The following is a 288,358-nucleotide window of genomic DNA, read 5'->3' on the forward strand; positions in this document are numbered from 1 at the left end:
CCTACAGAGGAGGATTAATGGAGGAAAGAGGTGATCCTACGATGTGGGAGAATCTGCACTCAGGTCTAGTAATAGTACGTATTGAAGCAATCAATCGGTGGTACTTATTGAGCGCTTACTGTGTGCAGAGCACTGTATTGAGCGCTTGAGAGAGGGCAGGGCACTTGAGTTGGTAGAACCCTTTCCTGCCCTCGTGAAGCAAGGATCTCTTTGGCTGCTGCTGGTGCCGCTGCCAAAGACCCTCATCAGGCCGCTATCCTCGGCCAGCCAGAGGGCCCTGCTCTCCGTATCCTTCCAAGCAAATCCTCGCTTACGAAGGGAGCCTCCTCTCCCTAACCTGAAGCCTAAAGCTTCGGCTGCCCTTCCTGCTGCAGCTTCAGAAGCAGTGCGGCCTAGTGGAAAGAGCACGGGCCCAGAAGCCAGAGGGCCTGGATTCTAATCCCAGCTCTGCTGCTCGCTTGCTGTGTGACCCTGGACAAGTCACGTAACTTCTCTGTACCTCCCTCACCTCAACTGTAAAATGGGGATTAGACTGATTTAGGAACAGTCAACAATGAGGCCGAGTCGGGACCATTGGATGGCTCAAAGCTCATCGTGCAGTAGAAATTTAAGATTGTTTTTTCCCCAGGTGCATTTCACTATCTAGAAGAGTTCTAAATTTGAAATTTCCTGTGCATTCTCTCTTCCAGATTGAAGATGATTCCACTGACGGTTCTCCCTCCTACCTAAGACCGTGAGCCCCATGTGGGACAGGGACTGTGTCCAACCTAATTGACTTGTACCTACCCTAGTGCTTAGAACAGTGTTTGACACATTGAGTGCTTAACAAGTAATAATAATAATGGTATTTAAGCGCTTATGTGCCAAGCACTGTTCTAAGCACTGGGGTAGATATAAATCAGGTTCTCCCACGTGGGGCTTAAAGTCTTCATCCCCATTTTACAGATGAGGTACCAGGCCCAGAGAAGTTAAGCAGCTTGCCCAAAATCACAGAGCAGACAAGTGGTGGAGCCGGGATTAGACCCCGCGTCCTCCGATTCCCAAGTCCGTGCTCTTTCTACTCAGCCACGCTGCTTCTCTGTGCCATCAAGTACCATGAAGCGAGCAAGCCAACCTTCTAAAGTATACGTTGCAACCAAAAAGCTGGCTGCTCTCAGGCTGCCTCAGAGCTGCAGTTGAGATCCGTCAGGCCCTTGGCCAAAACGGGGTTCCGACTTAAGATCCTGTGAGTTCATACCCCTGCCCCCCAGAAAAGCCCTGAGTCGCGGAACCAGGGAAAAGCTAGTTTCTTCATCATCATAATAGTAATAATAAATTTAAGCACTCACTATATGCCAGACACTGTACTAAGCTCTGAATAGATACAAGTTAATCGAGTTGGACACCGTCCCTGTGGCAGGTGAGGCTCACACTCTTAATCCCCATTTTACAGAGGAGGAGACTGAGGCCCAGTGAAGCGACTTGCCCAAGATCACACAGCAGATAAGTGGCAGAGTTGGGATTAGAACCCAGGTCCTGACTCTGAGGCCCGTGCTTTATCCACAAGGCCACGCTCCTTCAGATCTGCTTAATTGAGGTCTACCTCTGGGACTAGAACAGAGTTGGACATAAATGGGTTTGCTAAGACTCAACACCCAGTTTTATGTCATCTTGGAAACCGTTTCTCACATTCGATCTGGGGGATCCCGAAAGACCAGGAGCAGATGGGGTCTGATACGCCGAGTCCAACCAAGATAGACCTGCAAATCTACGAGCATCCGGTCTGAAAAATGACCCTGCTAGTTGCAACCAAAAGTTAGCATTTGGCAGTGTGGATGGGACTGGTTTGTTGTTTTTTTGGCTTTTGGTCTCGCCCAACTGAATAACATTTCACTCTCAGTCGAATCATCTTCAATCTGGAAGAGAGAATGCGCAGGAAATTTCAAATTTTCGACACGCGCTTCCTGATAGCGAAATGCGCCTGGGGAGAAAACAATCCCAAATTTTTACTGCACGATGAGCTGTGAGCCATCCAATGGTCCCGACTCGCCCATATTGTTGACTGTTCCTAAGTCAGTCTAATGCCAAAAGAGGGCATTGTCAGGAAGGGGAGAGAGCCAAAAAAGCAGTGGGGGGGGGGGGGGGGGGGGGAGGACTGGCGGTCACAATACTGCAGAACGTTCTCCTTCCTCCTTGAAGACGCCTGAAAAGACCAGTGCAAAATCGACACATTTGTTAACAGGTAAGGAAAGGTCCACAGACTAGTGCTGCAGAGGCCAAGCCTCATGAACCGAAGAGCCGCAAACCAGAAACATAACGTGGCCGAGAACCACAGATCAATAACAAGAAGAATCATGGTATTTCTTAAACGAAGTATTTGTACGAAGTGCTGGGGTGGAGAAAAGCAAACTGGGTTGGACCCAGTCCCTGTCCCCCTTGGGCCTCGCACTCTCAATCCCCGTTTTACAGATGAGGAGCCTGAGGCCCAGAGAAGTGAGGGGACTTGCCCCAGGGCACTAAGCAAACGTGGCAGAGCTGGGATTCGAACCCATCCAAGGGTGACCAAATGAGGGGCGGAGGGGAAGTGGTGAATGACAGAGGCCCATCTGTCTTCCCCTCTAGACTGTAAGCTCGTTGTGAGCAGGGAACGTGTCAACCGCCTCTGTCGTACCCTCCCAAGCGCTTAGTACAGTGCTCTGCACACAGTAGGTGCTCAATAAATACCACTGATTGATTGACTGGTCTTTGGGGTGTGGGGAGGAATGGCAGCAGGAAGTATGGCAGTTGGCGGTGGAGCCGGGTACCACAGACCCCCTAGATTCAATTCAATTGTATTTACTGAGCTCTTACTGTGTGCAAAGCACTGTACTAAGTGCTCTGGGAGAGTACAATACAACAATATCAGGAGCCGGGAGGTGCTGCCAACAGAAGGCCCCCACTGCTAAAATAAAGAAAGAGCCAATGAGGCCCACGAGCCACAGTTTGGCCACCTCTGGGCTGCTGGGTTTATCCCTCATCAGACCTGTTCCTGCTTCTACTTTCTTATGGGAAGCAGCATGGCCTAGTGGAAAGAACACGGGACTGGGAGTCAGAGGACCTGGGTTCTAAACCACCCAGCTGCTGTGTCCGGGGGCAAATTTCTTAAATTTTTCTGTGCTTGTTTCATCTCCTGTGAAATGGAGAGAAGCAGCGTGGCTCAGTGGAAAGAGCACGGGCTTGGGAGTCAGAGGTCATGCGTTTGAATCCCGGCTCTGCCACCTGGCAGCTGTGTGACTGTGGGCAAGTCACTTAACTTCTCTGTGCCTCAGTTACCTCATCTGTAAAATGGGGATTACGACTGTGAGCCTCATGTGGGACAACCTGCTTACCCTGTATACCCCAGCGCTTAGAACAGTGCTCTGCACATAGTAAGTGCTTAACAAATACCAACATTATTAAATTAATTCAATCGCATTTATTGAGGGCTTCCAGAGCACTCTACTAAACGGTTGGGAGAGTACAATACAGCAATCAACGGTCCCATTCCCTGCCCACAAGGGGCTCACAATCTGGAGTGGAGGAGACACGCATCAATACAAATAAATATTAACATTAAGTGGTGTGGGAGGGGGAAGAGCAGAGGGAGCAAGTCAAGGCGACGCAGAAGGGAGTGGGAGGTGAGGAAAAGTCCTCCCTCCTATTTAGACTGAACCCCTAGGAGAGCAGCTCTTGACCCACTTCCCACGCACAGCACTTTATAGCAGGCCAAATTGGAGTGGCAGAATTATCAGAAATGGAACAAGTTCAGGGGAGAGCCCAAATCATCGAGGAGATTTGGTGAACTGGCCTATTTAGAACTGAAAAGATCAGTTCTCCAATTTAGAAAGACACAGGCACACCATGACATGATTGGGGTCTACTAAATCATGAAGGATGTGGACGTGGTGAACGAGGAGTTGGGGCTCACCAAATTCCACAGCACCAAGTCCGTCCATTCGAGCCCCAAGATGGATGGTTCAGAGGGTTCAAAGGAAATGCAGGCAGGAAACACGCAAAGGTTCGAAGAGATATCGACTAATTCAGCTTAGGAGGTTATTGGCAGGATAAGGAAGGGAGGCCTTTCCATAAAGGCCAGGTAACTTTTCCTCAAGTGTCTCTGATGCCATAGCTGGAGGCAGGACACCAGGTTGGAGGCTCTATTACTACGAGAAGCACCACAGCTCAGGGGAAAGAGCCCGGGTTTGGGAATCAGAGGTCATGGGTTCTAATCCCCTTCCGCCGCTTGTCAACCGTGTGACTTTGGGCCAGTCACTTGACTTCTCTGGGCCTCAGTTCCCTCATCTGTAAAATGGGGATCGAGACTGTGAGCCCCACGTGGGACAGGGACTGTGTCCAAGCCGATCTGCTTGTATCCACCCCAGAGCTTAGACAGTGCCTGGCACATAGTTAAGTGAATAACAAATACCGTAATTATTATTATTATTACTATGACAAAAGTTTTTACCTTATATCATGAAGGACATTTCTGAGTTTTGGTGGCTAGGTATGGCTGTTGCAATAGAGAACGGTTTGTGTTAAAATCAATTTGGCTACAAGTTGTAAATAAGCTCCCTTGGGGGAAAGGAGGAAAAGTTAAAACCGCTATTTTTTTTTTTAGTAAAATCTTGATTCCAGCGCCAGAAAGGTGACCGCAAAGAAAAGACAGACTCCCTGTTAAATGGCAATTTAATTCACTCAACCAAATAAAATGAAAGTACATTATAAAATACCGCAGCCACAGCTTCAGACAACTTTAATCATAAACAATAAAATGTGAGGTAGGCTAGTGAAATTCACCAAGTTTTGGTTAGGAAAATCTTCGAGTAAGAAAGTAACAACTCTGCTCCCCTTTCCAAAAAACCACATAAAGCAATTACATAAGTTACCACGAAAACATCTGGATACAAAGATTTTTCATTTGATTTTTAGTTTACATTCAGTATAACCTGTGAACTGTCAGAACGTGCCAAGATTCCACATGTCTACAGGTCAAGTTTTATGCTGGCCTATTTAATACATTCACATCACGTTAATTTCCTTAGAGATGGCAAGGCTTATAACTAACCATAATCAAGATAACTATAAGACAGTTAACAAACCATGGCCTCCTATCCTTGTGCAATTTTATCCTCAAAACAAAAGTACCCATGAATCGCTCAGGAATTCCCATTAAAGACTCAAGACTCAGCAGGGGTTTAGCTACGGCATCGCGGACGTGATTTGGGGGGAAAGTCGGGAAAGTCTGAGAAAGATCGATCTGTGGGTGGTGAATGGATTTCTAGAGGGAAGAAAAGGCTAAGGATGTTGTTAAACGGACAGATGTATAGGAAGGTAACCATTTTGCGGTTCCTCCCGGCAGCCTGGTCCTGCTGTTGGCCAGTCTTCTAAGCCGAATGGACCGGCGTGGCTCAGTGGAAGGAGCATGGGCTTGGGAGTCAGAGGTCATGGGTTCAAATCCCAGCTCAGCCACTTGTCATCTGAGTGACAACTTCTCTGGGCCTCAGTTACCTCATCTGTAAAATGGGGATTAAGACTGGGAGCCCCACATGGGACAATTGTATCCTCCCCAGCCCTCAGGACAGTGCAGTGCTCAGAGTAAGAGCTTAACAGACGCCATTATTATTATGCTTTTGCCCAAGCTCTGATGAAAGAGAGTCTAAGGCCAAGAGGCCAAGTGGGACTTCAGATTTTCTCCGACTCCGATGCGTGGGATTTAACTTTGGTTTGATTCTGGTTCCTCCCCGTCACAGGTTCAATAGCAACTCGGTCGATCAAACAGACCAAAAAGCAATCGCTGCTTCAGCTTGTCAGACCCCCCCCCCCCCCGACCCCTGCCGAGAAGCCTTCATCACGTTGGACTGCGCCAAAGTAACCTGTCCCTTGGGTCTTTTTGTTTCAAATAAAAAGTAACATTACCTTGCCATATTGCACCAATGAGAGTTCATTTTGGCAGCAACAAACTCAACCAGCAGCCCTGGCACCTTCGCAATCCATTCGCAGCGAACTAAAAAAAGCTCCCAAACTCTTTATCTTGGGTCAGAAATTCTGTGCCAAGAGGATTCGGAAAGACAAGGTAAGGCAATTCCTCTTTGAAGGACAGTTAGAGCGATCACCTGTTCCCACAAAATTATTCTTTCGGACTGCTGTTACGTTTACAGCATTTAGTTAGCATTTTTCCTTCAGCTTCCCACAGATCCATTAGGTTTTTCACTAGCTGTAAACGGCTCATTATCACGTGCTAACAGGGAGTTGCTGGAAATGCAGGCTCAGGGGGGTTCTTTGTAAATATAGTCTCAGCAACCTAATTGCACAAATACTCTTTTTTTTAAAAAAATTTTACCAGGTTCCTAAACAGGCTGTAGGTTGTGGGGGTGATGGGTGAGGGGGTGGACTGGCAAATACAGACCTAATTAAACCTAAGCCGCTATTTTAAATGCTTTCATCCTCTAGCTCCATCACTCAAGGGTCTTTATGACCAATTAACATCTAATGGATTCAGTTTATTCCGGGTGACAGAATGGCGATCCTTATAAGATTAAAAGAGCACCAGTTAACCTGCTGGTATGAGTTCCAGCACACACACAGACACACACACACCAACAACCCCCTCCCCCCCCCCCCGAAAAAAACCCAACCCCAAAACAACCCACTAGATTTTTAGGAGCCTTTCTTTCCCAGGAAGGATTGTCACTGTAGTACTACTTGTCCAGCGGGTTGAAGAAAAAGTCAGTTATTTCTGGACTCACCTTCAGAACCATCAACCCTTGGCAAATGGTTGCCTGAGGGAATTGAGAGGAAAAGGTGGGCGCTGTTCCTTCCACTAAGCCTGCTGTGCAAGAAATTTTGCTATCAGTAAATGGCAGGAAAAACATGACGTTGGCTCCAGTCTATACAAATTGAAAACATGACATTTCCTGCTAGTTTTGCTGGTGCTCTGCCACTTAAGTCAGAGCCAACCAACAATGCCTGAGCGACTATTTTCTAGAAGGTTGGGCAAACGAGTATCAGGTGCTCACTGCCCCAGGACGACTAATTTCACCTGTTTCCCCTAACCCCACCCCCATCTGCACCTCACCTCTGTGCCAACGGACACAACCCTAGCAACCCAAATGAGTCGAGTGGAAAAGCTGCATGGATGCCTCCAGGTATTAGCTCTGGATTTTCTGATTTGTTCAGGTTTAAGTAGTAAACTTTAAACTCCTGTGGAAATTTTGCCAAAGCAGTTTCAATACATTTCAAAAAAAAAAAGGACAAACTTCAAACTAACACTGCACAGAAAGAGAACAAGGCTACTTCTTTTAAATACGAGATTCTTCTACATTCATATATTCCAAACCCCTGAGTAATACTGTACCAAAGTACAGATCTAAGCAAAACTGAGGATTCGTCCTTCCTCAGACTTAAATATTCAGTGAGATTCGCAGCGCAGGGATGAGTCTCCGATAACGTAGCCTGAACGTCGCCGTCGACATCTGTTCTTCCCTGGCGGAGCGTTGAGAACCAGGACACCCGCACGGACTCGCTGCCGAAGCGTGTTTTCTGTCCGTGACCAGACCGTAAAGCTTGCCTAACTTTGCTTCCATGAGAGAGATCCCCGCCCCTGCAGCCGATGGTCAACCAGGGCTTCCCTGGAACCTTGGAGACCCTGGGGGAGAGATCGCTTGGCCGTGGCTGTTGCACTTTGCTCCACCGTGATTGTACTTTCAAGAAAAAGAAACCCGCAACCGTCATCCTCCTTCCCTGCCTTGTCCTGTGGCCTCTCCCCGCGCTTACACGTGGCGTCCCGTGAGGAAGTAGAGAGGCTTGTCGTCGCTGCTGTTGGCCGTCTGAAACTCATCCCGGAGACGGAACTGCCATTCGTCCTCCAACTCCAGGCGGACTATTGTTTGACGCAAGGAGCTCCGGTCTTGACAGATGACACACAGAGTAGCACCTGCAGGGCGAGACAGAAACACACGCCTTTAGATAACCGAGAAGAGCCCGAGAAGCAGCGTGGCCTAAATGGAGAGAGCACAGGCCTAGGAGTCAGGAGGCCCTGGGTTCTAATCCCGGCTCCGCCGCTTGTCTTCGGTCACTTCACTTCTCTGGGCCTCAGTTACCTCATCTGTAAAATAGGGTGGAGGAGTGTGAGCCCCATGTGGGACATGGATTGCGTCCAACCTGATTTGCTTGTATCTACCCCAGCTCTCAGTACAGTGCTTAACAAATACCACAAAAAGAAAAGTCTCACCTCCTTATACCCACCAGGCTCATTCCCTCGCCAAAAAATATGGCAGGCTCTGGCTCTGAGCCAGGGAGAGGATGGGGTTGGCTGTCAGGATTCCTTCTGCTCTTCAGTAGCAGCACGAGCTTCTAGATTTTTTTATCCTTGACTCTAAGCTAACAATAATAACTGTGGCATTCGTTAAGCTCAAACTTCGTGCCAGGCACTGATTTGGGTACGATCGGATCGGACGCAGTGTCTATCGATCCATCGGTGGTATTTATTAAGAGTTCGTGGGGCGCAGAGCACTGTACTAAGCATTTGGGAGAGTTCAGTACAATAGAGTTGGGAGAAGCAGCGTGGCTCAGTGGTAAGAGCACGGGCTTTGGAGTCAGAGATCATGGGTTCAAATCCCGGCTCGGCCACTTGTCGGCTGTGTGACTTTGGGCAAGTCACTTAACTTCTCGGTGCCTCAGTTACCTCATCTGTAAAATGGGGATTAAGACTGTGAGCCCCACGTGGGACAACCTGATCCGCCTGTGTCTACCCCAGCGCTTAGAACAGTACTTGGCACATAGTAAGCGCTTAACAAATACCAGCGTTATTATTATTATTATTATTATTATTACTATCTCTGCCTTCAAGGAGCTTACAGCCTAGAAGGGGAGACAGACATCAAACTAGGAGAAATGACAGGCAGGATATAAAGATTTTTTTAAAAATAGTATTTGTTAAGCGCTTAATATGTGCTAGGCACTGTACTAAGCGCTGGGGTAGATAGAAGATCATCAGGTTGGACACAGTCCCTGTCCCACGTGGAAGCTCACGGGCTTAATCCCCATTTTACAGATTAGGTAACTGAGGCACCGAGAAGTAAAGTGACTTGTCCAAGGTCACAGAGCAGACAAGTGGCAGAACTGGGTCCCAGGCCCGGGTTCTATCCACTAGGCCACACTCCTTCTCACAAGTTTATATATGTATGCATATGTGTATATAGACAAAGATGTGTGTGGAAAGAGCACGGGCTGGGGAGTCAGAGGTCACGGGTTCAAATCCCGGTTCAGCCGCTTGCCAGCTGTGTGTCTTTAGGCAAGTCACTTAACTTCTCTGTGCCTCAGTTACCTCATCTGTAAAGTGGGGATGAAGACTGTGAGCCCCACGTGGGACAACCTGATCCCCTTGTATTCTCCCCAGCGCTTAGAACAGTGCTTTGCACATAGTAAGCGCTTAACAAATACCAGCATTATTATTATTATGTGGTATATCTAAGTGCTGCAGGGCTAAGGGTGGGATGTATATCAAATGCATATCAAGGGAAACAGATCCAGGTGCATAGATGATGCAGAAGGAAGAGCGACTACCCCATAATAGCAATAGACAAATCAGATTACCTTTAAGGAACTTGAATTTCTTAAGGAGCTCAGCGCCTACAAAAGAGTCGCAGAGGTATAAGAGGAGTCCACTAAACACCACTCCCTCGGAGTTGACATTGATGGAATGCGGTCTGGAGCTGACGTAGCATATGGCCACCTAAAACCACAAGCAGAGAAGCCCATTCACCAGGTTACGATCAGCTTTTCCAAAGGTAAAAAAAACCAAACAAACAGACCCCGAGACTTAGACCCTGAGACTTAGACCCCGAGACTTAGATGGTCTTCAAAGAAAGCATAGTCCCTCTTGGAAAATGGGCAAGATGGAATTTGCCGTAACAATCGCTGTAACCATAGCAATAAATCAGCGTATACCTATTCTTGGTTAAATAGCGAGTCACTTAGCAGACTGCAGTAGTTGGAGAGCAAGTTGGCTCAGTTTTTTAAATTGAGCGAAAGTTTTTCACATGCAAGACTCCAAGCAGTGTGATGTTCTGTGGCTCCGCCAGCCCAGAACTCTGTCTCCAGTGGGGATCTGGGGCATTTTGTGGAACCATGTGCTGGTTGGCTTATTCATTCATTCAACTGTATTGATTGAGCACTTTCTGTGTGCAGAGCACTGTACTAAGTGATTGGGAGAGCACAGTGCAACAGTTAACAGACACCTTCCCTCCCACAACGTTTCCCTGAACGTGGTTTGGAGAATGGACCAGTGAATTCCTTTAATTCTCCCCTCTCCACCCTGGATCCATTCCAGGGACCCAATAGGGACAGCAGCCCTCTAGACCGTAAGTTCATTTTGGGCAGGGAATGTCTCTGTTTATTGTTATATTGTACTCCCCCAAGCGCTTAGGACAGTGCTCTGCACACAGTAAGCATTCGATATATATGATTCTGGTGTTAGCCCATTTCCAAGAGGAGGGAAACAATATGGAGAGCTTAAGACACGTGTTCAGAGTCCCAGCATAAGCCCCCTTCGCCTTGGGACCTTCTATAAGCTGTCACTGTTCAGGGAAGGCTCAGACTTGGGACATTCATATTTCTATTTCTGAAGTGGCTACAAGCTGGACCCTGCCTGGAGAGGAGATATGTGGAAAGGGATGAGTCCTGTAGGGTCTTTTCAAGCTATAGGTCGGTTATGATAGTTATTATGCATCAGTCAGGTCCCTTGAGGGGATTGTTATGGGTCAGTGGATTATGGGAAGCTTGATCCAAAGCATGGTCTCAGTTCTCATCTACCGGGGTTGGAAAGTTTTGTGGGGCTACGATACTAATGCAAATCGAGACAGATTCATCAGAGGTTTCTATGCCTTCTTCTGATGCCTATGAGCTGGCTCTCCCATGGCTCTTAAACTGCCTTCTGGTGGAGCCATGACCTCCCTCCTCTTAATAATAATAATAATAATGATTGTGGTATTTTTTAAGCACTCACTATGTGCCAGCCACTACTAAGTGCTGGGGTGGATACAAGCAAATCGAGTTGGACCCGGTCCCTTTCCCACACGGGGCTCCCGGTCTCAATCCTCATTTTACCGACGAGGTAACTGAGGCCCAGAGAAGTGAAGTGACTTGCCTAAGGTCACAGAGCAGACACGCGGCAGAGGTGGGATTAGAACCCATGACCTTCTGACTCCCAAGCCCATGCTCTATTCGCTACGCCGTGCTGCTTCTCTATTGGCTCCACTGCTTATCCTACCTTCTCCTTCTCTCCCCTCCTCTCATTCCCCCTCCTTGCCCACCCTCGCTCTTCCTGGTGGTTCCTGGGTGGCTCCATCCCATTGCCGGGCCAGCCGAGTCCCCGCAGAGATCCCAGTCGCCTTCCTCCCTTGTTGTCGGTGATCTCGAATGACAGATGCACTTCCCAACTGGGACACAGCCATCCTGGCTCCCGGGCTTTCAAAGGGGCGGTGGCTGAGGAGCCGGGAGACCGACCCGTCCTGTCTGTCCAAGGAGATGACTCCCTTCACCCTGACGAGGCCCCTTACCTCCGGTCCAATGTTCAGGTAGCAGTCGATGGCCAGCACAGGGCTTCTGAGGTTGTGGATGGCCTTAGGGAAGAGTTTGTACGTGGCGTGCTGAAGGAACTTCTCCAAGAGAAACTGAGCTGGAGCTGCTAGCAGGGTGTGCTCGCTGTCCGGGGCACAGACATATTGTACAGGCAAGACGGGTGCCAGGCTCTCTGACACCTGTGAGCGGATCCAATGACATTCTTTTTAGCATCCCGCCCGAGGTCCTATGGCGGACCTTCTGTCCTGCCTGCCTAACAAGAAGCTCAGCAGAGCGGGCTGGGGGAATGCAGTCTGGGACCAGCGGAGCTCTTGGGTTTGAGGAGAAAAGAAACAGAGAAAATCCCTGCGCGACCAAACCGGACATCCCCCCAAACCAAGGGAATCAGTGGTAAGAAGGCTCTGAGGGGGCCCTTCTGGAATGTCAGAATTTCCTATGGCAAAACCTACTCTGAATCTCCCTCATTCCTCGTTCCTCCAGGAGCAGGTTTCTAGTTGAGGTCTGTCTGGATTGCCAAGCAGAGAACACCCATAAAAAGGATGTTTCCAAGATCTCATTTGCCACATGGCCTCTAGAATTCTGATGAAGGGTCTTGTTGGTCTCTAACGAACCGGACACGGAGCTCAGCCCATCAGCATTTCCCTGTTTCAGATGGGACAGTGGACCTGGGGTCTCCTCACCAGCCCGGCAGCCATGTTTCCTGGGGTGCCGACTGGCTCCAGAAAATCAGTTTTGCCCGGCAGAGAGATGATCATCCAACACCCAAGAAGACCTCTCCCCACGGGCCATCAGCACGCTGTCTTGAGCCCCCCAAGCTTACCATGATTTTGGGTTTAATGGCGAAGTCCCTTTGCCCTCCGACCTGGACGTGTTTCTTCATGAGGCTGAAGTTATTGAAGCGGCAGATAAGCAGGCCACTGCTGTTGGTCCTCAGGTTAAAATCGACATCTTCGCAAAAGTACCTAAGCAGCAATCCACCAAAATCCAATTCTGAGAGTGCGGCAGTCAGTCGGCCCATTGGACCAACGTCAGAGGAGTGGGCCGGTGGAATCGGGGAGTAGTCTAACACAGAGACCACTCCCTCTCCTCCCCAATCTCGGCCTGAGGAAAACCCACGGCTAATTCACAACAGGCCCCGGGATTTGGGAATAAGTTGGGCAGTGCGTTCCCCTCTGCTCCTGCAAGTGAATTTCAGTGTGACTTGTCTCCCGTACCTCCCTCTCTGCCCCCCAGGACACCCCAGCCTGCTCTTCCTCCGACTCTCCCCGCAGCCATGATGGCAGATGCCCCGGTCGGGACAGGGCCAGAACATGGGTGCCTCCCCAACCCAACATTCCTCCCTCTACGAGAAAATGTTCCTCTCTGGGACTGGGACAGGAGGAAGAGGCAGGTGTTCGTCCTGGAGGGCGGCTGCCCCCATGGGACACCAAGACTGACAGGAGCTCTGGGCCCAGACTTTGAGAGAGAATCCCCGGCCCCCGTGGCCCCCAGATTAAAGGAATACACCGCAAAATCCACCTCTGCCCACCTCTCCTGTGGATCGATGCCTAGGGAGGGGAAGGAGAGGGTGCCACAGCAGGGCCAGGGCCGAGGAAGGAATAATCCGCCTCCAGGTCCAGGTAGCGATAAGACCTCCCCTAGCCCACCCAGCCGGCCGCCTACCTTTCACAAACCTCTCACTGCAGGTTGGGGAGCCGACCCCAGCGCTAATATCGCGGCTGTTAATTCCCGAGGAGGCTTTCTGCCTAAGGAAGGAGTGGTAGCCCCTCACTCCGGACTTAAGGAAGACAAGGGTGAGGGCTTGGGGACCCCTCTGGTTTTCAAATTTTCGGTGAGGCGAGAGAGCCCCGCCTCTCACCCACACAGACTAACTGTGGGCAAGACTGGGCGGCCACGGCCGGCGACGGGAAGGCCGCCATTCAGCGATACAAGCCCCAGGGAGCTTGATCTGCCAGGTACATACACACCCCTACAAGCCCAGCCAGGTGGGCTACCCCCAGTAGGCTATGCGGCTGTAGAAAACACAGGGGTGAGTAACACGGGTGGGTCCCAGAGGGTGACCGTCCAACCCTACCTGTTCAGGTCATACTGCACATTCTGGGTCAAGTCTATGTTGAGGAGAATAAAGTCGTGCACATGGCATCTAGAGAACGGTGCCTTCAGGTTTCGAGGTTTCATCTTGCTGTGCCACTTCTGAATTCCCAAGATGGCATAGTGGACAATTTTTGGTGTGGCTTCCATGTGCTGCAGTACGCTCTTCAGGGAAACGTTCTTACTGGCAATACCAGGATCCGCCGACTGGCTGTGAGATTTATTGTTAGTCAGCAGAGAAGGCAGAGCGCTAATAATAATGATAACAATAATAACAACAATAATGAGAACTGTGGGACTTGTTGACCATATACTATGAGCAAGCACTGTCCTGAGCACTGATAAGACACAATCTCCATCCCACATGGGGCTCACAGCCTAAGCAGTAGGAGGGAGAACCGGAATTCAATCTCCATTTTACAGATGAGGAAAGTGAGGCACAGAGAAGTTTAGTTCCCTAAAGACTGCATTCCTGACCCCCAGCCCTGTGCTCTTACCACTGGGCCATTCTGCTTCGAAATAATGATTAGAATGTTGATTATGCTATAAAAGAAACTTCCCGCCCCAACATATTTTCATATTAAGCCCTAAGGGAAGGAACTGGAAGAATGAGTCGAGGTGGGGTCTTGGCTGGGATCTGAATTGCGATGAGGTCAGAAGGCACCTTGCCCCGGCTGAACTGGAACCAGTGGCCAGAATATCGCGGCCCACAGGGGAAGCAGCGTGGCCTAGTCAAAAGAGCGTGGATTTAGGAGTCAGAGGCCCTGGGTCTAATCTCGGCTCTGCCGCTTGCCTGCTGCGTGACCTTGGGAGGTTGTGTCCAAGGCCTCACGCGGCTGCAAGAGGTCAGAGCGGATATTCCCTACGCTGAATGGGGCCGTGACCCTTTCTCACCCCGGCCCCTATCCCCTGAGCGGTTCTCCCCCAGCAGACCCGAGGAGCTGGGCCCGGGGCCCTGTGTGGCTGGAAGACGTCAGAGAGGAGATCCCTACCTTGAATGGAGACGCGATCCTTCCCCACTCAGCTCCCTCACCCCGAGCGGTCCTCCCCGCAACCCCGCGGAGCTGCGACCACGGCCCCACGTGGAAGGAAGATGTCAGAGAGGAGACGCTGACCCTTGAGGAGCTGATGGTCAAGTGGGGAATCTTATCTTCACTGTCTATCCAGAGTCAGGCCACCACCAAAACCCCACAAAATCCATCCTGCCTGTCAATTTCTCAGCTCCCTGGAGCCCTGGAGAAACGTGAAGTGTCACCTACCCATGCCTCGTCCACGCCGGGGACTAACTCCTGACCATTGGCTTCAAGGTACTCCATCACCCTCTCCCGTTTACCTTTCCACTCTCTTCCTCCACTCCACCCCAGCTCGCACTCTTCTTTCCTCTCAAGCTAATCTTCTTACTGCCTCATTCTCAGCCACCCGCCTTCAACCCCTTGCACACTCTCTTCCTCTTTCCTGGAACTCCCTCCCCTTCCTTCCCCCTTCAGGCAGACCGCGGCTCTCCCATCTTCTGAAAATCCGGGAGGCCTTCCCCGATTAATTCTTCTTCTCCCGAGGCCAAATCCTCCCGGCGGCCATCTCAGAACTTCGGCGTGTAAGTACTTATACACTCACACCTGTCTGTAGCACTTCTGTACTCATCAACTTGTGTACCCTACTCTTTAAGCATTCACCCAAGTACGTAACCATTTTCCTTTTCTTCAATCTGTACATTACTTTGGGTCCGTCTCCCCCACTAGAGTTAAGCTCCTAGAATTGTGTCCCTATTTAACTCCCCCTTTTTGTACTCCCCTTCTAGAGGTCAGTGCAGAGCCACAGAAGAAGCTCCTTAGATTCTACTGACGGAGCAGTCCGGCCTAGTGGATAGAGCACAGGCCTGGGAGTCAGAAGTTCACGGCTTCTAATCCTGGTCCTCTACTTGTCCGCTGCGTGACCCTGGGCCAGTCACTTCACTTCTCTGGGCCTCAGTGACTCATCTATAAAACGGGGATTAAGACCGCGAGCCCGATGTGGGACGGGGACCGCGTCCGACCCCATTTGCTTGGCACAGAGTAAGCGCTTAGCAAACACCTCCCCCTGGAAGGGTTAGAGACGGCATTACCTGGAGTGTTCCTGGTCACTGTGGATGTTCCAAAGGACGCAGGAGTCGTCCATCACCACGATGAAGGGCCAGACGCACTGACGTTTGACGCCTAGCTCCCCCAGGCGATTTCTCTCCAGCTCCAGGTTGTGGTAGGAGAGCTCTTTGATAAGGAACCTGGCTGCACCTGGAAGAGGAGGACACCCCTGCTACACCTCCCATCCAGCCAAGCTCAGAGAATCCGCCCCCCTCAGCGAAACGGCCAGAGGGGCCACAGTCGAGTGGGAAAGTTTCCCAGAGAGGGAAAATTCTCTCTTCTCCCGACAGGAAACTGGGCACGGCTGCCCTAAATGAGTCCTTCTTTCCCCTTCGCCCAGTCCCTTCTCTGTCGCTCTGACTCGCTTCCTTTGATGATGATGATGGCATTTGTTAAGCGGTTACTATGTGCCAAGCACTGTCCTAAGCGCTGGGGGGGGATAAGAGGTAATCAGGTTGTCCCACGTGGGGCTCTCAGTCTTAATCCCCATTTTACAGAGGAGGGAACTGAGGCACAGAGAAGTGAAGTGACTCACCCAAAGTCACACAGCCGACAAGTGGCGGAGTGGGATTAGAACCCAAGACCTCTGACTCCCAAGCCCGGGCTTTTTGCATTGAACCACGTTGCTTCCTTTACTTACCCCTCCCAACCCCGGCCCCGCATCACTTATGTACCTATCTCTAAATTGTTTATTTATATTAAAGTCCGTCTCTCCCTCTAAACCGTAAGCTCGCTGTGGGCGGCCAACGTGTCTGTTTCTTGTTACAGTGTATTCTCCCAGATGCTAAGTACAGTGCTCTGCACACAGTAAGCACTCAATAAATATGATTGACTGATTGACTGGCTCCTCCCAGTGGGATCTGGGATCGAGCAGTCCATGTTGGCTTCACCGGATGGAACCTTAGAGTTGGGGGGAGCTGGATGAGCGATCCCTAGCTATTGGAGTGTGGGTCCATGAGGAGAAACCAGGACATGGTTCCCAGCGTGGCTCAGTGGAAAGAGCCTGGGCCTGGGAGTCAGAGGTCATGGGTTCGAATTCCGGCTCTGCCACTTGGCAGCTGTGTGACTATGGGCAAGTCACTTCACTTCCTCTGTGCTCAGTTACCTCATCTGTAAAATGGGGATTAACTGTGAGCCTCACGTGGGACAACCTGATTACCCTGTGTCTACCCCAGCACTTAGAACAGTGCTCTGTACATAGTAAGCGCTTAATAAATACCAACATTATTATTATTATTATTATTAATAAACATTCGTGTCCACAAATTCTGCATATTGAACTCCCCCAAGAGCTTAGCACAGTGTTCTGCACAGTCAGCACTCAATAAATACTACTGATTGGTTGATTGACTGACCGATCGATCCTCTTTCCCTAGAGGACGTGGGTTCTAATCACGACTCCGCCACTTCTCTGCTGTGTGACCTTGGGCAAGTCACTCAGTTACCTCATCTCTAAAATGGGAATTAAAAGTGTGAGCCCCATGTGGGACAACCTGATTACCCCGTATCTACCCCAGCGCTTATAACAGTGCTTGGCATCTAGTAAGAGCTTAACGAAAACCACAATTATTATTATTACTGTTTAATAAAATGCTAGCCAGCAGCATGTAAGAATAAGACCGTCAAATTGGAAATGGAGCTCTGAAAGAGACCAGTTTCTCTAAACTGTAAACTCGTCCTCTAAACTGAAAACTCATGTGGGCAGGGATAGTGACTTCCAACTCTGATATACTGTACTCGCCCCAAGTGTTTAGTACAATTGTGTAAATGTCACTTCACTTCTCTGTGCCTCAGTTCCCTCATCTGTAAAATGGGGATTAAAAGTGTGTGAGCCCCACGTGGGACAACCTGATTACCCTGTATCTCCCCCAGCGCTTAGAACAGTGCTCGGCACCTAGTAAGCGCTTAACAAATACCAACATTATTAAATCAGTGGGGTAGAGTCGGCGGGGGAGAGCTGAGAGTGTTTTAAAACGGGGAAGTTGAGGATCCCGTTGACCTGCACCAAATGCTTTGTTGGTGAAATAGGAACCAACAGACGTGAACTTTTCTAACTCTCCCCAGCCTCAACGCTCTCCTATGTCCACCTTCACATAAGCATCTCCTCCAAGAAGCCTTCCCGGACAAATCTCTCATCTTCCCACGCTATTTTCCCTCTCTACTGCGTTTCCCACGCACTTGAGTCCAGAGCTCCTAATCACTTAGGGTCTAACCACTTAGCACACACATATCTTTAAACACTATTCCCTCCGCCCCCCGGAATATAGTTTAATGCTGGTGCCCTCCACTAGATTATAAGATCTTTGAAGGCAGGGATTGTAATAATAATAATAATAATGATGATGATAAATAATTCTGTTGCTCATTAAAAACTTCCTGTGTGCCAAGCGCTGTTTTAAGTGCTGGTGTAGAAACAAGTTTATTGGGTTGGACACAGTCCCTGTCCCACATGGGGCTCACAGTCTAAGTAGGAGGAAGTAGGAGTTACATTTTACATTTTACAGATGAGGAAACTGAGGCCCCGAGAAGTCAAGTGACTTGTCCAAGGTCACACAGCAGATAGGTGGGAGAGCTGGGATTAGAACCCAGGTCTTCTGATTCCCAGGCCTCTGCTGTTTCCATTAGGTCATACTGCTTCCCAACCATTGATTGATTAATTGATTGAGTTCTCTTGTCTGCTTTCTAAATCTATCCCTTCTACCCGTGCCGAAGCCCCACTTTTCCTCAGCTCCCGCTTCCTTCCGCATCACCACGACTCGCTCCCTTTACTCCTCCCCTTCTCCCCATCCCAAAGTACTTATGTAGATATGTAGATATCTATAATTCTACTTATTTATATTGATGCCCGTTTACTTGTATTGATGTCTGTCTCTTCCCCCGCCCCAAGACTGTGAGCAGAGATTGTCTCTCTTAATTGCTATATTGTCCTTTCCAAGCGCAGACAGTAAGCGCTCAATAAATAAGATTGAATTGAATGAATCCCCTTTCAACTCTTAGAAACACTTGCTCCTTCCCTCCTCCCTTCCTCTCTAACAAGGGGTTCAGGGCTTTCTCTCTCTAACCTATCTGCTCTCTTCGCTTGCTTCTTACCAGCCTGTGGCCTTTCTTTCTCCCAAGCTCACCTTCTTACACTGCCTCGCTCTCGACTCTCCCGCTGCGGACCCGGCCTTCCCCCTGCCATGGACTCCTTCCCGCTTTAAATCGCTCGGCTCCCAGTTCTCCCCAACTGGAAAGCCCTTCTGAAATCCCACCTTCTCCAAGAAGCAATTCCACCTTTCTGGATCGTGTCATCCCAAGATACCCTTGGCTCTTACACGCCTTGCTTGTTTATGTGCGTGATAATAATAATTGTGATATTTGTAAAGCACTATCAATCAACCAATCAGTGGTTTAGTAACAGTGCTCTGCACATAGTAAGTGCTCGATAAATACGATCGATTGATTGACTGAGCGCTTACTGTGTGCAGAGCACAGTGCCAAGCGCTTGGGAGAGCACGATACAACAGAGTTGGCAAACCCTATGTACTACTATGTAGCAAGCACTGTGCTAACTGCTGGGATAGACACAGGACAGCCCAATTAGATACCATCCCTGAACCATCTTCCCATATACTTGAGCTTTGATCAGCTGTATCTTTGTCTTCCTTTGGCTCCCACTATTTACGAATAGCTCGCGTCCGCCTGCCCCACCGCCTCCGTGAAACGTCAGCTCTTCGAGGGCAGGGATCAGGTCTTTAACACTGTGTCGGCTCCTATGTGCTGGTAATAGCAGTAACAGTATCGATTACTGTGCGCAGAGCACTGTCACTAAGCTCCGGGAGCAAGGACGCAGGTGGGAATTAGAAGCGGTGTTCAGAACGGCCTGGGCCCCGACGCAGCAAATGGGACTTCGGGTTGCCAACGGCTGGGGGCTCTTACCAACGCCGGCATTGTTGAACGTGCCAGGCAGCACCAGCATGATGTGGTTGGGCCAGTACTTGCGATAAAGCGGCATTTCGTACTCTTTGACCACGAGCAGGTGAAGGTGGCTGATGCCCTCCATGGCGTGGAACAGGTTTAAAAGGCCGTGCTCGTGCCGCCCGCTCGAGGGAGTGAAAATGGGGCTCTTGACTGAATTCAGATTCTGTGGAAAGACAAAAGAGCTCAGAGCAGAGTGGTTTCTGGTCAGATGGTTGGGAAGGCCAAGCCTGCTCCCTGCTGGGACAGGAATGGGGTGGGGGAAGGGTAGAGGGGAGGAGAGCCCCCCACCTTGTCCGACACCAGTGGCAGCCGCATGCTCTCCAGGTGCTTGCCCTGCTTGCTGAACACAAAGTGGCTCTCCTTGGATTTGGGGATGATGAAATGCAGCTGAACCTCTTCCCCCAGCATGGAGGACGAGAAGGTGAATGCGTGAAGAGTGGAATCTGACGCCTGCTGGGAGACAGAAGGAGGGACATCAGCTTCGGCTTGCCAGAGCAGCAGGGACCATATTCCCAGGGACCCTGGCCACGGTCCCGGCCCCGGCCCCTCGGCCAACTGACCTGTTCCCCTCGGGCCCCCGGGCCCTCAGCCACCAGACCTGCTCCCCTGGTCCCTCCCGCCTTTCGGTCACCTGACCTGCTCCCCCAGGCTCCCCATCCCCGGCTCCCCAATCACTTTACCCACATCTCCAGGTCCCCGGGCTCCAGCCCCTCAGCCACCTGACCTGCTCCCCCACCTGCTCCCTCTTCCCTTCCCTCTGCACCTCTTCATCTTCATCTTCCATCCCCCACTTCACAGCCGAGGCTCTGCCCGCTCCCCAGAAACCACCGCTACCCACAATACGGCCGCAGGCCAACCTCAGGAGGCAGTGGAAGGCAGTCACCTATTCCATCAGGAACTAGGGTTAGTTAGCTGGACCAGCACATCACCCTACCCAAGAAAGAGCAGTAGGGGCATACACCAGTATGGCTTTGCTCTGTTTCTTCCCAGGTACTCACAGGAAGGAAACCCAAAAGTCACCCATGAGGTTGCCCTGTATTGGCTCTCGAGGGTCTTAATCATCATGCTTACTATGTGCCAGGCACTATACTAGGCGCTAGGGTGGATACAAGCAAATGAGGTTGGACACGATCCCTGTCCCACATGGGGCTCTCAGCCTTAATCCCCATTTTACAGAGGAGGTAACTGAGGGCCCGAGAAATTAGGTGACTTGCCCAAATTCACACACCAGACAAGTGGCAGAGCTGGAATTAGAAACCATGACTCCCACGCCCGAGCTCTAACCATTAGGCCTCTCTCCTTTTACTACCTCGCGTCCTTCTTGCTACCTAGGGGCCCCTAAAGCTCAGCAGAGTCTAGGGAAGTGGGACCTTTTGGCTGGAACAAAAAACCACCAACTCATTTTAACTAGGTCAGGGCCCAAGAAGGGAAGGTGACCTTCCAAGGGAAGCCTGAGGCCGCTCTCCAGGGACCATTTATGACCCTTTCTCTGAGGCATAACCGCTCCTAGAACAGAGCGGGCAGAGGCGTGGAGAATTGTCATCTCAGTCTGCCGTCAGTGGGAGTCTGCTCCCCTTCTCCCCCCAACCCCTGTCCCGGTCCCCGGCCAGCAGCGGGGTGGCATACCTGGGCCCCGGGATTCACGTCCATGTACTGGTGACACTGCTCACAGTGGTGGAATGTATTGTATGCGGCAAATTTGGTCAGCATCATAGACACCGTCTCCCGCTTCTTGGGGTCGTCAACTCTGACTTCCTTGCTGGCTTCTGTGCGGAGGGAAACACACACACACACACACCCCACACGCACACCGCACAGACACGCACAGACCCACACAAACACCCCGCAGGAAGTTCTCACACAGCTATCTCAGGGGTGGGGAGACAGCCCCCTCAGCTGCTGACTCAGATGGGGTTCTTTGGAACCCTCCAGTCCCCAGAAAGGAAGATTGGGTGATCCCCACACTTGGGGTTTGCCTTTCCCAAGAAGCCCCCCCGGGGGGCTCTGGGGTCCTGGGGATACCCGCACTGACCTTGCTTGACCCCCGCCAGCTCCGCCGTGAACACCAGGCTCATCAGCCGGTACTTGGGGTCGTGCACGCTGACGTCGAACGGCATTTTCCCGAAGTTCTCGACGTCGGGCCAGTGATCGCGCTCCGACTGGCTGATCTCGCAGCTCTCGCTGGGATCTACAGCAACCGACGAAGCGCGCGGAGTCAGCCCGGACCGGGCTGCGGGTGCGGATCCCCACGTCCGGGTCTACCCGTTCCTAGGTTGAAGGGTGGCCCCAGAAGCCCGGGCGGCTTGGACTGCTGCTATTGGTTCCATCTTTGTGGACTGAAACAACCTCTCCCCCCGGAGCTGGCCAAACTAACTGACTGTGGGACTTGTTAAGCACTTACTAATAATAATAATAATAATAATAATAATAATAATGTTGGTATTTGTTAAGCGCTTACTATGTGCCGAGCACTGTTCTAAGCGCTGGGGTAGACATAGGGGAATCAGGTTGTCCCACGTGGGGCTCACAGTCTTAATCCCATTTTACAGATGAGGGAACTGAGGCACAGAGAAGTTAAGTGACTTGCCCACAGTCACACAGCCGACAAGTGGCAGAGCTGGGATTCGAACTCATGAGGCCTGACTCCAAAGCCCATGCTCTTTCCACTGAGCCACGCTGCTTCTCTACTATGCGCCAAGCACCGTTCTAAGAGCTGGGGTAGATACGAGGTCATCAGGTTGTCCCACATGCGGCTCACAGTCTCAATCCCCATTTTCCAGATGAGGTAATGGAGGCCCAGGGAAGTGAAATGACTCGCCCAAGGTCACACAGCAGACAAGTGGTGGAGCCGGATTAGAACCCACGACCTTCTGACTCCCAGCCCCGTGCCCTATCCACTTCGCCACTGAGAAGTGTTTACACAGGCGTGACTGCTGGGAGTTAGCCGGATTCAGGGCTCAATACAGTGCTCTGCACACACTAAGTGCTCCTTAAATACTATTGACTGACTACTGACTGAGAACCGACCCCCAGAAGTGCTGTTAGCCCATCACCGCTCTTCCAGTTTCTCCCAATGCCCACCTTGAAACATCTTAGGGAAGACCAAGATCGGGAATCCCTTACGGCTTTTAGCCACAGGTGGCTTGCAACATGGGTTGAACTGGGCCTGAAGTTTTCCTTTAATGAGGAGACAGGTGACTGACCAGCTTTGACATTTAGATCAATCAATCGTATGTATTGTAGATCACTCTACTAAGCGCTTGGGCGCATACAATATAAGAGATGGCAGACATGTTTACTTACATGTATACTTACATGGACATACAATATAAGAGATGGTAGACATGTTTCTTGCCCACGAGGAGCTTAAAGTGGGGAGACAGGTATTAATTAGTAAATTTCGATATGGACATAAATGGTGTGTGGCTAAGGGTGGGGTAAGCAATAACCAAGTGCAGAAAGAGTGGGAGAAGAGGAAACGAGGACTTAGTTGGGGAAGGCCTCTCGGAGAAGATGAGCCTTTAATAAGGCTTTGAAGATGGGGAGAGTGATGGTCTGTTAGATTTGAAAATGAGGAGAAGCAGCATGGCCCAATGGATCTCTATCACAGGCCTGGGAGGATCCGGGTTCCATCTGTGGCTCCGCCTTTTGTATTCTGTGTGACTTTGGGACAGCCACTTAACTTCTCTGTGCTTCTATTACCTCATCTGGGAAATGGGGATTAGGACTGTGGGCCCTAAGAGGGATAGCTTGTAGCTATTCCAGTGCTTACTACAGCGCCTGGCATGTAGTAACTACTTAACAAATGTCTGTTTTTTGTTTTGTTTTGTCTTGATGATGTCTTGTTTTTGTTTTGTTCTATTTTGCTTTGCTGTCTGTCTCCCCCGTTTAGACTGTGAGCCCTCTCCACCCCCTATGCTCCTCTCCCTTCCCCTCCCCTCAGCACTGGGCTCATTTGTATATATTATCTATTACCCTATTTATTTTGTTAATGAGGTGTACATCCCCTTGATTCTATTTATCTCGATGATGTTGTCTTGTTTTTGTTTTGTTCTGTTTTGTTTTTCTGTCTGTCTCCCCGGTTTAGACTGTGAGCCCGCCATTGGGCAGGGAGGTTGTCTCTATCTGTTGCCGAATTGTACATTCCAAGTGCTTAGTATAGTGCTCTGCACATAGTAAGGGTTCAATAAATACGATTGAATGAATGAATGAACAAATATCACAAAAAATACAAAGGGGGAGGGAGTTTCAGGCCAGAGGCAGGATGTGGGTGACAGGTCAGTGACGAGATAGACAAGATTGATGTACAGTAAGTAAGTTGGCATTAGAGGAGCGAAGTGTGCGGATTGGGTTGCATTAGGAAAAAAGAGAGGTAAAGCAGGAGGGGGCAAGTTGATCGAGCACTTTGAAGCCGATGGTAAGGGGTTTCTCTTTGATGTCTGCATCAAAGAGGTGGATGGGCAACCTCCGTTCTTGAGGAGTGGGGAAAAATGGACTGAGGGATTTTGTAGAAAAATGATCTGGACAGCAGAATGAAGTATGGACTGAAGCCAGGGAAACAGGAGCGAGGTCAGCGTGGAGGCTGATGTGGTAATCGAGGTAGGATAGGTAATAACCACAGGATTTGGTGACAGATTGAATCCGTGGGTTGAATGAGAGTTGAGTCAAGGAAAATGCCAAGGTTACGAGCTTGGGAGACGGGGAGACTGGTAGTGCTGTGTACAGTCATGCGGGAAGGTTGGGGTTGCGTGGGAAGCGGAGGGGTTCTGTTTCGGATATGTTTATTTTGAGGTGTTGGATGGAACAACCAAGTAGATATGTCCCGAAATACCAGACTGCAGAGAGGGAGAGAGGTCAGGGCTGGAGATGCAGATTTGGAAATCATCTGCATAGAGATAGTAGTTGAAACCATGGCAGCGAATGAATTCTGTAAGGAAGTGGGCGTAGTTGGAGAATAGAAGAGAGGATCAAATAACCTCATTAGAGAAGGGGACTCGGCAGCTCCCACCCAGAGAGAATTAATGATTATAGGAAGGGATTTTTTTGATTTTTTTCCTCAGTAAAAACAAAAGAGGAATTTGGGATTTCATGTGGTTTTGAAGGGGAGGTTCCAAGAGGCTTCTCCCGCCTTCCTTACCTGCTCACTGATCTAGGTGCTACAGAGGCTGGAAAAAGACACGACACTTTTCCGCACGACTGCTGACTTGGTGTCTTGAGTTTCGTTTCTCCCCCGGCTTTCCAAAGAAGTAGCGAACACCCCACCTTCCTTACTAAGCCCCGAGCCTCTCTCTTCCCCTAACCTAGTCCCAGCTCTGGGGTAGCCAGAATCACAGCCTGAGAAGAAGAGGGGGGAAAGTCTCTCTGCACATCTCAAAGGTCTCCAGTTGCTCATCCATCTCAGCATCAAACAAGAACTTTTCACTAAGGCACTCGATCAGTTCTTCCCCTCCCACCTAAACTTGCTCTTCCCTCACTATAACCCAGCCTTTGCAGACCACTCCTCTACCCCCAACCTACTTTTTGGGCCTGGCTCTTAGTAAGCGCTTAAAAAATACCACAGTTATTAAGTCCATACTCCTGCAGCATTTAAAACTCTGTTGTTTCCCGTATTTATTATAAGGGAATTGATTTATTTGCAATTTATTTCAATATCCTTCTCCCCCACTATATGGTAAGCTTCTTAAGGGCAGAGGTCACCTTTACCTTTTCGATTGTACTCTCCCAAACACTTAGTACCATGGTCTGCTGCACACAGTAAGTGTTCAATAAATACCACTGATAGATTGCTTTATTCTCAATGATCTTTATCAAATGGGTCAGCACACAGTTTGCTGCTATTGTGTATATATGTACATATTTACAATTCTATTTGATTAAAAATGTGTATATATCTATAATTCTATTTATTTATATCGATGCCTGTTTACTTGTTTTGATGTCTGTCTCCCCCTTCTAGATTGTGAGCCTGTTATGGGCAGGGATTGTCTCTCTTTGGTGCTGAATTGTACTTTTCAAGTGCTTAGTACAGTGATCTGCACACAGTAAGTGCTCAATAAATACGATTGAATGAATGAACGTGGTATTACTGTTGCACTTTTGCAAGTATTTTTATACTCGTTTGCTTCCTCCTACTTTTCATTTATTTTAATTTCTGTCTTCTCTGATAGATTTTAAGCTCTTCAAGGGTAGGGATCATGTCTACTGACCTACTGTACTCTCTCAAACAGTTAGTACAGTGCCCTCCACAGAGTAAGCACTCGATAGATAACGTTGGTATTTGTTAAGCGCTTACTATGTGCCGAGCACTGTTCTAAGCGCTGAGGTAGACACAAGGGAATCAGGTTGTCCCACGTGGGGCTCACAGTCTTAATCCCCATTTTACAGATGAGGTAACTGAGGCACCGAGAAGTTAAGTGACTTGCCCAAAGTCACACAGCTGACAAGTGGCCAAGCCGGGATTCAAACCCATGACCTCTGACTCCACAGCCCGTGCTCTTTCCACTGAGCCACGTCGACTGGTAATTATTTCTAGATCCAGAATGCACTGATTCCATTGCACTGAAATTCTAAAACCTAAAATGGGGTTTTAGGTTTTAGGACCTAAATGGGGTATTAATTTAGGACCTAAAATGGGGTATTAAAACTAAGATTTTAAGTTCTCATTTAAATAATTTGTAGGTTTATCTAGAATTAGAACACAAGGTTAGTTGGTCTTCTGTTCTTATATGGTAAACGTTTATAAAAATTTGCAGTTTAGATAACCGATCCCTACTGTTTCCTCATAGCCAGATTCAGAACAGGAGAAATAGCTGAGGGAAGAACAATTCCCAACTCTTTTTGAGGTTTAATGAACAATTAACACCCCTCTGGGGACATGCCGTCAGCCCCACAAGGCCACGGTTTTACTCTCTCCAAATCAGTCAGCAGGGACTATTCATAATAAGACTGTAGACAAAACAGCTCTTGCTGGAATTTTGTTTTTTCCCTATATTGAATATTCAACTACCACTTAAGTGAGATTCATTTCCCGTCCCCGCCCTCCTATCCTTATCCTTGACTGTTTCCCCCACCTCTGTGTGCTCTGAACACAGTAAGCGCTTAATAAATACGACCGGATGAATGAATGAATCTCTAATTGATTTTAATGTCCGTCTCCATCTGTCTCCTCTTGTAGACCGTAAACTCCTTATGGGCAGGGATCCCGTCACACCAATTCTGTTGTACTGTGCTCCCCCAAGCACTCGGTGCAGTGCTCTCGACACAGTTAAGCACTCAGTAAATACCCTGATTTGACTCTCGCGTCTCCTACGTTGATGAGTCAATCGCCCCCACCCCCGCGCCCCACTCTGCGGCGGCAGGAGCGTTTAGCACATACTGGTGTTGATCTCCTCCTCGTCGTACACGTCCACCTCCAGCAGCCTGATGAGCATGCGGAACAGGATGCGCAGGAACTGCAGGTAGGACCCCGTCTTGCCCACCTAGAGAAGGAAGGAGGTGCGCTCCAGGCCCCGGAACCCGGTCCCCCAGCCCCGGGGGTCCCGGCTTTCCTCCTCCCGGGGGATCCGGAAGGGCCCGGCCAGGCCGGCGGCCGTACCTGCGGGGGGCCGGTCAGCAGCAGCCGGCGGGGGTGGAGGCCCCTGGGGCCACCCAGGTCGCTCGGGCTGTGGAAGTCAGCGTGGTGCTGGCGGGCCGCCGTCCACTGGCGATAGTAGTGGGACTGCTCTTGGCTGCTCATGTCCTGGTGCAGGCAGGGCCGCAGGGAGCTCACCCAGGTCACGTCCGCGTGGGGCAGGAGCGCGGAGGAGGCGGGCAGCTGCCCGCTCTTCTGAGCACCCAGGAGGCAGTAGGCGGCCTTGGACAGGACCACGATGCGCGGCAGGGCCGGGGGCAGGCCGGCACAGCCCGGCCCCGGCCGCCGGGCCCAGCGGAAGGCCCGGGACATGGACGATGAGGACGAGGGCTTGGAGGTGGTGCTGCTGGCTAGCTGCTGGCCCAGGGAGTCACACTCCTGCTTCAGGCTGTCCCCGGCGCCGGCGGGAGGGGCGGGGGCGGCAGCGGCCCCCGGGGAAGCCCGGCCCTCCGTCACAGAGCTGTGGCCCCGGTCCGCTGTGCTGGACGAACTCACCCCGTTCTCCGCGATGGAGCCTGGGGGGGGGATATGAGCCGGCCCCACATTAGGGGCTCGGAGGGGTCTTCGGCCCCCGATCCGGGGAGAGCACGCCTTGGGGAGCACAGCCCGTCAGCCTGGGCCCCGAGACGTCCCCCTCCGGATCAGCGAGAAGCTCTTGGGGGCAACCGACCCCCACGGCCCCCCGGACCCTTTCCGCCCCACCTCTCGCCTAGCCAGGATCCGCCTGTGGGGCCGCCCTCAGGATTGATCTCCAACGATTTATAAATTATTTATTTATATTAGTGTCCGTCTCCTCCTCTAGACCGTAAGCTTGTTGCGGACAGGGAATGCGTCCGTTTGCTGTTAGACTGTACTCTCCCAAGAGCTCAGTACGGTGCTCCGCACAACAGTGAGCGCTCGATAAATACCACTGAATGAACGAACGAGGATTCGACGGGCGGCTCGTGGCCTTCGCCTCGGGGTAGCCCTGAGGGACTCTGGGGGGGCGCAGGGGGAAGCTGAGGCGCGGACGTGCCGGCTTCCCACCACCGTCTCCCTCTCCCACTCCCCCCGCCTGCCATCTTGAGGCACCCAGGGGCCGGGCCTCCCCTGCCGTCATCCCCGCAGGAACCGGTGGATGGACGGGTCACCCACCCGAGGTCCCGGTGACGGCGCTACTGTTGCTCTGGGGCCTCTCCAGGTCAACCAGCAGTTCTTCCGCATCGTTCTCGCTGAGGCTGGCCCTCTCGTGGTCCTTTTCGCTCAGGTCCAGGGCGGCGATGGGACCCTGGATGACTTCCTTGGAGACGTAGCAGCAGGCCAGACCCACTTCCTGCTCCAGGGCCGTGCGAGTCAGGTAACTTGAGTCAATCAGTCGGAGGTCACAGAACTTCAGCGACCTGTGGAACGGGGATTCCTCTTGGCGTTTCCCGTCTTGGATGTGTGTGTGTGCGTGCGTGCACATGTGTGTGGACATGTGTGCAATTGTGAACGTGCGTGTATGTGCCGGCGGGAAGTGCACATGGAGGTATGGGGACATCGGAGTGGGTGCGGAGGAGGAGGGCGTGGGTGAGCGTGTGAATGCATGAGTGTAGGAGGGGTGGGTCTAAATGGGCCGGTGGAACTGAGGAAACGACTTGTAAACCTGCTATTCTCGCTCTCTCTCTCCCCCAAAGTGGGAAGAGTCCCCCGTTAGCCTGGTGTGGAACTCTCCTCTCTCCTGGGCCTTGGAAATCCTTGGGAAAAGGTAGCTGTCCCTCCCATGCTCCTGGGCAAAGCTGCCAACCCGCAGCCCCTGGAGTGGACTCTGCCTCAGCCACACGGAGCAATCCCTCCCGAGGGGGCCTCCTGGTCCAGGGTGGGAAAATGGGGAGCGGGGACGAGGAGGGGTAGGGCACTGGGGCCTGCCTTGAAATCTGCCCGCGGAACTCTGGGCTCCACGGAACTCCGTCCGGCTGCCCTGCACAGCCGCTGACCCCAGTGGGGAGCGGTATTCTCTAAGCAGCTGGGCTTGCAGGAGGCTCGAGAGGCCATTGCTTAGACAGCTGCCCCATTAGACGCCCCGGCGATAAGCCACGGGACGCCAGCCTTGCCCGTTCACCTGGACGCGGGGCTCTGCGGCTGGGGAACGGCAGGGATTCAGACCGTACCTGGGGAAGGTTTCGCCAAGGGGATCCTTGCCCGTCAGTATGACAATACAAGGTAGACCTTCCAGGTCCTGGTAGGTCCGAGGGAGCCATTCCTCCTGCTCATTTCCCCTCCAGGTCTGCAAGGAAGGACACGGTGGATCAAACGGAAAGTCAGCTTAACACTCCCCCTTCCCCGAGGATCTGGGCAGATCGGACTCCAGAAGCCTTCGGCTGTGGTGAGGACGGAGGGACCGGAAAGCGGAAGATTCAGGAAGCCGCTTGTGGCTTTCATCTAAACCATCTTCCTCGTTCCTGCAGTAAACAGTGGTCCTGAAACCAATCAATTAATCAATCATATTCACTGACCGCCTATTGTCGGATCGTAAGCTCTTTCTATTAGAACCTAAGTTCCTGGAGGACAGGAGAAATGTCTCTTCTCTGTTTTGAATTTTCCACGTGTAATCGCAATGCACAGTACCCGGTGAGTGTTCAATAAATCCTATTTCTATTGTGTGCAGAGCACTGTACTAAGCACCTGGGAGAGTACAATAGAGGTAGAAGACATGATCCCTCACAACAAGGAGCTTACACTTTAACTGGGGAGACAGATGGGAAGAGGAGTTTAAATAGTAAACAACGTAGTTGGACGTGAAGAAATGCTGAGATGACGGTTGGGAAGACGTGACCAGCGGAGAAGAAAAATCAACGGGGGAAAGCTTCCTGGAGAAGGTAGGATTTCAGAATGACTTTGAAGATGGGGAACTACTCATCTTCCTACCCAGACTCTATACTCCCCATGAGTTTCTCAACACTGTAGACAACACCACCACCTCCCCCATCTCACAGGTCCATAATCTTGGCATTATATGAGACTCATCTCTTTCATTCAACCTACGTATTCATTCTGTCACAAATGTTGTCAGTTTTACCTTCAAAACATCCCTAGAATCTGCTCACTTTTCCTCTTCATCCAAACTCCTACCTATCCAATTCAAGCACTTGTCACATCTCACCCTATCTCCTGTCTCTGCTCTCCCCAGTCCACACTTCACCTTGCTGCCCGGATCATTTTTCTAGAACTATGTTTGGTCTACATCTCCCCACTCCTCAAACACTTCCTAAGGTTGCCAATCCACTTCCGCCTCAAACAGAAACTCCTTACCGTCGGCTTCAAGACACTCAGTCAGCTCTCCCTTCCTATCTTACCTCTCTAATCTCCTGCTATAATCCAACCTAAACGCTTTGCTCCTCTAACACCAACCTCTCTCTCTGTACCTCGATCTCATCTATCCCATCATTTACCCCTTGCCCAAGTCCTCTCTAAGGCCTGGAACTCCCTCTCCTTTCCTATGTGATAGACCACCACTCCCCTCACCTTCAAAGCCCTTCTAAACTCACATTTCCTTCAAGAGGCCTTGCCTGACAGAGTCCTCATTTCTCCTACCCACTCTCTTCTCTGTGGCACCTATGCACTCGGATCTGTAGCCCTTAAGCACCTAGTATTCACCTCACCCTCTGCCCCAAGGCACTTATACACATCTAGTAATAAGAAGGAGAATTATGGTATTTATTAAGCACTTAATGGGTGCCAAGCACTCTGCTAAGCACTGAGGTTAATACAAGCAGCGTGGCTCAGTGGAAAGAGCACGGGCTTTGGAGTCAGGGCTCATGAGTTCGAATCCCAGCTCTGCCACCTGTCGGCTGTGTGACTGTGGCCAAGTCACTTCACTTCTCTGCGCCTCAGTTCCCTCATCTGTAAAATGGGGATTAAGACTGTGAGCCCCACGTGGGACAACCTGATTCCCCTATGTCTACCCCAGCGCTTAGAACAGTGCTCGGCACATAGTAAGCGCTTAACAAATACCAACAATATAATAATATAATACAAGATAATCAGTCAGATGCAGTCCACGTTTGACATGGGGCTTCCAGTTTAAGTAGGAAGGAAGACAGGTGCTGAAGGAAACTGAGGCCTAGAGAAGTTAAATGACTTACCCAAGGTCTTGTAGCAGACAAGTGGAAAAGTCAGGATTAGAACCCAAGTCTTCTGACTCCCAGGCCTATGCTCTTTAGGTCATGCTGCTTCTCCATATTATCATCATTACCATCAGCATCATCTTCAATGTTATTTATTTAGCTCTTGCTGAGTCAGAGCACTGTACTAAGAGGTTGGGAGAGTACAACACAATCGAATTGGTAGACATGTTCGCTGCCCACAAATACATTTCCCTAATCTCTACTATTTCCCCTTTCTGTAATTTATGTCAACGTCTTCCTTTCTCTCTAGACTCCTAAGCTCCTTAGGTCCTTGTGGACAGGGATGGTATCTACCAACTCTACTATATTGTACATCCCCAAATGATTAGTACAGCGTTTTGCTCCACGTAAGTGCTCAACAGATACCACTGATTGATTGATTGATTGATTGATTCGTACAAGTAACTACCGAAGGATTTTGAGGAGTGGAGAAATGTGTGCTTAGTGAGGTAGAGAAGCAATATGGCTTAGTGGAAAGAGCATGGACCTGGGAGTCAAAGGACCTGGGTTCTAATCCTGTCTCTGACCCTTGACTGGTGTGCGACATTGGGTGAGTCACTTAACTTCTCTGTGCCTCAGCTCGCTTGTCTGCAAAATGGAGACTAGGATTGTGAGCCCCATGTGAGACATGGACTGTGTCCAACCTGATTATCTTTTATCTATCCCAGGGTTTAGTACAGTGCCTAGCACGTAGTAAATGCTTCACAAGTATCATCTTTTAAAAAATAAAGACGATAGGAGCAGCGGAATGTAATACAGATAGAAGAGGGGAGAGGCTTGAGGCAGGGAGACTAGTGAGGAGGCTGATACGGTAGTGATCATTTAGAAGGGCAGGAAGGAACGAATCTGGACCAATCCCTGAGCCTCATGTGGGAAAGGGCCCGTGTCCAATCTGATTATCTTGTATCTGCCCCAGCTCTTAGAACAGTACTTGGTACATAGAAAGAGCGTAATAAATACCATAATTATTATCAATTATCAGGAAAAATGGACACAATTTAGCAACACACTAAATGTGAGGGCTGAAAGAGAGCATGAAGTAAAAGAAAATGCCAAAGTATGGGCTTGAGAGACAGAGATGATGTTGTCGCTGTGAGCTAGGACAGGGAAGCTAGGTGGAGAAGCGGAGGGAAGACGGGAAGTTCAGTTTCTGACTGACTGAGCCTCAGGTGCCAGTGGAGCACTCACATGGAGTAGTCCCGCAGGCAAGAGAAACCCGCTGACGGGGGTGGGTGAGGTTGGGGCAAGCAAGATAGATTTGGGAGTCAGCCATTTAGTGAGGGTAGCTGAAGCCCAAGGAAGTGAATAATAATGATGGTATTTGTTAAGCACCTACTATGTGCAAAGCACTGTTCTAAGCACTGGGGGGGATACAAGGTGATCAGGTTGTCCCACGTGGGGCTCACAGCCTTAATCCCCATTTACAGATGAGGTAAGTGAGGCACAGAGAAGTTAAGTGACTTGCCCAATGTCACACAGCTGACAAGCGGCGGGGCCGGGATTAGAACCCACCACCTCTGACTCCCAAGCCCGTGCTCTTTCCACTGAGTCACACTGCAGTGAGACGGGTAGGGGGAGTCAGAACAGAGCCTTGGGAGGGGACACCCAAAGTTAGGGAGTGAGAGGTGGAAGAGGAGTCAGGGAAAGAGAATGAGAAAGAGCAGCCACGAGGCTAGAAGAGAAGCAGGAGAGCCAGGATTTGCTAGCGTTACCAGGAGGAGGGAGAAGTCCACCAAGTCAATTACAGTAATAATGGTGGAATTTGTAAAGCACTTACTGTGTGCCAAGTGCTGGGGTGAACACAAGATAATCAGGTTGGACCCAGTCCCTGTCCACATGGGGCTCACAGTCAAAGTAGAAGGGAGTAGGATTTACTCCCCATTTGATGGAGGAGGAGACTGAGGCCCAGAAGAGTTAAGTGACTTGCCCAACGTCATGCAGCGATGAGGAGCTGGAATTAGAACCCAGCTCCTCTGACTCTAAGGCCTGTGATCTTGTCACTAGGTCACAATGCTGCCCAGCGTAAGGTAGCTGAGAGTTCAAGGAGAATTAATGTCAATTCCTGTAACTGCCTTTACCCCCATTACTCAATGTTTCCCAATCTCATCTGTCTTGCTGCCGACCCCTTTCCCATGTCTTCTCCCTAACTGGGAACTCCCTCCCCCTCCATAAACGCCAGACTCTCCACTTTTAAAGCATTTTTGAGGTCACATCTCCTCCAAGAGGTTTTCCCCAATTAGACCCCCTTTTCCCCGGCTCCCTGTCCCTTCTGCATTATCCATGCACTTGGATCTGTGGCCTTTGGGCATTTGATATTTGCCCCACCTATAACCCCACAGCACTTGCATACATATCTTTAAATTACATACTGTAAGTTATTTATTTATATTAATGTCTGTCTCCCCTCTAGACTGTAAGCTCCTCGTGGGTAGAGAACAGGTGCACTTAGCACTTAAAACAGTGCTTTGCACATAGTAAGCGCTTAACAAATGCCATCATTATTATTATCTCGGTCATATTGTACTCTCCCAAGCCCTTAGTCCAGGGCTCTGCACACAGTAAGTGCTCAATAAATACCATTGATTGATTGATTGACAGTGATTTGGCAAAGAGGGGGTCACTGGTGACCTTGGAGAGTATGGTCTCAGTGGAATGACGGGGTGAGAAACCAGATTGCCGGGGACAAGAGAGGAGTTGGAAGTCAGAGAATGGGAGGCAGTGAGGGAAAAAGAACTCCATCTTGAGTTTGGACAGGAACTGGAGGAGGGAGATGGGGTGAGAGCTGGAGAATGCCGGGAGGTCAAAACATGTTGTTTTTTAAAATAGGGGAGATGTGAGCCTGTTGCAAGGCAGAGAGGAAGGAACCGCTGCAGAGTGAGTGGTAGGAAAAGGCAGTCAGGGAGGGAAGAAGGGTGGAAATACAGCCCTAGGACGTCAAACAAGAGGGACAGTGGCATTTTAATAACTCCTAGTTGGAGGCATCGTGGGAATCAAATCAAAGAAGTTCCCATAAAATAATTTGCCCCAGGAGTGCAAAGATGGTTTCCGAAACTGTGACACATCAGGCCAGACTTGGTCGATCCGTAATCTATCATCACAATCCAAACCTGAGGAGAAGAGAGAGGTTGGGTGAAGCTACGCTCAGAGACGGCCTGGCAAGCTTCTTTGGCCACCGTGAGGTAAACCTTTCTCCTTCTGTCTTCACTGGAAGGATTTTACAACCTTGCCAGTCACAGGGAGGGGTTATTCACCCAAGATGTCAGGTGGAGTTTAGCCAATACAAAAGAGAGGAATTGGGAAAGAAAGCGAAGCCAAGAAAGATTTCAATCTCCCCTAGGGACAGCATGAAAGTCTCTTTTGCTCTCTATCTTTGAACTTGAATTATGGTCAAAACTTGAATTATGGTCAATCATACCTCTTGGAGCTGAAGACAGGGGTCCTCGTGGCATGTAACCTATGGAAAACAGCTAAGAGGATTTTAGGAGTATTTTGAGGTGGCGGCTTAAGTGAAGGAGCTATTGTTGATTAAGGACAGTTTGTGTTTTGCTCCGGGTTTCTTTTGTTCAGTACTAATACTGGTTCCTACCTTCCGAAACTCATATAATTCCAATGGCTGTTGAACATCTAAGGGCAAAATGCCTTTCCGTAGCTAAGGAAGGCTGCAGAAAGTCTCTCACAGTCCGGCCTCTTAGATTGGGAATTCTGTATAGAACACAGCTGAATCTGATATGATTATCTTGTAACCACTCCAGCGTGTAGCAAAGTGGTTGATACACAGTAATAAATACCATCATTATTAAGCCAATGCTTTTCCTCTTTGTATGGGACACAGTTGATTATACCGTATCCACTCCAGTGCGTAGCAAAGCGCTTGGTAAATAGTAATAAATGCATGGTTATTAAAACAATGCCTTTCCTATCTCTAGCGGGCATCTGAATATTTGGGGGATGTGCTAATTTGGAGACACCGATATGACTTGGGGTGTGATATGGTGAGGGGGTGGAGGGGGTGTGAGACGTGGGAAGCTCTCCCAACATCAGTTATCAGTTTCACTCGGTGCAAGACTCTATAGAGGAACTCATGGGGCTAAATCTTAAAGGCGTAGGTTGGTGGCAGCAATTTATCTGGCAATCTCAGGTTTTGGGGGTTTTTATCAGGGAGCATTCTTGACACAGTATAGAAGGCTGGAGGTATCTCAGGGTGCCTTTAAAGGCCGATGCCTTGGCTCGGGGAAGGGCCTGGCTGTTGCGGACACTCTAGTTGCGGCTTCTAGGAGTTTCTAAATGAAAGGCCCAGGCTGAAACCCTGCTCTCCTTTCTGGAGGTAAGAAAAATTGGCCTCTTTCCCCGGACCCGTCACTCACAGAAATGGTAAAATGCCACTCACAAGTGGTCACTTTGAGGTAAAAAAACCAGAGGGTCTGGCACAGAAGTCAGAGACAGAGAAAGGAATTTAAAAAGTTGTTTTCAGATTTAATTTTATCTAAGGAATGGATGCTGTCAATTATATGGAATGAGCATTAAAAAAAATCTTCTATTGTCATAAAAGTCAAAAGAAAACAGTATAGACTTGGGGTGTTCGAGCACAGTGGCCCTTCCGATGGGTCACTCTCTTGTAGGCCAATATTTGACCACGATGCTGGTCAACCTCATTGAAAAAGTTTCTCTCAGTTTGAATTGGCTACATTAGGATTTTACAGTAATTCCCCAAAGCTTTAAAATGGCTATTTCTGGGTTTTAAATCATAGTGCAGCAGGAGTTAGGATGAATGCCTTGGTGGTCTGGACTAAGAATGAATACGATGTTGGCGGGATAGACCACATTTTCTACATGCGTGTAAGGAGAATAATTTAGCAGGAGGTTTTGCAAAGGGCTTCTTACTGCCATCCAGTAACCAAACTGAATCCTTAATACCTCGTTGCTTTCCTACTACAACCCAGCCCTCACACTTTGCTCCTCTAACGCCAACCTACTCAAGGTACCTTGATCTCGTCTATGTCACCACCAACCTATTGCCCACGTTCCACCTCTGGCCTATAATGTTCTCCCTCTTCATATAGGACAGAAGATCATCTCTTCCCTCCTTCAAAACCTTATCAAAAGCACCTCTCCAAGAGACCTTCCCTGACCAAATCTTCATTTCCTCTTCTATTCTCTTCCGCATCACCCTTGTACCTGGATTTGCACCCATTATTCACCCCTCCCTCAGCCTCACGGCACTTCTGTAAACACCCATAATTTATTTATTCATTTATTTTAACGTAGCTCCACCTCTAGACTGTAAGCTCGCTGTGGGCAGGGAACGTGTCTCCCGACTCTGTTATACTGTCCTCTTCCAAGTGTTTAGCACGGTGCTCTGCACACAGTAAGAACTCAATAAAAACGATCGATCGATTGATTGATAGACCGCACATGTGGTCTGGTTTTCGCTTGATTTGATTCGCATTCCTTCCTCTTCCTTTGTCTCCCCTAAATCCAGCCAAACACCACCATCCAGCCTTAACTAAGTACTTCCAATGTCCATTGGCCTATGGCCTACAGTTAGTTTACCGTGGGTTCAGATGGAATCTAGGGGTACCACAGTCTGAGAGGATCTCGGCACCAGAAAGCCCATTTACTCAGCACTTAAAAGAGTTCCCAGAGCTTATAGCAGTGCTTGGCACGTAGTGAGTGCTTAACAAATACCATAAAAAAAACCTCAGGAAGAAAAGGAGAATCAGGAGCTTGGCAAGATAGTTTTTCTCCATCATGGCCTCATGTAGCCTGATCTGCTTCAGTTTAACAATGGAGGCAGGATTGGGCTCTGCCAGGCAACCATTTGGCTTAGGTCCTTCTCCCACACAATCCCCACTGCTTCCCTTGACTCACAGAGTTCAGAAACAGAGACACTCCAGAGCTGAGAAAACTTGGCTCTAGGGCTCTAGCATCCTCCGGCCAGAGAAGGAGCTGAGCTAATCTCCTGCAGGATGAGGACCTTGAGGAGACTCAGAGGCAGGGCCCTGGGCAATGCAACTTCGTCAGCTGAAAATGGCCCCCGGGGATCGAGAACGCCCACCCACCCTCCATCTTGCTCAAGTCCAGGCAACGTGAGCGATGGGCTCCCACCCAATGCCCACGGAGCCCGCCCGGCGGGGCGCCTGGCTGCTGCCCACCTTAAGTCGGGCCACAAAGTGGCTGGCAACACTGAGCTCGGAAGCCGGGTTCCCGAGGATGATTTCAAAGCGATACTGCAGGCCCAGTTTATCGCGCACTTCCTGGAGCCTCTCCTTGGCCAGCATCGCCAGCTGCACCGAGGGGACCCTGATGATGAGCATGTGTCCCCGTCCACTTTTGTCCTTTCCCGGTGAGCTGATGAGGTCGTCCATGATGCTGAGCGTCTCCGGGGTGCTGTGGTCGCGGAGGGAGGCCATGGTGGTGAGGGCCATCAAGGCTTCGGAATACTGTTGGATAAGAAGGTAGCAGCGAATCACCATACTGTGTAGCCTGGGGTACCTTCAAGAGAACACGGGCAACAGTGTTAATCAGCAAGCAGCGCCACCAGTGAGACAGAGCGGGGTCTGAGGGGTGGGATGAAATCAAACCCATGGGATTGGGCCGGTCTGAGGTCTCCCTTCTAGTCCCGCCTAGGACCCTCCACCTCTGCCCTTGCCCCCGGCAGAGAGGCTGGGAGCACCCCCGCTCTGACATCCTCCTTGGCACCCCACCCACCACCCCTGGGAGAGTCTGGAAGGGCTTAATCCTTTGGGCGGGTGGGCGATAGATCACTGGTGAGGGTGTGCCAGACTGGAGGACTTGAGAGACTCCATTCCTCTATGGTAACTTGCTGAGGAGAGGGCCCTGTCCTGCCCCACCGTTCGGATGTGTACTCAAGAGCAGATGCCCATCCGGAAGCGGACATGGGCCGCGGAATCAACTCCGAGAGCCCCGGAGAGCCCTGCGGAATCGCGATAAAACTGGACGTTAAAGATCCAGGTCTCTAAGGCCATTTTGCCCCCACTACTAGGTGAGCCCTCCCGCTTACTCCTTCAGGCCCATCTGCCTATGGGAAGCTCAAATCAGTCATGTTGGGGGATGGGAATCTCCTTGCCTGGCATCCTGGGCTCCTGGAACCCGCGGCAAGGGGGACACAGGCTCTCGCTTCTTTCCGTCTTGCCCTTCCCTGATGGGTGGCAGTTCCCGGGGCCTTTGCGGGAGTTACGAGCCCACCCTCTCCAGACAGTTAATGCATAAAAGTTATAAGGCCAGCGTTGAAGCTAAAGATGGGAAGCGGCCCCGATTTCCACTGCTGTTTTGCCCGCTCTCTTTTAGGACCCGAATTCTCATTTCCCAATACAATCTATCCCAGTGTGGCAGGATTCCACCGTGGGGAACCGAACATGGGAGGAAGATTGGGAGGTTTAAGGCCCATTGGAGTCCCGCAAGAGCAAGGCTGTCTCCACCCTTGTACTCTCCCAAACACTTACTACGGTGTTCCTCCCACAGACAGCACTCAGTAAATATGACTGACCGACTGACCCTCCTTGCCGGCTCAGCCTGAGCCCCCGACCTCTCCAGAGCTGGGCCGGCTGGACAGAAGCCGACCGAAGCCTGAGGCCTGGGAGGGATGAGGAGCTTTTAAAGACACGAGTTTGGATTTAAACATTTTCCATTACCTCCCTTTGTTGTTGATAACCTAATATTATTGGTAAATTGATGTTGTTCGTAATCAATTCTTGCCGTTTAATTGAGTCTGCTTCTGTCACATGGTGAACCCTTTGTAGGACAGAGACCAGGTCTAAATCTGATTTATTGACTTCAAAGCCTTACTGAAGGCACATGCCTTCCAAGAGGCCTTCCCTGGCTAAGCCCTCATTTCCTCTTTTCCCACTCCCTTTTGTGTTACCCTGACTCGCTTTCTTTATTCACCACCCCCACGCCCAGCCCCACAGCAATTACGTCCAGGTCCGTAATTTATTTATTTCTATTAATGCGTGTCTCCCCCTCTAGACTGTGAGCTCGTTGTGAGCAGGGAATGTGTCTGTTATATCGTTGGGTTGTCCTCTCCCAAGCGCTTAGTCCAGTGCTCTGCACACAGTAAGCGCTCAATAAATGCGATTGACGGTCCTCTCCCAGTGCTTGGCCCACAGCAAGTGCTTACTATAATTATTGATAACGCATCACCACCACCCACAACAATAACAACCATGACCATTACGTTCACTCCTCTCCCTGGCACCCCCAGCCAACAGAGCCCAGGCTGGGAGACGAGTGAATCAGGCCTAAAGTCGCCATAGCATTTACCTCTCCAACAGGGTGTTCACCATCTTCTCAAACGTCTCATCGCATCGCAGGAGCGGGCTCGTGATCCCCCACTGCAGAGACTTGCTATACTCATTTAGACCGAAGTACAGCTTCTCCTCGCTGCCCATCTCCTCCTGTTCCAAACAGAACAGAAACACAGTCACTGCTGGAATCCATTTATCTCAGTTTCAGGAGACAGAGCATCACCTGCTTCTGCCTGATTTTGGCATCTTGCTAGCCCCCTGCACAAGGGTTCCTCCCTATGTGGTGCAGAGTGACATTTGTCCTTTTTCTTTTTCTTTCTTTCTTCTCTCTCTCACTCTCTCTCTAATGAACCAGAATGGTTTGGGAAGTTCTGATGGGACCATCCGGCTGATAAAATAATTCAAATGTCTGGAAGAGCAGGTGACAGAGTATAGATTTCTGCACACTACTGTTGCCCTGTTGAATATTTCCTTTTCCTTCTCCCTCTCTAGACTGTAAGCTCACTGTGGGCAGGGAATGTATCTGTTTATTGTGTATTATACTCTCCCAACCACTTAGTACAGTGCTCTGCACACAGTAAGCGCTCAATAAATACAACAGACTGACTGACTGACTTTTCATTATAACTGCCCTCTGAGCTCAAAGATGGCCCTTCTCACTGGGACATTTTGTTCAAGTGAGCAAGTCGACTGATAAAACAGATGCTCACTGCTGACAGTCCCTTCCTTTTCCTCTTTTTGGGTGACATTAAAGTTAAAAACAGTTGTCTTATCGACTAACAGAAATACCCATTCATCTCCATGCTCTCAAATCAATAACCTTAGATTCTCATCCTTTCCATTTTCTTTCCTTCTTTCGGATTTTCTCTTAGTGGTCTTTCTGCTGCTCTACTCTTTTAGCTGCTTCTTGCCTGTATGTGTGTTTGTGTATGAATGTGTGTGCATGTGTGCACACGTGTGTCTCTGTGTCTCTAAATGTGCATCCCTCTGAGCCTAAACCCCACTTGATGTCCGAATGTGTGTGTTTGTGTATGCGACTCCCGGAATGAGAACGTTTACAGATGTGTGTGTTTGTGTGTGTGTTTGTTGTTACTGCGGGTAATGGGTCGGGGGAGCGGAAAGAAACCAGTGCTATAGGCTGCTGGGGTTATAGAATCGAAGGCGGAAGGCCAGGCTTGCAAAATGGAACAAGAGCAGGACGGTCAGCTGCTGTGGGAAAGGACTGATGATGTGGGGGAACGACCACCTAACTGAAAATGGTTGAGGCTGTGTGACTTGGGCCCCACAATGAGGACAAAGATTAATGAGTTGGGGAGTCGGGTCGGAAGGGAAACGTGTCTGCTCACCTTTCAAACTACCTCCCTCTTCACACCTAGTCTGGGAAGAGGGGAGAAATTTGGAAAAAAACTGCATGGAAGGGGCACATAGAATTAATGAAATCATTCAACCTGCATCAAACCTCTTAGCCGGCTCCCATTAGGTCTGCAGAGGAGGCCCTTTGAGGAGGGTACTTGAAGTTGGGGTTGCAGGAAGAAAAGCCTGTCCTTGCTAAAAATGTGCCATAAGGTCTTTGGGTTACCGTGGATGGGAGGGGATGTAACAGGAGAAGACCATGAGGAGTGGGGATTTTCTCCTAACAGCTATATAGGAAAACTTGTGGGTACATGTGTATGATTGCAGTGGATGATGGCAGAGATACACATAAAATGAATTTGTGAGGCTACAGAGTATGCGTGCCCCCAGATAGTTGAGCAAGAAGAGAATCAACTCAGTACTGGACATTCTCCACATATATTCACTGGACGCAAGTCAATAATAATAATAATAATAATAACAAATAGTATTTGTTAAGCACTTACTATGTGCCAGGCATGGTGCTGTTTGGGTGGATACAAGCAAATCAGGTTGGACACGGTCCCTAACCCACAGTCTCAATCCCTAATTTACATATGAGGAGACTGAAGCACAGAGAAGTGAAGTGACTTGCTCGAGGTCACACAGCAGACAAGTGGCAGAGCTGGCTGTGTGAAGTGTGTATGTGTGTGTCTCTGTGAAGCTGAGGGTGTGGATGTTTTGATGAGTTTCTGGTGGCAGGGTTGGCCTCGTGGGCGGATGAGAGGCCGAGGGTGATTGGTCGCCCCTTCTTCTTCCTTGACCCTGGGAATTTAGGTCAGTGTCCCGCAGTGGATAACAGGAAAGCAGGCTCAAGGGAGGGCCTCCTCTCAGGGCCATTTGGCTTCACCTCCGCTTCTCTGGAGGCAGGACTTCAGACTGTAGACTGTAAGCTCATCGTGGATGGGGACCGTAAGCTCATGTGTCTGTTGTATCGGAAACTCTACCCAACGCTTAGTGCGACGCTCTGCACACAGTAAGCGCTCGCTAAATACGATTGACTGGCTGACTTTGACTGGCAGGAGTGAGAGAGTTTCGTGGGGCAGAGGAGGCTCCATATATCCCAACCACTCTGCCAGTCCTGCTGCCTGGGGCTAGCTGTGAACTAATCAGAGTGCTCAGAGTGCTCAGTGCCCCAGTGAGCTCAATAAAAACTGTTGATTGACTGGTTGAGAGCCGTAGAGTAATAGACATCTCCTCCTAGCTAGGGCTGTCACCATCCCAGTCGTAGCAATATACAGACCTGTAACATTTATTTACATTAATGTCTCTCTTCCCCTCTAGACTGTCAGCTCTCTGTGGGCAAGGACTGTATCTGTTTTTTGTCATATTGTACTCTCCCAAGCTTCTTCCATGAATCAATGCCTTATCGTGGCAGGAGAATCTGCGTACGCTAACGAAGCTTGTAGCTGTGACACTGAGAGAGATTCTCTCGTCGGGGCAGCCCATAATAATAATGTTGGTATTTGTTAAGCGCTTACTATGTGCCGAGCACTGTTCTAAGCGCTGGGGTAGACACAGGGGAATCAGGTTGTCCCACGTGGGGCTCACAGTCTTAATCCCCATTTTACAGATGCGGTAACTGAGGCACCGAGAAGTTAAGTAACTTGCCCAAATTCACACAGCTGACAAGTGGCCGAGCCGGTATTCGAACCCATGATCTCTGACTCCAAAGCCCGTGCTCTTTCCACTGAGCCACGCTGCTTCTCTAATGGAAAGGGTCTAAGCACCAAAGTCGATTCACCTGTTCTGGGTATCAGCGGCATGGGAAAGAGTCAAAGGCGGACGATCAAGCGATCAAAATGTCGATGAAAGACAACAGCAGAGACTTGAGTTTTTACCGCATGGAAGAAGGCAATGGTAAACCACTTCTGAATTTCTTTTAACTAAGAAAACTCTATGGATAGACAACGACTACAGATATGGCAGAAGATTGGACGTTCTGGAGAACACATGTCCGTCTTCCCCTTCTAGACTGTGAGCCTGTTGTTGGGTAGGGATTGTCACTATCTGTTGCCGAATTGTACTTTCCAAGTGCTTAGTATGATTAGCGCTAAATAGATACGATTGAATGAACGAATGAATACGCCCGTAGACTCGCTATGGGTCGGAAATGACCCCACGGCATTTGATGATGACGATGACTCTCCCAAGCACTTGGTACACTGCTTTGCACACAGAAAGTGCTCAATAAATATGACTGACTGAATAAATGAAGGAACCGATGAGGTCCCGGCCAGCTGAAGAGAAGCTCACCATGCTGTCAAACTGGATCCAGTGCACCTCATTGGTGGAGCTGATTCTGGACTGTTGGGTTTGCAGGGCATACGGGAAGGAGCTGACCTGGAGCACCAGGAGGTTGAACGCTTCCAGGACTTCTCTGCAGTTAATGACCCGGTCAGCCAGCCCGTGGCTCGGGTCTCCGTGCGACAGTGAGCCGGAGATGACCCTGTGGAAAGAGAGTAGGAGCTTTCAATCCCCCCGGAATTCTGGCCATGTAGACCTGGGGACGCTCAGGCAGGACCTGGTTCTCCGAGCCGGGCACAGTCAGGCTCCGTGACACTATATACCAACTGAGGTACAAATGGAGAAGAAGCCAGATTTGACTTGAAGGGACAAGCCACGTCAGGTTGGGCTCTTGCAGAAGATTCTCATTTTGCAGCGTTCCTTCAGCTGAGTCCTTGCAGGCAAATCTTGCTTAGTTTGGGAGCCCAGTGTGGGGCAGGGAACACTCAGGCATTGGAAGTGGTTTTGATTCTGTGGTTTCGATTCTGAGCCTGGCTAGGAGCAAGAACCCGGCATAGCTGTTTCTGCTGTTCTGGCCGGGGGATTGCTCTGGGCATTTGGACTCTTAGCTTCCGTAAAACAATCCCAGCTCCTCCTCCTGTGCTTTAGGGGTTCAATAATAATATGATATTTGTTAAATGCTTACTATGTGCGAGATACTGTGCTAAGCGCCGGGGTAGATGCACTACCAACTGACCAGTTGCAATCCTTGTCCCACATGGGACTCGCAGTCTAAAAGGAAGGAAGGGCAGGTTTTGAAATCCCCATTTTACAGTTGAGGAATCTGAGGCCCAGAGAAGTGAAGTGCCTTGCCCAAGATCACAAAGCAGACGATTAGAAGCCCCGGAATTAGAATCCAGGTCTCCTGACTCCCAGAACACAGGACTGGCTGTGCCTACCCAGGCTGGGCTCCGAAAGGCTTTCTCAAGAGTGGCCACGGACACCATGGACCTTCCAGGTTCTGGCAGCTCTGGTTCCTGGCTGGGAAAACAGCGTTGCCTAATTGATAGAGCATGGGCCTGGAAGTCAGAAGGACCTGGGTTTTAGTCTTGGCTCTGCCACTCGCTTGTTGTGTGACCTTGGGCAAGTCGCCTCACTTCTCTGGTCCTCAGTGACCTCATCTGTGAAATGGGGATTAAGACTGTGAGCCCCATGTGGGACATGGACTGTGTCCAACCTGATTACCTTGTTATCTACCCCGGCGCTTAGAACGGTGCCTGGCACATAGTAAGAGCTTAACAAATCCCATTTAAAAAAAAAACAGCGAGTGTCTCATGTTACCACAGGAGTTCCCTCTTTTCCGTGTCTGCCCTCCACAGTGGAACCCTCTCTTTGTAGAGGGTTAATGTACAGATGACACCACCGGGGTAGGGAAGATTCTTAAACGAGCCTGGCTGCATTAAATGAGCCAACAAATTTAACTGATAAATCTACTAACAAATTTAGGTGGGAGTTGCTTAGTATATCTATAAATGCATTTAATGCATTCATCAACATATTTATAAATGAATTCACTCGGTTTTACCGGTGGATATATTAATTCAACTATTGGCAAATTTGATCAAATGTGTTAACACATAGACCGGTGAACTGATAAACACGTTTTTTAACGTATTTACTAATGAAATGATTCCTTAAAGTCTCTGGAGAAACATAAGTCCTGGAAAGCTAAGCATCAGTGGAGGGGATGGATCTGTCACTTGTCCCGAGAAGACGGCCTGGGGTTACTGACCCATCCTGGACAATGGACTCTGGCTAAGAGCTCCAGAGAGGCAAGGAAGGTGAGAACACAGAGAGCCTGAGATGTCAGAGACAGAGACTGAGAGAAAGGAATAATAATAATAATGATGGTGTTTGTTAAGCGCTTACTATTTGCCAGACACTGTACTAAGCACTGGGGTGGAGCCAAGCAAATCAAGTTGGACCCAAGGTTCCGAGAGGAAGGACTGTGTCCTAGTGGGATTTGGGACTGGAAGTCAGGAGACGAGGGTTCTAATCCCATCTCTGCCACTGGATTGCTGCGTGAGCTTGGACAATTCGCTTAACCTCCCTGTGCCTCGGTTTCCTCATCTGTGAAATCAGGATTAACTACTCACTTCTCCCTACATCTTAGGTTGTGAGCCCCATGTGGGATCGGGGCTGTTTCTAAACTGATAATCTACCCCAGGACGTAGCATAGCAGTGCTTAATCAATGCCATGGGTCCCCACTGATGAAATGGTAGATTTGCCCTATGCAGATTTGAGCCCTAAATAATTATGATAATGGTAATAATAATAACTGTGGCATTTGTTAAGCACTTACTATGTGCCAGACACTGTACTAAGAGCTGAGATAGATACAAGGTAATTAGTTTGGACACAGTCCCTGATCCACATGGAGGTTCATAATCCAAATGAAATTTTTCCTGGGAAAGTCTCTCTAGAAATTCCAGTTGACCCAGGTTCCCCGACCAGGAGGTGGAAAGAGAGATGGCAGACAAAGAAAGCAAAAGCATAGGGGGCTTTTGGGTCTTAGCTGCATCTTCTCTCTCCTCTTAAACTCCCCACCCCACCCTCACCAGCAGAACAAGTCCTTCTCTTTCTCTTCTCTGAGGAGGATCGGGGTGAGAGTTCTGTCCCCCTCTTCCCACCTTTTCATCCCGGGCCCGCAACTAGATGAAGCAGTGTGGAGAAGCAGCATGGACTGGTGGAAAGAGCACGGGGTTGGGAGTCAGAGGATCTGGTTTCTAATCCTGTCTTTGCCACTTGTCTGCTGTGTGATCTTGGACAAGTCACTTAACTTCTCTGTGCTTCAGTTACCTCATCTGCAAAATGAGGAATAAGACTGTGAGCCCTATACGGGAAGCTGAGTATCTTGTATCTAACCCGGCATTTAGTACTGTGCCTGGCATATAGTAAGAGCTTAACAAACACCACAATTATTAATTACTAATGAGACCACGCTGCAATGTCAGAATCAGTAGGCGCTAGGGTCCCTGGGCTCTGAAATCTTTAGGCATAAAGAAGAAACACTTCTTGCTCCCTCTGAAACAATCACCTAGTCAGCTCCACATGAGAGTTGTCATGAACAAGAACAAACAGGGTGTACGGATTCTGCTTCACCCTCCTCATAAACACTTCGAACTTGGTCTGGATATCGTTGTCTAGACGAACGACATATTTCTCCGCTCGCTGATAAGCCGTCCCAATTTCCTCCAGACCCAAGTCTACGAGGACACCTGCAAAACAAAAAGAGAGAGGTTGCCCTATTATTTTCACGGGCCAGAGCAGAGCAGGCAGACATCCCCCATTCAAGAGTAGATGGTCCTAAGATGCGCTGGGAGAAACCCACCGAGGGGCTGCTTTAGTCTCTCTGCCTCTAAAAAATTTGAAAACGCTACATACTGGGCCCAGGATAGTGGTATTTTTTAAGCGCTTACTATGTATTGGGCACCGAACTAAGCATGGGAGTGGGTATCTGCAAATCGGGTTGGACACCGTTCCTGTCCGATGTGGGGCTCACAGTCTCAATCCCCATTTTACAGATGAGGTAACTGAGGCACAGAGAAGTGAAGTGATTTCCCCAGCCACATAGCAGAGAAGTGGCAGAGGCGTGATTAGAACCCATGACCTTCTGACTCCCAGGCACAGGCTCCATCCACTATGTCGTGCTGCTTCGCTGTAGAGCACCACGTAGGATCTCTAGTCTGTGACTCCCTGCATTAACGTATGCACAGAGCTCTGTTCTAAGCCCTTGGGAGAGTACAAACAACAGAATTAGCAGACACATTTCCTGATGATAATGAGTTTACAGTCTAGAGGGGGAGAAAGATGCAAAACTGGGACATTTGAATGAGCTCCTTGATGGCTGGGATCAGGTCTACTTACTTAATTGTATTTTAGCATAACGCTTTCCAGGGTTTTCCTTGGAATAACCTCTCTACCTGGTATGGAATCTGACGACTGCTTGTCAGCCTCGTTCTGTCCTGCAGTCTGCTGAAAGTCATGCTGGCTATTTTTATTGTTTTCTATTTGCCTCTTTATCGGTCCATGCATTGTTAGACGGTGCGCTGCCTACGTAGCAGAATTTGGTGACAGTTTCAAGTTCTGGGGTGTTAATGAATATCCCTGGTTGTGGGTAGGTCTTCCCCGGGGTGGTGAAGTACATAACGTCTGTTTCTTCAGACTTATTATTAGTCCACAGGACTGGCAGCCCTTTACAAACCGACACGGCAAAGAAAATTTTTTTTGTGGTATTTGTTAAGCACTTACTATGTGCTAGGCACTGCATTACAGCTGGGGTAGGTACAAGGTAATCAGGTTGGACACAATCCCTGTCCCACATGGTGCTCACAGTCTTCATCCCATTTTACGGATGAGGTAACCGAGGCACAGAGAAGTTAAGTGACTTGCCCAAGGTCACACAGCAGACAAGTGGCAGAACCGGGATAAGACTCCCGGGTTCATCCAGTGCACGTCTTCTTCTATGTGCCCCTCCGGAGCGCAGTCAGCTGCCTAAAGCTGTTCCAAAATCAATGTCTATCGTTTGATTGATCGACTGAAGGGGGCAGGAGTCCCAGGGAGGAGGGATGGAATAAGCAAAAAGTCAGTAGTGGGAGAGACAAGAACGGGACATAGTGTTGATGTTAGACAAGAAAAGTGTGCTATCTGGAGTGCAGCGTGAGAGCAAGGAGAAGTAGAGGAGAGCGGATTGAGTGTTTTAAAATCATTGAGAGTTTCCTTGATAGGGAAAAGAATAGGCAACTGTTGGAGGAATTTGACTCTGGAAGACAGTGGGAGCTTGAGATGTAAGAGTTTCCCAGGGGATCAGAAGCTTATTTGGACTCTGGAAAGTAAGTATTTCATCCTCAAGAATGGCAGCGTAGCCTAGATTGAACAACGCCGGACTTGCCACTCAGTTCCGCTTCTCTCTGGTGAGGATGGGGAACCAATCAGAGATGGCACCTGCGGTTCCATTCCATCCCTTGTCTTCTCTTCCCGACCACCGTATCCTACCGCTCACCCTCCAAGCCTCTTTCTCCTCTGCCTTCCACCATGCCCACATCTCTCCTATTTTAAAAACTCTTTTTTGACCTCCCTGCACCGTTCAACAATTGCCCCATCTCCCTCCCTCCCTGCCCCATATGGGGTATGGCGCCCCATGCCACCTATATAGGTGGTATAAACCTCCTGCTTCCACTTCCTTTCCTCCAACCCCCATCTTGTTGCTTTACAATTCCCTTTTAATCCCCATTCATGAGCTCGCTCTCTCCAAAGTCACCAAGGACCTCCTCCTTGCCAAATCCAATGGACTTTACTCCATCCACGTTTCCCCTCTCCTCAAGAATTTCCAGTGGTTGTCCATCCATCTCTGCACCAAAGAGAAATTTCTCACCATTGGCTCTCAATCACCTTGCCCTCCTACTCACCACTCTCCTACTACAACTCGGCCTGCACACTTCGCTCCTCTAATGCTAACCTTCTCGCTGTACCACCGTCTCATCTCTCTTGCCGCTGATCTCTTGCCCACATCCTGCCTCTGGCCTGGAAAGCCCTCCCTCCTTATATTCGACAGACAATTACTCTCCCCACCTTCAAAGCCTTATTGAAGGCATATCTCCTCCAAGAAGCCTTCCTTGACTAAGCCCTCCTTTACTTTTGTCCCACTCCCTTCTGCATTGACCTGACTGGCTCCCTTAATTCATCCTCCCTCCCAGCCCCACAGCACTTCTTATGTATACATTGATAATTTATTTATTTATATTAATATCCGTATCCCCCTCTAGACATTGTGGGCAGGGAATGGGCCTTTCATATTGTTATAATGTAGCCTCCCAAGTGTTTAATACAGTGCTCTGCACACAGTAAGTGCTCAATAAATGCAATTGACTGACTGACTGACTGTCTGACATCCTAATCTTGACCCCATGGCTGCTTTTCACCCTGCCGATGATCCCTTTCTCCAGGAAACACTATCTAACCTGGGTTATTCTGAAACTGTTTTCTCTTGGCTCTCTCCCTACCTCTGTAACCCAACTTTCTCAGTCTCTCTCCCAGCTCTTCATCTATCCCCCACTCCCTAACTGCAGGTTTCCCTCTGTTCCAAGATGACTTCGGGGTACCGACCATCTCAAGGTCAAACGCTATCGCGTGATCTCCTGAGCCAGCAGGCGGAACTCAGAAATGAGGGTGGGACACCGCCCCCACAACCCAAACTGCCAGATTGACAGCCCAAGCTGGGAATACAGAAGGTGCCCCTCGCCCCCGTGCCAATCAAATTAGGAATGTAGGAGGGGGGAGGACAGAGATTGGAAAAACTGAGGCCGGAAGCTGGAATGGCCTAAGGGCACAGGTGATAAATACCAGCCGCCTCTAACCTTCTGTGCAGAGGAACTGGACTTGCAGCAGCCGGCTGCAGGTCGCCTCTGTTCAGAGTGTGAGAAGGCCGCTCTGCCTGCACCGAGCGAGGAGCCTTGGGATGGGTGAGTGTCCCGTCCTGCTGAGCGCTCGTGGGGTTGCAAGCCAGACGCTTCACCGTGGGTATGTAACGTCTAAATGGATTTGATGTCTAAGTGGGTGCCTCCCCAGGGGCATGTGAATATGGTGGGAGCTAGCCGCCTCACCGAGTGCGAGTGGCACATAAGTGGATTTAATGCCCGAGTGGGTGCCTCCCGAGTGGGACGTGAATATGGTGGGAGCTAGCCACCTCACCAAGTGAGAGTAACCATAAGTGGGTAATGCATAACTGGGTTTAACGCATATGTGTATGTAACTCATAAGTGTATGTAACTCATTAGTGTTCAACGCATAAGTGTATTTAGCGCAAAAGTGGATTCCGCCCGGGTGGGGCGAGCACATGGTGGGAGCCAGCCACCTCACCACGTTGTGAGTAAATCATAAGTGGGCCCGGGTGTCCGGCCCCACGCAAGTAACATACCAGTGTATTCCTCCCGTTAGGGAAGCTTTAACACCATATTTCTCCCAAAAGGGAAGGCTGATTTGTCGCATCTAAATAACTAATTAATTCAATTCGCCCCGTGGAATAAATTCTATTCAAAACTCAGGTTTTCCATCCCCGGGATCTCTCTCCCTCTCTCGCCGCGCTGATTCCGAAAGAACCTGTCTCCGGCGATGGGTGACCCCCTCATGACTCAGTTCTGAGTTCTCTTGTCTTCTTCATCTACACTTACTCCCTTGGGGGGCTCATCTGTTCCCTTCGCTGTAACTACCTCCTCTAGCAGATGAGTTAAAAATCCACCTCTTCATCCAGACCCCTCTTCCTCCCTGCAAGCTCATATTTTTTCCTGTCTCCAGAGTATCTCTACATGGACGTCCCACCTGTACCTTAAGCTCAAAATGTTCAAATGTGAACTCATCTTCCCTTCCAAATCCTTTCCTCTCTTGATTTTCTCATCTCTGTTGATAATAGCCCCATCCTCTCCACCTCTCTAGATTGTAACAATGGCATTGTCCTTGACTACTCCCTCTCCTTCGACCTCCATATTCAGTCTGTGACCTAATCCCGTCAATTCTTCCTCTGCGACAGTTTCCCTTCCTCTCTGTTCTAAATGCCACCACGCTGGTCCAGTCACTCGGCATAACCCAACGCGATTACCGCATCAGCTTCCTCGCAGACCTCCCTGCCTCCAGCTTCTCCCTTCTCCAGGCCATACTTTGCTCCCCAGATCCTGTTTCTAAGATCTCATTCTTTGTTCATTTTCCCACTCCCCAAATACCTCCAACAGTTGCCTATCCCTTTCCACATCGAGGAAACGCTCAATGATTTTAAAGTACTCAATCAGCTCTCCTTTACTTCTCCTTGCTCTCCAACTGCACTCCAGATAGCACACTTTTCTCCTCTAACATCAACACTATGTCCCGTTCTTGTCTCTCCCACTACTGACTTCTTGCTTATTCCATCCCTCCTCCGTGGAACATATATTTTGGAGTTCCTTAGAGGGCTCTCACCATCTAAGGAGGATTTCCTTTTTGCCACAGTGATACATATGGGACCAAAGAGCTATTTGTTTTTTCAAATGGTATCTCTTAAACGCTTACTACGTGCCAGGCAATGTATTAGATGCTGGTGTGGATACAAATTATTCAGATTGAACATAGTTCTTGTCCCATACAGGGTCCAGAGTCTATTTATTGCTACACTGCACTCTTCCAAACACTTAGTACAATGCTCTCCACACAGTAAGTGCTCGATGAATAGGACTGAATAAATCAATGAATTAATCAATCTCCATTTTACAGATCAGGCAACTGAGGCCCAGGGATGTTAACTGACTTGGCCAAGATCACTCAACAGACAAATGGTAAAGTGGGGATTAGAATCCAGGTCCTCTAACTTCCAGGACTGTGCTCTTTCCACTAGGCCATGCTGCTTCTCATAGAGCTCTTGGAGAAAAGTTTTTAGTTTGGTGGTGGTCAGCCTATCTCTCAATCTCTTCAGCTTTGGCATCCCACCACTTGGTCAGACATTTCTCTTAGCTTAAGTTGCATAAACCGGTGTGGGGTTTTGTAGGTCTCGAGTTATGTTCTTCAAATACTGTGAGATGTTGCTGATGTATTTGTTTCTTGTAGTTTTTCGAGTCAGTTTTGGAGATGTCCCCGCCCTCTCTTCTTCTCTCCTTCTCTCTCTTCCCTCCTTCTAGATCATGTTCCTGAGGAGTCACGGCTGCATTATCAGCTTGAGCTTGGAGTCTGTCCAGCACTTGGCTTCAGCAGGACTACCATGAACCATAATTCCTTTCAGTCCCTCTACTGCACTGTCATGGAATCGATGAAATGTCATTATTTAGATCAAGAGGCCATCCGGGGCACATCTCGCAAAAGAGGGCTTTGGTGATCGCAAGCTGATGATGGGCAGTGACACTGCGTAGACCGTGGCCGTTGAGTTTTCCAAGACCATATGGGCAGAAGGCTTTTCGAGGTAGGGGTATTGTTATCAACTCGAACTTTGAGATTCTCCATGAGGTCCAACTGATCAGGCATTGGCATCTCTGTGGTGAGCCCATCCAAATCTCGGTAGCAACATTCTTTTTATTCGCACAGCTAATCACTGTGGGGGCATACGCGCTGATGACGATGGCAAAGAGCTTCTGTTTCGGGGTAGACATGGCATCATCATTCCCTGGGTGCATGTGGAAGACCTAAAAGTGGAGTTGGCATTGTCTCTGTGAAGTCACTACCATCAGGCTGCATCTGAGGTATCATCTGCGAGAGCAGTTCTTTCTGGCTGATAAAAGTTCTTGCCTTCACCCGATGTCCTACTCTCCCTTGTCACAAGGGTTACTTTCTTCGCATTATCTCTGGGGTCGGTTTTCCCTCACAAGAGTAAAGCTCACCAGTTGAAGTCTACTGGTCAGCCCAGTTTGGTTTGGCTGAGGTAGGAAATTTGGCTGAGCAGTTGCCCAGATATCCAGGAGGCCACTGAATGGTGCTGCTGCTTCTACAGCAAGTGAACAATACATCCTCTTAGAGAGCAGCATGAGAAGCAGTGTGGCCTAGTGCCTAGAACACTGGCCAGGGAGTGAGAAGGACCTGGGTTCTAATCCTGACTCTGCCACTTGTCTACTGGGTGACCTTGGGCTAGTCACTTCATTTCTCTGTACCTCAGTTACCTCATCTGTAAAATGGGGATTAAGATGGTAAGCCACGTGTTCTGGTTCCCACCTGATTAGCTTGTAGCTACCCAACGCTTAGCACAGTGCCTGGCACATTGTAAACGCTTAACAACTACCTTAAAAATGTGCTTAGTTGTTGTTTCGTTTGGGGAATTGTACTTGAATTGTCTTCCAGTAGAGGGGATGAATTGAGTGGAACCAGCGTCTTCTTTTGGCCATTCCCTTTGAGACCAAGAGCAAGTCGTATGAGACGGCTGGTTGGATTATGGGTCGGGTGTGTGGTTGTGGGACAGAATGTCTCTGCGTGCCCTCAGCAGAAGACCCTGCTGTGCCCTCATCTGCTTTACGTGTTATTATCGAGTGAGAAGCTCTCATGAGAAGCCAAGGAAATGTGGAAACACCCCAGCACCACCGCCTGACCTGGGGTCCTCGACCCCACCAGACCTTTGAGCTGCCTGGACAGCTCCACCGTGGGCTAGGGGCAGGAGAAGCTTCTCTCACCCAGCCCTGGGAGAACCAGAAAAATGGCACCTTCTTCCTCCTCCTCTGCCACTGCTCAGCCTTGACCATTAGGCCACGCTGCATCCTTATCCCCTTCCCAGGGCGTCACACGACCTCACCAACTTCAGTTTAGCCAGCCAACTTTCCCCAAGCCGAAGAGGAGGGGGGTGAGACGGCAGGGGAGACAAGGAGAGGACCCCTGCTGGTCTCCGGTCTCTGAATCCTGCCAGCGGAGGTCAAGGAACAGCCATCTCGGCTCTACCTCTGACCCACTTCTGTCTCTAAGGGAATGGGTCAGCTAGTCCACAAAATGTCCCCCAACAGCACCAGGCCTGCTGGGGCCATGGACCCTAAGAAGGCTGGTAGCGGAAGCTTCCTCGGGGAAGGAACGAACAGAAGTCCTGCAGCCTACAACGACAGCCATGCCAGACAGGTGGAATCCAAGCGCCCTGGGCCCCGGTGGCCTGACGACCCGCACGGCTCTGACCCCAGCGCTGACCACTCAGCATCCCCTCATACCTGACTGCCGGATCCGCTGGAGCGTCTGCTGGACCAGGACCTCCGAGCGTGGGACGACGATGATGAAGTCAACCTTGCTGAAGTGACCCAGGTCCAAGCTCTGGCTGCCGCTGTCCGCTATGGCACACACCTGGGACAGGAGCTTCCTGGCCACCGTGAGCTGAGGCTGGTAGATCTGGAAGGTGTCAATCTCCAAGCCTGCGATGGAAGGAATCGTCCATCACATCTTCTCCAAGAGGCCTTCCCCAACTAAGCTCTCATTCCCCCAATTCCCGCTCCCTTCTGCGTCGTCCTTGTGCTTGGATTTGTTCTCTTTAGTCACCCCATCGCCAGATCCATAACAGTTATGTACCGAGCCATATTCTATTTTAAACTGGAAACTTCTTGTGTCCTGGGACTATATCTACCAACTCTGTTGTATTGTACTCTTCAAAGCTCTCAGTATGATGCTCTGCACTTGGTAAGCGCTCAATAAATATGATCGATTGACATGTTGTACCCATGGAAAAGCCGAGACCAAGCCCATAATACCCTCCTCGGTGGCAAACTCTACTTCCGGGAGACCCTGGACAGTCATACTGACCATCCTTGGCCTTCCTTCCCAGTGGTCAACCCAGCAGAACATATCTGGTTAAGAACAGGGCTTCTGAGTCTTCACAGGAGAAGCAGACAGAGGCTGGAAAGTCCAGCTCCCTGCCAGCCTCAGGGCTTAGAATAAATAATAATAATAATAGTGGTATTTGTTAAACACTTACTACATACCAGGCACTGTGTTTGGCACCGGGGTGGACGCAAGCAAATTGGCTTGGACATAGTCCCTGTCCCACGTGGGGCTCACAGTCTCAATCCCCCTCTGCTGAAAATGGGCAAGGCCTTGGTCAGTAGCCAGAGGTTGACCCAGGTCTGCTCTTCTTTCAGTGAGAATGGGAAGTTGCAACACTCTTATGGTGAGCTGCAGGGGCGCTGACCATCCTTAGATCCGCCAGTCAACTCCCGATGAGCTGACAGCTGGGGAGGGTGTCACTCTGATGAGTGCTCTCAGGACTCTGTGAGCACTTTCTGGCTGGACACAACTTCCCCCCACCCCAGAGTGACCACGGACTGGCAAGCACTGGACAGGTCACTCCCTGGCCACATTCTTCGCCCAGAGAACCCACCCAGGCACCCAGGGCAGGGTACTCTGCATGATCAGTCCAAAGAAGACCCCCAACTCCAGGGTGGATGATAATAATAATAATAATAATAATACTTGTTAATATGTACTTGTTAAGCACTTACTATATGCCAAGCACTCTACTAAACCATTGGGTAGATACAAGCTGATCAGGTTGGACAGAGTCCCTGTCCCTCTTGGGGCTCACAGTCTGAATCCCCATTTAGCAGATGAGGTAACTGAGGCCCAGAGAAGTGAAATGATTTGCGCAAGGTCACACAGTAGACAAATGGTAGAGCCAGAATTAGAACCCAGGTCCTTCTAACTCCCAAGCCCATGCTCTGGCCATTAAGCCATAATGATTCTGAGCAGCCTGAGGATGGGACAGGCTGCTCAGAAAGGGGTCCAGCTGGGTGTCGCTCTGCAGTGATGAGGAGAACTTTCACTGTAGAATCTGAGGAACAACTAGTTCCTGGATAACCATGCATTCATTCATTCAATCGTATTTTTTGAGCACTTCCTGTGTGTAGAGCACTGTACTGAGCTGTTGGAAAGTACAATTCAGCAAGAAAGAGAGACAATCCCTGCCTACACCGGGTTTACCGCCCCCTGAATCCTGCCTGCCCTTCAGACCTTCTTTGAACAGGAGAATGACCCAATGGCTCCTGCCCTTCTCCTGTTCAGGATCTTTCTGAAATTCCCAAAGCCACGGTTTTGCCACCAGTTGGGTGGTTACACCACGATGCGCGTCATTCTCGGCCTCCTTTTTGCAGATTCATTACTTTCTTAATATTGTAGCTTCCAGGCTGTTGGTCCTTGAAGGGGCCACCCAAGCTTGGTGGAGGGAGGCAGGGGAGGCATTTATGTCTTTCTGGACGTACAGCAAAATTGGGAAAACCACCTTCCCCCGAGCCCCAGAGCCAGCATCAAACTTTGCCTGTAGCCCAGAGTTAAGTCCTGGCCAATGGGCAGTCAAGTTCCCACCTCAAAATGAACCTTTGCCAGATGCCCTCCAGCTACCAGGAGGTTGTGTCCCTGTCCCCAGTGTCATGATAATTATCTTATTAATAATAATTCAGCTCTTACTATCTACTAGGCTCTGAGATAGATACATGGTTCTGATAGCTTAAGTCTTACTACTTTGCTTGCTTCATTAGGCTCCTCCTGATGGGAGGCATTCCTACCCCAAGCCCAAGGACCGGCAGGAGGTCCTGCCCCATCAGATCACCATCTGTTTAATCCCTCGGCACTCTCCCATTAGCGGGACCCCAATTCTCCCCCCAAATAAAAGATATTCCAAAGTTGCTCCCGGGGCTCAGACATAGCTGAGGGCCCCTGGCCTTCCCTTCATGGTCCCCAAGACTGTGAGCAAAGATCCAAGTCGACTATTCCTGCCTCAGGAAAGGCGGTCTCCAGTACAGCCCTGGACGATTTCGGCAAACACCGAGTGACTCAGCCTATCATCCCAGCAACGGCAGAGCCCCTTCCTGCATCAGAATCCCAGGGATCAAAATCCATCCCTTGAAATCATTTAGAAGCAGACTACGGGTTCTCTCCCCGAGACCCCCAGGGACTTCCTGTCTTCCCCAGACATCCGTCCCCAACACAAGCATCTTGGGAAAGGCCCCGTGATGGGGGAAGGGCTAGGCCATCGTCCCCGCTCCACGTCCCCGCCCTCCTGCGCCCTCCACAGTACCCCGGCTTCGGATGGGCAGCATGGCGGCGGCCTCCTGGGAGGGCACACACTCGTTGACATCCCCGTTGAAAGGCGTGACCACGTTGTCCCCTCTTCTCTGCTGCATCTTCTCCAGAAGCTTGTCCAGGTTGTCACCTGTTGCAGAGATGGTGACCGTAGGGGAGAGTGAGCCATGACCCAGCTGGCCCATGTTGTCAGTCCACACTGCCAGCCAGGTGAAACCATTCCCTCCCAAGCCCGGTCCCTGGTACTCAGCTCCTCAGCAGGAAACCGACCCCTGCGCAGCCCTCTGGACCATCAGGGGTCACTGCCCAGCCCGGCTTGCTGGCTGGCATCCACACTGAAATACCCCGCTGGAATGGATCACCTGCTGTTCCTGGGCTTACTTACCTAGTGATGTGTTTTTGAAATGCGATGCCAGGAAACTGACCTTGCCCGTGATGAGCTCGTAGCTAATCTCTTTCAAAAACTCACTTGTGGTAAGCATGCTCTCCGCCAGGGCCCGGGACTGGTACTGACCTGGGAGTCAGAGCAAGAGTCCCTCAGAATCACTCAGAATCACTCCCTGGGCCCTGCTAGGCTTTCCCCACCCTCACAGGTTGAGAATAATAACGATAATGGTATTTGTTCAGAGCTTACTACTGGATTACAAGATAATCATGTTGGACAGAGTCCTGATGGGGGGTGGCAAGGGATGGGAGGAGAGGCTGACGTCCTTATCCCCCCGACCCCATTCCACCTCTGCACATCTGCCATTTTGGAAAGGACCCCTAGGAGCCAGGTTCTCAATTATTTTTTCAAGTCACTAAGCAACAGTGTTTCATAATGGAACCCCTTTTCAGTGAAATCGGGGGCCCACAGCCAAACCTCTCCTGAACTTTGTCACCTCTGGCAGCCCACCAGTTCAGCACTGATTAGGCAGAGAACAGGTTCCCAGGCACGGGGGCCAACCTGAGGAAGGGAAGGAGGAGGAGGGAGAGGAGGAGGAAGAGGAGGGGGAAAACGAAAAAGGAGAGTGGCAGCGGAGGAAGAAGGGATGGAGGAGGAAGATAAACTGGAACACCAAAACAGTAAGGGACGGAGAGAGTGACTCACCTAAGACGATTACACAAAATTCATTCCCTCTGATCTTTGATGCACAGATGGCCACAACATAGTCTGGCAGTCTTTGCTGGAGTCTCATTTCACTGAGAGATCTCAGTATCTCTGAGATGCCCTCAGCCAGAGAATTCTGCGTAACAATCACATGCACCAAGTCTTGCGAGACGCTGGCAATGAGCCTCGCAAGCCAGGGGAGCTGCCCCGGTGACACGGAGACACACTGGGCGCTCATCTGCAAGGATCTCTCTCTCAGAGTAAATTCCTGCATCGCTTTCATCATGATCTGCTCGAATTCTTCTCTGAGAGGTATTTGATCTGGACCTAGTTGAAAAAGAATCAAGAATCGTTAACAGAAACTGACAGTCCATCTGGGCTTCTCGAAATCTTCCCAGAGTCGTGGCTCCCAGCTTAACCTGACTCTCTCTCCCTCATTTCCTCAAGTATCGGTCAAGTGGTACTGGTCTCACTGTGAGTGGGGCCCTTGGGGAATTTCCATGTTAGAAGGTGGACAATCTTTCAACAGTTTTATCCTGGCCGCTGTGGTTTTCAGTCAGTGTGCCCTTGTTTGGCATTGCTACGGCCCTGGACCCCTTTAGGACCGGGATTTTTATTTCAAACTGCCCAGCCTCCTTCCACCGCAGCTCCTGCTGCTGAATCCCATGGCTGGGAAGCAGTGTTCAAATTCCCAGGAAGCCATAGCACACAACTTATCGGGGCAAGAAGTGGGGAGGGGCAGGGGTCTCCCCGGGGGACACAGTCATGTTCTGTAGATTTCTGTCAAACGTTCTGTATGATGTCATTATCTTCCGTTGTGTCCCCTGCGTTATCTGGGGTGTCTGTTACTTCCAGAGGGGCAAAGGCAGGCCTGGTACCCGTGAGTGGCACCATGAGCCAACTGGGCAGAGTCTGCCCATTTTCACCCCCCTCTGAAGCTTGGGAAAGAGGCAGGCAGCACTTAGGGTGCTCACAGAGACAACTGAACACTTCCCAGGAAGTTTTCCTTTGTGGCATGCTCAAAATTTGAGGTCCCACTGGTGCCAGGCCTATGGGGGCAAACACGAATCGTTGAGGGCCTTGTTTTCTGAGGTCTTCGGTATTTTCAGCTCTGGCTATGGCGTCAGTTAGAGGCGGAGGCGGTGCCAGGGCCCAGAACCTCACACTAGCAGCACCAGCGTTCCTGTGGTAGCCCAGGGCTGCTATTTCACTCCCTGGGTCGCACAGAGAGCAAGCTCGCAGGGCTAGAGTGGGTGAGAGTAGCCCTGTCCAGCTGGGCCTTGGGAAATTATGCCCATGAAAGAGGCAGGGGCCGTTAGCGAGAAGGAGAGGGAAAAACATGTGAGGACCCCTCACAGAGATAATTCCCAGCTCTGGTGGGAATTAGAGCCGTTTGATTTAACACCGACTGTGTCTTCCTGGCGAGGGGTGACCTGGTTTGGAAAACTTCCTTTTCCGGCCCAGGTCTTTTTCAGTTGGTCCAAGATCTGGGGACCCATCAACAGCCTGGATACCAGGGGGGTCAGTGGATCCTCTCAGCTCTTTCTTTGCGGGGTGAGGGAAGGACGGGTGCCTGTCAAGCACTTAGTATGTGTCAAGCATTCTACTAATTTCTGGGCTGGACCCAAGAAAGAGGGAGATTATCAATGATGTTTATTGAGCATTTACTGAATGTAAAACACTGTGCTAAGCGCTTGGGACTGTAAAATGCAACAGAGTTGGTAAACACACAGGGAATTAATCCCCATTTTTCAAGTCACACAGCCGGCAGAGACAGGATTATTATTATTAATAAAAATGATAATAATGGTGATGATAATAATAATTGTGGTATTTGTTAAAAATTTACTAAGTGTCCAGCCCTGTCCCAAATCCTGGGTAGATACCAGATAATCAAGCATACCCAGTCCCTGTCCCACCTGGCCTCACTAAGGGGGAGAGAGAACAGGTATTTAATACCCAATTTACAAATGAGGAAATCGTTGAGTGGCTTTTCCAAGGTCATGCGGTAGACAAGTGACGGAGCCGGGGTTAGATCCCAGGTTCCCCGATTCGTAGGCTCGCGTTCTTTCCAGAAGGTCTTTTTGTGCAGAGTATGGTGGCGAGAGAGGGGAGTGTTCAGAAAGAGAGCCAAAGGGTGAGGAGGTGGGAGAGAGGAAAGGCTTGGGATGGGGGAGACAATCACTGGGGGTGTTGGTGAGGAGACAGATTACACGGGGAGCCCTGGCAGAGGGGGTGGGGAATCCAGAGTCCGGAACATCTTGGCCTCAGGTCCAGGAAGGCTGGTTCCAGGCCCAGTGGGCAGCACTCATCTGTCCATAAGCTCCTCGTTGGGGTATAGCGTGTATTCCCAAGCACTTAGTACAGTGCTCTGCACAAAGTAAGTGCTCAATAAATACCATCGATAGATTGATCGGTTGGTTGAGGACTGAGAAGGAGAGTGAAAGCGGGGTGGGGGGAGAGAGAAGGAGGGAGAGAGAGAGCCAAGGGAAACACAGAGCATCTGCGATGGCTTACCCAGCCGCACCAGGTACTGGATTGTCAACAGAATCATGTTTTCCACACTCAGGAGCTGGCTGCCTGTCAGACCCAGGGGTTCCAAGTCTCCATTCTCCAGCGGAGGGATCTTGTAGCAATTCACCAGCAAGGGGCTCACCACGATATCACCGACATTCCCATAGAAATAGGGTAAAGTGCCGTAACCTGTTGGGAAAGTTCCAATGCCGCAAATGTACCAAGGCAAGGAAGAGGGAACCGCTTCTCCTCCCTATCCCCTGAGTCCCAGGGGGAGAGCCCTGGGGAGACCCCTGGGCACTGCAGGCAGGAAATCCCTGGAATTGGGTGGGTAGGGGGTGTCCAGATCCTTTATGTCAGCAAGTTCTGCCAGGAGGACCATCTGTGTAGGCCTCTCTTGTCTCTGCCTCAAGAATTGCCAGCTCCTTGAAGACAGAGATGGCACTTCTCTTTCTCTGAGGAATGCCCTAGGGGAGTCCCTCTGGGGTCAAGGGAGTGGTAGAGGGAAGAACGTGGGCCGATGAGCATTTATGAGGAAGTCACAGTGCCAGGTCAGGCTGACCCAACCAACCAACCTCCACTCCAGTCCCGTTTCCAACTGTCCCTCCGATGTCCCCCAATCCATCCTCTTGCTCTTGATGATGAGACTGTGAGCCCGTTGTTGGGTAGGGACTGTCTCTATCTGTTGCCGAATTGCACTTTCCAAGCGCTTAGTACAGTGCTCTGCACACAGTAAGTGCTCAATAAATACGATTGAATGAATGATTGAATGAATGAATGAATAGTATTTGTTAAGCCCCTTACTATGTGTTCTAAAGGGCTGGGGTAGATAAAAGCTAATCTGATTGGACCCAGTCCCTGTCCCACGTGGTGCTCACAATCTTAATCCCCATTTTACAGATGAGGGAACTGAGGTACAGAGAAGTGAAGAGACTCGCCTAAGGTCACACAGAAGACCAGTGGCAGAGCCGGGATTAGAACCCAGGTCCTTCTCACTGCCAGGCCCATGCTCTTCCTTCCATCTGTCCCTCCATCCATCTGTCCTTCCCCCCTTCCATTCCTTTCTCCCTTCCTTCTTCTTATCATCCCTCCTTCCCTCCCAGCCATGAAGAAGTGGGCAGGGGTGGCTGCCTGTGTGACCAGATATGGGGAGATGCTGGGGTCCCCAAGGGAAAGTTCCCTGGGACGATTCAGTCCAAGAGCTTCAGGGAAATTCAGATCAGGGCAGGCGGTGCCCCAGTGGTTTACTGAGACTACTGCCCGAGGCTCAGACTTCTGATCACATGTAGGATGGTCGTTGCCTCCTGGGCCAGACCTAGCCACCGGACCCAGCCACAGCATGTACCTCTGAGTGGCTCATCTTGCCCCCAGCTGCAGGACTCTCGCGTGTCCACCTTCCCCCGGCCAGGTCCAAACTCACCTATGAGGATGACCGGTCGTACTCCTGAGTTGCTCAACAGGTTTTCGGGGACGATGACAGTCTCCCCTGCCGGGATGGGGCGAGGGTGCAAAATTCCCGTCACCACGGCTGGAGCCACCGGAACTGAGAGGAGGGGCTCTGCGGGAAGAGGATGTGCGTGACGGAGCCGGGGTGAGGGAACTTGGCTGGACGCCCCTACCCAGGCGGGCAGGGAGAGAGGACCCCCATCCCCACTCCCGCCCCAACCCCTGCACGCCACGTGAACTTGCTAAACTGAAACACGGCAACAGGACCGCTCCCGGCATCGGAGTGGGAAGAATCGCTCCCTGGGGCTACCGTTGGCCGGGGTAGGAACGTGGTGGGGCTGGGCTGTTGCTTGGGACTGCAGGACCTCAGGGTGGGCAGGGCTGACGGGTGGGGTAGGCCAGACTCCCTGGACCTTTTGGATAACTCTTAAAGCAAGGAGTCCCGGTTGCTGGGAACAGCCTCTGCAGCTGCTTTTACCTCCTGCTCATCCTGGATGCACCGACAGTTGCCCTCAGCAGAGGGTCAAAATGCTCGCTCCTGGGAGGCCGGTCATCGTGCCACCTTCCTCTGGGCCACAGAGACCCAGGAGTGGGGTGGACACCCCGGCTGGACACCCAGGTGCCAGGATGAGGCAGGAGAGAGAGGGGTAGCCCCTCAGTGCTCCAGTGCTGCCAGACACTGGACAAGGAGACAGTTTCCAGCCAGCATGGGTTTCCACCCTGAGCCTCCGGAGCCTTCTCATGGTCGAGGTTGGAAGTGGGCATCTTGGGGTGGGCGGACGAGGTGTCTGTGGGAGGGTTTGGGGACTGCAGCTGCTGTGCGGTGGGTGACAGCTCCAGGATGGGGGTCTGGCCTGGGCCACAGAGGGCAGATAGGGTCAGCTGGCCCTTTGACCAGGACAGGCCCCGGACGTGGGGAAGGGATGAGGTATCGGAATACTCGCCCTGCTTTCTGCCTCTTGTGCCTTTGCCAAAGTCTCACCTGTGCGTGCCAGAGGCCTCACTGCAGGAACGGGCACCACCAGGGCAGGCGGGGGGCCAGGGGAGCCAGGAAACCATCCTCGGTGGCGCTTCTTTGGAGGCCCGGAGCTGGCCACGGATGCTGGGGAGACAGACAAGGCCGCCACCCCAGGCTCCCAGAGCCGTCCAGCCCACAGGCCCGTGCTCGGGGGCCCGGCCCCTCGGCCGGCAGGGCTCCGACCACTGCCCTTGTGCAGGATTCAAGCTGCCGGCAGTGGGGAGTCCCTGCATCACCCCACCCACCCTCTCCTTCTCTGCGGCAGCTCCCACGCCTCTCTGGTTGGCAGGAGAGCACGCAGGGGTAGAAGGGCACTCTTTGGGTGCTCCGGTTTGCTGGCCAAACAGTAGGAAGGAAAGGATTTTCCACTATTTAAAGGCTCCCTCCCTGACCCGGACTGGATCCCTCACCCCTGACTGCCCCTTGACTTTACCAGGGACCCTGGACTCCCTTACCCTTCCAGTCTCCACCAGGCACCCCCCTTCTGCCCCAGGGGAGCTTTCTCCTTCGTTTTAGGCTGGCACAGGTCTGGGGTCTGGAGCAGGACCCATTTTGGAGGGACAGGAATCGGACCAGCCGGTTCAGTGCCCCTGTGGCACCCCTCCCCTCCTGCTAATTTCCCACCTGCTAATCGCTCTGACCCTTGATGGCCTTGAAGTACCCAGAGGGGGGGAGGCAGGACCATCGGCACAAGGCCAGAGGAGCTATGATCAGCTTCGACTTGGCCAAGGTCACCCTGCCACTTCGGGAGCCAATGGGTGGGCATCTTACCTGGCTCTCCGGCAGCTTGGCCTGGCCTGGGGGATCCCGCACTGGGGGCCGACCGGGGCAGCACAGAGCTGGTTAGGCCGCCTCTCCCTCCAGAGCCATTTCCATGAGCACCATCTGTAACCCAGGGGAGGGGAGCTCAGTACCAGTCGTGGCTGATCTCCCCGCACCCCTCCAAGGAAACCCACTGACCCGTAGCCTGGTCCACCAGGCCTATGACAGCAAGCAGGAGTGGGGAGTACTTGGTAAATGGGGATTGAGAATGTGAGCCCCAAGTGGGACGGGGACAGTGTCCAATCGGAATAACTTGTAACCAACCCAGTGCTTAGAATAGTGCTCGGCACATAGTGAGAGCTTAACAAATTCCATAATTATTCATTTCAAATTGGAGACTCAGCCTGGCTCCCAGGGCCCGTGGGAGGTCCTGAGATGAAGTTTGGTTAGAGAAATAAACCAGGAAGTCCAGTTACTCCTGCCTGCCTGCTCCCTCAGAGGCTGGCCCTCCAGGGTAACAGGGGTGTTTGTGAGCGTGTGGTCGCGGGGAGAGATCTCTCCAGGGTCCTCACAACTGGGAGTAGATGTGCAGTAGACCGCCCAGGGTAAACACTTTGTACAGTGCTTTGCACACAGTAAGTGCTCAATAAATACGATCGAATGAATGAACGAATGGGAGCGCAAGGGAGGAGTTGAGGGACCAGGGCAGAGCACACTTTAATCCTTCCCCTCTTTCTGATATACTTCACTGTCTTATCTCCCCAACCAGACTGTAAGCTCTCTGTGGGCAGCGTTCATATCCACCAGTTCCGATGTACTTTTTCAAACATTTAAGTACAGTGCTCCGCTTGCAGTACGCGGTCAATACCATCGATTGATGGAGCAGGGGTAGCGATGGGCAGAGGGGAATGGGCCCAAGGGCTCCTATGGCTGATTATAACTTGGGTTCAGCAGTTGCAGGCCTGGTACCCAGTCGGGACTGGGGAGGCCAATGAGCTCCAAAGCCCAAATTTGGAAGGGGGTTGTGAAGGGAGCCTGTCTGCCCTCCCATCCTCTGGCTTCCCTCAAAGCTCCCTATGGTCACCAGTTACAAAGACAAAGCCAGTGGTTTCACCGCACTCTTAGTTCAAGGGTCATCCTGAGTTCCCCTTAAACTGACCCCAGAGTTTATAGGGCCGGGGCTGGGACCCAGGGAGTCTGCACAAATGGGGAGAGGTTTTGCTCAATGAAAATCGCTCCTTGAGATGTTCTGAATGCATGTTCAGCAACCAAGAGAGATCACGGGTAGGGAATAGACCCCATTCTCAGCTCCCTCACTGGCTTCAGCGTGGCTTAGTGGAAAGAGCACAGGCTTGGGAATCAGAGGATGTTGGTTTCCAATCCCGGCTCCACTACTTGTCTGCTGTGTGACCTTGGGTAAGTCACTTCGCTTCTCTGTGCCTCAGTTGCCTCATCTGTAAAATGGGGATTAAAAGTGTGAGCCCCATGTGGGACAAACTGATTACCCTGTATCTACCCCAGAATTTGGAATAGTGCTTGGCACATAGTAAGCACTTAACAAATATTATTATTTATTATTATTATTAACCGAGACCAGGTGGTTGTATAATTGTTTTAGCCCCCAGACTCTGTATCTGTCAAATGGGATGACATCGGCACCTCCTTCCTTCCTCTTCTTCCTCACTTTCCCTCCCTCCTATTTTCTCTTTCTTCCCGTCCTCTTCCCCCTTCTCTCCCCACCTCCCTTTCTTTCCTTTCCTTCCTCCCTCCATTTCTTTCTTCCTCTCTCCATTAATCAATCAATCAACATCATTTATTGAGTGCCTGTTGTACTCTGACCACTGTTCTAAGCACTTGGGGGAGTAAGATGGAGTTAGAAAACACAATCCCTGCCCTTAAAGAACTTGCAAGCTAACTAGGGGGAGCCCACAGTAAATAAAGTACAGACAGGAAGAAGAAGAGAAAGGAAACCTGGGTATGCAGCTTAGTAAGGGCTTAAATAATAGAGTACATAGGTCAAAATGTCCATCAGAACTTTGGGTGGCTGTGAGGGAGTGAGGATAAATATGGCACACAAATGCTGAGATGGTAGTTGAGAGGATCATTTCCAAGCAGACAAGTGGGCCAGTCTGGGTGTTGATCTGCTGCAACTCTGGAGGCGTGAATTAATGAGGGACTGAGACAAGGTGGGGACAGGACCCTAGAAGGAGGGAGGAAACTCCTTTTCTCTCTTCCTCTTTGTCTCATCTCTCTCCCTCCCTTCCTCTGTCCTTTCCATTTTTCCTTCCTTTCCTCACGCCACTCTTTCCTTCCCCCTTCATCCCTCTCTCCTACAACTGAAGGAGACCAGGGAACGAATGTTAATAAAATGCAGAGGAAAAACTCACCCACCCCCACAATTCAGCCCCAGTAAACCTGCCCCTTTTCCCGTCGGTGCCTTAAACAATGTCTGGGCCTGCCTTCTCAAGTGAGGTCCTTCATACTGGTCTCCCCACCCCCCTGCCTTGGGCTCTTTTCTAGCTAAGATCACACACCCAGTTCCTCAGAAGAAACCAGAACGTGAAACCCAAGAAAAACGCCGCAAGTCCTCCAAGCAACAGCCAGGAAGATGACCCCCAGACTCCTGAGGATTGGGGAAGGCCTGCCCTGAGCAGGGTTAATTCTGACACACACCTCAGGACCAGGAATAGTGATAGTTGGAGGAGGAGGAGTGTATTAATAGTATTTAAGTGTTTACTGCATACAGAACCCTAAGTACCCGCTGGAACAGTCAAGTTTAAGCCAGTCCCAAGACCCCTGATTTCTCAGAATACTTTAGCCAGTGGGGACGGAGGGTCCGTAATACAGTCAGGCTAACGGACGATGGTATTGAGAAGCAGTGTGGCCAGGTGGAAAGAGCGTAGACCCGGGAATCAGAGGCCCTGGATTCTAAGGCCGTTTATCAGTCGCGTGGATTTGGGCAAGTCGTTTTGACTTCTTTAGGTCTCACTTTCCTCACTTGCAAAGTGTGGCTTAAATACCTGTTTTCCCTCTGCCTTAGATTGTGAGCCCCAAGTAATAATAATAATAATAGTAATTGTGGTATTTATTAAGTGTTTACTCTGTGCCAACCACTGTACTTAGTACCGGGTTTGTTTGTTTAATGGTGTTCAATGTGTTAGAAACACAGTAATCAGGTCAGACGCGATCCCTGTCCCTTATAGGGTTCACAGACTAAGGATGAAGGAGAGCTGGTATTGAATCCCCATTTTACAGATGAAGAAGCTCAGGTACTGAAAAATCAAGTGACTTGCCAAAGGTCACAGTGCAGGAGAGTGGCAGATCTGGGAAGAGTACTTAGATGCTCTGAATTCCAGGCCTAGGCTCTTTCCATTAGACCACACACCCAAGCAAAACTTCTTCCTGTGCTTTGCTCCTGCTTCTCCCACTTCCGATCCTTTGCTCTGGCCCTGGGACTGCTTTTTGACATCTACCAGGTAGCAGCTCTCTCCATCTTTGAAACTCTCCTGAAATCACCCCTTCTTCAGAAAGTCCTCCAAACTAAAATCCCCCTCCCCAGCTTGAATTATCCCAACAGCCATCCTTAGCACTTATCCATCTACCAACCCTATTTGCTTGCTTCTTTATTCACATCCATTTGTGTATTTTCTGGCTGGCACCAGCTGGATCTCTCTTCCTCCTGTTCCCTCTTATCTGGTTCTCCTCTTATCTCTCTGGCTGTTCATTCTCAGTCTTCTTCACGGACTCTTCCTCTGGCTCTCCCCCCTAGCTGTGGGGGTCCCTCAGGGTTCAGTTCTGGGTCCCCTTCTATTTTCCATTTATACCCACTCCCTTGGAGAACTCATTTGCTCCCATGGCTTCAACTACTCCCTTTACACGGATGATACCCAAATCTACATCTCAGGCTCTGATCTCTCTCCTTCTCTGCAGTCTCGCATTTCCTCTTGTCATCTCTACTTGGATGTCCTCCCCTCACCTCAAGCTTAACACGTCCAAAACAGAACTCCTTATCTGCGCACCCAAACCCTGCCCTCCCTCTGACTATCCCATCACTGAAGACGGCACCACCATCCTTCCTGTCTCACGAACCCACAGCCTTGGAGTTATCCTTGACTCCTCTCTCTCGTTCAATCCATCACTAAATCCTGTCGGTACCACCTTTTCAACCTCGCTAAAATCCACCCTTTTCTCTCCATCCAAACCGCTACCCCGTTAATACAATCACTCATCCTATCCCACCTGGATGACTGCATCAGCCTCTTTGCTGGTCCCCCAGCCTCCTGTCTCTCCCAACTCCAGTCTGTATTTCACTCTGCTGCCCGGATCATTTTTCTATAAAAATGTTCAGGACGTCACCCCACTCCTCAAAAAAATTCAGTGGTTGCCCATCCACCTCCTCATCAAACGAAAGCTTCTCACCATTGGCTTTAAAGCAGTCCATCACCTTGCATCTTCCTACCTCACCTCGTTACACTCCTTCTACAACCCGGCTTGCCCACTTTGCTCCTCTAATGCTAACTTTCTCACAGTGTCTTGATCTCGTCTATCTCACCGCCGACCCCTAGCCCACATCCTGCCTCTGGCCTGGAATGCCCTCCCTCCTCATATCCGACAATTACTCTCCCCCCCCTTCAAAGCCTTACTGAAGGCCTGCCTCCTCCAAGAGGCCTTCCTGACTAAGCCTCCCCTTTCCTCATCTCCCTCTCCCTTCTGCGTCCCCCTGACTTGCTCCCTGTGTTCTTTCCCAGTCCCAGCCCCACAGCACCTATATACCTGCAATGTATTTATTTGTACTGATGTCTGTCTCCTCTCCTCTAGACTTTAAGCTCGTTGTGGGCAGGGGACGTGTCTGTTTATGGTTGTATAGGGCTCCTAGAGGGCAAGGACCATGGTTTTTTTCCTCCACTGTCCACTCTACATGCTCTGCATACAGTCTAAGTGCTCCTTCAATCAATCAATTGTATTTACTGAGCGCCTACTGTGTGTCGTACACTCTACTAAGTGTTTGGGAGAATAGATATAACCGAGTTGGTAGTTACGTTCCCTGCCCGGCAGCCTGGCTTAGTGGAGAGTCCGGGCTTGGGAATCAGAGGTTGTGGGTTCTAATCCCGGCCCTCCCATTCGTCAGCTGTGTAATTTTGGGCAAGTCACAACTTCTCTGTGCATCAGTTACCTCATCTGTAAAAACAAGGGATTAAGACTGTGAACCCAACGTGGGACCACCTGATTACCTTGTATCTAGCCCAGAGCTCAGAACAGGGCTTGGCACATAGTAAGCGCTTAACAAATACTATCATCATCATCATGAGCTTACAGCCTAGAGGCGGTGAGCGACATTAATATAAACAAATATTAGTGATTAATCCTTTCTTGGCTGGGTGGGTGGTTGAAGTGCGGCTGGCTTGGAAGTGGTTTCCTCCAGGTCTTCCTCCCCAGCCCCCCAACACCCACCTCCACTCCCCTAGGAAAGTCAGACACATGGATTCCCTGGGAACCAGTGGGTGGCTCCAGTGGGAATTCGCTCACCCTAGTAGCAGCAGGCTGGAATTTGAACCAAAAGGATGACAAAGGCATCAGCTGGGTGGGGCAAGGAGGAAAGGGGCACCATATCCGGGAATAGGGCAGAGCAATCTGGCAGGGCAGCACTTTGATACGGGGAAAGGCGGGGTGCCCCTGCTGGAAGGCTGAGGAGGAGAGATGTAGGAGTGCTCTGTTGTCCTTGCCCAAAAGTACTCTACCCCCAGTGTCAAAAAATACCACTGATTGACTGCTAAATCTGACAGTTCTTTAATGGGGGCCCTTTGACAGATGGAAACTGCCATTAGCCTAAGCACCAGTTTGACCAGTGACCACCAAGATCCCACCTTTTCATGTTAATTGCAGGGATGGACTGGGAGCTGGGCTTTGAAGGGACCTGAGGGAGCATGGCTTCCTGCTGCAGATCTCTCTTCCAGGTCCAGGAGGGCATGAATTAAGTTCTGAATCCTAGGCTTCAGAAGTGAGCCAGAAAAAGAGTTTGCCTCAAGATTATCAATTGTCTTGACTTGGACCCTTAGCTCCTCACTTACTGGATCTCTGATCATGCTGTTTCTCCAGCTTGGAACTCCCTCCCCTGACAAATCCACCAGAACTTACCTCTCCTAATTTTTAAAGTCCTCCTAAAAATTCTACCTCCTCTGGGAAGCCTTCCCCTACTAGTTCATCCTCTGCACCCGTATCAGAGCGACGCCTACCCTGAGTATTTGTCTCCTTCAAAATTATCCTCAGAATTTGTGTGCCTATGCATATTTTTCTTTATTTCTATATTTTCCTGTATATTCAATTATTTGTTTGGCTGTTCTGTCCTGATTTTTCTGTAGTGCTTCCTGCTTCAGACTTGGTTTCCCGCCGATATTCATTACCTGTAAACAATTTTTGCCTATCACCCCAGTTAGATTGTAAGCACCTTGAGGGCAGGGAACTTGTATCTTGCTTCCACTGCATCCTCCCAAGTGCTTAGTACCTAGAACACATCAGGCACCCAATAAATGCCACTAATTGAAGAATAGCAGGGGTGAGTGGTGCCAACCTGTGACAGTGCCCTGGTCTATCCCACCTTGGAATTTCTCTCTCATAAAAGTACCAGAATACCTGGAGGAACCGCCTGATGGTTGCCCACCTGGAAACCCACTCTCATGGTTGGGATGGACCACCAAAGAACCCCCAATTCTCCCCTCTCCCCCGGCCCTGACTTTCTCTCCAGTGATCCAAAATGGATCCACCCAAGCCAGTCTGGAATCGGCTGATGTTTCTGACCACACAGCTTCTTGTGGGAACGAATTCCACATGCTCACCTCCTCAGGGTAAGAAGCGTTCGGTTGTGTTTGCTTGGAACCTGCCACCCTCTCCCTCCAAAAAAAGGGTCTCTTCTTTTTAATGGTACTTGGTAAGCACTTATTATGTGCCAGGCATTGTTCTAAGCGGCGGTGGGGTGAGATCTGGGGAAGACCGATTCTGTGTTCTACCTGACCACCCCATCTGCACTTTTCCAGACCGAAGAGTCATGACCTAGTTAGCCCATGCACATTCGGAAGCTGATCCACCTCCTTACGCATCTTGGTGGGCTTTTCCTGTGCTTTCTCCAGTCCTATTTCTTTTGTCCACCATCTTGTAGTTGTACTCCTTGTTTGCCTCTACCGAGCTCCCCAACAGCTCTGGGGATGATTTAGTCCAAATCACGGGGTGATAATGAGCCTATCATGACCTCCCCCTCAAACCCGTCCCTGTGGGTTGGGAGGTGGGAGGTGGATGGGTTTCTGGCAGGGACTAAGGCTGATCACATCCTTCAGTGTCCATGTGATATGCGGGCCAAGCTGAAGGGGGTGTGAAAGAGAGATGGGTTGGTAGCGGACCTGGCCCAGTGGGAGTGCCAGAAGGCAATGGGAGCACTGGCACAGGGCGAGGTGATTGCCACTAGGCAATCGACTAGAGGCTAGCAAAGAGAGTAGGAGAGAGGGCCTTGTTATGGATGCCAACACTGTGGCCCAGAAGAGAGCGGGTGTCTCTCCATGCCTATTGTTCTACCACCCTGGAGAAGAGGGCAAGCAGTAAGTTGGCAGAAGGCCTGGAAACTTAAGAGGAGCCCCAAGCTTTTCTTGGGTTAACAAGCGAGTCTTATGGGCCACTCAGCGTAAGGAAGAACCTGGCTAAGATGAGAGCCATTAAAACAGGAATGCCAAGATGGATTCATGCATTTCCCTCAGCCCTTTCCTCTCCCAGGGACTGGGGTAGCATCTGGGCAAGTGACATGAAGTGGGGGAAAAGGCCTAGGTTAAAAGAGGAGGAGGAGCAAAGGGAAGAGGAGCAAAGGATGGAGATCTCCGTTTAACAAAGCCAGCCCAAACACATCAAGTCGATATCAAGTATTTGTCTCGGGATCAGACTAAATAGGGCAAATTAAGGAGGAAAAGAATCTGTTTCTCGGCGACTGGTAAGATTTCACAGTACACGCAGTTCTGCCAGAGCATGTGTTTTTGATACACTTTTATAGAACACGATAACAGAATTGGGGAAGATTCTCTGAAAAAGCATGTCTGTCTGGATACAGTGCGACAAAGCGCTGGAAGAAAAGAGCACACACAGAATTAGGTACAGAGAGTACTACAAATGTCAGCTTTCCTTATCCCGGGTTTCCACAGGAACAAAACCCCTGCATTGAAGGAGAACTAACTGGGGGTTCACAATGGAGAAATCCATCTGCAAAAACACAATTAGCGATGTCCACAAAGATACGGTAGACTCTTCTAGAAAACTTCTGCCTCCACCCTATTCACTTTTCAGTTCATATCAGGTGGGTCAATTAGGGCACTTTTTGTAGATCATACTTTGCTGGCAAGGTCAAAGTTGTGAGCCATTTTCTTCCCATCTGGTAGAAACTCCTGCCAACTGGGTTTAAGGAAGAACATCATGGGGGTATTCCAGGGCTGGGAGTTAGCAGTGCGAGAAAGGACGGGGTGCGGAGAGTTGAGCTCAGCAGAGAGAGCGGAGTTGAAGACGTTAATTTGCGTGCCAAGAGAGGGGAGATTGGGAAGGGAGTCCAAATGGGGCAAGACAGCCTAGGACAGTTGGAGGGAGTCAAGGGATCAGAAGTCTCTCCAACTCAAACAAAAACTCCTCGCCAATAGCTTTAAAACAGTCCACCACTTTGCCCTCTCCTACCTCAAAACTCACTACTCTTCTTCTACAACTCAGCCCGTGTGCTTCGCTCCTCTAGTGCTAACCTTCTCAACGGGTCTCAGTCTGCTTGAAAGAAGCAGCGTGGCTCAGTGGAAAGAGCCTGGGCTTGGGAGTCAGAGGTCATGGGTTTGAATCCCGCCTTTGCCACTTGTCAGCTGTGTGACTGTGGGCAGGTCACTTAACTTCTCTGTGCCTCAGTTACCTCGTCTGTAAAATGGGGATTAACTGTGAGCCTCATGTGGGGCAACCCGATTACCCTGTGTCTACCCCAGCGCTTGGAACAGTGCTCTGCACACAGTAAGCGCTTAACAAATACCAACATTATTATTTTTATTATTGCCTGTCTCATCGCCGCCCCTGGCCCACATCCTGCCTCTGGCCTGAAACACCCTCCCTCCTCAAATCCGACCGACAATTACTCTCCCCTCCTTCAAAGACTTATTGAAGGCACAGCTCCAAGAGGCCTTGCCCTCTTCTCCCACCGCCTTCTGCGTCACCCTGACTTGCTCCCTTTGTTCTTCCTCCCTCCCAGACTCATAGCACTTATGTCCCTATCTGTCATATATTTATACTGATTTCTGTTTCCCCCATCTATCCTGCAAGCTTGCTGTGGGCAGGGAATGCTTCTGTTTATTGTTGTATTGTACTTTCCCAAGAGTTTAGTACAGTGCTCTGCACATAGTAAGCGTTCATATAATATGACTGAATGAATGGATGAATGGGAGAGGGAAGTTTTATAACAAGCAAGGTGTGGGAGAGAAAGCAGGTAAGGAGGCTGTGATCAGAGAGTGGGATTTCAGTGTTGGTGGGGTCAGAGAGGATACAGTGCCTAGTGAGGTTGATATCCAGTATGTATTCAAACTGGTGAGTGGGTGATGTGGGGTGGAGCAGGAAGCTAGCAAACCTTAGAAGTGAAAGGAAAACGTGCTCTCCACTTGAGCACTCTTGCATTTCCAACCTGTCAGAGCACTGTTATACAGGCCTATTTAACATTCTCTTAAATTTAAGCATTAGCTTTCCCACATATCTCTCTTTCAGTCCCTTCTTCACCTGTCTATTAGTTTGAGTCTGCCCTCCCACCGTTAGACTGTGAGCTCCTACTGGAGCTATCTCCATATTGCATCCAGAAGGCACCCGACAAGCACGATCGATTGATTGGGGTAACAGGGCTTTATAAACGCCAGACAGGGCTGGAAAGGCATGAATTGGAGGCATTAAAGTCAGTGAACAGCCTTGGCCCTGAAAGAGAAGTGCATGAGGTGGAGAAGGCAAGATGGGAGGGGTTAGGGGGTGTTCTCAACCTGGAAGCTTCCTGACCTACCTCTCCTGCAGTCAGTTCTCATGGCCCACAGAGAGGGTGGAAGTTTGTTCTACTTTATAACCGACAGTCCGGTTTTCAGCTGTTTCAGCCCAGCACGGATATGGCACCGGCCATCTGAAGCACCCAACCTCCCTGCGGCTTAGTTCCATGGCTCAGAAATGGGGTTCGTGTTCACGGGTACCAGGGAGGAAGACCAAAGTTACGAAGGGCAGAGGACGCCCTGAAAGATGTTTTAGGGTTGAATCGGCTTCTTCAAAATGCCGCCAGGGATGTGATTACGTTACACGGTGTGCCCGCCATAACAGCATAGGTTACATCACATGCTTTCTGGTTGCCTGGGGTCTGTGAGGGTCTTCAGTGTACCCAGCTTATCTGTGGGGCCCCTACGCCATGGCCAGTTGCCTTTCCCCATTGGTGTCCACCCATTAAGGACACTGGAGCAGCAGCACGGTGTAGCGGATACAGCACAGACTTGGGAGTCAGAAGGTCATGGGTTCTAATCCCACCTCTGCCGCTTGTCCACTGTGTGACCTTGGGCAAGTCACTTCACTTCTCTGGACCTCAGTTACCTCATCTGGAAAATGGGGATTGAGATTGTGAGCCCCACGTGGGACAGGGATCGTGTTCAACCCACTTCGCTTGTATCCACCCCAGTGTTTAGTACAGTGCCTGGTGCATAGTAAGCGTTTAACAAATACCATTATTATTCTCCTTCTCCTTTCCAAATTCTCAGGTCCGTTCCTCTTCAGGAACCCTTCTGTCAGTAACTTATCACGTGTCTACTGCTTGAAGATGATGCCCCTGAGGATGCATGTGGGTGACAGAAGCCACCAAAGCAGGACCCAACTTCACACATACCAAGAGTGCCCCTTGCTGTGATATTGTCTTTGCTGTTCACAGTTCCTGCTGCCGTTTTCGCTATCGTCTCCGTCTCCTGGTACTCTGTAAACTTCTACTCCAGAAGAGCTGTTGTTTTCTGCACTTTGCCATGTTGTGAGTGTGTGGGTGTGCGTGTTTGTGTATGTAGCCCTAGTCACCTAAACTAGCATCTCCACAGTGCCCTCTCTTAGATTAAGAATGGAGGGAGCAAGAGAGAACTCAGCTTGAACCCCCTGCCACTTGAGAAGACACACGGCCTAGTGGGAAGAACACGGGCCTGGAAGTCAGAGACTCTGACCTTGGGCAAGTCATTTAACCTCTCTGTGCCTCAGCTTCCTCATCTGTAAAATGAGGATTCAATACCCATTCTTGTTCCTACTTAGTCTGCGAGCGCTTTGTGGGACAGGGACTTTATTCCACCTGATTATCTGGCATCAACTCCAGTGCTTAGTACAGTGCTTGGCACCTAGTAAGCACTTAAAAAATATCAACAATTCTTCTTCTTAGTTTGGTGGGGGGGTTCATGATGTTGGGTCTATCGCACTATAGGGCCCCAATCCTCCCACCCATTGCCACTGGATCAGACAAAACGCTCTGTACAATGTTAAAGATTTTGCTGGTGCCACACTGGCATTGGGGGCTGGGGAGGACAGGGAAATGGCCTAGTTTCAATATTTGCTGAATTTGTCTGCCCCGCTAGATTGTAGACGCCGTTATGGGCAGGAGCTGTCTTGGATTCAAATGTTTTTGTCTATTCCCAAGCACCCAGCAGAGACTTAACAAATAAGGATTTAAATGAGTGAATAAGCAGCTACCTGGCAGGAATTGTAGAAATCCTAGACAGAATTTTTCTCTGAGAACCGTTACTTGATGGAATAATTTAATGGCATTTAATTGGTCATTATGCCAAGTATGCCCCTTTTCTGCAATGAAGGATTTGGTTATTGTATTATGATTTTCTGTAGACGATATCTGTATTTTACCCAGACCTTCATTAGCATCTTGGGACATTTTTCCTTGCAGTCTGTTCTTAATCTTTTCCTTGTTTGAACAGAACCGACGCCCACGTGTATGTAATAGACCCCATCGCTTCTGAGAGCTGTGAGGATGGGAAATTTTGAAAAGGCTTTGTTGGCTACGGCTCAGATGTGGAGACAGCGGGGCCAAAGACAGAGCAGGAAAGCCATCTGGCAGGGGAGAGGGAAAACCGTCCATGAAAGACGTGCGGAAGCAGGGCATAAGACCAAGCTGTGTAAATAGGAGATTATTCCTTGCTCCAAATCAGATCCAGTTTGCCCCCACTCTCCTCAAGGAACGTGGGCCACCAACATCCCAGACTGTTTGGACACGCTCCTTCCCCAGATGAAGCAGGCTGCCTCCGGGAAAGATGGGCTGTTATCTCAGCTTGGGGTCTTTGCACAGATTGACCGGCACATGGGCTGCATCCAGGAGAATGTTGGCAGCCGCTGTCAGCACTAGGGGTGCATTAACTTGCCCGTGAGCCCCGGCCAGGGGCCCGCAGTGCTTTCTAGAAGAAGCACGATGTAGCGGATAGAACACAGACTGGGAGTCAGAAGGTATTAGGTTCTAAACCCAGCTCCACCACTTGTCTGCTGTCGGACAAGTCGCTTCACTTCTCTGGGCCTCCGTTACCTCCTCGGTAAAATGGGGATCGAGACCGTGAGCCCCACGTAGGACAGGGACTGCGTCCAACCTGATTTGGTTGTGCAGTGCCTGGCACATAGCAAGTGCTCAACAAATACCACGATTAATAGCACACTTTCTCTCTCTAGGCTGACCCTGATGGTTTTAGGGGAAGGACTGCGAAGACCTGCAGGAACAAGACCTATTTGAGAAGCAGCATGGCGTAGTGGATAGAGCACGGGCCTGGGAGTCAGAAGGTCATGTGTCCTAATCCTGGCTCCATCACTTGCCTGTGGTGTGACCTCGGGCAAGTCACTTCTCTGTGCCTCGGTTACCTAATCTATAAAATGGGGATTGAGATGGTGAACCCCACATGGGATAACTTGTAGCCACCCCAGCGCTTAGTACAGTGCCTGGCACATAGTAAGCACTTAACAAATGCCATTATCATTATTTTTATTTATTCCTTCCACCTGCGAAGCCAGAGCCTAGGGAATTCAGAGGCTCAAAGTGACCACCCTTTCTCCCAGTTTCTCCATCATGACCCTTCCGGACAGCCGGGTGGGGTTGCTCACCCGAGGCAGTGGGGCTGGGCTAATAATAATAATAATAGCAATAATGGTATTTGTTAAGTGCTTACGATGTGTCAAGCACTGTTCTAAGCACTAGGGTAGATACCAGTTAATCGGGTTCGACAGAGTCCTTCTCCTACGTGGGGCTCACGGTCTTCATCCCCGTTTTACAGATGAGGTAACTGAGGCACCGAGAAGGGAAGTGACTTGCTCAAGGTCATACAGAGGACAAGTAGCGGAGCTGGGACTAGAACCCAGGCCCTTCTGACTGCCAGGCCCATGCTCTATCCACTAGGCCATCCTGCTTCCCTATGCTGCTGCTGCTGCTGGGCCTCTTTTAGGGATTAGTAAATTATGAAGTCACTCACTTGGCTCATGAGGCCATCACGGGCCTTTCAACATCGCCTCACTAGCCCACCAGCCCCCACGGTACTTGTTCCTACATGAAAGGAAACAACCTCGTCACATCAAAATGCATTTTCTTGCACAGACAGGATGTGGACAGACGGTAAGGGAGGTGTCACTCACACTGCAGTTTCAAGCACTGACTATGCCTTGGGCAACTGCCCCTGAAAACAAGTGGGCTTTCATAGTCCAGAGATCTGGGTGAAAGGGTTAGCACAAAACCCCGTCTTCAGGACCTCTTGATCGTCTTTTGACTCCAGATCACAGCCAATGAAGAGGATCCGTAGATCTGAAAAGCTTTCAGAATGAGGCTTTGATAAAAGAATCCAAGGGCACATTGGAAACCGAAAACCCTTACTGCACCATCCCTCTCTCACAGGGCAGATTTCTAGGCTGAGGGCACGTCTCCCTAAAGTTAAGAATCTCCAGAGGTGTCTTTCTCAGTCACTGGTTCAGGTGTTTACCAAACCCTCGCTGGCAGATTGTTCTTTCTTATCGCTAACCTAATTCTTGCCTGATGTAACCTGACCCCATTTTCTCTCCTGCTGTTGACTTTCTTTCCTTACTCCCCAGAGACCAAGACAGTCTCCCTTCAACATTTTCTTATTCAGGCAAAACCACCCAGCTCCATCCTGATGGGTCCAGAGATAGGATTACCAGTCAATCAATTAATTGGATTTACTGAGCACTGTGTGCTGAGCACTGCACTAACCACTTGGGAGTGTACAATAGAGCAGAGTTGGTAGACACATTCATTCAACTGTATTTACTGAGTTCTTACTGTGTGCAGAGCACTGTACTAAGCGTTTGGAAAGCACAGTTCAGCAACATTCCCTCTTACCAAGAGCTCACAGTCTAGAGAGGAAGAAAGACACTACTAAAAATAAATAAATAGATTATGGCTATGCATATATGTGCTGTGGGGCTGAGAGTAGGCTGAATAAAGGGTGCAAATCCAAATTCATGGGTGATGCAGAAGGGAGTAGGAGAAGAGTAAATGAGGGTTTAGTCAGGAAAGGCTTTTTGGGGGAGATGTGATTTTAGTAAGATTTTGAAGGAGGAGAGAGTAATCGTCTGCCGGGTATGAAGGGGGAGGGAGTTCCAGGCCAGAAGGTGGATGTGGGAAAGTGGTTGGTGGTGAGACAGAAGAGATCGAGGTACAGTGAGTAGGTTGGCATTAGAGTAGCAAAGTGAGCATGCTGGGTTGTAGAAGGAAATCAGCAAGGAAAGATAAGAGGTGATTGATTGCTTTAAAGCCAGTAGTAAGGAGCTTCTGTTTGATGCAGAGGTAGGTAGGCAACTGCTGGAGGTTTTGAGGAGTGGGGAACATCGATCCAATGGTTCTGTAGAAAAATGACCTGGGCAGGAGAGTGAAGTGGGGACTGGAGTGGGGAGAGATGGGAGGCTGAGAGGTTAGCAAGGAGGCTGATACAGTAATTAAGATGGGACCGGATAAATGCTTGGATTAGTGTGGTGTAATTCGGATGAAGAGGAAAGGGTGGATTTTAGTGATGTTGTGAAGGCTGAGCCAACAGGACTTGGTGACAGTTTGAATATGTGGGTTGATGAGAGAGAAGAATTGACTATAACGTCAAAATTATAGGCTAGTGAGACAGGGAGGATGATGGTGCTGTCAACCGTGATGGGAAAGTTAGGAGGAGGATAGCGTTTGGGTTGGAAGGTATGGAGTTCTGTTTGGGATATATCAAGCTTGAGGTGTTGATGGGACACCCAAGCAGAGATGCCCTGAAGGTGGGAGTAAATATGAGACTGCCGAAAGGTGAAAGATCAGGGCTCGAGATATAGATTTGAGAATTATCTGTATAGAGATGGTAGTTGAAGCCAAGAGAGCAAATGGGTTTTCCAAGGGGTTGGATGTAAATGGAGAAGAGTGGAGGACCCAGCACTGTGGGACCCCCACAGTTAGGGGGTAGGAGGCAAAGGAGGAGCCTGGGAAAGAGACCGAGAAAGAGCAGCCAGAGAGACATAATAATAATAATAATAATGTTGGTATTTGTTAAGTGCTTACTATGTGCAGAGCACTGTTCTAAGCGCTGGGGTAAACACAGGGGAATCAGGTTGTCCCACGTGGGGCTCACAGTCTTAATCCCCATTTTACAGATGAGGGAACTGAGGCACAGAGAAGTTAAGTGACTTGCCCAGAGTCACACAGCTGACAAGTGGCAGAGCTGGGATTTGAACTCATGAGCCCTGACTCCAAAGCCCATGCTCTTTCCACTGCGCCACGCTGCTCCTCTGAGACAGGTGGAGAGCCACCAGAGGGAGGAGAACCAGGAGAGGAGAGTGTCAGTGAAACCAACGTTGTATAATGTTTTCAGGAGAAGGGAGTGGTTGACATTGTCAAAGGCATCTGGGAGGTCGAGGAGCATTAGGATGAAGTAAAGGCCATTGGATTTGGCAAAGAGAAGATCGCTGGTGACCTTTGAGATGGCAGTTTCCGTGGAGTGAAGGGGGAGGAAGCCAGATTGAAGGGGGTCGAGGAGAGGCTTGGAGGAGAGGAAGTGGAGACGGTGAATCTAGACGACTCGCTCAAGGAGTTTGGAGAGGAATGGAAAGAGGGTGATGGAGTGATAACTGGAGGGAGTCGAGAGGTTGAGAGGATGAGATTCATGAGCATGGTAGAAAGAAGTGGGGAAGAAGCTGTTAGAGAGTGACCAATTGAATATGCTGGCCAGGGAAGGGGAAGAGAAGGGGCAAGTGTTTTGATAAGGTGCGAAGGGATCGGTCAGAGGAGTAGGTGAAGGGGGTGGATTTTCAGAGGAGGCTGGGAAAGATGGGAGAGTCGAAGAAGGGGTAAGAGGAGGGAGGGTTTGGAGAGGAGCAGGGGAGATTTTAGGGAGAGAACACCTGATGTTTTCAATTTTTTCAAAAAAGTATGTGGCCAAGTAACTAGGGACAAGTAATGTAGGGATGGGGTTGGGTGTCGGGGAAGGTAGGGAGTTTGAAGAGGGAGTTAAATGTCTGAAACAAATGGTGAGGGCAAAGGCCGGGAGTCGATAAGGGTGCCGAGCATAGGAGAGGGCAGAGTTAAAGCAGACAAGGATGAATTTCAGATATCTGGATTCCCACCAGCATCCCTCTGCCGTACCTGCATGAACGGGAGCAAAGGGAGCAGATCCAAGGCTGTGGATTGGTGGTAGAAGATCAGCAAAGGGAGAGGGTAGTGAGTTGAGTAGAGAGGGTGATGTTGTGGATGTTGGAAGCAGGGTGGCCTAGTGGATAGAGCACAGGCCTGGGAGTCAGAAGACCTGGGCTCTTATCCCAGCTCTTCCACATCTCTGTTGTGTGACCTTGGGCAAGGCACTTAACTTCCCTCTGCCTCAGTTCCCTCATCTACAAAATGGGGATTCAATAACTTTTCTCCCTCCCACTTAGACTATGAGCCCCATGTGGGGCCTGATTATCTAGTATCTACCCCAGTGCTTAGTACAGTACCTGACACATAGTAAAGGCTCAAGACATAAACAATTATAATAAGTATTATTAGTAGTGATGATAATAACAATAATGATTTGCACATAATGTCCATCTTTTACATTAATTTCTGAATCCTCCTCTAGAGTGTAATCTCCTTGTGGGCAGGGAACATGTCTACCAACTCTGTTGGATTGTACTTCCCTAAGTGCTTAGAACAATGCTCTGCACAGAGTAAGAACTTAATAAATATTATTGATTGATTGATATGGAGACTAAACGGAGCATCATGCTTCAAGATATCGATCTGTTGCCCAACTGTACATTCCAAGTGCTTAGAACAGTGCTCTGCACATAGTAAGCGCTCAATAAATACTATTGAATGAAAGATAACCAGCATGTCCTAGTGGACAGAGCATGGGCCTGGGAGTCAGAAGGACCTGGGTTCTAATCCTGGATCTGCCACTTGTCTGCTCTGTGACTTTGGGCTAGTCATTTTACTTCTCCATGCCTCAGTTACCTCATCTGTAAAATGAGGATTAATACTGCGAACCCTATGTGGGACAGGGACTGTGTCTGACCTGATTAGCTTGTCTCTATTCCAGCGCTTAGTACAGTGACTGGCACATAGTAAGTGCGTAACGAATACCATACAAAATGAGGAAATGAGAAAATTGGTGCAGGTCAAAAGATTAAAGGTCTGTAATAATAACAGTAATTATGGTACTTGTTAAGCGCTTACTGTGTGCCAAGCACTGTTCAAGGCAATGGGGTAGATACAGGTTAGTCAGGTTGGACACAGTCCCTGTCCACATAGGGCTCGCACTCTTAATCCCCATTTTACGGTGAGAGAACTGAGGCCCAGAGAAGTGAAGTGACTTACCCAAGGTCATACAGCAGACATGTGGCGGGATTAGAACTCATTATCTTCTGCCTCCCAGGCCAGTGCTCTAACAACCAAGCCATTCCGCTTCCCCAGTAGTAGTAACTGCGGTATTTAAGTGCTTAACTATGTGCCAAGCACTGTACTACGCGCTGGGCTGGATACAAGTGAATCGGGTGACTGCTCTCTCTAAGGTCACCCATGACCTCCTTCTTGCCAAATCCAATGGCTCCTACTCCATTCTGATCCTCCTTGACCTCTCTGCTGCCTTTGACACTGTCGACCATCCCCTCCTCCTCCATACCTTATCTCACCTTGGCTTCACGGACTCTGTCCTCTCCTGGTTCTCCTCTTACCTCTCTGGCCGATCATTCTCGGTCTCCTACGCTGGAGCCTCCTCCCCCTCCCATCCTTTAACTGTTGGAGTTCCTCAAGGGTCAGTTCTCGGCCCTCTTCTGTTCTCCATTTACACTCACTCCCTCGGTGAATTCATCCGCTCTCACGGCTTTGACTACCATCTCTACGCAGATGACACGCAGATCTACATCTCCGCCCCTGTCCTCTCCCCCTCCCTTCAGGCTCGCATCTCCTCCTGCCCCCGGGACGTCTCCACCTGGATGTCGGCCCGCCACCTAAAACTCAACATGAGCAAGACTGAGCTCCTCATCTTCCCTCCCAAGCCCGGTCCGCTCCCAGACTTCTCCATCACCGTGGATGGCACGACCATCCTTCCCGTCCCGCAGGCCCACAATCTCGGTGTCATCCTTGACTCGTCCCTCTCGTTCACCCCACACATCCTATCCGTTACCAAGACCTGCCGGTTTCACCTCTACAATATCGCCAAGATCCGCCCTTTCCTCTCCACCCAAACGGCTACCTTACTATTACGGGCTCTCGTTATATCCCGGCTAGACTACTGTGTCAGCCTTCTCTCTGACCTCCCTTCCTCCTCTCTCGCCCCGCTCCGGTCTATTCTTCACTCCGCTGCCCGGCTCATCTTCCTGCAGAAACGATCTGGGCATGTCACTCCCCTTCTTAAACAACTCCAGTGGTTGCCTATCGACCTCCGCTCCAAACAAAAACTCCTCACTCTAGGCTTCAAGGCTCTCCATCACCTTGCCCCTTCCTACCTCTCCTCCCTTCTCTCTTTCTACCGCCCACCCCGCACGCTCCGCTCCTCTGCCGCCCACCTCCTCGCCGTCCCTCGGTCTCGCCTATCCCGCCGTCGACCCCTGGGTCACGTCCTCCCGCGGTCCTGGAACGCCCTCCCTCCTCACCTCCGCCAAACTGATTCTCTTTCCCTCTTCAAAACCTTACTTAAAAATCACCTCCTCCAAGAGGCCTTCCCAGACTGAGCTCCTCTTCCCCCTCTACTCCCTCTGCCATCCCCCTTTACCTCTCCGCAGCTAAAGCCTCATTTTCCCCTTTTCCCTCTGCTCCTCCACCTCTCCCTTCCCATCCCCACAGCACTGTACTCGTCCGCTCAACTGTATATATTTTCGTTACCCTATTTATTTTGTTAATGAATTGTACATCGCCTTGATTCTATTTAGTTGCCATTGTTTTTACGAGATGTTCTTCCCCTTGACGCTGTTTAGTGCCATTGTTCTTGTCTGTCCGTCTCCCCCGATTAGACTGTAAGCCCGTCAAACGGCAGGGACTGTCTCTATCTGTTGCCGACTTGTTCATCCCAAGCGCTTAGTACAGTGCTCTGCACATAGTAAGCGCTCAATAAATACTATTGAATGAATGAATGACACAGTCCCTGTCCCACATGGTTTATCGATTAGACTGTAAGCCCGTCAAACGGCAGGGACTGTCTCTATCTGTTGCCGACTTGTTCATCCCAAGCGCTTAGTACAGTGCTCTGCACATAGTAAGCGCTCAATAAATACTATTGAATGAATAGTCTCAATCCCTATTTTACGGATAGGGTCACTGAGGGACAGAGAAGCGAAGTGACTTCCCCAAGGTCTCTGGGGGGAACAGTCCAATTTGTGGGGAGGGGAGGATGTGTGAGGGAGAGAAAGGAGATAAGGAGGATGTGTTCGGGTGGAGGGATTTCAGACTTGGTTAGGGAAGAAACAGTACCGTGACGAGAGATGATGAGATCAAGTGTGTGTCAAAGTCAGTGAGTGGGTGAGGTCGTATGGAGCAGGAGTTTAGCGGAGTTGAGGAGTGAGAGGAATTGGGCAGTGGAAGGGTAATCAGGAAACTCCAGGTTGCTATTCAATCCCCCCGGGAATCAACGTAGGGATGGAAAAGGAGAGAAGGAATGTGAGAAAGGCATTAAAATGGTTCAGAAAGTTGGAGGTGGGTTAGTAGATGGTCATGATTAGTAACTGGAGAAGGTGATAGAGGCCGATGACATGGGCTTCAAAGGAGAGAGCGCTGGGAGAGGTGGAATGATGTGAAAGGAGCACTGGGGAGCGGGAAGAAAGCCAACTCTTTTCCCTTTTCCAGTGAGTCTTGGGGAGTGGGAGAAGATGAGGTCCCCTCTGGAGAGAGCACCATGTTGATATGGTGGAATCTGGGGAGAGTCAAGCTTTATCGATGGAGAGGAGGAGCAGTGACTGGGTAAGGAACAGGTCAAGAATGAAGGAAAGCTTTCCCAAGTTGGAGTGGGGGGTTCTACAGCCTGCACTTGGCTAAGGCTGTGAGGGACGGGGGGGGAGTGGAGGAGGAAGGGATGGTGTGAGGGGTAGAGAGGGGTCGGATAGGAGCTGGTTGATGAGAGAGTGAGTTAGAGAAACAGCAGGGCCTGGGGGAAAGAGCATGGGCTTGGAAGCCAGAGGACCTGTGCATCTGCTGTGTGACCTTGGACAAGTCACTTACTAAACTTCTCTGTGCCTTGGTTCCCTCATCAGCAAAATTGGGATTCAATGACTGGTCTCCCGCCAACTTACACTGTGGGTGCCAGTGTAGGACCTGATTATCTTGTATCTACCTAAGTGCTTGAAAGAGTATAGTAAGATCATAGAAATACCACTATTATTAATATTATCATTAGGGCCAGGTGCAGGGAGAAGGGGAAGAGGGGCACTGCTGGGACAGGAAAATGGGGATGGGGTGGGGGATGTGGGTGGGGGCAGCACGAGGGGTGGAGAGGGGCCAGGTGGAGGGAAATGAATTGGGGTGTATGTATATATATATATGTCTGTCTCCCCGTCTAGACCGTGAGCTCGTTGTGGGCAGGAATGTGTCTGTTGCTATATTGTACTCACCCAAGTGCTTAAAACAGTGCTTTACACACACTAAGTGCTCAATAAATACAACTAAATGAATGAATGGGTACTGGGAAGGAAGGAGAGGGAAGGGCTGATTAGAGGGAGGGAATTGGGGGGCATGGTGGGGCTAGAGAATTTTAAAGATTATAGATTAAAAGATTAAAAGATTATAGATTTAAAGATTAAAGATTATAGATGAGGTTGCCAACAGCAATAACTGCTTAATCCGGGGGGCTGGGGCTACTGCCATGAACCCCGGGCTTTCAGGGCCACACCTTTCCTTGTGAGGGCAACAGACCTATCCGGTCCAGAAGAATCCACCTGAACAAAACTGAGTCGGCCCCTGGAAGCAGTGGTTCACAGGTTGGGTCAGGAGGTTCAAGGCTTAAGGAGAGGAAGTGTTCTCAACAACAAATTATTTCACTCCTTACGCTGATCTCCCCTCTCCCTTTCCCCCATAACCAGACCCCTCACCACCTCTCGGGGGGGGTCACCCAGCATTAACGGGGGATGCTAAAAAATAAGAACCTAAAAGGCAGGGATCATGTTTACCGACTCTTGCCGACTGGACACTCCTAAGCACTTAGTAAAATAGAGCACAGGCCTGGGAGTCAGAAGGTCATGGGTTCTAATTCTACCTCCACCACTTTTGTCGGCTGGGTGGCCTTGGGCAAGTCACTTCACTTCTCTGGGCCTCAGTTACCTCATCTGTAAATTGGGGATTGAGACCATCAGCCCCATGGGGGACAGGGACTGTTTCCAGCCCAATTTGCTTGTATCCTCCCCAGAGCTTACTACAATGCCTGGCACAGAGGAAGCACTTCAGAAATACCAGAATAATGATAATAATGATAATTATGGTTTTTGCTAAATGCTTACTCTGGGCTAAGCACTGTTCTAAGCACTGGGGCAGAAACAAGGTAATCAGGTTGGATACAGTCACTGTCCCCCATGGGGCTCACAGTTTTAATCCCCATTTTACGGATGAGGTAACTGAGGCCCAGAGAAGTGAAGCGACTTGCCCAAGTTCACACAGCAGACAAGTGGTGGAGCAGGGATTAGAACCCATGACCTTATGGCTCTCAGGCCCATACTCTATCCACTACACCATGTTGCTTCTCACCACACATGCACATCATATACCACTGATTGATTACAATAATCCAGGGATCTGATAAAAGGCCTTAAGTCTTCCTCAGCTTTCTGGATCATGGGGTCAAGGCTGGGTGGAGTTTGCCGGTCAACTGGCCAGCACTCTGAGCACCTGATAGAGAGGAAGGCACTGCCCAGAGTTGGCAGACAGGCTGGGATCTGGTTTGGGCTGAGACTTAGGCCCCCTGCCTTTTCCTCACGCTCACTTGCTCCGACAAACAACCCATTCCTGGATTCAGGCGGCTGATTTCCCCTCCCACATGTTCTTCTCTTCTCTCCTCAACTCCAGTCTGCATGTCTCTGATCTCGTCTCTAGCCTCGGCCAGACTCTGAATTCCAGACCCTTCTCTCCACTCGAGAGGGCTGTCAGCTGAAACCTTCCATCTGTGGACAGAATTTTTTATGGTATTTGTGAAGCGGTTACTATAATAATGTTGGTATTTGTGAAGCGCTTACTATAATAATGTTGGTATTCGTTAAGCTCTTACTATGTGCAGAGCACTGTTCTAAGCCCTGGGGGAGAGACAGAGTAATCAGGTTGTCCCACGTGGGGCTCACAGTCATAATCCCCATTTTACAGAGGCACAGAGAAGTTAAGTGACTTGCCCACAGTCACACAGCTGACAAGTGGCAGAGCTGGGATTCGAACCCATGACCTCTGACTCCCAAGCCCGGGCTCTTTCCACTGAGCCATGCTGCTTCTCTATATACCAGGCACTGTAGTGAGCGCTGAGGTAGATACAAACTAATCAGGCAGGACACAGTCCATGTCCCACATTGGGTTCACAGAATTCATCCCCGTTTTACAGATGATGTAACAGGCACGGAGAAGTTAAGTGACTTACCCAAAGTCACACAGCAGACAAGTGGTGGAGTCGGGATTAGAACTCAGGTCCTTCTGACTCCCAGACCGGTGTTCTATCCACTAGATCATGCTGCTTTACTTGGCATTACTCCCTCCATTATCCCCCACCCCCTGCTAGAGAAATCGGTGTCATTTGTTATCAGCGAGCTAATCTGAATATTTACAGCTCAATGCCCCTTCTTCTCAATCGAGGTCTATCTCCCTCATGGGATGAGAGGCTAGAGGATATTTACGGCCAGTGGAAAGAGTATGGCCTTCCGAGTCAGCGGGCTTGGGTTCTCATCCAGGCTCCATCTTGTACTTGCTGCGTGACCCTGGGCAAGTCACTTAACTTCACTATACCTCAGTTCCCTCATCTGCAAATTGGGTATTCAATAGTTCTTCTCTCTCCTACTTAGACTGTGACTCCACGTGGGACCTGATTAACTTGCATCTACCACAGTGCTCGGTACTTAGCAAGCGCTTAACAAATAACACTGGTATCTCTCCCCCGTTCTGGCATGTGCAGACAGACCAGAAGCAGGGTGGATTTTCAGGCTAGGCGTGTCAAATATATACTTGGAAAGCCAGGATCTACAGCTACTAAATCATTTCCACAGTGGTTAAATAATTCACATAGATTGAGCAGCCTTGTTTACCCTAGTTTCATCCTTCTGAAAGTCCACCTCCTCCTAATCCTTCTGTGAATAATTCCCGGCAGCCCCAAACTTATAAACTATCTCTTGCATGTACCTACTTATACGCATCCTCAGCAATTGTGCTTATATGTCTATTCACTTGCTTATTCAATGATTTATTTTGACTGCTCCCTTAATGCGTTTTTTGTTTCCTCTTCCCCATCAGAGGGCAAGCGTCTCGTGGTCAGAGAATGTGTCCCTTGCCGATTTTGTACTTCCCAAGCGCTCAGTACACCGCATTACACCCAGGAAGCGCTCAGTAAATAAGTTCTACTACTTTCACTATATTACTCCTACTATTGAGGATGGCAAGCTAGTGAGGGGGGACTTGCTAAGCCTTCCCTCAAGATGGCAGTTTCAACAATCACTCCCAATCACCACAGCCAAACTACATACCAAGTTAAAATGACTGGCAGAAAATTTGCCATTTTACCCCCATTTCCAGCTAACGCTCCCCTCCCCACCCTATCTCCTCACACTTGCAGCTCCCAGCACTTCCCAGGTAACAAAAGGAGAAAGTTTAGCCCTTCTTCCTGTTCTTGGGCCATCTGAGCAGTGACAAAGTTTCCATAAAGCCCAGCCAAAGGGCCATGACAGATTTCCTAACAGTTCTCAGGGCTCGGCCTACAGTGGCTTATGAGGAAAAAGAGTTGCTGGGATGGGGGGAGAGGTGTGGAAGAAGCAAAATCCCCCAATTTTCCAAGAATAAGTCCACTCTCTCAATCCCCGCGGCACAAAGCAGTGTAAAGAAGCAGGATTCTCTGCCTTCCCATGTCAGGACATTCCCTCTGCCTCAGTTGACACCCGCCTCACCCCAAATATGGCCCCGGCTTCTAAGATGAGACCTCCACCTGAAACGTCGGTTTCTGAGCACCCACTCAGAGTCCTGCCACCCCTGCAACCCCAGGGGCGGAGCCAAGAGGGATTAGCCGCACCTGTCTGAGTGAACCCCGATTTGAATCCGTTTGCTGTTCCATTTTCGGGGATCCCAGTCGACGTCACCGAAGGATTTGGTTTGGCAGTGTGGCACGAGGCGGAGGATTGTCGGCTCCTACATTCTGGAAGCGAACAACGGCTACATTACACAACAGGGAGGCAGGTGGTGAAGAACTCAACCAAGGTGGAAGAGTCAGAGCACGGATGGATCACGGCAGCCCAAAACCCTCCTCTGCAATCAGGTCTTTTGTCACAGAGGATTCTCCACTAATTCCACAAGGGAGGAAACAGGGTAGACACAAATTAGTGGAGGGGCAGGGATCTGGATGAAGGAAGAGGTGAACGGATGGATTAATTGAGATACCTCACGAGCTTTCTACTTGAGGAAACTCAGACCCTGCAGGAGGTTGACCAGGCCCACCTCTGCCCACTCCATGGCTACTCAGCCCACCCTGGCTAGCCCCACCAGTGAAGCGGTCAGTTTCTTCTCCAACAGATTCCCTTCCAGCAGAGGTGGAACAGTTGCCTCCCCCATTTGGGCCTTTTCTGAGATCTCTGACTGACCAGCTAGATGCCAGCTGGGACCTTCAAGTAGAATCTTTCTCTTCAGCCAATCTCCACCCTGGGGAACGTATTAGGCAGAACGGACGCTGAGCAACCACTCTTGATTCCCTGGGGGATGGGGGAAGGGGAGGGAGGAGGCCCACGTCCCCTTAGCTTGGTGAAGGATAGGATCCCGGACACAGTGCCGTCCCCACTGTGGACACCAGTTATCTCTGACCACCCATCCAGCAATGATGCAGCCTTTGTGGAAGGCTGTTTTGGGCCCAATTCGCTCCTCTGGCCCCAGTTAGGGGGATGAATTTGAATTTCCCCCAGAGAGTGTAGCCCCTGAGAGCACCTTGGGGTCCATTTTCAGAGAGAGGTTCTGAGCAGGCTTCCATGGAGCTCTGGGCCCTTTCCTTCCGATAAACTGGTCAGCTGTTGCCACTGAGAGCCCTGTCAGAGCCATGAAACGGGACAAACTCTTGGCTCTGGACCTACCCCGAGAATAACGCTTCAGGATGCCTTCAACACTTCATCGAAACTGGATACCAGGCATCTGTGTGTCCCTTTTCCCCTCCCCTCCCTCCACCGCATAGCCTGGGGCAGGACCAGTGACTGTTGTCCAGCCTTCAGCAAGGGTTCATTCACACCCTGCCCCCCACCCCCTTTCCCCATGGCACTGCGTGGGTGATGTTTTGCAGGGCATTCTGATCCACTATTTTCATTCTGGGACAACAAATAACACAACAATTCTCCATCTTTACTTAGACTCACAGGGCAAGATTTGGAGTAGAATAAGTGTCCCTGGTTCAACTCCACTCAGGCTACCAGCTCCACATCTTCTGAATCCACGCTCTGGGAGGGCACATCTCAGAGGAAGGCCACTGGGTCCTAGAGGTCCAAGTGGGCCTTGTGCCTGGGCACCTGAGGCTTATCCACCCTCCTGAGCCTTGCTCTCAGTCTGAAAACCACAGTGATCAAAACTGGACAACCATCAACTATCAACCTTTCCCAAAAAGACACACAGAAAGGTGGGGAAAGCTTGACAGGAATAATTATTTTTCGACATGGAACCACTGAGGGGACTGTCTTAAATTCAGAGATATCTTGGTTCGCTAATTTCAACTCACAAACCATGGCCAATTTGGAGATATGCTGTCTAGAAAGATGGAAGAAAGTTCGTTCTGCCAGAGAGCTTGTCGGAAACCTTAAGCTACTGTCCCAGAAGAGGAATTCTTCCAGAATGATCAGTAAGAGAATGCCCAGGAAGGAAATTTCCTTCCCTGTGCCAGTGGGAAGGGAAACAGGGAGTGCAGGGGGAGTCTGAGAGTGTCCAATCTTTCTCTCCTCCTCTTGCTCTTTTCACTTTCACATCCTCAAGCTGTCAGTGCCACAAGAAACCTCCTCGGGCTAAGACCAAATAGTCAAAATGTTTATGACTAAGCAGAAGCCAGGAACTACCAGCAGGGATCAGAGAGCAGTCCAGAAGCTGTGATAGGGCTCTCTCCAAAAAGGCCCAGGACTAGCAACTTCTTGACCACCGAAGGTGAAAGATGCCACTAAAATGCTGGCCCCGGGGTCCAAGAGCTGGGGGTTCTGAACGGCTCTTTGGGGGTGGCCAGGACGGCGGCTTGCAAACCCTCCTCCCTCCCCTGCCGTTTCCTTCCCATGTGGCATTCTTCATGACAGGTCTCGGTCACTGAGTTATATTTTTCACCTCCCACAGGCTTGACAGACCATTCCCTGGCCAGCAAGTTGTTGCAGAACCAACCCCACCCACAGCCAAGCCCAAACCTGCAGAGCTTTTAAGATGTAACGACCCCTGACCTCCTAGGAATGACAACCATTCACTGTAGAGCCGAGCATGGGTTACTGATGGCGCTGGGTGGAGGCCATCCATCCTTTGGGCGTGGTTTTGGGAAGGGCAGGGCCATGACTAACTGGGCTTTTCCTGTGCCCGGGAGAGGGAATACGTCCCGTGAGGGCAACTGATGCCAACATTACAGAAAATCTTTGGAGGAGGAAAATCATCCTGACTGCAACTCCGTGTTGGTTAGGCTGTCTCAGTCACCCCATCTTCAAGCACAAACTTCCCACTAGAATACTGTCTGCTATTAGGGAGATTTCATCTTAAATTTACCCATGCGTGATGCTTTGGTCAGTGGTGTTTGCAAACCCCGGGCCTGTTTCCTAGCTGGAATTCACCCCTTTCTCCACTCTTAATGAGATCATCATAATGGTTATGAAATCCAACCACATGAAACCAAGCCAAGGGTCCTGGACTCATTCTGACATGTTGAAGTCTAAGAGTGCAGGTGTTTGTGAAAGGTCTGAGAATCAAAAAATGCATCTAAAAATATGCCTGAAGAGGAGGCAGACCCTTCTAAAACCTTTCCAATTCAGTAATCGCCTAGGCAGATATTTTTTTTTTCCCTGAGTGTTTCCCCAAGGGAGGAAAGAGAGGTGGGAATTCACCCCCATGGACGTTCAATTTCACCAAGTCTTCTGAACTTTCCGTTGCTTTATCCCAGAAGCCACACCCAAGCTCTGAGGCTTCTGAAATTCACCTCTGGCCTTCATACAAGGCTTCCCCTCCTAACCAGACCCCTCTCCCCACCACCCATCCCCCTGAAGGTGGTACCTTTCCAGCAGATCAGCGGTCCCCTGGTCAGCACCCCCTGGGCATTCCGGACTAGGTAGTACTTTAAGTGCTTCTGCTTCTTGGGCTGCGTGGTGAGTTTCAGATTAATGTGGTTGGAAAATTCTGTGAAATAGCGAAAGCCTCTTTCTCCGCAGCCTATACAGTTTCCAGAAAACCCTGAAGTGAGAAAAAAAAATGGAGAAGTAAAAATCGATTTTCTCGTGATGACACATGTTGGAAAGAACGAGTTGTCCTTAGCCAAAGTCATGATATTGGGATCTTGATGTCACCTTGGGTCTTCTGATAGGTCAAGTGAGAATGGGCCGAAAGGAGGGAGAGGAGAAAAGCAGCATGGTGTAGTGGTTAGAGCACCGGTCTGGGAGTCAGAAGGTCATGGGTTCTAATCCCAACTCCACCATTTTTCCACTGTGTGACTTTGGGCAAGTCACTTCACTTCTCTGTGCCCCAGTTACCTCATCTGTAAAATGGGGATTGAGACTATGAGCCCCATGTGGGACAGGAACTGTGTCCAACCCGATTTGCTTATATCCACCCCAGCGCTTACTAGTGTCTGCCACACAGTAAGCACTTAACAAATACCACAGTTATTATTATTATTATGAATTTTTGCAACAGTTTCCCTTCCTCTAGTAATGGTAGAAATAATGGTATTTATTAAGCATTTACCACATGCAGAGCAATCTACTATGAGCTGGGGAAGAATGTGGTCGCTCCGGATTCCGACAACAGGCATCTGTTATTAGATTGTAAATCCCTAGTTGGCAAGGACCATGTCTTTACTGCAGTGTTTGGGGCACAGCGGATGCTCAGTAAATGCTACCGATTAATCGATTGTTACTTCCTACACCTTTATGTGGTGAGTCTCTTAGTAAATTGAGAGGAGGAAAGCTGGGATGTTCTTAGAGGAAGAGTCTTACCTGCTCAAAGGCCTTCTGGGGGGCATGTCCGGTGTCCGTCACCTTTGACAGGGGAATGACTCAAAACCACGAGTCTGATAAGCAGTAATCCTAGCTAATCCTTCCCAAGGGGCATATCTTAAATTTGGGAAGTGTGATCTAGAACTCTCTAGACTCTGTAGGGCACGTCACTGGGGACACAACCTGGCCTTGGTCTCACATTCACATTCTAAACCACTTGTTATGTCGTACACATTTGCAAATGCACAAACAATTTTCTTCTTCAAAAGTGTTGCATTAAAAGAACTCTGTGCTTGTGCAGGAATTGTGAAGGAAGCTGGGAGATTAAGGCAGGGAGTGGGGCGAGGCTTGTGCTTGCAGCGAGGCCTAATAGCTAGAGCAGGGGCCTGGGAGTCAAAAGGACCTGGGTTCTAATCCCAGCTCCGCCACTTGTCTGCTGTGTGACCTTGGGTCACTTAAATTCTGTGAACCTCAGTTATCTCATCTGTAAAATGGGGATTAAGACTGTGAGCCCTAAGTGGGATAGGGACTAGGTCCAACCCGATTATCTTGTATCTACCCCAGTGCTTAGAACAGCGCCTGGCATGTAGCAAGTGTTTAACAAATGCCACATTTATTATTCACTCATTCGTTAATTCAATTGTATTTTTTGAGCGCTTAATAATAATGATTATTACTATTATGATATTTGTTAAGCGGCTTGCCCAAGGTCACACAGCAGACAAGTGGCAGAGCTGGGATTAGAACTTAAGACCTTCTGCCTACCAGACCTATGCTCTATCTTCTACGCCGTGCTATGGGACTAATGTGTGCATAACACTGTACTAAGCGCTTGGGAGAGTACAATATAACAATTAACAGACATTCCCTGGCCACAGTGAGCTTACAGTCTAGAGAGATTGTTATTGTGGTTGCTGTAAAGTTGCTGGGGAGAGCAAAGGGAGGTTTTGGGGTACAAAGGCAGTGAGAATGGATATCAAGGAACATGAATACACCACCACTGTCTTCAGATCAAATGCAGAAGTGATAATAATAATAATAATGGTATTTGTTAAGGGCTTACTATGTGCCAAGCCCGGTTCTAAGCGCTGGGGTAGATACAAGGTCATCAGGTTGTCCCACGTGGGGCTCACAGTCTTAATCCCCATTTTCCAGATGAGGGAACTGAGGCCCAGAGAAGTTAAGTGACTCACCCACGATCACACAGCAGACAATTGGAGGATCCGGGATTAGAACCCACGACCTCTGACTCCCACTGAGCCACGCTGCTTCTACAGTGATGGCTGTGGCTGTGGTTTCGGGATGCTTCTGAGAATCTGGAGACGCCCTGGTTTCAACAAGACCGCTTTGACTTTTCTTTGGGGAACGGGACACAACAGCCCTTTTCCCTCTGTTTCCTCTACCCCCGCTTCACCTCTCCGCAGCTTTCCCTCTGCTCCTCCCCCTCTCCCGTCCCATCCCCTCAGCGCTATACTCGTCTGCTCAACTGTATATATCTTCATCACCCTATTTATTTTGTTAATGAGATGTACATCACCTTGATTCTATTTATTTGCTATTGTTTTAATGAGATGTTCTTCCCCTTGATTCTATTTATTGCCATTGTTCTTGTCTGTCTATCTCCCTCGATAAGGCTGTAAGCCATCAAAGGGCAGGGACTGTCTCTATCTGTTACCGATTTGTACATTCCAGGGGCTTAGTACAGTGCTCTGTACATAGTAAGTGCTCAATAAATACTATTGAATGAATCAATTCACAATGCACGCCTGATTGACCCCTAACACACATCTAATTTCCAGTTGTGCACTCTTTCCCAGCACTTAGTACAATGCTCTGCACACAATAAGAGCTTAATAAATACTAGTTCTACTATACATTAAGGCTTGGATAATCCACAACCTGGACCATCTTCCTTTGAAGACGGTTACGGGCAGGAAATGTGTCTACTGTTATATTGTACTCTTCCCAGCACAAGTACAGTGCTCCCCATACAGTAAGTGCTCAACAAATATGACTGACTAATCAAGATTCTACTATATTCCTGGGAGCAAATTCTGTTTTCCACCGGCCTAAAATTCTGGGTGCCTATTCCAAAATGATCCCTCTCTGGTTCGTACCTGGAGAGTTTCCAGTACTCTATCAGTCTCGATTACATGAGAGAGAGTCAAGCAAGGGCCTACCGATTCCATTCTTCCATAGAGAAGCAGCGTGGCTCAGTGGAAAGAGCACGGGCTTTGGAGTCAGGGCTCATGAGTTCGAATCCCAGCTCTGCCACTTGTCGGCTGTGTGACTGTGGGCAAGTCACTTAACTTCTCTGTGCCTCAGTTCCCTCATCTGTAAAATGGGGACTAAGACTGTGAGCCCCACGTGGGACAACCTGATTCCCCTATGTCTACCCCAGCGCTTAGAACAGTGTTCGGCACATAGTAAGTGCTTAACAAATACCAACATTATTATTATTATTATTATTCTTAGCATGGCCAGTGGTTAATGAGTGGAAGGCAAAGGAGAAACTTGCTAGGCAAAAGGCACTTTTAAGCCCTGGACAGCAACAGTGTAAGCCTTCTTGGGCCTGTTTGGGGGTTTTTTTATGGTATTAGTTAAGTACTTACTATGTGCCAGACACTGTAAAAAGCACTAAGTATATAGAAGCTAATCAGGCTGGACACAGTTCACGTCCCTCATGGGGCTCATAGTCATAAATCTTTGTTTCACAGATGAGGCAACAGAGGCACAAAGAAATTGAGTAACTTGCCCAAGGTCACACAGCAGACAAGTGGTGGAGTCGGGATTAGAACTTGGGTCCTTTTAACTCCCAGGCCGATGCTCTAGCCACTAGGCAAGGCTGCTTTTCACTAGGCTATGCTTCCTCTTCAGTCTTTGGTCATTCACGTGTCTCATGCTTTGGCCTTTAAGTCCACCTCACAACACAGCTGAATTGACGAGTCCAAAGCTAACCTGTTGCTTTCTACGACACACACTATCACCCACCCTCTCCTACAGTGGAATATTTATTCAAAAAGAGTTTAGAGACCCTCCACGTTCCTGCTAACATCACAGTGCTGCTTTGCATGGCCCACTACCTTTCCCAAACATCCATTTTTCTGGCACTTGGGGGAGCAAATCTCTCTAGTGGTCCAGTAGACTCCCCAGGTGAGGCAGGGACATCAGGATCAATACTCCGAGTCAAATCCCTCAAGGGTTTGGAGGGCCCTGGAACGTATGTAAGGTCAGGCAGGGTGTTAGGAATCCAGATCGGAGGGAGCCAAGGTTGCCTGGAGGTTTTGAAAGCCTCAAGGCATTTGCTAATTCCACCGGTCCATGGGATCATCAGCCTCTAGGCTATGGAAGGACCTGAGTAGCCAAGGTGTAGTAACCTGTTTAACTCCAGTTTCTCTCCACTGGATTCCAGTAGAGTTTCTTCTGAGCAGACAACAGAGAAATTCATTAAGCTGAGGAAGCATCCAGTGCCCATGTGGTTGGCACTTTCGGACACTACTGGGATGGGACACCAGTCACCCGCTCTCGGCTTATCCACGGGGGGAAGAAGAGAGATAGGTCCGATAGCAGGTTTGGTGGGACCCTGAAGAGTGACCTAATTTAGCCTTCTGAACCCGTGACGAGACTTCATATTTAAAAATCTCTAAAGGGTGAAACTCCATACCCTCCCTTGGTAGCTTCTCAGTTGGTATTTGTTAAGCACTTACTATATGCCAGGCACTGTGCTAAGTGCTGGGGGAGGTACAAGCAAATTGGATGGACACGGTCCCTGTCACACATGGGGCTCGCAATCTTAATCCGCATTTTACAGCTGAGGGAATTGAGGCACAGAGCTGTGATGAGCCCAAGGTTACCCAGCAGATAAGTGGTGGGACTGAGAAAATTGAATGAACTTGAAATATGTTTCGTTTCCTTTTATCGGTTGTATTTGAAAATGTTTCTCTGTGGAACAATCAGTCATGCTTGTAGAACGTGATTCTATTTAGTTGCCATTGTTTTTACGAGATGTTCTTCCTCTTGACGCTGTTTAGTGCCATTGTTCTCGTCTGTCCGTCTCCCCCGATTAGACTGTAAGCCCGTCAAACGGCAGGGACTGTCTCTATCTGTTGCCGACTTGTTCATCCCAAGCGCTTAGTACAGTGCTCTGCACATAGTAAGCGCTCAATAAATACTATTGAATGAAACCCAGGTCCTTCTGACTCCCAGGCCCATGCTCTACCCATTAGGCCACACAGCTTCTCTCCAGGTTTTGCTCCCACCAGAGACTTCTGTTTCAGGCAGAGACCTACCCTTCAGGAAAGAGCCAGCAGGGCCAGTTTTAGAGGCAATCAGGACACTTTCACCCTCATCCTTTTTTTCCTTTTTCTCTGGCACTGCTGCTCGACGGCGAGTTCTCTGACCCGATTGGGAGTGAAAGAGACTTTGGTAAAGGCAGAAATCCACGAGATGGAATCAGCAGTGAGGAAGTGTGATCTGCCCTTTCATTCCACCTTCCTGAATTTGAGAACTAAGGGAAAGGAGAAGGTTCAGCTCAGCTTTTAGGGGCCACTAAGCCCGAGTCAACAAATCAATCAATCTCTGGTATTAACTGAGCACTACTGGGTGCAGATACTGTACTATGTGTTCGGGAGAGAAAAAGAGAAGCAAAGCAAATGTTCTTTGGTTTCAGTGCATTGAGGGAGACAGGCTGGAAAAACTGGGCACAGAGAGAGGAATCGTGGAGGAGAACAAAGATATAATAGTAGCAAGAATATATCAGGAAGAAATAGAATAAATATGTGAATAAATTGAATAAACATATTCATAAGTGTTGAGGAGGGACATAAACAAATGAGTGATTAGTGTGGTTGTTGGGCTGATGCGACATGGGATAACGGAATTAATAGGGGAAAGCTTCGTGGAGGAAGTGGGATTTTTACATTTTAAACACCGGGGGCTGGTGGATTTGGGGGGTGGAGAGAGTACTAAATCAGGGGATCACAGGGGGCGTGAGCAAGGAGTTGGATGTGGGAAAGTCAAGAGTGAGGTACAGCTAAAAAGGCAAGTTGGGAGGACAGCAAAGAGGGTGAGTTCTGGGGAGTGACAATCAATCAATTGATTGATCGATTGTGAAGGTGAAGAGAGCTGATATGTATGATGGAGATCACTAGTGGAGGCCCTTGAAGCCACCGATAAGGAGTTTCTGCTTGGTGCTAAGGGAAATGGGGAGTCACTGTGGGACTGGAGGAGTGGAGATGTGCTGAAAATTGTTTCACAAAGATGGTCTGGGCTAACAGCATGTAACATTGATTGGAGAGAGACTGTAGGCTGGGAGACCAGTGAGGAGGTTTTAGAGACAGCAATCTATCCAGGCTATGACACTTGAACCAGGGTGTGGCGGTTGGATGAACAGGAGGCAGGTGATCTTGGAAATACTATATCAATATTATATTTACCCCACCTTCAGCCCTATAGGACTTAAGCACATCTCAATAATTTACTTTCACGTCTGTCTCCCCAACTAGATTGTAAACTCCTGGTGGGAAGGGAATGGGTCACCAACTATGTTGTATTGTACTCTCCCAAGCGCTTAATTCAGTGTTCTGCACACAGTAAGTGTTCAGTAAAAACGATTGATTGACTGAATACTCTGGAGGAAGAACTGGCAGGATTTAGCACTGGATTGAAAGTGAGAGGTGAAATTGAGGGAGAGGAGTTGAGGGAGCTGCTGGGACAGGGAAGATGGTAATATTTTTCAAGAGAGATGGGACAGTCAGGAGGAGGAGTGGGTTTAGAAGGAAAAATGAGTTTGAGTCATAACAATCTGAGGTACCTGTAGGACATCAAAGTAGAAGTGGACTGGAGGTTTGGAAATGTGAGACTGATTCGTGGTAGAGTGATTGGTACTGGAGAAGTAGATTTGGGGGCCATCCTCACAAAGATGGTAGCTGAAGCCACGTACCCAGAGGAGGGTGAGTTGAAGTCAGGGAGACGATGGGACTTAGAAAAGAGCCTTGAAGGATAACCACAGGTAGGGTAAGTGGGGAATGAAACTGAGAAGAAACACTCAGAATGGAAGGAGAACCTGGGGAGTCCCAAGCCTGCAAAGTCTGAGAGTCTATCAAGGAGGAAAGAGTGGTTGACAGTGTTGAAGGCAGCTGAGAGGTCAAGGGGGATTAGGATGGCCTTGGCTTCAAGAAAGGTGTTGATGACTGCCGAGAGTAATGGGATTGAAGAGGGCTGAAAACCTGGTTGCAGTGGTTCAAGAAGGGTGGGTGAAAAGCAGGATTATTCAATCCTTTTGAGGAGGTTGGGTGAGAATAGGAGCCGGAAGTTGGAGGCGAGAGCCAGAGAGGGTCATGTGATGACAGAAAGGCTTTTTTGGCACGAGCAAGATTTGAATATGTTTGAAAACAGGAAAAGGAGATTATCCTTGTGAGGTCGAGGAGGAAAGTGGGAGAAAGTATTTTAAGGCAACATAATCTTCAGGGGGCAAAGACTCCTTCTGTGTCGAGCAGTTTTCTGGAGATGATGGCATTTACTCTCTAAATCCTCATTCCAAATATGCTTCTTAAATCAAGCATAATATAAAATGTTAAAAGCTTGCCACCATGTACTCTTCAAAGAAGCTTTCCCTACCAAAAAGCCAGTGATTTGAACAAGATCTAGTGCCCGTCCGACAAAGTAATAGAGTGACACGTTCCTTGTCCACATGGAGCTTTACATCTAATTGGAGTTAAACATGAACATATATATAACTAGTCAAAATAAACAATTGAGTACACTGTATCTGACCTAATTGACTTCTACCTATCCCAGCACTTAGAACAGTGTTTGACACATAGTAAGCATTTTAGAAGTATCATAAACAAACAAACATATATATAAGTGATGAGGAGGGTATAAATGAGTGCATATGTGTTAGATTTAGCTGAGGGAATGATATGACTCAATATGCAATGTGATTAAAAGGGGAAGATTGACAGAGCATGGGCCTAGGAGTCAGAAGGACGTGGGTTCTAATCCAGTCATCTGCTGTATGACCTTAGGGAAGTCACTCAACTTCTCTGTGCCTTAGTTAAAATGGGGATTAAGACTGTGAACCCCATGCGAGACATGAACTGTGTCCAACCTGATTAGCTTGTATCTACCCCAGTGCTTACTGTAGTGTCTGGCACACAGGAAGTGCTTAGCTAATACCATTAAAAAAATTATCTGAGCCTCAGTTTCCCATCTGTAAAATTCAAATACCTGTTTTCCTTCCCTCCATCTTAGATTGTAAAACAAGGACTGTGTCTGACCTGATTATGTTGTATAATCTTGTATAACGTCACTGTTAAATACACATACTAAGCACTTAAATACCATTATTATTATTATTATTGTTATTATTATTATTATAAATGCTTTTATCTCTGTCCTGTGAAGCTGGGGTTCCAGTAGTCACGCTGAGCAGAAGGGAAAGGCTTGGGTACTAGCAGGCCCTGGCAGACTTGATTTTCACCAGCGGGAATCACTGCTGGACATCTATGGGTCTCGTTCTTCTGCTTGCACTTGCTCACTGGGACAGGGGACCCTGCTCCCGCAGGGATGGGGAAACAGAGTCAAGGAACATGGGTGAGAAGAGAATGAGGACCAGTAGAGATAAAAGTCAAAATCTCTGTGCTTGTTTCCATTTTCTACTCACCCAGAATCCCACATCAGTAGCTTTTACCAGGATCCAGGTTGGGGGAGGGGGGAGGCAGAGATCAAGTGAAGAGGAACCCCCTCCAGCCATAACCCACATTGCAGGTCATCAGAGATGCTCTTGTGGGACTCCCAACCCCCTTCTGCCCCAGCCAGGTCTGAGCCATTTAAAAGGTGGTGTCCTCTTCAAGAGGCACTCATTCTGGCCGGTGGTGTTCCTAGGGCCACTTGTCTCATTCCTGGGATTATGCCCATCGGGGAGGTTGTGGCAGTCTGGGAGTGGCAGGGGCAGAGCCAGCGCTTTGCCAGGGTATGGCAGACCACCCCCCCACCCTCCACCCACACACCCTTCTCCTCCATCAGCCGCTCTCTCAGCTCGGCCACTTGTCAGCTGTGTGACTTTGGGCAAGTCACTTAACTTCTTGGTGCCTCAGTTACCTCATCTGTAAAATGGGGATTAAGACTGTGAGCCCCACGTGGGACAACCTGATTCCCCTGTGTCTACCCCAGCACTTAGAACAGTGCTCGGCACATAGTAAGCGCTTAACAAATACCAACATTATTATTATTCTCCACAGAGCGGGGAAGACAGGCAGCATGCACGTGCAGTGTCAGATGGATCAGGGGTCAACCCCACTACCTCCTCGACCCCTCTGACTCTGAGCATGACGGTCACCTTGTAGAGATGGTCTCGCTGAGATGCTAGATGATCACGGGGCCGCCTGGCAGCCACGTCAGTACGGTCGGTAGAATCACAACTGCCGCCTGAAAGGGCGGGATGTTCCCCAAGGCCCCTCCTCTTGGACCGGGGCCGGGGAGAGGGATGAGGAGAGGAAGCGGACTCACCTAAAAGTGCATTTTTCCCCTGATCGTCCGGCAGGAACCGCCTGTCTACCGCGCAGACCAGAATGTGCTCAGGAAGATTGGGGGATTTGGCACCCACCAGCAGGAACCCGGCGGGGACGTCGATCTGCTCCATGCACAGGGATACCAGGCGCAAGTCTTTGCCTGCTTGGCAGAAACCTGAGAGGGGTGGGGAGACACGAGAAGTCAAGACGAGATCTGATCTGTCATTGGAATCATTGCTCTTTCCCGTTCCTCGAGAGCAGGGGTTGGATCCGCTTACTCTACTCTCCCAAATGTTCAGTCCAGTGCTGTACACAGAGTAGGTGCTCAACAGATGCCACGGATCAACTGATTCCCCTTGGGATCAGAAACCCAGGGTTGGGAGTTCTGGGGAGGGATAGGGCTGGCAACCCAAAAGGAGATTCCGTTTCTCCACAACTGGGAGCAGAGGACAGGGCTGGGGGCAGGTGGCCTTCTTGGGACTCCTGATGGGCAGAGCAGGCTTTCCGGAGGCTGGTCCGTCCGGGCAACAAACGGGAGGTGATGACAGAGTCCTCAGCTCCCCTCCCCCCTCTACCTCGCAACCAGTGAACCAGACTAAGCCCCCCTTTCCACAGCTCCCCCCCTTCTGAGTCAACTCAACTTTCTCCCTTTGCTGTACCCCCCCCCCCCCGTCCCACAGCACTAGTGTAGATATAGAATTTAATATAAATTCTATTTATTTTTATTAATGCCTGTTTACTTATTTTGATGTGTAAATATCTATAATTCTATTTGCTTATATTGATGCCTGTTTACTTGTTTTGATGTTTGTCTTTCCCCTTCTAGACTGTAAGCCCGGTGTGGGTGGAGATTGTCTCTCTTTATTGCTGAATTGCACTTTCCAAGCGCTTAGTACAGTGCTCTGCACACAGTAAGTGCTCAATAAATACGATTGAATGAATGAATGAACTTGAGAAGCAGCATGGTGTAGTGGTTAGAACACAGGCCTGAGAGTCCGAAGGTCCTAGGTTCTAATCCCAGACCTGCCACTTGTCTGCTGTGTAACCTTGGGCAAGTCACTTCACTTCTCTGGGCCTCAGTTACTTCATCTGTAAAACGGGGATTGAGATTGTGAGCCTCACATGGGACAGGGGTTTTGTCCAACCTGATTTGCTTGTATCCCACCCCGGACTTAGTACGATGCCTGGCACATAGTAAGCACTTATAGCAGCAGCTCCTGGAAGTCAAAGGACGTGGGTTCTAATTCCGGCTCTGCCACACGTCTGCTGTGTGACCTTGGGCAAGTCATTTCACTTCCCTCAGCCTCAGTTACCTCATCTGTAAAATGGGGATGACGACTGTGAGCCCCATGTGGGAAAGGGATGGGTTCAACCTGATTATCTTGTATCTTCCTCAGGCTTAGAACAGTGCTTGGCACATGGTAAGGGCTTAACAAGTACCATAATTATTATTAACAAATAGCATGATTGTTATTATTGCCCAAAGTGCACCACATTCTTCTTTGGAACAGAGCCCGCTAAAATATAGTTTCCCAGTGAGAGCAGTCCCTGGCTGGATTAGATGGGACTGCCTCTGAAAAGTAGGCTTACGACCCTATTAAAGCTGGGAGCTGGGCTCAGTGTCAATTTGCTCTGGACTTCAAGGGAGGAAAGCTAGTATGGGCTTGTGCTTTTTGCCCAGGCACTAGAGTCTAAACCTCTTTAGGGCCTGGGTTTTGAGTCAACCCAGGGGGCTTAAATCCTGGCCAAAGATTGGCTGGGTGTCCACTATCATAAGAAGCAGCGGGGTTCAGTGGAAAGAGCAGGGGCTTGGGAGTCAGAGGTCATGGGTTCGAATCTCGGCTCGGCCACTTGTCAGCTGTGTGACTGTGGGCAAGTCACTTAACTTCTCTGTGCCTCAGTTACCTCATCTGTAAAATGGGGATTAACTGTGAGCCCCAAGGGGGACAACCTGATTACCCTGTATCCACCCCAGCGCTTAGAACATTGCTCTGTACATGGTAAGCGCTTAACAAATACCAACATTATTATAAGAAGCAGCATGACCTAGTGGAAAAAGCAAGAGCCTGGGTGTCAGGAGACCTGGCTTCTAATCCCGGCTCCACCACTTGGCTTCTGTGTGGCCTTGGGTGGATCACTTCTCTTTGCCACCATTTCCTGATCTGTAAAATAATGATAATAATGACGATGGCATTTGTTAAGTACTGTTCTAAAATCTGGGGTAGATACAAGGTAATCAGGTTGTCCCACGTGGGGCTGACAGTCTTAATCCCCATTTTACAGATGAGGTACTGAGGCCCAGAGAAGTGAAGTGACTTACCCAAAGTCACACAGCTGATGAGTGCCAGAGTGGGGATTAGAACTCATGACCTCTGACTCCCAAGCCCCTGCTCTTTCCACTGAGCCACGCTGCTTCTCTAAAATGGGGATTAAATGCCTGCTCTCCCCCTCCCTTGGTCAGTGAGCCCCTTGTGGGACAGGGACTGCATCCAACCTGATAATCTTGTACCTCCCCCAGATTTGGACACAGTGAACCGCAACGCCCTGTGCTTGACAAATACCACAATTATGAAGCTATCCAGCTGGGGGCAGCCTTTCAGGTCCTATGTATTCCAATGACTGCACTTTCGGTGGATACGTTAGGTATCCAGCGAAACCTCGCTAGTCAATCAAACCACAAGTATTTCTTAAATCCCTACTTTGGGATTCATTGGAGATGAAAAACATGATTCTACCCTCAAGGATCTTCCAATCTAACGGAGGAGACAGGCAAACACAAACTTATTAGCAAACAGTGGAAGTAGGGGGAACCATAAAGATACTTCTGCAGTAACAAGAGTAAGGAATGACAGATAAATGAGTAACCAGAGGTCATGAATGGATCGGTGCATAATTTCTGAAAGTTGCAATATAAGCACGAAGATGATTTCTCTCCCCAGATAACAGCATCTTTCCTTTCCTACCACCTCAGGACTTTTGCAATTCACTACTTCGCTTTGCGCTTTTATGCATATCATTTTCCATTCTCGCTATTTGAGTATCTCATCCTCCTATTTGTAAATTATTTTAAGTCTGCTTCTCCACTAGATTGTCAACTCATTGCGGGCAGGAATTGTGTCATCTTCTAATGTTCTCTCTCGGGGGCTTGGTATAGGGCTCAGAACACTATAGGTGCTCACTAAATACTATTGGTTGATTGATGGTTGCTGGAATGCCCTATTCTGGGGAGTGGAATTTAATCAGAGAATTCTTCCTGCAGGACATAGGATTTCAGAAGGGGTTGGAAGGCGGGAAGAGTTGGGGTCTTGTGGATTTGAAAGGGGAGGGATTTGCAGGGAGCAGGGGAGGGTTTGGATATGCACCTGGCGAGGTAGGTTCTGGTCTGAATTATTGAGACATTCTTTATATGCAATTTTTTTATAGGTGTGTATCACCTTGTCTACTCAGGTGTGTGTGTGGGGGTGTGTCTGTGTGTTGAGGGGAACGGTGGTGGTTGTGGTGGTGATGATGATGGTATGGAGCAGTGTGGTCTAGTGGAAAGAGCACAGGAGTCAGAGGACCTGGATTCTAATCCTGACACTGTCATGTGCCAACTGGGTGACCTTGGACAAGTCACTTAACTTCTCTGTGACTCAACTACCTCATTGGTAAAAAGGGGATTCAATATCTGTTCTCCTTCCTACTTAGACTGTGAGCCCTGTGTGGGACAGGCCCTCTATCTGATCTGATTATCTTGTATCTTCCCCAGTGCTTAGACCAGTGCTTGACACATAAATGCTCCACAAATACTATTATCACTAGTAGTAACAGCATTTAAGTGCTTACTGAGTGCAGAGCACTGTTCTAAGTACTTAGAAAGAGTACACTTGTGGGAATTAGACATAAACACTGGCCTTCAGGGGGCTCGCAGTGCTGAGTCTGTAAATACATGAAAAATGAAAGATGGAATTTGTTTCGCCTTTACTGTGTGCCGAGTCCTGGGGCAAACACAAGCTCATTAGGAAGGAGGACAGGTATCGAATCTGAGGCACATACAATTTAAGTGACTTGCCCCAGGTCAAACAAGTGGCAAAATCAGGATTAGATTAGACTGTAAACCCGTCAATGGGCAGGGATTGTCTCTATCTGTTGCCGAATTGTACATTCCAAGCGCTTAGTACAGTGCTCTGCTCACAGTAAGCGCTCAATAAATACTATTGAATGAATGAATGAACCCAGGTCCCCTAACTGTCAGGCCAGGGCTCTTTTCCATCAGGCCAAACTACTTCTATGCATCTCTGGGTGGGTGTGAAGCTTAGGTTTGGCTTCAGCTTGGACTATAGATCGCTAATGAGTTACTCGAGGGAAAGTTAGGGATGTGGAAGGAAAAGTTAGGGAAGCTGGATTGATATTCTGCAGGACAACATCACAAGGGTTTTCCAAGTATCTCGTGGTCACTGTTGGAACCAGAATATTGGGTTGCAGGTGTTACTGGTCTGACCCAGTTATAGTGTGGTCTTACTTTTGTGTTGGCTTGCCTCTTTGTTCCACCGTTGTTTAAAATCTGCATAAAACAGCTAGAAATTCAAGTTTCTCTTCTTCTGCTACTTCACTTACTCCCGATGCCTCTGCATATCGCACGACATTTGCAATTTAACTTTGGTTTTGTTTACCACAGTGGAGATCAAACGCTGCCTTCCAGAGATCAAAGCCGGCCCTTCTTCTGGAGGCCAGCAAAAGGAGAGCCGAATTATCTCGAAACTCTTAGTGGATTCTAAATAGATGCGGCCTGGCTGGGTCACCAATAAAACATTCTACAAGTTGGACTTTTAGGGGAGCAGCACCTTGAAAGAGAAAACGAAAAGCCTTCCTTCCCTCTGCCTCTGCAACTGGGAACGCAGGGGCTCAGATCCCCCATTCTCACTCTGAAAAAAACAAACTTTTGTGTTTTCTTTCCATTGAATCGAACCACGGGGCCAAAGCCCATGGGGAAAAGGTAATGAATGGCCCTTAGGAGGTCTATTTGCATTTGCTTGGGGGAAACAGCTAAGGTTTTTATCGAAATCGATTTGCAGCTTCAATCTCCTCCAGTCAGCCAGCAGGGGATGGTGGGGTGGTGGGGGAAGGGAGAGAAAGGAGAAGGCCTTGCCGGAGTCTATGCCTCAACAGCTGTAAATACAAACAAAAACAATGGGATATACTGAAGCGAAAGATTTTCCTTCCTTCCCCCACCTAAAAGGGAGGCAATCCACAGCCTCGGTGTGGGGTACAAACCCGGACAAGAACGAGACATTTACATAAGACATTTCCATCTGAGTGGAGCTTCACAGAGGCTCATCAGGCATTAAGTACCTGCTTATCTAATTGGTTTCCCAAATTAGGCTTCCCTCCTTTATCCCCTAGTCAATAAAGGGCTTCCCAAAGGCAGGAAGGCGTTATTCTTGGATACACCCCCGTGTGCCTTACATTACCCTATTTGTTGGCGTTTTGGGAAGGTCATAAGTCTTTGCCTTCCAAAGCACTGGGAACTAACTCCTCAGAAGGACTGCAGCGAAATCATCAATGGCTCCTCAAGGCCAGGGCTGCTGGTATTTATTAAATTGTATTGTACTCGCCCAAGCGCCTAGAACAGTGCTCTGCACACAGTAAGCGCTCAATAAATACGATTGAATGCATGGACGAAAGAATGAACACGGGTTGGGACAGGGTAGACGGAGAGAAGCAAGGGGAGGAGGGCTGAAAAGCAACTTTCCATCTTAGCTCAGGACTGACCTGATATTCACTGGCCTGAAAAACCTTAGGAAGGAGGAAGTGAAAGGAGCTGCCAGTTGACAGAACAATGGACTTGGGATAGGAGTCTAAATTGGAGAGAAGGGTTAAAGCAGCTCTAGGTTCTACTCCTTGACTCATTCCACCCACCCCCTGCCTCTGTAAGACAGCAATGGGGGAGGGAGGTTGCCGTCCTGGACTCTTGAAATCCATAAAATTGTCCCTCTGTCCTGGCTCACCCAAGACTCCACAGCCTTTCTCTTTTCCAAGAGCCTCAAATCTATCCTGGTTATTCCTCAATGGAAACTCTCAGTCAGATCAATCCTAAACTAAACCCAGGCTCCAGGCTCCGAAATGGGAGCAAGGAGGGGGACATAATAATAATAATAACTGTGGTATTTGTTAAGCACTGTGTGCCGGGCACTGTACTAAACGCTGGGGTGAATACAAGCAAATAGTGTTGGACACAGTCCCTGTGCCACCTGGGGCTCACAGTGTCAATCTCCATTTTAGAGATGAGGCAACTGAGGCCCAGAGAAGTGAAGGGACTTGCCCAGAGCAAACAAGTGCAGAGCCGGGATTAGAAGCCATGACCTTCTGACTCCCGAGCCCATTCTCTACCCACTATGCCGTGTTATTACTGCAGATGTCTGGAAAGAGAACCATGTTTTCACACATCCAAGAATGGTAGACAAAACCACCCCGGTCCCAAGGTCACTGGACAATCACTCATTTGACTGTATTTATTGAGCGCTTATGGTGTGCAGAGCACTGTACTAAGTGCTTGGAGAGTACAATTAGGCAATGATCTAATATCAGCTTAGCAGATAAGGAAATATCTATTTATTTTGTTAATGAAATGTACATCACTTTGATTCTATTTATTTGCTATTGTTTTAATGAGATGTTCATCCTCTTGATTCTATTTATTGCTATTGTTCTTGTCTGTCCGTCTCCCCCAATTAGGCTGTAAGCCCGTCAAAGGGCAGGGACTGTCTCTGTTACTGATTTGTACATTCCAAGCGCTTAGTACAGTGCTCTGCACATAGTAAGCGCTCAATAAATACTACTGAATGAATAAATGAATGAATGAATGAAAAACACTTCACCAGGCAAGTCTCTCTGCCTTTCTCTTATGCCCCTTAGATCAGAATTCCACTGGGAAGATTTGAATGTAATATTTGCAAATATCTTCCCCTTTTCCCAAGATCCACCTTGATTAGTTCAGGGGGCCCAAGATTTTGCCAAGCCTGAAATCTACTACTTCATCTGAGTGGTCAAAGGGGGAGGCAAAGGAAGCAAGGCCTAAATGATTTTATTTTGCTACTTTTTGCGGCTATAGTGTAAAAAAATATTGCTGGAGAAGGAAGCTGGTGCTTGAACTGACGGTGGCTTTGGGGACTCTCGGTTTTCTGGCTTTTCAGTTACTCTGGTGGAATCTTATCTTGGGTTACCATGTGGGGAAATGGAGATGTGGCCCACAAAAAAAGTGAATATGAGAGGCTCTATTCTAATAAAATTCTACTGTAATGCTGTGGGTCCACCCGACCAAGTACTTTCTGACTGAAGAGCTCCAGTCCCCAACTCCAGCCTCCTGCTTATTCACCCCCAATGTTGGGGGCCTCATTTCTGACTCGACTCCTGGGGGAAGGACTACTGATAGCTGTCCCACTGCTGAAAGAGGATTTCCTGGAAGCAGAAGTCCAAGCAGCAGAGTTTACAACTGCTTGTCGTTCCTTTGAGCAAGAGGGAAACATCCTCCTCAAAACAATAATTCCACTGGTTTCCACGGAAGGCAGTGTAGCCTAATGGAAAAAGGGACTAGCATTCAGAGGACCTGGGTTCTAGTCCCAGCTCTGCCACTTGTTTGCTGTGCGACCTTGGGCAAGACACTTGACCTTTCTCTGTCTGTTTCCTCCTCTGTAAAATAGGGATAAAATACCTGTCTTCTCCACCTCTTATACTGTGAGACTTGGGCAGGACAGGTACTATGTCTGATCTATCTCCCCAAGTCTTAGCACATAGGAAGCCCTTATTATTTTTCCTGCTAGATGGTCAGCTCCGTAAGTGCAGGAATTATGTCTAATAACTCCACTCTACACATTCAAGGACTCAGGATGGAGTTCTACCCAGAGTAAGCGCTCGATAAACACGACTGACTGATTGATTGACTGATTGGGTTTTGGCCCTAAACGTAGCCCTCCCCTGGAACCCAGCTGTTCAGCTCAACTCACCATCTGTTGTGCAAGATCCTTCTGGGGCTGGCTTTTGTGAATAAGGGATTGGGGGGCTGTTGGAATCTGACATCTCTTCATCCTCCTCTTCGTCCTCCATTTCATTGACCGCTGGATTGTTGGAAAAATCCAGACTCCCATTCTGTGTGTAACGGTGCACCAACTCCTTGTCCAGATCTTCCACCTTAGGCTTGACGTCTAGGTTCAGACACAGACAACATCGGGTTGGGTCACAGAGATGCTGGGGGACAAAGTCTGGGAGCCACACCAAAGCCTTGGAGAGATGGAGCAGAAACACGGTCTTCCTCTTCCTCCAGGACTGAGCTTCTCATCACAACCTCCCCAAGGACTTCTATTTTTAACCACTCAATCTCCAATGGCTCCTTCCCCTCTGCCTTCAAACATGCCCACATCTCCCCCGTCCTAAAAAAACCCGCTCTTGACCCCACTTCCCCCTCCAGTTATCGCCCTATCTCCCTACTACCCTTCCTTTCCAAAATCCTAGAACGAGTCGTCTACAATCGATGCTTAGATTTCCTTAACTCCCATTCTCTCCTAGACCCCCTCCAATCTGGCTTCCGTCCCCCCCACTCTACCGAGACTGCTCTCTCTAAGGTCACCCATGACCTCCTTCTTGCCAAATCCAATGGCTCCTACTCCATTCTAATCCTCCTTGACCTCTCTGCTGCCTTTGACACTGTCGACCATCCCCTCCTCCTCCACACCTTATCTCACCTTGGCTTCATGGACTCTGTCCTCTCCTGGTTCTCCTCTTACCTCTCTGGCCGGTCATTCTCGGTCTCCTTCGCTGGAGCCTCCTCCCCCTCCCATCCTTTAACTGTTGGAGTTCCTCAAGGGTCAGTTCTTGGCCCTCTTCTGTTCTCCATTTACACTCGCTCCCTCGGTGAACTCATCCGCTCTCACGGCTTTGACTACCATCTCTACGCAGATGACACGCAGATCTACATCTCCGCCCCTGTCCTCTCCCCCTCCCTTCAGGCTCGCATCTCCTCCTGCCTCCAGGACGTCTCCACCTGGATGTCGGCCCGCCACCTAAAACTCAACTTGATCAAGACTGAGCTCCTCATCTTCCCTCCCAAACCCGGTCCTCTCCCAGACTTCTCTATCACTGTCGATGGCACGACCATCCTTCCCGTCTCTCGGGCCTGCAATCTCGGTGTCATCCTTGACTCGTCTCTCTCGTTCACCCCACACATCCTATCCGTTATCGAGACCTGCCGGTTTCACCTCTACAATATCGCCAAGATCCGCCCTTTCCTCTCCACCCAAACGGCTACCTTACTATTACGGGCTCTCGTTATATCCCGGCTAGACTACTGTGTCAGCCTTCTCTCTGACCTCCCTTCCTCCTCTCTCGCCCCGCTCCAGTCTATCCTTCACTCCGCTGCCCGGCTCATCTTCCTGCAGAAACGATCTGGGCATGGCACTCCCCTTCTTAAACAACTCCAGTGGTTGCCTATCAACCTCCGCTCCAAACAAAAACTCCTCACTCTAGGCTTCAAGGCTCTCCATCACCTTGCCCCTTCCTACCTCTCCTCCCTTCTCTCTTTCTACCGCCCACCCCGCACGCTCCGCTCCTCTGCCGCCCACCTCCTCACCGTCCCTCGATCTCGCCTATCCCGCCGTCGACCCCTGGGTCACGTCCTCCCACGGTCCTGGAACGCCCTCCCTCCTCACCTCCGCCAAACTGATTCTCTTTCCCTCTTCAAAACCCTACTTAAAACTCACCTCCTCCAAGAGGCCTTCCCAGACTGAGCTCCTCTTCTCCCTCTACTCCCTCTGCCACCCCCCCTTTACCTCTCCGCAGCTAAACCCTCTTTTTCCCCTTTTCCCTCTGCTCCTCCACCTCTCCCTTCCCATCCCCACAGCACTGTACTCGTCCGCTCAACTGTATATATTTTCGTTACCCTATTTATTTTGTTAATGAATTGTACATCGCCTTGATTCTATTTAGTTGCCATTGTTTTTACGAGATGTTCTTCCCCTTGACTCTATTTATTGCCATTGTTCTTGTCTGTCCATCTCCCCCGATTAGACTGTAAGCCCGTCAAACGGCAGGGACTGTCTCTATCTGTTGCCGACTTGTTCATCCCAAACGCTTAGTACAGTGCTCTGCACATAGTAAGCACTCAATAAATACTATTGAATGAATGAATGAATGAATGGATTATGTCTCCGGCTCAGGTCAATTTCCTCAAGCCCCTCCCCCAGTGCTCTGCACACTGTGCTCAGCACATTCACTCCTGGTGACCTTGATCTTGATATGTGGAAATGCCCCGTCACGGATGAGGCAGGACGGCTAGCAAGCTAAAGGTGAAGGACCACTAGGCTCACCCGTGGGAGAGAAGGGGTGCTGATCGGGGTCCAGGTAGAGTTGAGAAAAAATCGGGCGCGGCACGACGCTACTGCACCTCAGAGACGCTTCTATGGAGTTGTGGAGCGCTTCCTCAAATCGGGCGGATTTCAGCTGTCCGGCATAGGAATTCCCCATGATCTACAAAACAGTAGCGTGAGGGAGAAACCAGTATGGCGGTGGTAAAGGGAGTCATAAACCACATACTACTTACACAGTACCCACGTCCCTTCCTGTTGATGCCTTATGCTACCTGCCCCGGGCCTTTCCTATTGTAAATGGGTGGCAAAGGGAAACAGAAGGACCTCGGTTCTAATCCCAGCTCTGCCCTCGTCGGCTGTGTGACCTTGGGCAAGTCACTCTGTCCATCCAATAGATGGATTCTTCCCCTCGACTTCCTCTAGACTCGTTGTGGGCAGGAACTATGTCTGTGTATTGTCGTATTGCACTCTCCTAGTGTTTAAACACAGTAAACACTAAATAAATACGATTGACTAATATAACCTGCCCACAACCATCCAGCTTCCACATATACACACTCCTGGTTGGGGTGGTAACAGATACCTCATATGCTGCTCTGCAACAACTTTGCCCACCCAAAAGTACCAGACATGATACATTACGTGGCTACACAACGTGACACGAAGTTATCCTATGGACTCTTTTCTGACCCCTGACCCCCCTTCCTCGTTCTGGAGTCATCACACACCCCTCCCAGGATCGGGCAGACAAATGATCGCTTCAAAGCCAGGCAACAAGAAGGCAGGAGCTGAGGCGGGGAAAGCAGCATGGCCGGGGAAGCAGCCTGGTCTAGTGGATAGAGCACGGGCCTGGGAGTCAGAGGACCTGATTTCTAATCCCAGCTCCACTGCTTGTGACCGTGGGCAAGACACTTCACTTCTCTGTGCCTCAGTTACTTCATCTGATAAAATGGGCATTAAGACTTTGGGATCCATCCGGGACACGGATTGGGTCCAACCTGATTAGCTTACATCTACCCCACTGCTTAGTACAGCTCCTGGAACATGGTAAGTGCTTAACAAATACCTTTTTTTTTAAAAAAAAAAGACTGCTGGAGACTATGGGGTCTGGAGACATATCAATATGGGAGAGAGACCAGACCTGCTGAGAACTGGGATTTCCAGTACAGGCCTCCCTGCCTTCGGGCAGAGTTGCTACCTGATTCCGTCCCAGGCTCTCTTCATTCCTGTTAATCTCACTTGCCCTTCCCATGGGCCCCAGCAAGAGAGGGGTCAAGCAGCAGGCAAGTCCACCTCACTCTGAAAATGGGGCACCAAACCCAATAGTTTGAGTCTCTCACTGTTGCTGAGGCCCCTTTATTGATTTCTGGACCTTTAATGAAGGGGGGATGAGGCCCCAATAGCTTGAGCACATACGCGACTTCATGCAGGGGAGACCTGCAGCACACAAGTCTCATTGTCTCTGGGACGACAAGGGGACAACCGACACCCGTGTCCCTTCCTGTTGATGTCTTATGCTACCTGCCCTGGGCCTCTCCTATTGTAAATGGGTGGCAAAGGGAGTCAGAAGGACCTGGGTTCTAATCCCAGGCCCGCCATTTGTCCACTGTGTGGCTTTGGGCGAGTCACCCTATCTATCCAATGGCTTCTTCCCCACTGCTTTCTGTGCCTCAGTTCCCACATCTGTAAAATGGGGATTAAGACGTGAGCCTCATGTGGGATATGGACTGGGTCCCACCTGATTACCTTGTATCTACCCCTGCACTTAGTACGGTGCCTGGCTCATAGTGAGTGCTTAACAAATACCATAAAAATAAGGAAGAAGAATGTACCACCTCATGCCCTAGGGAACTTAATTATTACTGGAGCAGAGATGCTAAAATTGCCTGAGCCCTAAGATCTCCTGTATCCCTTAAGCCCATTTATACTTACCCCATCCCCATGCTATTTAGCTAAAAATTCTTACACTCTACTCTCTTCTCTACCCTTAATCTACTTTAATGTCTGTCTCTGTTTATAACGTGTAGGCTCGTTGTGGGCAGAGTTCACATCTACCAACTCAGTTGTATGATACTTCATGCCCTTAGTAAGCACTCAGTAAATACCACTGATTGATTAATTGATGGCTAGGAGCAGCACTAGCAGTCCATTAATCAATCCGTCATATTTATGGAGTGCTTAAACTCTCTGCAGAGCTCTGTACTAAGCACTTGGGAGAGTACAACAGACATGATGCCTACCCTTGAGGAGCTGACAATCAAGTGGGGAAAACTGACTCTGAAATAAATTACAGGTAGGAAGAAGCATGGGAAGATAGAAAGAACATCGATTCTTTGGAAATGTGGTGTTGGAGAAGGCTTTTGCGAATACCATGGACAAACAAATGGATTTTAGAGCAAATTAAACCAAAGAGTCTTTGGAAGACCAAATGACTCGACTTAGCATATTTTGGACACATAATCAGGAGGACTGATTCTCTGGAGAAGACACTAATGCTAGGAAAAGTCCAGGGAAAACTTGGAAGAGGCAGACCGGCAGCTAGATGGATAAAGACCATAACAACGATAACGGAAGACCCGTTAGAAAGGTTGCGGATTATGGCCGAACAGGACGTTCTGGAGAAAGTATCTCCGTGGAGTCGCTATGAATCGGAAATGACTCAACGGCACTTAATAATAACAATAATAAAAGAGGAAGCCATAAAGGGTGAAGACACGCACATAAGTGCAATGGGGGAGGGTGGGAAAGTGAGTATCCAAGTGTTGAGGTGGGATGGACATGTTGAAGTAACAGTTGAGGAGATATAAGGTGGAGAGATGAGTCACTAATCAGGGGAGGCCTCTGGGAGAAGATAGGAGTTCAGCAGCCGTGTGCGGTCAAAGGGTTGTGGGAGAGGGTTGAAGTTTTACACTTGGATGAAGAGAAATCAGAAGGGAAGTAACAGGAGAGAGTGCACAGGTTGCTGGGTGAAATGTGGGGAGGTTCAGGAAAAGCGAGCGGTGGAGATGGGGGAAGAGAGGTCAGGGTGGGTCACTGGTAAAAACTGTCTCAGTAAGCTAATCCCAGGCTGCTTGTGGCTCTCCACAAGAGAGAAGCCACTTGGGAATGCCGTCCCTGCTGGAGGCTTGCCGGAGTCCCTATTCTGAATAATAATAATAATATTTTTAATCACTTTGTGCCAAGCACTGGAGTAGATGAATTAGACTGGACCCAGTGCCTGCTCTCCATGGGGCTCCAGGCTAAGGAAAGTAATATCAATTTTACAGATGAGAAAATCGAAGCACAGAGAAGTTAAGCAATCTGCCCAAGGTCACCCAGCAGGCAGGTAGCAGAGGCGCAATCAGAAGTCAGGTCTCTTGACTCCTAGTCCCAGCAGGATCGCTCAACCTTCAGTAAGGCTGTGACACCTAGACCTCCCACCAGTGAATGCTCTATTGCTTGACATGTGAAGGAGGATGGATACCAGCAGGGTACCCAAAAAGTTGCTGTACTGTGAGCTGAGATGGGGAAATACAAAGGAAGGAAGAGAGAGGAATGTTTTAAGAATAATGAAGAGCAATTCTTTTTCTTTTTCTTGCATTAAACAAAGCAGAATTTCCACTGAATTAGACCAGCATGGTGCACTCTCCCTTTCAAGAAGTTTTGGGAGGCTTTGTGGACAAAGATGCAAAAGTGAAAAGAGCATCAGGGCCCTGAACGGGAAATTTAATGACAGTGAGGGGCAGCTTTTGTGTGTGCCCAGGGAGGTTAGCTCTCTAGGCCCCACACTGGGGATCTTTCTGTCACAGACGCATTCATTGGTGCATTTCAAGTCCGGTGGTGTGCTCTTCGATTTTGAAGTCTATTCTAATGCAAGAGTCCAATCGGCCGTTCCCTTTCACGTGCCATGGTGATGTCAACCACGAGGCGCGTACCTCGTGATGTCATTACATTATGTCACTGCCACAGCAAGCAGGGAGCCGTCTTGGGTGCCCCCTATTGTAAACCTCTGGGCTTCGTTCTGGTCTCGGCCTCACTTGATAGCTGGTTCTACCCTGAAAGGATAGGAGAGATGCCAGGTCTGGGATTCGGGGCACGGGGTGGTTGGGGCCAGGGTTTAGCACCCAGCACTGCCCCAGGCAACCCAAATCAGTGCCACCCACCTTCCCAGCTGAACCTCCACTGAGTCCAGGGGGGGTGAGCACTAGCCAGCCCATTCCCAGAATCTCCTCTGCCGAGATGACAGGAAGTGACACTTAGCCATGGGGAGGGGCAGTACCCAGGTCTCTTCTTTCCCTCCCGTCAATGTTTTCCTGCCCCTCTCTCAGCTCTAGGGGTCATAAACTAGTAGCGTACTTTCTTCCACGACTCTTGGTACCCAGGTTACAGCCAGATAGACGGATAAGGGCTGAGGTTCCCATCGGGATGACCCCACCCTGTGCCCAGCTCCCTGGGCTAGAGCGGAGCCCGGGCTCTGGTTCCCCACCCTCTGTCACCACATATTGCCCCTCCTTCCAGGATCCTGGCTCCCCCTGCCTCTCCACTGCTCCTTCTCTTTGCTGACCAGCTGCACCACGTAGCCTCTTCCCCACCCAACTGGGGATCATCATAAGATCATTTCCCAAGCAAACAGACCTGGTGGCAGAGACATTTCTGTTTTAATAGCAGTGGAAAGGGGAACGATCACAAAATAAATATGGCTGCCACTCATGTGCAGCATCGGGGGGAGGGGAGGGGACATTGTGCATATGTTTTAACCATCCAAAGTACACCAGGAAGGGCACCCTTGCCGTGTTCCATAACTCCTAATCCTGCCACATGATCCCCCGAAGCTGTCAGCTTCTTGAGGGCAGGGATCATCTTTCTTAACTCTACTGTACTTTCCTAAGTCCTTAGTACCGATCCTCTAGACACCGCAGTCACTCAATAAATTCTATTCATAGATAAACTGATTGAACCAATTGAAACCTGGCCTGCTGAAGAACAACTCTATCCATCTCAAATAGCCATCCCTTGGATGCCCTGAAAGCAATCTCAGTGATATGTGATTCGAATCTAAGCCCCCAGTAACTTTTCCTGTTGAAAACTGGCTTCATATTTTAAATAGTCCTTGTGATTGCAGTTGAATCCAATTTTGAATCTCTTACTGCTTATCTCACTGTGCGTCCTGCTTTGAGCATCAGTTGTCCAGTGCTTAGAACAATGTTTGGCACACAGTAAGCGCTTAACAAATACCATTGTTATTATTATTATTATTACCTCTCCAAAGTGCCCCCTCGCCGGCCATAAAGCACATACTCTCCAGTTCAGCCCAATGATCAAGGTGAGTTTTCAAACACAATAAAAATGTTCAAGGAGCAAACTCCGGCACTTGAAATGTAATCATCCGTAATGCAACTTTGTACACCAAGTATAGTGCTTAGAACAGTGCTTGGCACATAGTAAGTACTTAAATACCTTTTTTTTTAAAAAAAAAAAAGAAGTCTGAGTATGAGTCTGTGAAACTAGCCCACATCGAAGTGGAAATGTGGTGTTGGAGAAGGCTTTTGCGAATACCATGGATAAACAGATACATTCTGTCCTTGTCCATAATGCAACTGTGGGGCAAAGTTGCAGAGTGAGCTTTCCTGGGGAAGGTGCAACCCCAGGAAAATCTCTTCGGGACTGACAGGAAGGAAGCACAGATGCAACGGGGAACGGTTCACAAGGCAGAGAAACAGGCAAGGCAGAGCATCACCCAGGCCTGGGGCCCCGAATGAAGGTCTTCCTGCTGGATAAAGACCTTTATCTGCAATCAGTCTCCTGCCCCTCGTCCTCTTCTCACTCCTGCCAGCCAGTCCTGTAGAAGCCGATTCAGGCATGGGCTGTGAATCACTAGGAACTGTGACTGAGAAGCAGCTTTCTGAATCCGACTTGATTTTCCAGCCTTCACCTGAATCAAATAAAAAGCGGCCCCCACTTCCTGTTCTCCACACATACGAACTAGTTTAACAAACGGGACCCTGTTCAAAGTGAGAGCTCCATGTTGTCTTAGTGTTTGGTTTCACTGCTCCTTATGTGTCTGTCACCAGCCCTCTCTCCCCTTTAGATTTTGAGACCGTGAGCTCCCCAAGAGACAGGGCCTGCGACTAATCCCCATCTGTGTATTCTTCCCCAGCACTCAGTGGAGTGCTTTGCACACCGTAAGTACTTATAAACTTACTTACAACTACGGAAGGGCCAAAAGCCCCTCACCAACGTCTGGTGTCGGGGTTAGGTGGGGTGAATGGCGGAGTGGATAGAGCACAGGCCTGGGGGGCGGAAGGTCTAATCCTGGCTCCATGACTTCTCTGCTGTGGGCGAGTCATTTAACATCTCTGTACCTCAGTTACCTCATCTGTAAAATGGGGATTGAGACCGTGAGCCCCCCGTGGGTTAGTTTGTATCCACCCCTGCACTTAATACAGTGCCTGGCACATAGTAAGGGCTTAACCAATACCATAATTATTATTATTATTATTCTCCATGCAGGGAATCTAGAAGGATCAGGACACACACAGGGCCCAAGAATGATCCTCAATGAAGCATGGAGAATGTGAGCAGAGAGAACACGGGACCGTCCCAGGACAAGAGACACTCTTTGGAGCTGGAGGGTGACAGGTTCTTCCCTCTAGATGTAAGCCCCTTGAGGGCAGGTTTGGTGACCATAAGCTAATGTAGGGCTTAGTACAGTGCTCTGCATAGAGTCTGTGCTTAATAAATAGCATTAATTAATTGAAACTATGGAGCTAGTAACACCAGCAGGTTGTCCAGAGGGTTTGGTTAGACCTATGGTTAAGCAACCCATGCTGGGGCCTTGGAGGGAATAGTCTAGTCTGAAAATTAACCCTCAGCCCTGGGGAGGTTGGACTGAGCTGACAATTCATTCATTCATTCAGTCGTATTTATTGAGCACTCACTGGGTGCAGAGCGCTGTACTAAACACTTGGGAAAGTACAATAGGGCAGTAAAGAGAGACAATCCCTGCCCACAACCAGCTCACAGTCTGGCGGGGGGACATACATCAGTACAAGTAAAGAGACATCAAGGAGCAAACCAGTATAGTACAGTGGCCATTCATCTGGTTTTGTACCTTGCACTCTGGATAATAAGTGATCTGTGTTCTGTCAGGTACTGATTCAGCACTGTACACTTTATGCCCGGTATTTTCATTTCAAGAACGTGGCTTCCCTCTGCCCGAGTTCCTGCCGTGCAGTTCTGCGACTCGGACATGGCACCCACATTCTCAGGGGCGAGGTGGGGGTGGGGCGGGGCGTCAAGGGTCCCCCCCCCCCCAGAGTAGTGTTCTAGGTTCGGCCACCTCGGACAGACAGGGTCGCCAATAGTCTTTAAATCCAGGCAGCTGTGCCCACTGTAAATTTACAGGTAGTCTGAGAAAATGAATTTAAATGGGCAAAGCAGTGAAAAAAAGGAGGTATTGGTAAATTCTGCGATGGGCTTCCACAAGCCACTGGGGCTAGCTAGCTTTTTGGGGCTAGCTGTGGTGGGCATAGCTACTCTGGTGATTTTGGCAACATCTGCATGAATTTACAAATGGGTTCCAGCCCCGCTTCTCCAAAATGTTCCAGTATGTGACACGTCCAGTGTAACGCAGGGAATGTCAGGTTTGGTCACTCCCACTAATGACCGCTCTACTGCTCAGGGAATATGTCCCTTTCAATCTTCTCAACCCTGGGATTTGATCCACCCCAACCCAGTGTGGGCTGGGGTGGACCCTCTCACCTCTCCTCTGTAGCTCCAGTAAGCATTTCAACATCATCGTTTCATTCAATCAACTGTATTTATTTAGAGTTCATTGTGTGCAGAGCATTGAACTAAGCCAACTCGCACACTTCACTCCTCTAATACCAACCTACCCACTGCACCTCAATCTCATCTCTCTCACCCTGACCTTTCTCCCAGGTCCTGCCTCTGGCCTGGAACGCCCTCCCTTTCCATATCTGACAATTACTCTCGTCACCGACAAAGCCTTACCGTCAGTGGGCAGGGATTGTCTCTGTTGCCGAATTGTACATTCCAAGCGCTTAGTACAGTGCTCTGCACATAGTAAGTGCTCAATAAATACTATTGAATGAATGAATGAATGAATGAAGGCGCATCTCCTCCAAGAGGCCTTCCTTGATGAAGCCCTCATTTCCTCTTTTCCCACTCCCTTCTGCGTCACCCAGACTTGCTCTGCTAATTCAAGCCCCACCAGCCCTACAGCACTTATGTACATATCTGTAATTTATGTATATTACTGTCAGTCTCCCCCTCTAGTCATAAGCTCATTGTGGGCAGGGGAAGTGACTATCATATTGCTTGTAGTACTCTCCCAAGAGCTCAGTACAGTGCCTTTCACGTAGTAAGCACTCAATCGATATGATCCATTGATATCGAGCACTTGGGTGAATACAATATGACCGAGTTGGTGAAAATGGTCCCGGCTTCTTTGGGGAAGAGGAAGCCTACCCGGAGCAGGGGGTAAATGCAAGGTGAGCAGGACAGGGAACTCAGGAGCTTGGCTAATGGGCTGCAGGCAGGACAGCGATCTCTGTTTCAGTTTTGGCTCGACCACTGGCCACCCTGGCCTCTGGTTTGCCCATCTGCAAAATGGGAAAGTACCCCTCTCCCTAACTGATTTCTATTTCTATTTCATGAGAAGCAGCATGGCCCAGTGGCAGGAGCCCAGGCTTGGGAGTCAGAGGACTTGCGTTCTAATCCCGGCTCTGCCGCTTGTCTGCTGTGTGACCTTGGGCAAGTCACCTCACTTCTCTGTGCCTCAGTTGTAAAATGGGGATTAAGACTGTGAGCCCCACGTGGGACAACCTGACTACCTTGTACCTACCCCAGAGCTTAGATCAGTGCTTGGTACATCGTAAGAACTTAATACATACCAAAATTATTATTATTATTATTACCTCCTTATATCCCCAGGAGACTGGTGTGGAACCACGGGACTTTCATTCATTCATTCAGTCATTCATTCGTATTTATTGAGCACTTACTGTATGCAAAGCACTGTATTAAGCACTTGGAGAATACAATATAACTATAAACAAGACACATTCCCCGCCCACAACTAGCTTGCGGTCTAGAGGGGGAGGCAGACATGATTAGACATAAATTAATGAATTATTAATAGTTAAATTAATTAATCTGAGAGAAGATCTTTCTCCCAGAGCAGCAGTTCAGGGTCAGCTATCGTTTCTTCTTGGAGAAAGGGACCCTAGGTGGAGAAGGGCAGAATGGCTCCACAGGGGTCCCACCGGTGGAATCGTAGGTCAGACTGGGATGAGTCTGTCACCAAATCCTCTCCATTCTTCCTCCATAACGCTTCCGGGGTCCACCCCCTTTCTTTCCATCCAAACCGGCATTTGCAGTCTCCCCAGTTGACTACTCTATTGCCTTTCTTGCTGAGCTCCCTACCTCCAGCCTTCCCTCTCTCTAGTCCATCCTTCATTCTACTGCCCAGAACATTTTTCTAAAATGTCAGTCTATAGGCATCTCCTCACTCCTAAAAAATAGCCAATGGCTGCCCACTTATCTCGGGATCAAGCAGAAACACCTCACTATTGGCTTCAAAGTAGTCAGCTCTCTCTCAACTTATCCACTCCCTTCCCACACTCTATCCCAGCTTCTACTGTAAATTCCTCTTATGATATTCATACCTATTCGCTATGCCTTGCTCTCACCTCTCCCACTGCAGACCTTTTGCCCGTTCCCTCCCCCTACCTCGAGGGCTCTCACCTTTCCTACCTGAGGGACCACAGTTCTCCCCCATCTTCAAAGCCCGTTTGAAACTATATCTCCTTCAGGTGGCCTTCTCTAATTCATCTCTAATCTCCCCACTCCCCAACTGCCACTCCAGCCTCTCCATACCTTTTAGCACTTATATACAAAGCTTATATTCACTCTTACTTCGCCCGCTTTAGACTGTGAATCCTGTAGGAGACAAGGACTGTGTCCATTCTGATTATCTTGTATCCAGTCCAGAACTTAGCCCAGTGCTTGGCACACAGTAAATGCTTAAAAATATTATTATTATTATTCTTGTTACTTCCCCATCAGTTATTTATTTCGTCATCTATCTCACCCTGCTCTTTGAGTGCAGAGATCATGTCTACTGATTCTATTGTCCTCTCCCACACGCTAAGTTCAGGGTTCTGCCCACAACAGGAGTGTAATAAATGCTAATGATTGACTGATAGATTGATTGGGCCCAGTCCTCTGCCATTAGGTCCATGGAGCTGGATGCTCATGGCCTAAAGCTGTCTGCACTTGGGGAGGGGAGCAAATGGCCCCCATTTCCTAATCCTAGAGGCAAAGCTTCACTTGGATCTGTTCCCTTTGGGCATTTGGTAATCACTCCACCCTCAATCCCACAGCATTCATTCAGTCATATTTATTGAGCACTCGTTGAGGGCAGAGCACTGTACTAAGCACTCGGGAAAGTACAACACAACAATAAACAGTGACACCCCCTGCCCAGTATGAGCTTACAGTCTAGAAGTGGGGGAGACAGCAATAAAAATAAATAAAATCACAGATAAGTACATAAGTGTTGTGGGGCTGGGAGCGGGGAAGAGCAAAGGGGGCAAGTCAGGGTGATGCAGAAGGGAGTGGCACTTATATTCATGTCCATAATTTATTTATTTTAATATCTGTCACCCCCCTAGACTGAAAGCTCACTGTGAGCAGGGAACGTATCTACCACCTCTGTTGTATTGAACTCTCCCAAGGGTTCAGTACAGTGTCCTGCACCCAGTAAGTGCTCAATAAATGCCAGCAATCGATTGACTGAGGCAAGAAAAGGGCATTACGGGACCCCTCGAGCCAACGTGCAGGACTACCTGTAGGCCTTAGGTCTCTGCCACTCCGCTTGGAGATGGAGGCAGAATTGTTCATTACTACCTACAGGCCTCGGCCTGATCTTTGGAGGGGAAGAGGTAGAGGGAAGAGAGACAAGGGCCCAGCCCGGGGCTAGTGGGGCAGGTTAGGGTGCAGGGAGATGGGATTCCCCAGTCCCAGGGGTAGTGGGCTGCAGGTAGTCTCTGCCCTTGTGCATGGCTTAGATGTCCTCCAGGTTTCAATAATAATGATGGTCTATGCTAAATGCTTACTAGGTGCCAAACTCTGTGCCAAGCACTGGGGTAAATTCAAGATAATCCGGGCAGACCCTAGTCCCACATGAGGCTCACCGCCTGAAAGAGAGGGAGAACAAGTATTTTATCCCCAAGTCACAGATGGGAAAAATGAAGAATAATAATAATGATGATATTGGTTAAACTCTTACTATGGGCCAAGCACTGTTCTAAGTGCTGGGGGAGATAGAAGGTAATCAGGTTGTCCCACGTGGGGCTCACTGCCTTAATCCCCACTTTACAGGTGCGGTAACTGAGGCCCAGAGAAGTAAAGTGACTCGCCCAAAGTCACACAGATGACGAGTGACGGAGCCGGGATTAGAACCCATGACCTCTGACTCCCAAGCCCGGGCTCCTTCCACTGAGCCACGCTGCTTCTCTGAAGTACTCGGAGGTTAACTGAATCGTTCATTTTATTCTGCCTCTGCCTCTGTTGCCTCCCAGGGGAAGGCAGTGAGTCAGAAGATGAGGGATCTAATTCCAACTCCACCACTTGCCTGCAGTGGATTTTGGGTAAGTCTCAACTTTTCTGTACCTCCATTTACTCACCTATAAATTGGGGATAAGATAGCTAGATTGCCAACTCCATGAGAGATTGTCTGACTACTCATATTAATCTATCCCAGAGTTTAGTACAGTGCTTAGCACACAGTAAACACTTAACAAATATCACGATTATTCCCTGTTCAGGGCCACAAGAGAGGCCCGTAGCAGAATCGTGCCTAGAGGCCAGGATGGAGGCAGAGAAACATTTTGGTAGGGACACATCTCTCTCACCTACTGTGACTAAGATGGTCACATATGTTCCATTATAATTCTCCTTTCATTCACTCATTCATCCATTCAATCGTATTTTTTGAGCGCTTACTGTGTGCAAAGCACTTTACTAAGCTCATCTCCAGGCAGGGGGTGAGAGAAGGGGAAGATGAGGGAGGAGGGGCCCTCCCTCTATTGTATAGAGGACACTCTCAGCAGCAGTTCCTAGTAGATAGAGCATGGGCCTGGGAGTCAGAAGGACCTGGGTTCTAATTCTGGCTCCACCACTTGTCTGCTGTGTGACCTTGGGCAAGTCACTGAAATTCTCTGTGCCTCAGTTACCTCATCTGTAAAATGGGGATTAAGGCTGTGAGCCCTATGTGGGACAGGGACTGTGTCTGACCCGATAAGCCTGTATCCACCCCAGCACTTAGTACAGTGCCTGGCACATTAGTAAGCACTTGACAAATATCACCATTATTATTATTATTCAAGGAAAAAGGAAAGAAAAGGAGAAATATCCCCTGACAGAGCTACCTCGTCCAGCTGAAACCTTGGAAACAGCAGATGGTCTGGGATTCAAGAGCAGATAGGTGAGGGGGTGAGGGGGCGGGGGAGGGGAGAAGGTACCAGGGCCCAAAGGATTTTTTTCCAAATAGACTTCCCACCATCTCCCAGTTGGCACTGCCTTGTGCCAGCTTGAAGATCAGTATTGGCCCCAGTGAGACTTCTCACAATAATCACTGGAGAGAATTCATAAATGCCACAGTTATTATTACTATTAGGGAAACTGATGAGGGGATGAGGGTGGGGATGATGGCTCTAGAAGGTTGCTGGGAGCTTTGATGCTTCTCCAGTGGAAGTTGGGGCAATGAAAAGAAACTGGTAGAAACCCATGAGAAGTTAAGATGTGTTAGTGTCTATCTTGCGGCCTCTCTCCTTTTCCGTCACTGTCCTGTGCTCCTCCCTCTCTCACTCGGCCCTGCTTGGCTTGGCTCCTGCAGAGACCTGCATTTCTCCTTCTCTCCACTTCCTCCTCCTCCCATCTCTCCTGCCTGTTATTTCTCTCAAACAGGTGCTAACAATCATTCAATCATTCACCAGTATTTCTTGAGCACTTGCTGTGTGCAGAGCACATTACTAACTGCATGGAGGGCACACTACAACACTCTTTCCTTCAGATAGACTAACCCATTGACCATATCAATTGGCCTGCATTTCTCCACCTCTCCACTTCCACCTCCTCTCCCAATCCTCCATTCCCCTCAAACAGGCACTAAGAGCCAATCAGTAGTATTTGTTGAGTGCTCACTGTGTGCAGAACACTGTATCAAGCACCTAGCAGAGTACAAAACAACAAACCTTCCTTCAGCTTGACTGACAATCCCAAAAAGTCAAGAAGCTGCATTACCTTCAAAGGTAGTCTATAGTTGAATGCACCTTCAAAAACACATTAAAATGAAAATCAGTCCCTTTTTTTTTCACTTTTTTTCCAGCCAGTCTTCATTCATGTATTAATTCATTCAATTGTCGTAATTTATTAAGCACCTACATATGCAGAGTACTGTACTAAGTGTTAGGGAGAATACAATGCCCTGTCTACAACAAATTTACAGTCTAGAGGGGGGAGACAGACATCAATATAAATATATAAATGACAGATATGTACATAAGTGCCGTGGAGCTTGGAGTGGGGAAGAACAAAGGGAGGAAGTGAGGGCAACAGAATGGAGTGGGAGAAGAGGAAAGTGGGGGCCCAGTCTGGGAAGGCCTCTTGAAGGAGATGCCCCTTCAGTAAGGCTTTGAAGGCAGGGAGAGTCGTTGTCTGTCAGATTTGAGGAAGGAGGGTGTTCCAGGATAGAGGCGGGACATGGGTGAGGGGTTGGTGGAGAGATGATAGACAAAATCGAGGCAGAGTGAGAAGGTTAGCATTAGAGGAGCAAAATGTGCATGCTGGGTTCCAGTAGGAGAGTGTCAAGGTGAGGTAGAAGGAGACAAGGTGATGGAGTGCTTTAAAGGCAATGATGAGGAGTTTTTGTTGGAAGTGGAGGTGGATGGGCAACCACTGGAGTTTTTTGAGGAAATGGTTGACATGTCCTGAACATTTCTGTAGAAATGATCCGGGCAGCAGAGTGAAGTATGGACTGGAGTGGGGAGAGACAGGAGGCTGGAAGGTCAGTTGATGCAGTAATCCAGGCAGGACAGGATGAGTGATTGTGTTAACATGGAGCGAATCAGTTTGGATGGAGAGGAAAGGGTGGATTTTAACAATGTTGTGAAGGTGGGACCAATAGGATTTGATGATGGATTAAATATGAGGGCTGAATGAGAGAGAGGAGTCAAGGATAACACCAAGGTTATGGACTTGTGAAAAAGGAAGGATGGTGGTACCGTCTACAGTGATGGGAAAGTCAGAGGAGGGCAGGGTTTGGGTGGGAAGATAAGGAGTTCAGTTTTGGACATGTTAAGCTTGAGGAAATGTGAGACTGCAGAGAGGAGAGGGATCAGCACTGGAGATGTAGATTTGGGTATCATCCGCATAGAAGTGGTAGTTTGAAGCTATGGAGCAAATAAGTTGCCCAAGAGAGTGGGTTTAGATGGAGAATAGAAGGGGACACAGAACTGAACCTTGAGGGACCCCCACAGTTGAGGGGGGAGGCAGAGGAGAAGTCCACGAAGGAGAGTGAGAATGAATGGCCAGAGAGATAAGAGGAGAACCAGGAGAGGATAGAGTCAGTGAAGCCAAAGTTGGGTAACATTTCCAGGAAAGGGTGATGGCCCACAGTGTCGAAAGCAGCTGAGAGGTCGAGTAGGATTAGGATGGCGGAGAGACCACTGGATTTGGCAAGAAGGCGATCATTGGTGACCTTTGAGAGGGCGGTTTCTGTGGAGTGAAAGGGATGGAAGCCAGATTGGAGGGGGTCAAGGAGAGAATTGGAGGAGAGGCATTTGAGACAGCAGGCGTGGACAACTCACTCAAGGAGGTTGGAGAGGAATGGTAGGAGGGAAAAGGGGCAATAACTAGAGGGAGCCGTGGGATCAAGGAAAGTTTTTTTTAGGATAAGGAAGACATGGACATATTTGAAAGCAGTGGGGAAGAAGCCTTTGGAGAGCAAACAGTTGAAGATGGCTGTTAGGGAGGGAAGAAGGAATGGGGTGAGAGTTTTGATAAGGTGCGAAGGAATGGGGTCAGATGTGCACGTGGAGGAGGTGGTTTTTGAGAGGAGGCAGGAGATCTCCTCTAGAGATACTCCTGGGAAGGATGAGAGAGTTGAAGAGGGGACTGGAAGGTGGAGGGACTGGAGCGGGGCAATTTTAGGGAGCTCATGCCTGATATTGTCAATTTTCTTAATAAAGTTGGTGGCCATGTCATGGGGGCAAGGGGTTGGAGAGGCAGGGGGGCAGGGGGCCTGAGGAGGGAGTAAAATATCTGGAACAACTGGTGAGAGTGATGGCATGGGTGTCTATAAGGATGGAGAAATGTTTTGCCAGGCAGAGGAAAGGGCAGAGTTAAAAGTGCAAGAACCAACTTACAGCGGACGAAGTCGGCCTGATATTTAGATTTCCACCAGCAGCGCCCTGCAGTTCAAGCATGAGAGCGAAGAAGATGCAGGTGATTCAGGACTGTGGATTAGTGTTATGAAGTCAAAGGAAGAATAGGGGTGCGAGTGAGTTGAGTTCAGTAGAAAGGATGGTGTTGAGAGTATCTATTTGGTCATTAAGAGAGGGTAGTTTGGGTATGGAGGCTAAGTGAGGCATGATGAGTTGAGAAAATTGAATGGGGTCAAAAAATCGGAGGGGAATGGTACAGATTTTCAGGGAGGAGGTGTGTGGGAGAGGAGGCAAGTGAGGAGGTTGTGGTCAGATAGAAGGATTTCAGAGTTGGTGAGGGTAGAGACGTGCAGTGGTTACAGATGATGAGATCGATTGTGTGTGTCCACGTTGGTGAGTGGGAGAAGTGGAGTGGAGCGAGAAGTCAGAAGAGTTGAGTGATAGAAGGCAGGCAGCAGAAGGGTCATCAGGAACATCTGTGTGGATATTGAAATCCTGAAAGATCAATGTGGGCATGGAGAAAGAGAGAGGAATGTGAGAAAGGGATCAAAATGGCTAAAGAAGTTGGAGGTGGGACCCGGGGGGCAGTAGACGACAGTTACTAGAATCTGGAGTGGGTGGTAGAGGCGGATGATATGGGCTTCAAAGGACGGGAAAGAAAGGAATGGGGGAGGTGGGATGGTGCGAAAGCGGCATTGGTGCGCGAGAAGGAAGCCGACACCTCCTCCTTTTCTGGTGAGACTGGGGGAGTGGGAGAAGATGAGGCCCCCTCTGAAGAGGGCAGCAGGGGAGACCGTGTCGTCAGAGGTGAGCCAGGTTTCAGTGATGGCGAGGAGGAGGAGAGAGCGGGACAGGAACAGGTCAAGGATGAAGGGAAGCTTCCCCATGGTGGAGCAGGTCCACAGGCCACACTGGGCTAAAGCTGAGGAGGGGGCAGTGCGAGAGATGGGGAGGGTTTGGATGGGTGTGAGTTGACAGGGGTCAGCACGGGGTGGGGGGAGGAGGACGAGGAGTGGCGCAGGAACGGGATGACAGGGTTGGTCACTTTCTCTCTCCAAACTGTTACAATATGTACTGGGATGGTTCAGATAAATCAGATGGTTCTCCAGCCTCTCTACTAGAAGGCTGGCGTTCCCTCTGCCTTTGCTCTTTCAAAGGTAAATTACTTAAAGCACCCGAATCAAACAAACCCAGAGACGGCTTTGGATGCAGGAGCGGAAGTCTAAACTCTTCCACTGCAGATAGTCCCTTCACACTTGCACTCCTGTGGCCACAAGGTTAATTTCTAAATTTTGGATTGCCCGGGGAGGATGAAAGCACTCTAACCACCTGATATTCATCACACTCTCAGCCCCACAGCACTTAGGAACAGTTCTGTAATTTATTTTAATGTCTGTCTCTCTCCCTAGACTGTAAGCTCCCTGGGGGCAGAGAGTGACTCCTAGCCCGTATCCTGACTCTGGCCCGGAACTCGCTCCCTCCTCAAATCATACAATTACTCGCCCCCAATTCGAAGCCTTATTGAAGGCCCATCTCCTCCAAGAGGCCTTCCCAGACTAAGCCCCACTTTTTCTCATCTCCCACTCCCTTCTGCATCATCCTGATTTGCTCTCTTTGCTCTTCCCCCCTCCCAGCCCCACAGCACTTATGTACCTATCTCAAATTTTATTTATTTGTATCGATGTCTGCCTGCCCCGCTCTAGACTGTAAGATTGTTGTGGACAGGTAATGTCACTGTATATTGTTGTATTGTACTCTCCTAAGCACTTAGTACAGTGTTCTAGACCCAGGAAGCGCTCAATAAAGACAAATGAATGAATGACTACATCTAATTGGGATGTTAATAGTTAAGCGCTTACTATGTGTCAGGCACTGTAATAAATGCTGGGGTAGATACAAGCAAATCAGGTTGGACACAGTCCCTGTCCCACATCGGGCTTGCAGGATTAATCCCCATTTTACAGATTAGGTAACTGAGGCATGGAGAAGTGACTTTGCCCTAGGTCACACAGGTGGCGGAGCTGGGATTAGAACCCAAGTCTTTCTGACTCTCAGGGCTGTGCTCTATCCACTGGGGCGTGCTACTTCTCTACCAACTCTATTATGCTGTACTCTCCCAAGCAGTGCTCTGCACACAGTAAGCACTCAATAAATACGACTGACCGATTGACCGGCAGCTGCCCTAACCACAAAATACAAGATTGCTCTGAATTCTGCCCATTCTATTTCCAGCCACTAAACATCGGCCACCAGTTAGAGCTGGAAGTGTTAGCTTTCTTCCTTGAAATGCCAGAAATTCTTCTGTGAAATAAACAAATCTCCGCCAAGAATCTCTGGAACCGGCGCAATGACCAGAGGCCATCCCTGGGCAAGATCAAAGATGCAAAACAATAAGAGGCAGATAGGGGACCTCCAACTAGCTGGAAGAGACCTCCTATTTTTCTGCCTCAGGGAGAGCCGGGGACCAGGCACTTGGATCTGCATACAGCGCCAGCGGCAGAAACCACTCTAACTCAGACCTGATGGTAAATAAGGGCATCACAATGGGAAACCCATTCCAGTTTCTAAACTCTTTGGGGCCTCAGTTGTGCGGGCCACTTCTGGATAACCTACTCCCGACAAGCATTTGGTAGGGATGGCGGAGGAAGCCTAAATGATAATCATGATGTTGGTATTTGTTAAGCGCTTACTATGTGCCAAGCGCCATTCTCAGCGCCGGGGTAGATACGAGGTCATCAGGTTGTCCCACGTAGGGCTCACAGTCTTCATCCCCGTTTTACAGATGAGGAAAGTGAGGCACGGAGAAGTGAAGTGACTTGCCCAAGGTCACACAGCTGACAAGCGGCGGAGAGGGATTAGAACCCATGACCTCTGACTCCCAAGCCCGGGCTCTTTCCAAATAATTTACTTCCATGCTCCCCCTGGTTCCTTTCTCTCCCACGGCACCGGCACCGTTGGTGTAAGGGATAGAGCACGGGCCTGGGAGTTGGAAGGTCATGGGTTCTAGTCCTGGCTCTGCCACTTGTCTGCTGTGTAACCTTGGGCAAGTCATTTCACTTCTCTGTGCCTCATCTGTCTCATCTGCAAAATGAGGACTGAGACAGTGAGTCCCAAGTGGGACAGGGACTGCGTCCGACCCGATTTGCTTGTATCCACCCCAACCTGGCACATGGTAAGTGCTTAACAAATATCTCAATTATTATTATTCCCCAAAGAGGGGCTGAATCAGGTGGTACATTGGGTCCCGTAATTTGGTGTCTAGTCAAACTCTGCTTTGTGTAGTACAGACACGCTCATCTATAGTTCACTCTGCGGCCCAGATCATTTTTCTAAAAAGACTTTCAGTCCAAATCTCTCCACACCTAAAGAAGCTCCAGGAATTGCTCATCCACCTCCACACTATACAGAAACTCTTCCCATCCACTCGAAAGCACTCAATCAACTCACCTCCTCCTGTCTTACCTTGCTGATTTCCTACTACATTCCGCTCCGCACACTTCACTCCTCTAATGCCAATTTACTCACCGTACCTCAATCTCATCACCGACTCCCCGCCCACATCCTCCCTCTGACCTGGAATACCCTTCCCCTCCATTTCCGGCAAACCACTCTTCCCCACTTTCGGAGCTTTATTAAAATCACATCTCCTCCAAAAGGCCTATCTAATTAAGCCCTCTTTGCCCCTACTCCCTCTCCCTTCTACATCAATCAGTCAATCAGTGGTATTTATTGAGTGCTTAATATGTTCAGAGCACTGTATTAAGCACTTGGGAGAGTACAATACAACAGAATTAGCACTCCCTGTCCATAATGAGCTTATAGTCTAGAGGGGGAGACAGACATTGATATGAATAAATAAGGAATTTATAATATATAATTTAAATTTATGCACACAAGTGCTGTGGGGGTGAGGGCGGGGTGAATATCAAATGCCCAAAGGTCAAGATCCAAATGCACAGATGACACAGAAGAGAGAGTAAGCTGGGGAAAAGAGGGCTTAACTGGGCAAGGTCTCACGGGGAAGACGTATCCTTAATAACGCTTTGAAGGTGGAGAGAGTTGCAGTCTGGCATAGGTGAAGGGGGAAGGAGTTCTAGGTTAGGGGGAGGACGTGGGAAGCGGGTCGGTGGCGAGATGAGATGGGGCCAGAGTGAGTAAGCTGGTACCAATTCGCTTGGATCTGTACCATTTTAGTACTTGATTTCCACCTCACCCTAAGCCCTACGACACAGCTGTACATAGCCGTCATTTATTTCTCAAGTTCCTGTGGGCAGGGATAGCATCTATCAACTCTGTGGCATTGGACTCTCTCAAGTGCTTAATATAGTGCTCTCCATACAGTGAGTGCTCAATAAATGCCACTGATTGATCTAAATAGGCACACACTGGTTCAGCAGATATCCCAAGGAGTCACAAACTGGTAGGGTTTTTGTGGGCAGTTCAATCCAACTGAGCATTGGCCACTCAGATTTCTAGCTAGCCTCATTTCTTGTCCTTGGGGGTCTCTTTCCATCTCTCCATCACCTACATTTGCCCCTTCCTTCTTCTGCCCCTTTTAGGCCTCCCTCTTCCTCCTCCCACTAGCTGAGCCAAATGACCAACTGGGATGCTTTTTAAAGGCATTGCTTCTTTAATAGGTATGGTGATCTTACCCATTTCTAAAGGCACACTGTTAAAGGTGTTTTAACTTGACTAGTTTGAAACAGCACTCTACACCTTTCGTCTTCGTAGAGATCCCTGTGGAAAGTGCAGGTTCTAAGTAGATTTGAATTGGAGTATCACAAACCTATTCCAAAGAAGGAAAGTCTAGCCAAAACCTGCCACACTCTGACCTTGATTCCAGGACCCCTTCTTCTGCCTGGATATCTTGGGCAGCTTCAGTGAGATTCTGACACGGTCTCCCACAGTAGCTCTCCTTAGGCAAGCAGCCTAAGTCCTTCTGGATTTACCAGAAAGGGGGTGGGGGGCATCGACTATAAAGTCAGGCACATACATTATTATTATTATCATCATCATTATTATTGTACTTGTTAGGCGCCCACTATGTGCCAAGCACTGTTCTAAGCACTGGGGTAGATACAAGTTAATCGGGTTGGACACAGTCCCTGTCCCACATGGGCCTCACACTCTTAATCCTGTTTTACAGACTAGGGAACTGAGGCACAGAGAAGTGAAGTGACTTGCCCAAGGTCACACAGCAGATAAGTGGCGGAGCCTAATTCCCAGGCCTGTGCTCTATCCACTGAGACACACATGTCCTCATAGTTGGTGGCCTTCCCTATCTGTAATTCATTTTAATGTCTGTTTCCCCCAACTAGATTTTAAACTCCTTGGGGTCAGGGATCATGTCTACTTATTAATAATAATAATCATATTTGTTAAGCACTTTCTACATGCCAAGCACTGTTCTAAGCACTGAAGTAGATGCAAGATAATCAGGTTGGACACAATCCCTGTCCCACATGGGCTCACAGTCTTAATCCCCATTTTAGAGGTGAGATAACTGAAGCAAAGAGAAATAAAGTGAGTTGCCCAAGGTTACACAGCAGATGTAGTGGTGCCTGGATTAGAACCCACGTCTTCTGACTTACTCTATCAAATAGTACTTTGTTCCACACTCACAGAGTGCTCAGTAAATACCACTGACCAATTGATTGGCAAAATTCAGTTCTTCCTACCTCTAGGCTTCACCCTTTCCTGCTTTCAAAGCCCTCCTAAAATCCCACCTCTTCCAACAAGCCTTCCCTGATTAATCATCATTATCCCTTATATTTCTTAACTCTTCAACCTCCTCTTGCATGTATTCAGTTACATATTCATCTATTTATGCCCGTCCTCAGCAGTTGTGCATATATACCTATATGGGCGGTGAATGTGTCTGTTAATTCTGTTGTACTCTCCCGAGTGCTTGGAACAGTGCTTTGCACACAGCGAGCGCTCAAGAAATACCACTGAGGGTAAGTTCATTGTGGCCAAGGATGTAGTTTCCCAAGTCCTAAGTATACCGTATTGTACACAGTAGGCTCTTAATAAATCCCATTACTACTTCAGGCAATCCATGGGCGATGGCCAATATAGTAATACTAATAATTATGCTATTTGTTAAGCGCTTACTATGTGCCAAGCACTGCTCTAAGCACTGGGGTAGATACAAGGTCATCAGGTTGGACACAGTCCCTGACCCTCATGAGGTTCACAATCTTGATCCCCATTTTACAGAGGAGGTGAGGCAAGAGGAGTTTAAGTGACTTGCCTGAGGTCACACAGCAGAAATGTGGCAAAGCCGGAATTAGAACCCACAGCCTCCGTCTCCAAGGCCATGTTATTTTGATTAGGCCATACCACGTCAGGACTGTTTTTCTCTCTTTTGCCACCCAAAGTAAGAATCCATTCTTGAATTTGTCTTTCTTCTTCTCCCCTCCGATATCGATTTCTCTTTATTACAAAAGTGGTTTGAGGCACCAAACGAGTACCAAAACATACTATTCCTAGGGAGCAATTACTTAATTCTCATTCGTATTCACTAAAAACAAAATAGACCCCAAACCCCATCCTCTCCTGCACACATATTGTCCCTCTTGCATTATTTATGCAGGGGAAGGATTTCCAGAAGCCTCTGTACTATTTTGTCTTGCTCCTAAACTGTCTTCTGACAAAGGGGAGGCCTTTTTAAAAAGAATCCTAGAGGTGCTTTGGAAAAACCCCTTCCTAGTACACATTCTCCTGATGGATTTTTCCTGAAATTCTATCCATCGAGTACGAGGAGTCTGCCCAGGAAAATAAAGAATATTTCAACAGCTCAGAATCTTCACGGCTAGAAAAATATTGAAATGATAAAGGATTGGCGTCCTGAAGCAGGCTTCCACTGGGTCCTATCAGGTCTGTACTGATTTCTTCTAGTAATGCCAACATTTGGTAAGGATTATCCTTTCATTTAAACAAAAGCAAGCATTCCTTAGATAAATCAGGACTTTCAGCAGCGAGACTCATAAAACCTTTTCACAACACAGATTTTCAAGAGAATCCTTTAAGGTTTTAGGAGGCTGCTCCTCTTACTCAGTAACAAAATACACCCCATGGCTTCTCATTGACCCCACTCAGCTGTCCTTTGACCTTTTCAATTGTTGTAGCCTAACTTCAGGGCCACAGAATTTGCCTCCCATATCAAAAAGGCTAATGTTGCTTCCTCTTAGCACCTGGTGAAACAAAATGCAACAGTTCTCTCTCTTTCTTTCCCTTCTGTTTCCCGCTTCCCTCCCCCTCCACCCCCCAACTCAACCCCCTTTTCAGATGACGAGTATTTTCCAGATGTTCTAGGTCCAAACGTTCGTTCACCCCCGTGCTGGGCTCTGCTCTCTCCGGGGACCCATGCAGTGACCTGCACTCCCTGGTTAGGCTGGCCGTGACCCTCTTGTACTTTTTGGCCTCAAAGGATCCGATGGGTCATAAAAGAGGAAAAGATCTTTAGCCTCCTTGGAAACTCTGGACCATCTCAGTATAATGGACACTCCAAAGGAGAAAGGGGGTCCTATTCCAATAAATTATGTCCCCTTCCATAGTCATGGACCACCCAATCAAGAGCGCTAAATCCCCAGTGCTTAGACTGCACCTTGTTATCGTCAGGGAGTCAACAGAGAGTGCAAAAACCTTGAATTTATTTATACAGACATTCTGTCCAGAGGCCAAAAAAGTCTTACCCATGGGCAAATCTCTGGGAACTCTGGAAAATCTCTGGAAAATCCCGACTCTGCCACTTGCCTCCTATGTGACCTTGGGGAAATTACTTAACTTCTCTGGGCTTCAATTTCCTCATCTGTAAAATGGGGACGCAATACCTGTTCTCCCTCCAACTTAGACTGTGGGCCCCATGTCGGACCTGATTATCTTGAATCTACTCCAGTGTTTAAAATAGTGCTTGGCATATAGGAAGGACTTACAAATACCAGAAAAAAAGAAATTGGAGACTAGTGGATTGAAAATTTCACATAGCCCTCTTCTTCCTTATTTCCTAGAAGTGCATTATGAACACACCAATAAAAACTTCCCTCATTGAAACCAAATCATAAAGGCCTTTCAGTACATAAACCATTACAGTACAGTACAGTACAGTAACCATTGTTCCTCTGGAAGACACTCCCATTAAAAACCTTTCCCCTGCAAACCAATTTAATCAGAAATTAAGATCTGAGGTTTCCTAACTTTGGGGAAAAGGTACTTGGAGACAATTTCTTTTTTTTAGTATCTCCCAATCTCTTGAAAATGTGTTTTTGGGGGGAGGGAGAGGGACTTAAAGGGGCTTTCATTGTATAAGATATAGGCATCTGTTTATTGGATGCAATCGTACATCATTTTACTCTGTTGCTAAGTAAAACCAGTGATTGCTTAAAATAAACCTACTCTGAAAATATAAACATCATCATGCAGAAATCAGAAATACAGTGCGATACCTTGCCTCGTCGGGTTAACCTTTCTGAAGCACATTCATGGTTAAGTGGAGTATCCAAGCCTTCTATGTGCCTGCTGCCAAATTATTTAATTTTCAAAAAGCTTTTAAAGACCTACAAAATAAAAAGAAAAAACAGCACTGATGAACCTTCAGCAGCAAGATATCGTAGAGTTAGAAATTAACCAAGGCCTTCTCAGAGTCCACAAAAATCATATAGCAAATACAGAGATCTTGCCCTGTCCTCTGAAGTGCACGCTCCCACGGCTGGCCTTGATGACCCTTAAGTGTTTTCACTGCAGATAAGATGAAAAATATATTTCTGGATGATCAGTTTTTCCTCCCTGCTCCTGTGCATACGCTACTAAAGAGTAATGAGCCATCCTATCTCTAGGAGCCATAACTAGTTAGAAAGATCAGAGAAAGTGAATGTCCCTTGGGCAGCTTTTTATTCCAGAGATAAAAAGTTTCACAACTCCTCATACAACCGCAAAGTCTCTCACAAGGAAACATTCATGTTAAAATCAGAATACAGCTTTAGCTAACTAAAGAAACTTTTCTAAACCTAAATGAATATCATAGTAACTTCCAAGGCAAAAAAAAAAAATCAAACCAACAAAACCCAATAAAACTAGAAATGTTTCCTTCTTCTAGGATTATTAATTACAGTACTAGAAGAAACGGTTTTTGATGAGAATTAAAGACACTCTAGATGAGCTACAGTTGGGTATGATCTCCTCTTGGAAAAGCTCGAAAAAAATAGCAGCCCTCTCTTGAAAGCATCAAGTTAAAGAGTATATAGTAATATTTGTCACTGTTTGCTTTGGACTCCGATACATAATATGCAGGTTCCTCCTTTTGTAGCTCTTAATATATTTTTAAAAGCATTTTCTCAGGATACAGTCATTTAAAAAATCCACACTGTAATTCCGAAAATACATCTCTGGAGGAAAATACAAATCTCTATTTCCCATAAGAGAAATTCTATTTTTCTGTCTCTTCCTCACAAACCCAAGGAGCAAGGGAGGAAAGGGGGAGAAGAAAAAGAGGTCGTTTGGGGATTTAAGGGAAATGGTTTACTTTACCTCTCCTTTTGTCGCCAGCCAAGAAACATCTTTCATCGACAGGAGAAAACCCCACAGTCAAATGAGCAAGATCAAGGCTCCCAAACTCACATCTTCCTTCCCCGCAAACAGGCATCTTATTCTGAGGCAGGCAGCCTTGTTATACCACCAACACCAGGAGTGACTGTCCCAGATGGCCAACAAGGTCAAACTGCATTGTTTCCCACAAAACTGTAAAGCTCCGCAAGGACTTGGCTGATTTTAAAAAGCCAGTAATCCAATTCCAACAGCTCCCGGGCCTAAAATTGCTATTTTTCATCCACGTGCTGCCCACTTCACCTGCTAGTAATGACATTTTTGTATTTTCTTCTAATTACACTCAAAGCAAAGACCTTTGGCCCTAGGCCACAGACCTCTATTCAGCCTGCATACATTCTCTTAAACGCCCTTTGTTGTCAGTCTAACTCTTTCATCTATTATTTACACCATTGAGAAGGAAGATACTCCACCATTTGTGAAGCTTAAAGCTTCTAATCGTCTTAATTTCTTCGCCTTTCACCCTATGGTCTTCTTCATAGACCGGTGACAAACCGTTTGACAAAATCATTTTTCAACACCATTTCTCCCTCCCCCCCCCACCCCCCGCCTGCCCAACCCAACACGACTCTGCCCTTCTTCTTCTCCTTCTTTAGGCTCTTCTCTCCCCCTTTGAGCCTGACTTTTGGAGTAAAGATCTATTGGGATCGACACCTTCTGGCCTTAAGCCCAATTCAGCTGGATTTTTGCACTATATAAAATCACCAAATTCCGTGAGCTCTGCAAAGAGCATGTCTCTTCTGATTTGGGGCAAGAGGCTACTAAGTGCAAATCTCTTGTCTCAGCTCACTGTGGGCAGGGAACGTGTCTGCTTATTTTTAGGTTGTACTCTCCCAAGTGCTTAGTACAGTGCTCTGCGCACAATAAACGCTCAATAAATGACTGAATGAATGAAAAGTTTGAATTTGGAAAAACTCTTTCCCTAGGTTAGGCTGAGCTGAGGTGGGGTGGCGGGGGTTTTCCTAGATAGGAGGTAATTTGCCCCCTGCAAAAATGTAATTTACATTCAGCAAACAGGCCCACAGGGCTTTAGGGAAGGAGGCCAGCTAGAGGAGGCTGAGGTGGGGGTTGGGGGGGTCCACCTTCAATTTAATTCAATTTTCCATTTATCATTGTGTTCTGAAAAATATATTCAGAGCTCTTACTTCATCTTAGTGCAAATTTTCTTCCGAGTGCCAACGCTCACATCTCCCAAGTCCGCACGCAGAGAAAGCCCAGTGATCCCACCCGCCTCCCTCCCACCGGCTCGATCCCAGGACAATCTAAAAACAAAACAAGGGCAGCGTTTACCAGGATGCAGATGGCCACTTCACATCCCTGCAGCCACCAAGGAAGCCTGGAATCCAAGTTGGGTGGAAATCAGCATACGATCCATCTTTGTTCTTTCTTCCTGTACGGCCCGATTTACTCTTGATTTCTAACAGGGTTTCCTTGTCCTCTGTTCTGCCTGCAGACCCTCAACCTCCTTGTCTTTCCTATTTTCACCATTTGCTTCAACCAGCAGTTCACTGGAGACCCATCCATCTTGTAATGCTTAAGTGACAGATGCTCTCAGGAATGACCATACTGCTGACTGAACAAAAGATAACATCACCTCTAGGAACTCAGAAAGCAACACAACTGCAGCCTCAAGATGGGCTGCCTGACAGACACTGGACCATAAACCGCTCCTAAGTGAAAAAGAAAACAATTGGGGAAAAGAATCTGACACAATCAAAGGCAGAAAAGAGTGATTATTTGAAGATTGCCTTTCTGCTCTGCATACCACTTTTTAGAGCTTATATAGTGGGGTAATTCACTAGCCACTGAGGCAAGACTAAAAAGAAAAGTCTTTTAACTCCTCCTTTTCCAGGACTCTTTTGCTATTATTACATTTCAGAGGTGGAGGGTACTAAGCATCACTGTCTGCTGTGTGACCGTGGGCGAGTCACTTCACTTCTCTGGGCCTCAGCTCCCTCATCCGTAAAATGGGGATTGAGACTGTGAGCCCCACGTGGGTCAACCTGGTGACCTTGTATCTACCCCAGTGCTTAGAACAGTGCTTGGCACATAGTAAGCGCTTGACAAATACCATCATCATCATCATTATTATTATTATTGTTATCAGTATATAGTGTAACATAATTCATTCTCTGAGTAACGTCCCTAGTTTCCATAAGATAGCGATCCGGTTCGGTAAATAGAATTAGACTCAATTCTAATTATTTGAAACACATTATACACACCTCTCTCACGCGCAGAAACACGCAACACCCCCACCTGCTACGCACAGACACACACACTACACAAGTACAACATTCTCATCACACATTCACATGGTCACACCCTTTGTCAAGAAAACAGAACATTTTACGAAGGAAGATGTTAAAGTAACTATTTTACTACCTACTAAGAACAGTGTAGGTACACAGCCACCTTACAAACAAGCACACCATTCATTACCCAACCACCGACTTGGGTTATAAAAGGCATTGGGAAGAGTGTTCTGGGAAGAGCTCAAAATCTCTCTTGTAACAAAGGAAAGGTCATATTAACATCTCCCAGCAACAAACTAACGAGAGGGAAGCTGTAGGCACAGGGAAATCTGCCTTGGCAGCATCTTCTTGGAACCTTCACACAGCGATGGGAAACACACGGAGCTATAAAATGTTAATGGCCAATTTCACAGGAATATTGAAGAGAAAATATTGAGACACACCAAACAAAGATCAACTCAGAGGTCACTTAGCAAACATCTTAGAAAGCGAGGCCATTGAAGAAGAAAAAAGTTTCCATTAAATAATAATAATAATGTTGGTATTTGTTAAGTGCTTACTATGTGCCGAGCACTGTTCTAAGCGCTGGGGTAGACACAGGGGAATCAGGTTGTCCCACTTGGGGCTCACAATCTTAAAATAACTGAAATCTTCCCTCCCATTTTAGGTAAATCAGGGCGTCGGATTATTTTCTGAACTATATCTTAAATTTGAATACCAAGAGCTGAGTATCAGAACGGAGTTTGCTCAATGCATTTCCCACTGCAGACCTTGATTCCCAAGGCTCATTAACCCCAACACACCAAAAAATATAAACAAAGAGTCGACTTAACTGAGCACAGGTCCTCAAATGCTACCCCCCAGAGCTTAAGTGGAAACTGTTCGCCTTATTTCTTTCTGTTAGGAAATTTGCTTTTCGTTCAACTATTCAATTAAAACCTGCCAGGAGTTTCATTTCCAGTAACACAGTATCACCCGAGTAGCATTCAAACTGTTTTGGCATAATAGAGCTGGATTTTTGTACTGTCCAACGATGATTCCAAGTGGGAGAAGTTCCTGAATCTGGGGTCAGCCCTCAGGCCCCAATTTTCTCTTTGATCCTTCCCCACACTTCACTTTGGGCAAGTCCCTTCCCTTGCCTTAGAGGTCTCCATGGTCAATGCTTGCGAGAGCTCAGGCTTCGTCTCTGGGGTTTCCACCGTCCTTTAGAACCAAAAAAAAATCACACCGGTTCAGAAGATCTGTCCCAGTGGTCTTGTCAAATGCTTGATCTTCCAACTGAGCCCCGTCCTCCTGCCCTTTCAGGGCCTTTGTCCAAGGGAGAAGGGCAGATCCGTGAACCTTCATGAGGGTTAGATCCAATGGTGGGCTCAGACTGTCCCGATGGGGGAATCCCAAGAGGGCAGGACACCTCAGAAAGCAGGATGGGAGGACAAGGCTGAACAACAGTGAGCAAACACAGCTAGGACACCAAAGAATTTGCGGTTTCCAAATTTGGCCTTGATCTTTGCCTGGGCAAGCTACCTATCTCTTTTTACTCGAGCAGGGATTTTAAGAGCTCCCACTTCCCCGTGGGACGAAGAGGGAAGTAAGATGCTATTCCACACCCACATTTTGGCGGAAGGATAACTTTAGACATTATGCCGGTGACCAATGGAGAGATGTGACCTTGAAATGACAACAATTCCCCGAATGCATACCTCACTGGTGAAGGTTTGAAATAGATCTAATTAAATGAGCTATTTTCAAACACAATAGGATCAATATGCATGCAAAAAATGCACACCCCGTGGCAAGTTCTTACTGCCTGAGTGACCAAAAACAAAACAAAACTTGGGGAAAAAAAAGTGCCCCTTCCAGATCACAGCCAGTGGCAGAAATCCACACAGGAAAAAAAAAAAAATCCATCAAAATGAAACTCTAAAAGGGTTTACCCTTCACCGATCTATTTGCACTTCAAAAACTCTCCAAGTCCTTCAGCTAAACCCCAGGGCTGAACCATTTCAATAATAAGAGAGAGGCCAGTAGTGATTTATCTTCCCGTTTGGCCTCTGGACAGAGCTGTAATGTCTGCCAAGCTTCCCTACCCATTGCCCCACCCCCAACACTTGATTTCTCTCCACTGCCCAGCCCTGATTTTCTTCAGCCTTGGAGAGCTAACACTTTATAAACAATGTGGTCAATCAACTCTTAGGGGGCACGGTGTGTGCCTTCCAACCAGATGCAAGAACAGTTTGTAATTCCCATTGTGGGTTTGGTTTTTCGGCGCCCAACTAGGCTAAGTGGAATGCCCCAGCACAACCAAGGCCCTGGCACCCCCAGATTTCATTCCAGGGTTTTTCTGGCAGTAAATCTGGGGTCCAAAAGTAAAGTCCACCCTTTCCGCCCCGCTTTCCCCAGCGTTAAAAGCGCTTTGAGTACTGACCACTAACCTAGCTTTAAATTCCTTTGCAGTTTAGAGACAGACACAACCTTCAAAGCATTCTGTCAGGATCCTGGTATTTCAAGATGTTTCCAAACCCAAAGAAAGTGAGGCTTTCTCAGGTCACAATCCTCTGGGTCACCAGGACCTTAGCAGCTGCCTGGCCCTTTGACTAAATCAATTTACTCTCCCTTTGTCCAGTTCATGCTGTAACCACCTTCCTCACACCGAAACTTTTTTCTACAGTTGAAACGACCGTAGGACAATGTGCCCATATTGGCTTGACTCTAAAAGCCCAGGCCCCGACTTAGATGCAGAAAGTGCTTTTGAAACAAAAGGTGCATTATCTAATTTTGGTATTTTTGCTGAAGAAAGGAGACAGAATATGAATAGTTTTCAACAATGTCATAGTCTGTCCTGCTTCCTTCAACCTCACCTCTTCTACACGGTGTTGTAGAATGAGCGAATGTTATCTTTTTTCAAGATCAAAGTGCAGTGCAGGCACCTGGAACCATTACAGCTGATTGCCATATTGCCAAGACTAAGCATGTCCCAGCTGATCTCCCTACAGTATTTCAAGATTTCGCTCCCACAACCGGGGCAATTTGGGGAGGAAGTCTGGCCTAATGGAAAGAGTGTGGCCCTGGGAGTCAGAGAACCTGGGTTCTCATCCAGTTTTCTCACATGAAAAATGGGGATTAAGTACCCACTTGGACTGTGAACCTCACGGGGAACGGGAAATGTGTCTCACCTGATTGACTTGTATCTGCCCCAGCACTTACGCCACAGAATAAGTGCTTAACAAATACCATAATGATTATTAATAAGTTCCACTAAGGGTCTCTCCATTGTACCCCCTAATTTTAGGAGGAAATTCCTCTTAAGCTTCATTAGGGGAAGCAGCTTGGCCTAGTGGATAGAGTGCGGGCCTAAGAAAAGGACTTGGGTTCTAATCCCCACTCTGCCACTTGTCTGCTGTGTGACCTTGGACAAACTGCTTTGCTTCTCTGTGCCTCAGTTAGCTCATCTGTAAAATGGGGGTGAAGCCTGTGAGCCCCATGTGGGACAGGGACAGTGTCGAACCCGAGTTGATCTATCTGCTCTATCTGATCTGAACCTGATCTATCCCAGCACTTAGCAAAGTGACGGGCAAACAATATACACTCAGCAAATACCATTAAAAAAATTTAAATGTATATTGAAGGTGGTAGAGCCTGGGTGTTCTTGACCCCAAGAGAAAGTCTGGAAATAGTAACAATAATAATAGCAATATTATATGTATTGCTTAATAAGCGCTTGTTACACTGAGCACACGGTAAGGGCTCGATAAATGACTGGAAGAATGAACAATAAATAATAAATAATTGCGGCATTTGTTGAGCACTTACTACGGTGCTGAGCCCTGTGCTAAGTGAGAGGGTAGTTACTGGTCTGAGCTAAGGAGTCGTGGCCCTTGAGGGAAATGGAAGGTGACAGAGAGGCATTAATAAGAGGAAAGCAGCCAGCTCAGAGAGCAGCAGCGGACAAACGAGGTCCACAAAGCACAACGTTGTGGGCAGGGAATGTGTCTGCTCATTGTACTCTCCCAAGCGCTTAGTACCAGTGCTCTGCGCATAGTCAGCGCTCAACAAATGCAACCGACTGGCTGACAAGACACGTGGTACACGATCAACCGGCTGGAAGCATCAGAGGCCCCTTCTCACAAAGACTGTTTTAGGCAGGATCTTGAGCCTGCACCATGTTATTTAGTGAAACAGAGCTCCAGGCATTGAAATAGATCCATGCACACAAGTACTCAGGGCCGGTCGCTTGCCTGCAGTGGCCTGACCCTCAAGGGCTCCTGAACACCACGCCTTGGGAGGAAGGATCGGTCACAGGGTCCACCTTCCAGGGGCAAGACTGCTGCATGGGGATGCTCTCTGGGCTTTGGGGGGCTCTGGCGGATTTGAGGAAGCTCCACGTGCTGTTTCCTGGTTGGAGAACGGTCCCCGGTTCCAGTAGGCAGCAAAACTGGAGCGAGGAGTAAAAAGCGGAGTTGGCAGCAAGGAGGAGTGGGGGTGAAGCAGACAGTCCCATCTGTCTCTTCACTGCTGTGACCACAGCATGACTGACTGAAGAGAGGAGATGGGTGTGCAGGGGTGTTTGAGTGTTCGTTGGGCGGCTTGTGAGTGGGATGTGCTTGGAGGGGTGCCTGAGTGTGTGTATTTCTTTGGAGTGGTTTTTGTGGGGGTGTATTTATTTGGAGAGGTTTTTGTGTGTGAGTACTCATGTGGAGAGGTTTTCGTGTGTGTATTCAGAGAGGTTTTGTGTGTGTGTAGTCATGTGGAGAGACTTTGGTGTGTGTATGTAGTTGGAGAGGTTTTGTGTGTGTGTATTTGGGCAGAGTGGTGCTTCAGTGAGTGATGTTATTTGTGTGGAGATGTGTGTGTGTGTTGGGGTGGGTAGGTGTGTATTTAATTGTGTGGGTGCGAGAATGTGCCTCTCTTTATATGCATCACTCTTCTGTCTTTCATTCCCTTTCCTGATTTTTCCTCCCAACTAGTCCATAGGACCAAAGAGCCACAATCTCTGCTCCCGTAATATCTCCAGACACTAACACTAGAGCCAAAGGAAAGTTGCAAATTTACTCACCCGTTTCATTTCCTTTGCTTATTTTTAATATAAATACATAAGGTGGCTAATTATTTTCCCCATCGTTAAAGCCCTCCTAAAAGCCCATCTCAATAAGTCAATCGGTGGTATTTATTCAGCACTTACTATGTACAGAGCATTGAATTAAGCTCTTGGAAGAGGAATAATGATAATAATTATGGAATTTGTTAAGTGCTTACTATGTGCCAGGCTCTGTACTAAACGCTGGTGTGGTTACAAGCACATCAGGTTGGACACAGTGGGGCTCACGGTCTCAATCCCCATTTTACAGATGAGGCACAGAGGAGTGAAGTGACTTGCCCAAGGTCACAGCAGTCTAGTGGCAGAGCCAGGATTAGAACCCATGACCTTCTGACACCCAGGCTCGTGCTCTATCCACTATGCCGTGCTGCTCGCAGACAGGCTCCCTGCCCACAACGAGCTTAAGGTCTAGAGGGGGAGACAGACATTCCCCTCCAGGATGCCTTCGCTGATCGATTACCACACTGCCTTTGCATGAGACCAGCACCCACACTTAGGATTTGTGTACTTGAACCCTATCACGAAATCCTATTATTGTGTACTTGAATCGTATCTCATTATTCAGGGACAGAGATATTTTTAAATCTATATTTATTTTCTAGTTATTTATCTGTGTAGTCAGCTATTCGATTACTCATTCAGCTGTTTCATCCTGGTGCATTTATACTGTGGCCTACTTTGCACTTCTTTCTCCGCTTTCACCATCCGTAGGGATTTTCAACGGTAAGCCCCTTGAGGTCAGAAACAGGCATCTTGCTACTCTTGTATTCTCCCAAGCGTTCAGTACGGTGCTCATGGTCTTAGGAAGCCCTCAGGAAATGCCACTGATTGATCAATTTACAAAACATGTATTGCTAATTTCTGCACTTAGGAAGACCTCCCTAATGCTATTGACGGAAAAATTTACAAAAAAATTGCGGATAAGAACTGTGGTATTTGTAAAGCACTTACTGTGTGCCAAGGCAAGACAATCAGCTTGGATACTGTCCCTCTCCCACAGTCTAAGTAGGAGGATGTACAGATACTGAATACCCCTTTTACAGAAGAGGAAGCTGAGGCACAAGAGAGTTAAGTGACTTACCTATGGGCACATAACAGGCAAGTGGAAGAGGTGGGATTAGAATCCATGTCCTCTGACTTCCAAGTCATACTCTTTGCACCAAGCTATGCCGCTTCTAAGGAGCTTTTTTAAAACAGGCACTCCATTTGCAGTGGTGCAAGTTAACTGGCTAAATAATCCAGCCACAGGAGTCAGTCTGACACCTGCTTCAAGAGCGGATGAGTCGCTGGTTCATATTTTCCCTTGACCTCAATTTACCCTGAATCCAGAATCTCCTGAGATGTCTGCTGTGTGACCTTGGGCAAGTCACTTCACTTCTCTGGACCTCAATTACCTCATCTGTAAAATGGGGATTAAGACCGTGAGCCTCACGTGGCGTAGGGATTGTGTCCAACCTGATTACCCTGTATCTACCCCGGGGCTGAGAACAGTGCTTGGCACATAGTAAGCGCTTAACAAAGACCATTATTATTATTACCAGTCACGTGACCTCAAGGGCTTAGTACAGTGCTTTGCACACAGTAAGCGCTCAATAAATATGATTGAATGAGTGACCGAGTACTGGAGACAGCACGTTGGCCCCCTCACTCCTGGAAATTGCCATATGGATGCAGTGGAGTATCATGAGCTGGACAAGGGGCTGGGACCGGGGCCAGGGGGACTTCAGCAGCTTTGACAGGGATATAAGAGATGTTTTTTCCCAGGTGGGGTACCTTTGGGGCACACTTGCCAATGGAGAGAGATTGGCTACTTGCAGGGGAGGGGCTGGCTGCCGCCTCGAACCGCTGATGAATTGGGGGCTGGGAGGTCCAGCCGGGTCCCACTGGGCATACAGGCAGCAGGGTGGTCTTGCTCAAATCCTCCCTCTTGCTTGGAACTCCGTCCCACTTCATAGCTGACAGATCACCGTTCTCCCCATCTTCAAAGCCCTACTAAAATCACATCTTCGGGAAACCATCCCTGACTAGCCTCTCAAATCCCCGCCCTGTTCACCGTCCATTCTGCGTTGTCTAGGCACTTATGTCTCTACCCCTTAAGAACTTTGACCCTCACCCCATCTCATCCCCAGCCCTAGAGTTTCCCCGATCTGTAATTTATTTTAATGTCTGTCTCCCCACCTAGACTGAAAACTCCTTGTGGGCCGAGGTCGTGTCTACCAACTCTATTGTATTGAACTTTCCCAAATCCTTAGTACGGTGTTCTCTCTGCAGGTAGAGAGTGCTCAGCCCATACCACTCATAGATTGATTCATCTGGAGGGAATGTCTTTTGCTCACGTACCCTTGGCAAGGTGATTCCACCGCCACACGGGCAGTGATGCCCGTTTGTTCCAGTGGGTGTGAATCATGACTCTAAACAGACTTTCATTTCTGGGAAAATATACTTCACAAGCAACGGTCCGCTTAGGATCCAGGATTCAGATTTCTGAGGGCTAAGGATCTGCAGGGGGCCAGAAAGAGAAACTGGTGAAAGGTGGCAAGTTAGAGACAAGCCATTCCCTCTCCAAGTCGTGGCCAGTGCTCCGCGTGCCGTAGATGCTCAATAAATATCGCCAGTTGTTTGACTGATTGATTGAAATCCACCCCCATCAGGATGAGGTACCCTCATTGCAGCTGGAGGGTGGCAGATTCAAAACGAGCAGCAAGAAACATTTCTTCCCCCAGGGTGGTGGAGAGGGTAATAATAATAATAATTACAGTATTTATTAAGCGCTTACTAAGTGTCAAGCACTGTCCTGAGTGCTGGGGTAGATACAAGGTAATCAGGTTTTCCCTCGTCAGGCTGACAGTCTTAGTCCCCATTTTACAGAAGAGGTAACTGAGGCACAGAGAGGTTAAGTGACTTGCCCAAGGTCACACAACAGACAAGTGGCAGAACCACGATTAGAACCCACATCCTCTGACTCCCAAGCCCATTCTCATTTCACTAAACCAAGCTGCTTCTCAGGTAGAGGGGAAGATGGTTTGTGGGCAAGAAATATGTCTGTTTATTGTTCTATTGTAATAATAGCACTTACTATGTGTCACACACTGTACTAAGAACTGGGGTGGATACAAGCAAATTGGGTTGGACACGTTCCCTGTCCCACTTGGGGCTCAGAGTCTCGATCCCCATTTTACAGAGGAGGTAACTGAGGCCCAGAGAAGCGCGGTGACTTGTCCAAGGTCAAACAGCAGACTTGTGGTGGAGTAGAATTAGAACCCATGACTTTCTGCCTCCCAGCCCCGTGCTCTATCCACTGCGCCATGCTGCTTCCCTATTGTACTCTCCCAAGCGTTTAGTACAGTGCTCTGCACACAGTAAGCACTCGATAAAAACAATCAAATGAGTGATTCCCTTCCCGTGAGAACTTCGCAGCCCAAAACTCCAGCAGCATCTAGAGGAGTTCAGCTAGATCCTCGAATGAGAAGTCCCTGCTGGATTCCTGGAGGGAAAAGCTAGGGCTGCTAAAAAAAAAAAAAACGCCGAGGGAAGGTAGGAGGCTTAAGAAAGGTTTAGAAAGAACCGTGGATGATGGCAGAGAAAAGTTAGGAGTGGAGGAGGGGGTTGGATGGTCCGGCCTGGCCTTCGCCATGAGAAATGTCTTCATTAGCAATCAGGGTGGCTGAGGCTACCTCCAAGGGAAAGTCCCTTTGTGAATGCTCTGGGACTCCCCGCAGAGCAGGGAAGGAAAACCACAGGCCGCAGCCCCCAGATGAGCCGAGTGGAGGTTGGTAAACCCAGAGACAAAAGGCCCGCATTCCAGAGGGACACCACTGGGGAGTCTGCATTGTAAAATTCCAGGATTCTGATAACCCTGAAGCAGATCAGCTGCAGGCAACAAAAGATGCAAATGGCCCCGAAGGCCTCACTTTGACAGTGAAGGAACTATCTTCATTGAGTTACCGTATTTACCAGGGAGCTATAAAACCATTCTTATTTTAAGGGACATTGAGGAGGGGGAAGTTGTGACTGGGCAATGACTTGAAACCAGCCACTGAGTAACCAAGGTCTTGCCCAACTACAGATAACTTACAGGCAAATTGGCCATTTCACTTTTTTTTTTCCATCTCAGGGCCATCTGAAAGGTCGCAACGACTTTTCAGTTTTGCTGGTCACATTTTGGTTGGCTGCTCGGCTCAGCTCCCTCACCTCTGCCTTTGATCCCACTTTGTCACTGGCTCGAAATGCTCTTGTCTCAAAGAGCATCAGTGCACTTGAGTAAAACATTGACCCCAGAGACTCCTACCCGGAAAAGGGAGCTGATTCAAAATTGAGTCGTTGGGAACGATTTAGGTGGGAAATATTCCAAACGCCTCCCCACTGAAATACCCTCAACTCTGCTGGCATAGAAATGGCACCCTAACACCACCCTGCAGATGGCTAAAATAAAAAGAAGCAAAACGCTTTTTTTTCCAGGGATTGGGCCCCTGGCTTGAAGATTTGATTTGTTTTTCTTGTGAAATGTGATCGGTTTCTCGGAGACCCAAGCCTTGGCCTGATCCCTTTGCGTTCAAACCACTTTTATCAAGACCGTCGGTTTGGCTAAATGAAGATACCTGGTTTGAATGGAGCAACTTGCTTATTTAAGAAAGCCAGGCCCCAAGATAAGCTTTCATCCCTGGTAAGAGGTAACAATCTAGCAACCAGGTCTTCACCCATTTGTACACATTCCCGGCAGTGGGCAACGTGGCCGGATGTTCCATTTTGTGTGCGTTGAGCCCATATTTTAGGGTTTTGGCCCTCCACTTGGAAAGCTAGAGAGTGGGAGAGAAGCCAACAGCTGCAGTAACAGCTCTGGTAATAGTAACAGTGATGGTATTTGTTAAGCACTTACACGTGCCAAGCACTGTTCTAAACCCTAGGGTAGATACAAGGTAATCAGGTCAGACACAGTCCCTGTCCCATGTGAGGCACACTCTCAATCCCCATTTTACAGATGAGAAAACTGAGGCAAAGAGAAGTTAAGTGTGACTTGCCCAAGGGCCCAAAGCAGGCAGGTGGCGGAGCCCGGATCAGAACCCACGACCTCTGACTCCCAAGTCCGTGTTTCTGCTCCTAGGCCATGGCGCTTCCCTGATTCTCTGGCAGCCTCTGCCTCTGCAGTCACTGACTTCCTGACCTTACCCTCTACAAGCCCCACCCCTGGTAGCCCTCTCTCTCCATGGCCCAAGTTGAGATTTCCATTTCTAGTGGCTTCACGCTTAAGGCCTCTGATGGGCATTTAGTCAGTCCATCATATTTATTGAGCATTTATTGTGTGCACTGTACTAAGCTTTTGGGAGGGCACAACATAACAATATGACAGATACATTCCCTGAGCACAGCGAGCTCACATTCCAGAGGGGGAGACAGACAATAATATTAATAGGCAAATCGCACATAGGTACGTAAGTACGGCGGGGCTAAGAGTGGGGTTGAATAAAGGGAGAAAGTCAGGGTGACGTAGAAGGGAATTGAAGAAAAGGAAAAGAGGGCTTAGTCAGGGAAGGCTTCGTGGAGGAGATGAGGCTTTGAAGCGAGGGAGAGTAATTATCTGTCGGATATGAGGAGGGAGGGCGTTTCAGACCAGAGCCAGGCCAGAAGCAAGAGCTCCTTTCCCCACTTCTTAATAGTGATAATAATAATCAATAATTGTGATGACAATGATGACATTTAATATGAACATTTTACTTGCTTAAGCACTGTACTAAGCACTGGGGTAGATACACAATAATAACCAGCAGGGAGAGCGGGTAGCTTATCCTCATTTTATAGATGAGGAATCTGAAGCCCAGAGAGCTTAAGTGACTTTGCTGAAGATCACAAAGCAGGCCAATAGGGGAACCCAGGTCCCTCACCCTCTCCACTAGTCCACTAGTCCACACTGGCTTTTGCCATCTCTCCTTGGGCCAGATCTAGCAGTTCACTGATTGGGATAACAAATGAGAAGCAGCTTGGTCTAGTGGAAAGAGCAGCAGCCTGGGACTCAGAGGATCCAGTTTCTAATCCTAAATCCTACACGTTTCCCGAGTGACACTGAGCAAGTCACTTCATTTTCCTGTGCCTCAGTTCCCTCATCTGTAAAATGGGGATTAAGAGCGTGAGCCCCGTGTGGGACACGAACTGTGTCCAATCTGATTAGCTTGTATTCTACCCCAGCGCTCAGTACAGTGCCTGGCACGTAAACCATTAAAAAAAAAAGATGATGCCACGGATGTCAGAACCAGATGGGTCTCTGCCACTAAAATGCCCCTTTTCACAAAACATTCCAAGGCCTCCCTCCAGTAGCACTGACAGGTGGTGGGAGCTCTCAGTCAGCAAGGGAGCCAAGTGAGAATGGGCCTAGTCCAGCAGCCAAGAGGAGCCCATTCCCGAGGTCCGCAGAGCAACGGTGCCATTTTGGGGGGAGGAGGGTGGTCTGAGCCTCCATCTCAATCCATCATTCAACTGTATTTAGTGAGCTCTTACTGTGTGCACAGTACTGTGAGAGTACAATATTGGTAGTCTCGTTGGTTGGTAGACCAATGGTTGGTAGAACGATGGTAGACATGTGATCTTACAGTCTCGAAGTGGAGAGAGATATTAATGTAAATAAACTATGGATATGTACGTAAGAGCCATGGGGCTTAAGGGGTGGTGAACTGTGAGCCGTTTCGACTGCGTGCTCGTTGTTGGGCAGGGATCGTCTCCATCTCTTGCCCAATTGTACATTCCAAATGCTTAGTCCAGTGCTCTGCACAGAGTAAGCGCTCAATAAGTATGATCGAATGAACGAAATGAATAAAGGGTGTGAATCCAAGTGCAAGGCTGAGGCAGAAGGGAGTGGGAGAAGAAGAAATGAGGGCTTAGTCAGGGAAGGCCTCTTGGAGGGGAGTGCTTTAATAAGTCTTCGAAGGTGGTAAGAGTGAATCATCTGTTGTCTATGAAGAGGGAGGGCTTTCCAGGCGAGAATGCCTGGAATTCCATCTCCTCTGACTCCATCCCTCTCTATAAATCTTGCCCTCTCTAGCCCCGGAATCCCTCTGTTTCTCCATCTTCCTCCCTCTGTCTGTATAGTGAGGTGTTTTTTTTTCACATCTTGTTTTGGAAAAGCAAGGGTTGTGCCTCGAGTATGGGGCTAGGAGTCAGGTGACCCACATTTTAATTCAACCCAGTCATTGATTTGCTGTGAGGCATTAGGCAAGACACTTAACTGCTCTGTGCATGTTTCCTCATCTGTTTTGAGGGCAGTAGATGAGCTTGTGGTAGGGGTGGCAGAGGGTGAGAATTTGTTAATGAGATGTACATCACCTTTATTCTATTTATTTGCTACTGTTTTAATGAGATGTTCATCCATCCCCTTGATTCTATGTATTGCTATTGTTTTTGTCTATCTCCCTTGATTAGACTGTAAGCCCGTTAAAGGGCAGGGCCTGTCTCTATCTGTTTCCTATTTGTACATTCCAAGCACTTAGTACAGTGCTCTGCACATAGTAAGCGCTCAATAAATACTATTGAATGAATAATAATAATTTTGATGCCGGTTTTGTTAAACCCTTACTATGCATAAGTTGTTCTAAGCGCTGGGGAAGATACAAGATCATCAGTCCCTGTCCCACCTAGGGCTCACAGTCTTAATCCCCATTTTACAGATGAGGTATCTGAGGCACAGAGAAGTGAAGTGACTTGTCCGAGGTCACGCACCAGAAAAGTGGACCAGCCGGCATTCGAACCCACGTCTTTCTGACTTCTAGGATCATGTTCTTATCCACTAGGCCATCCCTACCTCTCGACTGTAAGCTCGTTGAGGGCAGGGAATGTGTCTGTTCATAGAATAACAGGTGGCATACAATTGTTGATATATACACATCAAAACAAGTAAACATGGATCAATATAAATAAATTGAATTGTAGATATGATTTAGACTGTGAGCCCATCACTGGGCAGGGATTGTCTCTATCTGTTGCCGCATTATACATTCCAAGCACTTGGTACAGTGCTCTGCACATAGTGAGCTCTCAATAAATACTATTGAATGAATATAGACATAAGTGCTGTGGGGTGGGAAGGAGGGGAAGAACCAAAGGGAGCAAGTCGAGGTGACACGGACGGGAGAGGGAGCTGAGGAAAAGGGGGCTTATTCTGGGAAGGCCTCTTGGAGGAGGTGAGCCTTCAGTAGGGCTCTGAACGGGGGAAGAGGGATTGGTCCGGTCCGGTCCTGTCCCCTGCCCCCGGTCCCACCCTGGTCTCACCCGCCGGGGTCCCCAGGAGCTCCAGCGCTTAGTACAGTGCCCTACACTCCGTAAGTGCTCAATAAATACAATCGAATGAACGAATGCTGCTCAGAGGACATTCTGGTCTAGTCTGGGCTGAGCTGGGCTGCAGTAAGGACAGGAGAGTGAACAAATAGACTGGGCCAGGCTGCAGAGAAGGAGAGAAGTTGCCATTATGTGCTCTGGCTGTTGCTTCTGGATGATTCTACTCCTGGGAACATCTTCCCGGGGAGAAGCAAAAGGCTTTTCTTCAGTTCCTCCTGATCTGGGGCCCCAGGCGAGGCTACGTCTGGAGGCACCCCCAAACTAAAAACATGAAGACTAAAATGAGGATTTTTTTCTGCCTGCTCAACTGGATGCCTAAATGGCAGCAACATCAACAATGATAATATTTATTAAGAGCTTCCTATGTTCCAAAGCACTGTGCTAAACAATGGGGTCAATACAGATAATCAGATCTTCCCAGTCCACCTCTGTCCCACATGGGGATCACAACCTAAGGGTTGAGGAGAGCAAATATTCGCTGTCTATTTCACAGACCAAGTATCTGAGCCCAGAGAGTTTACTTAATTTGCCCAAGATCACACAGCAAACCAGTGGCAAAGCTGGAAGCAATAATGTTGGTATTTGTTAAGCGCTTACTACGTGCAGAGCACTGTTCTAAGTGTTGGGGTAGATACAGGGGAATGAGGTTGTCCCACGTGAAGCTCACAGTCTTCATCCCCATTTTCCAGATGAGGGAACTGAGGCACAGAGAAGTGAAGTGACTTGCCCATAGTCACACAGCTGACAAGTGGCCTGGAATTAGAACCCAGTTCTCCTGGCTCTCAGTCCCAAACTCTTTCGACAGAATCCCGTGGACATCAGGTCTCTCTGGCTGGTCTCCCCGAGGGCCATCAATAGTCAACCTATTGACAAATAAGGAGCGCTTGCTAATCCACCACCCTTTGGCATGGGCATCCACTTGGGGTGGCAAAGAGAAACAGCATGGCTCAGGAACCTGGGAGTCAGAGGAATTGGGTTCTAATCCCAGCTCTGCCAGTTTCTTGCTGTGTGACCTTGGGCAAGTCACTTCACTTCTCTGTGTGTCTGTTGGTTCATCCGTAAAATGGGGGTTAAATCCTCCATCCTCCAATTTAGAATGTGAACCCAATGGGAGACAGGGACTATGTCCAACCTGCTAAACCTGTACCCCAGTGCTCAGAACGGTGCTTGGCATATAGTAAGAGCTTTACAGATACCATAAGAAAGGGAAAAAAATCACCCCATGGCAGCCACGAGGTCATTTGACTCCAGGCACCATGGAATTTGTGGGCTGCTCTGTAGAATGGCTACCCTCTCTGAAAGGCCAAAAGTCCTTCATCCCATGTCGTTGCCACCTGTGAGCTAAGCCTGGGAAGTTCTTTAAACTCTCCAGAGCAAAGGAGCATGGAAGCCCAAGGAGGTTGGAGTCCCACAGTCTCATTGCTGCCGTGAGCTGTATCATCTCCTGGTGGCCCTGGAAAATACTAGATAATAATAATAATAATAATAATAATAATAATGATGGAATTTGCTAAGTGCTTACTAAGTGCCAGGCGGTATATTAAGCGCTGGGGTGGATACAAGCCAATCGGGTTGTTCCCAGACCCGTGGGGCTCGCAGTCTCAATCCCCATTTTCCAGATGAGGTCACTGAGGTACAGAGAAGTTAAGTGACTTGCCCAAGATCACACAGCAGACAAGTGGCAGAGCCGGGATTAGAACACCTGACCTTCTGACTCCTAGGCCCCGGTTCCATCCACTACGCCACGCTGCTTCTCAGACAGATATACATATAGACCTTCGCCAGACTCACCGCATCGTGCGAAGACAGCGTAGGCACCATTGGGTGGAATTCCTACTGAACCCTTCCTCAATCTAGAGCTTTCCTCTGGGACCAACCGGCCCCCAAACCTGCTCAAGAGCCTTTGCTGTCCCATCCCAAGTTCCCTCTGAATATGGGGGCCATTTCTGAGTCATGGCATTCTGGGGTGGGAGCCAAACTGGAGGGAGGCCAGGCCCTTGAAATAGAAATCCTGAACATAAAGGCATCTGGTGCTTGAAAAACAGGCTGTCTAGTATAAAATTGGATGCATGACCAGCCTACTTGACTAGGCCCCTGGATCTTGATCCTCCATCACCACACTCTGGCCCACCGCCAGGCCCTAGGAATCCAGCGATAAGTCAGTGGCCCCAAGTGAGGTAAAGAGCTGTCTTTCCTCCCCGGCCCCAGCCCCGGCCCACATGGGGATGAGGCTTATAGCCCGCAGCAGGCCAAGGAAAACCACCCAAGTGCTTCCTGACTCACCTCTGGCAAACCCTCCGTCTCATTGGCCCTCCTCGAAGGAGGCGGCCGCCCCCGCCTGCCCTCAGCCACGTGCCCCGAGGGCCCGGGCTCGATCGGATTCCAACCCGGTGCCTTGGCAACGCCCCGGCTCAGCGGAGATCAAGGAGGGCCCCGCGGGGAGATTGTCCGGGGCTTTTCCCGTTTGGCTCCCTCCAGCCCCCACCCAGGAGGAGAGCAGACAGCTGACCCGGGGGCCAATTTACAGCAAGCTGCCCAGTGGGAGTCGACGGGCGGGCGTGGAAGCTCTCCACCAGATGTGAGGGAAGAAAGTTTATTTTCCCCATTCAGTTTGTTTACTGGACTGAGCGGGGAAGGCGGCAGCGGCCGCTTCCCATTGAAACCTGCTCAGAGGGTGACCGCTCCCTTCTCGTCCATGAGCCCGACCGCCAGCTCGCCATTGTCCGGAGTGATGTGGAAAGAAGCCAACTGCTACTGATTACGCTTCAGCCACGGTTAGTTTAACCTTTGAAACGTGCCAGTCGGTACAGCAAACCACTGAAGGCGTAGTGGATGGAGCACGGGCCTGGGAGTCAGAAGGTCATGGGTTCTTATCTCAGCTCGGCTACTTGTCTGCTGGGTGACCTTGGACGAGTCACTTCATTTCTCTGGGCCTCAGTTACCTCATCTCTAAAGTGGGGATTGAGACTGTGAGCCCCAGGTGTCCGACCCAATTTTCTTGTAACCATCCCAGTGATTAGTACAGTGTTGGGCACATAGTAAGCACTTAATCAACACCACAGGCATTATTATTATTAGAGATGGTCTGGTTGGTTCCAGCCCATCGTAAGTTCATACAGAAATGGCCGGCGCACACGGAATCAGCCCTGAGAAATGTCCATTTTGCCACAGAGAGAGGGACCCCCTGAACCTCCGTGACAGACCGAACCATCTCGCACCCTCAAATGGAGTTCTTTGAATTCTGTCCTTCGACTATTTCAGTTTGAACCGCCCTCCCCTGCACCCCGCCCTCAATCGCTGTGATTCAGGCAGTCTGGGTCTGGGTTTGGCTTTGCAAGCCAACAGCAGCACCTGTCCTTGACTCCCGCCTTCTGAGTCTAAACAGTGATTGGAAATCTCATTTCGGTGGCGAGTCAGAGATTTTGTTTCTTAAGCGGGAACTGCTCGGTATGCAGCTAAAGATATTCATGGGGCATTTTGCCCCCAAACCTGAAATTGTCCTCCCTGTACCGCAATGGTGAGATTGCATTTCACCTAGAAGCTTGGGCAAAGCCTGATGAGCTCACTGTGGGCAGGAATCTGTCTGTTTTTTGTTATAGCATACCCTCCCAAGCGCTTACTACAGTGTTCTGCACGCAGAAAGCACCCAATAAATACGATCGAATGAGTGAATGATTCCTTCCCAGAGTCCCAAATCAGCTGATCCTAGTTCAATATTCCCATCCCAGTTTTTGAAGTTACTTCCTACCCTTCCCCCAACAAATTCCCAATTCTACTTCCTACATGGAGGGAAGAAAAAGAGCCCCGTGCCCAAGATTAATGGAGCATGGGAAAAGCACTTCAGGGACAAATGAGCCACTTTTCAGGGTAGCTCAGCAAGGGTTGAGCAAAGGAGAAACCCATTGAGCCCTTGCAGCTGGGGGTGGTAAGTGACCCTCATAGGAGGGTCAGGAATACAAAGAAAGAAAAACGCTCTTACTATTGGTTATATTCTCCAGTGCTTAGACCAACTGCTTTTCCCTTCGGGGCTCCTTCGCCGCGAAGATGAATGATTTCATATTCCTTGCCAGGACGCATCTCACTATTCTATTAGAAGCTCGGCGTTGGTGACACCCCAAGACACTGTGGCCTCTTCAGAGGTAAAGTGGGATAATGGAGTCTGTACCCTGCCTAGCTCGGAGTGAATTGCCGACTCTGTATTTCAAAGCGAGCGAGGGAAATGAAGGATGCATTTGTGCCCACCAGAGAGGCACTTGGAATATTTCTCAGTGCCCAGAGCACTGCAGAGACTCAGCTTGGCTGGGGACTCGAGGCTAGGATAGCACTTCAGTGTTCTGAAGAAACAATCTTGGGAGTAAGACAGAAAATAAGGTTATTGCATTAAAAATAATATTTTCCTTTCTTCCCAGCTCCTCTCATTTCTGGGGTACTTATTCTCCCAGGATAACAACACTACCCTCCAGCTGTTCTCAAAGGACCTCAAGTGCTCAGAAATCTTAGCTTTTCAGCATCCTTGGAGAAGCTCAGAACATGCGGAGAACTTCAGTGTGCTCCTTGATGGCTGCTCTAGGGAGGAAGGCTTCTTAAGGACACCCCGGCCTGCAGAGACCGCGGAGCGATAGACACAGTTGGGATTTCAGTTCCAGAAGACAAAGTCATCCCCAGCTCTTCCAATGCCTTTGCTAGCCAACGTGGGTGTTTGCTTCTTAATTTTAGATCATGGAGGTCAAGAAGGTCACCGAGAACATGCATGAGTGTAAGACTGAAGGCGGAGCAGAAGAGGTTGGAATGACTTAAGCACTTGGGAGAATACACTATGTCAGACTTGGTAGACACATTCCCTCCCAACTCCAGTCCATACTTCATTCTGCTTCCTGGATCATTTTTCTACAGAAACGTTCAGGACATGTTTCCCCACTCCTCAAGAGGAGCGGTTGCTCATCCTCCTCCGCATCCAACCCAAAACTCCTCACCACTGGCTTTAAAGCATTCAGTTACCTTGCCCCCTCTTACCTCACCTTGCTATTTTCCTACTACAACCTGGCCTTCACACTGTGCTCCTCTGATGTTAACCTTCTTACTGTACCAGTGGTTGCCTATCAACCTCCACTCCAAACAAAAACTCCTCACTCTAGGCTTCAAGGCTCTCCATCACCTTGCCCCTTCCTACCTCTCCTCCCTTTTCTCTTTCTACCGCCCACCCCGCACGCTCCGCTCCTCTGCTGCCCACCTCCTCGCCGTCCCTCGGTCTCGCCTATCCCGCCGTCGACCCCTGGGTCACGTCCTCCCGCGGTCCTGGAACGCCCTCCCTCCTCACCTCCGCCAAACTGATTCTCTTTCCCTCTTCAAAACCTTACTTAAAAATCACCTCCTCCAAGAGGCCTTCCCAGACTGAGCTCCTCTTCTCCCTCTACTCCCTCTGCCATCCCCCCTTTACCTCTCTGCAGCTAAACCCTCATTTTCCCCTTTTCCCTCTGCTCCTCCACCTCTCCCTTCCCATCCCCACAGCACTGTACTCGTCCGCTCAACTGTATATATTTTCGTTACCCTATTTATTTTGTTAATGAATTGTACATCACCTTGATTCTATTTAGTTGCCATTGTTTTTACGAGATGTTCTTCCCCTTGACTCTGTTTATTGCCATTGTTCTTGTCTGTCCGTCTCCCCCGATTAGACTGTAAGCCCGTCAAACGGCAGGGACTGTCTCTATCTGTTGCCGACTTGTTCATCCCAAGCGCTTAGTACAGTGCTCTGCACATAGTAAGCGCTCAATAAATACTATTGAGTGAATGAATACTGTACCTCGATCTCATCTATTTCAATACCGGCCCCTCACCCACATTCTCCCTCTGGCCTGGAATTCCCTCTCTCCTCAAATCTGGCAGACAATTACTCTCCCCTCCTTCAAAGTCTTATTGAAGACACATCTCCTCCAAGAAACTTTTCCTGATTAAACCCTCCTTTCCTTTTCTCCCACTCCCTTCTGCATCACCCTGACTTGCTCCTTTAATTTTCTCCCCTTCCCATCCCCAAAGCACTTATGCACATATCTGTAATTTGTTTATATTCACATCTCTCTCTTCCTCTAGACTGTAAGCTTGCTGTGGTCAGGGAATATGTCTGCTTATTGTTGAATTGTACTCTCCCAAGCATTTAGTACAGTGTTCTGCACACAGTAAGCACTCAATAAATACGACTGAATGAATTTCCTGCCCATAAGAAGCTTACAGTACAGTGGTCTGCCTACGGTAAGCACTCAAAAAATATGATTGAATGATTGACTGTATTCTGCCCATCTATACCCTTCCCAGGGGCCAAGGAGTCCAAATCCTGGCTGCAAATCCTTTTAGTAGATCCTCACTGGCAAGAATGCACAGTAACATGGTTAAGGTCTCTTAGAGATGAGATACTCTTACAAAGACCAATACAGTATGACTCTATCTCTCCCAATCAGGCCAAAGTCTTCATCAATTTGGGCCCCTTTTTAAAAAAATTCAGAAATATGAAATACCTCCCATTTTGCTCGACAGTGACTGCTTAAGTCTTTCCCTGAAATACTGCTGTGAATCCACTCCTGCAAGTCCATTTAATCTGCCCTTCTCAAAGGTTTTAGCCAACGCTATGTGTAAATCTGGTGAGGTGGCGAAGGAGTCGGGCCACTGCTTTCTCATTTCACAAACTGAAAAATCAAACTCCTCAAAGGACTAGAGTCCTAGGGAGGCGATGCCCTATTATTGTATTCAATTTACCTATCCTAGAAATTCAATTTCGCAGCCTTCTCCATTCTTAATAATAATAATGATGATGATGATGATGATGATGATGGTATTTGTTAAGCACTTACTATCTGCCAAGCACTTTTCTAGGGATCGGGGTAGATACCTATCACTAAATCCAATTTTTGGGTGGAAGGATCACGCTTCCTACTCCTAATCTAAAATGTCATTTCAAGACGGCAGGTTGCTGGTCGGGAGAGGGGAGGGCCGGTGAGTGACTGAGCTGTGTGGGCATCCCCTCTGCCGGCCTCCTCCATACCTTCGAGGCTGGGTCTCCAGTGGGACCAGAAGGGGGCCTGGGTCTCCCTCAGCTCTTGGCAATCCTGGGGAGGGGGGAAGGAAGGAGCAGCACTGATGCAGGTTCAACAGAAACCGTGATCCGGTGCCCAGACCGGCCCCCACCTTGCTGGGTTGATCAGGAATTCCAGGAATCCCTCCGGAAGACCGAATGCTCGAGTCCTAATGCCTCCTGGTGCCTGGACTGGATCCTAGGGGCCGGAAGTCAGTGGAGATGATACAGGAGCCTTGTGGACATTTTTCACCCTCTTTCTTGACAAATCCCTGCCCCGAGTGTCGGGGTGACGTCCTTTTTCTTTCTAAGAGAAAGTCCTCGCCCGAGCACGATTAATCTTCTGACACCATGACAAATGAAGTTCCCGAAAAGGATCTCTCCGATTTCCTCTCCAGACAGAAGACTGTCTTTATCCATCATTGCTTCTTCCTGGACCCTTCTGGCCAGCAACCACCTCAGCAGAACTGTCCATCAGGCGGGCCAGCAGGGGACAGCTTGGAATGACTGATAGGGCCCCAGCCTCCTCAGGCCCCATTGAAGGGCAAAGCCCCCATTGTTGCAAACTTACTTTACAGCAGTTAAACAAATATAATAGTAACCAATTCAGCCATTGTCCAGCCAGACTGACTCAAACTAGTAAGTGGTTAGCTAATGACAATGGTAGGATTTTAAAGCCAGATAACAACTTTGGTGATAAATTAGGCCCCAGTGACCGTTTAGAAGAAGGAATCTTGAAAACCCGCATTCAGGTCGGAAGCTCCACATCATACATGTATGTGTTGGCGCTGCAGACCAGCCGAGTCATAGATGCACCCTCCCCGCACCCCAGCCCAAAGACACACACACAAACTCGCTCTCTAACGGTGCACATTCTTGTTCTCCCTCTGTGAGGGCCTTAGCAGAGACTGAAATCTGACTAGGTTAACGGGAGACTGTACAAAACGAAATAAAGAACATACTACCGCTTAGAATATTTGATCAGGGAAAAAATGTAGGGGATGGAGGAGGAATCTATCTTTACAAAATCTGAATGGGCCCTTAAGAAATGGAAAATTTTTCACTGTCTCTAGACTAATGGAGGGAACAAAGAAACTAGGGCTTGGGGTCTGTGTGTGTGTGTGTGTGTGTGTTCTACACCAACTCTCTTCCACCCAGGAAGGGAAATGGCAAGTCATTTCCAGACTCCCATGAACCGTAGACTCTCCTGGGGAAGCTAATGAGACCTACCTACTGAAACCGTGAGCTCTGGTTGGAGCCCTGGAGCCACAGTCCCCACAAAAGTTCTTCCAGATCTCCTTCCCTCAACCCAGTAAACCCAGTAAAGGAAAGGTAGGTCTGCTGAGGAAAGATTCAAGGTTTGGGGACTTCCTGACCGACAGTTCCAGCAGCCACCTCGACGTTGCCGCTTCTGTCCCAGATTCCTGCAACAGAAATGATCCTCCGTTCAGTCCCTGGCCTGAGGCTGCCCTCCCAGGCTCAGAGCTGATTAATAATAATAATAATTATTATAATAATGATTATAGCACGTGTGCTAAGCATTATATTGAGCTCTGGGTGGTTACAGGCAAATCAGGTTGGACACAGTCCTTGTCCCACGTGGGGCTCACAGTCTCAATCCCCATTTTGCAAATCAGGTAACTGAGGCCCAGAGAAGTGAAGTGACTTGCCCAAGGTCACACAGCAGACATGAGGCATAGGCAGGATTAGAACTCATGACCATCTGACTCCTAGGCCTGTGCTCTGTCTACTACACCGTGCTGCTTCTCTACTACACCACGCTGCTTCTCTGGTTGAGTAGTCTGTTGCTGGTTCACGTGCTAGGATCCGGTAGGGAGGGAACAACCTACAGGCCAGTCCATGAACACTGCCGCTCTGGGCTCTATTTGCTTGGTTTTTATAAAGGAATGGGAAAGCTCTGGGCATCTCGAATCCAGGGGGCTGAAGGAGGCAGACATCGGCCCAGGAGACAGGGCAAGCAGTACAGCTGCAGCAGAACTCAGGGAAAAGGTGAGGGTGGGAAGCTGGGAGGGAGACCTGGCCTGAGGAGTGAGCAAGGGGTTGCCCGGCGATCCTGGTCATCAGCAGGATGGGTTAGCATGGGCACAGGTATAGCATGGAGTCTTCATCAGACAGCGGGCGGAACTTTCCTCCCCAAACTGCACACCAGTTTGACTTTCTGGCAGTGCCATAGGATACCCTATCCCCACAAAGCTCTGCCAGTCTGAAAGACCCTCCCTCCTTCTTTTTCCATCAGGCAGGGACTTGAAAAAAGATGTTTGTCTTCCTGGTGGAAAAAAGGAAAGGGCAGCGGCAGGCAAAGTCGCCCACAGTGAGAAAAATTTCACGCCGTCCCACTCCCTGGATCTCTGCAAGCATCCCCAGCAAAGGAGGAGGCTTTTCCGGATCTGCCACTTGTCTGCTGGGTGACCCTGGGCAAGTCACTTCACTTCTCTGTGCCTCAGTTACTTCATTTATAAAATGGGAATTAAGAGTGGGATCCTCCTGTGGGAGAGGGACCGTGTCCAACCTGACTACCCCAGAGCTGGTACATAGTGAGTGCTTAACAAAAACCACAAAAAAGGACTGAAAATGAGTAGACTTCACTCAGCAAAAATGCCCTGAGACCAGAAACTGCCTTAGATAGGGTTGCACCCAGCAGTCTTCCTGAACCAGCAGATCGTAAGTGGCATCTACCCACCCCGGTGGGCAATGGTTGCTGAATCAGTGGGAGGACTGCACTTTCTCATGGAGCTGAGACATATCGTCTGGTGCGCAGCCTTCCCAAGTATCCAGACGAACTGCTCAGGAGCCAGTCCCACTGTTGGCTAGATAGAAAGAGCAAGATGGTGGGACTCAATATGACTCAATTCTAGTCCCAGCTTTGCAACAAAGCTTACTGTTTAGAGGGGGAGGCAGACAGTAATATCAATAAATAATTCATAATGTATAGTTTAAAGGTATATACAGAAGTGCTGTGGGATTGGGGCATGGGGTGAATATCAAATGCCCAAAGGTCACAGATCCAAATGCATAGACAACGTGGAAGGGAGAGAGATCCAGGGAAAAGAAGTCTTAATCAGGGAAAACCTCTTGGAGGAGATGTAACTTAATAATGCTTTGAAGGTGGAGAGAGTGGTGGTCTGGCTCTACGGATGGGGAGGGAGTTCCAAACTAAGGGGAGGATGTGCAAAAAGTGTCGGCGAGGAGAAAGATGAGATTGGGGCACAGTGAGTAAGCTGGCGCTAGAGGAGTGGAGTGTACAGGCTGGGCTGGAGTAGATCAGGGAGGTGAGATAGGATGGGGTGAGCCGATGGAGTGCTTTAAATCCATTGGTAAGGAGTTTCTGTTGGATGTGGAGATAGATGGACAGCTACTGGAGGTTCTTGAGGAGTGGGGAGGCATGGAATGACCATTTTTGTTGAAAAATGATCTAGGTAGTGGAGTGAAGTCTGGACTGGAGTGGGGAGAGACAGGAGGGCGGGACGTCAGCAAAGAGGCAGATGCAGTAGTCAAGGTGGGATAGGAAAAGTGCTCTGATCAAAGTGGTAGCCGTTTGGACTCATTCATTCATTCATTTAATCGTATTTATTCAGGGCTTACTGTGTGCTGAGCACTGTACTAAGCACTTGGGAGAGTAATACAACAATAAACAGACACATTCTCTGCCTTGGATGGAGAGGAAAGTGTGGATTTTAGCCATGTTGTGAAAGTAGAACCGAGAGGATTTGGAGACAGATTGAATCTGTGGGTGGAATGAGATAATGATAATGATGGTATCTGTTGAGCGCTTGCTATGTTCCAAGCACTGTTCTAAGCACTGGGGTAGATAAAAAAATCAGGTTGCCCCACATGGGGCTCACTTTCTTCATCCCCATTTTGCAGATGAAGGAACTGAGGCCCAGAGAAATGAGTGACTTGCTCAAGGTCACACAGCAGACAAGTGGCGGAGCCGGGATTAGAACCCACGACCTCTGACTCCCAAGCCTGAGCTCTTTCCACTACCAGTGCCCATGCTTGGAGTTCCAGCCCTGCCCAGCCTGGGTCCAGCAGAGTTGCTTTGTCTTGCCTCCCCCCGAGAAGAGACCAGCACCAGCTTGGGCTTGTCTGGCCAAGATCCCCTTGGTCAGATCCCAGACCTGCGCGTGCTTTGGCTAGAGGCCACTGAGGCTATTAGTACCAAATGTGGCTTAGGGGAAAGAGCCCGGGCTTGGGAGTCAGAGGTCGTGGGTTCTAATCCCGACTCTGCCACTTACCAGCTGTGTGACTTTGGGCAATTCACTTAACTTCTCCGTGCCTCAGTGACCTCATCTGTAAAACAGGGATGAAGACTGTGAGCCCCAAGTGGGGCCACCTAATAACCTTGTATCTATCCCAGTGCTTAGAACAGTGCTTGGCGCACAGTAACCGCTTAACAAATACCAACATCATTATTATTATTATTACGACTACCACCTTCACTAGAGCCATTTCCCACCTGAAAGGGCCTTCCCTGGTGTTGGATTGACTAGTATGGAAGCCATTCTCCAAACATAACTTCCTAAACCCGCTACCCTTCTCTCATCATCACCCCCCGCCCAGCAAAATTTTTTTCTCCCCATAGAGACCTCCGGTTCTTAACCCCCTCACTCCCCCCAAAACTTCATGTGTCTCTAGCGCTCATGCCTTACCTGGACTCCCTACCTCCTCTCTCCTCCCTTGATGTACAAATCTAAGTCTTCACCCTTGTTCTGTCCAACAAACTCAAACTCACTTGTTCTCTCATCCTTCGGTTCATCTTGATTTATTCACTGTCGTCCTGGACTCCCCACAGTCCTCCTGTACTCACGGGGCAGTGGAAATTCAGGCTCAGGCTGACTTCGGCCACTTCGGGTGAACTCTGTCCTTTCTTCCGTGGAGTGACATTACAGCTCCTCCCTCATCAACTCTCATACCCACTACCTCCTACCAATTATTCCAGGAGTTTAATGCTCTATTAAAACTCCCAGTGCCCCATTCTCTCTCCTTCTTCCCCCGATGACCTCATCAACTACTTTATGGACAAAACTGAAACCAACAAGCGCAAGCTCTCCAAGGACCCCCTTCAGCTTTCCCCTGTTTCCCATTCCTAAAACTGTTCTTCCAGCCTTCTCTGTTGTCTTTCAAGAGACCTCCCCTCTGTTCCAAGATATTTCTAGAATCTGCCACTTCCCCTTCATCCGGACAACCACTGAGATGGCTCTCCCAAGTTTGATTGCTGCACCAAACTCCTCACTATTTTCCCTGCCGCTAGTCCTCGCTTATCCAGTCTACATTTCACTCTGCTGCCCAGATTATATTTCTACAATCTTCCCCTAATAATGCCTGCCTTTCCCTGCCTCACAGGGATGTTGGGAAAACAAAAATGACTTTGAAATTAAAGTGTATAAAAATCAAGATATCATTATTACTACTATTATAAGTGACAGTGATCGCACCTCGATTATACTACTATTGATAATAATAATAAGGATTATTATTATTGTTATGGTATTTGTTAAGCACTTACTATGTGTCAGGCACTGTATTAAGTGCTGAGGTGGATATAAGAGGATAGGGTTGGACACAGTCCCTGTCCCACATAGGGCTCACAATCTTAAACCCCATTTTATAGATGAGGTCACTGAGGCACAGAGAAGTGAAGTGACTTATCCAAGGCCACACAGTAGACAAGTAGCAGTGCCGGGATTAGAACCCATGACTTTCTGGTTCCTAGGCCCATGGTCTATCCACTACACCATGCTGTTTCTTCTGCTACTATACCTACTTGCTCTTTGGAAGTAGAGTGTAACTAACACATTCCACTTACTACGTGCCAAGCACTAAGAGCTGGGGTAGATACAGGTAATCAGGTTGTCCCACGTGGGGCTCACAGTCTTCATCCCCATTTTGCAGATGAGGGAACTGAGGCCAGAGAAGTTAAGTGACTTGCTCAAGGCCAGGGGACATTCCCTCCCTTTAAGGGGTTTACACTCTAATGGGGAAGACAAACATAAAAGCATTTACAATGTTGTCAAAATAAATACATTGAGGGGACATGTATATGTGATTTATTATACCAGTGCTTCTCACCCCCTCCCCTCTCACCTTAGAAGAACATTTGCTTGTATCCCTCACTCCCTCCCTCATCTTCAACACTCACTCTTTAATGGGTCCTTTCCCTCTGCCTTTAAACAAGCTCATCTTCCCCGTACTAAGAAAGCCTTCTCTGGATCTCACCACACTCCCCAATTATTGCCTTATTTTCCTGCACCCATTCCCATCCAATAGTCATCCATTATGATTAATAATAGTAATAATCCAAACTTTTCAAATACGTTGCCTACCCCCATTCTGCCTCTCCTTCCTTCTTGGTCCACTACCGTCTGGTTTCAACCCCCTTCCTTCCACTGAGATTGCACTTTCCAAGGTCACTAGCGACTGCCTCCTTGACAAATCTATCTGGCTCTCTCCTAATCCTCTTTGTCCTCTCAGCCACCTTTGACACCATGGACCACCCTCTCCTTCTAGAAATGCTATCTAATCCGGTTTCACCAACATGGTTCTCTTTCGGTTTTCCTCCTTCCTCTGATTCTCTCACTGGATCCTCTTTGATCTCTCAGCCGGATCCTCTTTGATCTCTCACCCACTAGCTGTGGGTGTCTCTCAAGGTCCTGTCCCAGAGATAGACGAGATCGAGGTACAGTGAGTATGTTAGCAACAATCAGTCACAGTGGCTAGGCCAAGGTCACCCAGCAGACAAGTGGCGGATCTGGGATTAGAACCCATGTCTTCTGACTCCCACGCCCATGCTCTTTCCACTAAGCCACGCTGCTTCTCAAAGGAGATGTGCCTTTATTAACCCTTGAAGGGGGTGAGAGTGATTATCTGTTGGATTGTCTGACGGGGAGGGCGTTCCAGGCCAGAGGCAGGGTGTGGGAGAGAGGTCGGCGGTGAGATAGACGAGATGGAGTTACAGTGAGTAGGTTAGCATTAGTTCCCATCTTTTCTCACCTTACGCTTATTCTCTGAGGGAGCTCATCTGTTCCCATGACTTCAGCTCTGACCTCTATGTAGATGACTCCTAAATCTACCATGCTAGCCCTGATCCTGATCTCCCCTCCCATCGACAACTCCGTATTTCCTCTTGTCTGCAGGACATCTCCACACGGATGACCTGTCGGGACCTCACACTCAATATGACTTATCTTCTTTCCCAAACTCTCTCCTTCCACTAACTTTCCCATCCCAGCTGACAGCACCACCAACTTTCCAGTGACCTAAGCTCGCAACCTGAGGATTATCCTGGTCCTCATTCTTTCAGCTCTTGACATGGGCCACTGCTCAATCTTGTTGTTTTTTCCTCCATGATGTTTCCCAGATATGCTCCTTCCTTTCTACCCAAAACTGAACCCATCCTTCTCCCTTCAAGATATCCTCCCAAAATCTGGCCATCATAGCTGGCAACACCTCCATCTTCCCTGTTTCTGAGTCCTGGTAACCTTGACTTTATCCCTGACTCCTCCTCCTCTTTCAACTCCCATATTCAGTCTGTCTCTAAATGTTCAGTCTGTCTCTAAATGTTATCATTTTTTCCATCAAGATAGTTCTAGAATCTGCCCCTTCCCCTTCATCCAAACAACCACTAAGATGGCTAGCCCAAATTTAATTGCTCCACCAATCTCCTTACTATTTTCCCTGCCTCTAGTCCTCCTTATCCAGTCTACCTTTCACTCTGCTGCCCAGATCATAGTTCTAAAATATTGTTCTGCATGCATCTCATCATTGTTTACAGATCTTGAGTGGTTACCATACCCACAAGAGCTTAGTACAGTGCTCTGCATGCAGTAAGTGCTCAATAAATATGACCGAATGAATGAATAAACAGAAACTCCTGACCATTGGCTTTAAGACTCTCCATAACTCACTCCCTCTTATCTATCTACTCAGTCCTCTGAAACTGACCTCCTAAACCCACCTTCCCTGGGATTTATTCCTAATCTATCTGCTCTTATCCCTTGCTTACACCTTTCCTTCCGCACGGAATACACTCTCACTTCCTACTTTATTGAGCACTTACTCTTTTCAGAGCACTGTTTTGTTTTGTTTTGTTTTTTGTTTTGTTTTGTTTTCAATGGCGTTTGTTAAGCATTTACTCTGCGCCAGGCACTCTACTGAGTGCTGGGGTAGACACAAGTTGATTAGGTTGGACACTGTCCCTGTCCCACATGGGGCTCACAATCAATCCCCATTTTATAGATGAGGTAACAGAGGCACAGAGAGGTTAAGTGACTTGCCCAATGTCACACAGCAGACTGGTGGCAGAACTGATATTAGAACGCAGGTCCTTGTGACTCACAGGCCATGTTGCTGAATTTTTGAGAGTGCGTAATGGAGAAATTATATATAATCCCCGCCCTCAAGGAATTTACACCAATTTTTAGCTCAGCACTTCTTCACCCCATCAATATTTTTGAACTCACAATCTCTCGTTGGATTTTTGTACTTATCTGTTTACATACTCTACTATTTTAGCACTTAGTTCTATTCGTAAGTTATTTGAAATGTTTCTTCTGCTAGGTTGTAAGCTACTTGTGAACTAGGATTGTATCTTTTAGCTCCGTTGTATTTTTCCAGGTTCTTAATGCAGAGGGCCACTCACAGTAAATGCTCATTATATATTATTGATTGATTGGCTGATTGACCTACAACGGGTGGTGAACCGGAAAGGGTTTGACTTCCTCGTCCCCATCGCGCTCCCTCAAGGCTCAGAGTGGAATGGCCCAGCTGTCCCCTTGCTGGGTCTACAGCTGGAGCCAAGAAGCGTGCAAATTATCCGGCGATCGATTCAGTTGTTGGCTCTCCAGCTGACAGGGTCGCAAATGCACCGCAGAGTTACGTCCGTGTAACCAGTATGTTGGTGCTAACCTTCTCGCTGTGCCTCGATCTCGCCTTTCTCACCACTGACCCCTAACCCACATCCTGCCTCTGGCCTGGAATGCTCTCCCTCCTCTAATCTGACAGACAACCACTCTCTTCCACTTCAAAGCCCCGTTGAAGGCACATCACCTCCAAGAGGCCTTCCCAGACTAAGCCCCACTTTTCCTTATCTCCCACTCCCTTCTGCATCACCCTGACTTGCTCCCTTTGCTCTTCCCCTCCCCCAGCCCCACAGAACTTAGGTTCATATCCGTAATTTTATTTATTTGTATTGATGTCTTCCTCCCCCCTTCCCCCAAGACTCTAAGCTCGTTTTGGGCAGGTAATGTCACTGTTTACTGTTGTATTGTATTTTCCCAAGTGCTTAGTACCGTGCTCTGTACACAGTGAGCGCTCGGTAAATACGATTGAATTGAATTGAGTTGAATAACACTGGGCCCACAGTGGATGGGCTGATGTCACCCACCTTATTTAATGGAAGTATGCTGATATTAAAGCATTTCACCAGGCCGCCCCTCTGTGCTTCTATACTCTCAAGCAAGGCGGGGATGTGTTCCCCACGACTGAGTCCAGGGACTCAACCAACAGTCCTGACGACTGGGATAGGAAAGCACCACGCTTCCCCAATTCTGGCTAGAATGCCTCCTAACCCTGCAAAGGATTATGCGATCATTCATTTATTCTTTCACTTGTATTTGTTGAGCACTTACCGTGTGCAAAGCACTGTACCAAGAGCTTGGGAGAGTACAATATAACAATAGACACATTCCCTGCCCACAACGAGCTTACAATCAGCAAGAACAGCCTCATCCCATGGAAGAAACAACATATTGGTCCTACCCAAGAAGCCCAAATGATCAGTATAGAGTTGCTACCAACTCAGCCAAAGATTCACAGGCTGGAGCGGCTCTGAGTTCAAATTCACGCCACCCCCCACCCCCCAGGAGGAGGAGATTCAGGAGAGCAACAAAGGACTGCAAAATTCTGGAAGGGGGAATTGAATTGGTTAGAATCTTTGGAAATGGGGGATGTGTTGCTTTTTAAATACAAATTTTTTTGGTTGGGAAGAGAAAAATGTCCCTTGAAGTGTCAATATGTCTCAGGTGGTGGGTCTCTCTCAGTCCCGAAATCCCAACTCAAATGGGAAAGATGAGGAGAATGAGTCAGGAGACTGAGCTCTCTGCTGGGCAGCAGACATTCGGAACTGGTTCCACAAGCAAGCAGAGAAAAAAACCCAAGAGCCAATTTAAGAGCCGCCGCACGTCGGAATCATGGATTTTTGAGGTATTCTTTACCAGGACCGTTCTCTTTTCTCAGCTCAGTCCAGTAGGCAGGAAGTAGCAAAGTTATAATCAGAATCCTCAAATCTTTATGAAGTGCAAAACAAGTCACTGACAGCCCACTGAGTAAAGTCAACTGCCAGTGGAGGGGGTGAGTGGAAGCGGTTTTAATTTCTCCCTTTTCAGGGATCCACAGAGAAGCAGAGTTATCTTAAACCTTAAGATTATGAGTCCTTCCCACAACCTACCCCAAGGAGGACCTTTGTATTCTGGCTCAGAAGTTATTATAGTCCTCTGCGCATAGTAAGTACTTACTTAGTGGGAAGCAGCGTGGCTCAGTGGAAAGAGCCCGGGCTTGGGAGTCAGAGGTCATGGGTTCTAATCCCTGCTCCGCCCCTTGTCAGCTGAGTGACTTTGGGCAAATCCCTTCACTTCTCTGTGCCTCAGTTACCTCATCTGGAAAATGGGGATTAAGACTGTGAGCCCCATGTGGGACAACCTGATGACCTTGTATCCCCCTCAGCGCTTAGAACAGTGCTTTGCACATAGTAAGCACTTAATAAATACCATCATTATTATCTTTATCCACACTACAAACACAGTCACACACACACACACACCCTCACTCCAACCACCCCAAAATCAATCAATCAATCCGTCTGTCATTTATCGAGCTCTTACTGTGTGCAGAGAACTGTACTAAATGCTTGAGGAGTGTCCAAGCCAGCTCTAACTGCTTTAAAGAGGAATGAAACAAATGGTGAAAGCCAGCACTTCCTTGAAATGGATTCGAGGTGGACCATACTATTTCCACACAAAACACAATGGGAATAATCTTTCCAGCTGGCCAGGTGGTAAGGCAGTACAGGCCTCTTCCTCCCTGGGACTGGTGCAGCCGGGACAGACACTGATGCATTTGTCAAACGGTTCTGAAAAGCCCGAATCTCAGAAGCAGCTGGGCCTCTGCCTAGGACAGGCCAGGAGCCTGGAACCAGGCGGGGGGCTGACAGTACAGGAAGGACGAGAGCTGTTGGGTTGAAGTGGGTTCCTCTGGGGCCCTGGGGGCCTGGGTACCCTTTGGAAATCAGGTAAGGAAAAAGGCAAGATTAAGAGTCCCACTTAAGACTTGTGAGCCCCATGTGGGGCAGGGACAGTGTCTGATCTTACTACATTTTATAATTATAATGTTGGTATTTGTTAATAATAATGTCGGTATTTGTTAAGCACTTACTATGTGCAGAACACTGTTCTAAGCGCTGGGGTAGATACAGGGTAATCAGTTTGTCCCACGTGAGGCTCACAGTTAATCCCCATTTTACAGATGAGGTAACTGAGGCACAGAGAAGTTAAGTGACTTGCCCACAGTCACACAGCTGACAAGTGGCAGATCCGGGAATCGAACCCATGACCTCTGACTCCGAAGCCCAGGCTCTTTCCACTGAGCCACACTGCTTCCCCACTGAGCCACATAAGCACTTACTATGTGCCAAGCACTGTTCTAAGAGCTGGGGTAGATACAGGGTAATCAGGTTGTCCCACATGGGCTCACACTTTTAATCCCCATTTTACAGATAAGGTAACTGAGGCACAGAGACATTGAGTCGCTTGGCCAAAGTCACACAGCAGACAAGTGGAGGAGCGGGGATTAGAACCCACGTCCTCTGACTGCCAAGCCCAGGCTCTTTCCACTAAGCCACGCTGCTTCCCAATCTACCCCAGTGCTTAGTATTTTGTTTCGGTACGGTATTTGTTAAGGGCTTACTATACGACAAGCACTGTTCTAAGCACTGGGATAGATACAGGTTAATCGGGTTGGACAGAGTCCCTGCACCTTTTGGGGGTCACAGTCCAAGCAGCAGGGAGAACAGGTACTGAAACTCCATTTCACAGATGAGGCAGCAGAGACACAGAGAAGTTAAGTGACTTTCCCAAGGTAATAGGCAAATGGCAGACCTGGGATTAGAACCCAGGGCCTCTGTCTCCCAGGCTCTTTCCTCTAGGCCACGCTGCTTAGTACCATGCTTGCGTAATAGAAAACGCTTCACAAATACCACAGTTATTGTTAACAGTTATTCCTCACCTTCAAACGCCGCAGCTCTTCCCTGGACCCTGCCAGAACAAAAACTGCACTTCTGACTGTAAGCCCTCCCCTAGACTGTAAACTCGTCGTGGGCAGGGAATGTGTCTGTTGATTGTTATATCGTACTCTCCCAAGTGCTTAGTACAGTTCTCTGCCCACAGTAAGCGCTCAATAAATACCATTTAATTACTCTTCTATAAAGATTAACCCTTGTTCAGCATCACAGAATGGAGGGTAATCCTTCTTGGGTGAGACTCTGGAAGTCTCCGAGCCAGAGGCAATCTGCAGAAGGCAGGACTTTCCAGGGCTTTTGACCACCAGAACAGAACAGAATGGAATGGAACAAAATGGTACAGAACAGAGGAGAACACAACGGGCCAGCCAAGGGAAGGTTTATGAGCCTTCTCCTTCTTACTGCTTCTTCCCCTGAGTCTGAGGGCGCATTTACACTACAGTGAACCTTTGGCAACTCCAAAATCAACTTCACGTTTGGGCCCATTCTTTAGGGTGATGAATGGTAGGAAATCGGCAGGGGACAGGGGACAGGGGAAAGAAGGGAGTATTTGAAGTGAATCTTTTATCATGAACTAGAATGGGTGAGGGCCCCATAAATGGCAGCAATCAGTTTCCTATCAGCATCACACAACAGCAGAAAGCAACTTCATTTGCATGAATGATTTTATGACCTACTGCAAAGGAAAGGGGGGAGAGGGAAAGAGTAGAAAGTGGCTTATATTTTTCTCTTTTTAAATCCATCCGAAAAAATTCTCTAAGAACCTCCCACTTCATTCATTAGAAGGGACGGTTTCTACCACGGACTCTTGTTTCCCGTCCCAAGACATTTAAAGAGGGCTGTGTGTCCTCTACAAAACCACCTCAGTTTATTTAGCAAGGTCAGTGGTTTTTCTCTTAAGGAAGCCCAATAATCCCACAATAAATCAGACAACCAACGGCAGAATCAGGAAGACCTTTCCCAAAATATTTGGAAGAGATTTTAAGGCTTCTGTGCCCAGTGATTCAAACCATCACATTCTTTGGGATCTGGAGATTCAGTTGCAACGGCATTTACCGACTATGCAATGGGCTCATGGAGAAGCCACAAACAAGTTAGCGCAAAGTTTCTTTCATAAGAAACAGCGAATCAGTAGTTTATGAGACCAAAAGATCTGTCAGAAAGAATTGGATGTGAAAATAGCTCTGTTCAACATGGCATCTGCCTCCAGCCTAACTTTTCAGGGGGCTCCTCTTCCCATTCCCCTCATGGGGATGGTCAGAAAAAAAAAAGGAAATTCAAATGGCAAGGATATATAAAACAAACTGTCCTGGGCCAGGCATCTGGAGAAGGAGAGATCTGGTGAGATTGCACAGAACACCAGCTCAACAGGGCCCAGAGAGGCCTTCCTGGATTAAACCCTCCTTTCCCTTACTCCATCTCCTTTCGCATCACCTATGTACTTGGACCTTTGTCCTTTGAGCAATCGATATCCCTTCTACCTTACTTCGCAGATCTCCTGCTATAGCCCAGCCCACACGCTCTGCTCCTGTAAGGTCAGCTTGCTCAGTATGCACCAAGCTTGTCTACCTCGCCACCGATCCCTTTCCCGCATTCTCTCTCTGGCCTGGAACTCCCTCTCCTTACATATATGCCAGACCACTCATCTCTCCACCTTCTAAACCTTATTAAGGTCACCGAGACGCTTTCCCTGATTAAGCCCTCTTTTTCTCTACTTCCTCTCTCTTCTGCATTAACCAAGCACTTGGAGCATTTGGGCATTTAGTATTCACCCAACTCTCAGTCCCTCAGCATTTGTGGACATATCTGTAAATTATTTATATTAATGTCTGTCTCCCCCTCTAGAGTATAATCTAACTTGGGAAGGGAACCACTCAGAAAGTCTATCAATTCTGTTGCATTGTGCTCTCCCAAACATTTAGTAGAGTGCTCTGCATACAGTAAACACTCAATAAAAAAACCACTAATTGATTAATAATAATAATGATAGTAATGCTGGTATTTGTTAAGCACTTATGTGCCAAGCACTGTTCTAAGCCTGGAGTAGATACAAAGTAATTAGGTTGTCCCACATGGGGCTCACAGTCTTAGGCCCCATTTGACAGATGAGGTAATTGAGGCACAGAGAAGTTAAGTGACTTGTTCAAAGACACACAGCTGACACATGGCAGAGCCAGGATTAGAACCCACGATCCCTGACTCCCAAGCCTGTGCTCTTTCCCCTAAGCCACGAATGACTGTGTTTATAGAGTGATTGCCATGTACCAAGTCGTAGGGAAAATTCTAGATAATGAGCACAGACAGGGCTCATTCCACACAGGGCTCACAGTCTATGAGGGAGAGTGCAGGTTTTTTTTCTCGTTCTATAGATGAGGAAACTGAGGGACAGAGAGGTGAAGCAACTTGTCCAAAGTCACACAGCAGGATGGTAGCCTAGCTGGAAGTCGAACCAAGGCCCTTTGTCTCCCAATTCCATGCTCTTTCTATGAAGAAACCATCTATGTTGGTCCTACATGGGAACAGGAGGTTGGCGTAGGTGACCCTTGGAAGTCAAATCCACCCCGTTGTGCTGCAAAAGTTTCTTTCCTCATTCACGCCTCCCAGGTAGTGACGGGGCCCACAGAAATGCCGGCGTTCAGCTGACTCGCCTTCACGGACCCTGCACTCTGCATTAATTCAGCCCTTTGCTAGACTGCATTACTCCTTATTCTCTGCCCATCTGGGAAATATTGGAGCTTGAAGTTCTTGGCGTTTTTTAACTTTACATGTAGCACTGAACTGTGTAGAGTTCACTTGGCCCATTAGTCAGGGGCACTTGGAAGCTCTTAGAGTAAAGTTTTCCAAGGACAAACTTAGCTATAGCATTGGAACTAGACTATCTTGAGGCAATCTACACTTTTGGGGGCCCCAACCCAAACCCCAAACTGAAAAACAATGCTCCAGTATTCCTGACTGCCCTAGGTGGCAGGAGAGTTTACCGTCTTTTGGAGCCAAGCTGCAAATTATAAGATTCAGATCAAATGTGACAGGAAAACCCAAATGTACCTTTGACTCATCCCAATAGAAAGTTGAAAGCAGCAGCTAAAATACAAGTGACCTACTAGAAGCCTGGCGGTAGTCAGAAAAAAGATATTATATCAGAGGCCCAGGTATAATTTGTGCCAAAGGAATAAAAGGAAAAGGCAACAAAATAGAAATCTTGCGTGCCTATCAAGATAAAAGAGGTCATCAGAGGCATATAATCAGACTTTTTCAAATGAAAGCTCACCCGAATGTGGAGAACAGGAAAGGCTTAGAGAAAGGCAAGAAAATTGCAAATAGGAAATTAAATGAGGCAAAGAGAAGTTTGAAAAGCACACTGCAAAGCCGTTCAAAGCCAGTAACGTGATCCTTCAAATATATCAAAAGTAAAAAGAACTCGTTGTGGGCAGGGATTGTCTCTCTTTATTGTTGTACTTTCCCAAGTGCTGAATAGAGTGCTCAGCACACGGTAGGCGCTTAATAAATACGAATGAATGAATGAAATCGGTGAAGCCACTTGACAATCAGGAAGTGAAAGGTGCACTCAGAGATGAAAACAAGATAACTAAGAGGCACGATGTATTCTTTATGTTTTCACTGTGGATGATTTTAGAAAGACTTCAATCCCAGGTTGTATTTTGTAGCGGACAGAGCAGAAGAATTGCGTTTTTTAAAATACGGTATTCATCATAAGCTTACTACATGCCAGGCCTGTACTAACCGCAGCGATAGACGCAAGCTAATCAAGTTGCACACAGTCCAATGTCCCATACAGGATTCACGGTCTCAATCCTCATTTTATAGACGAGGTAACTGAGACACAGAGAAGTAAAGTGACTTGCCCTAGGTCTCACAGCAGACAAGTAGAGGAACCGGGATCACAGTCCCAGTCCTTCTGACTCCCAGTCCCGTGCTCTAATCACTTGGCCACGCTGCTTTTCAACTCGTTCAAATTGTGATGGCCATAGGATGCTTCAGACCAAATTAGTTGAATTATAGCATATGACTAGGATCAGAAGATATCCATCTGAGATTTCGGAAGACACTGGAGAGGAAGTCGCAGAAAACCTGTCAAGAGTATTTAGCCTTTCGGCTCAACTGGCCTCTGTACCAGAGACTTGGCATATCATCATTTTAACTCCCGTATTTAAAAAGGTTCACTCTTCAAAAGATATCACTGACTCCTAATCACTGCTGGCATCAAAATCTACCCTCTCTATGTGAATCTCCAAATCCATCCCTTCCTGCCTTATTAAAAATACTCACGCTCACTTTCTTTCCCCCTTTGACTGCCATCTTCAACTGCTCACTCTCTGATAACTCCCTTCCCTTCTACTTTCAAACACACCTTGAGCACCCAATCCTAAAAAAAAATCCCTTTTTTGATCCTACTGCCCCAAACAGTTATCTCCCCTCCTCCCTCCAAACAGTCCTGTCTAAATTCTAAACACTCATTTTGTGTCCATCCCTTGCCTCCATTGATTCTTCCTTTGTCTTCTGTATTTTTTTTTTTTTTGCTTTTTCTTATGTGTTTGTATTCCAAACCTCCTTTACCACCTCAATTCTTAGATTGTGAGTCCTTTGGGGTCCAGAGACAATGTCTAAACCTCATTCACATATTCCCTTCCCAGTCTTTACACGTAATAAACACTTAATAAATACTATTAGCTGTCCTATGAATTGATGCCTTATCGTGGTGGGAGAGTTGGCTTATGCTGATGAAGCTTAGAACTATGCCATATAGGGATACCCTTAATGGAAAGGTCTAAGCCGAAGCATCGGAGTCGATTCACCTGTGCTGGGCAGCAGCGGCATGGGAAAGCATCAAAGACGGATGATCAAGTGATAAAATTGTTGATCAAAGACAACAGCAGAGATTTGTTTTTACTACGTGGAAGAAGGCAACGGTAAACCACTTCCATATCTTTATCAAGAAAACTCTATGGCTACACATTCCAGAACGACTTTATGATGGAAGATGGGATGCTCAGAAGAGGGTGTGTCCATGGAGTAGCTCTGGGTAGGAAAGAACTCGACATTTAAAGAAGAAAATATAATATGGCTACTACTCGCCTCCAACCTCTTCCTTGACCCTCCACTGAAACCGTGCTCTTCAAAGTCACCAATTATCTTCTACTTTGTGAAATCTAACGAAGTCTTCTCCATTAAATCCTGCTTAGTCTCTCAGTTGCCTTTAATACTGTGGACCATCCCCTTCTTCTGGAAACTCTATATAACCCTAGTTTCTCTTAACACAGGCCTCTCCTTGTACTCCGCCTTCTTCTCTGGTGAATCCACCATGATCTCTTTCACCAGCTCTTCCTCTGTCTCTGACTCCTAACTTTGGTTGTCTCTCAAGCTTCCATTCTGGGTCCCTTTCTTTTTCCATCCACACTCAAGCCCTAGGAGAACTCATCCACTCCAGTACCTTCAACTACTACTAACTTTACATGGATGAGTCAAAGTCCATTGATAATAATAACAATAATAATAATTATAATAATAATAGTATTTGTTAAGTGCTTTCTATGTGCCAGGCACTGTTCTAAGCTCTGGGGCCGATACAAAGTAAGCAGGTTGTCCCACGTGAGGCTCACAGACTTAATCCCCATTTTACAGATGAGGTAACTGAGGCACAGAGAAGTGAAGTGATTTGCCCAAAGTCACACAGCAGACAAGTGGCGGAGCTGGGATTAGAACCGACAACTTCTAACTCCCAAGCCCGTGCTCTTTCCACCAAGCCATGTGAACTGGGCTTAAGTTGAGCCTGGATAGGTTGAAAAGCTGGGCTCAGATTTGATCCTACCCCCACCCCCTCACCCCTGAACACTTTTAGGGACTTTTGGAAGCTAGAATGCTGTCATCTCTGGTTGGTGATTTTCTGCATATGCAGATGTCAATCAGTCTATCATATTTATTGAGCATTTACTTTGGGCAGAGCATTGTACTAAGCACTGGACAGACTACAACACAACAATATAACAGACACATTCCCTGCCCACAACCAGCTTACAGTCTAGAGGGACAGACATTAGTATAAATAAATAAAATTACAGGTATGTTTGTAAGTGCTGTGGGGCTGGAAGAGGGGGATGAATAAAGGGAGCAAGTCCAGGTGGTGCACAGGGAGTAAAAGAAGAGGGCTGGGGTTGTCCATGAACTTTAGGCCAACATAATGTTCTACTTTGCCTTTTGCTCCCATCGTGCCAGCTTCATGCATATCTGGTCATCACTTCAACTTTGTGGCTAAATCACCCTGCTTAGATCCTTTTAGATCCACTCAAGCTACCAAATGATAGAGTCCCAAGGAGCTTGAATAAGTTTTCAGGTGATTCAGTCATTCAATCATTCAATCACATTTATTGAGTACTTATCGTGTGCAAAACACTGTATTAGGCGCTTGGGAAAGTACAATATAATAACAAACAGACACATTTCTGCCCACAACCAGCTCACAGCCTAAGAGGGGATCAGTCAACTACTAATGCCGAGGGGAATGCCAAAGTGAAGTGATCTCAGGGTCGATAGAGCTACATAAAAAAAATCTCATTTTAGTTTCCTACAGAGTTGCAGTTCCTCCCTGAAGTAGGGTATTTTGGAACAAATCAGTTCCTTGATGTACATCTATATTGCCCTAATCAATAGTATTTTTTGAACTGGGGGTATTTTTTGCTCTAAAGGGTGGAATACAGTTAGAAGAACCTATCCCAGCCCAAAAGGAGCATGCAGTCTACTCAGGTGGTTGACAAGAAATAATGGATATGTAAATGAGTAAATGCTTACATAGGAGGGCATGTAACTTGCTATTACAGAAATGCTGTGGTAGTAATCAGAAACTGTGACCCGAGGGGGAAAAAAACCACAGATTAGAGAAGGCCTCCAGCAGGAGATGTAATTTCACGAGGACTTGGAATCAATTGTATTTATTGAGCACTTACTGTGTGCAGAGCACTGTACTGACCCCTCAGGAAAGTACACTATAACAGAGCCTACCATGAGCTTAAAGTCTAGAGGCGAAGACAGACATTAATATAAATACATGTGGATATGTACATAAGTGTTGGGGGGGCTGAGGGGCTCGTCTCTCTCGTTCACTCCACACATCCTATCCGTTACCAAGACCTGCCGGTTTCACCTTTACAATATTGCCAAGATCCGCCCTTTCCTCTCCACCCAAACGGCTACCTTACTGCTACGGGCTCTCGTTATATCCCGGCTAGACTACCGTGTCAGCCTTCTCTCTGATCTCCCTTCCTCCTCTCTCGCCCCGCTCCAGTCTATTCTTCACTCCGCTGCCCGGCTCATCTTCCTGCAGAAACGATCTGGGCATGGCACTCCCCTTCTTAAACACCTCCAGTGGTTGCCTATCGACCTCCACTCCAAACAAAAACTCCTTACTCTAGGCTTCGAGGCTCTACGTCACCTCGCCCCTTCCTACCTCTCCTCCCTTCTGTCTTTCTACCGCCCACCCCGCACGCTCCGCTCCTCTGCCGCCCACCTCCTCACCATCCCTCGGTCTCGCCTATCCCGCCGTCGACCCCTGGGCCATGTCCTCCCGTGGTCCTGGAATGCCCTCCCTCCTCACCTCCGCCAAACTGATCCTCTTCCCCTCTTCAAAACCCTACTTAAAACTCACCTCCTCCAAGAGGCCTTCCCAGACTGAGCTCCCCTTCTCCCTCTACTCCCTCTACCGCCCCCATTCACCTCTCCGCAGCTTAACCCTCTTTTCCCCCCATCTCCCTCTGCTCCTCCCCCTCTCCCTTCCCATCCCCTTAGCACTGTACTCGTCTGCTCAACTGTATATATTTTCATTACCCTATTTATTTTTTTAATGAGATGTACATCGCCTTGATTCTATTTAGTTGCCGTTGTTTTTACGAGATGTTCTTCCCTTTGACTCTATTTATTGCCATTGTTCTTGTCTGTCTGTCTCCCCCGATTAGACTGTAAGCCCGTCAAACGGCAGGGACTGTCTCTATCTGTTTCCGACTTGTTCATTCCAAGCGCTTAGTACAGTCTTCTGCACATAGTAAGCACTCAGTAAATACTATTGAATGAATGAATGAATGGTTTAAGTGTGACACAGAAGGGAGAAGAAATAGGGGAAATGAGGGCTTAGTCGGGGAAGCCCTCTTGGAGGAGATGTGATTTTAACAAGACTTTGAAGATGGGGAGAGTGGTGACCTGCTATAAAGGAAGTGGGGAGGGAGTTCCAGGTCGGAGATAGGATGTGGCTGAGTGGGCAGCAGACAGATAGATGAGATTGAGGTACAGTGAGTAGGTTGGCATTAGGAGAGCAAAGCGTATGGGCTGGGTTGTAGTAGGAAATTCATGAGGTAAGATAGGAGGGGGCAAGATGATTGAGTACTTTAAAGCCAATAGTAAGGAGTTTCTGTTTGATGAGGAGTGGATGGGCAACAACTGGAGGTTCTTGAGAAGTGGGGAAACATGGACTGAACCATTTTGTGGAAAAATGATCTGGGCAGCAGAGTGAAGAATGAACCGGGATGGGAGAGACAGAAGGCAGAGAGGTCAGCAAGGAGGCTGATGCAGTAATCAAAGTGGGATAGGAAAAGTGCTAAGAGCAGCAAAGTAGTGGTTGCAATGAAGAGGAATGGGAGGATTTTGGTCATGTTCTGAAGGTAGAATCGATAGGATTTGACAGATTGAATATATGGACTGAATGAGAGAGATGAGGTGAGGATATTTAAGCCCGTCATTGGGCAGGGATTGTCTGTATCTGTTGCCAAATTGTATATTCCAAGCACTTAGTACAGTGCTCTGACATAGTAAGCGCTCAGTAAATACTATTGAATGAATGAAAGGGAGGGTGAGGGTGCTGTCTTCAGTGATGGGAAAGTCAGGGGGAGGACAGGGTTTGATTGGGAAGATGAGAAGTTCTGTTTTGGACATTTTAAGTTTGAGGTGTCAGTGGGACATCCAAGCAGAGATATCCTGAAAGAAGGAGGAAATGTAAGACTGCCAAGAAGGAGAAAGATCAGTACTGGAGTTGCAGATTTGGGAGTCATCTGATAGAGATGGTCGTTGAAGCTATGGGAGCGAACGAGTTCTCCAAGGGAGTAGGTGTAGAATGGAGAATAGAAGGCATCCTAGAACAGAACCTCGAGGAACTCCCAACTTTAGGGGTTGGGAGGTGTACAAGGAGCCCACAAAAGAGACTGCAAATGAGTGGCCAGGGAGATAGGAGGAGAACCAAGAGAAGACAGTGTCAGTGAATCCAAGATTAGATAATGCTTCCAGGGGAAAGGGGTGGTCCACAATGTCAAAGGCAGCTGAGAAGTCGAGGAGGATGAGGAGGGAGTAGAGGTCATTGGGTTCGGTAAGCAGGAGATCACCGATAGTCTTTGAGAGGGCAGTTTCCATGGAGTGAAGGGGAAGGAAGCCAGATTGGTGAGGGGCAGAGAGAGAATTGGAGGAGAGGAAGTGGAGAGAGCCGATGTAGGCAACACATTCAAGGAATTCTATTAGGAGGGAGACGGGGCGATTACTGGAAGGAGCTATGGGGTCAAGATTGGGGTTTTCTTTTTAGGATAGGGGATACATGAGCATGTTTGAAAGCCAATGGGAAAGAAGCCATAACAAGAAGTTATGGGGTCAAGGGAGGTTTTGGGTTTTTTTATGATAGGAGATACATGAGCATGTTTGAAAGCAATGGGAAAGAAGCCAATGGAGGGTGAACAGTTGAAGTTATTGATCAGGGAGGGAAGAAGGGAAGGGGAAAGTGTTTAAATATGGTAAAAAGGGATAGTGTCAAGGATGTAGGTGGAGGGAGTGAATTTTGAGACGAGGCAGGAGATCTGTTGGGATACTGTATCCACCCCACCTTCAGCCTCATTTTTCCTGTCTGTAATCTATTTTAATATCTGCCTCCCCTTTTAGAGTGTAAGCTTCTTGTGGCCAGGGATCTTCTCTACCAATTCTATTGTATTGTACCCTCTCAAGGGCTTATTACAGTGTTATACATTCAGTAAGTGTTCGATACATACCACTGACTGACAGTGGGTTCTAATCCTGGCTCTGCCGCTTGTCCGCTGTGTGACCTTGGGCCAATAACTTCACTTCTCTGTGCTTAAATGCCTCATCTATAAAAATACGGGACTATGTCCAACTTGATTATCCCGAAACCATCCCAGCCCTTAGTACAATGCTTGCATGTAAGGCGCTTACTATGTGCCTGTTCTAAGTACTGGAGTAAGTACAAGGTAATCAGGTCAGACACAGTCCCTGACCCACGTGGGGCTCACACTCTTATCCCCATTACACAGATGAGGCAACTGAGGCTCAGAGAAGTTAAGTGGCTTGCTCAAGGTCACACAGCAGACATGTGGTAGAGCCAGGATGAGAACCCACATCCCCTGACTCCTAAGCCCGTGCTCTTTCCACTAGGCCACGCCGCTTACTCCATAATTATGGTCTTTGTTAAACACTATGTGCCAAGCACTGAGGAGGATAGAATCCATTCAGACTGATTGTGCTGCTCACAATCTTACTGAGAAGGAGAGAGGGTATTTAATCCTCATTTTACAGATGAGGAAGCTGAGGCACAGAGAAGTGAAGTGACTTGCCCAAGGTCCCACAACAGCCAGGTGGCTGAGCCAGGATGACGATGCTGGTCCTCTGACTGCCAAGCCTGGGCTCTTTCCGGTGATCCCGACTCTGCCCTCCAGTCAGGTCCCGGGGCAGCACATCTCCCGCTCCGCAGCCGGGGCTCCATACAGTCGGTCAGTCTGTCGATCTTATTTATTGAGTGTTTACTATGTACAGAGCACTGTACAAAACGCTTGGGACAGTATACTATAACAATATAACAGACACATTCCCTGCCCGCAAACCGACTTACAGTCTGCAAGGGGAGACAGACATTAATATAGGAAAATAAATTACGGCTATGTACATAAGTGTTGTGGGGCTGAGATGGGGGATGAATAGAGGGAGCGAGTCAGGGTGAGGCAGAAGGGAGTGGGAGAAGAGGAAAGGAGGACTTGGTCAGGAAGGCCTCTTGAACATGAGGGAGAGTAATTGTCTGCCAGATTTGAGGAGGGAGGGTGTTCCAGGATGTGAGGGAGATAGGCAAGGAAGAGGTAGAGCGAGAAGGCTAGCATCAGAGGAGCGAAGGGTGCGGGCTGGGTGGTCGTAGGAGAGTAGTGGGGTGAGGCAGGAGCGGGCAAGATGATGGACTGCTTTAAAGCCAGTGGTGAGGACTTGCCGTTCTCTCCGGCTGAAAGGGACTGTTGGGGCTGTTTCCCATTCAGTCCACAGAGTTTCATCAAACCTGCCTTCCTGCTTCCCACCTCGGGCAAACACAGGGCCCAAAGGAGCAACATTATTTCCCGCTGCAGATGCTGGGGAGTTAGAGCAGCAGAAGAAGCAGTCCAAGGCGTCAGACCCATACAGGGTGATAAGGAGAGATAGATAAGCTCCCAGCTGCAGCCCAACCCACCGTCTTCACTCACTGTTTTCCCTCTCTGGATGCCTGCCCTGTCCGTCCACCCTCAAACAGGCAAGGACACCCACTTCTCCCCTCCAGACCAGCTCCACCTCCCTCTGGGGCCCCGTAGTATAGTAACAAACATGCTCAATCAATCAATCGATATTAATTGAGCACTTACTGTGAGCAGAGAACTGAACTAAGCTCATGGGAGAGTACAAAGCAACAGAGTTGGTCTATATGTTACCTGCCCACAAGGAGTTTACAATCTAGAAGGGGAGTTAGAGAATAATAATAATAATAATTATGGCATTCGTTAAGCACCTACTATGTGCCAAGCACTGCCAAGGGGCTTAATCCCCATTTTTACAGATGAGGTAACTGAGGAACAGAGACGTAAAGTGGCTTGCCTAAGGTCAAACAGAAGACAAGTGGCAGAGCCGGGATTAGAACTCACGACCTCTGACTCCCGACTCCCGTGTTCTTGACACTAGGCTAATAAGGATAATTGCTCTCCCCCACTTCAAAGCCTTGTTGAAGACACATCTTTTCCACGAGGCCTTCCCTGACTAAGATCTCCTCTCCTCTACTTCCCACTTCCTTCTGTGTCACCCAGACTTTCTCCCTTCATTTATCTTTCCCTCCCATCCCCACAGCACATATTTATATATTTGTCATTTATTTATTTATTTATTTATTTATTTATTTATTTATTTATATCAATATCTGTCTCCCTCTCTAGACTGTGAGCTCCTTGTGGGCAGGGAATGTGTCTGTTTGTTGTTGTATTGTACTCTCCCAATCACTTAGCGCAATGCTCTGCACACAGTAAGCGCTCGATAAATACGATGGATTGAATGAATGAATAATACAAATAAACCAATTACAGATTTGTACCTAAGTCCTGTGGGGCTGCATATCAAGTGCTTAAAGGGTTTCAAAGTCAAGAGCATTGTCGATGCAGAAAGAAGAGGAAGTAGGGGAAAAGAGGACTTAATTTAGGAAGGTCTTTTGAAGGAAATATGTGATTTTTATAAGGCTTTGAAAGTAGGGAAACTGGTGGTCTGTTCTATATAAAGGAGGGGAGAGTCCAAGGTCAGCAGGAGGACTTTGCTTGTATCCACCCCAGTGCGTGGTACAGTGCCTGGCACATAGTAAGCGCTTAACAAATGTCATAATTATTATTATTATGGGCAAGCGGTCAGCAGTGAGACAAAAAAGATGTGAGGTACGGTAAGTTGGTACTAGAGGAGTGAGGTGTGTGGAGTTCGTTGTAGTAGGAAATTAGAAAGGTGAGGTAGGAATACGCTTTAAAACCAGGGGTAAGGAGTTTGTTCTTGAGGTGGAGGTGGATGGGCAATCCCTGGAGGTTCTTGAGGAGTGGGAAAATTTATCTCGAACATTATTTTAGAAAAACGATATGGGCAGCAGAGTGAAGGATGGAATGAAGTAGGGAGAGGGGTCAGCGAGGAGGCCAAGCTGCCCATTGTTGGGTAGAGATTGTCTCTGTTGCCAAATTGTACTTTCCAAGCCCTTAGTACAGTGCTCTGCACACAGTAAGCGCTCGATAAATACGATTGAATGAATGAATGAACATAAGTGCTTGGATCAGCATAGTAGCAGTTTGGATGGGAAGGACAGATTTCAGTGATGCAGTGAAGGTTGAACCCATAGGACCTGATGACAAATTGAATATGCGGGTTGAATGAGAGAGACAAGTCAAATAAGCATCCCGTACAGTGTTCTTCGAGGGTACGCACTCAGTATAGTGCACCCAGCAGGAAGCTCAGCAGCTCCTTTGAATAAGTACTGATTAAGCAAGCAGAATTTGCAATTTTGGCAGCTACCTTGTGTCAGGAGTCCCTTCTAGATTGTAAGTCTGTTGTTGGGTAGGCATTATCTCTATCTGTTGCCAAATAGTACTTTCCAAGTGCTCAGTACAGTCTTCTGCACACAGTAAGCGCTCAATAAATACGGTTGAATGAATGAATGAGTGGATTAACACACTGTCTCGCACAGTGACTAAGAATGATAGTCCACCCTGCCCTGCTGTTCCACGGTGTAACCAATAGACCCCATATCCCTTCACCTGATTCCAGATAGTCTTTTGTCCATTTGGCTTGTATTAGAGACACAATTGCTTCTCTGTCCCTCCAGGGTGAAAGAAGAAAAGACCTGTGGCCCTCAGAGTCTTCCCACCCCTGCTCCTTGGAAGAAAACTCACTGATCCCGCGCAGAGTTCTGATGCAGTCGTCCGTCTGGGATGGCCCACTTGACCAGTAGTGAACAGGTCCACTAAGCCTGGGTCAATAGGAGCGGCATCTCTAGAAGTGGTCGTCTCTCAGCCCCGGCCCCAAGTGGGTGAAAATCACCTCAGTGAGAAGCAGTATGGCCTAGTGGGAAGAGCTCTGCCTTGGGAGTCAGAGGACATGGGTTCTAATTCTGGCTCTGCCACTTGTCTGCTGGGTGACCTTGGGCAAGTCACTTAACTTTTCTGGGCTGCAGTTACTTCATCTGTAAAATGGGGATTAAGATTGTGAGCCCCACGTGCGACAGGGACTGTATCCAACCTGACTACCTTTCATGTGCCCCAGCCCTTAGAACAGTGCTTGACACATAGTATGTGCTCCACAAAAACCATAATTATTAATTATTACTGCCTCTTGGAGAAAAAAGCAGGAAGCTAAGAGGTCATCTCCTCACTAGGGCCAGTCCCATTCCACCTGGTCCCTCAGTTCAGGATGGGAACAGTCCAATTAGTCCACTTGAGCCTTGGTGGACCTCCAGGATCCAGACTCTGGAGGGTTGGAGGGGGAGGGGAAAGGAGATGGGCCAGGAGCCAGGGCTGGGTTGCAACCAGTCCCTCACTGGCCCCTTATTCCTGGCAGAAAAGTGGGTAGTCATTGGCTTCTCCGGTGCCCCGAGGTCAAGGTCGTCCAACTACTGTAAAGACAGATTTAGGGGAAGCATCTGCCCAGGAGGTCAGAAAACATCAGCCATCAAAAACATTATCTGAGAACATCATACCGAGGGCTGTGCCACCTCTCCAGCCCACAGCAAGGTCACCTACCAGCTCCCTTACTTCCTTACCCAAAACATTCCCCCCTGACCTGGAGACCACATAATGCATGGCTCAGTGGAAAGAGCACGGGCTTTGGAGTCAGGGCTCATGAGTTCGAATCCCAGCTCTGCCACTTGTCGGCTGTGTGACTGTGGGCAAGTCACTTAACTTCTCCGTGCCTCAGTTCCCTCATCTGTAAAATGGGGATTAAGACTGTGAGCCCCACGTGGGACAACCTGATTCCCCTATGTCTACCCCAGCGCTTAGAACAGTGCTCGGCACATAGTAAGCGCTTAACAAATACCAACATTATTATTACATAATAATGTCATTTGGTAAGCGCTTATTATTTACCAGGCACCGTTCTGAGCTCTAGGGTGGAGGCAGACAAATCGGATTGGTTGGACACAGTCCCAGTCGCATGTGGGACTCACAGTCTTAATCCCCGTTTTAAAGATGAGGTAACTAAGGCATAGAAAAGTGAAGTTTAGCCTAAGTGAAGCCTAAGGTCACACAGCAGACAAGTGGCAGAGATGGCTTTAGAAGCTAGATCCTTCTGACTTCCAGGCCTGGGCTCTATCTGGTAGATCGTGCTGCTGACACTAATCAATCCATCAGTCCCTCTAGGCTGCATGCACCTGTATTGGACTCTCCAAGGTGTTCAGTACAGTACTCTACCCAAAGTAAGTACTCAATAAAGAGAATAATTCAGTTAAATGATTGATGGTATTTATGGAGTGCCTACTGGATGCAGAGCACTGTATTAAGCACCTTGGAGAATATAATGAAGGGATAAGATCTGGTCTTAGAGGAATTTACCATCAAGTGAAGGAGACAAATTTTCTATTGTTGAGAGGAAAAGAAGGGATTCAATTGCTAGTAACAAGAGAAGGAAAAGTTGGGTAAGTGTGTAACAGTAATTACGGTGTTTTTTAAGTGCTGACCATGTGCCAAGCACTACTCTAACAGCTTAGGTAATAATAACAATGTTGGTATTTATTAAGCACCCAGGCCCAGCATAATAATAATTATTAAGCGCTTTATGGTATACAGAGTCCGGTACCGAGCACTGGGAAAGAACCCCAGGAGGGAATTAAAAACAGTCCCTGCCCCTCCAAGGGTTGTTCGGAGAAGGGACCGCCTCCGCTTTCCCCGGCAGGAAATAGGAATAACTGTGGTATGTGCTAAGCGCTTACTATGTGACAGGCACTGTTCTAAGCCCTGGTGTGGCTACAGGCAAATCGGGTTGGACAGGGTCTCTGTCCCACGTGGGGCTCACAGCTTCAATCCTCATTCTCCAGATGAGAAAACTGAGGCATAGAGAAGTGAATAGTAATAATAATAATGTTGGTATTTATTAAGCGCTTACTATGTGCAGAGCACTGTTCTAAGCGCTGGGTTGTCCCACATGAGGTTCACAGTTAATCCCCATTTTACAGATGAGGTAATTGAGGCACAGAGAAGTTAAGTGCCCTCAGTCACACAGCTGACAAGTGGCAGAGCTGGGAGTCGAACCCATGACCTCTGACTCCGAACTCCAGGCTCTTTCCACTGAGCCACGCTGCTTCCAAGATAACTAGGTTGCCCAACAGATTTGGGTGAAGGAAAATGAATTTTATCCCCATTTTACACATAAGGAAACTGAGGCACAGAGAAGTCATTATTTGCCCAAGGTCACCTAACAAGAAGTTGGCAGAGCCTCGAATCCCAAGTCCATGCCATGCTCTTTCCACTAGACCACGCTGCTTCTCTAGTGCATAAATTAGAGAGTTCATAGATTTTTAGGTAAAATAAATGCTAAGGGCAGCTCTTCTGATAACATGACTTAGAAAGGAGGACGTTAATCAGGGAATCCCTCTTGGAAAGAGGCCAATTTCAGGAGGAAATTCAGCTGAGGAAAGCTGGGGTTGAAGGGGCAGGGAGTTCCCCATACTGCGTTCTGTCCCTTCTCCTCCTCAATCGTGCCCGACTTTGGGAAGAAGATGAAGGCTGGCATGGAAAACAGGGAGGTGGAGCTGCCTGGTATGCAAAGGATCTTTGGGCCTCAGAGACCTGGAATCAGAAGTAGTGCAAGAAATCTAGGCAAATATAGTTCAGCTCGCCAATCCAAAAGATGAAGTGAAGAGGAAGAAACAATCAGTGCAATTGGAGAGGCCTCAGAGTCTCTGTCTCCTGACATATTCCTAAGTGCTTACTATGTGCCAAGCCCTGGGGTAGGAACAAGATAAATTCGGTGCGATAAAGTCCCTGTCCCACATAGGCTCTAAGGAGGAAGGAGAACAAGAACTTAATCCCCCTTTTACAGATGAGGTAAGTATGGGCACAGAAAAGTAAAGTGACTTGCTCAAGGTCACACAGCAGACAAGTGGCAGAGTCCGGTTTAGAACCCATGATCTTCTGACTCCTGGGCTTGTGCTCAATCCACCCCACCATGCTGCTTCTACTCCCCTGACTCAAGCTCTTTCCAGTTGGCCACACGGCTTCTCAATGACATCCTCACTGATGAGGCGAGAGAGCTAAATTTTGGTTATCATCATGCTGAGCGGGCAGCAGGGTAATGATCGACGGCGCAGCGTCTTCCTGGAAGGACAGGAAATGGAACCCCAAGGCACCAACCTGGGCCCTGATGCTGCTCCAGGATGAATGAAGGAATCCACACTGTGTTCCTCCAATTCGCAGGAGCCACTAAAGCCGAGGGATAATGTGGGGAGCAACTTACCCAGATGGAAGGTGGCTCCCCGAAAGCCAAATGAAACTGAATGGAATCAGGCGGGAGAAACAAACCAAATCCATCACTCAACCCATAGACAAAAAACCAGCTTGCGGGAAAGCAGCTCTAGCAATTTCTGTCAACACCGATTGAAAGGTAAATCTAGAGCAATAAAAGAGCTAAACTCAAAAGCGTTCACAATGGGGCAAAAATGAGAACAGTTAACAGGAGTTAAGTAAATGCTACAGTATTACAAATCAGAAGTGGAAATTTTAGCACTTGCTATGTTTTGGGAATGCTACTTAGGTGTAATGAATTTTGCAGTGGTTGCTCTGAATACTCATTATGATAATTTAGGGGAAGAAGCCTTCCTCGAAAAGCCTAAGGAAAAAGTGATTGGGTCTCAAATTAATTTTTTCGGGGCAAAGAATCCGAACACTGTTGATGGAGAAAGCCTTTTGATATAGCTGCAGACCCGCCCCTCGCTCCCCTACCCCATAGAAATTGCTCTTACATTTATTTCCATTATTTTCCTTTTTACCTTCATTTCCAAAGAGGTCATTTGGATTGCTCTAATCTGAAAAACAACAATAAGTGTAGCAAATACTTGACAATGAAGATGGAAAGCCTCTAAAATTCTGTTACCTTAGTAACTGCAAGAATGTAGAAGAATAAGAATACACTGTCAGGACATCATTTTAAATTCCCAGATTTGGGGCTTAAATACAGTTCAGCTTTCATTAGCTTTTTGTTTTTCCCAGCAGGTCCTTGGACTTTGAAACAAAGCCTGAATGGCAGCTCTGAGCAATCCCAGCCCAGCTCCTGATTAGCCATGCCAAACAAAACAACTCTGGCAGTGTAAACTTTCCAGGCATCTGCAACCAGGCCCAGCAGGGAGGATAATTCCTCAGGGAGATTGGGACTGGGTGGAGAGTAAGGGCGGGAGGGAGGGAGGGGAGAAGGGAGGAAGGTGGTGCATTCGGTGGGGGAGGAGCACAGACCTCTCCCAGCCACCCAGAACCACTTCCCTCAACTACTTGCTTTGGATTAAGGACAGAAAATGGTTAAGGACAAGTCTCCTTTGTTTGGCTCTGACCTAGCCCTTGCTCCAAGATTTAATGAGCCAAGTCAGTACTATCACCATTCATTCATCCATTCAATCGCATTTATTGAATGATTACTGTGTGCAGAGCACTGCACTAAACGCTCGGGAGCGTATGATACAACGATAAACAGACCCCCACCCACGCAGCTGCCCCATCCAGGGATCTACCCCCAAACTAGGAACAACCGGCCCACCAGGCGGAGATACACAGATGTGAGGTTTTGTACCAAATGGATGAGAACCATAAAAGAGATGCTGCGTGGTCTAGTAGAAAGACCACTGGGCTGAGAGTCAGGAGTCCTGGGTTCTAATCCAGACTCTGCTGCTTGCCTGCTGTGTGATCTTGAGCAAGTCATTTAACATCTCTGGGGTTCAGTTTCCTCATTTTTTACAAATGGACGATTCGATACCTGTTCACACTCCTTCTTAGATTGTGAGCCCCACGTGGGACAGGGACTGTGTCCAACCCGACTAGTTTACAGAACAGTACAGCTTAGTACAGTGCTTGGCACATAGTAACTGTGGGGTTAGGGGTGGGGTGAGTATCAAAGTTCTTGGGGTGTACGGGTGTCCCCCAAAATGCCGGGGGGATGGAGAAGGGAGGGTGAATAGGGTGGGGAAATGAGAAGTTAGTCAAGGAAAGCTTCAAGGAGGAGATATGATTTTATTAGGACCCTGAAGAAGGGAAAAGTGGCAATCTTGATCTGAGAAGCAGCATGGCCCAGTGGATAGAGCACAGGCCTACGAGGCAGAAGGTCAGGAGTTCTAATCCCGGCTCTGCCACTTGTCTGCTGTGTGACCTTGGGCAAGTCACTTAGCTTCTCTGGGCCTCCGTTACCTCATCTGGAAAATGGGGATCGAGACTGTGAGCCCCACGTGGGACAGGGATGGCGTCCAACCCGATTTGCTTGGATCCACTCCAGTGCTTAGGACAGTGCCTGGCACATCGTGAGTGCTTAATTAAATACCATAATTATTATTATCTATGGAGTGGTGATCTGATGGTATTCCTGTGTTTTTGCTGGCAGCGGTGCCATGTATCGCCTTGTGAATTAAGGGAGGTTGGCACTCCTGCTGTGCTCTCGTAAGGAACAGATCCAGTAAAAAGTCTTTGTCTAGACCCAAATCCTCAACAGGGAGCAAGGAGTGGGCAAACCACATCTTAAGCATTTATTACTGTCTTCTGCCCACAGTATATGCTCTATAAATACCTTTGATTGATTGACCGATCTAAAGACACTCAATAATTGTACTATAAAGGTGACAGGCTAGACAACTGGCTTTAACATTATTAGTTATTTTAAGGATTGATGTGAAATAGGAAAACGCCTACATCCAGTGTCTCATTTCACCTAGAGAGATCCTGACACTGAGATGCACTCGTCTCCTAGCAAAACTGCAAGTTTAAAACACTTCCCTACGCTTCTTCCTTTCTCCAAAGAGAGGTCGCAGAGCGAAGCTTTGAGTTAGAAGAGGGGGCAAAATTTCTCCTTGTTTCAAACACATATTCTTAACAGGGTCAACCACACGTTAGACTTTCCTCAAATATCAGAGATTAGCTAGCCTACTCAACACCAACAAGACTGGGTTTGCAAGGCACAAGTATAGATATTACCCCAAACCAAACCTCACATCAGCTAATCAAAGGAAACAGTCCTTTAGCAATAAAAGCCCCATACAGATTTACAACCACATTAAACTTCTGTCATTTAAAGATATGCAAAGAGACCTCAAGTTCAGATATAAGATCTGGAACTTCAAAAGAATTCCAATCACCAAAGGATAAATTGCAGGCAAGGAAGAGAGGGAGGAAACTCCGACAGTTGATCTGCTTTTATTCTCAATAAGAAAGGGGGGGGGGTCTCCAAAATGTTCATTAAAGCCTCTCTGGGCTCATCCTCCTTTGGTCAGCAGCCTGGAGACCGGGCCCAGATTTGGTTTCAGAGATTAGGCTACTAGAGGCAGCAGAACTATTGGGTCTAATGGTTCTGTCCCCAGTCCACCCCTCTGATTTCGGCAGGAATCAAAAGGATTCGGATCTGGGAAGAGTAACAGTTCACTGTTGAACTGCCGCAAAGGTCGGCTCAGAGGATATCAGCCCACTCGGGACAGATGGTCACTGATTCAAGTTTCACCCTCCGCACTCCAAAAAGAGGCTTAAGTGGCATTTCCCGTTACCTGGCAACAATCCAGGTTGCTGCATTTTCTTTTCCACAGTCATCTGCTGGAACAGAGTGCCAGTGAGGAGAAGCATTACGTTGTCGAGCAGCAGTTACAAACCGGGACAACCTCTGTACCGATCCACGTTTGAGCAGCTTCTGGGAACCGTTTCCTTGGAGCTGCAAGGTAAAATGTGTGTGGCTGGTGAATTGGGCTGACGTCTGGAGGGAACAGTGTCCAGTAATTAATTTTCAGTTGCTTCCTTTATATAGCCCTCGCCTGATTATTAGAGAAGAAACAAATTACTGGTCGGAAACGCTTTATGATTGACTATAATCTCTTAAAGGATGACAGAAAACTGCTCCCTTATGAACGGCTGGGTTCATTTGCAAACCAACGGAGGGACTGAGAATTTTAAACTCTGTTAAGCGCTAACAGTGATCCACACCAACAGCATTGATAAGGCCTAAGCACTTCATTCATCAACGCATAGAGAAAGTTGGCCTTTGGTTTGAAGGTGTCGATGGGTAAGAATGATATCCTCGGGTTTGATCCCTACCACCCAGGAGTCGTTTCTAGCCAATGGAAAGCAGGAGAAGAAACTATAAAAACAACTCGGAAAGCAACCATCCTGGCTGGGCAAACCCGGGTGATAGAGCCATCCAGCTCCAACGGGTCTGGGATTGGGGGTACTGGGGGTGATTACCCTGCTGAAACTGCTGCTGGCATTTCCTGCCCTTCTTCTGAAAGAGAAGTTAAAAATGCAGAGAGTGACAGAGATGGAAGAAGAGGGGAAACCAGTGGGCTTGGAAATTAGGGCTGGCATCGAGAGCACGGATTGGTTCGTTTGACCCGGGACCCATACCTAGCAGAGAGAGGACTGACCTGTAAACCCCTTATGTTTCCTTAGGGAAACAGAACTCAAACATCTCTTTATAATGATTTTGCAGATAAAAATAACCACCAACCTGATCTTTTCCCCTTTGGGCTGCCAACTCTGAAATAACCCCAGCAAAAACCAACTAAAACTCCTGGCCTATGAAACTCTACCTTTCCTATTGTGGAATACTGTGTTTTTGAGACGGGGCCAGCCAGTTGCGATGCCCACGTTTGGTTAGCAAGCATTTTATAATCCCTCTTTTCTGACATTTGCGTATCTGAAAAGTCAAAGGAGATCAAAACTTTGCCCACTCATCAGGTTCCCTCTCGGTCCAGGTTTATTGCCAGTCGGTGGGAAACACTGCTTCGACAAGCCCATAGAATCTTCTCCAGGAAACTTCGACATAAACCCACCAGCGTGGCATGGCATGGTAGAGAGAGCACAGGCCGGGGAGTTATAAGGTCATGGATCTAATCCCGGCTTTACCAACCGTCTGCTGTGTAGCCCTGGGCAAGTCACTTCACTTCTCTGGGCTTCGGTTATCTCATCTGTAAAATGGGGATTAAGACTGTGAGCCCTATGTGGGACAGGGACTGTGTCCAACCTGATTACCTTGTATCTACCCCAGTGCTCAGAACAGTGCCGGGCACATAGTAAGCATTTTATAAATACCATCATTATCATCATTATTAGTAACTGTGGGAATAAAGTGATGTCCTGATATAAGACAGCTAGTCCAGCCACCAACCAGAGCAGATGCAGGTTGTTAGTAAAATTTTAGTGTTCCCTTTCATTCCAAAGTGATTCCCTTTCCAGGTTTACTAATATCCCTCTGAAGACCAGATCCACCTTGGTCTTGTATATCTTGTGCCTATCCTAGAGTTTAGTGGGGTGTTTGGCACATAGTAAGCCCTTACAAATAGTACAATTTAGTATTATTAGTAATAACGATTATGATATTTGTTAAAGGCTCGCTATGTGCTAAGCACTGTTATAAGCACTGGGATAGATATAAGGTAATCAGGTCGTTCCATGTGGGACTCACAGTCTTAATCCCTATTTTACAGATGAAGTAACTGAGGTACAGAGAAGTGAAGCGACTTGCCCAAGGTCACACTTGCAGACAAGTGGTGGAGCCGGAATTAGAACCCACATTCTCTGACCTTATAATAATATTATTAATGATATATGACTTCATAAAATCATTATTACTCCTAAACTGACTTGTCAACTTTGTATCATCCTGCAGATCTCAATTAATCATTGTAGGCTTATTTATGAATGCTCGGTGATTTTTTTATCAGTGGTTTTAAAAACGGAAAGGGGACATTTTCCTCTCTTCAGTGTCATGGGGTATCTGACAAGATCTTTATAGGCAAGATCTTTAATTAATGTGTATAAGTTCAAGTGGTTGAAAGAGAAGCAGCGTGGCTCAGTGGAAAGAGCACGGGCTTTGGAGTCAGAGGTCATGGGTTCAAATCCCAGCTGTGCCACTTGTCAGCTGTGTGACTGTGGGCAAGTCACTTAACTTCTCTGTGCCTCAGTTACCTCAACTGTAAAATGGGGATTAAGACTGTGAGCCCCACGTGGGACAACCTGATCCCCCTGTGTCTACCCCAGCGCTTAGAACAGTGCTCTGCACGTAGTAAGTGCTTAACAAATACCAACATTATTATTATTATATTCCCGTGACTGAGCTGGATAGTAGCATGGTGTATTGGATAGAGCACGTGCCTGGGAGTCAGAAGGTCATGGGTTCTAATCCCAGCTCTGCCATTTGTCTGTTGTGTGACCTCGGGCAAGTCATTTCCCTTCTCTGGGCCTCAGTTACCTCATCTGTAAAATGGGGATCTTGACTGTGGGCCCCATGAGAGCAGGGACTGTGTCCAACATAATTAGCTTGTACCCACCCCAGTGCTTAGTACAGTGCCTGGTACATAGTAAGTGCTTAACAAATACCATTATTATTATTATTATGGTACAAGAATTGTGGCATGTTTGTTCAGGACAGGGTCAAACATAAGAGTGAATTGTTAATCTAGATTACATATATAGCTGCTGACACGTACTCTTCCCCCGCAAAAAAAAAATTACAAAATAAGTTAGGATCTCTTAAAAACAATAAGTGGGACTTAGGATAGAACACTGGCGGTGGGTAGCCTGGTGAAGACCCTCCCAGATGAAATGGTTGAGTTATTTAATAGGATTTGTTTGCCCCGGTTCGAGATAGGGATTTACTTCTTTATGCATGGGACAAACAGAAAATGACTCTATTCAAATTAAAATCCTCTACCCCCTGAGCTCATTTTACATATACATTTGCATTTAAATGAAACACACACAAAAGCAGCTGGACTGTCATAACCACGGTACACAGAGGAGCGCTTTTGCTCTCTGCCTAAAATGAGAGATTGGATCAATTCATGGCATTCATACTTTTAAAAGCACTTTCACCTTCCTGCTCCCATTCCACAGAGGTTTTTTTAATCCACCCCCCTACAATCTCCCGCACCGCTTCCAACCTCCTGTACGGTCAACTTCATACGCGGCCGTGAACATAGCCATGGTTCTCCAGTATCCAGGGCTTCAAGTCAGTCGTTCACTCCGCATATTCCAGAAAAAGGAGTGTTTCAAGAGAACTAACTTAGGGCTAATCAGATGGAGACCGCCAGCCCAGCGGGCAAGCTAGCCCCACTGAATGGAAGTACCTCCAGGGGCAGGGGCAGAGTTGATGCAATATGAAATGAAAAATTCCTCCTGTGGGAGGGACGATGCTCTCGTCCTTTAGAATCCGCCAGGCCGAATACAACTGAGAGCTCTTCTGAGTGTAAGAGCTGCAGGGGGTGGAGCCCTGAATGGGCAGGAGGAGGAAAATAGAGGAAAAGGGAGGAAAAAAAGCGGGAAAGAGAGCATAAGGAAAGGGAGAAAGAAGAAAAAGATAAAGATTCTCGCTCATCAGCATCTCCACTGCAGTTGTTTTCTTTGCCTTTGCTGAGCTCTGGAGTCGGGCTACTGGCTCCTTGCACCCTCCTCTCCCTCCCCGGCTCAGATCCCCCTCACTCCAGAACCCACCTAATGCTGGACCTTTAACTCTCTCCTTAGGCCCCCTGTTCCTCCCCCTCCCCCATCTCTCTCCCCCAATGATCTGGCCACCTATTTCCTCACGAAAATCAACACAATCAGGTCTGAGCTCCCCAAAGTCACCCCTCCGCCTCTCCCCTCCCCCCCACCAACCCCCTTCCCTACTTTCCCATCCTTCCCTGCAGTATCCTCAGAGGAGATCTCCTCCCTCCTCGCAAGTGCCACCCCCTCCACCTGCGCCTCGGACCCCATTCCCTCTCACCTTATTAAAACCATCGCCCCTGCCCTCCTACCTTCCTTAACTTCTATTTTTAACCACTCAATCTCCAATGGCTCCTTCCCCTCTGCCTTCAAACATGCCCACGTCTCCCCCATCCTAAAAAAACCCGCTCTTGACCCCACTTGCCCCTCCAGTTATCGCCCTATCTCCCTACTACCCTTCTTTTCCAAAATCCTAGAACGAGTCGTCTACAATCGATGCTTAGAATTCCTTAACTCCCATTCTCTCCTAGACCCCCTCCGATCTGGCTTCCGTCCCCTCCACTCTACCGAGACTGCTCTCTCTAAGGTCACCCATGACCTCCTTCTTGCCAAATCCAATGGCTCCTACTCCATTCTAATCCTCCTTGACCTCTCTGCTGCCTTTGACACTGTCGACCATCCCCTCCTCCTCCACACCTTATCTCACCTTGGCTTCACGGACTCTGTCCTCTCCTGGTTCTCCTCTTTCCTCTCTGGCCGGTCATTCTCGGTCTCCTTCGCTGGAGCCTCCTCCCCCTCCCATCCTTTAACTGTTGGAGTTCCTCAAGGGTCAGTTCTTGGCCCTCTTCTGTTCTCCATTTACACTCACTCCCTCGGTGAACTCATTCGCTCTCACGGCTTTGACTACCATCTCTATGCAGATGACACGCAGATCTACATCTCCGCCCCTGTCCTCTCCCCCTCCCTTCAGGCTCGCATCTCCTCCTGCCTCCGGGACGTCTCCACCTGGATGTCGGCCCGCCACCTAAAACTCAACGTGAGCAAGACTGAGCTCCTCATCTTCCCTCCCAAACCCGGTCCGCTCCCAGACTTCTCTATCACCGTCGATGGCACGACCATCCTTCCCGTCTCTCGGGCCCGCGATCTCGGTGTCATCCTCGACTTGTCTCTCTCGTTCACCCCACACATCCTATCCGTTACTGAGACCTGCCGGTTTCACCTCTACAATATCGCCAAGATCCGCCCTTTCCTCTCCACCCAAACGGCTACCTTACTGTTACGGGCTCTCGTTATATCCCGGCTAGACTACTGTGTCAGCCTTCTCTCTGATCTCCCTTCCTCCTCTCTCGCCCCGCTCCAGTCTATTCTTCACTCCGCTGCCCGGCTCCTCGTCCTGCAGAAACGATCTGGGCATGTCACTCCCCTTCTTAAACAACTCCAGTGGTTGCCTATCGACCTCCGCTCCAAACAAAAACTCCTCACTCTAGGCTTCAAGGCTCTCCATTACCTAGCCCCTTCCTACCTCTCCTCCCTTCTCTCTTTCTACCACCCACCCCGCATGCTCCGCTCCTCTGCCGCCCACCTCCTCGCCGTCCCTCGGTCTCGCCTATCCCGCCGTCGACCCCTGGGCCACGTCCTCCCACGGTCCCGGAACGCCCTCCCTCCTCATCTCCGCCAAACTGATTCTCTTTCCCTCTTCAAAACCCTACTTAAAACACCTCCTCCAAGAGGCCTTCCCAGACTGAGCTCCTCTTCTCCCTCTACTCCCTCTGCCACCCCCCCTTTACCTCTCCGCAGCTAAACCCTCTTTTTCCCCTTTTCCCTCTGCTCCTCCACCTCTCCCTTCCCATCCCCGCAGCACTGTACTCGTCCGCTCAACTGTATATATTTTCATTACCCTATTTATTTTGTTAATGAATTGTACATCGCCTTGATTCTATTTAGTTGCCATTGTTTTTACGAGATGTTCTTCCCCTTGACTCTATTTATTGCCATTGTTCTTGTCTGTCCATCCCCCCTGATTAGACTGTAAGCCCTTCAAACGGCAGGGACTGTCTCTATCTGTTGCCGACTTGTTCATCCCAAGCGCTTAGTACAGTGCTCTGCACATAGTAAGCGCTCAATAAATACTATTGAATGAATGAATGAATGAATGAATGGGGAAGCCTGGAGAGGTCCTCTGGGGACAAAACTGAATTGGGGGACTGGGGTCCTTTAGGCAGCATAAAGCTGTGAGGCTGCAGTCTGCTTTTCTGCTGCCCCACCTGGAGATGCCAACTGTAACCCCCACTAATAATAATGATAATAGCTGTGGTATTTGTTAAGTGCTTACTATGTGTCCAGCACCATTCTAAGCACTGGGGGAGATACAAGTTCATCAGGTCCCACGCGGGGCTCACAATGTATGTAGGAAGATCAGGCATTGAACCTCCATTTTACAGGTGAGGGAACTGAGGCACAGCTCTCCCAAGGACACACAGCAGGCAAGGGTGGGATTAAAACTCAAGTTCTCTGACTCTCAGGCCTGTGAGCTCCAGGGGCCAATCCCTGTTCATCCCTGGGCCATCTGGCAGAGGAGATAAAGGGCTGTGGGGCAGATAGCTCAGCCCTCAAAAAGCTTGGTGTCAGAGATATCTCTGGCCCAGTTCCAGAGCCCAGTGAGGGCAAGAAATGCTGTGGCTGCAGGCTACAGTAATGGAGGCCGCAGGCTGCAGACTCTTGAAGGGGTGGAGTCAATAGTTTGGCTCTGTCAGATCCACCTCCAGTCCTCTTCTGCCATTCAGGGGTGGCAATCCTGTCCCAAAAGCTGTGGGGACAAAGTTAATGCCCCCTCAATGCCCATCCTGGGGGGTGTTGGCCCCATTATCTCAAAGAAGTGGGAGCCTCAGAAGAAATATTCTCACAGAAGACACCAAGGTTCAGACACAGGCCCCAAACCAGGTGGTAGAGAGATGGAAGGGAGGTCAATTATCTGGTTTCAAATTGGACGGTCCGGTTTTTCAATGGTCCGTCCTCCCTTCAGTACAGATATGACACCAGATCCCTTTATCAATCAGTCAATCAATCATATTATTGAGTACTTACTACGAGCAGAGCATTGGACTGCTCTGGGAGAGTATAATACAATAGAGTTGGCAGACATGATCCCTGTCCTCAAGGGGTTCACAGTCTTGTGAGGAAGACAAACCATAAAAATGAACTTCAGATAGGAGAAGAAATAGAGTATAAGGCCAGGCATGTAAAGGGCCCAGAGGATGGTGGCAAGATGACTATCAAAATACTTAAGGGGTACAGAAACAAGGGTGCAGGCAATGCAGAAGTTTGGGAGGATAGCGTGGGAGAGATGAGAGGTTAGGCAGGGAAAGCTTACTGAAAGAGATATGATTCTAGTAGGGCTTTGAAAACACACTTCCCTAACAGCAGGAGGAGAATAATGTTAGGAAGACATACTATGAAGAGCCTGGAAAAAGTCATGAAATGTGCTGATATAACAATTGCCCCCCCCCCCCCGAAAAACACAAATTGTCAACTCTATGCTGTTTCCAGTGATAATGTATGGATCTGATATCTAGACAATGAAAGAAGAGGGTAGAAAGAACATTGATTCTTTTGAAATGTGATGTTGGAGAAAGCTTTGGGGAATACCGTGGACTGCCCCAAAAACAAACAAATGGATTTTAGAGCAAATTAAACCAAAGTGGTCTTTGGAAGGCCAAATGACTCAACTTAGATTAGCATGTTTTGGAAGCATCATCAGGAGGACTGATTCTCTGGAGAAGACACTAATGTTAGGAAAAGTCCAGGAAAAATGAGGAAGAGGCCGGCCGGCAGCAAGATGGATAGAGACCATAACAGTGATAATGGAAGAACCATTAGAAAGGATGCAGATTATGGCAGAGGACAGAACATTCTGGAAAAAGTATATCCATGGAGTTGCTATGAGTTGGAAATGACTCGACGGGACTTAACAATAATAATAATGATGATGATTACAGCAGGAGTCTCTCAAGCCTTAGTTCTGGATCCCCTTCTGTTCTCCAGCTATACCTACTTCCTTGGGGAACTCATTCACTCCCATAGCTTAAAGACCACCTCTGCATGGGTGATTCCCAAATTTACATCTCCAGCCCTGCTCTTTCTCATTCTCTGCAGTCTCATATTTCCCCCTGTCTTCAGAACATCTATACTTGGATGTCCCACCCACAACTCAAACTTAACGTGCCCGAAGCAGAACTCCTCATCTTCCCTCCCAAACTCTGCCCTCCCCATGACTTGCCCATCACTGTAGACAGCACCACCATCCTCCTTGTCTCACAAGCCCACCACTTTGGCATCATCCTTGCCTCATCTCTCTCACTCAATCCACGTATTCAATCTGTCCCCAAATCCTGTCGGTTCAAACTACACCAAAGTTGCTAAAATCCTCTCTTTCCTCTCCATCCAAAAGCTTCTTGTGGGCAGAGAACACATCTATCAACTCTATTATATTGAAATCTTCCAAGCGCTCAGCATAATTCTCTGGGCACAGTAGGCACCCAATAAATACGATTGATTCATAGGTTTGAAGAAGAAGCAGTCAGCAAAAAGACCAACGCAGTGGTTGATCCAAGATAAGGCATGTGCTTGTCCAGCATAGTGGCAATTTGGATGGAGAAGAAGAGGTGGATCCTGGAGATGCTGTGAAGGCACAGCCAACAGGATTTGATGACCGACTGAATATATGGGTTGACCGAGAGATGAGCCAAGGATAATGTCCTGGTTATGGGCTTGTAAGGCAGGGAGACTAGGAGCTTTGGTCTACAGTTTTTGGAAAGACAGGGGATAGCTGTGGATGGGAAGAGGAGATCTGTTTGGATACGTTACGTTTGAGGTGTCAGTGGGACTTCCAAGGGACTTCCTCCTGTCCCAAAAGCAGGAGGAAATGCAAGATTGTAGAGAAGGAGAGGGGCCTGAGATGGAGAGGTAAATTTGGGAATGATCTGCTATGGGAGAGAATGAGTTCTCCAAGTGAGTGGATGGAGATGGAGAATACAAGGAGAATCACAACTGAGCCTTGAAGGAACCCCACAGATCGGGGGTGGAAGGCAGCAGTGGAGCCTGTGAAAGAGACTGAGAAGGAGCAGGCTGAGGGATAGGAAGTGAACCAGGAGGGTTCAGTGTCAGTGAAGGCATGATTAGGAGGCAGCGGGGTCCACAGTGTCGAAAGGCAGCTGAGCGGTCAAGGAGGATTAGGATGAAGTAGAAGCCATTGGATTTGGCAAGAAGTAGGTCACTGCAGAGAGCAAACTCAGTTGAGTGGATGGGGTGGAAGCCAGATCGCAGGAAGTCAAGAAGAGAGGTGGGGAAAAGGAAGAGAAAGTATTGGATGTAAACAACTCTTTAGAGCAGTTTGAAAAGGAATGGTAGGTGGGAGATGGGATGATAACTGGAGGGTGCAAGGAGGTCAAGGAAGGGTTTTTTTTAGGATAGAGGACACGTGGGGATGTTTGAAAGCAGGAGAGAGGCATTGGAGAGGATATGGTTGAAGATAATGGTCAGGGTGGGTAGAAAGGAGGAGGCAACTGATTTAAGAAACCGAAAGGATGGAGTCAGAGGTTGCGGGTCGAGGGGGTAGATTTTGAAAGGAGATGGGAGCTCTCCTCTTGAGAGAAAACTGGGAAAGATAGAGAGTCATTAAGGGGACAGGAAGAGGGTGGGACTGAAGAGTCGCGGAGGAGATTTTAGGGAGGTAACACCTAATGCTTTCGATTTTCTTAATGAAATAGTTGGCAAAGTCAGCAGGGACAGAGAAGAGGAGGAGGGGGGACAAGGAGTTTAACAAGGCAGTTAAGTCAGAGACACTTGGCTCGGACAATGGGCACGGGAGTCAATAAGGGAGAAATACTGTTGTTGGGCAGAGGAGAGGGCAGAGAATGGTCTCCCAACTGTCCTCTGCTTCATTTACATGTCTGAAAATGAACTATGCTACCTCTTTCTATTGTTCCATAATCATCTGAGGCAATATAAAGTCGGAGGAGACTGAATCACTCCGCAGGAGAAATCCGAAGTCTACACTCTACACCCTATATCGTACATCCTTCGCCCTACACTATGAAATGAGAGGCAAGCTGGCTAAAGAGGAACCAGCATCTAGCACTGCAAGTATTAAACAACCACACAAGGGTCAGCCTTTTTTTGTGCACAAAATATGTTCCGGACCGTAGGTCCCAAACTGGGCTTTTCAGCCTCAAATAAAAATGATGGTATTTGTTAAGCGCTTACTATGCGCAAAGCTCTGTCGCACTCTTAGGTGAGCTTCCCCATCAGTGGTGTCTTCGAATCTGAAGGTCAGCTCTCAATCGAGGATGTTTATTGAGTACGTACTGTGTGCAGACCACCATGTTAAGTGCTTGGGAGAGTTTGGTAGACATGTTCCCTGCCCAAAAGGAGCTTAGATTCTCAAGGGGGAGATAGACATTAAAATAAATGGCAGATATTTGCATGAGTCTGTGGAGCTGAGGGAGGGATGAATAAAGGGTACAAATCTAAATTCATGAGCAATGTAGTAGGGAGAGGAAGTAAGGGAAACAGCAGCATAGTCAGGGAAGTCCTCTTGGAGGAGATGTGGTTTTAATAAGGTTTGGAAGGAGGGGAGAGTAGTGATATATCAGATTTTAAGGAGTTTCAGGCCAGAGGCGGGATGTGAGTGAGGGGTTGGCAGAAAGATTAGATGAGACCAAGGTAAAGCGAATAAGTGAGCGTTAAAGGAGGGAAGCGAGCATGCTGGGTTGTAGAAGCTTGTAGGAAAGCAGTGAGGCCTAATGGATAGAGCACGGACCTGGGAGTCAGAAGGACCTGGGTTCTAATCCCAGATCTGCGCTTGTCTGCCGTGTGACCTTGGGCAAATCGCTTAACTTCTCTGTGCTTCAGTTACTTCATTTGTCAAATGGGGACTGAGACCATGAGCCCATGTGGGACAAGGAGTGGGTCCAATCTGATTACTTTGTATTTAGTATAGTGCCTGGCACATAGTAAGTGCTTAACAAACATCATAAAACCAAGGATATCAGAAAGGAAATAAAGGTAGAGAAAAGGTTAGTGAGTGCTTTAAAGCTTTTGATGCAGAGGTGGATGGGCAAACACTGATGGTTTTTGAGCTGTGAGGAAACATGGATTGAACATCCGTGGGCTTGTAAAACAGGGAGGATAGTAGTGATGGTCTACAGTGTTGGGAAAGACAGGGGAGAGGACAGGTGGGAAGAGAAGTCCTGTTAAAGACTTGTTAAGTTTGAAGTGTCAATGGACATCCAAGTAGAAGGTAGGAGGAAATGTGTAACATTACCTACTTTATTGAGAAAATTGAAATCAACAGGCATGATCTCCCTAAAATCTCCCCTGCTCCACTTCAGGCCCTCCCTCCTCTTGCCCTTCATCACCTCTCCCATCTTTTCCAGCAGTATCTCTCGAAGAGATCTCCTGTCGCCTCTCAAAATCCACCCCCTCCACCTGCACCTCCGACCCCAGCGCTTTGCAGCTTATCAAAACACTTGTCCTCTCCCTTCTTCTGCCCCTGACTTGCATGGCTCAGTGGAAATAGCCCGGGCTTGGGAGTCAGAGGTCATGGGTTCAAATCCCGGCTCAGCCACTTGTCAGCTGTGTGACTTTGGGCAAGTCACTTAACTTCTCTGGGCCTCAGTTACCCCATCTGTAAAATGGGGATTAAGACTGTGAGCCCACCTGATCACCTTGTATCCTCCCCAGTGCTTAGAACAGTGTTTTGCCCATAGTAAGCACTTAACAAATGCCATCATTTTGCTCTCATAATATGCCGGCTGGATTATTGTGTCAGCCTTTTCTCTGATCTCCCTTCCTCCTGTCTCTCCCCACTCCAGTCTATTCTTCATTCCGCTGCCCGAATCATCTTTCTGCAGAAACGCTCTGGGCATATCACTCCCCTTCTTAAAAACCTCCAGTGGTTGCCTATCAACCTCCGCACAAAACAAAAACTCCCTCTTCTGGGCTTCAAGGCTCTCCATCACCTTGCTCCCTCCTACCTCACCTCCCTTCTCTCTATCTACTGCCCACCCTGCACGCTCTGCTCTTCTGCTGCTTACCTCCTCACCGTCCCCCGTTCATGCCTATCCCGCAGCCGGCCTCTGGCCCACGTCCTACCGCTGTCCTGGAATGCCCTCCCTCACCTCCCACAAAGTAACTCTCTTCCCCTCTTCAAAGCCCTACTGAGAGCTCACCTCCTCCAAAAGGCCTTCCCAGACTGAGCTTCCCCTTTTCCCCCGCTCCCTCTGCTCCCTTCTCCCCCTTCCCCCTTTCACTTCTCCTCAGCTAAGCCCCCTTTCCCTCTGCTCCTCCCCCTCTCCCTTCCCCTCCCCTCAGCACCGTGCTCATTTGTATATATTTTTATTACCCTATTTATTTTGTTAATGAGGTGTACATCCCCTTGATTCTATTTATTGTGATTAGGTTGTCTTGTTTTTGTCCATCTGTCTCCCCCAATTAGACTGTGAGCCCCGTCACTGAGCAGGGATTGTCTCTATCTGTTGCCGAATTGTACATTCCAAGCGCTTAGTACAGGGCTCTGCACATAATAAGCGCTCAATAAATACTATTCAAGTCCTCCCCATGACTTTCCCATCACTGAAGACAGCACTGTCATTCTCCCTGTCTCACAAGCTCAGAACCTTGGCAATATCTTCAACTCACTGCTCTCATTCAACCCGCATAATCAATCTGTGAACAATTCATGTCGACTCTACCTTCACAAAACTGCTAAAATCCACCCTTTCCTCTCCGTCCAAACTACTATCACGCTGATCCAAGGACTTATCATATCCTGCCTTGACTACTGCATCGGCCTCCTTGCTGACTTTTCTGCTTTCTGTCTCTCCCGACTCCAATCCTTAATTGACTCCGCTTTCCAAATCATTTTTCTAAAAAAAAGTTCAATCCATGTTTCCGCACACCTCCAAGAACTTCCAGTGGTTCTTCATTCACCTCTACATCAAACAGAAACTCCTTACCATCAGCTTTAAGGCACTCAATTAGCTCAGTCCTACTTTAGTAGACTTCCTACTATAGTAGATTTCCTACTATAACCCAGCCCACACACTTAGCCCATCTTACTCCACGTACCTTCTTCTCATCCATCCTGCTGCTGAGCCCTTGCCCACATCTTCCCTCTGGCTGGGAACTCCTTCCCCCTTCCTATATGAGAGACAACCACCATCCCTACCTTCAAACTAAAATCACATCTCTTCCAAGAAGCCTTCCCTGACTAAGCCCTTATTTCCCCTACTCCCCTACCTCATCTCTACACTTGGATCTGTACTCTTTAAGCACTTGATAGTCACTGCACCCCAGCCATGTAGCACTTAGGTATGTATCCGTAATTTATTTTAATTTCTCCCCCCCCTAGACTGTAAACTCCCTATGGACAGGCAACATGACCACCAACTTTGTAGTATGTTACTCTCTGCCCACTGTAAGTGCTCATTAAATATCATCGATTGATTGATTGTGGGCCGGGAACACATCTACCAACACTATTGTATTATTCTCTCCCCAGTGCTCAGGACAGTGCTCTGCGCACAGTCAACACTGAATAAATTGATTGATCAACTGATTAACATGCCAAGATAGGACCTCATGGACAGCAACATCACCTTTGAATGTGAAGGACAACTATTACATGTAACATGGGCTTATGCATATATGCAAATAATTTATTCTGCTCTTCTGCCTTAAATGTACCTTCTCTCATTCATCATATCACAGCTGCTTTAGATGGCCCATTGACACCCACATTCTCACAAGTCAGTAGGTGAGTTCATACATCATAGATAAATAGTCAAATACATAAGGGTACGTACATGATGGTAAACTGGAGGAAAGGATGGCATCACCACCAGGACAGGCAGTTAGACCTCATCTCGTAGGTGGATTGTTACAAGAGCTTCGAAGGAGGGAAAGGAGGAGATTGAAAGAAGCCCAAGTGGCAAGGTGTCTCAGGCAGAGAGGACGGTGTGAACAACTGGGTCGGGAAGGGAGAATCGAAAAGAAGTTCTCCTTGGAGGAGAGAGGAGGATAAACTGGGATGGTGCACAGAAAAAGAGACAGTGGGTAACTAACAGTGTCCAGTGCTAACTGTGCTCACCGTAGATGGTGCCCTCTCCCTCCAGGAGGGGCAAAGAGGTTTTGAACAGCACAAACCCTGCCCCGCCCAGGTCGAACTGCTGCACCCCTGGAAAACGCCCCCAGGAATCCAACACACACCTGGCTCACCACTCTCCAACTGCTGCTGGGCCATGTTGGCTGAAAATTGGCGTGGAAACCCCTATTTGTCATGGAAGACATCCTCAGAATACCAAGGCTGGCCTGGCTTTCTGATTTTCAGTCCCAGACATCCTGAGACCCCTCAATCCTAACCAGCCATCGGAACCTGTGGCAGCTGAGAAGAATGTCAGCTGTGATGACAAAGTTGGGTGGAGACGATTTAAGAGGGAAAACGAGTTCAGTTGAGCTTGAGGTGTCAGCGGGACACTGTGAAAATATGTTCTGGAGGAAAGAGGAAACTTCATAAAATTATAATACAAATGAGAGGCCAGGGCTAGAAAGATAGATTTGGGAGCCAGCTGCATTAGAGATGGTAATTAGAGCCATGGGAGTGAAGTAAAAAAAGAAGAGGATACTGGACAGAGTTTTGAGGGACACACACAGGGAGTGAGGGATGGAGAAAAAGCTGGGAAAAGAGATTGAGAAGACATGTCCAGAGAGGAAAAGGAGACCCAGGAGGGAACTGAGTTGGGGAACCATTGTTTGATAGTGTTTCTAGGCTAAGGGCGTGGCCCACCAAAGAAGCAGCTTGGCGTAATGGATAGCGCACGGGCCTGGGAATCAGAACGTCATGGGTTCTAATCCCGGCTCCGCCACTTTGTCTGCTGTGTGACCATGGGCAAGCCGCTTCACTTCTCTGGGCCTCAGTTACCTCATCTGTAAAATGGGGATTGAGACAGTGAGCCCCACATGGGACAGGGACTGTGTCCAACTTGATTTCCTTTATGCACCCCAGTGCTTGCCCTGGCACCTAGTAAGCGCTCAACAGATACCATCAACAGCATCGCTGCATCAAAGGCAGTCAAGAGGTCAAGGAGGATTAAGGATCGACTAGAGTCCATTAGACTTTGCAAGGAGGAGGTCATTGGTGATTTGAGAGAGGATGGTTTTAGTGAGGTGAAGAGGATGGAAATGAGATTTTGTAGGATCAAGGTGGGAACCGGTGAAGAGGAAATGAAAGCAGTGGGTCTTTTCAATCCATTGAAGACATTTAGACAAGTATAAAAGCAGAGTGATGAAAGATGGGCAATATTTGGAGGATGCAGTAGATTCCAGAGAGAGTGTTTTTTTCATCTGTTGGCTAGAAATTTCATCCAGCGGATGTTATTAAACCCTCTTGACCTTTGCAAATGTCCTGTGGTCCACACTCAACCTGGACTCAAACTTAGAGCTCAATCAGGTTCCTAGGGAAGGTCATGGAAGTGGCCATGGAACTCATGGGGGTGAGACGTTCTCCGTGTTGTAACGGCACCGGCTATCCCAGCAGACAGATGGCCTCCAAGTGCTACATCGTATCGACAATTACTCTCCCCTGCTTCAAAACCTTATGGAAGACACATTTCCCCCAAGAGGCCTGAATTGGGAAAACTCATCTTTCTAAAACTCATCTTCCCCTGTAAATCCCCCACTTTCTGCAGACTTTTCATCATTTTTTTATGGTATTTGTTAAGTGCTAAGTCAGGCACTGAGTTAAGAGCTGGGATAGATGCAAGCTAAGTAAGTTGGACACAGTCCGTGTCTCACATGGGGCTCACGGTATTAACCCCCATTTTTCAGATGAGGTAACTGAGCCCTGGAGAAGTGACTTACCCAAGGTCACTTAAGAGGAGCAGTGTGGCCTAGTGGAAAGAACACGGGCCTGAGAGTCAGAGGAGCTCAGTTCTAATCCTGCGTCTGCCAATTGTCTGCTGTGTGACCTTGGGCTAATGATGTAATGTCTCTGTGCCTCAGTTACCTCATCTGTAAAATGAGAATTAAGACTGTGAGCCTCACGTGGGATACGGGCTATGACCAAGCTGATTAGCTTGTGTCCACCCCAGTGCTTAGCAGAGTACCTGGAACATAGCAAGCACTTAATAAATGCCATTAACAAAAAGGGTCACAGCAGAACAAGTGCAGAGCCAAGATGAGAACCTAGGTCCTTCTGACTCTCAGGTCTGTGCTCTATCCACTAGGCCACACTGCTTCTCGCCATCTCTGGCAATTAATTTCTATCATCTTCTATACTGTAAACTCCTGGTGGGCAGGGAATATGCAGTGCTCTAATCGATCATCCCTGTCCCAGAGGCCTAAGGCCTTGAGGTCACCCTTGACTGTTAATTTTTCCAGCGCAACATTTCCCGAATTCCCCCTTGACTCCCTCCATCCAAACCATTATGACTATCGTTCAACCTCCTCACAGATCTCCCTGCTTCCACCTCTTCTCATATCAATCTATATTAAATATTTCTGCAAAGATCATCTTCTTGATCTTGGCACACATTTCTCCACTCTCCGCAACATTAAGCAAAAACTTCTTGCAGTCACTTTAAGGCTTGATCAGCTTCTAGGCTGTCCACCAACTTTCTCCATTTTTCACACTGGTCTCTTGGCTAGTTATTCACTCATTCACTCAATTGTATTTATTGAGTGCTTACTGTGTGCAGAGCACTGTATTAAGCGCTCGGAAAGTACGATTCAGCAATAAAGAGAGACAATCCCTGCCCACAACGTGCTTACACTCTAGAAGGGGGAAGACAGACATCAAAGCAAGTAAACACACATCAATATAGATAGAATTATAGATAAATACACCACCCAAACAAGTAAACATGCATCAATATAAATATAAATAAATAAACCCCAACGTCATTCTTCGTGCCTTCCAAGCAAAACTATCTCAGTCCTTGACTTTGGTTCTCCACTTTTGTTCTCTAGCTCATGCTCTTCCCCTCCTCTACTCCCACCATTCTAGAACTCCCTCCTCCTTGATATCTGACAGGCCACAGCTCTCCCCATTTCAAAACCCTCCTAAAATCCCCCCTTCCTCCAACAAGCCTTCCCCAATTTACTTCCCAACACCCCAAGAAGTATTGACTCAAAGGTCATCTCTAACACAAATGTATTTGTACCCACTCTCAGCCTGGTGTATATACTACGTGTAATCAATTGCACAATCATTTATTTATTCTGACCATTTTATTTATAAAGATTTTTACCTCTGACTTCCCACATTAAGAGCATAAGCTTCTTGTAGTCAGGGAACACATCTTGCCTTCTGTAGTCATTTCTCAAGTGCTTAGAACAGTATTAGGCTGATGGTAACTCATATGCATTTCACCTTCTTCCTCCCAGCTGTAATTTTTCAGAGTCTGCACTAGTTAGCAGACTCCTTTAGAGAAGGGATTATGTCTACTAACTTAATTGTATCCTCCCACACTCTAAACCCAGTAGGCAGTCAATAAATACTACTGTTTGATTGATTAACGCTCACTGTACCCAGTAAGAGTACTGAGACTATTCACTTGTTGTGTGACTAGTGGGGAAAAACAATCATATTCATTGTGGGTAAAAACATTCGTAATTACTGCATGCTTACTGTGTGCTAATTACTGTACACTAAGGGCTTGGGAGAACACAATACAACAGAGATGGTAGACGTGTTCCCCACCCATTGCAAGCTTACAGTTTAAAGGGGGAGACAGTCATTAATATAGATAAACTATGGATATGTACATTAGTGCTGTGGGGCTGAGGGTGGGGTGATTAGTAATTAGTGATTAGTTGGTAATTAGTTATCATCTAGTCTGTGAGCTCATTGTTGGGTAGGGATTGTCTCTATTTGTTGCCGAATTGTACTTTTCAATTTGCTCTGCACACAGTAAGCACCCAATAAATAAGATTGAATATTTACTATAGAGACTTATTACGTGCCATATACCATACTGAATTCTGGGGCAGATACATGATCATCAGATTGAGCAGGTCTATTATCACCCCATTCTACAAAGGGGGTAGAAAACTGAGGCCTGGAGATGGTAAGTGTCTTGATCAAGGTCACCCAGCTGGCCAGTGGCAGAGCTGGTACTAGTCATTCATTTATTCATTCATTTATTCATTCATTCATCCATTCATTTATTCATTCACACATTCAGTCGTATTTATTGATGGCTTACTGTGTGCAGAACACTGTTCTAAGCACTTGGGGAAGTACAACAGAACAATAAGCAAACACATTCCCTGCCCACGAGTTTACAGTCTGGAGGGGGAGAGAGACATTAATATAAGTAAATTACGGATATGGACATAAGTGCTGTGGGGCTGGGAGGGGGGATTCATTCATTCAGTAGTATTTATTGAGCGCTTACTATGTGCAGAGCACTGTACTAAGCGCTTGGAATGTACAATTGGGCAACAGATAGAGACAATCCCTGCCCACTGACGGGCTTACAGTCTGAATGAAGGGAGATAGAACCTGTGGCTTGTGACCTCCAGCCCCACTATCTTCCCACCAGGCCCATCACATTTGCTTTATTATTTATTGTTTCTCTGAGACTGCTCCAGTCTTGGTGGAGGGACACCTGCCCCGCCCTCAGCAGTTGCTCTGACTGGCTCTTCCTCCCAACCACCCACCCACCCGTGTGTCCCAGGACAAAATATAACCTAACTTCTAGATGTATTTGTTATTCACATCAAAAAAAGATGTTAATTGAACCTCAGGACTTCACAGAAAACCCTGCACTTGAAACTACTGGATTCATTCTGAATGAAAACAGCCCTGAGCAGAACAGGGAGTGACCACCCTCAGCTGAGAAATCGGGGAAAACCCAGAATTACTAAACTCTTGCATCAACCTCACTTCAACCCTCCACAATCACAACTGGCTGCTGGGTCCCCTTTTAGAGGAGCTAGTTTACAGGAAGGACGCGGCTTTCCCTTCAGCAGCGTCGCCCAGGATCACGTACTGTTCCATTTCTGGACCCGTTTTTATGGTTGGTTAGTAAAGTTCTTTCTATCCGGACACTGTGTTTGTTCCTGCATCAGTTCATTTAGAAGAATCTAAGAGCAGACTCAGCCACCCTGCACCGATGCCAGAATTCTCCTCCCCAGAAGTTCCAGCTTCATTTTTTTTTATTAAATGACTGAAGCAATGTTTCCTGTATTTAATAGGCTGTCTTATCAAGATCAATTAGGAAGTCAGGCTTCTATTTTTCAATTTGATTTTATTTTGGGTTGGCCATTCCACTCCTGCCAACCACGTCCCTCCAATTCCCCTCAATACATCAGCATAGTTATCCTAAGAGTTTAGTGTGCTCTCTCTCTCACCCTCTTTCCCCATCTCTTGTGTGCCCAGCCTTTGGAAATTAGGAGTCCCACAGTGTCCTCCACTCCCACGGTGTGGCCTAATGGAAAGAGCCAGGGACTGAGAGTTAAGTGATCTGGGTTCTAATCCCAGCTCTGCCCCATGCCTGCTATGTGAACTTGGACAAATCGCTTGACTTCTCTGTACCTCATTTTCCCCATCTGTAAAATGGGGATTAAATATCTGTTCTACCTCTCCTTTGAATCCTATGTGGAGCAGGGATTGTGTCCGATCTGAATTTAGTGTAAACCACCACAGTGCTTTGGAAGGAGGCAGTGGTAAGCCCTTCCATATTTTTACCAAGAAAACTCTGTGGATCCACGACCGGACGACTGCAGACAGGAGGAGGTTGGGGCGTTCTGGGAGAGCTGTGTCCATTGAGACGCTATGGGTTGGAATCACTCATCAGTATAAGACAAGACACAGCTCTTGACACATGTAAGAGCTTAGCAAATACCACTATTATGACGAAGCAGATGGCTTAGTGGAAAGAGCACGGGCTCGGGAGTCTGAGGTCGTGGGTTCTAATCCCAACTCAGGCACTTATCAGTGTGTGACTTTGGGCAAGTCACTTAACTCTCTGTGCCTCAGTGATTCATCTGTAAAATGGGGATTAAGACTGTGAGCCCCACGTGGGCAACCTGATTACAGCGTATCTGCCCAGTGTTTAGAACAGTGCTTGGCACATAGTAAGCACTTAGATACCATCATGAATTACATTAGATTAATTACCTCTCACTGATCTGAATCAGTACTCCTTCCTCTCCTCTTTTCACCTGTTTTGCTCCACCTTGGAATTCAGCTTTCTCTAGTGAGTTTGTCCTTGTTGTTCTCTTCTGTCAATCAAGTCATCGCATTTATTTGAGGGCTTACGGTGTGCAGAGCACTGTACTAAGCCCTGGGGAGATACACGACAACAATAAGCAGACACATTCCCTTGCCACAACGAGCTTACAGTCTAGAGGGGCACAAGATTGTCTCCTAGTGTCTGGTCAGCCTCCTGCTTTGTCCTTTCCCTTGTCAGCTCCTTTTCAGGATTTTATCTGAAACAGGTTTCTCCCGCCCATCTCTGTGTCTTCTCAAGCAGCGTGACTCAGTGGAAAGAGCACAGGCTTGGCAGCCAGAGGTCACGGGTTCGAATTCCAGATCTGCCACTTGACAGCTGTGTGACTGTGGGTAAATCATTTAACTTCTCTGTGCCTCAGTTACCTCATCTGTAAGATGGTGATTAAGACTGTGAGCCTCACGTGGACAACCTTGATGACCCTGTATCTACCCCAGTGCTTAGAACAGTGCTCTGCACATAGTAAGCGCTTACCAAACACCAACATTATTATTATTATTATTCCCATCTCTTCCATGTATCCCAACATTCTGATGTTTTCCCTCCTCATTCTTCTACTTCTTCAGCCAATTCCCTCTCTCCTGCTCCTTCGCTTTCTGAGCTTGTCACCTGTCTTGCCAGTCTAGAGTGGGAGACAGACATCATATAAATGCAATAAATTACATCTGGTTGCTGTGGGACCACAAGGGGGGAACAGAAAAAGGAAGCAAATGAGGGCGACACAGGAGGGAGAGGGAGAAGAGCGAAAAGGAGGGCTTAGTCTGGGAAGACCCCTTGGAGGAGATGTGCCTTCAGTAAGACTTTGAAGAGGGGAGAGTAATTGTGCTGATATGAGGAGGGAGGGCGTTCCAGGCAGAGGCGGGACGTGGGTGAGATAGATGAGATCAAGGTACAGTGAGAAGGTTAGCATTAGACGAGTGAAGTGAGCTGACTGGGTTGGAGTAGGAGACTGGTGAGGCGAGGTAGGAGGGGGCAAGGTGACTGAGTGCTTTGAGAGCTTCTCCCTCACCCAGCCTTCTTTCCCACTCTTGGTTTATCCATGCCCATGTCTCCCTCTTTCTTTTAGCTTTCTGTCTTCCATCCCCTTCCCAAGCCCACTCGGCTCCCTCTCTCTCTTCAGCTTCCTTCCTCCCTTTCTGCTAGGCTCCCAGTTCCCACCCAAACCTGGACAGATGCCTAAGGCTATTATTATAATATTGGATCCAGATTCCTCATCCACTCCAGCAAGACAGCTCACCTCACTGTCTCCTTTATTCCACCTTAGCAAGGTTGTTCCGGGGGCTTATCTGGAGATGCCCCTGTGATTGTGATTGTAGTGTCTGATCTGCCTCCTGCTTTGTCCTTCCCTTGTCAGCTCCTTTTCAGGATTTTATCCGAAAGGGGTTTCTCCCCCTCCTCTCTGTGTCCTCTGTTTCGTCTCTTCCACGTATCCTACGTTTTGACGTTTTTCTCCTCACTCTTCTACTTCTTCAGCCAATTCCCCCTCTCTCCTACTCCTTTGCTTTCTGGCCTTGTTACCTGTCTTTGCTCCCCGGCTTTGTGTCTGCCATTGTACGAGGAAGCCACTGTCTTTCCAGAGCCTGTGGGACTGGTCTTTCGGTTATTTTTGCCACTTTCATCTATCGTTAGTTCTCTGGACTTTTCCTCTTGTCTTCTTTTCCAGCCTCTACCTCACACAGCCAAGTCAGCCCAGGGCTGTCCTCTCCTCGGTTCCCATTTCCTTTCCTATCTCTGCCTAGTGCCCCCTCAACCACTCCCTTCCCCACCCAGTTTTCCTCACCTACCCTCTTCTCCCTCTCCTCCTCCTCCTCCTCTTTGGGTGGAACAGTCGACCGCCGGCTAAGAAAGGAAGGATGTCAGAAGAGTGTGGCCTAGTGGCTAGAGCACAGGCCTGGGAGTCAGAAGGACCTGGGTTCCAATCCTGATCCACCACTTGTCTGCTGCATGATTTGGGGGCAAATCACTGCAATTTTGTAGGTCTCAGTTCCCTCATCTGTAAAATGAGGGTTAAATCTGAGAGCGCTGTGTGGGACAGGGATTGTGTCCGACCGGATTACCTCGTATCTACACCAGTGTTTAGAACAGTGCCTGGCACATAGTGTTTAACAAATACCATATATTTTTATTATTATTAGGCAGGTTACTTGCGGGGCATGAGTGTTAACCAGCTAAAATCCAGTATAGCTCTGGCCCCTGGGTCCTGCTCTCTGCTTCTATGGGTGCAGGCTACAGCCCAGGCCTGAGAAGAGGATGGAGTCCGAGATCCAGGCTGGCAGAAGCAGCCCTGGCTTGGGGTGGGCAGCAATTATAATCATAACTGTGGCATATGTTAAATGCTCACTATGTGTCAAACACTCTGTGGCCTCCTCTCCATCCTAATCCTTTTTGCTCTCTCAGTTACCTTTGACCCCGAGAACAACCTCCAGTGGTTGTCCATCAAAAAGAAACTCTACCATCGGCTTTGAAGTGCTCGATCACCTTGCCCTCTCCTACCTTCTACCTTCAGTGAGGTTCACTGACCTTCTACCACAGCACACTTTGTTCCTCTAGTGCCAGTTTACTCACTGGCACCCCCGATCTCGTCTATCTTGCCGCTGACCCCTTTCCTCTGGCCTTGAAACTCCCTCTCCCTCCAAAATACGCCAGACCACCACTCTCCCTACTACAGAGCTTATTGAGGTTCACGTCTCTTCAAGAGGCCTTCCCCTATTAAGCCCTCTTTTCCCCAGTTCCCTCTCCCTCCTGCCTAATTTCTTTGGGCTTTGGATCTGTGACCTTTGGGCTATTGATATTCACCCCATCGGCACTCGTGTCCATATCTATGAATAGGTAGACTGTTAGCTCCTTGTGGGCAGGGAACGTGTCTACTGACTGCGTCCTATTGTGCGCTCCCAAGAGCTAGGTCACAGTAAGCATTCATTGATTGACTAACTGCTAAGGGCTGCTAATGTAGATAGAGACAAGACAATCAGATTAGACACAGTCCCTGTCCTGTTGGGGCTGACCGTCTAAAGGGAAGGGAGTATAGGTCTTTAATCCTCATTTTTACCAATGAGAAAACCTAGGCCCAGAGCACCTAAGTGACTTGTCTAAGGTCACACAGCAGGTAAGTGGGGGAACCCAGGATTAGAAACCAGACCTCCTGCCTCCCAGTGTTCTTGTCACTGTGCCCTCTGCAGGTGCTCATCTTGCTGTCAAACGTTCACTTGTTTATTCTGAGAATAAATACTTTAAAAATGTGTGTTGGCTACATTAAGAGCCCTTACCTCCTCAGCTGAAGAATTTCTGTAGTCAGAGGGGATCCAGGACAATCATCCTGGCGCCTGCACATCTCTCTCTCTCTCCCATCCTACTCGTCCTTCTTTTACCATCTTCAGCGTGAATAATGAAGCTTCTGTTCACACCCATTCTGCTCTAGAAAACCTAACTTTCAGACTACGGTCACATCCAGTGTCCTTCCTATCGGTTACTGTGTGGTGATGCACATGTAGAGTGGTGAAGAACTATGCCCAGGTACCTTGACTTGTTAGTGAAAACGAGTTTTGGTTCTGGATTTTTTTTCCCTGAAGTCTCATCACCCTTCACCCTCCTCATGTGCCCACTCTAGATCAGGTCTCTAGACTGTTGGGAACCTCCCTTTTCTAGTCAAGATGGCCGAGGGCAAGCCGCTCCCAAACATTCAGTACAGTGCTCTGTCCAGAATAGGTGTTCGGTTCAGTAGTACAGTGCTTGGAATCCAGTAGGCAACCGGTGGTTTATCCATTAGAATTTCTTCTAACATATTTGGTAACTCAAGAAATGCTGGTGGTGAAGATGATGCAGTTTTGCCCAATCCTGGCCCCCCCGAAAAAGAAGCATGGCCCAGTGGAAAGAACACATGCCTGGAAGTCACTGGGTCTAGATTAGAATCCAGCTCTGCATTTACCTACTGTGTGTCCTTGCCTCAGTTGTCTCCGGTCCCTCATTCTCCTCATAGGTAAATGGGGATTAAATATGTGTCCTCCCTCACCTGGGAAGCGGCGTGGTTCAGTGGAAAGAGCTTGGGCTTCGGAGTCAGAGGTCATGGGTTCGACTCCCGGCTCTGCTACTTGTCAGCTGTGTGACTGTGGGAAAATCACTTCACTTCTCTCTGCCTCAATTACCTCATCTGTAAAATGGGGATTAACTGTGAGCCTCACGTGGGACAACCTGATGACCCTGTATTTCCCCCAGCGCTTAGAACAGTGCTCTGCACGTAGTAAGCGCTTAGCAAATACCAACATTATTATAGATGGTGAACCCCATGAAGGATGGGGGACTGTGTCCGGTCTGCATATATTGTATTTACTACGATGTTTGGCACATAATAAGTACTTAGCAAGTACCAAAATTGTTAGTACTTTTAGGGTCCCGAATGACATACACTGAATATCTTCCTGTGAGGCTCCCAATGTGCAGGCTTTCCAGCTGGGCAAGGGGTGGTCCTCGGCTGTTTTGGCTGGCATTTAGTCCTTCTCTCAGGGGCTGCCTCTCTACCTCTGATGCCCACAGGACACACAGTGAAATTCTTCTGGATCTATAGCGCTGAAGGTCCTCATTCATCAGTATCTAACTAATCTGGGCCAGAAATGCCTAGAATCGCCTTTTATTCTCTTTTTTCCCTCAAAACGGGCCTGTCTTCTCAGCACAAAGTCCTCAGTCCTCTGAGCTGCAACACCCAGCAAATCATTAAAACCAGATTTCTCTGAAAGCTCAGGGATGGTTTACAACCTTTAACCTTATTAGGTTCTACAACACCCAGCAGAGAGAGATGAATAAGCAGATATCCTCCCCATTTGACAAATCGAGAAAAGTGAGTTTCATAAGAAAGATGTAGCTTTCTCAAAATGGCCCGGGGGGCAAAACCTGCTCTCTAAATTGTTATCCTGGACCTCCAAGAACCTTCCCTGATTAACTCCCCCCCCACCCGCTTTCCTCTTCTCCCACTTCCTTCTGTGTCCTTCTGCTTCTTGCTCCCTCTGTTCATCGCCCCTCCAAGCCCTTCGGCACTTATGTACATATCTGTAATTTATTTCTAGTAATGTCTCTCTCTCCCTCTAGATTTTAATCTCGTTGTAAAACTGGGATGTGTCTGTTTATTGCTTTATTGTACTCCCAAGTGCTTAATATAGTGCTCTGCACAGAGTGCTCAATAAATACAATGGAATGAATGAATGGACAGCTAGATGCTTGGAGAGGCTGATCTGCTGAGTATTTTTACTGCAGTCATAGCTCCCCCAGATCTTTGGGGATCTCCCGTGCTCTAGGCTATCCAACCCGATGCTTCAAGCATCAAAAAAGTGTGAACACACCCAAGTGACTCCAATAGCACAACATGGAAACAACACCAGATCTTGTTAGAGGTTATTCAATTTGCTCTTCTGAACTTAGAGCTGAGCACTCTCCTGGGAGATGTAAATCAGCATCCATTTGGTAGTATATTTAAAGCAGAAAAAGCATGAAGCTACCCATTTCCCTTCAGTAAAATTCCCTCAGCTACTCAGTGTCTCCTCAGTAGCACCACCAACCAGTACACGCTGACACTCAAAGTCAATAGACTGCCCTTGTAATCCCATCACCACCGACCCCCGCACATAAACAATGAGAAGAAGCCAAAGGAAAACAACAAATTCAATGCCTGCTTGTCCCGGGCAAACCTTGCCGTCGCCAGTGGTGGCCAAAGTTCTGAAAAGGTCATTCTGGGCCCGGTCTCTGACCAAGGGTCAAGAACAAGACATTATTGTTATTATGGTATTTGTTAAGGGCTTACTACTGTGCAAGCACTGTTCTGAGCAGTGGGAGAGATACAAGGCAATCAGGTTGTCCCACGTGGGACTCATGGTCTTAACCCCATTTTAAAGATGAGGCAACTGAAGCACAGAGAAGTTAAGTAACTTGCCCAAAGTCACATAGCTTGACAAGTGGCGGAGCTGAGATTAGAACCCACGACCTCTGACTCAAACCATGCTCCACAGAGATATACGAGGCGTAGATGAGAATCCGCTTAAGGAAAGCCTGTCTTCCTTGCTTTCGCCTTCAAAAGGCTGCAGAAATAGCTGCTTTTTCCTCTGAAAAGGGGCTTGCCAGAGGGCTCTCCTGGTTTGGGCTGGAGTTTCAGTCAGAGCAACAACTCAGGAGCATCTATGGGAAGAAAAGAGCAAGCAGAATCCAACAACCCACAAGTTCTTGGCCGTATGTGGAGAAGTAGCAAGATGGGGAATGAAGCTTCCCAATGCGCCGCCCAGGGCCGCTCTTCCAGCTCTGATTCATTCATTTAATCATATTTATCGAGAGCTTACTGTGTGCGAGCATACATACTAACAGTTGGGAGAGGACAATAGAACAATAAACAGACACATTCCCTGCCCACAACGAGCTTAAAGTCTAGAGGGAGAGACAGGCATGAATAGAAATGTATAAATGACAGATATGTAAATAAGTGCTATAGGGGTGGAGAGGGGAATGAATATAGGGAGCGAGTCAGGGTGAGGCAGGAGTGGGAGGAAAGGAAAGGCGGGCTTAGTCAGGGAAGACCTCTTGGAGGAGACGTGGCTTTCATAAGGCTTTGAAGGAGGGGAGAATGATTGTAGAACTGGAGGAGGGATTGCTTTCCAGGCCAGAGGAGGATGTGGCGAGGGGCAAAGAGAAGAGCACCCCAAGGCGCTGTCCCATCCTCACCCGCAGAAGCGCAGCCACCAGAGCTCAAAACTGGACCAGAACATCTGGTCGTTCAGACTCTCCATCCACCTGGCACGACTAATGTACTGTGAAGCCCTGGGGCCAGGTAGGAAAGGAGCACCAAGGAGGCTGTCTCAGCCCTCCGCTCCCACTAGGCTCTCCAACATCACCCACTCTTCCTTTCTGCCGGATCCTGTTCTCAGAGAACCATACCTGCACACCAACCTTCCACCAGACACCCCAACACCACTCACTCCACTTTTCCTGTGGCCCCCAACTTCCAGGAGCCACCAACCCTTCCAGCTGCGGGCTTTTTAGCCAGATGGCACCCAACACCCACACACAAACACAATCCCACATACACACTCACACTTATGCGCCTTCACACGCTTGCCGACATTCATGCTCACGCTCCCACACTCCTATCCGCCTCTAAACACTGAAACCCTCAGTGACCTACACTCATCGGCATAGACTGGACCCATGAGCACACACAAATCCCTTATATATTCACGAGAAAAAGCGGCACGGCGTAGTAGATGGGGCACGGGCCCGGGAGCCAGAGGGTCAGTGGGTTCTAATCCCGCCTCCGCCGCGTGTCTGCTGTGTGACCGTCGGGCGAGTCACCTCCACTTCTCCGTGCCTCAATCCCTCATCTGTCAAATGGGGGATGGAGACCGCGAGCCTACGTGGGGCAATGGATTGGGCCCAACTGATTTGCCTGTGTCCAACCTCAGCTCTTAGAACGGCGCCTGGCACATAGTAAGCGCTTAACGAATATCATTATTACATTGCAGACGGACACTCACCACGCTCGCCACCCACGCAGGAATTTCAGACACACATACGGACGCCCAAATAGACTCAAAACTTCCATACTTATGTAGAATTTCGGACACACATATACACCGGCAAGCCATTCCCCTTCTGCACCCCACGCAAACGCAGGCGGGGCCGCTCCCACACCTTGCCGCCATCACCACGCATTCATTCGTATTCATCGAGCGCTTACTCTGTGCGGACCACTGTACCGGCCGCTCGGAAAGGACGATTCGGCAATAAAGAGAAGACGATCCCTACCCGGCAACGGGGCCCGCGGTCTAGAAGAGGGGGAGGCAGCCAACAGAACAAGTGGACGGGCATCGAGAGCATCGAAAGGGATCAATGGAATTACGCCTCTGCGCCCATCTGGGGCACACACCGATAGATGCTATGCGCTTTTGGGCGGCAAGGGATGGGGTCTGCTGATCCCTTGTCCTAGACAGGGCTCTGCCCACAACGGGGGCTCAATCAGTGCCAGTGCTGGATGCCCACAGAGGGACCCCCCCGTCCCACCCCGCGATAGGCCCGGGAGTCCACCGAGGGCACAGGGGGCGTTTGGGGGGGGAGGATGGAGGATGGAGGGGAAAGGGAGACCCCGGATCCTGGTCGAACGCCCCCTCCCAGTCCTGGGCATTAGCCCCGCGGCCCCGGCCGGTTCCCCCCGTTTTCTGGTTTGGAGGGGGGGTCCGGTCCTGGCTGCGACCCCCGCGGCTCGGTGAGCCCCCCCTCCCGGGGGGACCGGGGTCAGGGGTCAAGTGTGGAGCCCTCCCCACTCCCCCGTCCCCTCCCGGTCCCGGTCGCCCCAACGGCGATGAGGGCCGCCCGGCCGGTCCTTTGGCTAGCCCGCCCGCCCGGCCGCTGGCCTTACCGTGGCTGGCCCGTCGATGGGCCCCGGGCCAGGGGAAGGGAGCGCGGGCAGCCCCCCGCCAGCCCCCCGCAGCCCGCTCGACCGGGGAGGAGCCAAGTCGGGGCCGGCAGGGGCCCGGCTCCGCCCCCGGACAACCGCCTCAACCCCCACCTCCTCCGCCGAGGACAGAAGCCAAGCCCCCTCCCCGCCCCCAACCCCCCACCCCCGCAGGCTGACCCCCTGTCCCCCCTCTCGCCCAGGACAGGATCCACCCCTTGCCCTCCAATCTCCCTCCCAAAGAACAGCTCTTCTGCTTCCCTCCTCTCCCCACGTCCAGCGCTTCGACCAGTGCTGGGCACATAGTGAGCGCTTAACAAACGCCACCATCCTCGGCCCCTTCTTCCGTCCCCCTCCCCCCCTTGGACCAGCCGGCACTGACCCCTCTGGACAGCGTCCCCCCCCATTCCGGACACCGCCAACACCCCCCACCTCCCTCCACCAAGGACAGAAGCCAAGGCCCCTCCCCGCCCCCAATTCTCCACCCCGAGGCTGAACACCCCGTCCCCCCTCTCGCTCAGGACCGGATCCACCCCTTCCCCTCAATCTCCCTCCCAAAGAACAGCTCTCTGCCCCCTCTTCCCCCCACGTCCCAGCACTTCGAACAGTGCTGGCAATAGCAAGTTGCTTACAGATATCACCATTATCCCCTTCTTCGTCCCCTCCCCTCTACAGTCAGGATGTCTTCACTCCCCTTTTCGTTCATTCCTTCGTCAGTCGTATTTCCTGAGCCCTTACTGCGCGCAGAGCACTGTACTAAGCGTTTGACTCTCCCCCACCTGCCTCTGTCTTCTCTCGCCCCTCCATCCCACTGGGACGGCCTCCCCTCCTCCCCCGAAAGGACCCAGATGTCCCTCTCCTTAGAGCCTAGATGGAGTGGGGTGGGGGGATAAGGTGTGCGGCCGAGTCTTGACTTGGTGTGTGCATCTGTGAGCACCTGGAGCTGAGGCAGGGCGGGTACCCGAATCCGTGTGTGAGCATGTTGTGGGAGAGTACGTTGTGCGTCTGTGATCCGCTCTGTGAGGTTGTGGCCTTGTTACCCTGGCGCCCACGAAGCACCCCTAGTCTCTCTCCTTTCGCCGTGGCAGCCAAGGTCTGGAATTGAACTCAGCTTAGGCTGGGTGGTGGTAAGGGCAGCGTGCGGTGGGGTTATTCGTTCGATCCTATTTATTAAATCCTTCCTGTGGGCCAAAGCGCCCGCGCTCGGCATTTGGGAGAGTACAGTTATAACAACAGGCAGACACATTCCGGCCCCACAAGAGCTCACATTCTAGGAGGTTAGGTGGGGGAGTTGGGGTCCCCATCTCCCCTGTCTTGCTTGGCGATTTTTTTGAAATGAATGCAAGAAAGAGATCAAGGGTAACTGAGAGTTTTCTCTCCTCCTCATTGTCCTTGGTCTGCCTCCCATTCCTCGGAACATTTGCTGTGGCCACTCCTTTGCCTCTCAAGAGAACCTGGGGTAGGAGAAGTCCTCTGTCGGGGACAACTGGTAGTCTGGGGGGCATGGGAGCAGCCTCGAGAAAGGCCGTGCCCAGGAAGAAAGAGTTTTGTAGCCTAAATTGACTTTTCACTAAGTGGAATGTCACAGCGTGGTTTAGGGCACTCCCATCTAGTCACCCCTGACCAAACCCCCGGATCTCTGTTCCCCAGCCCTCCCCCTCACCCAGTCCCTGTCCCAGTCCATGGATGACATGAAAGGCAGAATTCTCTGCTAAGAGAGGAAAGAGGATTGTGGGACGGGCCATCGCTCTGCAGCCCTATCTTCTTTGTCCCCTGACAAAGCAGGAGCCATGGGAAGGCTTCGTCTAGCTCCTTGAAACCGGTCCGAGAAGAATCCCCGGTTATCCCCTGGTTTGCCCAGGGGGTCTCCAGATAATAAAAACAACTGTGGTATTTGTTAAGCGCTTTCTATGTGCCGGGCACTCTACTAAGCACTGGGGTAGATACAAGCAAATCCAGTTGGGCCAAATCTCTGTCCCACATGGTGCTCCCAGTCTCAATCCTTCATTTTACAGCGAGGTAACTGAGGCACAGATAAGTAAAGTTACTTCACCTACGGTCAAACAGCAGACAAGGGGCAGAGCTGGGATTAGAACCCACAACCTTCTGACTCCCAAGCCCATGCTGTATCCCTCCTCTCTCTCTCTTTTTCTCGATTTCCATAACCAGAGATGAGATTTGGAAAGTGGGGCAGGGTGGAAGGGAGACAAACCTGCAGGGAGGGGAAAGCCCTACAACAGCTTATCCACTTACCCCTCAATTTCCAGTGTGACCTAGTGGATAGAGACAGGCTGGGAGCCAGAAGGACCTGGGTTCTTATCCTGGCTCCACCAATTTGTCAGCTGTGTGAACTTGGGCAGGTCACTTCACTTCTCTGGGCCTCATTTACCTTACCTGTAAAATGAAGATTAAGACTGTGAGCGTATGTGACAGCGTGACGGAGCGGGTAGAACACGGGCCTGAGAATCAGAAAGTCATGGGTTCGAATCCCGGCTCTGCCACTTGTCAGATGTGTGACTGTGGGCAAGACACTTCACTTCTCTGGGCCTCAGTTACCTCATCTGCAAAATGGGGGATGAAGACTGTAAGCCTCATGTGGGACAACCTTGATTCCCCTGTATCTCCCCCAGCGCTTAGAACAGTGCTCTGCACATAATAAGTGCTTAACAAATACCAACATTATTATTATTATTAATCCCAGATCCACATGTTTGCTCTGTGACCTTGGGCAAATCACTTAACTTCTCTGGGCTTCAGTCATCTCATCTGTAAAATGGGGATTAAGACTACGAGCCCCTGAAGGAAAGGGACTGTGTCCATCCTGATTAGGTTGCATCTACCCCAGAGCTTAGAACAGTGCCCGGCAAATAGTAAGCACTTAACAAATTCCATAATTATTATTATAATTATTATGTTATTAATAATATTATTATAATAATTAATAATTAATAATATTATTATTATGAAGCAGCGTGGCTCAGTGGAAAGAGCACAGGCTTTGGAGTCAGAGGTCATGGGTTCCAAATCCCGGCTCAGCCATTGTCAGCTGTGTGACTTTGGGCAAGTCACTTCACTTCTCGGTGCCTCAGTTACCTCATCTGTAAAATGGGGATTAAGACTGTGAGCCCCACGTGGGACAACCTGATTCCCTTTTGTCTACCCCAGCGCTTAGAACAGTGCTCGGCACATAGTAAGCACTTAAGAAATACCAACATTATTATTATTATTATGTTGGACAGGGATTGGGTCCAATCTGATTATCGTGCATGGCCCAGTAGAAAGAGCACGGGCTTGGGAGTCAGGGGTCATGGGTTCTAATCCCGGACTCCTCCACTTGTCAGCTGTGTGATTTTGGGCAAGTCACTTAACTTCTCTGTGCCTCAGTTACCTCATCTGGAAAATGGGGGTTAAAACTATGAGCCCCCACGTGGGACAACCTGATCACCCTGTATCCCTCCCAGCGCTTAGAACAGTGCTTTGCACATAGTAAGCACTTAACAAATGCCATGATTATTATTATTAACCCAGCGCTTGGTACATAGTGAAGGCTTAATAAATACCACAATTATTGTTCTTAGAGTCAAACCTCCCCCTGAAAGTGTTCGGATTTCTGGGGAGGGAAGGACTGACTGATTGATTATTGATTGATTGGGGAATAGTAAGGGTGGGGGATGGACACCTTGGTTGTTTTTGTAACTCACTGCAGTGCAACCTTTCACTGCCCCAGATCATCACTTTCGCAGATGGTTCAGTGGGTGGGTTAGTGACATGGAGCAAATGCAAGGTCAGATGCAGAGGGAAGAAATGACACAACTGCATTGCTGAGTCTCCGGCATTGTAGGGGACCAGTCTGGTGGCCAAGGTAGGACAGAGCGCTCGGGTGAAACTTACTGGTCTTGGCAAGGCTCCCTGTGAAAAGAGGTCAGATTCCAACAAGGGCACTTCAGAAAGCTGATCTGTCCGGCGGTCGATCCGTCAATGGTATTAAGTCCCTGTTGCATGCAGATCTTGGGGGAGGGCAGTAGAATTGGCAGTCACCATCCCTGCCCTCAAGGAAGTCCAGCTGTTTTAGACTTTCAGTTCCCTCATCTGCAAAATGGGGATTCAATGCCTGTTCTCCCTCCTACTTAGACTGTGAGCTCCTTATTGGACCTAATAATAATAATGATGTTGGTATTTGTTAAGTGCTTACTATGTGCAAAGCACTGTTCTAAGCACTGGGGAAATACAAGGTGATCTGGTTGTCCCACGTGGGGCTCACAGTTTTAACCCCCATTTTCCAGATGAGGTAACTGAGGCACAGAGAAGTTAAGTGCCTTGCCCAAAGTCACACAGCTGACAAGCGGCGGAGCCGGGATTAGAACCCATGACCTCTGACTCCCAAGCCCAGCTCTTTCCACTGAGTCACGCTGCTTCTCCCCAAGACCTGATTATCTTGTAACCACTCCATGTGACAACTAATATCACAATTATTATTATGATTACTCCCCCAAGCACTTAGTAAAGTGTTCTGCATACAATAAGCACTCAATAAATTCTATCGATTGATTGACCTGGACATTCCCATTAAGGCAATTCCATCAATCAATCCATGGTATTTATTGAGCATTTACTGGGTGCAGAGTGCTATATTATAGTGTGGGCAGAACCGTATACCAAGCACATGGGAAAGTATAATACAACAGAGCTGGTAGACAAGATCCCTGCCCAGAAGAAGCTTAGAGTTCACTGAAGAAGACAGATGTTGAAATAGAGTAGGCCCTGGGGAAATAGTAGAATATAAGAATTTAAAAATGGAAAGCAGTGTGGCCTAGTGGAAGAGCACGGGCCTAGGAGTCAGGGGATTTGAGTTCTAACCTCATTTCTACCCTTACCTGCTGTGTGACCATGAACAAGTCACGTAACATCTTTGCGCTTCAGTTTCCTCAACTGTAAAATGGGGTTTCATTACCCGTTCTCTCTCTCAGTCTGTGAGTCCTATGCAGTGCAGGGTCTCTGTCCGACCTAATTAACTTCTATCTATCCCAGGGCTTAGCAAAGTGCTTACCACAAGGTAAGTGCTTAACATTGATAAATACCATAAAAAATGTACTTAAGTACCATGAGGCTGGTACGAATATCAGAGTGATTGGTCCATACGGAGAGGAAGGTCAATAGAGGAAATAAAGGGCTTATTCTGGAAAGCCTTCTTGGAAGAGATAGGATTTTAGGAGGATTTTGAAGGTGGGGAGAATGATGGATTGTTAGATGTGAAAGGGGAGGGAGTTTCAGTCCAGAGGGAGAACGTGGCCAAGGGGTCAGTGGGATGATAGATGATTTCAAGGTATAGAGAGTAGGTTGGTGTTAAAGGAGAGGAATGTGAGAGGCAGCGTGGCTCAGTGGAAAGAGCCCGGGCTTGGGAGTCAGAGGTCATGGGTTCTAATCCTGGCTCCGCCACTTGTCAGCTGTGAGACTTTGGGCAAGTCACTTCACTTCTCTGGGCCTCAGTTACCTTATCTAATAATGTTGATATCTGTTAAGTGCTTACTGTGTGCAGAGCATTGTTCTAAGTGCTGGGGTAGATACAGGGTAATCAGGTTGTCCCACGTGAGGCTCACAGTCTTAATCCCCATTTTACAGATGGGGTAACTGAGGCCCAGAGAAGTAAAGTGACTTGCCCACAGTCACACAGCTGACAAGTGGCAGAGCTGGGATTCAGACCCATGACCTCTGACTCCCAAGCCTGGGCTCTTTCCACTGAGCCACGCTGGGGATTAAGATGTGAATCCCAACTGGGAGAACCTGATTATCACTCTGCCCCTCCTCCAGCACTTATAACAGTGCTTGGCACATAGTAAGCACTTAACAATACCATTATTATTATTCTTATCATTGTAGTAGGAGAGCTGCAAGGTTAGATAAGAGGGAGAGAGATAACTGAGTGCCTTGTAGCCCATGGAAAAAAAAGTTTCTGTTCGATATGGAGGTGGATTGGCAGCCATTAGAGATTTTTGAGGAGAGGGGAGATGTGGAATTATTTTTTGGTATTTTATTGTATTTATTTATTTATTCAGAAAAATGATCCGGGCAGCAGAGTGAAGTATGGACTGGAGAGACGGGATGCAGGGAGGTGAGCAAGAAGGCACATGCAGTAATCAAGGCAAGAAATAATAAATATATGGATCAGAGTGGGAGCATTTTGGATAGAGGGAAAGGGATGGATTCTAGGGATGTATGGAGACAGAAGGAAAAACTCATTATTCTAGGCCAGAAATTGGCTGCAATTTTGTGGTCTGGCCCAAATCTTTGGCAGGCAAGTGTAAGCCAAACATAACTGGCGATCTACTTCTGAAGAAATATGCGAATAATCAATCATTCAATCAGTCATAGTTATTGAGCACCTAATGTGTGCAGAGCAGTGCACTAAGCACTTGGGTGAGTACAGTATGAAAGTTGTTAGACACATTCCCTGCCGACAAGGAGCCTACCAAGTAGAAGGGGGGACAGTCATGAAGATAAATAAATTATGGGTATGCACATATGTGGTGTGAGGCTGAAGGTGGGGTAAATAAAGGGTCCGAATCCATATGCAAGGGAGATGCAGAGGGGAGTGGGAGAAGAGGAAATGAGGGCTTAGTTGAGGAATGTCTTTTGGAGGAGATGGTTTTTAATAAGGCTTTGAAGGTGGGGAGAGCGATCATCTGTTGGATACAAAGAGGGAGGGCATTCCAGGCCAGAGGCAGGATGTGTGTCAGAGGTCAGTGGAGAGAAAGATGAGATTGAGGTGCGATGAGTAAGATGGCTTTAGAGGAATGAAGTGTCCAGGCGGGGTTGTAGTAGGAAATCAGAGAGGTAAAGTAGGAGGGGGCAAGGGGAGTGAGTGCTTTAAAGCCAATGGTAAGGAATTTCTGTTTGATGTGGAGGTGGATGGTTCTTGAGAAGTGGAAACGTGGACTGAAAAGTTTTGTAAAAAAACGATCTGGGAAGCAGAATGAAGTACGGACATGAAGTGGGGAGAGACGGGATGCGAGAAGGCCAGCGAGGAAGCTGAAGCAGTAAGCAAGGTGAGATAGGATAAATTCTTGGATCTAGTAGCAGTTTGGATGGAGGGTGATGGGAGGATTTTAGCAAGGTCACGAAGGTTGAACCAACAGGATTTGGTGACACGATGAATATGTGGGTTGAATGAGAGATATGAGTGAAGGATAATGCCAAGATTATAAGATTGTCTGACAGGGCAGGTGATGGTGCTGCCCATGGTGACAGGAAAATCAGGGGAAAGACAGGATTCGGGTGGGAAGATGGGGAGTTCTACTTCGGACATGCTCGTTGTCGGCTAGACGTCTAGCCAGTCGTCAGCCAAACACCGTTCCAGGTGGCATTTGTACTCCCATCTCTGGCTTCTAGTAGATTAGGTCAGCATAAAGCAGCCTAATAGCCAGGATCTTATGTTTATTCATTCTGTAAAGCTTCCCGGTTACACGACCACTGTCTCGTGGCCAGCGGAACATGGTTTGAGCAAGCATTGTCACAGCACCATCATTCTAAACTATGTACGCAGAAGCTCAACGTGGGAACCTTTGCTCTGGCTATAAGATGCCATGAGCTAGCTGGCTAGCAATCAATCAATTAATTAATAGTATTCACTGATCCCAAGAGCTTGGGAGAGCACAATCTAAAAGAGCTGGTAGATACATTCCCTGCCCACAAGGAGCTTACAGTCTAGAAGATTGAAACGCCCTGGATCTGTCTCTGGAGTCACTCACTCACACTTTTGAGACAGCACAGCTCTTCAGAGACTATGGGTCAGCACTCGAGGATGCCATATCCAACGTGCTTGGCCTCTTCAAAAGCGCATACACCAAGGTGAATTCAATGAATACGATACGAAGGCCAGGAGGGTTCTGGATATCGTACATAATCAATATCGAGGCTGGATCAACAAGGGGATGGAAAAAAATATGGCCCACGACTAATTAATACACTGTCACCAGCTCAACTATGCCAGTTGAAGGAGAAGTGGTGGATGGCAAAACCTGAGGAGATGCAGGCAGTAGCTGATGGCAAGAACAGCAAGAAGTTTTTCCAAGGATTCCAAACCGCTAAACCCATTTAAAATGCCAGTGAATCACAATTGCTGACCGACCGCACTGCCGTCCCGAAGAGATGAGCTGAATGTCTCGGCCAAGGTATTTCACTGGGTGATCTGGAGCTGAGTCCCACAATGAACCATCTCACATTTCGGCCACTCTCTTCAGAAGTCCTGAAATGAAGCCTCAGATGGAAAAGCCACTGATCCAGATGGCATTCCTGTGGAGAAGACCAAGAATGGTGCACTCAGTCTCTCCAAAGAGCTGACTGATCTGCCAAGCATCATCTGGGAACGGGAAGGCACTTCACAAGGGTCAGTGGTGCACATGTTGTCCATCCCTACACTGCAAACTAGACGGGAAACGTGTCTGCCGTCTTCCAAGTACTTAGTAGTACTAAGTACTGCAAGTAATAAGCACTTAATAAATACCACTGATTGACTGATCGATCCCTACAAGAGGAGGACTGGTCATGCCTCGAGAGATAATATTGTGGGCCTTCTTTTCCTAGTTGCAGCAGTGTTGCCGAACCATCTGACCAACCGATAAAGTTACTTCCTGAAAGTCAGTGTGCCTTCCAATTTAGATCCAGTACTAATGATGCGATCTCTGCTGCTAGACAGCACAGAGGTTAATGATTCAGTAAATTATGGTGATTTGTGGGCCATGCTACACAAGTTTGGTGGGTTGGAAAAGTTTGTTAGCATTCTGTGATTGCTCCATGATGGAATGTCAGAATTCTGCACCAGGGCTGCTTCTGGATCCCTTCTGCTGTCCCACAGAGAAGTCCCTCTAAACAGTGAGCTCGTTGTGGGTGGGAAATGTGTCTGTTTGATTTGTACTCCCCCAAGTGCCTGGTACAGTGCTCGGCACAAAGTAAGCACTCAATAAATACGATCGACTGACTGACTGCCTGGAAAGAGGGTGGGCCTGGAAATGAGGACCTGGGTTCTAATCCCGACTCTGCCTATTGCCTGCTTTGTGACATTGGGCAATTCAGTTAATTTCTCTGTGCTCAGTTTCTTCATCTCTAAAATGAGGAGAAAATACCTGTCCTCTCTGCTACTTAGATTATGAGCCCCATGTGGGACAGGGACTGTGTCCGACCTGATTAACTTGTATCTACCCTAGCGCTAAGAACAGCATTTGATGTCTACCATCATCATCATCATCCCACCCCTGACATAGCCCACTCCTGCCCAGTCCACCAACTCACTAAGCTTCTATTCTCACCCTCTGTCCCCCCCCCCATCCACGTCCTGTTGTCCTTTAGTAAAACCAAGTCCCTGCCCCATCTTCCTCCTTTTCCTCCTCTTCCTCCTCCTCCTCCTCCAATGAGGGTGCAGTGGGAAGGTGCTGAAATAAGTTCTGGCAGGAACAATCCATCCAATCCACTCCTGGAGCTACTACCTCTGGGGTTAGGCTTTCTCAACCGTTCTCCCTCAGCCACTCTGGCCCAAATCCCCAGTCCCCAACCAGATAATGCAAGTGGCTGGGCCATTCCCCATAGATAAAGATCTCAGCCCTGATTTTGTCCCTGCCTATGCCCTCTTCAACCCCCGCTAGACTGGCTTTGACTCCAGCCCAGAGCTGGCACAGAATGGGGCAGGAAAATATGCCTCTTGCATTTGTCCCAAGTCTTAGCAGTGGTATTCGTTCATTCAGTGGTATTTATTGAGCTTCTGGGAGAGTACGATACAGCAATAAACAGACAGATTCTCATCCCACGATGAGCTTATAGTCCAGAGAGGGGTAGACAGACATCAATATGAATAAATATATTACAGATATGTAATAAATTCTGAGGGCTGGGAGGGAGGAAGAACAAAGAGAGCAAGTCAGGGAGCTACAGAAGGGAGTGGGAGAAGAGGAAGTTGGGGGGGCTTAGTCTGGGAAGACCTCTTGGAGGTGATGGGCCTTCAACAAGGCTTTGAAGTGGGGGAGAGTCATTGTCTGGCGGATCTGAAGAGGGAGGTTCATTCCAGTTCAGAGGCAGGACACGAGCTAGGGGTCGGCGGCGAGACAGGTGAGATCAAGGCACAGTGAGCAGGTTAGCACTAGAGGAGTGAAGTGTGTGGCTTGGGTTGTAGAAAGAGAGTAGTGAGGCAAGCTGGGAGGGGGCAAGGTGGTGGACTGCTTTAAATCCAGTGGTGAGGAGTTTTTGTCTGATGTGGAGGTGGATGGATAACCACTAGGTTTTGGAGGAGTGGGGTGACATGTCCTGAATGTTTTAGTAGAAAAGTGATTTGGGCAGCAGAATGAAGTATGGAGTAGAGTGGGAAGAGACAGGAGGCTGGGAGGACAGCAAGGAGGCCGATGCAGTAATCCAGGAGGGATAGGATGAGTATTAACGGCATAGCCATTTGGATGGAGAGGAAAGGGCAGATTTTAGAGATGTGTTGCCCTGGGTAGCTTGTCCCATCTTTAAGCTCCCCTGTTCTCACCCCGAATAACCCGATCCCGTGTCGGGTAAAACTTGCTTCCCTATCTTAGGGTGAAGTGGCTCTGAATGGCCCTGCTGACTCCACTTTCAGGGGTCCAAGCGTGGTCTGTTTGTTGAGGGCGGGGGCTGAGTTCCCAGGCCAGAGAGGAAGCCTCAAGGACCTACTGACTTCTGGGGGGTTGAAGGGCGAAACAAGCCAGCTCTCCAGGTCACCTAAGGGCTGGTCATAGGGACCTAGATCCACAGTGACTAGCCCCAAGGGTTTCTGATAGCACAGGGAGGATGACTACTCACGTTCCTGGAGCCTCAAGCTTCCTCACTTTACCCCTGCCTCCCTTGAAAAACCCCAAATCAAGAAGAGGCCAGGAGGCCGTTGGTCATTCAGGATCTCCCTGCTTCCAAGAACCCAACTGTTGGGGGATCACTGAAATGGAAATAAAGAAACATCAAATAGCTCCACAAGGCATCACCACATCCCAAAGCAGCACAAGCCATCCCACCCCAAGATCTCCAGCTTGGCTCCAGTCAGAAACCTGGGATCCAGCCCTACCAGCCTAGATCCATGCCAGCCTGCACCAACCTGACCCTCTCCGGCCCCTCGGGAGAGCAATTATGCCCAAATGGAATCGGTCCAGGTTCGCATCACACTGCAATAATCCACAGGAATGCCAGGAACTGTAAACCCAGCAGCCCAGGGGCTTTCCAGGCACACATGAGATATGGCTTCCCCCACCTCCTCCTGAGCCTGAAACCTCATCTCCTTCAGGAGGTCTTCCCTGACTAATTTCTCATCTCCCCAGCATTCCTTCATTGCCTCTTCAACACTCCTACACCACGGCCATAGTCCTGAAGTACAGATCTTATATTTCCTCTTACTTTAGCACTAACAAATGTACATATCTACCCATCCTTCTTTCTCTTACCTGTAATTTATTTCAGACACAATCTCATGTGCTAGACCGTGAAGTTCTTGAAAGCAAAAATCATGCCTATGAATTCCGTTGTACTTTCCCAAGCACTTAGGGAAGTGCTCTGTACACAGTAAGTACTATCCAACTCTTTCCGAAAATAACTGGAGACACAGTTATGCCACCCCCTGGAACTGGCAGGAGTCTGGCTACTCAAAGTGAAATGAGAGTAAGAGTTCAAGGGGTCAGGGCTGAAAAAAGGGAAGGGCACGAAGCATTGGTTAGAGAGAGAGGAGAACAGGGACAGATTAAACTTTCTTGCTGTACTCTGCTATCCCTTTGCCAGCATCACCAACACCCTATGCTCAACTACCCAGGCCTGATATTGTGGCCTCAATAGAGACATGTTATTCTGGTCACACTGTTCACTGAGACAGCAGTGGGATGAGAGGTGGAGGAGGAGAAAGGGGAGGAGGCTGGGCAATGTCTCCTTTAATCTTCCTCCTCCTTGATTTTTCTTCCTCTTCCTTCTCCTCTTACTTCGCTTCCTCTCCTTTTTCCTCCTTTTCCACTTCTTTCTCCTCCTCTTCTCTTCTTTTCCACCTCTTCCTTTCCCTCCTGCTCTTCTTCCTCCCGGCTGTCTTGCTGCTTCTTTCTTATCACTTCTTCCTTCTCTTCTCCTCTTCTTCCTTCTCCTCCTCCTCTTCCTCCTTCCTCCTTCTCCTTTTCCTCCTTCTCCCTGTGGTCATGCTGCTGTCTCTGCAGTTGCAGGTTCCCTCATGCTAGTTGAGATGGAAGCGAGATCCCAACAAGACCTGCCATGAATCTTTCAGGAGGCAGATGGGACCATGAAATGTCTGATGGTTTGGTTTAATGTGGTATGTCATCTGAAGCAGGCCAAGCAGCAGGCGGGAGTCTACTGATGCTCTACCCAAGGACCTGGCATTGAGGGCATTTTCCTGGCTATTGAACTGAGAGATTTGCTCTGAAAGAGAGATAGCAGAATGGCAGCTTAGGATTTCTGTCCTTCCAAGGGGTCTCTAGGTGAAGCACTGATCTCCAGATTCATTTACCAGAAGCTACGATCTTGTAAGACAAGATAGGGAAATAGAGAATTTGCTCCATGAATCTGCAAACTGAAGCTGTATGAAGCAAGTCAGTAGAGAGAACCTCATCTTGTTCCCTACCAAAGATGCAGCCAGAGTGGTTCGAGGTCGTGACAGGGAGAGAGGAGACTAGCAGCTGTGGACATGAATTGATTCTGAGCCTTGGGATTCTCAGTGATACACCCTTACCGTGGCATCGAGAAGCAGCGTACCTTAAAAGCAGGCCTGGGAATCAGAAGATGATGGGTTCTAAACCCAGCTTCACCTCTTGTCTGCTGTGTGGCCTTGGGCAAGTCACTTCACTTCTCTGTACCTCAGTTACCTCATCAGTAAAATGGGGATTAAGATCGTGAGCTCTCTGCAGGACAGGGACTGTGTCCAAATTGTATCGACCCCAGTGCTTAGTACAGTGCCTGGCACATAATAAGTGCTTAATAAATGCCATCATTATTATTATCATTATTATTGTCTTAGGTTTGGAGGTGGGGTCCAAGCCAGTACAACATCTCAGAGGCAGTGATGGCCAAGACCCAACCCTTCTATCTCTCTCCCTTCCCTCCTTGACCTCATTATACTCTGGCTTTAAAACCCAAGGGCCGAAGAATGTCCGTTTTCAGATCCTGGTAGTAAAAACCCAGATACGATTCCCAAACCCCTCTTCTAGACCGTAAGCTCTCTGTGGCCAGGGAATGTGTCTGTTATTTTTCTCTCTCAACTCTCTCAAACTCTTAGTACAGTACTCTGCACACAGTAAATTCTGCCTAACTTCTGGCACTCAGAGGGTTGGAACTGCAGACCTGGAAAGTGTGCTGTCAGATAGAATCAAATAGTATGGACGATAACCTAGAATTAACCCAGAGAAGCAGCACGGCCTAGTGGATAGAACACAGACTTAAGAGACAGTGGGACCTGAGCTTTAATTCCAGCTTCACCACTGGTCTCCTGTGTGACCTTGGGCAAATCACTTCACTTTTCCCTCAGTTCCCTCAGGTGCTCTGCACACAGTAAGTGCTTAACGAATGCCATATGGAGAAAACAAGCGAATGAGCGAAACCTTCTCTTCCAAGGAAATTTCCAACCACAAGAGGAAAGTATACTAGTAGCTGGGAGTCAGAAGAAAAGGAAGTGGGGAAAGTGAACAGTGGGTAACAGGGAAATCAGAGGAAATGGAAAGGCCCAATGGAAGGGATCTGTTCTGAAGGGAAAGAGGGAGGAGGAAAAAGAGAGGGATAAGGGAAGATTCCTGAACCCTAGTAGAAGTTGAATTTTGGAGAGGAGGAAGGGAGAAGAATTCTTAATCCTTCCATATCAAAGGCAGGCCAGATTTCCAGCCCTGGACAGGACAGAGGATATTCTCCAGGGAATCTATGAGAACTGAGCATCTGCCACTATAATTACTGAAGGTGTTATCTGCCCGGCCTCCTGCTGCCATGTTAGGCTAGTGGTGTGAAACTAAACAAAAATGTTACTTTCTTTCCATCCTTAAATGGGTGTTACTTCCTTTCTCAGCACCCCTGTGCTTGGCAGAGGATGGGGAGACTGAAATTCCCATCCAGCTGCTTCCAGTAACACTCAACCCACATTTGGAGAGCTAAGTTTCCTCTTCTAAAACTGGAGCACGCTCTCTCTCCAACCCTCTGTTTCTGTTTTATTCTCCTTCCTTTCAGAGGATGGAGCAGGACGGTTATTGACTGCTTTCATTAGAGACACCAACTAATATCTGATTTTCTTTTCAAACCTGAATTTCTAAGTGTAGATTTGGTTGAAATCACTGTGGTCAGAACTTCCTCTCCTCCTTACTCTCGGGCCCCATCTCTGCTGAGCTGGATACGTGAGTGAATCAACAGCCACAGATGTGTGGAGAAGAAATTCCTGAAATTATAATGAACCCCAAAGTCATTGATTTGCCTCTGACCAAGACTAAACAGATTAAAGAAATGGATGTTGCTGTGATCCTAACCCGAGGTTAAATGGAACCGTTTTCTGTTCTCTTGATAATAATAATTGCAGTATTAAATACCTACTATCTGCCATGTATCAGGCCTTGTCCCACACAAGGCTCATAACCTAAGGAAGAGGAAGAGCAGGTATTTCATCCCCAAGATGCCCAGAGAAGTTAAATAACTTATCAAATCCAACACAGCAGGCAAAGAGTAGAGATGGGAAGATAATCTAGACCGCTTTATTCACGGGCCTGCTGTGTTCATTCCACTGGAACACACTGATTCTAATAGAATTATGTCTGTTTATTCAGCAACTACTTTGTGCAGAGCTCTGCACCAAGTCCTGGGAAAAATACACAAAACATAATGTTGTCTCTAGTCCTCCAAAGGCTTACAATCTAAAAATTTGGTGGGAAAAAGTTTGGCCACAGAGAGGAGAGATGAAACAATACAGATACAAAACAACATAAAAGACAACATAAAAAGCAGAGTCGTGCAAGTCCAGTGGGAAAGACTTGTAAGGCCTTCTAAAATCTGTAAAGGTTGTGTCTGATGGTAAAGGTTGTAAAGGTTTGTGTGATCGTAAAGGTTGTAAAGGTTGTGTCTGAGGTTTGTAAAGGTTACATGTTGCTCGATGGTCTTGAGGAGAGAGGCTGAGGGATAGACACTGCTACAGCTTAAATCCTCACGGCCTCTTGTGCACGGGGCATGTTGGAAGCAAAGGCCCCGGATGTCACTGGGTGGAGGCAGAAGTGGTTCCTGGAGGTTTCGCTCAGCCATTTGGTCAAGAGTCTCATACTCCTCTTGATACTTTTATCTTCTCCAGAAGTGTGAACAAATGAAAAGGGATGCAAAATAACAACACATATTGAAAGTTTTTTCAGGGAAAATTGATGGGGTGGTACATCGGAAGGAAACTTGCTTGTCAACTTTTAGGCCTTAGTGGGTACAAAACTAGACATTGTCAACCCTAGTGATTCTCGTCTCTGTCTAAACACCACACCCACTTACCACAAATGGTAATCTATCATTTTTACTTTGGAGGGAGTAGATTTTGAGAGGAGGAGGGAGATCTCCTTTTGAGGTACTGATGGGAAAGATGGGAGAGTCAAAGATGGGGCAGGAGGAGAGAGGGACTGGAAAGGAGCTCATTTAGATCCATGCGGTCTCAATCTAAGGATTCTCCCTAGGGACCGGTTTCCAAAATGAGGATCAGTAGTGAAGACTCAGAGCTGGAAGCTGGGATGTCACCTGAGCAAAATAAACACTTGCTCAGGGTTCAGCTTCTATCTTCTCTGCTGTTTCTGCTGGAGGAGTGGGGAAGCAGAGCCAATTTCAGCTTGAGCTATATGGCCATTCATTCATTCATTCATTCATTCATTCAATTGTATTTATTAAGTGCTGATTATGTGCAGAACACTGTAGTAAGCAACTTGGAAAAGTACAATACAAGAATAAACTGTGACATGCTCCACTCACAATTGAACTCACAGACAGGGAGAGACAGACATCAATACAAATAAATAAAATTACAGATATAAGCCTAAGTGCTGTGGGGCTGGGAGTGGGGGGAAAGAGCAAAAGGAGCAAGTCAGGGTGATACAGAAGGGATGGGAGAAGAGGATGTGGGTGGTTAGTCTGGGAAGGCCGCTCAGAGGAGTTGTGCCTTCAATAGGACTTCGACGGGGAGGGTGGGGAGGGAGAGTAATTGTCTGTCAAATTAGAGGAGGGAGGCCATTCCAGATCCTGGATGGGGGCCAGGGGTCAGCGGAGAGGCAGGCGAGATCGAGGCACAGTGAAAAGGTTAGCACTAGAGGAGCAAAGTATGCAGGATGGGTTGTAGAAGGAGAGAAGTGAGGTGAGGTAGGAGGGGGCAAGGTGATGGAGCCAAAGCCAGAGGTGAGGAGTTTGTCAGGGGCGGGTAGGGAATGAAGACCACATGGGACTTTCCAAAGATCTTGGCTACAAGACCTTCCAAAGATGGCAGCCATCTAGTACTATCTAAAGATGGCTTGCCCAATCCTTATCAAAGATGGCCCCCTTGCCTCTTCTCTATTAGTTGGCCAATATCACTTCTTTTCCGAAAAATGGAGGTAGGATGAAAGTGATCTATTAGTGAGGCACCAGCTTCCTGGGCTTCCTGGTAGAGAGGCAGCTGTGAGGTAACTCCACCATTGACTTTAAAGCACTATCTTCTAACTCAACTCACTACTCTCCTACTACAACCCAGCTCGCATACTTGGCTTCTCTAATGTTAACATTCTCATAGTACCTCAACCTCTTCTATCTCACCGCCCACCCCTGGCCCACATCCTGCCTCTGGCCTGGCACACCCTCCCTCCTTATCTCTGACAGACAATTATTCTCTCCCCATTCACATCGATTCCAAGAGGCTTTCTCTGACTATGCCCTCTTTTCCTTTCCTTCATCTCCCCTCTGAGTTGCCCTGACTTGTTCCCTTTATTCGTTCCCCTCCTCCCAGCCCCACAGCACTTAGGTCCATATCTGTAAATTAGTTATTAGTATTAATGTCTATCTCCCCTCCAGACTTTAAGTTTGCTGTGCTCAGGGAATGTGTCTGTTTATTGTTAAAATGTACTCTCCCAAGGGCTTAGTTCAGTGTTCTGCACACAGTGAGTGCTCAAAAATACAACAGACTGACTTTTCCTCAAAGTGTTGCCAAAGATATCATTATGTTATGCTGCAAGTGCACATAGACTAATGTGATGGCACCATGCAGGATGGAGGGGGAGATTCTGAAGGTCCCCCTCCTCCCACCCCTCACAAAGGGCACGAGGATGCCCTGAGGCTGTGAGGGTAACCTTCTCACTGGGCCTCCATCTCGCCTGTCTCACCACCGTCCCCTCTCTCAGACCATAACCTTCTCACCTGCCTCATCTCTCACACTCCCTCCCCCTGCAAATCTTTGCTACTCCCCCACAGAGACCTCCACTCTCTTGATCCCATCCATCTCTCCAAAAGCATCTCTCCCCACCTTGCCCCCCGTCCTCTTTTCCCACTCTCGATGATCAGATCACCGCGCTCAACTCTACCCTCTCTACTCATCTCAACTCTCTCACCCCCCTTTCCCTCTGACGCTCTTGCTCCACTAACCCACAACCCTGGGTCACTGCCTCTGTCCACCTCCTACGCTCCTAGGCTCGAGCTGCCAAGCGTTGCTGGCGAAGGTCCAATCACCAGCCGACCTTATCCATTTCAACTTTATCCTTTCCTGACTTAACTCTGCCCTCTCCTCCGCCAGGCAAAACTTCTTTTCCTCCCTCATTGGCACCCATGCCCGTCACTTCTGCCAATTGTTCCAGACCTTTAACTCTTTAAGTCCCTTTTTCCTCCCCCTCCCCCATCCCTCACCCCCAGTGATCTGGCCACCTACTTCATCACGAAAATTAACACAATCAGGTCTGAGCTCCCCAAAGTCACCCCTCCCCCCCCCCCCCCCCACCTCCCCCCCCAACCCTCTCCCCTACTTTCCCATCCTTCCCTGCAGTAACTTCAGAAGAGATCTCCTCCCTCCTCGCAAGTGTCACCCCCTCCACCTGTGCCTCGGAGCCCATTCCTGCTCACCTTATAAAAACCATCTCTCCTGCCCTCCTCCCCTCCTTAACTTTTATCTTTAACCACTCACTCTCCAATGGCTTCTTCCCCTCTGCCTTCAAACATGCCCACATCTCCCCCATCCTAAACCCTCTCTCGACTCCACTTCCCCTTCCAGTTATCGCCCTTTCTCCCTACTACCTTTCCTTTCCAAGATCCTAGAAAGAATCGTCTACACTCGCTGCTTATAATTCCTTAACTCCCATTCTCTCCTGGACCCCATCCAATCTGGCTTCCGTTCCCTCTACTCTACCGAGACTGCTCTCTCTAAGGTCACCCATGACCTTTTTCTTGCCAAATCCAATGGCTCCTACTCCATTCTAATCCTCCTTGACCTCTCAGCTGCCTTTGACACTGTCGACCATCCCCTTCTCCTCCACATCTTATCTCACCTTGGCTTCATGGACTCCATCCTCTCATCTCCCTGGCCAGTCATTCTCGGTCTCCTTCGCAGGCTCCTCTTCCCCCTCCCATCCTCTAACTGTTGGAGTTCCTCAAGGGTCAGTTCTTGGCCCTCTTCTGTTCTGCATTTACACTCACTCCCTTGGTGAACTCATCCGCTCTCATGGCTTCAACTATCACCTCTCTGCAGATGACACACAGATCTACATCTCTGCCCCTGTCCTCTCCACCTACCTTCAGGCTTGTATTTCCTCCTGCCTCCAAGACGTCTCTACCTGGATGTCTGCCTGCACCTAAAACTCAACATAACCAAAACTGAGCTCCTCATCTTCCCTCCCAAGCCCGGTGCTCTCCCTGACTTCCCTATCACCGTGGACGGTACGACCATCCTTCCCGTCTCTCAGGCACGCAACCTTGGTGTCATCTTTGACTCGTCTTTCTCGTTCACCCCCCACATCCAATCCGTTACCAAGACCTACCGGTCTCACCTTTATAATATCGCCAAGATCCGCCCTTTCCTCTCCACCCAAACGGCTACCTTACCGCTACAGGTTCTTGTAATATCCCGGCTAGACTACTGTGTCAGCTTTCTCTCTGATCTCCCCTCCTCCTCTCTCTCCTCACTCCAGTCTATTCTTCACTCCGCTGCCCGGCTCATCTTCCTGTAGAAATACTCTGGGCATGTCAATCCCCTTCTTAAAAACCTCCAGTGGTTGCTTATCAACCTCCGCACAAAACAAAAACTTCTCACTCTAGGCTTCAAGGCTCTCCATCACCTTGCCCCTTCCTACCTCTCCTCCCTTCTCTCTTTCTACCGCCCACCCCGCATGCTCCGCTCCTCTGCTGCCCACCTCCTCACCGTCCCTCGGTCTCGCCTATCCCGCCGTCGACCCCCGGGCCACGTTCCCCCCGCGGGCCTGGAATGCCCTCCCTCCTCACCTCTGCCAAACTAATTCTCTTCCCCTCTTCAAAACCCTACTTAAAGCTCACCTCCTCCAAGAGGCCTTCCCAGACTGAGCTCCCCTTTTTCCTCTGCTCCCTCTACCCCCCCTTCACCTCTCCGCAGCTAAACCCTCTTCTCCCCACTTTCCCTCTGCTCCTCCCCCTCTCCCGTTCCATCCCCTCAGCACTGTACTCGTCCAGTCAACTGTATATATCTTCATCATCCTATTTATTTTATTTAATGAGATGTACATCACCCTGATTCTATTTATTTGTTATTGTTTTAATGAGATGTTCTTCCCCTTGACTCTATTTATTGCCATTGTTGTTGTCTGTCTGTCTCCCCCGATTAGACTGTAAGCCCATCAAAAGGCAGGGACTGTCTCTATCTGTTACCAATTTGTACATTCCAAGTGCTTAGTACAGTGCTCTGCACATAGCAAGTGCTCAATAAATACTACTGAATGAATGAATGTATTGTCTCCACCCCAGTGTTTGTCATATCACGAGTGCTTAACAAATAGAATTATTATTGCCTAAGGGATTCTCCAGAAGCCCTTTAAAAGTAAGGATGCACTGATATTCACCAAATACTAGGAAGGCTGTGTGATCAAAAATAATTCCTCCTGGGAAAGGAAGAATGCAGATTTTTACATTTTTAAAATGCTTCAAAACCTCTCAGGGTCGCACCTGGAGAGTTTCAGTACTCTACCAGTCCTCTACCAGAGGAAGAGTCAAGCAGAGGCCTACCCATTCCATTCCTAGCTTGGCCAGTGGCTATTGAGTGGAAGGCAATCTGCTAGAAGTCAAAACTCACCTGTGCTGGGCAGCAGCAGCATGGAAGAGAGTCGAGGGCAGACTTGTTTACTGCGCGGAAGGAGGCATTGGCAAACCACTTCTGGATTTCTACCAAGAAAACTCTGTGGATCTACTCCAGAATAATTGCAAATGGAAATGGGGCATTCTGGGAGAGATGTGTCCACGGCACTGCTATGGGTCGGACACGACTCGACAAGAAGAAGAAAATGCTTTGAAAAGGGTTAAGTTTCTTGCTGTCCCTTGTTCCGTTGCTGAAGTTTGAGATTACACATTATAAAACCCTTTGTTACCTAGGAAAGAGTAGTTGTAGAGCGGAGTGGTACCTATTGAACATCCTTTAGGATCTAAGCCAACTATTTTCCACGTCCATTCCACAGGGCATCTGAAAGAAAGGTTTACTCACTCAAACCTATCACAATGATGACACCTAGTGGTTTTCAGAATTGTCCATATTCCTCAAGGTGGTTGCTTTCGGCGGCACTGAGCTCCATGTTGATGATGAAATTCTTTGGTTGCACGTAGGGTTTTCTGAGTGTAGGCGAGTACATAGTATTTCTTTTCTTCAGGTTAACTGCCAGTCCATACTGCCTGCTGACAGCAGAGTGCTCCTCAATCAGCTGTCTAAATCGGTGGTATTTATGAAGTGCTTCAGTTAGTAGAATGGTATTTATGAAGTGCTTGAAGATGCTTGAGTTAGTAGACATGGAACCTGACCTCAAGGAGTTTGAGATCTATAGCACGGGAAACAGACACAAAAATAAATGGCGGGTGTGAGGAAGCAATGGAGTGTAGAGATACGTGAATAGTGCAAAGCAGGGCTGGTGTGAGAAGTGAAATATGTGGTGGTCTGAGTTCTCTTACTTAGAACAGTGCTTGGCACATAGTGAGCGCTTAACAAAATCAATCATCATTATTATTATTGCCAGGAAGTGGCTGGGCCTGGCATGCTCAACTTTAATCACTACTATCATTCAATTTATCAATTGGTATTAATTAAACATTTTTGGAATGCTGATCTCGTACTAAGGACTTGGACAATTGTAAAAGAAAAAATATGTATTTACTGCCCCTGAGGGACTTATAAATGTAATGGAGGAGACAAAAATTATCCGTAAAATAGTGGGAGCAGGAATTAGAACAAATACATCAAGATAAGATAGTTGGATAAATAATTGTATAAAAACCTACGAATAAATATAATAATACATATTCATTGCATTTACACTTATATTTTATTCCTTTCCTTTTATTCTTTTATTCCTTTTATTTCCTGAGAGGTAAGGGTGAATGTTAAACAGACATGGGTGGGGTGTTGTGAGTTAATTGGGGAAATCTTCCCAGAGGAGATGGAATTTTGGGGTGGACTTTGAGGAAAGGGAAAGCTGTGATCTAGTGGATTCAGGGGGAAAGGAGCTCTAGAATGAGAGAACAGAATGAGTGAGGATTCAGAGTGGGAGAGTTAGAAAAAGAGGATTAGATACAAGGTGAACTTGGTTGGGGCAGACAGTGAGCTGGGGAATTGTGGATGAAGAGAGCAGATTTGTACAAGGGGCTGGGTGAGGGGCTCCAAGTCAGAGCAAAGGAGTTCCTGCTAGATATAAAGGAAATAAACCCTGTCAGATTGAGGATGATCTCCTGCTCGGCCCATCTTCTGCTGCTTCCTTTCCAATCAATCAACCAATTAATGGCAGTTATTGAGTGCTTACTGTGAGCAGAGCACAGTACTAAGCACTTGGGAGACTGCAGTGCTGGGGAGTTGGAAGACATGATCACTGCCCTCAAGGAGATTATAGTTTAATAAGGGAGACAGACATTAAAATAAATTGCAAGATAGGGGAAATGGCAAAGTGTAAGGATACGTCCAGAAGTGCAGCAGGACTAAGGTGGGCTCAGTATTGAAGTGCTTAAGGGTGATTATGGGGTTGTTCACATCTCTGGATCATACCTGGAGAGTTTCCAGTATTCTACCAGTCTGGACTATGGGAGGGAGAGTCAAGCAGAAACCTATCCATTCATTCCTAGCATGGGCAGTGGCTAGCGAGTGGAGGGCAGTTTGCTACAGGTTGAGACTCACTTGTGCTGGGCAGCAGCAGCACGGAAGCGAGTCGAGGGGGGAGACTTGGGTTTACTCTGCGGAAGGAGGCGATGATAAACCACTTCTGTATTTTTACCAAGAAAACTCTACAGATCCTCTACCAGAACGATTGCAGATGGAGGTGGGGCGTTTTGGGAGAGATGTATCCATGGTGTCTCCATGGGTCGGACACAACTTGACAGCATAAGACAACAACAACAATGCGGCTGTTGGAAGTGGGTCAATATCAGAGCACTTACAAGGTAGTCAACGTGGAAGGGAGGGAGGATAGGTGGGGAGTCGAGTGATTCACCAGGGAAGGCTATTTGGAGAAAGTGTGATTTTAGTAAGCCTTCGAAGATGGAGAGATTGGTGACATCACCGCACCCCCAACCCCACAGTCTTTATGTACATATCTTTAAATTATACATTATAAATTAATTACTTATTCAGCCTGAGCCAGAATTAGAACCAAGTCCTCTCACTTCAAGGCCCATTTTCTTACTACTAGGTCACTCTACTTCCCAGCCGTTTTCTCACTCTTCCTACCTCTTTCCACTTCTCACCATCTCCCGTTTCTCTTCCTCCTCAATCTGGGAAGGGGACTGGGGAAACATGGACTGATGGTTTTGTAGAAAAATGATCTGAACAGCAAAATGAAATTTGGACCCGAGTGGGGAGAGACAGGCGGCGGAGAGGTCAGCTAGTAGGCTGATATAGGTAGGTCAGGTTAAGTGCTTGGATTAACACGGTAGCATTTGGATGGAGAGGAAGGGGTGGATTTTAGGAATGTTATGAAGGCTGAACCAAAAGGATGTGGTGACAGATTTCATGTGGGCTAAATGAGAGACATGAGTTGAGGATAATGTCAAGGTTATGGGCTTGAGAGACAGGGAGGATGGTGGTACTGTCTACAGTGATGGGGAAGTCAGGGGGAGCACAGGGTCGGGGTGGGAAGATAAGGAGTTCTGTTTTGGACATGCTAAGTTTGAGGTGTCAGTAGGCCATCCAAGTAGATATATCCTGAAGCCAGGAAGAAATGTGAGGCCGCAGAGAGGGAGAAAGACTAGAGCTGTGCTGTAGATTTGGGAATCAACTACATAGACAGGGTTGTTGAAACTATGGGAGCAAATGTGTTCTCCAAGGGAGTGGGTGTAGATGGAAAATAGAAGGGCACCCAGAACTGAGCCTTGAGGGACCTCCACAGTTGTGGGGGAGACAGAGGAGCCCATGAAAGAGACTGAGAAAGTGCTGCCAGAGAGACAGGAGGAGAACCAGGAGAGGACAATGTCAGTGAAGCCAAAGTTGGATAATTTTCCAGGAGAAGGGAGTCCACAGTGTTAAAAACAGCTGAGAGGTCAAGGGTGAAGTAGGGGCTTTTGGATTTGGCAAGAAGGACATCGTAGGTGACTTCTGAGAGAGCAGTTTCTGTGGCGTGAAGCCAGAATGGAGGGAGTCAAGGAGAGAATTGGAGGAGAGGAAGTGGAGAGGGTGGGTGTAGCCAGCTCACTCAAGGAGTCTGGAGAGGAATGGCAGGATGGAGATGGGGCAATAACTGGGGGGGGGGGGGCAGTGGGGTCAAGGGAGAGGTTTTTTTAGGAAACGGGAGAAATGAGCACTACAGCATTACATTACAGCATGATCTTGATGTGAGAGATAATGCCAGTGTAAAATTAAATAGTGCTATCATGAAAGAATGCATTATTGGGGAGCATTATAACAAGGATAATAGGGGCTAGTGCACAGGCCTGGGAGTCAGAAAGTCATGAGTTCCAATCCCGGCTCCACCACTTGTATGCTGTGTAGCCTTGGGCAAGTCACAACTTCTCAGAGCCTCAGTTACCTCATCTGTAAAATGGGGATTAAGACTGTGAGCCCCATGCGGGACAGAGACTGTGTCCAGTCTGCTTTGCTTGTACCCACCCCAGCACTTAGTGCCTCAGTTACCTCATCTGTAAAATGAGGATTAAGACTGTGAGCCCCACGTGGGGCAACCTGATTCCCCTGTGTCTACTCCAGCGCTTAGAACAGTGCTCGGCACATAGTAAGCGCTTAACAAATACAAATACCAACATTATTATTAGTACAGTGCCTGACACACAGTAAGCACTTAATAAAATACCACTATTATTATTATTTTCCTTGATTATACCGGGTGATTAATAAAATAGTTTATGACCACTTTGTTCTAGTACAATAGCCGAGTAGGAGCTATTTAAGAAAAACATGATTTTAAAGGTAGCTTATTAAGGCAATAATGCAGCGTAAAGGTTGAATAATAGAAGGGCACAAACGGGTCCACTTAGCTGAAAGGATTCATTAGGAGGGCGCAGCCTTCCTGGGCCCCTAGGAGGGATCTGTGCCCACAGCAGGAGATTCCCTTTTCCAGAATGTCCTCATTCTCCTGTCACTGTGAATCATGAGGAACGGACTAATGACGGAGAAGGTGAAGGACAACATCATGTGGCTACTCATAAACACCGGAGACTTCTCTTTAACGTTTAGCAAAATACTCAGCATGATGGTCTGTCGCCCGTAAAGGAGCACGTAGAGAGTCACCAGGGCAATGACTTTTTTGGCTGCCCTGACCTCGGGCATTGCCCTGGGGGAGTGGCTCTGCCCGTGAAGGTGCTGAACTCTTCTGTGGTGCCTGTGCAGGATTAACACCATGTACCCACTGGCTGCACTCATGAGCCCCACGAAGAACACTTCGCGAAGCGAAAGCACAACCGTAATCAGCAGGGTGGTCTCTGCACTGTCGATGACTTTAATACAATATTTGAGGTCCAGTACCATTCGTACAGCGCTGCCGTTCTGAGGGCCCGTCACAAATACCAGCGAATTAACATCTATCAGCAGATTGAAGGCCCAGGAGAGGACAGAGGAGGGGAGGATCCATTTAGGTAATTTAGCTTTGACCCTCGCCCACCTGGAGGTGCCGGGACTGATAGTGATGGCTTGGAAGATGCTCAGAAGGCAGGTGGTGCAGATGGCAAGTCCTCGAGCCACCCGTCCGAGGTACACGAGAATTTTACAACCAACATTATTCAGGAAGTTCCTCCAACCCCAAGCTGACATGGTCTCTGGAATCCCACTGGTGAGAAGAATTACGGCGTTGGCCAAGGCTAGCTGGGTGAGGATCATGTCTGAGGAACTGATCTTTTGGCTGGTGGAGACCATGCGGGTATAAAATAGGAGTAGAAATATATTCACTGAGATCCCAATGCTGAACTGCAGTAGCATCACAATCCCAAAAGAGAGATCGGTAACATTCATTTTTTTGAATTTTCAATTAAACCAGGAGTCTCCCAAAAGGCATCCTGGAGAAGGGAGAGGAGAGGAGGAGGAAAGCAGAGAGGGAGAGAAAGAGAAAAAACATCAATTACAATATCAATTATATCTTCACCAGATTTGACAACGTGTTAAAATAAAGAGAATACAAAGCCACATATTTCATCTGTTTTCTGAATGGTTCTGCCATAGCCATCCTCATATTATACCAATTCCCCCAGGGATGACTAGAAAACTAGAGTTTCAGCTCAGCAATGGAAATACTAATGCCTGGGGATTACTTTCTTGAATAAGTGTGCTCGTCTACCAAGAGCTAAGCTTGAACGACAGCCACGGACATTTACCCAACATTGGGTTGGAGTCTCACCAACCTTGGCGGGGATGAACATCATGGGGTTGTCAGAGAACTTACTGTGTACCGAGCACCGTACTAAGTGCTTGGAGAGCATAATACAACAGGGTTAGTAGACACGTTCCCCGCCCTCAACATGCTTACAGTCTGGAGGGGACTTCCACCTCTCATGTCCCCCAACTGCTACCAGGCAGTTCAAGCGCCAGTGTTAGGCTTTCCCTGAAAGTTCTCAGAGGAAAAGGACATTTCTACCAAAGTAAAATTCAGAAAAACCACACTTATCTTGTGCAGACCAGTCCAGATTTGGCATTGCTTTCAGCCTCTCTCATAGGGCGATACAACCATCTGAACTGTGCCCTTTTCAAAGGAAACTCTCTCTGCCCCTTAGTCATATTTGCTCTACCTCCCATCTCCCCAACCCTCCAGTCTGTCCAAACCCAAAATGATGTCATGAAGGGTGATCTAATTTAAAAGAAAAATATTTCTTTACAGGAATTGCCTATGCTATTAAGATCCAGAGTCTAATTCATCATTTCAAGGATTCTGGGACAGGGACCTTGGACACTAGTATTCAGAATCTGACCAAGCTCCTCAAAGAGACTGGAGCAGGGAAGAATGCAATGATTTCACCCCCTTTCTAAGCCTCAGTGAACTAACCCCGTTTTCCAACTGCCCCTGAAAGGCTTTCTTTTTCGGGTGGACACAATCAGTGACTCTGGGATCTGTAATAGGCAAAATCACGTAGTTACTGGGGAAAGCCATGAGCAATGTCTATGATTCTTGAAAGACTCATGAATGAGGAGATAAGGTAAGATGGAAATGGGGATAGTTGAGTTAAGGGGTGGTGAGTTGGGATTCAAACCAGTTTTGGCTCTCCCTGCTTCGCTGTTGCTGGGAGGGTTAACAAGAGATTCTGTAGAATAAGATTCAGGAGCAAGATGAGGCATCGTTATTTGATACTGAGTAGCATCAGCAATGTCATTCTGGGGCAGAGCAATGATTCTCTTTCTGCCTAAACCTCCTCTAAGGAGAAATCATGTGATGGTTTCATTCTTTCAAACCCATCCCTTAAGTTTGTTGTCCCCCCCAAATTCCCTTTAAAAAAACCCATTATGGACCAAGAAACTACTACTGAGGCATAGCATAGCTCTTCATGCCTATGGGAACCCTCAACTTCTCCTCTCTTGGGTCAAAATATATTTCTTTAGGAAAAGTCCCAAAGAAAAAGTTAAAGGCATGCCTACAGCCTGAGCCTGGGTCCGTCTCAGGAAGCATGGAGGGTGGAACAGTTTACCAGTCACTAGCAGGGACATTGTATCCAAGAACATACATTTATTCATTCAATCATTTTTACTGAGTGCTAACTGTGTGCAGAGCACTGTACTAAACACTTGGAAAGTGCAATTCAGTAACAAATGTCCTGAACATGCTCAGTTCCCCCAGGGCAGCCCTGTCCCTGGCCAGGTTAGAGGTTTTGATTTGTCTTATTCTGTCGAGTCGTCTCTGACCCGTAGCGACACCACAGACTCATCTTTCCTAGAACGCTCCACCTCCATCTGCCATCGTTCTGATAGTGGATCCAGAGTTGACTTGGTAAAAATAGGGAAGTGCTTTACCACTGCCTCCTTCTGTGCAGTAAACTGGAGTCTCCACCCTCGACTCTCTCCCATGCTGCTGCTGCCCAGCACAGTTTTGACTTGTAGCAGATGGCCTTTCACTCGCTAGCCACTGGCCAAGCTGGGAATGGAATAGGTAGGCTTCTGCGTGACTCTCCTTGCCGTAGTCGAGGCTGGTAGAGTACCGGAAACTACTTAGATCTCAGGAAATGGTTCTTCGTATCCTGCACCACTCCATCCGTGAGGATGCCTCTTCTGTGTTTACCCTTTCTGCTCTCTGAGGGCCCAGATCTGAGCGAGGGTGTTAAGGAGAAGATTATCTAATTCTGTGCTGAAGATCCTTCAATGAGGAAGGGAATTCAGAAGGATGGGAGGCATGTGGGATAGAGTGAAGAGACAGTATAGAATAGTGATGAGATATGGAGATGTGGTGGATAGAGGCAAAAAGAGGAAACCCTTACCTTTGCTCCTCTGCTCTCCGGTGCCTCCACTTCCAACTGATCCCTGGGGCTGAAACGGGGATTTCTGGCCCAGGTGTCTCTGGCCACTGTATCCTTTCTGTTCCCATGCAAGGCGGGATCATTCCTGGGGCAGTGGTAGCCTGCCGGTTGGTTGAGAGGAGACAGGAATTGGCTTCCTGGAGGCCATAGTCACTGCAGACCTGATATGCCAGTTGGCATGACTGCAGAAGGAGGGAGGGGGCAACCTTGTGTTACAGGGAGATAGATTGTTGGTGTGGATGAGAGTCCATTAAAAATAATAGTGGTCTTCCCACAGGCTAAGGATTGGAAATAATACAGGCAATACCCTAACCCTTGATCACAACTGTAAGACAAGTCCTCTGATTGACTGAAAAGTAAAATTGATCTTTCCCTAAATCCCAATGCAACAATATTCTGTTAGTTCATCTATTCATTCTGTCCCCCTAAGCTTTTCTTAGCTTCCTTGCTGACCCCTCTAGTTCCTTTCTCTCCACTCCAGTCCATACTGCTGCCCAGATCATTTTTCTTCAAAATGTTCAGGCCAAGTTTCCCCACTCCTCAAGAACCTCCAGTGGTTGCCCAACCACCTCTGCATCGAAGAGAAACTCCTTACCATCAGTTTTAAAGCACTCAATCACCTTGCCCCCTCCTACCTCACCTCGCTATTCTCCTACTACAACCCAGCCCGCACGCTTCACTCCTCTAATGCTAACCTTCTCACTGTACCTCCATCTCATCTATCTTGCCACCGACCTCTCGCTCACATCCCGCCTCTGGGCCTGGAACACCCTCCCTCCTCTTATCTGACATTCAGTTACTCTTCTCCCCTACAAAGGCTTATTGAAGGCGCATCTCCTCCAAGAGGCTTTCCCTGACTAAGCCCTCTCTTCCTCTGCTCCCACTCCCTTCTGGGTTGCCCTGACTTGCTCCCTTCATTCATCTCCCCTCCCAGCCCCACCACACTTACATACATATCTATAATTTCTTTACTTACATTAATTTTCTGTCTCCCTCTCTAGGCCGCAAGTTTGTCGTGGGCAGAGAATGTGTCTGTTTATTGCTTAGCAGCTTAATATAATGCTCAGCTCATGGTAAGTGCTCAATAAGTGCTCAACTGTAAAGCAGCATGGCTCAATGGAAAAAGCACTGGTTTGGGAGTCAGAGGTCGTGGGTTCTAATCCCGGCTTGGCCACTTGCCAGCTGTGTGACTTTGGGCAAGTCACTGAACTTCTCTGTGCCTCAGTTAACTCATCTGTAAAATGGGGATTAAGCCCATGAGCCCGCCATGGGACAACCTGCTTACCTTGTATCTACCCCAGGGCTTAGAACAGTGCTTGGCACATAGTAAGCACTAAACAGCCTTTTCTCTGACCTCCCTTCCTCCTGTCTCTCCCCACTCCAGTCTATTCTTCATTCCGCTGCCCGAATCATCATCCTGCAGAAACGCTCTGGGAATGTCACTCCCCTCTTTGAAAACCTCCAGTGGTTGCCCATCAACCTCCGCATGAAACAAAAACTTCTCACTCTGGGCTTCAAGGCTCTCCATCACCTTGCCCCCTTCTACCTCTCCTCCCTTCTCTCTTTCAACTTCCCACCCCGCACGCTCGGCTCCTCTGCCGCTCACCTCCTCACCGTCCCCCGTTCACACCTATCCTGCTGTCGACCTCTGGCCCACGTCTTCACACCTATCCCGCTGTCGACCTCTGGCCCACGTCCTACCACTGTCTTGGAATGCCCTCCTTCCTCACCTCAGCCAAACTAACTCTCTTCCCCTCTTCAAAGCCCTACTGAGAGCTCACCTCCTCCAAGAGGCCTTCTCGGACTGAGCTTCCCCTTTTCCGTCTGCTCCCTCTGTTCCCTCTCTGCTCCCCCTCTGCCCTCTGCTCCCTCCCCCTCCCCCTCTTCACCTCCCCTCAGCTAAGCCCCCTTTCCCTCTGCTCCTCTCTCTCTCCCTTCCCCTCCCCTCAGCACTGTGCTCATTTGTATATATTTTTACCTCCCTATTTATTTTGTTAATGAAGTGTACATCCCCTTGATTCTATTTGTCGTGATTATGTTGTCTTGTTTTTGTCCGTCTGTTTCCCCCGATTAGACTGTAAGCCCATCATTGGGCAGGGATTGTCTCTATCTGTTGCCAAAGTGTATATTCCAAGCGCTTAGTACAGTGCTCTGCATCATAGAAAGTGCTCAATAAATACTACTGAATGAATGAATGAAAAATACCATAATTATTAATAAATACAGTTGACTGACTGATCAACTGATTAATGGCAAGGGGCAAGTCCTCCCAAGATCCTGCTAAAACTAGCCCGGAACCTTAGAGAAGGTCTTCTACAGGTGGCCAGCTATTCATCCTGGAGCTCTGTTCAGCAGCTACAAAGTCCCCGTCTGACATCGACTCCTGACCCTGAGACCCCACTGATGGAGAGATGACTTTATCCTACTCACCCGACTCTCACGCTCCTCCCGGCCGGTTAGACGCATGCGGAGAGTTCACATGGAGTCAGACTCTGGGAGGAAAGGGCTGAAGCAACTATTATCAGTTGCCTTTCTTATTGTTCCCCTCCTTCAGGGATTGATCAGTATTGTGTCTGAATGAGTGAATTTTTGAGTAGTAATCCACTAAGACACTCCAACTGGGAAATCTCTGGCAATGCTCAGATTTCCCTAACTGACTCTTCTCCCTGGTAGCCAACAATCTGGGATTAGATGAGCCCAGAGCTATCAGCCCAATTATCTTCTGCTAATTGCCCCCCTAGAGAGACAAGACAGCATATGTGCCATAAAGTGAAGGATTCTGACACGGCCCAACTCCTGTCTTCACCCCTCACTACATCTCTATCAATTAATCAGTAGTATTTATTGAGTGCTTACTGTTTGTGGAGCGCTTTAATTGGGAGAGTACAATAGGACAGAGTTGGTAGGCACATCCCCTGCCCACAAGGAGCTTAGTGTCTAGAGGGGAATAAATAGAAATAAATCACATATATATTAACAATAATAATCACGGTAATAATAATAATAATAACAATAATAAAGTTGGGAGACAAATTCCATGCCCACAAGAAGCTTAGAGGGGGAGCTGGAAATTGAAATAAATTATAGATATGTATATAAGTGCTATGGGGTTGAGGGTGAAGTGAGTATCAAGTGCGTAAAGGGAACAAGAAGGCCTGGTAGAGGCGGTATGATTTTAATAAGGCTTTGAAGGTGGGGAGAGTGGTTGTCATAAATGAAGGGGAAAAGAGCTCCACTCAATCACTCGATGGCATTTTTTGAGTGCATAATGTGTGCAGAGTTTGGGAGAATATCACAGAGTTGGTAGAAACCTTCCCTGCCAACAGGGAGCTTACAGTCTAGAGGGGCATTAATAGAAATACATAAATCTTGGATACTACTGGACTAAAGGTGGGATCTATATCAAGACCTAAAATCGAACAAATCCAAGTACACGGGGGATGCACAAGAGAAAAGGAATAGGGGAAAAGAAGGCTTAATTGAGGAAAACCTCTTGGAGGAGATGTGATTTTACTAAGGCTTCGAAGGTGAGGAGACTGGTGGTCTATTATATATATGGGGGAGGGAATCACAAGTCAGAAGGAGGATGTGGGCAAGGTGACAGTGATGAAGTTGATGAGATGAAATCAGTGAGCAGGCTGACACTGGGAGAGTAAAGTGGGTGGACTGCCATGTACTAGGAAAGCAGCGAGGTAGGGTAAGAGAGTGTGAGCTGATGGAATACTTTAAAACCGATGGTAAAGAGATTCTGTTCAGTTGGAGATGAGCCACTGGAGGTTTTTGAGGAGTGGGGAGAAGTGGACTGATCTTTATTTTAGAAAAATGATTGGGACAACAGAATGAAGAAGGGACTGGAGTGTTGAGAGGCAGGAGAGAGGGAAGTCAGCTAGGAGGCCGAAATAGCGGTCATGACAGGATAAGCTAAGTATGTGGATCTACATAGTAGCAGTTTGGATGGAGAGGAAAGGGTGGATTTTACTGATGTCGTGAAGGTTGAACCAACAGGATTTGGTGACAGATTGAATGTGGGTTGAATGAGAGAGATGAGTCGAGGATAATGCCAAACTCACAGGCTTGTGATACAGGGAGGAGGGTGGTGCTGTCTACAGTGATGGGGAAGTCACGGGGAGAACGGGGTTTGGGTAGGAAGATAAGGAGTTGTGTTTCGGTCAAGTTAAGTTTGAGCTGTCAGCAGGCCATACAAGTAGAGATGTCCTGAAGTCAGGAAGAAATGCGAGACTGCAGAGAGGGGGAAAGATCAGGGCTATAGATGTAGATTTGAAGCCATGGAAACAAATGAGTTCTCCAAGGGAGTGGGTATAGATGGAGAATAGAAAGGGATCCAGAACAAAGCCGTGGGGGACCCCTCTCATCTAGTTGGTGGGTAGCAGAGGAATAGCCTATGAAAGAGACAGAGAGGAGCTGTCAGAGACAGGAGAACCAGGAGAGGACAGTGTCCATGAAGCCAAGGTTGGATAATGTTTCCAGGAGATGTGGGTGGTCCACTGTGCTGAAGGAAGCTGAGAGGTCAAGGATGGAAGAATAGAGGCTGTTGCATTTGGTAAGAAGATCTTTGAGAAAGTAGTTTCTGCTGAGTGAAGCAGGGGGGGGATCAAGGAGAGAATTGGAGGAGGAGAAGTGGAGGCAGCAGGTGTAGACAATTCACTCAAGGAGTTTGGAAAGGAATGGTAGGAGTGAGATGGAGCAATAACTGCAGGGAGCTGTGGGGTCAAGGGAGAGTTTTTTTAGGGTAGAGGAGACATGAGCATTACAGGCTGAACGCGAAATGAGAGATAATAGCAGCATAAAATTAAATAGTGCCACCATGAAAGAACGTTAAAAGGAGAGCATTATCAGGGATAGTTGTGTAGTTTTCCTTGATTCCACTGGGTGATTAATAAAATAGTTTATGAACACTTTGTTAGAATATAATAGAAGATTAGAAGGTGTGTAAGAAAAACTTGATTTTAATGGTAGTTTATGAAGGTGACAATCAAATGTAAATTTCCAAGTATTGAAGGTGATAAACTGGTCTACTTTTGAGTTCTGTTCTCAGCTCAAAACTGCATTCTGAGAGAACTCTTTCTTTTGGCTGGGAGTAGAGATGGTGCCCTTATTCTCACATTGTGGAAGGAAATCTATGCCTAGAAAGCAGCGTGTTCGTCAGAGAAGGAGATATTGAAACTGAGGAGCTTTCAATAACCCAACTTGTATTTCCCTCCCAGTTTCTCTTTTCATCCTCCTTCTGATTTCCTGCTCCATTCCACCTCTACCCACTCTTTACTCCCTGACTACTAAACATAGCAAGCAGCAGGAATCTATCCTATTGTCAGCATAGCCAGTTCATGACAATTCTACTTACACCTACTAGTCCCATCCCTGTGTCTTTACGTGTTTGAGCACCCAATCCCATGCCCCATTTTCTAAGCCCAATGCCAGCTAGTAGGGCCGGGAAAAAAGGGAAGCCACCTGGCACATGTAGCAGCTGCTCCGAAACACCGGAGAGTCACCTTAAATAGACAATACATTTGAGCGATCCCCTTAGTTCCGCATTTCACCCATCAAATGGGGGTCAGAGGTAACTGGGAGCAGGTTGTGTACTGGGAAGCAGTTAGAGTGGGAAGGGAGGGAATAAGAGAAGCACAGAAAGGAAAAGGACTAGGTGACAGGGCATACAAACTGAAGAGACCCCTACCCTGCTCTCTTCATAGGGCCTGCTGCTTCGACCCATGTAGGGGAAGAGGGAGGGACCTTCCATCCCCGGAAGCAACTCTGAGCAAGCACTTCCTTCCCTAGATCTGGATGTCCTTCCCTCAACCTGCTCGATACCAGAGTTCCTTGATTGTTTGTATCTGGGGATTCAATTCCTTCTATTAGTAGCCCTGCTCAGTCATTTTGTTTCGTCATTATTTATTTATGTATATTAATGTCTGTCTTCTCTAGACTGTGAGCATGTTGTGGGCAGAGAACGGGTCTGTTTATTATTAGGTTGTACACTCCCAAGTGCTTAGTGCAATGTTTTGTATAGAATGAATATGATTGAATGGGTGAATGCTAACATAACCAGAGTTTCCCAGGAGGATCCGGGGACATGGATTAAACACGAACTCAAAGTTCAGAGCAGATTTTGACTTGTAATCGGATGTACATATGGAGATCAGCTCGGTCAGGGGAATGAGCCATACCTAGTTTGGCAAGGCACAAGTCTTTTTATTTAGTTAGTTACTGCATTTGTCGAGAGCTTACATGGTGACGAGTGCTGAACTAAGTGGTGAGTAGAGGCACAGTAATGAAAATTTAGTCAGTCAGTCAGTCGTATTTATTCCTCTCCAAAGTCCTTGAGAGAGTTGTCTTCACCAGCTGTCTCAAATTCCTCTCCTCAAATTCTCTACTGGACCTCCTCCAATCTGGCTTCCGACCCCTTCACTCCACAGAAACCCCCCTCTCAAAGGTCACCTTCTTGGCCAATCCAACAGCCTTTACTCCATCCTAATCCTCCTCACCTCACAGCTGCTTTCGACAGCATGGACCACCCCCTTCTCCTGGAAACATTATCCAACCTCAGCTTTACTGACACAGTCCTCTCCTGGTTCTCCTCTTATCTCTCTGGCTGTTCATTCTCAATCTCTTTCGCAAGCTTCTCCTCTGCCTCCTGCCCCCTAACTGTGGGGATCCCTCAAGGTTCAGTTGTGGGTCCCCTTCTATTCACTCATTTATTCATTCAATCATATTTACTAAGCACTTACTGTGTGCAGAGCACTGTACTAAGGGCTTGGAAAGTACAATATAGCAATAAAGAGGGACAATCCCTGCCCACAATGGATTTACAGTTTAGAGTTCAGTTCTATTCTCCATCTACACCCACTCCTTTGGAGAACTCATTCGCTCCCAGGGCTTCAGCTACCACCTCTAAGTGGATGTTACCCAAATCTACATCTCCAGCCCTGATCTCTCTCCCTTTCTGCAATCTCACAATTCCTCCTACTTTCAAGTCATCTCTACTTGGATGTCTTTCCATCACCTCAAGCTTAACATGTCCACAACAAGACTCCTTATCTTCCCACCCAAAATCTGTCCTCCCCCCAAGTTTCCCATCACTATAGATGGCAGCACCATCCTTCCTGTCTCATGAGCCCATAACCTTGGCGTTATCCTTTACTTCTGTCTTTCACTCAACCCACATATTCAGCCCATCACTAAATCCTGTCGGTCCCACCTTCACAACACTGTACAAATTCCACCTTTCCTCTCCATCCAAACCGCTACCACTTTAGTACAACCACTTATCCTAACCCACCAGGATTACTGCATCGGCCTCCTTGCTGACATCCCAGCTGCCTGTCTCTCTCCTCTCCAGTCAATACTTCACTCTGCTGCCCAGATCATTTTTCTACCAAAATGTTCAAGACACGTTTCCCCACTCCTTAAAAACTTCCAGGGGTCAACCATCCACCTCTGCATCAAACAAAAACTCCTTACCATTGGCTTTAAAGCATTCAATCACCTTGCCCCCTCCTACCTCACCTTGCTACTCTCTTACTACAACCCAGCTCACACACTATGCTCCTCTAATGCTAACCTACTCACTGTGCCTCGATCTCGTCTATCTAACCACCGAACCCAGCCCACATCCCGCCTTTGGTCTGGAACACCCTCCCTCTTCAAATCTGACAAGCAATCTCTCCCCGCTTCAAAGCCTTATTGAAAGGACATCTCTTCTAAAAGACCTTCCTTGACTAAGCCTTCCTTTCCTCTTTTCCCACTCCATTCTGCACTGCCCTGACTTGCTCCCTCTGTTATCCCCCCCCCCCCCCACTGCCCCAGATCACGTATGTACATATTGTAATTTATTTATTTATATTAATATCTGTCTCCCCCAACTCTATACTGTAAGCTCATTGAGACCAGGGAATGTGTCTGTTGACTGTTGCATTTTACTCTCCCAAGCGCTTAGTACAGTGCTTTGCACACAGTAAGTGCTCAATAAATACAATTGAATGAATGAATGCAGGGCCCTGTATTTTGACTAGTACAATATGACAATATAACAGACACATTCTCTGCCCACAACGAGCTCACACTCAAGACATTGATAGAAATGAAGAAATTACAGATGCGCAACTAAGGGTCGTGGAGCTGGGAGAGGGGATGAATAAAGGGAGCAAGTCAGGGCAACGCAGAAGAGAGTTGAAGAAGAGGAAAAGAGGGCTTAGTCAGGGAAGGCCTCTTGAAAGAGATGTGCCTTAAATAAGGTTTTGAAGGGGAGAGAGAGTAATTGTCGGATATGAGGAGGGAGGGTGTTCCAGGCCAGAGGCAGGATGTGGGTGAGAAGTTGGCCGTGAGACAGACGAGAGAGGTACACTGAGAAAGTTAACATTAGAGGAGTGAAGTGTGCAGGCTGGGTTGTAGGCAGAGTAGCGAGGTGAGGTAGGAAGGGGCAAGATGATTGAGTGATTTAAAGCCAATGGTAAAGAGTTTCTGTTTGATGCAGAAATAGAGGGGTAACCACTGGAGGTTCTTGAAGACTGATGAAACATGGCCTGAATGCTTTCTGTAGAAAAATGATCCAGGTAGCAGAGTGAAGTGTGGACTTGAGTGAGGAGAGACGGAGAGCTGGGAGATCAGCAAGGAGGCTGATACAATAATCCAGGTGGGATAGGTTGAGTGATTGGATTAACATGGTAGTAGTTTGGATGGAGAGGAAAGGGCAGATTTTATGATATTGTGAAGGTCAAAGAGATAGGATTTAGTGATGGATTGAATATGTGGGTTGAAAGAGAGAGAGAGGAGTCAAGAATAACACTAAGGTTATGGGCTTGTGAGACAGGAAGAACGGTGTTGCCAACTCTGGTGATCAAAAAGAGGCTAGGCTTTGGGTGGGGAAATAAGGGTTCTATTTTAGAAATGTTAAGTTTGAGGTGAAGGGAGGATATCCAAGTAGAGATGTCTTGAAGGTAGGAGGAATTGCGAGATTGCAGAGAGGGAGAGAAATCAGGGATGGAAATATAGATTTGAGAATCATCTGCATTGGTATGTGAAGTCGTGGGAGTGAATGAGTTCTCCTGGGAAGTGGGTGTAGATAGAGAACAGAAGGAGACCTAGAACTGAATCTTGAGGGACCCCCACAGTTAGGGGGTGGGAGGTAGAGGAGGAGCCCACGAAAGAGATTGAGAATGAGCAGGCAGAGAGATAGGAGGAAAACCAAGAGAGGACAGTGGCAGGGAAGCCGAGATTGGATAATGTTTCCAGGAGAAGGGGGTGGTTGACAGTTTTGAAGGCATCTGAAGGGTCGAGGAAGATTAGGATGGAGTAGAGGCCATTGGATTTGACAGGGAGGAGTTCACTGGCAACCTTTGAGAGGGCGGTTTCTGTGGAGAGAAGAGTATGGAAGCCAGATTGGAGGTGGTCAGGAAGAGAATTGGAGAGGAACTTGAGATAGCGGGTGTAAACTCGCTCAAGAGATTTGGAGAAGAATGGTAGGAGACAGAGGGAGTAATATCTGAAGGGAGCCACAGGGTCAAGGGAGGGGAAATTTTTAGGAGAGGGGAGACATGGACATGCTTGAAATCAGTGGGAAAGAAGCCACTGGAGAGTGAAGAGTTTACGATGGCAGTTAGGGAAGGAAGAAGGAACGTGGCAAGTGTTTCGATAAGGTTCAAAGGAATGTGCAGGTGGAGGAGGTGGATTTTAAGAGAAGGCAGGAGATTTCCTCTACAGACACTCCTGGGAAAGATGGGAGAATTGATGAAGGGTCAGGAGGAGGGAGGGACTGAAGAGGGGCAGTGGATTTTTTAGGAAGATCGCAGTTGATAGTGTCAATTTTCTCAATAAAATGGGTAGCCAGGTTATTAGGGACAAGCGATAGGGGAGGAGGAGGAGGGATAGGGGGTTTGAGGAGGGAGTTAAATGTCTGAAACAACTGATGAGGGCAATGGGAATGGGTGTCAATGGGCGTCCAGACACTGGTTGTCAGTGGAGTTAAACAGTTCAGTCTTGGGGCATGGAACAACAAATCTCTCTGCAACCTTTCAGCCTCAGACCCATACTGTCCTAGCATCTGGTTTGTGTGCAGTTCTAATAAGAAAAATATTACTGTTATTATTAGGATTATTATAATAACACTGCAAATTAACTATTGCCAAGCACTGTACAAAGTCCTGGGGTAGATACAAGAGAATTAGGTTGAACAAGTTCCACATGGAGCTCATAGTCTAAGAAGGAGGGAGAAGCCCAGTGGCGTGGTGGAAAGCACCACAACCTGAGAGTCAGAGGGCCTGGGTTCTAATCCTGATCAGCCACTTGTCTGCTGTGTGAACTTGGGCAAGCCACTTAACTTCTCCGTGCCTCAGTTATCTCATCTGGAAAATGGGGATTGCTACCTTTTCCCGAGAGGCATAGCATAGAGAAAACAGAAACAACAGCTCACTCCAAGTCATTTATCTTTAATCCCGCTCCTTCCCGGGAGATCTCAATATGTGATTGCTTGTCCCACGGGTACTGAACATGGGTTGTTTATGCAGGTGAGGTATTAATACATCTGTCCATGGGTCTTAAACCTGCCCCAAGGTGACAGTCAATTTATCTTGGCTTTTCTGAAGGTGGTCCACCCACTCCCCTACGTCCCCCACCCTCCTCAACCCCCGACACAAACCATCATTAATCTCCATGCCATCAATCAGGTTCCATGGTTTCTCATTGGCAGTTGAGCAAGAAGTTGGCATCTTTTGGTGTCCAGTGGTACCCTTCCATTCTTCTTACTCCTTCCTCCAGGGGTCCATTAATCTCCGCCTCGTGGCCTGATCTGCCATCTTATTCATTCTTATGTATTAAGTGCTTATTGTGTGCAGGTCACTGTACTAAGCACTTGGGAGAAAACACTATAAAAATAAACACATTCCCTGCCCACAACAACTTATAGTCTAGAGGGGGAAACAGACATCAATATAAATAAATTATAGATGTGTATATAAGTCCAGTGTGGAGGGGATGGGGGGAATGAATGAATAATAATAATATTGGTATTTGTTAAGCACTTACTATGTGCCGGGCACTGTTCTAAGTGCTAGGGTGAGTACAAGCAAATCAGTATGAACAGTCCCTGACCCACACGGGGCTTACAGTTTTAATCCCCATTTTACAGATGAGGTAAGCGAGGCACAGAAGTGAAGTGATTTGCCCAAGGTCACACAGCAGACAAGTGGAGGATCTGGGATTAGAACCCATGACCTTTTGACTCCCAGGCTCATGCTCTATCCACAACACCACGCTGCTTTCTTCAGGGAAGGAAGCAAGTCAGGGTGATGTAGAAGAGAGAGGGAGAGGAGGGAAGGAGAGGTTAGTCAGGGAAGTCCTGTTGGAGGAGATGTGCCTTCAATTAGGCTCTGAAGGGTAAGAGAGTAATTGTCAGATTTGAGGGGGAGGACGTTCCAGATCAGAGGTAGGATGTGGGCAAGAGGTTGGTGGTGAGATAGATGAGGTCGAGGTACAGTGAGAAGGTTATCATTAGAAGAGTGAAGTTGTAGTAGGAGAATAATGAGGAGGGGGCAAGGCAAGGGCCAGTTGGGAGGAGTTTTTGTTGTGGAGGTGGCTGGGCAACCACTGGAGATTTTTGAGTGGGGAATATGGCCTGAACATTTTTGTAGAAAAGTGATCTGGGCAGCAGGGAGAAGTATGGACTGGAGTGGAGAGAGACAGGAGGCTTGGAGGTCAGCAAGGAGGCTGATACAGTAATCAAGGTGGGATAGGACAGTGATTGTAGTAATGTGGTTGGAATATGGATGGAGAGGAAAGGATGGATTTTTAGCAATGTTGTTGGAGATGGGATTGATGGGATTTATTGATGGATTGAATACATGAGTTGAATGAGAGAGAGGAGTCAGGATAACTTAGAACCACGTGCCCTTTGAGGGGGGAGAGCACCCCAAAATATTAAGACGACGGGGAAATAAAGGGCACTAGGGTCAATTTCAAACTGGTAGGGCTGGGGTTGGAGGTGTCCGAAGTTGGCAGTGGCTCCAGGGGATGCCATGGACTGCTGTCTGGGGCAGGGGCTATGGGACCCATTGTAGTATCTCCATGTTGGGATGTTGGGGGGAAGGCGGTGGTAATCCTGGGCTTCTGGGGTGGGTAGGCTGCACATAGGCCCAGAGTCACATGCTCACTCACAGAGATGCTCTGATATGGCAGGGGCTCAGGTTCTTGTGGGGGGCTGCAGGCGAGAGGGGAGGGGGAAGGGAGGGCAGCATCAGCTCCATGGTGGAGCTCAGAACCCCCTTTCCATGGTGTGGAGCCCACCCGACCCCAGCTTTAACCCCTCTCCCTCATTCTCCTCGGCTTCACCCACCATTCCAGAGGAATAATCTCTCTCATTCTGTGTCCTTGACCTAACACCTCTTTCATTAAATTTGAATTTACCCATGGGTCTCCAAGTGTAACCACTCTGTCTGATCATTCTTGGACCCTAAATACCAGTGCCCAGGTGTAAACCCTCCCCATTATTTTCCTTGGCCCCTCCCACCAACCCCAGCTGTAACCCCTCTCTCTCTCTCTCTCTCATAATCCTCAACCCCAGCCACCGGATCCATCTGTAAACCCTCTGCCTCAGCGTCCTTGGACCCAACATCCGTTCTCCAGGCGTAAACCCCGTCCCTCATTCTCCTCGACCCCACCCATAGATCACCAGGTGGAACCCCTGACCCTCAGTTTTAGCAGACTGCCAGTCCCCAGCTTTAACCCCTCTCCCTCATTCTCCTTGGCCACCCCCACAGGTCTCCAGGTATAACTACTCTCCTTCATTGGGAAGCAGCACGGCGTAGTGCTAAGAGCATGGCTCGGAGTCAGAGATCGTGGGTTCTAATCCCAGCTCTGCCACGTGTCTGCTGTGTGACCTTGCACAAGTCACTTCACTAGGCCTCAGTTACCTCATCTGTCAAATGGGGATTAAGAGTGTGAGTCTCACATGGGACAGGCACTGCATCCAACCTGATTACCTTGCATCTGCTCCAGCGCTTAGAACAGTGCTTGGCATATAGTAAGTGCTTAACAAAAACCCTAATAATAATGATAATTATTATTATCCTCAGTCCCACCCACTTGTCCTGAGGATTACCATCTCCTCCCTCACTGTCCTCACACCCAAATGTCCTAAATTGAGTTTCATTTCCCCCATTACACTCAGCCCCCAAACACCAGGCCTCAGCTGTAACTGCCCTCCTTTCTACTTGCCCCCAACCACCAGCTATAATACCACTCCCTCATTGTCCTCGGCAGCCATCCACCACTTGCTAAATCTAACACCTTGCCCTCACTATCCTCAGCCCCTTTTGACTGTTTCCAGATGTGTACCCTCTCCCTCATTTTCCTCACCCCCCAACCACCGGTCCCCAGCTCTACTCCCTCTCCCTCATCATCCTCAGCCACGACCACGGGTCTTACCCCTTTCCCTCTCTTTTCAGTCCAAACCACCCTTCTCTAGCTATAATCGCTCTCTCTCATTATATCAGGCCCCACACACGGTCCCGAGGTGTAACCCCTCACCCTCAGCAACCTCGCCTCTGCAAACTTGTCCCAAGCTGTGGCCCCTTTGCCTCAGCATCATCAGAATCAACCGCCAGCTCCCAGGTCTAATCCCTGTCCCTCAGTCTTCTCGATGCCACTCACAGTTCCCCAAGTGTAACATCTCTGGCTCACTGTCCTCGGTTCCACCCACCTGTTCCCAGGTGTAACCCCTCTTCTTTTGGATCCTCAGCCCCACCCATAGGTCCCCAAGTTTAACCCCTCTCCCTCAGCATCCTCAGCCCCAACCCCCTATCCCCAGTTGTAACCGCCTTCCCTAAGCATTCTCTGCCTCACCTGCTTTTTCCCCAGCTTTTACCCCTCTCCCTCAGCAACCTCTACCCCAACCACAGGTCCCCACCTGCGACCCCTCTCCCTCTTTATCCTAAGCCCCACCCACCAGTCCCCATGTGAAACTCTCTCTTTCGGCATCCACATCCCCACCCACCTGTCCCCATCTGAAATTCCTCTCCCTCGGCATCCTCGCTCTATTAGTCCTCAGCTGTATCCCCTTTACCTACCTATCCTCGGCCACAACTGTCTGTCCCCCAGCTGTAACCCCTCTCCCTCCTTGTCCTCAGCCCCACCCACCAGTCCCCAACTGGAATACTTTCATTAAACTTAGACCTACCCAGCTGTCTCCATTTATAACTACTATCCCTCATGTCCTCAGCCCAATACAGTACCCAGGCCTAAACTCTCCTCGTTATTCTCCTCTGCCCCAATCACCTCTCCCCACAGTAAACCCTCTCCCTCAGCATCTTTCTCCCAACCTCCATTCCCCAGGCATAACCCTCAATGTCCTCGACCCTGCCCACCAGTGGCCAGCTGCATGTCCTCTCCCTCCGCATTCTCACATGCAACCACCATCCCAAGGTGTAACAATTCTCGTTCATTATCCTTGACCACAAATATGGCTCTCCAATTAGAAACCCACTCTTGTTCAGTCCCACTCACGGGTGTCCAGATATAACCCCTCCCCAGGACCATCCATCCCCAACTTTAACCCTTCTCCCTCAGCCTCCTCAGCCCCAACCACAGGTCCCCAGCTGGAACCCATTTCCCTCATTATTCTATGCTCCACCCACCAGTCCCCATTTGTAATCCCTCGCCCTCAGCATCCTCGAGCCCAAAGACCATTCTCCAACTAATAGCCCTCTGCCTCAGCATTCTCTACCCAGACGACCAGTCCCCAAGCGTAACCCATTTCCCCCATTACCCTCTGCCCAACCACCGATCCCCAGCTGCCAAGCTTTCACCTCTTTATCCTCGGCCACAACCACTTGCCTGGAAAGGAACTCCTTCATTATCACGGGCACAAGCACTGGTCCCCAGCTGTAACCCCCCTCCCTCATTATGCTCCGACGAAAACATCGGTCCCCAGTTCTAATCACTCTCCCTCCTTATACTCGGCATCATCCACTGGTTTCCAGGTGTAACCCCTCTCCCTCTTTATCCTTAGCCTTATCTAACTGTTCTCAGCTGAAGCCCCTCTCCCTTATTACCTCGGCCCCACCCACCGTTTCCCAAGTGAATCTCCTCTCTCTCATTGTCCTCAGCCTAACCCATCGGTGTAAACCTTCTCCATCAAAATTTTCCGTGCCACCAAAATTCCTAGGTATTCCTAGGTATTCCTGAGCATCTTTAGAGAAGCGACGTGGCCTAGTGGAAAGAGTACAGGCCTGGGAGTCAGAGGATCTGGGTTCTAATTTTTCCTATGCCAATTGCTCTCCCATTGCTTGCTCTGTGACCTTGGGCAAGTAACTTGTCTTCTCTGTACCTCTGTACCTCTGTACCTAGGTTCTCCCTACTAGTTAAGACTGTAAGCCAACATGTGGGATAGGAACTGTGTCCTAACTAATTAACTTGTGCTTACCCCAGAATTTAGAACTGTGTTTGATACACAGTAAGCCCTTAACAAGTACCATAAAATAAACAAAACAAATATCCTCTGCCACAACATAGAGTTGTGATGCCTCAGCCCCATCCACCAGCCTCGAGGTATTCACCCTCTTCATCATTATCCTTGGCACCTCCCACTTGTCCCAAGTTATAGCCCCCCCCAACCTTATTATCCTCAGCCCTACCCACTGGTCATCAGGTGTAATCCCTCTCTCTCATCATCCTCAGCCCCATGACCCGTCCTCAGGTGTAACCCCTCTCCTCATTATTATGTAATTTATTCATATTCATTGTCCATCTCCCCCTCTAGCCTGTAAGTGTGTTGTGGGCAGGGAATGTGTCTGTTTATTGTTCTATTGTCCTCTCCCAAGCCTTTAGTACAGCACTCTGCACACAGTAAGTGCTCAATAAATACAATACAATTAAATGAATACAAAATATCCTTGGCCACATCCACCTGTCCCCAGGGGTAAATTCTCTCTCTTCTTATCCTCAGCCCCTAACAGTTGTTCCTAGGTGTAACCCCTCTCCATCAGCATCCTAGGCCCCAAAGACCGATCCCTGTCTATTTTTCTATAAAACTGTTCAAGCCAGGTTTCCCACTCCTCCTCAAGAACCCCCAGTGGTTACCTACCTACTTCTGCATCAAACAGAAACTCCTCATTATTATTATCAAATGCCATCGAGTCGCTTCTGATTCATAAGGGCTTTATGGATATATTTTCTGCAGAATGCCCTATCTTCTGCCATAATCTGTATCCTTGCTAATGACTCTTCCATTATCGTTGTTATGATTTCTATCCATTTAGCCGCTAGTCTGCCTCTTCTATGTTTTCCTTGGACTTTGCCCAGCATTAGTGTCTTCTCCAGAGAATTAGTCCTCCCGATGAGGTGTTCAAAATAGGCTAATCGAAGTTGAGTCTTTTGGCCTTCTGAAAATCACATTGGCTTAATTTGCTTCAAAATCCGTTTGTTTGTTTCTCGGGCAGTCTGTGATATTCTCTAAAGCCTTTTCTCCAACACCACATTTTAAAAGAATCGATGTTCTTTCTATCCTGTGTTTTTACTGCCTAGCTTTCGGGTCCATGCGGTGCCACTGGAAACACCATAGAATTGACGACTTGTATTTCTGTGGCAATTTCAACATATTTCATCATTTTTTCTAGGCTAGCAAATCTTTCTAGCATTCATCTTCGGTATATTTCTCGACTACTAGTTCCTTTGTTATTGATTAGTGATCCCAGGAGTGGAAAATTGTCTGGTATTTCAGTCTTCTCTCCATCCACTATAAGTGTGTTAAAACTTCCAGTTGTCATGATCTTCATTTTTTTGACATTCAATTGCAGGCTCATCTTTTTGCTCTGCTCCTTAACTTTAAATAATAAGCTTTTTAAATCTTCTTCACTTTCTGCTAATAAGGTAGTTTCATCAGCATATCAAAGGCTTTTTATATTCCTTCCTCTAATCTTTATTCCCCATTCATCTTCCTGAAATCCAGCTTCTCTCATGTATTCGGCATAAAGGATGAACAGATAAGGAGATAGGTTACATCCTTGTCCTATACTTTTGCTAATGGGAACCCAATTGATTTCTCTGTATTCTGTACTTACCGTGACCTCCTGTCCATCATACAGTTCCATATTAATGCAATTAAGTGATTTGGCGTACCCATTTTCCTTAATGTGCTCTCCAGACCTACTGATGATATGTTCAGTCAAAGGCCTTGCTATCATCAAGAAAGCCCACGCTGACTTCCTTTCGATATTCCCTTGTCTTTTCAATTATTCATTCATTCATTCATTCAATAGTATTTATTGAGCGCTTACTATGTGCAGAGCACTGTACTAAGCACTTGGGATGAACAAGTCGGCAACAGATAGAGACAGTCCCTGCCGTTTGACGGGCTTACAGTCTAATCGGGGGAGACGGACAGACAAGAACAATGGCACTAAACAGCGTCAAGGGGAAGAACATCTCGTAAAAACAATTGCAACTAAATAGAATCAAGGCGATGTACAATTCATTAACAAAATAAATAGGGTAACGAAAATATATACAGTTGAGCGGACGAGTACAGTGCTGTGGGGATGGGAAGGGAGAGGTGGAGGAGCAGAGGGAAAAGGGGAAAATGAGGCTTTAGCTGCGGAGAGGTAAAGGGGGGATGGCAGAGGGAGTAGAGGGGGAAGAGGAGCTCAGTCTGGGAAGGCCTCTTGGAGGAGGTGATTTTTTAAGTAAGGTTTTGAAGAGGGAAAGAGAATCAGTTTGGCGGAGGTGAGGAGGGAGGGCGTTCCAGGACCGCGGGAGGACGTGACCCAGGGGTCGACGGCGGGATAGGCGAGACCGAGGGACGGCGAGGAGGTGGGCGGCAGAGGAGCGGAGCGTGCGGGGTGGGCGGTAGAAAGAGAGAAGGGAGGAGAGGTAGGAAGGGGCAAGGTGATGGAGAGCCTTGAAGCCTAGAGTGAGGAGTTTTTGTTTGGAGCGGAGGTCGATAGGCAACCACTGGAGTTGTTTAAGAAGGGGAGTGACATGCCCAGATCGTTTCTGCAGGAAGATGAGCCAGGCAGCGGAGTGAAGAATAGACCGGAGCGGGGCGAGAGAGGAGGAAGGGAGGTCAGAGAGAAGGCTGACACAGTAGTCTAGCCGGGATATAACGAGAGCCCGTAATAGTAAGGTAGCCGTTTGGGTGGAGAGGAAAGGGCGGATCTTGGCGATATTGTAGAGGTGAAACCGGCAGGTCTTGGTAACGGATACGATGTGTGGGGTGAACGAGAGGGACGAGTCAAGGATGACACCGAGATTGCGGGCCTGCGGGACGGGAAGGATGGTCGTGCCATCCACGGTGATGGAGAAGTCTGGGAGCGGACCGGGCTTGGGAGGGAAGATGAGGAGCTCAGTCTTGCTCATGTTGAGTTTTAGGTGGCGGGCCGACATCCAGGTGGAGACGTCCCGGAGGCAGGAGGAGATGCGAGCCTGAAGGGAGGGGGAGAGGACAGGGGCGGAGATGTAGATCTGCGTGTCATCTGCGTAGAGATGGTAGTCAAAGCCGTGAGAGCGGATGAGTTCACCGAGGGAGTGAGTGTAGATGGAGAACAGAAGAGGGCCAAGAACTGACCCTTGAGGAACTCCAACAGTTAAAGGATGGGAGGGGGAGGAGGCTCCAGCGTAGGAGACCGAGAATGATCGGCCAGAGAGGTAAGAGGAGAACCAGGAGAGGACAGAGTCCGTGAAGCCAAGGTGAGATAAGGTATGGAGGAGGAGGGGATGGTCGACAGTGTCAAAGGCAGCAGAGAGGTCAAGGAGGATCAGAATGGAGTAGGAGCCATTGGATTTGGCAAGAAGGAGGTCATGGGTGACCTTAGAGAGAGCAGTCTCGGTAGAGTGGAGGGGACGGAAGCCAGATTGGAGGGGGTCTAGGAGAGAATGGGAGTTAAGGAATTCTAGGCATCTATTGTAGACGACTCGTTCTAAGATTTTGGAAAGGAAGGGTAGTAGGGAGATAGGACGATAACTGGAGGGGGAAGTGGGGTCAAGAGCGGGTTTTTTAGGATGGGGGAGACGTGGGCGTGTTTGAAGGCAGAGGGGAAGGAGCCCTTGGAGATTGAGTGGTTAAAAATAGAAGTTAAGGAAGGGAGGAGGGCAGGGGCGATGGTTTTAAGAAGGTGAGAGGGAATGGGGTCCGAGGCGCAGGTGGAGGGGGTGGCACTTGCGAGGAGGGAGGAGATCTCTTCTGAGGATACTGCAGGGAAGGATGGGAAAGTAGGGGAGGGGTTGGTGGGGGGGAGGGGAGAGGCGGAGGGGTGACTTTGGGGAGCTCAGACCTGATCGTGTTGATTTTCGTGAGGAAATAGGTGGCCAGATCATTAGGGGTGAGAGATGGGGGAGGGGGGGGAACAGGGGGCCTAAGGAGAGAGTTAAAGGTCCGGAACAATCGGCGGGGGTGACGGGCATGGGTGTCGATGAGGGAGGAGAAGAAGCTTTGCCTGGCGGAGGAGAGGGCAGAGTTAAGGCAGGAAAGGATAAATTTGAAGTGTGTGAGGTCGGCTTGGTGCTTGGACTTTCGCCAGCGGCGCTCAGCAGCTCGAGCATAGGAGCGTAGGAGGCGGACGGAGGAGGTGATCCAGGGCTGTGGGTTAGTGGCGCGAGAGCGGCGGAGGGAAAGGGGGGCGAGAGAGTCGAGATGAGTAGAGAGGGTGGAGTTGAGAGCGGAGACCTGATCGTCGAGAGTGGGAAGAGAGGACAGGGCGGCAAGGTGAGGCGAGATGCTATTGGAAAGACGGATGGGATCGAGAGAGCGGAGGTCTCTGTGGGGCAGTAGCGAAGATTTGCAGGGGGAGGGAGTGTGAGAGATGAGGCAGGTGAGAAGGTTATGGTCCGAGAGAGGGATTTCAGAGTTGGTGAGTGAGGAGATAGTGCAGCGGTAGGAGATGACAAGATCGAGGGTGTGACCGAGTCGGTGAGTGGGCGCGGTATGGTGGAGGAGGAGGTCGGCAGAGTCGAGGAGGGATAGCAGGCGGGCGGCAGAGGAGTCGTCGGGTACATCCGTATGGATGTTGAAGTCTCCAAGGATCAGAGTGGGCAGAGAGAAGGAGAGAAGGAAGGTGAGAAAGGGGTCAAGGTGGTTGAAGAAGTCGGAGGTGGGACCGGGAGGGCGGTAGATGACGGCGACAAGTAACTGGAGTGGGTGGTAGAGGCGAATGATATGGGCTTCGAAGGAGGGGAAGGAGAGGGAGGAGGAGGAGGGATAGTGCGGAAGCGGCATCGGGGCGAGAGGAGGAAGCCGACGCCTCCTCCCTTACCGGTGAGTCTGGGGGAGTGGGAGAAGGAGAGGCCTCCGCTGGAGAGAGCGGCGGCGGAGACCGTGTCTTCGGGAGAGAGCCACGTTTCCGAAAGGGCGAGGAGGAGGAGAGAGCGGGAGAGGAAAAGGTCATGGATGAAAGGTAGCTTGCCTGTAACAGAGCGGGGGTTCCAGAGGCCACACTTGAAAGTAGCTGTGGGTGCAAGGGGAGGAGGGGGGGAAGGGCGGGGGGAGGGGAGGGTTTGGATGGGAAGGAGGTGGCGGGGCCCTGGACGAGGAGAGGGGGATGAGGGGTGGCGGTGGGACAAGAGGACTGGGATGGGGCATGGGTGGGGAAGAGAGAAGGGGGGAGGGGGTGAAGAGGGGGTTAGGTGGGGGGAAGAGTAGGGGGAGGGGGAAGAGGGGTAGCGCTGGTAAAGTGGGGTTCTAGGGCGGGAGAGAGGCGGGGGGAGGAGACAGAGGAGAGAGCGGGAAAGAGCTGAGCGAGAGAGGGGAAGGGGAAGGGAAGGGGAGGATAGGAAGGGGCGGGAGGGGGGAGGGGGGGAGGAGGGTCATGGCGAGGCCAGAGAGGTGGGTGGCAGCACTGACAACAATAAACAGTAATAAACGAAATCGGTAATATAGCAACATGATACAATATGATACAATACAGTGGTGCTAATATAGCAACATGATACAGTATGATACAATATAGTCGTGTTAATAAAAGGGGTGATGACCAGGGTCGGGGGTAGACTCGATTAAGGGGCGACCTGATCAAATTCAAAATCTGACGACAATAAACAATAAAAAGCGAGATCGCAAATATAGCAACATGCTACAGTAAGGCACACTACAATAGTGTTAATAAGCAGGCGATGACCAGGGTCGGGGGACGAGCCGACCCTACCCGATCAGACTCAAAGTCGAGCGGCCAGCGGCCGAGAGAGTCCCAGAGCTCATGACCAAATAACCCTGTGGCGGCGGGGGCGGGCCCTGAGGTTGTCCGGGGTGGGTGGCGGCCGTAGCCGACAGACGTCAGCAATATCTCACATCTCTCATCGTTTCTGAATTCCCACTTGAACAATGGGCAATTCACATTCCATGTAAGTCTCCATTCGACGTTGCATGATTTTTAGCAATCTCTTGTTGGCATGTGTGATCAAGGGAACTGTATGATATTTGTTCCATTTAGTTGGATTTATTGTATTGTATTGTTGTATTAGTCATTACATTTAATTGTTACATTTAGTTGTATTTCTTTTCTTCAGGACTGGAACATAAACCCATCTCTTCCAATCAGATGGCCATTGCGTGGTTAGCCATACCTGTTGGCATAATTGGGTAAGGACTTTTACTGACTCTTCTCCATGTGCCTGAAACCCCTCATAAAGAAGCCTATCAAAGCAAGGTGGCTTCTTTTTGGAAAGGCAGAGCAAAGCTGATCTAATGTTGTTTTCCCTGGTGAGTGGCTCTAATTCATAAGGAACATCTTCAAGTACTTCCTGTATCTTGCTGTCCTTCTGGTTTAGTTCCTGTGTATATTCCTTCCGTCGCCATTTGCTTCCCCTGACATCATTTATCATCTAACAAAGCCAAACTGAGAAGGAAATACCACTGACTTTAAAGCACTCACTCACCTTACCCTCTCCTACCTCACCTTGCTACTCTCCTACTACAACCCAGCCCACTCACTTCGCTATTCTAATGCCAACCTATCTCGCCGCTGACTTCTCTCCAACATCCTGCTCTGGCCCGGAACACCCTCCCTCCTCATATCCGACAGAAAATTACTCTTCTCACCTTCAAAGCCTTTCTAAAGGCACATCTCCAAGAGACCTTCCATGACTAAGCTCTCTTGCTTGCTTTCTGCCCTCCCGGCCCCACAGCACTGTTGTATGTATATGTGATTGATTGATTTATATCAGTGTTTGTCTCTCCCTCTAAACTGTAGGATAAGGGACTGTGTCTGTTATTATATTGTACTCTCCTAAGCGCTTAGTAGAGTGCTCTGCACGATTGACTGACTGACACCAGTTCCCAGTTTGAAACCACCTCCCTCTACACTGTCCTCTGAAAACCCGGATCCCCAGGGGTAACTACCCTCATGCATCATCCTCTGCCACCCCCATAGGTCCCTCTCTGGAACCCGTGTCCCTCAGCATCCTTGTCCCCACCAGCTGTAGCATCTCTGCCTCAGTAACCCCAGACCCAACCTCTAGTTCATTCATTCACTCAATCATATTTATTGAGTGCTTACTGTGTGTAGAGCTCTGTATTATGCGCTTGGGAAAGTACAATACAGCAATAAAGAGAGACAATCTCCGCCCACAGTGAGCTCACAGTCAAGACGTGGGAGGGTGGAGGGTGGAAATAAAATTACAGATATATACATAAGTGCTGTGGTGTGGGGAGAGGAGGAAGAGCAAAGGGAGCAAGTCAGGGCCACACAGAAGGGAATGGGAGATGAGGAAAAGTGGGGCTTAGTCTGGGAAGACCTCTTGGAGGAGATGTGTCTTCATTAAGGCTCTGAAGCAGGGGAGAGTAATTGTCCAGTAGATTGGAGGAGGAAGGGCATTCCGGGCCAGAAGTAGGATGTGAGCCAGGGGTTGGTGGCAAGACAGGTGAGAATGAGGCACAGTGAGAAAGTTAGCACCAGAGGAGGGAAGTGTGTGGACTGAGTGAGGTGAAGTAGGAGGGGGCAGGGTGATGGAGTGCTTTAAAGCTAATGATGAGAAGGTTTTGTTTGATATGGAGGAGGATAGGCAACCACTGGAGATTTTTGAGGAGGGGGTGACACATCCTGAACGTTTCTGTAGAAAGAAGATCCAGGCAGAGGAGTGAAGTAAGGACTGGAGTGGGGAGAGACAGGAAGCTGGGAGGTCAGAAAGGAGGCTGATGCAGAATATAGGTGGGATAGGATGAGTGATTGTAGTAATGTGGTAGAGGAAGGGGTGGATTTTAATGATGTTGTGAAGGTGAGACCGACAGGATTTGTTGACTGATTGGGTATTTGGGTTGAATGAGAGCGTGGAATCAAGGATAATGCCAAGGTTACAGGCTTGTGAGACGGGAAGGTTGCTAGTGCTGGCTACAGAAATGGGAAAATCTGGGAGAGGACAGCGTTTGGGTGGTAAGAAAAGGAGCTCTCTTTTGGATATATTAAGTTTGAGGTAATAGGAGGACATCTAAGTAGAGATGTCTTGAAGGCAGGAGGAGATGCGAGCCTGGAGATAGGGAGAGAGATCAGGGGAAGAGATGTAGATTTGGGTATCACATCAGCACAGAGGTGGTAGTTGAAGCTGTGGGAGTGAATGCGTTCTCCAAGCGAATGAGTGTAGATGGAGAATAGAAGGGGATCGGGAACTTAACCTCGAGGGACCCCACAGTTAGGGGGTGGGAGGCAGAGTAGGAGCCCATGAAGAAGACTGAGAATGAACAGCCAGAGATTAGAGGAGAACCAGGAGAGGACAGAGTCAGTGAAGCCAAGGTTGGATATCTTATCCGGGAGAAGAGGGTGGTCCACAGTGTCAAAGGCAGGAGAGTAGTCGAGGAGGATTAGGATGGAGTAGGAGCCATTAGATTTGTCAAGAAGGTGATCATTGGTGACCTCTAAGAGCATGGTTTCAGTGGAGGGGAGGGGAGAATTGTAGGAGAGGAATGTGAGGTGTAGATGACTTGCTCAAGGAGTTTGGAGAGAAGAGGAAGAAGAGCGATGGGACAATAACTGGAGGGAGCAGTGGGATCAAGGGAGGGTTTTTTAAGGATGGGGAAGACCTGGGCATGTTTGAAGGCAGAGGGGAAGAAGCTATTGGAGAGTGAGTAGGAGGGAAAGGGCAAAGTTTTTATAAGGTGGGAAGGAATGGGGTCATTGCGCATGTGGAGGAGGTGGCATTTGAGAGGAGCAGAAGATCTCCTCTGAAGATACTGCTGGGAAGGATGGGAAAGTTGAAGAGGGGGCCGGGATGAAGAGGGGCTGGGGAGTGGGAGGGGCCATTTTAGGAAGCTAGACCTGAGGGTGTTAATTCTCTTAATAAAGTAGATGGTCAGGGCACTGGGGGCAAGGGATGGGGTGGGAGGAGGGACGGGCAGGCCTGAGGAGGGAGTTAAATATCTGGAACAACTGGCGAGGGAGCTGGGCAAGAGTGTCAGTAAGGGAAATTGTTTTGCGGGGAGAGCTAGCTAGCCCCTCCCACCTCTGTATGCCACATGCCCTGGCCCGGAGATGGACAGCCCTGCCGGGAAAGTCACCCCCTCTCAGGAGACACCCCTCCCTCTCCCTTCTGGAGACTGACTGAATTAAACTCTGCTCAACTCCAGCTTCAAGCTTCAGTGATTGGGAATGTCCATTTCATCCAACCCAGTGTGGCAGGTGGTATCAGAGATCACAGGCTCCATCGATGATCCACTAAGTGCTTACTGTGTGCAGAGTACGGAACTAAGACCTTGGGAGAGGACAGAATGATCAGAGAAGAGCTTGGGCAGTGTGGCCTGTTGGAGTGGCACGGCCTAGTGGATGGGGTCTGCAAGTCAAAAGGACCCGGATTCTGCCACTCGTCTGCTGTGTGACTTTAGGCAAGTCACTTCACTTCTCTGAGCTTCAGTTCTCTCATCTGTAAAATGGGGATTAAGACTTTGAGCTCCATATGAGACAGGGACTGTGTCCAACCTGATTTGCTTGCACCTACCCCAGGGCTTAGTACAGTGCCTGGCACATAGTAAGCACTTAACAAATACCATAGTTATTATTATTATTATTGGGCTTTGGGTCTCTGGTCCAGGATCAAGATGGCAACCAGATGGGGTGGAGATGTTTCCAACTCCCAGATGATGGGCCAGCTGAGGTCTTGGGGAGTCGGGGAAGCTTCGCCTTGCTGTTCTTGGTGGTTTCACTACTTGAGTTTACCGATAGGAGGGACCTGAAGCCTGTCACCCCTGGTTTGATCAGGATGGTTGACAAAGACCCCTCAGGATGGCTGGATCTCTCCCATGTGAGACAAACCCGGGTGGAGGCCGATTAAAGGTTGGCTGTGCTTCAGAAGGAGACCAAAAGGCCGTCACCGGGGAGCTCAGAGTCCCGACTGTAAGGCGAGTTCAATGGGCGTGTCTGGAGCCAGACTACAGATTTGCTAGTAAACCACTCCATCTACTGCAGAGGTCTTCCCTGTCATCATCATCATCAGGTTATCATTCCCTCACTCTTCAACCCGAGAAAACCACTTCTCTCCTGTCTTCAATATCCTACTCACATCACATCTCCACCAGGATGTTTTCTCTGACTCATCTCATCTCCCCACCCCACTTTCCCTCCTTACTGCCATCACCCATGACTTGAATCTGAATCTCCTAAAATGTTAGATATTCACCCACTGTCACCCAGACAGCTCTGAGGTATTTACAGGCTTCCCCTATCCACAAATATAATTTAATGTCCGTCTCCTCGGCTAGACCGAAAGCTCCTTAGGGGAAAGAAGCATGCCCTACCTATTCGCTTGTACTCTCCCAAATTCTAGTTCAGTGCTCTGCTCACGATACCTGCTCAGTAAACAAGATCGATAGATTGATCTGAGAGTCTACTCGGGGCTGAGTCCATGCGGGTACACGGTAAGCAATTGAGACATGGTCCCCGTCCCAGCTGAGGCTGACAATATCCGAGATAGAGCGAGCAGGTTTCTTAGCTGCATTTCCTGATGAGGAAACTGGAACGCACAGTGGTTGAGTGACTTGGCCAAGGTCACAGAGCGGGCCAGTGGCCAGAGCATAGGATGAGGACCCAGGTCCCCATGCAATTTCCGTGAAGGCTCGCTGCCCTGCCTGGCCTGGGCTCACTGGCCCAGACCAGTGGTCAGCACCTCTGTGGCTTTGCCACAGCTAATGGCAGTTGTAGAGGATGGTTTTCCATGTTCCCCTGGCACGCGAGCCTCCCTGCTCCTCAGACCCACGTGTTGGCGGGTGTCACTTTCTATCTGAAGGATGCCGAGGATCGGACAGAACAAGGCGAACCGTTCTGGCCCCTCTGGAGCTGAAAGAGAGTCGGAGAGATGGTACCCTAACGAGAGTGCGGCTCCCCTCACCTGGAATCGGGGGGGACCCTCCCTCCTACAGGCTTCAGAGGAGCCAGGGAGGGGGCAGAGGGAGAGGGATGAGGATATGAGTGTCCGGGGGAGGGGTGGAACTTGAAATATTTTCAGGAAAACTACACTCCCCAGTTGCACACACTGCTGGGAGCATTATTGTTTTCCTCAAAATTTCTTATCTGAAACAGCTCAATTTTCAAGCCAAGATAAATGGAGCAAATTTGGAAGAAAATATTGTGCTTTGAAGCAGGGGCTATTTCCAGAGATCAATTTGTCTCTCTGCATTGTTTTCTGGCCCTTGAGCATCGTCTCTGAAAGTCTCAGGAAGCCCCCGGGGAGGAGGGCGGCGGAGAGGAGGTCACCATGGAGACTGAGAGAGCTGAGCACAGGAGCATCCCCATCAAGAGACTCCAAATGGACCATGCCCACCTGCCTCCTGTTTTCACACAGGAGGTGAAAGGAAGAGCCTGAGCGGCAGGGAAAACATCTCACTAGTCCTAAACTCATCTAAATCCTAGGAAACACAGCAGGGAAGCAGTGTGGTCTAGTGGACAGAACATGGGCCTGGGAATCTGAAGGACCTGGGGTTCCGAACCCGCTCTCTCCCTCATCTGCTGGGTGACCTTGGGCTGAATCACTTCACTTCTCTGGGCCTCATTTACCCTCACTGGTAAAACGGGGGATTAATATGTGAGCCCCTTGAGGGACATGGATTGGATCCATCCGGATCAGCTTCTATCTATCCCCAGCACTTAGTACAGAGCCTGGCCATAGTAAGCCGCTTAACAAGTACCCAATAATAATAATAATAAACCCCAAAATGCCCCCGAAAGCTCAATGCCTGGAAATGTGGGGACCAACCTGTATATATCTTCATCACCCTATTTATTTTGTTTAATGAGATGTACATCACCCTGATTCTATTTATTTGCCATTGTTTTTATGAGGTGTTCTTTCCCTTGACTCTATTTATTGCCACTGTTCTTGTCTGTCTCCCCCGATTAGACTGTAAGCCCGTCAAAGGGCAGGGACTGTATCTGTTGCCGATTTGTACATTCCAAGCGCTTAGTACAGTGCTCTGCACATAGTAAGAGCTCAATAAATACTATTGAATGAATGAATGAATGAATGAATGAATGACCAAGAAGCAGCCAAGGTTGCCAGCAGCTGGGAATGATGTTCAGGGGGTGGGAGACATTTAGAATCCCAGCATTGCTCTCCAGTGGCTGAACTTGGATTTGCTTCCATTTTTCACCCCTCCACTTCTTTCCATTGCGGTAATTTATTTACTTATACTGATGTCTGTCTCCCCCTCTACACTGTAAGCTTGTGGTGGGCAGGGAATGTGTCTGTTTATTGTTATATTGTGCTCTCCCAAGCTCTTAGTACGAGTTCTGCGCATGAGAAGCAGCAATGGCGTAGTGGATAGAAACGTGTATATACTGTATATGTTGTGTATATCTGTACATATTTATATTTCTATTTATTTCTATCAATGATGTGTATATATCTATAATTCTATTAATTTATATTGATGCTACTGATGCCTGTTTACTTGTTTTGATATCTGTCACCCCCCTTCTAGACGTGAGCCCGTTGTGGGCAGGGATTTGTCTCTATTTGTTGCCGGATTGTACTTCCAAGCGCTTAGTACAGTGTTCTGCACACAGTAAGCACTCCATAAATATGAATTGAATGAATGACTGAATGGGCTTGGGAGTCAGAAGTTCACGAGTTCTAATCCTAACTCAACCGCCCTTCTGCTGTGTGTCTTTGGGAAGTCGCTTTGCTTCTCTGTGCCTCAGTTACCTCAGCCGTAAAATGGGGATTGAGACGGTGAGCCCCATGTGGGACAGGGACTGCGTCCAACACATTTGCTTAGATCTACCCAGGGCTTAGTACAATGGTTGGCACACAGTAAGCGCTTAACATATACCATTCTTCTTTATTAGTATTAATAAATGTGTTGACTGATTAACTGCTTGATTGTGGGGCAGACTGAACTTACCCTAGGCTCCCACGAGCCAGTCAGCTGGAATGACCCTCAGTGGGCTGGAAAGTCGTTAACCAAAGCCTGCTGTCGGAAGAGTCTCCAGAGGAAACTGTTAGACAGCGGGAGTGTCACTATCATTTAAAATTGCTTTGGAGTAATTTGGGAATCTCTCAGAGACCAGAGATCATAGATCATTTGCTCATTGTAGACAGGGAACATGCCTCCAACTCTGTTGTACTGTACTCCATCAAGCACAGCGCTCTAACGTGGACCTCTATGCGGAATGGAGGTTCAAATCCACATCTCCAGCCCTGATCTCTCTCCTCTCTCCAGTCTCACCATTCTTTCCTGCCTTCAAGACATCTCTAATAATAATAATAATGTTGGTATTTGTTAAGCGCTTACTATGTGCAGAGCACTGTTCTAAGCACTGCGGTAGACATAAGGGGATCAGGTTGTCCCACATGGGGGCTCACAGTCTTAATCCCCATTTTACAGATGAGGTAACTAAGGCCCAGAGAAGTTAAGTGACGTTGCCACAGTCACACACCTGATCCTCCTTGACCTCTCTGCTGCCTTTGACACTGTCGACCATCCCCTCCTCCTCCATACCTTATCTCACCTTGGCTTCACGGACTCTGTCCTCTCCTGGTTCTCCTCTTACCTCTCTGGCCGATCATTCTCGGTCTCCTACGCTGGAGCCTCCTCCCCCCTCCCATCCTTTAACTGTTGGAGTTCCTCAAGGGTCAGTTCTTGGCCCTCTTCTGTTCTCCCATTTACACTCACTCCCTCGGTGAACTCATCCGCTCTCACGGCTTTGACTACCATCTCTACGCAGATGACACGCAGATCTACATCTCCGCCCCTGTCCCTCTCCCCTCCCTCAGGCTCGCATCTCCTCCTGCCTCCGGGACGTCTCCACCTGGATGTCGGCCGCGCCACCTAAAACTCAACAATGAGCAAGACTGAGCTCCTCATCTTCCCTCCCAAGCCCGGTCCGCTCCCAGACTTCTCCATCCACGTGGATGGCACGACCATCGCTTCCCGTCCCGCAGGCCCGCAATCTCGGTGTCATCCTTGACTCGTCCCTCGTCGTTCACCCACCACATCCTATTCCGTTACCAAGACCTGCCGGTTTCACCTCTACAATATCGCCAAGATCCGCCCTTTCCTCTCCACCCAAACGGCTACCTTACTATTACGGGCTCTCGTTATATCCCGGCTAGACTACTGTGTCAGCCTTCTCTCTGACCTCCCTTCCTCCTCTCTCGCCCCGCTCCGGTCTATTCTTCACTCCGCTGCCTGGCTCATCTTCCTGCAGAAACGATCTGGCATGTCACTCCCCTTCTTAAACAACTCCAGTGGTTGCCTATCGACCTCCGCTCCAAACAAAAACTCCTCACTCTAGGCTTCAAGGCTCTCCATCACCTTTGCCCTTCCTACCTCTCCTCCCTTCTCTCTTTCTACCGCCCACCCGCACGCTCCGCTCCTCTGCCGCCCCACCTCCTCGCGTCCCTCGGTCTCGCCTATCCGCCGTCGACCCCTGGGTCACGTCCTCCCGCGGTCCTGGAACGCCCTCCCTCCTCACCTCCGCCAAACTGATTCTTCTTTCCCTCTTCAAAACCTTACTTAAAATCACCTCCTCCAAGAGGCCTTCCAGACTGAGCTCCTCTTCCCCCTCTACTCCCTCTGCCATCCCCCCTTTACCTCTCCGCAGCTAAAGCCTCATTTTCCCTTTTCCCTCTTGCTCCTCCACCTCTCCCTTCCCATCCCCACAGCACTGTACTCGTCCGCTCAACTGTATATATTTTCGTTACCCTATTTATTTTGTTAATGAATTGTACATCGCCTTGATTTTATTTAGTTGCCATTGTTTTTACGAGATGTTCTTCCCCTTGACGCTGTTTAGTGCCATTGTTCTTGTCTGTCCGTCTCCCCCGATTAGACTGTAAGCCCGTCAAACGGCAGGGACTGTCTCTATCTGTTGCCGACTTGTTCATCCCAAGCGCTTAGTACAGTGCTCTGCACATAGTAAGCGCTCAATAAATACTATTGAATGAATGAATGAAAGTGGCAGAGCTGGGATTCGAACTCATGACCTCTGACTCCAAAGCCCGTGCTCTTTCCACTGAGCCACGCTGCTTCTCTGAGCCACGCTGCTTCTCTACTTGGATGTCCTCCCATCACCTCAAATTTACACATCCAAAACAGAGCTCCTTCTCTTCCCACCCAAACCCCGTCCTCCCCAACTTTCCCATCACTGTAAATGGCACCACCGTCCCTTCCGGGTCTCACAAGCCCGTAACCTTGGCGTTATCCTTTAGCCCTCTCTCTCATTCAACTCACATATTCGATCCATCGCTAAATCCTGTCAGTCCCACCTTCACAACCTCGCTAAAATCCACCCTTTCCTCTCCATCCAATCTGCTACCACCTTAATGCAATCACTCATTTTATCCCGCCAGGATTACTGCATCAGCTTTCCAGCCTCCTGTCTCTCCCCCACCCCAGTCCGTACTTCACTCTGCTACCCGGGTCATCTTTCTACAGAAATGTTCAGGACACGTCACCCCCGCTCCTCAAAAACCTCCAGTGGTTGCCCATCCACCTCTGCATCAAACAAAGACTCCTCACCTTTGGCTTTAAAGCACTCAATCACTTTGCACCCTCTTACCTCGCCTCACTTCTCTCCTTCTACAACCCAATCTGTACTCTTTGCTCCGCACACTTCGCTCCTCTAGTGTTAACCTTCTCCCTGTGCCTCCATATTGCCTACCTCGCCGCCGACCCCTCACCCATGTCCTGCCTCTGACTTGGAACGCCCTCCCTCTTCAAATCCTCCAGGTAACTATTCTCCCCCACCTTCAAAGCCTTGCTGAAAACCCATTTCCTCCAAGAGGTCTTCCCAGACTAAGCTCCACTTTTCTTCATCTCCCACTCCCTTCTGTGTCTCCCTGACTTGTTTGCTTTGCTCTTCCCCCTTCCCAGTCCCACAGCACTGCTCATATCTGTAATTTTATTTATTTGTATTGCTGTCTGTCTCTCCACCTCTAGACTGTAAGCCTACTGTGGGCAGGGAATGCGTCTCTCTCTGTCTGTGCTCATATCTGTGATTTTATTTATTTTATTGACTCCTGCCTCCCCACCTCTAGACTGTAAGCCCACTGTGGCAGGGAATGTATCCATTTCATCTTGTAATTGTACTTCTCCCAAGTGCTGTGCGGTGCTCTTGCACAGAGTAAGTGCTCAAAAAATCCGCCTGAATGAATGACTGAATAGGTGCTCGACTGATTGATTGGTTTGATCCGTTTAAGCCAAAGTAAGGGAGATTGGCCCCTTTGACCTGCAGGACCATCGCTGGATTTGCCTTTCATTGAAACTCTGCATGTCAGATTCTTCGAGGGTGCTGAGTGCCCTTCCGGCGATGAGTTAGGCTCAGTTAGGATGAGCAGCTCCGGTGGCCACTTTCACCGGCCCCTCGTCCACCTCTCCTCCCCTGCCATGGATGTCCCGCAGGCTGGACTGGACTCCCTGCTCTTCTCCTCTTCGCTCTCTCACTTTGGGGGATCTGATCTGCTCGCGTTGGCTTCAGGGGCAGCTCGGCTTCAGCTGAAGTTACAGTCTCCAGACTGTAAGCTCACCGTGGGCAGGGAATGTGTCCGGTATATTGTTGTACCGTACTCTCCCCACACGTTAAGTACAATGTTCTTCCCACAGTAAAAATCCCAGTACAGCATTCTACCCACTGGAGGGGCCCAGAACAGCCTCGGCACCTGGAAAACAGCCAGAACAGCACTCTACACACAGTAATAATAATTATAATGGCATTTGTTAAGTACTTACTATGTGCCAGACACTGTTCTAAGAGCCGGGGAAGATACGAGATAATCAGGTTGGACACGGTCCCTGTCCCGCATAGGGCTCACAGTCTTAATCCCCATTTTACAGATGAGGGTACTGATGCAGAGAGAATAATAATAATGATTATGGTATTTGTTAAGCACTTACTATGTGCCAGGCACTTTACTTAGCACTGGGGTGGATATACGCAAATCCAGCTGGACACGGTCCATGTCCCACACAGAGCTGACTGGAAAGTGCTTCCAGACTGGTTAACCAGAGAAGTGAAGTAACTTGCCCAAGGCCATTCAACAGATAAGTGGAGGAGCCAGGATTAGAACCCATGACCTTCTGACTCCCAGGTCCATGTTCTATCCACTAGGCTAGGAGCCCCATGTAACTGCCCACCAACACACCCTAGTTGAGTGCTCTGCCCACAGGAGTAGAAGGGTGGGGGATTGGGGTCTGGGTTGTGAAGTTTCTCCTGGTGTGGAGGGAGCTGGTGGGGCTGGAGGCCTCTCTTCCTTCCACCGTGGGTTGGGGTTTGGGGGGTCGGGGCCCAGAGACGGCTGCAGTTGGAGGCCTGGGGGGCTTCTAGACCTCGTGAGGGGTCTTCCGGGCCTCTGAATTGGGAACAGCCCAACGAGAGCCAATGGGGCCAAGGGACAGGCAGGAGCAGAAGCGGGGGCTGGGTGCGGGAACAGGGATCAGGCAGAAGCGGGGGCTGGGCAGGGCTGGGAGTGGGACGCATGGCCTTGTGGCAAGAGCCCGGGCTTGGGAGTCAGAGGGTGTGGGTTCTAATCCCGCCTCTGCCCCTTGTATGCTCTGTGACCTTGGGTGAGTTGCTTCTCTTCTCTGGGCCTCTGTAAAATGAGGGTCTGCGAGGCCCAGGTGGGACGGGGACTGCGTCCAACCTGATGGCCCTGTATCTTCCCCCGGTGCTTCGAACGGTGCTATGCACACAGGAAGCGCTTAACAAATACCATCATGGGATGAAGACTGTGAGCCCCACGGGGGACAACCTGATGACCTAAGTGCTACCCCAGTGCTTAGAACAGTGCTTGGCACATGGTAAACATTTAACAAATAGCATTATTATTATTATTGTGATGATGATGATGATGATTAATGAGGCCAGGGCAGGGGCGGGGCTGAGGATGGGGAGTGGGATGAGGCAGGGGCACCATCTGCTTTCCCGGGGAAGAGTTGGAGGGCGGATGGCTAGGCAGGTCGCTTAGTACAGTGCTCTGCACATAGTAAGCGCTCAATAAATGAAGTTTCAGGAATTTGAAGGGATTTCCAGGAGAACTAGCTTCTGACTGGTCTGAAAGACATCCAAGAGGAAGAAGAAGACTTGGAGGATCTGGTTCATATTCACTTTCAAAAGGAGAGAAACGGGGGAGGCGAGGTAGAGGTTGTCAAGTGTGCCCTGAAGCAGCCTCTGACGGTCTATTTTGAGGAAGATAAATAGGAGAGTATGTGAAGTCAGACGGCTGATCAGGGACACAGAATTTCGACCATCATTTGAACTCGGGGACTAAAAAGACTCTGCAGGTCTTCCCCTCTTTAGAATACAAATCTAGAATGGTCTAATCTCTTTTTATGCTTAAAGACGAAATGAACATCATTTGGTGGCCCTTTTATAAAGGGGAGTGACATTTATCTCTGGTATCTTTGTATATTAGCTGCCTCTTTAGGCAACGTGATGCATTAAAGTCTCCGTCCTTTCTCGCAAATTAGATGGCTGCATACCTGACTCACAACTAATTCTCTTCCCCTCTTCAGAGCCCTACTTAGAGCTCACCTCCTCCGAGAGGCCTTCTCAGACTGAGCTTCCCCCTTTTCCCTCCTGCTCCCTCTGACTGTCCCTCTACCCCCCCTTCACCTCCCCTCAGCTAAGTCCCCTTCCCCCCACTTCCCTCTGCTCCTCCCCCTCTCCCTTCCTCTCCCTCAGCACTGTGCTAGTCCGCTCAATTGTATATATTTTTATTACCCTATTTATTTTGTTATTGAGATGTACATCACCTTGATTCTATTTATTGCCATTGTTTTAATGAGATGTCCGTCCCCTTGATTCTATTTATTGCTCTTGTTTTTTGTCTGTCTTCCCAACGATTAGACTGTAAGCCCATTTAATGGCAGGGACTGTCTATCTGTGCGATTTGTACATTCCAAGCGCTTAGTACAGTGCGCTGCACATAGTAAAGCGCTCAGTAAATACTATTGAATGAATGAATGAATAAATGCTATTGAATGAATGAATGAATAGCTGAGACCGCTTTTCTGGGGGCAAGGGTGAAGAAGCAAGAGAAGCAGCATGGCCTAGTGGCAGAAGCCTGGGTTTGGGAGTCAGAAGTTGTGGGTTCTAATCCCGTCTCCTCCACTTGTCAGCTGTTTGACTTTGGGCAAGTCACTTCACTTCCCTGGGCCTCAGTGACCTCATCTGGAAAATGGGATGAAGACTGTGAGCCCCAAGTGGGACCATTGATGACCTTGCATGTATCCCAGTGCTTAGAACATGGTTTGCCCATAGTAAGCGCTTAACAAATACCAACATTATCATTATTATTCTCTGGGCCTCGGTTCCCTCACCTTAAAATGGGGATGAAGACTGTGAGCCCCACGGGGACAACCTGATGACCTTTGTATCTACCCCAGTGCTTTAGAAACAGTGCTTGGCCCATAACAAGCACTTAACAAATACCAACATCATTATTATTATTTATTATTATTATTATTAAGAGTTTGGGAAAGGACAACTGGCAAGCAGTGGTGGCTCAGGGCCAGAGCCCGGGCTGGGGAGTCAGAGGTCATGGGTTCTAATCCCAGCTCCCGCCACCTGTTAGCTGTCTGACTTTTGGCCAATCACTTGACTTCTCGGTCCCCTCAGTTAGGTTAAAACTGTGAGCCCACGTGGGACCAATCTGATCACCTTGTAATCCCCCAGCGCTTAGAACAGTGCTTTGCACATAGTAAACGCTTAACAAATTACCACCATTTATTTTTATTCTCTGGGCCTCAGTTCCTCATCTGTCAAATGGGGGTGGAGGCTGGAGGCCCACTGGGGACAACCTGATTACCGCTGTATCTCCCCCAGGGCTTAGAAGAGTGGTCTGCACGTAGTAAGCGTTAACAGAAACCAACATTATTATTATTATTGTTATTATCTTTATTGTTGTTAACTGGGCAGCCCAGCTAAAGAAGGGAGGCGGGTTTCCGGGGGGGAGGGTTGGGGAAGGGACCCAGCAGGGCGGCCCCAAGGTAACAGAAGGGAGGGCGGATTTCCGGGAGGGAGGGTTTGGGGACGGACGAGCGAGGCGGATGGAAAACTGCGGGCCGGGCCCGGGCCCGGGGCCGGAGGCGGGGGCAGGGCCGAGGCCGAGGGGCAGGGCCCGGGGCATCTTCGGGGCAGGAGCGGCGACCGACAGGCGCTGAGGGGCTCAGCCCCAGCTTTGGGAGCCAGTCCCGGCCCGTGCGGATGAGAGGTAAGAGAGGCTGGGGGCTGAGGAAGCTGCAGGAGGTTGCAGGAGAGCTGCACAGCTGGCAGGAGGCTACGGGAGGTTGCAGGAGGCCTGCAGAGCTGCAAGGAGCTGCAGGCGGTTACAGGAGGGCTGCACGCTGCAGGGGAGCTGCAGGAGGCTACAGGAGGTTGCAGGAGGCCTGCAGAGCTGCAAGACCTGCAGGAGGTTGTAGGGGAGCTGCAGAGCTGCGAGAGCTGCAGGAGCCTACGGGAGGCTGCAGGGAAGCGGGCAGGGAGGTTGCAGGAGAGCTAAGGAGCTGCAAGAGGTTGTAGAGGAGCTGGCAGGAGGCTACGGGTGGTCGCAGAGGAGCGGCAGGAGGCCGTAGGAGCTGCAGGAGGCCGTAGGAGGTTGCAGGGGGCTGCCAGAGCTGCAAGGAGCGGCGGGGGGGATTGCACAATGCATCGCTCCCCTTCCCCCCGCCCCAAACCTCCCAGCTGTCATCCTCCGGATCGGGCTCCCGCACCTTTATTGCGTTATTGCCGAATTTTACTTTCCAATTCATTCATTCAGTGGTATTTATCGAGCCCTTCCGTGTGCAGAGCACTGTACAAAGCCCCTGGGAGAGGACAGTACAGCAGAGATGGCAGACACCTTCCCGGCTCCCCGCCTAGGGACCGATTCCGTCTCTCTCTTAAGAAGATGGAGTTGAAAAAAGTTGGAGAAGGAATTCCGAGGCACCCTCCTTCCTCCCGGGAAGGGATTTCCGTCGCTGGAAGGCCAGGTTGGAAACTGAATTGCCGCCTGAGCCCTTTGAGATTCCAAGCTCGCTGTGGGCAGGGGAAAGGGTCTGCCAACTCTGTAGAATTATTTTCCCAAACGCTTAGTACAGTGCTCTGCACAGAGTGCCCTGTGAATACCGTTGATTGACCGTTAGAAATAGCAAAACGGACACATCCCGGCTCTGGCCACGTGTCAGCTGTGTGACTGTGGCAAGTCACTTAACTTCTCTGTGCCTCAATTACCTCATCTGTAAAATGGGGATTAAACTGTGAGCCTCACGTGGGACCACCTGAATATCCTCTGTCTCCCCCCAGGGCTTAGAACAGTGCTCTGCACATAGTAAGCGCTTAACAAATACCAACATTATTATTCACCTCAATTGAGTGAGGCCAGGGTTGAAGTCAACAACTTGGAATGTGCTTCCAATGTTTAGGAATCGCGTTATAAAAGTAAATTTAAAATGATGCCCAATAAAGTATTTCTCTGTATGGCAAATATATGAAATGTTTCTATTTAGTTCTATGTGGGATTTGTTAAGGGCTCACTATGCGCCGGGCACTGTTACTAAGCACTGGGTGGATAATCTGGTTGGACACGTCCCACATGGGGATCCTAGTCTTAATAGTTATTTAGACTGTCTGATTCCCCCCACCCCAGATGGTAAGCTCGTCTTGGGCACGGACAGTGCACACTGCTTAGTACAGTGCCTGGTACGTAGTAAACACTTAAATGCTATTTTAAAAAAAAAAGAATGTGTCCGTTTATTGTTGTATCGTACCCTCCCAAGCGCTTATACAGTGCTCTGCAAACCAGTAAGTGCTCAGTGAACATGAATGAATCGATGAATTTTACAAATGAGGTAAACTGGGCACAAGAGAAGTGAAGTGACCCGCCCACTGTGACTGGGATCGGAAGCCAGGTCCTCCAACTCCCAGGCTGATGCCCTTTCCCATTAACCGTGCGGCTTCTTGAGTCCCCTTGACTTTCCTGCCCTCAGCACTGCCATCCTCCCTGCCTCATGAGCTTCTAATTTGGGCCTCATCCTCCCACCCCGCCTCTCTCATTCAACCCTCACATTCAGTCCGGCGGCAGATTCCGCCAGTTCAACCTTCATAACGTCGATAAAAACCTGCCCTCTCCGCTCTGTCCACTCCACAGGGATGCCAAGTGCTTATCGATTCCGGCCCTCGCCCCAACGGAGCGGAGTGTTGGGGGAAAGAGCTTAGCCTTTGACCTTCCCAGGAACGGTCCTGGGACCGGTTTCTCAGAGCAAGTTCTCGATGGGATTTGCCACGTGGCAGCCTGGCGGACCGGATTGAAATGGAGTGGCATCCTCACTCCATTTTGAATTATGGAGTGCGGGAGTGGGGGAGTTATCCATCTCCCCGGGAACATGTTCTCGGCGGACCTGCAGAAGGCCTGGTTTTTTTCCCTGACCGAAAACCCGTCCTTTCCTCGGTTCTTCCACCCCCTTGCTGGCGTGGCGCCCTGACTCGCTTCCCCACTCAGGCCCCCCGCAGCTCCAGGACCTATCGTGTCATTTACTTGGTGTTAAACCGCCTGGCCTTCCCCGTCATAGTCCGTAGAACTCACTGGTGCTAGGGATCTGTGTTTTTATAGATGTTGCGATTGACTCCTCCCAAAGTGCCTTAGTCCAGGGCCCTGAAAAAAAAAAAATTGGTATTAAGTGCTTACTATGTGCCGAGCACCGTTCTAAGCACTGGGGTAGATGCAGGATAATCAGGTTGTCCCACGTGGGGCTCACAGTCTTAATCCCCATTTTACAGATGAGGGAACTGAGGCACCAAGATGTTAAGTGATTTGTCCAAAGTCACACAGCTGACAGGTGGCGGAGCTGGGATTAGAACCCATGACCTCTGATTCCTAAGCCCGGGCTCTTTCCACTGAGCCATGCCCGCACAAAGTAAGAGCCCAATAAGTACCATGGACTGCCTAATGGGAGCCACGAGGGAAAGGAGCTGACAGCGAAGCTAAGAGCCGGGCTACTGGGCCGTTGGCCGTTTTGGAGGCCAGGGACAGTGACGGATCGGCATCCTCGGCTCCTCGTGGGCATGGAGGGTGTCTACCGAGTCTGCTGTGTTGTTCGATCAGTCCAGCGGTGCTATGTATTGAGCTCCCCTGGGTGCGGCGCGTTCTAGTGAGAAGAAAAAAGTAACCGAGTTCTAGCAGGACTTCGGCGGACACGTTCCCTACCCTTGCCGCCGCATAGGCGGTGAGTGAATTTCGTAAAATGCCTGGAAGATCACGGGTTTCTGGAGAAGGCAGGTTCCTTCGCCGGGGGGCCGTGCCGGGGCCCCTCTTGGTTGTTCGTCTTGCAGGAGCTGGGACGTGGTGGATCACGGCCTTAACCGCGCCCTCGGCGAGGCCGGAAAGAAGAGAGCATTCCTCCAACCCCGCTCCGCTTAGGGAGCCCTCGAGGTCTGGTCCGCCGGGCTACCCACTGAGACCCGAGCTCAGGACCGACAGCGGCGGGGCGAACCCCGGCGTGTTGACTGGAAGAGTGTTTAGTGGATAATGTGGTAATTGTGTTATCTGTTAAGTGATTCCGAAGGTCACGGCCTAATCCTGCCCCTGCCACTTGTCTGCTGCGTGACCTTCGGCAAGTCACTTCACTTCTGTGGGCGTCTGTTACCTCGCCCGAAAATGGAGATTGAGAGTGCGAGCCCCAAGTGGGACAGGGACTGGGTCCAACCCGATTTGCTCGAATCCACCCCAGCGTTTTCTACGGTGCCCGGCACGCAGTAAGCACTTGCCAGATGCCATCAGCCGATCAATCCTAACCTCCGGACCGGAAAACCCCCTTGCTGATGGCCTTGGGGAGGACCGTCCCCTCTCGGCGACCGTAGGGGCTTGGGGTTGTGGGGTCCCGCCTTGCCGGTTGTTCCTGGAGTTATAGCTGAACTCGCAGGGATCTCCACCTCCCGCTGCATCTTTCAGCCTGGGCGGGAGGGGACGGCCTCCTGCGCCCCGCACGGCTCTTTGCAAATTTCAGAAATAAAAAGTAGAGATAGTCACTTCAGATGGCTGAATCATCGCTCTCTAAGGCAACAGGATGACACATCGTCTTGTCCCTTCTCAGCAACGGCTCCGCGCTGTCGAGCGGCTGTGGAAGACAAGAGTCCGCGGAAGGACGGAACATCCTCCCACGAATG

General features: G+C 48.6%; 2 protein-coding genes across 8 annotated transcripts; both read right to left on the bottom strand.

Moving 5' to 3' along the window:
* Window positions 1–6,616: 6,616 nt before the first annotated feature.
* Window positions 6,617–192,241, bottom strand: GREB1L (GREB1 like retinoic acid receptor coactivator). Of its 7 annotated transcripts, none has more exons than XM_039912636.1 (33): window positions 192,086–192,241; window positions 135,361–135,471; window positions 111,465–111,624; window positions 109,110–109,307; window positions 101,126–101,302; window positions 91,677–91,853; window positions 88,489–88,611; window positions 63,788–63,901; window positions 62,981–63,100; window positions 61,973–62,110; window positions 60,556–60,741; window positions 58,039–58,365; window positions 57,334–57,462; window positions 56,944–57,078; window positions 54,095–54,292; window positions 46,501–46,681; window positions 43,433–43,625; window positions 39,801–39,934; window positions 37,673–38,012; window positions 29,505–29,620; window positions 28,510–28,754; window positions 27,340–27,890; window positions 27,121–27,223; window positions 21,778–21,933; window positions 21,372–21,511; window positions 20,034–20,198; window positions 19,704–19,908; window positions 15,770–15,935; window positions 13,652–13,918; window positions 12,398–12,539; window positions 11,556–11,756; window positions 9,592–9,730; window positions 6,617–7,930 (listed from the first exon to the last, which is right to left on the bottom strand). In XM_039912636.1, the coding sequence occupies exons 3-33, from the start codon at window positions 111,619–111,621 to the stop codon at window positions 7,767–7,769; spliced, it is 5,787 nt and encodes a 1,928-aa protein (XP_039768570.1). In that variant the 5' UTR covers window positions 111,622–111,624; window positions 135,361–135,471; window positions 192,086–192,241; the 3' UTR covers window positions 6,617–7,766. The 7 variants fall into 7 exon arrangements, with proteins under 7 accessions (XP_039768570.1, XP_039768572.1, XP_028925451.1 ...); XM_039912638.1 differs by lacking the exon at window positions 192,086–192,241 and adding an exon at window positions 136,442–136,614 and having other exon boundaries at window positions 57,418–57,462; XM_029069618.2 differs by lacking the exon at window positions 192,086–192,241 and adding an exon at window positions 136,442–136,613 and having other exon boundaries at window positions 13,652–13,879; window positions 20,034–20,195.
* A 53,150-nt stretch (window positions 192,242–245,391) lies between these two features.
* ORNANAV1R3203 (vomeronasal 1 receptor ornAnaV1R3203) lies at window positions 245,392–246,321 on the bottom strand. The gene has a single exon (NM_001253595.2). The coding sequence runs from the start codon at window positions 246,319–246,321 to the stop codon at window positions 245,392–245,394; it is 930 nt and encodes a 309-aa protein (NP_001240524.2).
* Window positions 246,322–288,358: the final 42,037 nt, after the last annotated feature.

Source organism: Ornithorhynchus anatinus, chromosome 7, assembly GCF_004115215.2.
Source record: "Ornithorhynchus anatinus isolate Pmale09 chromosome 7, mOrnAna1.pri.v4, whole genome shotgun sequence".
NCBI lineage: Eukaryota > Metazoa > Chordata > Mammalia > Monotremata > Ornithorhynchidae > Ornithorhynchus > Ornithorhynchus anatinus.

Coding starts and splice junctions, on each gene's coding strand:
- ORNANAV1R3203 (NM_001253595.2), bottom strand. CDS start 246,321: ATGAATGTTACCGATCTCTCTTTTGGGATTGTGATGCTACTGCAGTTC.
- GREB1L (XM_039912636.1), bottom strand. CDS start 111,621: ATGGGGAATTCCTATGCCGGACAGCTGAAATCCGCCCGATTTGAGGAA. Junction 91,854..101,125: donor GGGGAAAAATGCACTTTTAG/GTGAGTCCGCTT, acceptor TTCTCACTTCAG/GGTTTTCTGGAAACTGTATA. Junction 15,936..19,703: donor GTTCAACAATGCCGGCGTTG/GTAAGAGCCCCC, acceptor CTCCTCTTCCAG/GTGCAGCCAGGTTCCTTATC.